At 49.5% G+C, this 288358-nt stretch overlaps 6 protein-coding genes and 1 pseudogene across 9 annotated transcripts in view; 3 read left to right on the top strand and 4 right to left on the bottom strand.

Moving 5' to 3' along the window:
- Window positions 1-6133: 6133 nt before the first annotated feature.
- LOC134339896 (beta-1,3-galactosyltransferase 5-like) lies at window positions 6134-22835 on the bottom strand. 2 transcript variants are annotated; one of them, XM_063036668.1, is made up of 3 exons: window positions 22480-22835; window positions 11307-11401; window positions 6134-8242 (listed from the first exon to the last, which is right to left on the bottom strand). In XM_063036668.1, exon 3 carries the CDS (start codon window positions 8225-8227, stop codon window positions 7262-7264), a length of 966 nt encoding a protein of 321 aa, XP_062892738.1. In that variant the 5' UTR covers window positions 8228-8242; window positions 11307-11401; window positions 22480-22835; the 3' UTR covers window positions 6134-7261. The 2 variants fall into 2 exon arrangements, with proteins under 2 accessions (XP_062892738.1, XP_062892739.1); XM_063036669.1 differs by having other exon boundaries at window positions 22484-22835.
- Window positions 22836-113949: 91114 nt separating this feature from the next.
- On the top strand, window positions 113950-121405 carry LOC134339956 (NACHT, LRR and PYD domains-containing protein 3-like; annotated as a pseudogene).
- A 7925-nt stretch (window positions 121406-129330) lies between these two features.
- On the bottom strand, window positions 129331-141902 carry LOC134339964 (beta-1,3-galactosyltransferase 5-like). 2 transcript variants are annotated; one of them, XM_063036781.1, is made up of 4 exons: window positions 141882-141902; window positions 137209-137795; window positions 131387-132402; window positions 129332-129478 (listed from the first exon to the last, which is right to left on the bottom strand). In XM_063036781.1, the coding sequence occupies exon 3, from the start codon at window positions 132377-132379 to the stop codon at window positions 131426-131428; it is 954 nt and encodes a 317-aa protein (XP_062892851.1). In that variant the 5' UTR covers window positions 132380-132402; window positions 137209-137795; window positions 141882-141902; the 3' UTR covers window positions 129332-129478; window positions 131387-131425. The 2 variants fall into 2 exon arrangements, with proteins under 2 accessions (XP_062892850.1, XP_062892851.1); XM_063036780.1 differs by lacking the exons at window positions 137209-137795; window positions 141882-141902 and having other exon boundaries at window positions 129331-129478; window positions 131387-132662.
- Window positions 141903-151429: 9527 nt separating this feature from the next.
- LOC134339916 (beta-1,3-galactosyltransferase 5-like) lies at window positions 151430-172088 on the bottom strand. Its single transcript, XM_063036703.1, has 3 exons — window positions 171935-172088; window positions 166862-167071; window positions 151430-155459 (listed from the first exon to the last, which is right to left on the bottom strand). The coding sequence occupies exons 1-3, from the start codon at window positions 172086-172088 to the stop codon at window positions 154495-154497; spliced, it is 1329 nt and encodes a 442-aa protein (XP_062892773.1). The 3' UTR covers window positions 151430-154494.
- Window positions 172089-182009: 9921 nt separating this feature from the next.
- LOC134339915 (proline-rich protein 36-like) lies at window positions 182010-188702 on the bottom strand. Its single transcript, XM_063036702.1, has 3 exons — window positions 188668-188702; window positions 182972-186448; window positions 182010-182064 (listed from the first exon to the last, which is right to left on the bottom strand). Exons 1-2 carry the CDS (start codon window positions 188700-188702, stop codon window positions 184636-184638), a joined length of 1848 nt encoding a protein of 615 aa, XP_062892772.1. The 3' UTR covers window positions 182010-182064; window positions 182972-184635.
- Window positions 188703-190489: 1787 nt separating this feature from the next.
- On the top strand, window positions 190490-228645 carry vps37c (VPS37C subunit of ESCRT-I). Its single transcript, XM_063036776.1, has 6 exons — window positions 190490-190539; window positions 191450-191828; window positions 192050-192175; window positions 200745-200916; window positions 224316-224398; window positions 227287-228645. The coding sequence occupies exons 2-6, from the start codon at window positions 191814-191816 to the stop codon at window positions 228109-228111; spliced, it is 1221 nt and encodes a 406-aa protein (XP_062892846.1). The 5' UTR covers window positions 190490-190539; window positions 191450-191813; the 3' UTR covers window positions 228112-228645.
- Window positions 228646-252112: 23467 nt separating this feature from the next.
- Window positions 252113-288358, top strand: part of LOC134339957 (deleted in malignant brain tumors 1 protein-like) — a 113197-nt gene continuing 76951 nt past the window's right edge. Inside the window, exon 1 of one of the 2 annotated variants that reach the window (XM_063036762.1) lies at window positions 252113-252698. In XM_063036762.1, the coding sequence (XP_062892832.1) occupies window positions 252635-252698 (64 nt within the window). In that variant the 5' untranslated portion in view covers window positions 252113-252634. Of the gene's footprint in view, window positions 252699-254556; window positions 254763-288358 lie in introns of those variants that run through there. The other variant, XM_063036761.1, reaches the window with a different exon arrangement.

Genomic DNA, 288358 nt, shown 5'->3' with positions numbered 1-288358 from the left:
TTGTTGGAATGGAAGAAACCAGGATGACTTCGTGGCATGAGCACAAAATATCAAATAGTCTCTCTCTCTCCTTCTCTCTCTCCCTCTTTCTGTCTCTCTCTCTCTCTCTCTGTCGCTCTCGCTCTCTTTTTCTCTCTCTCACTCTCTCTCTCTCTCGCTCTTCATTTGACTTCCACTCTCTGGAGCTCTCTCTCCCTGTCCTTTTCTCACTCTTTGAATTTCTCTTTGTCTTTCTCTCTGAGTTTTTCTTTGTCTTTCTCACTTTCTCTCCCTCTCTCTCTCTTTCTCTCTCTGTCTCTCTCCCAATCTTTTTCTCTCTCTCTCTCTGTCTCTTTTTTCTCTATCTGTCTCTCTCTCTGGCTTCCTCTCTCTGTCTCTTTTTTCTCTATCTCCCTCTTTCTCTCTCTCGCTCATTCTCTCCCTCTCTCTTTCCCTTCCCCTCGCGCTGTCTCCGTCATTCTCTTTCTTTGCACTTCGCCGAATCAGTGGAATCACGACCGGTGAGGAATACCCTGGGTGATGTCAGGATTGAGTAGGAATTCGGAATTTCACCCACGGCAGCAACAATCAGGGGGTGACGGGGAATCGTGAGCTTTGAAATCTTTATGGAAATCGCTGTGGTATTGTGTGTGATATATGTGCGTTTTCTATTTTTATGATAATAAAATTAGGTTTAATATACTTCGCTGTGCCTGTACGCTCATAACCACACCTCCTGCACACTAGATTGCTTTGTCCTGATTAATTCAGCCCGTGACAGGTAAACATAGACAAGGACCATTTTCTCTGTTCGGCGTTTCTGTGACTCTGTGATAGAGGAATGCATTTAAAAGATAATATGTCAGTGTTCGGCAGCAATTCCGGACCTCATACGCCCTCTGCGCTTGCTGAGAGACATGCTAGCTGCCGATAATTTGGATCAGAAGGACGTAAGACCCAGGTCCGAATGGAGCTTGGTTTCCTCCGGATGTTCCGGTTTCCACCCACAGTCCAAAGGCGTACCAACCAGTAGGCTAAACCTTTATTGTGAACTTCCCCTGATTAGGCTAGGATTAAATAGGGGTTGCTGACCGACGTGCCCCAAGATCCGGAAGGGCTTATTCCACGCTGTATTAACAAAAAAGGAGATAGAGCAAAGAGAAAGGTCAAATGTTCTTGGCCAGTATTCAAGCCTGCTAAGATTTCCAGCAGTTTTATTCTACGTATTAATGGTAGCAGACTTGCCCGAGGTATTATTTTTTTGGTGGGGGTGGGGGGAATCGGAGAAGATTCACACGTTTAATTGCGCGATTTGAGTCTTTCACGGGAAGATTTTAAGTCGACTGCATTGAACCGAATTCGAGGGTGGCAGTGCAGGAAGATATGGATTAAAAGTGAACTGCCATACCCTGTGGGGATTGTGGACGGCGGGCGCTGAGAGGATATTTAATGTGAAAGGAGTATCGGTACCCAGCAGACAGAGTTTTACAGTTGGGCGTTCCGTGCTGCATTTGGAGATAGTGAGAAACTTCTCTCACAGATGGCTGTGCGCCATTTGATGTCTTTGTCGCAGTGAGAGTTAACACTCAAGGCCAACAGGGAATGGTTATTTCGCTGGAGGCGAGATAATAATGACGGAGAAGATCCTACCAAGGTTCTCACCGTCTATTCTTGCGGCAATCTCGTTCACCTCACTTGTCACTGGAACTGAGACCCAAAATCATGAAAGTGGGATAGGTATGGGGGACCGTGACGCTGAATGACCGACTCCTATTGCCATTTGTTATCCTTTCAACTTCTTACCGGTGGTGATGCAAGGGGCGGTTCACGATCAGCAAAGATAGACTCAGGAGATCTCTCGTAATTTGACACTTCGCTGGTTTCACTATCAGTGTTGGACAACTGTTCAGTTAGCGGCACTGCCATCAATGTTCAACTGCCCATGCGTGGGGACTGGGCTGCATCAGTTAGGTTGGGGGCAATGCCGCGAATGTGATGGCGCGGTGAATCGATTGGGCATCCTAAGCAAGGAGGCATTCCGCTGTTGGGGGCCGAGCGTTCGAGTGCGCATGCCTTTGGTCCCGGCACGCTGAAGGGACGGCTACTGCCACTGCGGGCATCTTCCCTTCTGGAATTCGAATAAAGGAGCTCCGAGGCACAAACTACTTTAATTAGACTATCGGAACGTCGACCCTCGCTGTATCAGTGTTTGTTGCGGAATCTGATTTTACCCAGCCGATGTTTCACGTTCTCTATAAATTATGAGGGGGTTCGAGATCTCAGTCAAAGGTTTCAGGGTTTCAAAAGTACATTCACGGTATACATCCTGCAATGCTTTTTCTTCGCAACCTTCCACGAACATAGAGGAGTGGCCCCGATAAATGAAATGACAGTTAAATTTTAGAACCCCAAAACCTGCCCCCACCCCACCGCCCAGCTCCCTTCGCCCCCGCGCGTATGCGGCAGCTAGCAACAATCCCCCCTCCCCCACCGGCAAAAAAAAGCATCGGCACCCGCGTCAGCAAGGCAACAACAAAGCCATAGGCTTGCAGTAAACCAAACAGAACATTCTTTGCCCGGTATTTCACATACCACAGGCTCTCTCTCTCTCACTAATAAGGAAGGAAGATGCGTCTTCGTTTCACAGAGAGAAAGGAAGACAGAACAAACATTACACTGGTTTATAATGTTATGGTGCATAGTTCCCTGAAGGTGTAATCTCATGTGGATAAGCTGGTGAAGAAAGCTTTTGGTTTGCTGGTCTTTATTAATCAGAGCATTGAGTACAGGAGTTGGGATGTAATGTTGAAATTGTATAAGGCATTGCTGAGGCCAAATTTGCAGTATTGTGCACAGTTTTGGTCACCAAATTATAGGAAAGATGTCACTAAAATTGAGAGAGTACAGAGGAGATTTACTAACATGTTGACTGGGTTTCATCTCCTAAGTTATAGAGAAAGGTTAGGTCTTTATTCTTCGGAGCGTAGAAGATTGAGGGGGAGCTTGATAGAGGTATTCAAAATTATGAGGGGGATAGACAGAGTTGACGTGGATAGGCTTTTTCCATTGAGAGTGGGGGAGATTCAAACAAGAGGACATGAGTTGAGAGTTAAAGGGCAAAAGTTTAGGGGTAACATGAGGGGGAACTTCTTTACTCAGAGAGTGGTAGCTGTGTGGAACAAGCTTCCAGCAGAAGTGGCTGAGGCAGGTTCGATGTTGTCGCTTAAAGTTAAATTGGACAGATATATGGACAGGAAAGAAATGGAGGGTTATGGGATGAGTGCAGGTCGGTGGGCTAGGTGACAGTAAGAGCTCGGCACGGACTAGAAGGGCCGAGATGGCCTGTTTCCGTGCTGTAATTGTTCTTCTGTTCTTCTGCTCGGACACCGTCCTCCGAAGACCCCCGTCTCCAGAGCCACGAAAACTCGGTCCTCCGAACGCGAGCAGAGCTCTTAGGCCGAGCCCTTGGCGTGCAAAGCTACAACCAGTTATGAACCCCCCGAGAACGGATCCTATTCCCGCAAAGAACCGTAGTCAGCGTGTATCTCTAGGTCAGGGTCTTCAAAAGGGGAAAATAGAGATAGTAGAGACAGAAGTAGAGCTGTTTCCGAAGGAGCAAGCAAAGGATCGACGTTAGACGCCATGAACCCTCATAAGCTCCGCCGTCTGTCACACCATTTTGTGATCTGCAAGAGGAGAGAGAATGGTGTAAAGAATCGACCCTCCATCTGACCAGCGAGACATTTGTGTTACCCAGTTCTGGCAGACTTCTATGCTCCCGGTAAATAAGCGTTGTCGAGCAACTATCCTCTCTGGCTATCCATCCCAGAGGATGATGATGGTTCCTTTCGGTCAGTTCGGGGGATGGTACCCCACTCCTCAGAAAAGAAGCAGCGTGTGCGTGAGTGGATTTTAGGTGAGCAGGGGGCGAGGGCTGCCCAGGTCCAGACCCACCCTCTCGACATCCGCTCCCAGATCCAGCGGCATGGTCCAAGACTGCTGGTGGCAGTTCTGTTGCAGTGTATGGCCAGGCCGTGCTTCGATGCAAGGGATGCCCTTTCCCTTTTGCTAGATGGCCGTTGACCCTACGAGAGGGTTCATCCGCCCTTTGACAGGTCTTGTTTTTCGTTCCGCAGGGTGTCTAGCCACCTTCCTCACCAGGCAAGCCTGGTAGGGGAGCCGGCTTAGTCGCCGACCACCCGACCATGCGACAGGTAGTACTGGGTTACATGGTACCAGTAGCACTCAGGCGAGTGATCACGTCACCGTGTTATTGATTGAACAGGTCCAGATGGCCCACGGTAACACACCCTCTGCCTTAAACCGCTGAAGAACAGGCGCTTTCCTACCGGTCCAATGGACCAGCGAGGCGCCGGCCTTGTCAGAACATGACGAGCGTAACATTAGCTTTATGCGGATAAGCCTATGAAGGCAGATGGTCCTGTGTTCGAATCCAGTCTGGACAGTGGCAGAATCTGGGTGGAAGAAAGTCCTGGCAATTTGCTTTCGTATCTTTCCACGCAAACCCGATTCACCACCACACTACCCATTGGGTCGCCGTGAGTAGATGACGACTGGATGGCACTCTCCAACAACAACAACAACAGATGCATTAGGGAAATGTAAGAAAGGTTGGGATAGAGCATTGACAACGCTAAGGGCCCTGCGTACGCGGCTCTCCTGATAAGTAATTCGCATGATATGAATCACGCCTGATGCGGAAATCGAGGGTTGGTAGAAAAACCATAATATTACTGATAATACTGCTCAGTGTGTCCGGCAGCTTGGTGCCATTGTGCCTGACGGTTTCGGTAACCCATATCATCACCAAAATATACAATATTTATGCAAAATACTGTGTACTTTGATTCCAGTTATCTATCGCGGCTTAAACTGGAGCTCTGCGCACGCGCCTGAGTTCCTGTTTTAAAAACAAAGCACCTGATATATTACTCCAGCGACCCAAACTAAATTCAGGAAGGTTAATGAATACGGTAGTAATATTCCCTGGTACATTTATGCTACCATTCACCAAGTAACACATAAGGTAACTCGAGTTTCATTTCCTCGAAGTAGCCTTTAGTTCCAGACTGTACCCCGGGCTGACATCGCAACCATTCTGTTTGGAATGCCAACCGTTCTTGCTAAAGAAAACCAAGATTTAGGTCTGTGTCGCGTGTAATTGAAGTCATCTCATGGTAATACCGTGCTCATTAGGAAAGTGGGGGTAATTGCTTTCTAGACAGAATTGGTGGGAAGTGAGTTGTAACTTGGTGGACTCTAACACCTCGAGCTCTAACGATGTTCGCCAGGGACAGGTTCGGCACAACTTTGTGGGCCGAAGGGCCTGTATTGTGCTGTAGGTTTTCTAAGTTTCTAGTATTAATATCAGTCTCTGAATCGTATTTCAGCGTTTTACGTTTATTGTAGGGGATATTTCCCAGAATCCTGCACAGTGGCCTCCTGGATCGGAAGCAGGAATGAGAACGATGATTAACCCTACTCTCCGTCTGTTTTTATATCTATCTATCTATCTATCTATCTATCTATCTGTCTGTCCATCTCTCTATCTATATATATATGTATATATGTAAGGGGGTGGCCAGGGAGGCTCTATATATATATATATATATATATATATATATATATATGTGTGTGTGTGTGTGTGTGTGTGTGTGTGTGTATATATATATATATATATATAGATAGATAGATAGATAGATAGATAGATAGATGGATAGATAGATAGGTAGGTAGATAGATAGATATTATACATATCCTTAAATTATTGCATTTTCTGTATGTCTCTATCTCTCTTTCACCAAACCCCCGCTTCTTTTCTCTCCATATATATATATATCTTTCTCTTTCACACACACGCACACACACACTCTTTCTATCTCTATCTCTATCTACCCCTCTCGATCTGTCTATTGATCCATTTGCTATCTCTCTATCTATCTATCACTCTATCTATTGCTATCCATCTATCTATGAACTATTCCACCACCCCCCGCCATCTCTCTGCCCACACATTGCACACTTTAACCTTTCCCTGAGAAGCAGGCACACGGTGATATTGAAACAAAATGAAAGTATCTTAAACATACTGAGTAACAGGACGGTGCAGACTCGCGGAGAAAAGGTTTCAGCAGAGCATTCTGTTTTATTTCATCTCCTGCACAAAACACGAACAAATCCCATGAATTTAAACTCATGGACAGGAACGCACAGAGATTATCGAAAGGCACAGGATAATTTTGCCATTTCCCTGCAATTAACCTGCAGCACGGAAGTTTTTGAATGTGAGAGGGAACCAGAGCACGCAGAGAAAGGCACGTATTCACGGGTTCTTACAAACAGCTACTGGATTGGCACTCAGTTGGCTGGCTCTGCCGTGCCGCGTATTTTTCTAATATCCTCGCCGACTTCGGGTTGTGCCCTAGAAATTAAAGTTGACGTGCTTCCAGTCGCTAGAAAGCACACACAGTTATCGGGTTTGGCTTTAGTGGGGCAGAGTGCAAATTGCGACAAGAGATAAGACATTTATAAATGGAGCAATAAAGAAGGCATGGAATACCCACCACACCCTGCTACCCACGGTGCAGTACAGCACTCACTCAGTGCTGCCTTTCAGGCCGGCTTCCACGCCCAGATCAGCAAACCAAAGGCCAAAGTTTTACATATGCACATCTTTTAACTGACAGGAAGATTTCGGCAGATACATTGAACAACCTCTTTCCAAACACATTCAGAGCGTAGCAGTTTTTGAAAGCAAGATCTGGCTGGAGGACTGTAAAGAACGGCACTAAAAGGACGCAGTCGGCGTCCTAGTTCGTCTCCACATATTCTTCTGTCTATGTTTCTACCCTGCACTCTGGCCATATCCTTCCATACTCCTCCCATTCGGCTCATCATCCGCACTATTTGCCGTGTGGTATGACGTGGGCATTCACGATTTTGATGCTGACTGCTCCTCGCAACTTTGTCTACAGAAGTGTTTTGCCATTGCCTCCTTCTGTGCGGTGTCTTGAGGTTAAAACTTGTGACCCCAGCCATTACCGATGCTGTTCTGAAAATTGTCTGGCGACAGCGGTCGCATTGCCAGAACTTGCGACAGTTTCTTACCCAATCCCTATCCAAACCGCTCATTCCACGTCTCCCACTCTATCAGCGTCTATCTCCCGCCAACTGATCATCTTGTTTTTCCCCCAAATCTCTCCAGTGCCCTGCGTAGTTCGGCTGCCCTCAGACGGGACAAGATAAGCAATCCCCCTTCCTTTCACGGATCTCCAGGACATTTCTCGTCGGCCGAGTCCTTCAGAGCCTTCCAGTAGAGCAGCTGCTCCGAGATTGTAGCCTGATGCGAGGTGACAAGCCTCCGGTAAGAGCAGATGGAGAAAGGCACCTGGTAGCTACGGAAGACGGGCTGGGAGATGATTGGCACTGGTTCTACCTTCATCTCCGCTATGCGCAGCGCCACATGAATATCCTCGAGTTTTAACAGATGCGCGCTGCTGGACGTGTGCCACACACGGCAGGCCAAGTCAATCGAAAGGACATACCCGGTGCCAGAACAGAAAGGAGGGTACGTGTCCCCGGGGTACTCCTCCTCACTGACGTACCACTTGCTGGTGTTGTCCCGCACGGGTTTGCGGTGCTTCATGATGAAGCCGGTAAAGAGATTGCTCATAGTAGGGTGCCGGGACAGGAGCTCTATCAGGTAATCGGTGTTGACGAACACATCGGAGTCGGTCTTCATAACGAAGGAGGCGGAGGGACAGTAGGAGCAGACCCACTCCAAACCCATCAACACCTTGCGAGTCAGGTTGTGGTATGCGTCCTCGAAATCTCCCTGGATGATGTCTCGGTGCAGCTCGCCCTCCCGACGGATGCGGTCCTGCCACTCACGCCCGTTTCCTAGCAGGAAGTAGGTCACCGATCTGGCTCCGCCCACCAGCTGCTCGCTGCCCCAGGTCTGGCGGATCGCGGAGCGAGCCTCGAGCTGCTCGGGAGAGCTGGTGACCAACAGGACCAGAAAAGGCGTTTTGGTGTCACAGCGAACGCTAGTCCCCATCAGAAACGACGTGCTGTAGAACCTGCTGGAAGAGCGGGGCTCCGCTTTCCTGCGGCCCAAGTCTCGGCTCAACAGAGCTATCACGATGAGAGAAATAATCAGAAACATGATGGGGGTCCCAAACTTGAGAAACCAGTTGCGACGTTGCAGCCTGACGATCTTCAACTTCATCGCGGATCGGAAATCCTGAAATATAAGGGGAAAAAATATTATAGCGCTCGCATTCGGCATAGAGACATAGTCATAGAAGCAAGTCCTTTGGCCAGCGTAGTCCGTGCCGGACGATTGTTCTGCCTAGAGTCCAGTGGTCCTCAGCCTCCGGGCCGCGAAGCACACAGGGGTGCAGCGGTAGCCGGAGCGCACCCAGCACATCTTTAAGAAAAAGCCGAAATAAACAAGCTAATTAATTAGGTGCCGCCCAGAAGCCAGTCTTCATTAGAGGAACTGAGGTGGAGAGGGTTAATAACTTTAAATTCTTCGGCATTAAGGATCGGCGTTTCTCTCTCTGAAAAGTGTCAGAGGATCTGTCCTGAGACCAGCACGTAACTGTCATTACGAAGAAAGCACGGCAGCGCCTATACTTTATTAGAAGTTTGAGTAGATTCAACATGTCACCTCGAGCCTGACAGGCCTATCGTTTCAACCTGTCTGGGCTGGCATTTAAATTGACCAAACAATGGAACAGCTAAAGGCTCCAGCGCCCTGGAAAGAGGAGTGAACATCACGTAAAGCAAGTGAAATCTGCAATCGCCTCTGATCTGGGCCGACATTTACGTGCCGGGCGGCACCTAATTAATTAGCTTGTTTATTTCGGCTTTTTTTTTCTTAAAGATGTGCTGGGAGCGCTCCGGCTACCGCTACACCCCTGCATGCTTCGCGGCCTGGTGGCTGGAGACCACTGGCCTCGACCCAACGACCAGCATCTCCACCGTACTCTTTCCATCCAAATATCCGTGAAACCTTGAACCGGTATGCAAAACTTTCATCGGAAGCTCACTGCATACTCGAACCTCCCCCTGAGAGAGGAAGTTCCACCCACCTCACCCCCCTCACCCCGCGATCCCCTTGAACATTTCACCTTTCTCCATAATCCACGAACTCTAGTTGTAGCCTCACCCTACCTCGGTGGACAGGAAGAAAAAAACAACTGCTTGCATTTGTCGACCACCTTAGTGGGGAGGAGGGGAAACTGAGCATTTTTCTTTGTTTATGATGAGAATAAAGTGAAAAGAACAAGTGGTGGGGTTAGTAGGCAAAGTGAGCCCAAAATGCCAACCTCTGATCTCAGACAGATTTAAAATAAAACATTTCTTTATGTAAAAGAAGGAAACATTGGTACATGTATGCATGCTACCGTGAATGAAGGGGGCAAAATAAAACTGTGAAATTGCTAACAGTGAAAGGGGATCTTTTTTTATGTATTCTCAGCTGAAGTCACAAAGATTTTAGAAACCATTCCAACCGCTGGTGTCACTTATTTATGTTTGCATTTTTCATGACTGGTTGTCCGTTGATCCTGTTTACAGTTACTTTTCTATAGATTTACTAAGTATGCCCACAGGAAAAAAAAAATCCCAGGGTTGTTTGTGGTGGCGCGTATGTGCTCTGATAATATTTTTTTTTGATTTGTTTAATGTTAACGTTTATTAACCAGGAGTTTCATCGTGCTAACCGATTATACGGGGAAGAATTTGTGAAGCACAGGCAGAGACGTAGAATAGTACAGAACAGTACAGGCCCTTCGGCCCACAATGTTGTGCCGAATCTCAAAACCTGCATCCCATAATACTCCCACCTTAAATTCCTCCATATACCTGTCTAGTAGTCTCTTAAACTTCACTAGTGTATCTGCCTCCACCACTGACTCAGGCAGTGCATTCCACGCACCAACCACTCTCTGAGTGAAAAACCTTCCTTTAATATCCCTCTTGAACTTCCCACACCTTACCTTAAAGGCATGTCCTCTTGTATTGAGCATTGGTGCCCTGGGGAAGAGGAGCTGGCTATCCACTCTATCTATTCCTCTTATTATCTTGTACACCTCAATCGTGTCTCCTGTCATCCTCTTTCTCTCCAAAGAGTAAAATCCTAGCTCCCTTAATGTCTGATCATAATGCATACTCTCTAAACCAGGCAGCATCCTGCTAAATCTCCTCTGTACCCTTTCCAATGCTTCCACATCCTTCCGAAAGTGAGGCGACCAGAACTGGACACAGTACTCCAAGTGTGGCCTAACCAGAGTTTTACAGAGCTGCATCATTACATCGCGACTCTTAAACTCTGTACCTCGACTTATGAAAACTAACACCCCATAAGCTTTCTTAACTACCCTATCCACCTGTAAGGCAACTTTCAGGGATCTGGGGACATGTACCCCAGATCCATCTGCTCCTTCAAACTATCAAGTATCCTGCCATTTACTTTGTGCTCTGCCATGGAGTTTGTCCTTCGAAAGTGTACCACTTCACACTTCTCCGGGAAGTGTATCCAGTAAAGTTTTCTGAACGGAATTCCACCTCCCACAAGAAAAAGAGCCACAGTTGATCCCGTCATTTCGTGTTTGGTATTGACGCTGGACAATCGCATTTTCTCACCAGCGGTGAAACCCACGATCAGCTCTACCTCTCCGGCAGTGCGCCGGCCTTTGCTCCAACTACAACAGGGCAAGTTGCCCCGATATCTTGCTTTTTTTTACCCCTCACGTACAAGCACCAGGAAATTCCTCCCTCTTGCACATAAAAATACTGACTCAACGTACGGATGCGCGTGCGCACCAGTGGTTTTCCTGTCGTGCCGCAGGAAATTGCTTAAACTTGTCCGGGCAGCCGGTGCATTTGTGGGGCCGCTGGCCAATCTTCGTGTGCACCAGGACCTCCGGGAGCTATTACAGTGGAAGGACAAGCGGATTGGGGTGGGGCTAACACACATGGGGTGGTGTGTGTTCAATGATCTGTGGAGGTCACGGGTTAAGTGAATTACCGGGTGTGCGGAAGTGCTTAAGGGCTCATCAGAGGTGTCTGCTGTCTGGTCTGTTTGAGGAAGGGATGAGCAGGAGCCCAAAATGTGTTACGGTGGAGGGTAGATGTTGCCCTGAGGTGAACTCTCTGGGACCCGGAATTCGTGAAGGGGAGTGCAGAGCCCTGTGTTGCCTGGTCCTTTTAAAGGGAGCATGCCCCGGAGCCGCACGGAGTTCGGATGGTGAGGCAGCATCGATGGCACGGATGTCAGAGCAAATTTTGGAAGCACGAACCTGTTAAGACTTATTTAACCACCGATAGTCCTCCCTGTTGAGAATCTCTTCGCACAGTAGGTCATCCGCTGCCGGTCGCCCGGTTGCAAGTATTCCTGCAAGTGAAAGGGACACTTCAGTTAGCCTTATCACATTCTCACATGTCCTTGGAAACTACATTCAGTGGCCATTTTATTAACTCATCTGCTCCTTAAAGCAACTATCTAATCAGCCAATCTTGCGGGAGCAATCCAATCCGTAAAAGAACGCAGACACGGTAGAGAGGTCCACTTGCTGTTCAGACCAAACATCGTAACAGGGGAGAATTGTGATCTGAATGACTTTGGCCGTTGAATGGGAGTTCGTGCCGGACGGCGTATCTCAGACATTTCATCCCAGGGCTGAAATGGCTAACACGAGAGGGCCCAGTTTTAAGGTGCTCGGAAGTAGGTACAGAGGGGATGTCAGGGTTATTATTTTTACGCGGAGAGTGGTGATGCGTGGAAAGGGCTGTCAGCGATGATGGTGGAGGCGGATACAGTAGGGTATTTTAAGAGACTCCTGGATGGGTGAATAGAGCTTAGAAAAATAGAGGGCTATGGGTAACACGAGGTTATTTCTAAAGTAAGTACACGTCCGGCACAGCATTATGGGCCGAAGGGCCTGTATTGCGCTGTAGGTTTTCTAAGTTTCTATGCTTCTGTGTTCCACTACTCTCCTGGAATTTTCATGCACGCCAGTCCATAGAGCACGGGGAATACTTCGAAAAACTATTTTAAAATTCCAATGAGCTGGTCTCTATGGGCGTAAATGCCTTGCTAATGAAATCACAACCACGAGAAAACCTGCAGTATGCAGAAGAGCATCTCTGAATGGTTTAGATATAGCGGGTACCCAATAAAGTGGCTACTGAGTGTTTATCCCATATAAGACAACTTCCACACGTCTCCTTACGCTACTCTTTGAAACAAGACCACCGCACCTGTCCCCGAAGCAACACTCGCTACGCGGAGGCGTTTTGCTTGCCAATTCGCAAAGTAGGAAGTTGCACAAACGCCGCCAGTTCACCTGGCCATTACCACGGCAACACAGGAAACTGCATTCAGTGAGTGCTGCAAACGGAAGTTCTGAACTTTCCGAAAAAACTTAACCCAAGTGATGCAAATCTTCTTTCTAAGCATGGGGTCTAATGCGGCCTCATACCTCGCCGAAACCGTGAGTGACGGGAATGGGAAAGGGAGGAGAGTAAAGTCTGAAATAAGCTTATTTTCTTCTTTTGCTCCTAATAGATCTCTATAAGCCCTTCGGATTCTCATTCAACTTCTCCTGAACTCCAGGGAAATTACTCCAAGAGCTACCAGGCGTTCATTCCTGGAATCATCCTCGTATATAGGGGTACATGGGTTTTCATTCAACCTCTGTGCACCAGCAACCCATGCCTTATGTTAACCCTGATTTCCCTCCTACGTGCACCATTCCCCCTCATCTTCAATGACCAATTTCTTCCTTGCTGTCGAAGTTCGCCGTGCATACCCTTCTTCGTCTCAATATTTCTCGAAAACAAGCAGTCGTTAAAAGCGTTTCGCCTGACTTGTATTCTGACAGAAACATACAAAGGAAAAAACAGGAGAAATTCCGAAGATGCATAAAAACCAAAGCAACACGCAGAGAAGGCTGGAGGAACTCGGCGTCCATGGAAATCAATTAACGGTCGACGTTTCGGGCTGCCTTAAATTCCTCCATATACCTGTCTAGTAGTCTCTCAAATTTCACTCGTGTATCTGCCTCCACCACTAACTCAAGGAGTGGATTCCACGCACCAACCACTCTCTGAGTAAAACACCTTCCTCTAATATCTCCCTTGAACTTCCCAACTGATGACCATCGGATCTGATGTCTCCCGTCGACGCATTCTTCTGTCACACGCTCTATCTCGTACCTGAATAGGGGGTCCAGTGTCACGCTGTCTGTGGTCGGAACTTCTGCAGCTCGGTTAAGGAAACTTTCCAGAACATATTTCACAAACTCCGTCTCATCCAGCACTCTTACACCTTGGGTGTCCCAATCAACATGTGGAAAGTTAAAATCATCTACTATCTGCCATCCCTCTGCCAATTTCTCCTTTGAATCCCGTTGACTATGAGGTCTATAATATAATCCCATTGACGAGGTCACCTCGTCAGTTCCTAGCCACCTTAAAGCCTCAACAGACGAACCCTTCAATCTGTCCTGTCTGAGCAATACGGTGAATTTTTCTCTGATAGCAATCCCACCCTCCCCCCGCCACTTTAATTCCTCCCGCTCTCGATTTAATTATTGAGATACAGAGTGGAAGAGGCCCAACAACCCATATATTTTACCTTAGCCTGATCGCAGGGCAACTTACAATGACCAATTATCCTGTTAGCCAGCACTTCTTTGGAATAAGACCATACGGCCATTAGATAGAGGAGCAGAAGTCGGCCATTCGACACATCGAGTCCGCTCCGATATTCAGTCATGGGCTGATCCAATTCTTCCACTCATTCACATTTCCTTGCCTTCTTCCCATACCCTTTGATGCCCTGGCTAATCAGAAGCCTATCCATCTCTGCCTTAAATGCACCCTGTGACTTGGCCTTCACAGCTGATTGTGACAACAAATTCAACAGATTTACTACCCTCTAACTGAAATATGTGGGAGGAAACCGGACTACCCGGAAGAATCCTAGGCGTTTACGGGAAGGAATTAGAAACCTCTCACAGACCACGTCAGAATTGAACTCCGAGCTGCCAGTCTTGTCCCTCCTGGAACCAAGTCTCACTAATCGATACAATGTCATAGGTTCACGATCTGATCCATGAACTCTCAACCACCTTACTCATAATACTCCTTGCATTGAACTAGGCACAACTCATAACATTGCTCACACGTTATTCAGCTTTTCGATTTTTGTCTTTGTTCATAGACAGATCAACACATTGCCCCATAACCGCTTTACTATCTGCCCTGACGTTCTGGTTCCCATTCCCCAGCAACTCGAGTTTAAACCACGGGTGGCAGCACTAGAAAAACGCCCCGCATGCTTATTATTTCGGGTGCAAACTTTCCTGTCCGTGCAGGTCTCACCTTTCTTGCAAGAGAGCCTAATGTTCGTAGCCAGACGATGAACATATATCTTCCTCCGTATGGCCTGACTAGCATGTATAGCAAACTTGAGATGATCACACTGGAGGTAGCCTCATTGAGCATAGCGTCTAAGCACCTGAACCTGTCGCCTCTTATGCTTATGTCATAGGTACCGACATGCAGCACGACCTCTGGCTGCTATCCCTCCCTCTCAACGATGAACTCCATTCGAGATGGCGCTGCCCCTAATGTCTGGGAGGCAATGTGCCCTGCAGGAACGTCGCTCCAGAGAACCTTCTGGTCTGTTCTGCTAAACAATGAGCCCCCGATTACGACTGTTCGATTCTTCCCCCGAACCCCCGAACCCCACCTCACCGCTTCCCTTCTGAGCCACAGGACCGGACAGAAACAAACACCTGACTGCTGTGTATTTTCTCTGTTCGGTCGTCCATTCTCCACGGCATCGAAAACGGTATACTTGTTATTCCCTCCCGCAACCCCCATCATTCCCCATCCCAGTTTCACTCTACCCCCTCCTCCAGCTGACTATCACCTCCCTCTTGGTCCCGCCTCCTTCCACTACCCATTGTGTTTTCCCCTATTCCTTCTTCACCTTTCCTGCCTATCACATCCCTGCTTCCCCTCCCCCACCCCTTTATCTTTCCCCTTACTGGTTTTTCACCTGGAACCTACCAACCTTCTCCTTCCCACCCACCCCCCACCTTCTTTATAGGGCCTCTGCCCTTTCCCTCTTCAGTCCTGACGAAGGGTCCCGGCCCGAAACGTTGACTGTTCGTTTCCATGGATGCTGCCTGACCTGTTGAGTTCCTCCAGCGTGATGTGCGTGTTAATTTGGCCCCAACATCTGCAGAGTAGTTTGTGTTTACGTTATACTTGTTATTGTGGCGAACAGGTTGAGGGGTCCCCTGTACCGGCTTCCTATCGAAAGCCTCCTTTGAACCCTTTCCAGTGTTACCACATTCTTTCTAAGATAAGGAGCCCAAAACTGCTCACAATAGTCCAAGTGACGCCTCGCCAACGCTTTTAAAAGTTTCAACATTACATCCTTGCTGTTATGTTCTAGCCCTTTTGATATAAATGCTAACATCGGATGTGTCTCCCCACCGCAGACTCAGCCTACACAGTAACATTTAGGAAATACTGCACAAGGGATCCCATGTCCGCTTTGTGGCTCAGTTTTCTTTTTTGAATTTTCTCTCCATTTAGAAAGTAGATACCCTGTTCATTTCTTCCGCCAAAGTGCTTGACTTTACAATCCCAACACGGGATTCGATCTGCCACTTCTTTGCCCATTCTCCTAATCTGTCCAAGTCATTCTGAAGCCTCTCCATGTACTCAAAAATACCTGCCGCTCCACCTATCTTCGTATCGTCTGTAAACGTTACAAGAAAGCCATCAATTCAATCATCCAAGTCATTGACATATAATATAAAAAGAATCAGTCCTAACACAGACCGTTGTGGAGCACCACTTGTCACCAGCAGCCATTCAGAAAAGGCTCCCGGGAATTAAATGCAGCATCTCTAAGTTTGCGGATGACACAAAGCTGGGCGGAAGTTTTAGCTGTGAGGAGGATGCTAACAGGATGCACGGTGACTTGGATAGATTAGATGAGTGGGCAAATTCATGACAGATGCAATTTATAAACAATAGGCAATAGTTGCAGGCTTAGGCCATTCGGCCCTTCGAGCCAGCACCGCCATTCACTGTGATCATGGCTGATCATCCACTATCAGTATCCAGTTCCTGCCTTATCCCCATAACCTTTGATTCCGTTATCTTTAAGTGCTCTAACCATCTCTATTTTGAAAGCATCCAGAGATTTGGCCTCCACAGCCTTCGGGGGCAGAGCATTCCATATATCCACCACTCTCTGGGTGAAAAAGTTTTTCCTCAACTCCGTTCTAAATGGTCTACCCATAATTCTTAAACTGTGGCCTCTGGTTCTGGACTCACCCATCAGCGGGAACATGCTTCCTGCCTCCAGCGTGTCCAATCCCTTAATAATCTTATATGTTTCAATATGATCCCCTCTCAGCCTTCTAAATTCCAGAGTATACAAGCCTAGTTGCTCCAATTTTTCGACATATGATAGTCCCGCCATTCCGGCAATTAACCTCGTGAACCGACGCTGCACTCGCTCAATAGCAAGAATGTCACTTCCTCAAATCTGGAGACCAAAACTGCACACAGTACTCCAGGTGTGGTCTCACCAGGGCCCTGTACAGCTGCAGAAGGACCTCTTTGTTCTTATACTCAATTCCCCTTGTTATGAAGGCCAGCATGCCATTAGCTTTCTTCACTGCCTGCTGTACTTGCATGCTTGCTTTCAGTGACTGATGTACAAGAACACCTCGATCTCGTTATGCTTCCCCTTTTCCTAACTTGACTCCATTTAGATAATAATCTGCCTTCCCGTTCTTACCACCAAAGTGGATAAGCTCACATTTATCCACATTAAACTGCGTCTGCCCACTCACCCAGCCTGTCCAAGTCACCCTGCATTCTCATAGCATCCTCTTAATATTTAACACTGCCACCCAGCTTTGCGTCATCGGCAAATTTGCTAATGTTACTTTTAATTCCGTCATCTAAATCATTAATATATATTGTAAACAGCTGCGGTCCCAGCACGGTCCACTATTACATCTGGGAGATTGTTTGTGTCGTCCCTAGTGAAGACAGATCCAAAGCACCTGTTCAACTCGTCTGCCATTTCCTTGTTCCCCGTAATAAATTCACCCGCTTCTGTCTTCAAGGGCCCAATTTTGGTCGTAACTATTTTTTTTTTCCTTTTCACATACCTAAGGAAGTTTTTACTATCCTCCTTTATCTTCTTGGCTAGTTTACCTTCGTACCTCATTTTTTTTTCCGCGTATTGCCTCTTTAGTTACCTTCTGTTGCTCTTTAAAAGTTTCCCAATCCTCCGGCTTCCCACTCGTCTTTGCTATGTTATACTTCCTCTCTCTTATTTTTATACTGTTCATTACTTCCCTTGTCAGCCACGGCCTCCCCTTAATCCCCTTAGGATCTTTCTTCCTCTTTGGAACGAACTGATCCTGCACCTTCCGCATTATTCCCAGAAACACTTGCCATTGCTGTTCCACTGTCATCCCTGCTAGGGTATTGTTCCATTGAACTTTGGCCAGCTCCTCCCTCATAGCATTATAGTTCCCATTGAACAGCAGTAATACTGGCACTTCCGATTTTCCCTTCTCCCTCTCAAATTGTAGATTAAAACTTATCAAATTATGGTCACTACCTCCTAATGGCTCCTTTATCTCGAGGTCCCTGATCAAATCTGGTTCATTGCACAACACTAAATCTAGAATTGCATTCTCTCTGGTAGGCTCCCGTACCAGCTGTTCTAATAATCCATCTCGGAGGGACTCCACAAACTCCCTTTCTTGGGGTCCAGTACCAACCTGATTCCTCCAGTCTACCTGCATGTTGAAGTCCCCCATAACAACTGTAGCATTACCTTTGCGACATGCCAATTTTAACTCTTGATTCAACTTACACCCTACATCCAGACTACTGTTTGGGGGCCTGTAGATAACTCCCATTTGGGTCTTTCTACCCTTAGAATTTCTCAGTTCTATCCATACTGACTCTACGTCTCCTGATTCTATGTCCCTCCTCGCAAAGGACTGAATATCATTGTCACCAACAGAGCCACCCCACCCCCTCTGCCCATCAGTCTGTCCTTTCGATAGGACGTATACCCTTGAATATTCATTTCCCAGGCCCTGTCCACTTGAAGCCATGTCTCTGTTATTCCCACAATATCCTACTTACCAATTTCCAACTGAGCCTCAAGCTCATCCACTTTATTTCTTGTACTCCGTGCATTCATATACAATACGTTTAATTCATTACTCCCCTCACCTCCCATATCAATTGCTATTTCACTTGGCCATACTGTACGATCCCGTCTTGAGCTTTCTGCTCTGTTGATTCTGCTGTCATTATTAACTTTTCTTATTCTCACTTTCCCTTTATCTCCATACTTATGTTTCCAATTCGTTCCGTCCCCTCCTCCACCCCCCACCCTCCCCCAACTACTTAGTTTAAACACACATTTATTGTGGATAAATGTGAGGTTATCCACTTTGGTGGCAAGAACAGGAAAACCGATTATTATCTGAATGGTGGCCGATTAGGAAAAGGGGAGGTACAACGAGACCTGGTCATACACCAGTCATTGAAAGTGGGCATGCAGGTACAGCAGGCAGTGAAAAAGGCGAATGGTATGCTGGCATTCATAGCAAAAGGATTCGAGTACAAGAGCAGGGAGGTAATACTGCAGTTGTATAAGGCCTTGGTGAGACCACACCTGGAGAATTGTGTGCAGTTTTGGTCCCCTAATCTGAGGAAAGACATTCTTGCCGTAGAGGGAGTACACAGAAGGTTCACCAGATTGATTCCTGGGATGGCAGGACTTTCATATGATGAAAGACTGCATAGACTAGGCTTGTACTCTGTGGAATTTAGAAGATTGAAGTGGTGGTGGGGATCTGATCGAAAAGTATAAAATTCTAAAGGTATTGGACAGGCTAGATGCAGGAAGATTGTTCCCGATGTTGGGGAAGTCCAGAACGAGGGGTCACAGTTTGAGGATAAAGGGGAAGGCTTTTAAAACCGAGATGTGGAAAACTTCTTCACACAGGGAGTGGTGAATCTGTGGAATTCTCTGCCACAGGAAACAGTTTGAGGGCATTACATTGGCTATATTTAAGAAGGAGTTAGATGTTATCCTCGTGGGTAAAGTGATCAGGTGATATGGAGAGAAGGCAGGTAAAGGGTTCTGAGTTGGATGATCAGCCATGATCATGCTGAATGGCGGTTCAGGCTCGAAGGGCCGAATGGCCTACTCCTGAACCTATTTTCCATGTTTCTAGGTTTCTATCCCCCTCTTTCCCTCCGGCTGGTCAGCCACTGCTTTATCAATGCTAGAATCTTGCCTGTAATACAATGGTCTCCGAACCAGTTACGCAGCGTCAATGATTTACACACGGTCAAGGGCCTTTTGAAAATCGAAATTCTCGTGTGGAAACTATGCGGACTGCGGCTTATTTTTACTGTGAGCCTGTATGTACCACATCCCTGACAATCGACTCCAGCATAGAACATAGAACACAGAATAGTACAGCACAGTAAAGGCTCTTCGGCCCACAATGTTCTGCCAACCCTAAAACCCTGCCTCCCATATAAGCCCCCACCTTAATTTCCCCCATATATCTGTCTAGTAGTCTCATTAACTTCACTAGTGTTTCTGCCTCCACCACTGACTCAGGCGGTGCATTCCACACACCAACTACTCTCTGAGTAAAACACCTTCCTCTAATATCCCCCTTGAACTTCCCACCCCTTACCTTAAAGCCATGCCCTCTTGTATTGAGCAGTTGTACCCTGGGGAAGAGGCGCTGGCTATCCACTCTGTCTATTCCTCTTATTATCTTATATACCTCTTTCATGTCTCCTTTTATCCTCCTTCTCTCTAAAGAGTAATGCCCTAACTCCCTTAATCTCTGATCACAATGCATACTCTCTAAACCACGCAGCATCCTAGTAAATCCCCTCTGTACCCTTTCCAATGCTTCCACATCCTTCCGAAAGTGAGGTGACCAGAACTGGACACAGTACTCCAAGTGTGGCCTAACCAGAGTTTTATAGAGCTGCATCATTACATCGCGACTCTTAAACACTATACCTCGACTTATGAAAGCAAGCACCCCATAAGCTTTCTTTACTACCCTATCCACCTGTGAGGCAACTTTCAGGAATCTGTGGACATCTACCCCAGATCCCTCTGCTCCTCCACACTACCAAGTATCCTACCATTTGCTTTGTACTCTGGCTTGGAGTTTGTCCTTCCAAAGTGTATCACCTCACACTTCTCCGGGTTGAACTCCATCTGCCACTTCTCAGCCCACTTCTGCATCCTATCAATGTCTCTCTGCAATCTTTGACAATCCTCTACACTATCTACAGCATCACCAACCTTTGTGTTGTCTGCAAACTTGCCAACCCACCCTTCTACCCCGACATCCAGGTCGTTAATAAAAATCACGAAAAGTAGAGGTCCCAGCACAGAACCTTGTGGGACACCACTAGTCACAATCCTCCAGTCTGAATGTACTCCCTGTACCACGACCTCTGCCTTCTGCAGGTAAGCCAATTCTGAATCCATCTGGACAAACTTCCCGGGATCCCATGCCTTCTGAGTTTCTGAATAAGCCTACCATGTGGAACCTTGTCAAATGCCTTACTAAAATGTGCTCTCTCCACCACGACCCTCTGCCTTCTGCAGGCAAGCCAATTCTGAATCCACCTGGCCAAACTTCCCTGGATCCCATGCCTTCTAACTTTCTGAATAAGCCTACCATGTGGAACCTTGTCAAATGCCTTACTAAAATCCATATAGATCATATCCACTGCACTTACCCTCATCTATATGCCTGGTCACCTCCTCAAAGAACTCTATCAGGCTTGTTAGACACGATCTGCCCTTCACAAAGCCATGCTGACTGTCCCCGATCAGGCCACGATTCTCTAAATGCCCAGAGATCCTATCTCTAAGAATCTTTTCCAAAGGCATTACCACCACAGACGTAAGGCTCACTGGTCTATAATTACCCGGACTATCCCTACTACCTTTTTTGAACAAGGCGACAACATTCGCCTCGCGCCAGTCCTCCGGTACCATTCCCGTGGACAACGAGGACATAAAGATCCTAGCCAGAGGCTCAGCAATCTCTTCCCTCGCCTCCTGGAGCAGATGGGGAATACTCCCTCAGGTCCCGGGAACTTACCCGTCCTAATGTATTATAACAACTCCAACACCTCCTCCCCCTTAATATCAACATGCTCCAGAACATCAACCTCACTCATATTGTCCTCACCATCATCAAGTTCCCTCTCATTGGTGAATACCGAAGAGAAGTATTCATTGAGGACCTTGCTCACTTCCACAGCCTCTAGGCACATCTTCCTACCTTTATCTCTAATCTTTCCTACCTTCACTCCTGTCATCCTTTTGGTCTTCACATAATTGAAGAATGCCTCGGGGTTTTCCTTTACCCTACTCGCCAAGGCCTTCTCATGCCCCCTTCCTGCTCTTCTCAGCTCCTACTTAAGCTCCTTTCTTGCTTCCCTGTATTCTTCCATAGACCTATCTGATCCCTACTTTCTAAACCTCATGTATGCTGCCTTCTTCCACCCGACTAGATTTTCCACCTCACTTGTCACCCATGGTTCCTTCACGCTACCATTCTTTATCTTCCTCACCGGGACATATTTATCCCTAACATCTTGCAAGAGATCTCTAACCATCGACCACATGTCCACAGTACATTTCTCTGCAAAAACATCATCCCCATTCACACCCGCAAGTTCTAGCCTTATAGCCTCATAATTTACCTACTCTTGCAGGTAGACTGGAGGAATCAGTTTGGAAATGGACCCGAAGAAAGGGAGTTTGTGGAGTCCCGCCGAGATGGATTCTTAGAACAGCTTGTACTGGAGCATACCAGAAATAACGCAATTCTAGATTTAGTGTTGTGCAATGAACCGGATTTGATCAGGACTATCTGGTTCCTCTGTCTTCCGACCTATCAGATTCTCAGAATCTTCTCTGTGGTTATGGTACCTTCACACACTTCATGACCCCTGACACCTGGAACGTCCACCATACTGCTAGTGTCTTCAACAGTGAAGACTGATGCAAAATACTTCTTCAGTTCGTCAGCCATTTCCTTGCGGGTGCAAGGAAATGGCTGACAAACTGAATAAGTATTTTGCATCAATCTTCCGACCTCTCAGTTTCTCAGAATCGGGGGCCCCATTATTAGTTCTCCAGCATCGTGTTCCAGGGGTCCGATATCCATTCTCGCCTCTGTTTTTAACACTTTATATCAGAAGGCTTTCATCATCTGACCTTTCTCCTCGAAATTACAATCGACGGGATAGCCGTCCTGCTTTTAAGTGTAATAAGCTGAGTCAACCTTCATGCACACACGATCACAGACACACACGTTCGTTCTTTCAGCTATGGGAGCATACTTGCAATTTTCCGAAGGAATCCCCCTCTTCTGCGGCCTTGGATCTCCACCTCACTGAGGTATAGCCGACGGGTTAAGATTTGTGCTCAAGGAAGTTCGGGAGTATGAGCAGAATGAAATTTTTCTTTTACGTTTCTTCCGGTCCAACTGAGCCGACAGACTCACTCAGAATAACAGGGACCCACACGACTGTCCTCATGTTTTCTCGTAATCTGTATTCCACGCTGAGTAACATCAGCGTACTTTTTTTTCACGACAATTTTAATCGGAGAAAAGAAAACAATCATCTCATCTGCTCCCCAGGCCGTCCATCGCTTTGCTCAGCGAGCATGCTGAACAAATGACGCAACACAGGAAGCCTTTTCGAAATTGACTGAAAACGGAAATAGGAAGTGTGTTTAAAATATATATCCTGCGGTTCTATTCAGAGGAAGATTAACCATTGGTGTTCCGAGGTTCGTGCAACCTCCGATCAAGCCATGCAACGATACCCTTTCCTACACGAGGCCTACAAATGTATTCAATGATTTAGTCAGTTTTCGCGCACCAATGTGGGAATTGGGTACAGATCCCCTCGCCCCAGTTACAAAAACTTGAGATCGTCGATCATCATCTCAGCTTGGCATTCCAGAACGCCATAAAACCATAAGGCACAGGAACATATATAGGCCACTCTGTCCATCTAGTCTGTTCTCACAATCTATCATGGCTGATTTATCATCCCACTCAGTCCTATTCTCCTGCTATCTTCCCGTTACCCTCGATGCCCTGATTAACCAAGAACCTAACAACATCAGCGTTAAATATAGTCAAAGTTTTGGCTTCCACGTCTGCCCTTTCCAATGAACTCCACAGATTCATCCCACTCCGGCTGTTCTAAATTGATGTTCCCCTTTACTGATGCTGCGCACTCTGGTCCTAGACATCCAGTAAAGGAAACATTCTCTCCATATCCACGCAAACACGAGGAAATCTGCAGATGCTGGAATTTCAAGCAACACACATAAAAGTTGCTGGTGCACGCAGCAGGCCAGGCAGCATCTCTAGGGAGAGGTACACTCTTCATGTGCACTCTGTCTATTCCGATAATATTCGATAGGTTTCAATGAGATCCTCCCCTCATCCTCCTAAAGTTCGAGCGAGTACAGCCCCAGAGCCTTCAAACTCTCTTCGTCCTTTAAACCTTTTCAATCCCCGAAGCATTCTCGGTGAACCTCCAATACCAGCAGATATTTTCTCCAGTTAACTGACCCAAAACAGCTCACAATACTCCCAGTGCGCACTGGCTAATGCTTTATAAAACCTCAACATCAAACCGATGCTCTTACATTCAACGCATCTCGAAATGAATGCTAACATTGTATTTGTCTTCCCTATCAACAACTCAGCCTGCTAGTTAATCATCGGGAAGTTCTCCACAAGGGCCTTCAAGTCCCTTTGTATCTCTGATATTTGAATTTTCTCCCAGTTCAGAAAATAGGCCACGCCTTTATTCGATCTACCAAAATCGATTACCATAGACTTCCTTCCATCATATTACATCTGCGAATTCCTTACCCGTTACACCAATCTGCCCATGTCTTCTGCAGAGGATTCGTGCTTCCTCAACACTAATTGCCCCTCCACCTATCTTGGTATCGCTTGCACACGGGGCCACAGGGCCTTCAACACCGCCATCCCCGTCGTTGAACTGTAACGTTTCAGCTAAGCTGTCCCTATCTTATTCCACCTCTTTACCTCCCGCCGGTAAGCCGATCTTCTGTATGCAGTTAGTTTGGGAAGATCATCTTGGTGCTCGGTCCTAAGAGAAACAATTTTCCTTTGGGTCTCTCGCCTCCCCTTCGCTCTTAATATATCTGAAAGAAAGCAGATCCTCTTTAATATTATTGTCCAGCTTAACTTCATCTTTAACCCTTTCCCTCCTTTTGCTTTTTCATAGTTGTCTTCTACTTGGTTTTTAATAATTTTCCAATCCTCTAACTCCTCATTTATTTTTGCAATTTTATTTGCACTCACCTTAGTTTCTTATGCTGTCTTTGCTTTTCTGCCGTCAAACCTGATAGAACCTTCCTATGAACTTCGGTGAGCTCTGCTCCCACGGCTCTGCAATTCTCCTTACTGCGCTCTAATGCTGATATATCTGACTTTATTTTCTCCTTCTCAGTCTGCAGGAGAAACTTTATCATATGATGATCAAGAACTCCTGAGCGTTTATTTACCTCCTGCTTCGAATCTAGCTCATTAACACAACACACCGTCCAGAATTGCCTTTCCAAAAGTAGGCTCTTCCACCGGCTGGTCCAAAATTCTAATTGTAGGCATTCTACAAACTCCATCTCTTGGGATCCATCACCTACCCGCTTTTCCCAATCCCAATCAAATTCCCACGACTACCGTGACTTTCCCCGTGGAACATGCCTTTTCTATTTCCCGCTAACATTTACATCCCGAATCCGGGCAAGTGTTTGTGGGCCTGTATATAACTCCCGCCATTGGCTTTTTTAACCTTGCAGTGTCATAACTCTACCCACAAGGAATCTACATCCTCCGATCGTATGTCACCTCTAACTACGGATTTGATTTCATTTTTGCCAAAAGACGCACCCCACCACATGTCAATCTGCTCGTCCTTGGATATTCAGCTCCCAGCTATGATCTTCTTTCAGCCTCGAATCAGTAACGCACACAACGTCATACCTGCTGGTCTTTAACTGCACTAAAGGGATCATCTGCCTTTTTTTTCCTGCATAGTTTCTGCATTAAAATATAACACCTCCGGTATTGTTTTCAAAAACACTTTAGATGTTGCCCCATGTCACACGTCACCTCATCCCATTTTGCCCTATTCTCTGCCTGTCCACCATCACAGTCTCAATACACACTACTGTTACTGTGCCCCTATGAGGTCATCATCCACCCTGTGCTGACCCCGAAAGTACTTAAAGTGCTATTCGTGTTGCTGAAGGGAATGGCCACAGGAGAACCCTGCACTGCATACGAACTGTCCCATCCTCACCCCCATCGCTCCGGTTCCTACCCACATTCCCACTTAGTTTTAACCTCCCCAACAGCTGCAGCAAACATGTCCTCAAGGTTATTAGTTCCTCTCGGCTTCAGGTGTAAACAGCCGCTTGTTCATCTGCACTGTTCCTCATTTCCTGTCTTGACCAGCACAACATTGACAATGACAACATTGCCTAACTCCCTACACGCTTTGCGCAGGACCTCTTCCCCCTGACTATCTATGTCATTTGAGTCAATGTACACCACGACATCAGGGTGCTCACCCTCCGTCTTCGGGATCTTCTTCAGCCGCTCAGGGATATCCTGGACCAGAGCACCTAGGAGGCAACACACCACTGTGGCTTCCATTCCGCGGCCAGGGAAATCTGCTGCCCGTCCCTCTGACTAGCCAGTACCCCATCTGGCACACTTGTTCTGCCCCTCTCTTTTGCCCTTTCCCATACTACTTCACTGTCACACACTTTCTCTCTCTCCTACATCTCCCTACTGGCTCTGTCCCACTCTTTCACCCCGTTCTCTCTCTATCCGAACCCCTCCCACACCCTCCCCCTCTCCCCACTCTCCTTCCCCTTCTCGGTTCACCCCTCTCCCCTCCCTCTCTCTCATCCCTCCCCCTCCCTTTCCCCCTCTCCTTCCTTCTCCCTCTCTCCCTCTCTCACACCCTTAGACTTGCCGGCACTGGGCTCACTGACTCCGGCTCGGAGGACCTCATGTCCATCCTCAGCACCAACCCCAAAATGAAGGACGTGAACCTGGGGTCGAGCTTCTCATCAGACCAACTCAGTTGCTCATTCTCCTCGACTGATCATCAGGAGTCTGATGTGGACGCAGTGAGTGTTTCCCATGTTGATTGGAAAGCATAGAATTCCACGCAATGTCTCACTGATAGAAACCAAATGGCAACTTGGAGCAGCTGTAATTTTCACTCTCTGTGGATGCTTTATGGCTTGCCGAACATGACCAGATTTTTTTCTATTTCAATGCCAGATTTCAGCCATCTGTAACTATTGGCTTTGGGGGCACAACAAGTCGTACAGGATGCCAAAGGGATGAAGGTCTTCTTTGCGATGCAGCACAGAACCAAAAGCTGTCAGTCTGTCTGCTATTAGTTTGGACAGCTCGGGGTTTTTTTTTTGTGCAAAGGCCATTTGTTAGTCTTTGTATGTGTAGTTTTATAGGTTTCATTTTCATTTTTAAAAATCTCTTTATTGATACATAATCTTCTACAGTTTTAAAATGGTGCAATATATACAGTTAATAAAGCTGAAGAAAAAAACTTATCAAAAAATAATATGTGATAATGAAAAAAGAATTATAAAGAAAAGAAGGAAAAACAGAACCTTACTACTAAAAGAATAAAAAACAGTAACTGCAAGAGAAAGAAAAAGAAAAAAAAAGAGAAAAGAGAGAGAAAAGAAAAACATTAAGAATCAACTCTCGGAGCAATATGTCTTACAATCATCTACATATATATAAATAAAGAAAAATCATCAACCGCCAATTCACATTTACATAAAATAAGATTGGAAGGAAACCATATAAATTAATTTAAATTAAATGATAATATTTGGCAAAAGAGCCCCATCTTCTCTCAAAATCGAATCGAGGATCAAAAGTTCTACTTCTAATTTATTCCAAGCTAAGACATAACATTACTTGAGAAAACCATTGATTTAATGTAGGGAGAGAGGTATCTTTCCATTTCAATAAAATAGCGCTTCTTACCAACAATGTGACGAATGGAATTACAGTAAATGTTTGTCTGAAGATGAAATACCCTGAATAGGATGCGGAACTATTCCAAATAAGACAGCCAATGTATTAGGTAGTAATTAATTTTCAGAGCTTTAGAAATTGTAGAAAATATAGATTTCCAAAAAGATTTTATTGAAGAACATGACCAGAACACATATGACGAAGTGGCTACTTCAGTTTTACACCTATCACAATAGTTGTCTATGTTAGGAGATATTTTGGATAGTCTCTCCTTCGTTAAATAATAACAATGAACAATTTTTAATTGAATTAAATAGTGATTGGCACATGTCGAAGAAGAATTGATCATTTTCAAAACTCGCACCAATCAATTTATAGGTTTCAATGGTCCTTCTAAGTTCTTTAAATGTTTGTAAGGAAATGAATCTCAAAGCATGAGGTGACAAATACGAACTTTAATAATAAATTTACTTTGAGGTTTGAACTTAAGACCATAAGACTGTAAAATAGAGGAGCAGAACTGAGCCATTCGACCAATCCAGTCTGCTCTGCCATTCACTCATGGGCTGATCCAATTCTTCCAGTCATCTCCACTCCCCTGCTTTCACCCCATACCCTTTGATAACCTGGCTAATCACGAACCTATCTATCTCTGCCGTTATTACACCCAATGACATGGCCTCCACAGCCTCTCGTGGCAACAAATTCCACAGATTGGCCACCCTCCGACTAAAGTAATTTCTCTGCATCTTAGTTCTAAAACGATGTCCTTCAATCCTGAAGTCGTGCTCTCTTGTCCTAGAATCACCTACCATGGGAAATAACTTTGCCATATCTAGTCCATTCAGGCCTTTTAACATTCAGAATGTTTCTATGAGATTCCCCCCTCATTCTCCTAAACACCAGGGAATACAGCCCAAGAGCTGCCAGATGTTCCTCATATGGTAACCCTTTCATTCCTGGAATCAATCTTGTGAATCTTCTCTGAACTCTCTCCAATGTCAGGACATCCTTTCTAAAATAAGGAGCCCTAAACTGCACACAATACTCCAAGTGTGGTCTCACGAATGGCTTAGAGAGCCCCAACATCACAACCCTGTCCTTATATTCTATACCTTTGAACTTTGTACAGCATGAGATTATATCCATCTATTTCTTTATTTATTGACCTGTTTATTCATTTTTTGATCTATTTATCTGTGTATTCATTTATTGACTTACCTTATTTATTCATTTATTGATCTGTCTGCCTATTTATCTACCTGCTTCTCTATTACTTTGTTTATCTGTCTATTTATCTATTGTTGAGGGACAACACAGCAGCAGGTCCTTCTGGCCCCTCGAGCCCATGTTGTCCCATTGCACCCATGTGACCAATTCGCCTACTTGCCCCGGACGTCTTTGGGACGTGGGATGAAAGCAGAGCACGCGGAGGAAACCCAGGTGGCCACGGGGGGAAGGCAAAGCTCCTCACAGGCAGCCGCCGGGATTGAAACCGGGTCGCAGCTGCTGTACTAGCTTTGAGCTGACCACTGTGCAACCGCCTCGACCTGTGCAGCACGTAACACCTGGAGTAGTGCGGGCAGTTTTCATTACGTACTCGGCGGGGGTTATAGGTGGACTTGTCGAAAACCTTTCAGTGTGTCAGTGGAATGCTGAGCAGGTTGGGTCTGTGCTGATTCAAGCTTAGAAGAGTAAAACACACACACACACACACACACACACACACACACACATATATATACATATAGATGTGTGTGTCTGACTGTCTGTGTCTGTGTCTGAGTGTGTAAATATGTTGCTTAAAGTAGCTGTTTTCTCTAACAGGGGATAGCCACAAAAAGGGGAAGAATTGAAAATAAGGTCCCATCGATTTGATGAGCATTGGGACCCGGAAACAGTGTTATCCACCCCAGATGCTTTGTTCAAAGTAAAATTTGTTATCAAAGTACCTCTACTGTATGGGACCTTATACTACCCTGAGATTTATTTATGTGGGCGTTTGCAGTAAAACAAGGTAACTACAAGAGAATCATTGAAAAATAAACTACACATAAAGACTGATAAACAACCAGTGTTCAAAAGAAGACAAACTGTGCAAATGCAACAAAAACTAAATAATGATAATTAGATAGTTTAGTAAATGAACAAATAAACAAAGACATAATAAAGTAATAATGCTGAAACAAGCAAGAACAACTCACTTCATTATAATAGCAGTTCCAAACACACAACACTTACAGAAATGATAGAAAAGTAGATAACACAAGATATATGGTGAATTAAAAGAGGAAATTGAAAGATGAACAGGGTATACATTGTCCCGATAATGGGTATCATCACAAAGGCACTAACATAATAGCATTAAACAGTTTGGGCTACACAGTATTATCTATGTAAATCTTCAGAAAGCTACAATTATACTAGAATAGCCCGAAAGCTTCTAGGAATTGAGAAATGAGTGTGCTTGGCTGTATCCATACCTCTGGTTTTACCAGCTTGAGCGGAGAAAAAAAAAATATTCATAGCAATAATAAATTGAGAATATGAGTTGTATATTTCTTTAAATCGTGAGTCCACGTTTTGAGGAATCAGTTCAGTTTTCAGTTGAGTAGTTTTCCTTCAATGATTCTCTTGTATTTACCTTGTTTAACTGCAAATAAATGAATCTTGGGGTAGTTTTTTTGACCTTGCTTCAGGAGCCTGATGGTTAAAGGCTGACAACTGCTCCTGAAGCTGGTTGTGTGGGACCTGGGGCTCCTGTACCTCCCTCCCGATGATGGCAGTGAGACGAGAATATGGCCTGGATGGTGGGCTCCTGGATGCCGGAGGCTGCTTTCTTGTAGCAGTTCTCCTTGTAGCTTTGCTCAATGGTGGAGAGGGATTTTCCCTGCGATAGACTGGGTCGTAGAATTTTACGCTTTAGGGAAGAGAATTGGGGGTATGTGAAACAGCCAGTGACGTAGATTTGCTAGCAGCTCCGACTGACATGACGTCACTTAACACCGAGCCTATTCTTATTAATCGGGCACCCATGATTCACGAGAAAACGTAACGTGTTTGTGCCAGTCTGCGTTTTGTGATAAAGCAGACATTATTGTCTAATCTCACGTTATTTTACAGCCTGTGGCAGAATCTGTTTAAACATTTCGGACTGGAACGGCCAGGGCTCCTGCAGAAATCTGGATCGTGCATGATGGTGCAAAAGTGTTGGACCCGCTGTTTTGGCATTGACGGTTGCCTTGTATAAAGAAAAATACTTCTGGTGATACGATGATATTTTCCTGTGTCTTTTTGTATTTATATTTTTTTACAATGCAGTATTCATCTTGTTAACCCAATAAAATGCAATAAAGTTCACATAAAATTGTATCGCTTGTTTATTGTGCAACCATCCTTTTTCCCGATTAGGGCCTACAAACTGACCTGTAACTTAACAATTGCAGATGTCCCTGTTGATCTTGCTTGCGGAATTCTCTCCAGCACTTATAAAGTCAAAGAGACAGACAACGTTTCAGATCAAGTCCTGTATCTGGACCTGGATAGCAGACGCGTGAGGTAACCAGTAAAAAAATAGTTGAGAAGGAGGGGCGAGAGGAGACAGGACCTGAGAGGTGATGTCTGACCACCTGAGGTCGGAGATGATGAAAATAGTCACAGAGGAGAAGGTTGAGAGATGGAGGCCGGTGGAATTCAGATCGGTCCTCTGGATAGGGAAAGACTTGTCAGGGTGAAGTGGATAACTCTTGCGTGTCTATTAATTTAACGTGGTTTCATAATTTCAAACCAACTAACACGTGGTCTTGGCAGAGTGAGATCTTGGTTCACTGACGGGGAGCTTCAATGGCGATGAGAACTGAGGCTCGTATCATGAAATGTGTTGTTTTGCGGGAGCAAACCAGTCATTCATCATGTGCCGTGTTGTATGACGTGGGCGATTATGGTCTTTCCATAACACAAAATACTCTGCAGATGCTGGGGTCAAAGCAAAGGCATGAGCATTGAATTCTCCAGCTTCCGGTAATTCCCTCCCCCTTCCCTTCCCCTATCCCTATTTCACTCTGCCCCTCCCTCAGCTGCCTATCACCTCCCTCATGGTTCCACCTCCTCCTACTACCCAATGTGCTTCCCCCTATTCCTTCACTTTTCCTGCCTATCCCCTCCCGCACCCGTTGATCTTTCCCCTTACTGGCTCTTCACCTGGCATCTACCAGCCTTCTCCTTCCCACCCTCCCCCCACCTTCTTCATAGGGAAATCAAACATCATGTCATCAAGCTCGATACAAGCCAGACAGAATATAAGGTGTTGCTCCTCCATAGTGAGGGTGGCCTCATCTTATCTCAAAAGGAAGTCACGGACTGGAATGTTGGAACTGGAATGAAAATCGGAAGTAAAATAGCACACACAAAATGCTGGAGGAACTCAGCAGGCCAGGCAGGGACTCAAAAACGTCCGAGCCCGAAACATCGATTGTTGACTCTTTTCCATAGATGCTGCCTGGTCTGCTGAGTTCCTCCAGCATTTTCTGTGTGTTGCTTTGATTTCCAGCATCTGTAGATTTTCTCTTGCTTGTGATCGAATTAATATGTTTGTTCACTGGGGAATTATGCGTATGGCGGATGGTGCTGAGGTGCTTGACGAAGCGGCCCCGAATCTATAGTGGTCTCACCAATGTAGAGGAGGCCACAGCCGCAGCTCTGTATGGAATACTCGACCCCAGCAGATTCGCAGGTGAAGTGTAGCATCACCTGGAGGGTCAGATTCGGGCCTGAATGAGCTGCCAGTCCGCCTTTCCCTCTTTGCACCTCTTTACTGTACGGTATTATCCCTTTTTTTCCGGTCCTGAGGAAAGGTCTCGGACCGAAACATCGACTGTTTGTCCCGTCCTCTTCGTGATTTCTGTAAATGACCTGGATGAAGAAATAGAAAGGTGGGTTAGAAATTTTGCTGATGACACAAATGTTGGATGTGTTGTGGATAGTCTGGGGGGTTGTCAGAGGTTACAACGGGACATCAATAAGATGCAGAACTGGGCTGAAAGGTGGCAGATCGAGTTGAACCCAGATAAGTGTGGAGTAGTTCATTTTGGTAGGTCCAAGTTGAAGACAGAATGTAATATAAATGTTAAGACACTTGGCAGTGTGGAGGATCAGAGGGATCTCGGGGTCCATGTCGATCGGACACTCAAAGCTGCTACGCAGGTTGACAGTGTTGTTAAGTAGGCATATGGTGTGTTGGCATTCATGAACCGTGGGACTGAGTTCAAGAGCCATGAGGTAATGGTACGGCTGTGTAAGACCTTGGTCAGACGTCACCTGGTGAATTGTGTTCATTTCTGGTCACCTCACTACATGAAAGATGTGGATACTATAGAGAGAGTGCAGAGGACATTTACAAGGATGTTCCCTGGATGGGAGCTCATGCCTTATGAGAATAGGTTGAGTGAACTCGGCCTTTTCTCCTTGGAGCGACGGAGGATGACAGGTGACCTGATAGAGGTGTATAAAATGATGAGGGGCATTGATCGTGTGGAAGGTGATGAATGTGGAAGCCAAAGGCTGTTTTTCCCCAGGACTGAAATGGCTAACACGAGGGGGCACAGGTTTTTCCACGCAGAGAGTAGCGCGTGCATGGAATGCACTGCCGGCGGCGGTGGTGGAAGCGGATGCAATGGGGTCTTCTAAGAGCCTCTTAGACAGGTGCATAGAGTTTAGAAAGATAGAGGGCTCTGCAGTAGTGAAATTCTGGACAGTCTCAAGAGTAGGTTACATGCTCGGCACCACATTGTGGGCCTGTAATGTGCTGTAAATTTATATGTTCTATGTTTATTCTTTTCCCGGGATGCTGCCTCATCTGCTCAGTTCTTCCATCATAGTGTGTGTGTGTGTGTGTGTGTGTGATTTATTTGGGATACTATGCCGCTTTATTGGGACAGGACACTGTCGTCGAAGAATTTCTCACAGGTCCGATCCGGTTGAGAAACTTAAAGCAAGCAGATATCGAATATGGTCAGTTGCATGTGGTTGCACTTAAAAAAGCAGGAAATTTTGCCACCGGTAGTTGGCGAGAAATCAGCAGTAAGACAATTCAGAACGGCTTTGCTGTCTGCGGTTTCAAGCAAGCAGGCTTGGGAATGAAATGCGATCGAAGTGAATTTGATCGTGGAACAGCGGTGTGGTTTGAGTCTCTCAGAAACTGCTGACCTCCTGGGACTTTCACGCACAGCGGTCTCTGGAGAACTCAGAGGATGGTGCAAACAGTAACATCCAGTGAGCAGCCGGTCTGCGGCCGAGGGGCGTGAGCAAGACTGGTTTACACCGGAAGGAAGGCGACGGGAGCTCAAATAACCGCGCTTTACGACACTGATGTGCAGGACAGCATCAATGAACCCACATCACGTCAAACCTTAAAGCGGATGGGCGGAAGCCCAGGAAACCACGTGACCATCTTCTTGTCGTAAATTATACTTTTTAAAATGTGTTACAATATTCTGCCGCCGCAAAGCAAAAAATAAAAAAAAACAATCAGGAAACATGGCGATGATATTGACCCTGATTCTGACTCTGACCTTTCTCGCTGCCCGCCGACATTCCCGCCATTTCGTGACTGGATGGGCCAGCCAACTCTGCCCTCCCTTTCCTTTTCCACCTCTCTCCATACCCCCTTGTAACCTCCTCTCCTCGGTGATCAAACGTAGACCGGGACGAGGGGGCTGCTGTTCTCCGTACGATATAAACCTCTGGACCTCCCCGGTTGTCAGTCAGTTTAATTCTGCTCCCTATTTGGAGAGCTCCCTGTCCAAAAGTAGCCGAGTAACAACTCACATTCGGCCTGAGTAATCTCCAGCATGACGGCGTGAAGATGAATTTCTCCCGTATCAGATAACCTCTTCACTGTCTGACTCATTTCTCCCGCTTCGTGATATGTCTAGATCAGCAGTTCCCGGCCTCTTTTTTATGCCATGCAGCCTTACCATTAACAATGCGATTCGCGGACGCCAGGCTGGGAACCCCGCATCTAGATTCTCCCCTACACAGCCGACCGAACACAAGACCACCAAACTATCAAAGCACCGGCTCCAGTACTCTGGCCGGTATGGAGCGCTTTTGACGACTGCCGCCACAATGGTGGTCTATCTTGGTTGTTGTAGATGACCATGACCTCCTCTGCGCTTTATCATGCCATTCAGTCGTAACCAAGCGCTGCAGAGCCGCCTTCCTGGCCGCTGGATCTCTCTGTCGATCTCAGCCGCCTAGTCTTGCCGAGCAATCTGCACATGCTAAGTAGACGTGTCCCTGTCTTACCAGGGTATGAGGCCCGCCGGCTACTCTCGCCTGGTTTAGCCCGCCAGTTGGGGTGCGGCCGCAGTGTCTTGGAACCACAGGTGAGAGCTGAGAGTCACCCCTTCTACCCTCCTCCCTCCTTCCTTCTAGCATCTCTCCAAACCCCCCTCTCCTTCTACCCTACCTCCGACCCACTGCCCCTCTTCTTTTCCCCAATCCCCACCCTCACTCCTCTTCCCTCTCATTGTGACCACAACCCCAGGTCTGTTCTTTCCACCGGACTGTGTCCCGAGACCGTTTCATTGCGCCTGATGTCTGCTCTAGCGACCCCGCCCTCCCGTCCATCCCCACAACAACCTCCCCCCCCCCCCCACCACCAAATGGTTCGCCTACTTATTAGCCATGATTTCGTCTCATCAGCAATCGTGAGGAAATATCTCGGCCAGAAACGTCGACTGTTGATTCCTCATACCCGCTGAGTTCCTCTAGCATTTTCTGTCTGTAGCTCAGGATTTCAGATATCCGGAGCCTTCCCTTCCTCTTTCCTTTCAGTGGATCGCTCCGCACCCCAGCGTTTCCATCGGCCCACGTCACCTCCCGTTACTGGAGACCACGCTCCGGCTCCACTTCCTTTCGCATGCCATTTGGGAGGCACTTTAATGCCATTATCGATCACCACCCCCAGCGCCCTACCCAACTCCACCTGCCTTTTTCCCTTTCTCACCTTATCAGCACTTGTGCAACCCCCCTCTTTCCTTTTTCATACCAGCTTTTACAATTTCTGTCCAGATCAATGGTATTGATTGGAAATTTCAAGAACCCTTTTCCTTCCGCGTGTGCTATTCCAGGATATTCTTTTCGACTCCGGTGCGGCTGGCTCTGGAGTAATTTGTTGCCCGGCCAGTGTGGGGCGCTGTTGCCCTCTGTTGCGCTACTCCGCCAACGCGCGGCGTTTTGGAAACGGGTGCAGTGCACTGGGACCGTTCCGTCATTGAATTGAATTGACTTTATTTGTTACATATCTCACATGCACGAAGAGTAAGCATCTTTACCTTACGTTTCCGTCTAAATGGGCAATGTACAATCATAGTAATCATAATCATTTCTAATAAATCGAACAGTCAATGTAACATAGAAATACACTAAAATCAGCGTCAGTTAATCGGTCTGATGGGCAAGTGGAAGAAGCTGTCCCGGAGCCTGTTGGTCCTGGCTTTTGTGCTGCGGTACCGTTTCCCGGATGGTAGCAGCTGGAATAGATTGTGGTTGCGGTGACTCGGGTCCCCAATGATCCTTTGGGCCGTTTTTCGCACACCTGTCTCTGTAAATGCCCTGAATCATGGGACGTTCACAACTGCAGATGCGCTGGATTGTCCGCACCACTCTCGGCAGAATCCTGCGATCAACGGAGGTATAGTTCCCATACTGGGCAGTGATGCCGCCAGTCAAGATGTTCTCAATTGTGCCCCTGTACAAAGTTCTTAGGATTTGGTGTCCCATACCAAACTTCCTCGACCGTCTGAGGTGAAAGAGGCGCTGCTGTGCCTTTTCAATCACACAGCCGGTGTGTACAGACCATGTGAGTTCCTCGGTGATGTGGATGCCGAGGAACTTAAAGCTGTTTATCCTCTCAACCCCAGATCATTGATGTCAATAGGGGTTAGCCTGTCTCCATCCCTCCTGTAATCCACAACCTGTCACAACCGGGGGCGCTGGTAGCGGACCCAAATGCAAGAAGCAGACACTGAAGTACAAGGAACAGGACTTGTCTAGAGTAGGGATGCGACGGGGTACAGACAAGGAGCAGGGACAAGAACGAAGACTTGGGCTTGGACCCCGAGCCAGAGAGTCGACTAGGACCCAGAATCTAAGTCTTGCCTCGGGCTCGGGCCCCAGAACCAGGCAAGGACAAGAGATAACTGCAGGTCTGGAGGCTGGGGTCCAGAGGCTTGAGGGTCGGAGGCAGGCTTGGGGTCTTGAGGCTTGGAATGCGGAGGCAGATAACTCGGAGGCTGGAGCTCGGAGACAGACTGGGAACTGTACATCAACATAGAGCCGGGAGTTATCCTTCGAAAACACAGGACTCATCTTTAACACGACACCAACATGAGACTGGACAGAACATAGACATAGAGCTGGAATTTATCCTTAGACAAGCCGAGATTCAACTTCATCACCAAGTAGGACAGCTCCCTTCGTCGGGTAACGGCAGAACGGCCGGACTTTCCCAACAGAGGCAAAGACAAGACAAGACGGGTCCCCCCGCAGAGCAACGGTAGAACGACCTGACTTACCCCACGGAGGAGAGGACAAGACAATACAGGTCCCCCTGCAGGGCAACGGCAGAACGGCCTGACTTACCCCACCGAGGCAAGGACAAGACAAGGTAGATCCCCCCGCAGGTGAACGGCAGAACGGCCTGACTTACCCCACGGAGGCGAGGGCAAGACAAGGTAGATCCCCCCGCAGGTCAACGGTAGAACGACCTGACTTACCCCACGGAGGAGAGGACAAGACAATACAGGTCCCCCTGCAGGGCAACGGCAGAACGGCCTGACTTACCCCACAGAGGCAAGGACAAGACAAGGTAGATCCCCCCGCAGGTCAACGGCAGAACGGCCTGACTTACCCCACGGAGGCGAGGGCAAGAAGAGACAAACACGGAAGAACGACAGACAGTTTCATCTCTGCATTGGCGATTGAACTCGACAGTGGTGCTGGCGAGGTATCCAGGCAGAGAGTCGGGCGAGGTATCGAGGCAGAGAGTCCGGCGATGTGGGGGGAAAGACAAGGAGGGGAACAGAACAGCCCAGCAGGGAATCCCTGGTTTGCAGAGGCATTTATGTCTCACCCCAAAACGAGAATCATGTGCCAACAACAGAAACTGGGGAAAACCAGAAAACCCGGAACCAGGAACTATGGACCGGACCGTGAACCGGAACACGGATCCCACGGATGGGACCATGACACAACCAGCTCCTTAGTAAATGCGAGATTGAGGGAGAGGTTGTTTTCTTGACACTGCTGTATCAGAGAGACGACGTCTTCCCTGTAGGCCACTTCCTTATTATTTGAGATTAGGACAATTAATGTGGCGTCGTCGGCAAATTTAATTAGCAGATTAGAGCTGTAGGTGGCAACACAGTCATGGATGTGCAGGGAGTAAAGAATGGGAATTAGTACACAGCCCTGAGGGGCTCTTCTGTTGAGAGTCAGAGGGGCGGACGTGAGCGAGCCCACTCTGACCACCTGCCGGCGATCTGACCGGAAGTCCAGGATACAGATGCACAAGGCAGGGCCATAGGCCGAGGTCTATGAGCTTCTTTTGGAGCCTGGAGGGAATGATGGTGTTGAATGCTGAACTGTAATCCAAGAACAGCATTCTCACATAAGCATCATTCTTCTCCAGATGTGCAGCGACGGTATGTAGAGCAGTGGCTATTACGTCGTCTCTTCCTCACCGGGTCTGCCCTTGTGTCAACTCTCCCCTTCTGTTTTAGCTTCTACAATCCACAATTTCTGTCTGGATCAATAGTACTGTCCCGAAACTTCCACAACACATTTCCTTCCGCGTGCGCTCTTCCAGCATTTGTTTGTTTTCGCTCCGGTGTAGGTGGCTCTGAAATAATTTGGTGCCCGGCCAGTGTGGGGAGCTGTTGACCACCGTTGCGCTATTCCGCCGGTCGGCGGTGCTTTGGAAACGGGTGCAGTGCGGGTCTCTCGCCCTCTGTCATGGCTGCTGTCGCTTTCTTCTCAAAGGTCGCAAGCCAGATTCCGGACGGAAAACGAAAATGTTTTATTGATTGGCAATTGTAAAGAAAACATTGAGTAACTAAATAAGCTACTCATTGTCATACGGTGATAGAGTCATAGAATATGACTCAGAATTTGGCAGGTCACCTTTCGGTTAGATTTACCTGCTTAGACCCTACCACGCCCACCCCTACCCCCCCCCCCCGCTGTCAAGATTATATGAAGTCACGGGAGCAGGTGCTGGATGGTCGTATGTGCATATCACGAGTCCTAATTATGTGATCCCTGACGCCAGGCAGACAGTCGCAAAAGAGTATTAATACCGACTGGGGTCACCCGTCTTTTAAGGGCACAGTCCAGAAGAAGGCAATGGTAAGCCTCTTTTGTAGAAATCAATCACTAAGATCAATCACAGCCATGACAGCATGATCGCCCACGTCATGATGACCCGTAACGCTAATCTATCCGTACAGTTATCCAGATGGATTTTCAGTCTTCTAATGTGAGTGCATCAACTATTTTTACTGGCAAATAAGCCGCTCGCGTTGCTTCTGATGCCCTTTTCAAATCGCTCAACTTCAGTTTAAACCTGTGTCCACTTGGGACAGGCGTGAAGAAAAACTTCCAACATCAAACATTTAAAAGTCAGCCATACGCAGAGTCTCATATCCCTGATAACCATCCCATACAAGATCTCTCCGAACGGTTTGTCCTGTGTGGGATCTTAACCTGCGAATCGATAATATAATTCTCTGCAACTAATATCTGTCTATCTGTCTCTCTGTCCGTCTATCTATCTATCTATCCATCCATCCATCCATCCACCAATTCATCTATCCAACCATGCGTCTATCCATCTACCCATCTATCCGTCCAACTGTTTATCTATCAATCTATCTCTCCATCTATAAATTCGTTATTATCTATTTATTTATTTATAATAAGCCTTTCCCGCCTTTTGAGTCGTGGCGTGTAACAACCCCGGAATTAACCCTAGTTTAATCATGGGACAGTTTACGATAACAAAATTAACCTACCAACCGGCAAGTCTTTGCACTGGAGCAGGAAACCGGAGCACTCACAGGAAATCCACGAGGTCACGGGGAAAACAGACAAATTCCTTTTAGATTCCGGCGGGAATCGCACCCGGAACGCCGACACTGTAAAAAATCTGTGCTAACCACTACGCTCAAATATTCAGAGAATTATTGTCACATGACCCAAAGGCAGACGCTCCTTCCACTTACCCTACATCCTTCAGCAGGTGTAAGTCTAGTGCCTCCCTATAGGTGGCAGAGGTCGGCAAGGCTAAGGCCCAGGTGCGCGTCGACGTGACTGGCCAGAATCAGTTCGGCACGGACCAGAAGGGTCGATAGATCTGTTTCCGTGCGGTAGTACTCAATGACTCTGAGACACCCTAACATGCACCCCCACTTCCGGTTCCTCAGCAACCTCTCAGCAACGCACATCAACTGCTGGAGGATCTCGGCAGGCTAGGCTGGCTTGTGATTGGACCACCGTCTCCAAGGAGGGGTTGACGACTTGCGTGCCTCAGTGATCCGGAGCGCTATGTTGGCTGGAGTCAGATTTTTTTTCTTTTTTATTTGCTTCCCCCATGCCAAATAGGTCAAAGGGTAGACAGTAGACGAAGAGTGGTCCACGGGTCCTCCAGGGTCGGGATTTTAGTTCAGTGTTAACAACTCCGACTGGTAATGCAGAATTGTTGCGGAAACAGCAGTGAAGAAACCTTTTGCATCAGAGGGCGGCGGCGTTCCCGAGTCTCCACCCTGCACTTGCATGGGCGGCAGTAGTGGTAACAGCGGGGAAGCTACTGAGACGATGAAAGAAGCCAGGAACACGTAAACGATGGGGGACCTCCATTGCTGCTCTGAACGCCAGCGGCTTAAGGGCCGCTAGAAAATGAGGCGGAGAAATAATAACGGAGGCCAAGGAGATGGCAGATGAACTAAATGTGCAGATGCATCAGTCTTCACGGTAGAAAACGCCGTGGAGGGTGTGAGCGAAGTGAAGTGGATGCAGCTACAGTTACGAAAGCGAAGGTGTCAAATAGCTGAAAGACCTGAGGGTAAAAAAGTTACCCGGACCAGTCGAACTGCACCCTCGGTTTCTGCAAGAGCTGGCGGTAGGGATTGTCGAGGCATTAGTAATGATCTTTCAAAAATCATTGGACTTTCGCCTGGTGCCAGAGGATTTGAAAAATTGCAAATATCACTCCAATCTTTAAGACAGGAGGAAGGCAGCAGCAAGTAAATTATAGATCAGTTAGCCTGATCTCAGTGGTTGGGAAGATGTTGCAGGCGGTTGTTAAGGATGAAGTTATGGAGTACTTGGTGACACCGGACAAGATGGGACAAGGTCAGCATGGTTTCCTTCAGGGAAAACCCTGCCTGACGAACCTGTTGGAATTCTTTGAAGAGATTACAAGTAAGATTGATAAAGTGGATGCAGTGGAAGTTGTATATTTGGACTTTGAGAAGGCCTTTGACACGTTGCCACACATGAGGCTGCTTACCGAGGTAAGAGCCCATGGTATTACAAGAGAGTTATTTGCATAGTTGGAGCGTTAGCTGATTGGTCGGAGGCTGCGAGTAGGAATAAAATGTTCCTTTTCTGGTTGGCTGCCGGTGAGACGATTGGTTTTCCGCAAGAGTCGATGTTGGGACCACTTGGTATTCTGCTGCATATCAATGATTTAGATGATAAACTAGCAGGCCTTGTTGAGCCGAAGATTGGTGGAGGGGGAGGTCGTGCTGACGAAACAGATAGGCTGCAGAAGGGCTGAGTCAGATTCGGAGAAAGGCGAGAATGTGGCAAATTTAATACAGTGTTGGAAATTGCTCGGTCTTGCACTTCGGTAGAAGCAATAAATGTGCAGACTATTGTCAAGGTGGGGAGAAAATTCTTAAATCTGAGATAGAAAGGGACTTGGGATTCCTTGTGCAGAACACCTCTAAAGTTAACTTGCAGGTAGAGTCGGTCGTGAGGAAGGCAAATGCAGTATTAGCATTCACTTCAAAAGGTCCAGAAAACAACTGCGGGGATGTGATGAAAGGATTTCATAGGGCACTGGTGGGGCCTCACCTTGAGAATTGTGAACAATTCTTGGCTTCTCATCTAAGAAAAGATATGCTGGCATTATGTGGTTTTAGGGGAGGCTAACAAGGATGATTCCGGGAACGAAAGGGTTATCATACGAGGAAGGTTTGACAGCTCTGGGTCTGTATTCGCTGGAATTTAGAAGGACGAGAGGGATCTCATGGAAACCATTCGAATGTTGGAAGGCCTAGACAGAGTACATTTGGAAAGGATGTTCCCCATGGTTGGGGGAGTTTAGAATGAGAGGGCACAGCCTCGGGAGAGACGGACGTCCATTTGAAACAGAGATGCGGAGAAGTTTCTTTCGGCAGAGGGTGTTGAAGTTACGAGACTGGCCAGGTCGTTGGGTGCATTTGAGGCAGAGCTTCATAAGTTCTTGATCAGACAGGGCATGAAAGGTTACGGAGAGAAGGCCGGGGGCTGGGGCAAAGTAGCCTAATTCTGCCCCGATGCCTAATGGTTTATTTATTTTGACGCCGCGACCAACAAAGTACCGAGTCTGCGATCACTGCCGCCTTACCTGACCTTCTTCCTTACCCGCTGGAACTCAGGACCGGTCACTGTGCACGGCTTTGGAGAAGCGGTCCACCACCGTGAGTACGGCGGTGCTCCCATGTGAAGGGGGTAGTTCCGTAACGAAATCCAGCGCAACGTGCGACCAAAGGCGACTAGGGACAGGTAGGGGACGAAGCAATCCAGCAGGTGGTCGGTGGGAGGCTTTTCCGCCGGCACAAACCAGAACAGGCAGAGACGAAGGAACGGGTGTCAGCGTCCATGGAGGACCACCAGAAATGTCTCATCAGAAGGGACAGAGTCCGGTGGATTCCGGGATGGCAGGCGAAACGAGAAGAGCGCCCCCACTGGAGAACCTGCGACAGAACAGAATCGGGCACAAAGAGGGGATTGGAGGTTCCGTTGCCTGGGTCGGGTTGAGTCTGTTGGCCCTCTTTGACTATGGACTCGATCTCCCAGGTGAGGGCAGCCACTACACAGGATGGTGGAAGGATGTTCTCGGGGTTGGGAAGGTCCTCTTCGGAAACCTATTGACGGGAGAGAGCATCGGGCTTCCCGCTCTTGGACCCCGGACGATAGATGAGGGTGATCCTGAACCGGCCAAAGAATAATGTCCAGCGGGCTTGTCGGGAATTCAGGCGTTTGGCGGGTTGGATGTAGGAGAGGTTCTTGTGATCCGTCCAGACGATGAACGGATGTTCCGCTCCCACCAGCCAGTACCTCCATTCCTCCAAGGCAAGCTTGACGGCCAGTAACTCTCGGTTCCCGAAGTCGGAATTTCGTGCGGCGGGAGACAGCCGGCGAGAAAAGAAGGCACAGGGATGAAGTTTTTGGTCAGGGCCGGAACCCTGGGGGAGGACCGCTCCCACCCCAGAGTCGGAGGCGTCGACCTCCACAATGACTTGACAAGAGGGTTGTGGTTGGACCGGGATGGGAGCGGAGGTGAATCGCCTCTTCAGCTCCGAGAATGATGAGCCAGCTTCGGGGTTCCAGTGAAAAGGGGCCGTAGGTGAGGTGAGTCGAGTCAGGGGCGCTGCCACCCGGCAGTAATCCCTGATGAAACGACGAGAGAAGTTTGCAAACCCCAGAAATCGCTGGAGTTGCTTGCGTGTCGTGGGTTTTGGCCACTCCGCCACCGTCCGGATCTTTTCGGGATCCACTCTCGATGATGTACCCCAAGAAGCTGAGTGAGGGGGCAGGAAACTCGCACTTCTCAGCTTTAACGAATAGTTTGTTCTCCCAAAGCCGCTGCAGAACCTGACGGACATGGTAGCTGTGTTGCTGAAACAGATATAACCATATAACCATATAACAATTACAGCACGGAAACAGGCCATCTTGGCCCTTCTAGAACGTTCCGAACTCTTACTCTCCCCTTGTCCCACCGACCTGCGCTGAGCCCATAACCCTCCATTCCTTTCCTGCCCATATAGCTGTCCAATTTAACTTTAAATGGCAACATCGAAACTGCTGGAAGCTTGTTCCACACAGCTACCACTCTCTGAGTAAAGAAGTTCCCCCTCATGTTACCCCTAAACTTTTGCCCTTTAACTCTCAACTCATGTCCTCTTGTTTGAATCTCCCCCACTCTCAATGGAAAAAGTCTATCCACGTCAACTCTATCTATCCCCCTCATAATTTTAAATACCTCTATCAGGTCCCCCCTCAACCTTATACGTTCCAAAGAATAAAGTCCCAACTTGTTCAACCTTTCTCTGCAACTTAGGTGATAAAACCCAGGTAACACTCTGGTAAATCTTCTCTGTACTCTCCTTATTTTGTTGACATCTTTCCTATAACTCGGTGACCAGAATTTGGTGGAGTTGCTATGGATTTCCAACATTTACAGATTTTCTCTTGCAACACACAGAAATGAAAATGCTGGTGGAACTCAGCATGCCAGGAAGCATTTGCGAAAAAAAAATATTACAGTGAAGGTTTCGGGCCGAGACCCTTCGGCAGAACTGGAGAAAAACAAAAACCTGGGAAGTAGACTTGAAAGGTGGGGCTGCGGAGGGGAGATAGAAACGCCAGGCGATAAGTGAAACTTGGACGGGGGGAATTAAACAAAGAGCTAGGAAGTAGATTGGTGAAAGTGATGGAAGGCCATGGGAGAACGAAAGGGGATGAGGAGCACGAAATGGAGGCGACGGGCGGGCGAGGAGATAACATGAGAGCGGGACAAGTGGATGGGAAATGCCGAAGGCGGGGCGGGGAGACATTACTGGAAGTTTAAGAATTCCTTGGTCATGCCATCAGGTTGGAGGCTACCCAGATGGAATATAAGATGTTGTTCCTCCATCCTAAATGTGTCCTCATCCCGATGGTGGAGGAGGCCATGGATGGACATATCGGAATGGGAATGGGAAGTAGAATTAAAATTGGTGGTCACTGGGAGAACCCGCTTGTTCTGGCGGATGGAGCGCAGATGTTCGGAGAAGTGGACTCCCAATCTACATTGGGTCTCACCAGTACACAAGAGGCCACAGCGGGAGCACCGAACGCAGTATATAACCCCAACAGACTCTCAGGTGAAGTGTCAACTCACCTGGAAGGACAGTTTGGGGGCCTGAATGGTAGTGAGAGAGGAGGTGTATGGGCAGGTGTAGCACTTGTTCTGCTTGCAAGGGTAAGTGCCAGGAGAGAGATCAGTGAGGAGGGACGAATAGACAAGGGTGTCGCGTAGAAAGCGATTCCCGCGGAAAGCAGAAAGTGCGTGGGGGAGGGAAAGATATGTTGGGTTGTGTGATCCAGTTGAAGGTGGCGGAAGTTTCGGAGAATTATGTACAGGATGCGGAGTCTGGTGGGGTGGTAGGTGAGGACAAGAGGAACCCTATCCCTGGTAGGGTGGAGGGAGGATGGGGTAAGTGCAAATGTGTGTGAAATGGAAGCGATGCGGTTGAGGGCAGCATTGATGGTGGAGGAAGGGAAGCCCCTTTCTTTGAAAATGATGGACGTCTCCTTCGTTCTGGAATGAAAAGTCTCATCCTGAGAGCAGATGCGCCGGGAAAGAGGGATTGAGAGAAACGGATGTCGTTTTTACCAGTAGCAGGGTGGGACAAGGTAGATCTGAGAGTCCGTTGGTTTCTAATAGACATCGGTGGATAAGCTGACTCCGGAGATAGAGACAGGGAGATCTAGTAATTACTAGCTAGCATCGAGTATTTAGTACCTATCTAATAACTAGTGTAATATGTTACTAGTTTAACGCAGCGAGCGCGGCCGCTCCGAAATGATATCGGTATTTGTTAAGTAGGTACCGTTCACAATCCTGATTTGATGGAGACAGACGTGTGAAGCACGGAGGAACATCTGGAGAAACTTCTCAAATGCCTGTTTCGCTGCCGCTGCTACTGTGCGATGGAGAATCTCCGGAGGGGAAGGCCCCAAATCCTCGGCTTTGCCTATTGCCTGTTGTGGGGCCGGGGTCGAAGCGCTCGGCAGAGATGGTGCTCGGTGTCGGAGGGCTGGTCGAAGGCTCGAAGTTTTCGGACGGACTCGAGTCGGCTGTGGTGGGGTGCTTCCAGGGTGCTGCATCGGCAAGTTTGCGGCGCTGCAGGTTCATGGCAGGGAGAGTTTTTCTTCCTTGTACCGTCTGTGTGAGATGATGGCACTTTCCAGAGACTTTGAGACTTCTTTTTCCCGTGCCCATGGTTTGTTCTTTATCAAATTACGGTATTGCTTTGCACTGTTGTGACTATATGTTATAATTATGTGGTTTTTATCTGTTTTTCAGTCTTGGTTTGTCTTGTGTTTCTCTGATATCATTCTGGAGGAACATTGTATCATTTATTAATGCATGCATTACTAAATGACAATAAAAGAGGACTGCGTGTCCTCGTAATCTAATCAAATCTAATATCCTGGTTCATATCTTTTACTGTTATGTATTTCATTCTGTGCTGTTCTGTGCTTGTTTTCCGCTTTTGCTTGAGTTACTGTTGATGTCGCGGAAAAAGAATACTCGTACCCGGAGGGAGAGTGCCGTAGAAAACTCTTTATTTGTCACATGATATCATGGGGAGCCCAGCACCTAAAAGCCGGATCCTGGAGCTCCGTCAAACAAGAAAACTCAGTCATATTTATACATGAATGGTACTTGACAAGAGACACTGAGGTGGATTCTTACAGAAGTAAGGGTCGCTTGCCTCAGGACATTGTATGACCAGATAATTCATTATCTTTGCTTTATCCAGCATTTACAGAGAACAATATCTGGTACAACACCGGTTGCTGGGTAGGGTTACTTTCTGATTTGCCCAGCAACAGTAACATAAGGTAATTGATCATTAGTTAATCATTGTTCTAAGATCCTGCTGCAAGGCATTGTCTCGCCAGGCGATCCTTTATTTAGACTTTTATCTAGCAAATTAGAGAACCACGTATAATTAGTCCACTGCATCCTGCATGACGACTTCAAGGCAAAGTTTAGCAAACGGTTTCTCAGAGTTTTAGTGGAACTCCGGCAACGCTACCGAATAGCGAGGTGGCAAAAATATGTCCTTGATAACTACACATTTTACTTAAGTGTTAGTTCTGAAAAAATATATCAGGGTAGCCGGCTTAACCGCGGACATGTAAAATTCTCAGAACAGGGAAGTGCAAATACAGTTATCTTTATATCTCGGTTGCGAGGCACATTTCAGTCACACAGAGTGCATTAGTTACAGACAAATGACAGTAGAGTTCGAATTGACATTTTAAAACCAATCATTAGCCCCTCAGTGCCCATTGCAATGTAAGCCCATTACAATATTTTCTCAAATAGTTCCCTCCTTGTTAATCTTTAGATTAACACTCCTTACTGGGGCATTTCTTCCTCCTGCTCACGAGGGGTTCATATCCGTAGGGGAAGGGTCTCTCCTTCTCTGGGTACAGCTCTTCACCCCACCAGTGCTCCTTGCTGGCTGTGTCGTTCATCATCTGAGGTACCATAGGGACACCTTCAGGGCCAGACAAGGCTCTTTTCATTAACTAACAACAGCACAATCGCAATGCTCCACATACACAACACCCTAAACCACATATCATCGCAACTATAATTATTCCGTGCGTTATCCAGATTCCCCAGTCAGAAAAAGAGCCCTATATTATTTCCCACCACCCTTTCCCCGGACCGAAATCCCTTGAGCTGTTTCCCTATCTTTCTAATCTCCTCTATCTTCACTTTTATGTGCTGGCTAAGATCAGTTATATTTTCAGAGGCATCGGGGATATAGGTGCAACATTCTTTCCCTGCTCAAGCACAGACCCTCCTTCTCAGGCTCATGCTTCCTGTTTCTTTGTATTTGCCTTCCGACGCCATTAGTTACTCAATCAATCCCACCCCCAATATGATTACTGACATTGCTTCCTTCCTGTTAGTCCTCTATTGAGTATATACATTGTTAATAATCAGTCACTTTGTCTATAACATGAGGTGCAGGTTAAAATAAATTTACGTTCCAGTCTCTGAATAACACTTTGTTCTTGTTTCTCAGCGCCGTTCCACCCGCCCCCCCCCCCTCTCTCTCTCTCTCTCTCTCTCTCTCTCTCTCTCTCTCGGAAGATGTCACTGGTTCAGTGTTTTACTTTGTCCTTGTCGTGATGCAACTTGCACCTGCTGGCATGTATTCAGTGAGGTTTCTCCTCAGCAGCCTGCGAGTGAAAGAATCTTTATTCATTGATCTCACATATATTCTATGTCCCGGCTTAAACGGATGCAGGTTACCTTCAGTTAAAGGTGCCTGGGCTTGTCGGACCCTCTCATACAATTTCCCTGCCTCCTGACAGAATGTTTGTGCGTATTTCAGTGTCTTTTCATCATTCCATATTGCCGTTACCTTTTCTGGGGTCATGGGAGGCTCAGTTCCTGTTGTCATAGGCCGCCCATCAAAACTGCCTGAGGGGTAAGTCCTGTATTTCAATTCTTCTGATTTCGCACAGTGTTCGTTTCTAAGGGCATTGCCTCTGGCCGTCCGAGTCCGTTTTGCTGACAAACGTTTGTCAAAGCCGCTTTTATTTCCCCGTTTGCTCTTTCCACCATACCTGAGGATTGAGGCTGGTAGGGGATATGCAATTTCTACTGGAACCCCAAGCCTTCCTTCAGTCCCTGTACTAATTTATTTGTAAAATGGGTTCCCCTGTCGCTACTTATCTCTAGGGGAATTCCAATCCTAGGTATACTTTCTTTCATCAATATGTTCACCACAATTCTTACATCATTCCTCCTAGTTGTATAGGCCTCATCCCACCTGAGAAAAATGTCTCCGCCCGAAGCGAGTGCCGGTAATTCGCCCTTCCTCACCTTAGCAACCCAGTCCAGTTACCTCGCCGAAGCGACCCTGCAAAGTTCCCTCATCAAGGTGGGTCCGTCAGTTAACCCGCCGGAGGGAATCAAGAGCGGCTGTCTACTGTTCCCGGGCCGAGTCGAGAGCTAGACACTACCCGGAGGTTCCAAGCACCACGTCCTGGCTCCGGCGGCATCCAAGTGCCACGTCCACGTCCTGGTCCTAGCGGCTTTCAAGTACCATGTCAAGTCCTGGCCCTGGGGGCTTCCCAGTTCTGAGTCTCGTCCTGGCACTGGCGGTCTGTGATTCCTGTCCTACCCCCTTGTCTGAATCCCTTCTCTGCCCCTCTCGCCTCTAGCCCTCGTCTGGAGCCCCCGCCTGCACTTCGGTCTAGTTCCATCACCGGAGCTAGATAGGTACTGTCTGGTGTTCATTCTTGTTGGTCTTGTCTTGTCCTCGCCTCCGTGGGGTAAGTCTGGCCATCTTGCCGTTGCCCCGCGGAGGGTCATAAATCCCGGCCCTATGTCCTGTACCCAAGGAGGGGTCCCGGCTCTCTGTTCTGTGTGCGAGTCCCGGCCTTCTGTCCTGTACACAAGGAGGGGACTCTGTGTTCTGTGTATGTGTCCATGGTTCCATGTACCTGCTCTCCCGAGACCGAGGCTCTGTTTTCCATGTTCCTACTCTCCAGAGCCCATGTCATGTCCATGCCTGGTTCTGGGGTTCGAGCCCGAGGCAAGACCCAGGTACTGTGTCCTTGCCCAGTCTCGGGCTCGGAGTCCATACCCTAGCCTCTTCATGTCTCCTCTAGTTCTGGGAGCCGATTCCGAGTCCTAGCCCAGACCCTTTGTCCCAGCCTAGTCCTAGTCCTCAGTCCTTATCCAGTTCGCTACTCCTGCTCCTGCCTAGCTCTCCTGATATTGAACAATAAACTAAATTTAATTAACCTCACAAGATGTGTCTTGCATTTGGGTCCACCCTTGCTCCCAATGCCCCACCACTGTGACAGAAACACGGGCAGCGCCTGACAGGAGCGTAAATCTTGGACCCTCGGATTAAAAGGCCGCTGCCAGAGCGACTGAGCTCTCTGGTCTGCAAAGGCCAAGCCATTCGGTGTTTATCAAGCAGAAATTGAGCCGGTTGGTAAGGAAGGCAAATGCAATGTTAGCATTCACTTTTTTTTTCGAGGCGACTAGAACAGACAAGGGTGGATATGATGCTAAGGCTTTATAAAGCATTGGTTAGACAGCGGTTGGAGTATTCTGAGCAGTTTTGGTCCCCTTGTCTGAGAAAAGTCGGGCTGACGTTAGAGCGTGTCCGGAGCAGGATCACGAGAACGGTTCCAGGAAGGAAAGGGGAGCATTTGATGGCTCTTGGTGGAATTTAAAAGAACGAGGGCTATCTCACTGAAAACTATGTGCATACTGTAAAGCCCAGACAGCGTGATATGCTGAGGACGTGTCTCATATAGAGGGTGAATCTCGTACGAGACGGGCACAGAGTAGAGGGACATCGCTTTACAACAGAGATGAGGAATTTCTTCAGCCGGAGGGGGAATGAATCTGCGCACTTTGTTGTTACAGACGGCTGTAGAGGACATGTCATTCAGAATGTTTATACGCTGAGATCGACAGGTTCTTGATTTGTAAAGGCATCAAATGTTTCGGGGAAGAGGGCGGAAGAATGGGGCGGAGAGGAATAATAAATGCTTCCTGGTGAAACGGCCGAGCAGCTTGACGGGCCGAATAGCCTGATGTTGCTCCAATGGCTGATGGTTTATTAATTACAAAAGACCATGACACCATAAGACACAGGAGCAGAATTAGGCCACTCAGCCCATCGAGGCTGCTCCGCTATTCCATTATGGCCGATCCCGGATCCCAGTCAACCCCCGTATACCTGACTTCTCGACCGATCAGTAAACGATCAACTTCCGCTTTAAATATACCTACCAAGTTGGCCTCCACCGCAGTCCGTAGCAGAGCGTGCCGCAGATTTATTGCTCTCTGGCTAAAAAAAAAATCATCCTTACCTCTGTTCTGAAGTGTCTCCCCTCAAATCTGAGGTTGCGCCCTTTAGTTCTGGATACCCCCACCAGGGGAATCATCCTCGCCACATCCACCCCTATCTCGTGCTTTCAACATTCAGTAGGGTTCAATGAGATCCGCACGCATTCTTCTAAATTCCTGTGAGTACAGGCCCAGAGCTGCCAAACGCTTCTCGTATGTTAACTCCTTCATTCCCGCATTCATCCTCGTGAACCTCCCCGAGACCCTCCCCAATGACTACGCATCCCCTCTGAGATACGGGGACCAAAACTGTAAACGATACTCTAACTGCGGACTGATTAGTGTATTATAAAGGCTCAGCAGTATCCCTTTGCCTTTATACTCTATTTCTCTTGAAATAAACGCCAACATTGTATTTGCTTTCTTTACCACACATTCATCCTATTAATTAACCTTCTGGGCGCCTTGCACGAGGACTCCTAAGTCCCTCAGCACCTCCCCCCCCCCCGCCCAATTTACAGAAGTCAAATCAAGTCAAGTCAAATTTATATATAAAACAACCCACGTTGACCAAAGTGCTGTACAAACCACAACAAGTAGCTAAAATCACAAATACAAGAAAAACAGATATAAACAACAAGGCACACAACTTATAGGCACAAAATAAACAATACATGAGCCTTAGGCACAAGCCAAAAAAAAAATCAGCCGCATCAGGTAGATTCAAACGCTTGTGAAGTTTTGAGCCCGGACTTAAAAGAGTCAATGGAGGGGGCAGATCTGATAGGGAGGGGGATGCTGCTCCACAGTCTAGGGTCTACAACAGCAAAGGCGCGGATACCCCTGAACTTAAATTTAGATCGCGGGACAGCCAGAAGCCCCAAGTCAGCCGACCTGAGGGATCTGGAAATAGAATAAGCGGTTAGAAGGTCTGCGATATAGGAGGGGGTCAGCCCATTTAGGGCTTTATAAACAAACAAGAGAACCTTAAGAGATTCCGCGCTATTGTTCTTCCAAGCAAAATGCATCTTCATACATTTCCCAACGCTGTATTCCAATGTCTAAGGGGTTTCTAATCCAATAAGACGCGTGGTAATACAAGTTTCAGGATGGTAAGTGGATTTGCTATGGGGGGGTTTCAGTGAGCAGTCTAGAGTTGAAGTAACAACTTCGGAAGGAGGTGGGTGATATATTTCCTCCGCATTTCTCTCAAAGACTCAAAAACGGCAATCGCGGGACTTCTGTCGAAATGGGACGGCCGTCACTTGTTGCAGTTGTCGCAGTTCTACCGGGAGAGACTGGAACAGGCGATTGAGGACGAGGGGGAAGGAGTCAGCTTCCTGCTGACCTACAAGAGGCACATCAGCAGGCAAGAACACCGGGTGAGGGGGCAAGTTACAGGACTGACGTAAGCCCAGCAGGGCAACGTTGCAAAGCTCCGAGCAGATCAGCCATAAGGGGAGGGATCGGGAGTATCGCCTTTGGCGCGACGCCTTACGCGAACAGCTGTAAAACAGCGGTTCAGTTCCCGCCTCTGCCTGTCTGTATGTTCTGACCGTGACTGCGTGACAGGTTAGGGTCCGTGGCGTGTGTGTGTGTGTGTGTGTGTGTGTGTGTTTCTATGTTGGCGCCGGAAGCGTGTAGATAACTTGCGGGCTGCCCCAGCATAATCCCCGCTGACTTAATTTGACATCAGCGATGCATTTGCCCGTTTGCTTCGATGCTCAGGTGACAAATAAAGCCAATCTTTTTTTTAAAGCTAAGGACGGCATTGCAAACAGAGCATGCGGCATTCTGAAATTTAAAAACAAAACGGAGAGGCGAAAATTCCTAGACACGTATTTCTGGTCAACGAGCTCAAGGTAACGTTGACTATCAGCAAACAACTGGGAGAGCACATAACGGCGCAAGTTCACTCAATCAGCTGAATAAATGTTTAGTTGTTGTCCAGCTAATCCAGAAATACCCAGCTGGAGGGAAACTGGAGAGGAAGTTTCCCATAGTGGTGGAATCTAGGCCGAGAGGCCACAAACTCAGAGCACATAGAAACATAGAAAACCCACAGCACAATACAGGCCCTTCGGCCCACAAAGCTGTACGGAACGTGTCCTTACCTTTGAACTACCTAGACTTACCCATAGCCCTCTATTTTTCTAAGATTAAAAGACCCGATCGTATCCGCCTCCACCACCGTCGCCGACAGCCCATTCCACGCACTCACCACTCTCTGTGTGAAAAAAATCTTACCCCTGACGTCTCCTCTGTACCTGCTCCCAAGCACCTTAAAACTATGCCCTGTCCTGCTAACCATTTCAGCGCTGGGAAAAAGCCTCTGACTATCCACACGATCAATGCCTCTCATTATCTTGTACACCTCCATCAGGTCACCTCTCATCCTCCGTCGCTCCAAGGAGAAAAGGCCGAGTTCACTCAACGTATTCTCATAAGGCATGCCCCCCAATCCAGACGACATCCTTGTAAATCTCCTCTACACCCATTCTGTGGTTTCTACGTCCTTCCTGTAGTGAGGCGACCAGAACTGAGCACAGTACTCCCAAGTGGGGTCTGACCAGGGTCTTATATAGCTGCAACATTACCTCTCGGCTCTTAAATTCAATCCCACGACTGATGAAGACCAATACACTGTATGCCTTCTTAACCACAGAGTCAAGCTGCGTAACAGCTTTGAGTGTCCCCTGGACTCGGACCCCAAGATCCCTCTGATCCCTCACTCCGCCAAGAGTCTTACCATTAATGCTATATTCTGCAATCATATTTGGCCTACCAAAATGTACCACCTCACACTTATCTGGATTGAATTCCACCTGCCTCTTCTCAGCCCAGTTTTGCATCGTATCAATGTCCCGCTGTAACCTCTGACAGCCCTCGATACTATCCACAACACCCCCAACCTTTGTGTCATCGGCAAATTTAGAAACCCTTTTGAAGCAGAGACGAGGAGGGGTGTCCTGCCTGACTATGACGCCGCTTTCAACAAATGATGCCCCTGAACTTCCCGGCCCCTCAGTTCTATTACACTTCCCGGTGATCTACCTTTCAACAGATCAGTCCAACGCTGTGTGGACTTTCCGGAATACGTCACCTCACCCTCATTTGTATTGAAATGTATTCGCCACATTTCCTCCCAACTTCCCAGAATATATCGCTCACTTTTTTGCTATTTTTGCACTATTATTTTTACAAATTATATATATTAACATATACTGAATGTATTTTATTGTACGTAGATTCTACATATTCTATAGGGGATTCTAGGTCAAGAGGGCACGACCTCAGGATTGAAGGACGTCCTTTTGGAACAGAGATGCGGAGAAATTACTGTAGTCGGAGGGTAGTAAACCTGTGGAATTTGTTGCACGACCGGCTGTGGAGGCCAAGTCATTGGGTTGTATTTAACGCAGAGACAGATAGGTTGTATGAATGAACGCTAGAACCCCAAAGCCCCCCAGATACCCCACCGACGCGTAAGCAGCAGCACAGAAACTAACCTCCCCGCTCCCCCACCCACCGGCAAAAAAAAAAGAATCGGCGCCCCCAACCGAGCACTCCCTATTGTACTTTAAAAAGTGCATTGATCCGGACCTCTGCCACAAAAGAGCAAACGTCACCGCAAGTGCCGGTGATAATTATCAACATCAGGATTATAGTCACCGACATGTGTCGTGAAATTTATTGCTTTACGGCAGCTGCAGAACGCAATACATAAACAAGTTCCTATACGTTACAGTAGGAAGTACATAACAAACATGTAAGCAATGCATACAGAGGGGAAAACAGTGAGGCGGGGTTCATGCCAGAAAAGAGATAAATTTCCAAGTACTGGAAATTCAAAAGAACACACAGAAAATGCTGGAGGAACTCAGGCAGCATCTATGGAAAAGAGTAAACAGTCGACGTTGCGGGCCGTGAACTTTCATCGGGACGGGTGGTGTTCATAAGCTCATGGTGTCTTCAAAATCTGATGGTGGGAGGGGTGGGGGGGGAGAAGCTGTTCCCAAAATGCTGAGGGTGTGTCTATTCTTTGCAGGAAGTTATTAAATGCAGGGAGGAAGAGGGCCGACGGGCCGGTTCGAAACTCCTCCTCGGCCTAGTGATGGCGAAGGACCCCCACGTCCACAAGCGGATATGCAAATCCCTCTAGAAGATGCACCACATGTCACCAAAGCTGGACGTACTGCTGAAGGAGATGCAAGAACTCGGTATGTAAAAATCAAGCAGAGAGTTCAATCTGTGTGTGTGTGTGTGTGTGTGTGTGTGTGTGTGTGTGTGTCTGTGTGTGTGTGTGTGTGTGTGTGCGCCATACTCTGCCAGAGCCTCTGCGATCACTTTTTCAAGTGGTTGTCTTGGAGGAGAGATTCTGTGAGTGGTTCCCCATGTCCTTCTCACGGCGCAGTTTTATTTTTTTTTGTACGAGGCCGAGTTGCGAGCTCGTCACTCAACCCGACACGGATGGAAAGCGTGCCCGGGAGCTGCCCGACGCGGTTCGAACTCGGGAACCTTCCCTCCGGAGTCCGGCGCTGATGTCACTAGAGTTCGATACTAGACCCAAATTCGGCAACTGTCATCTGATTGTCTCACCGGCCTGTTTTCTAGTCCTGATTTTAACCTACCCGACCGCCTCATCGTTCCTCTTTGAAGGGCAGTCGGATGAGAACCAGAACAGTAACTTTTTCCCGTGCTCCCTCTAACGTACAAGGCGTTTCCTTTCGCTGGATTTTTTTCGCACCATGCACTATGACCTGCAGAGACGCTTTGCGTGAAAATCAGGGGTGCAGTGGTAGCCGGAGCGCTTTGAAACGCGTTCGGCACCTCTTTAAGAAAAAAGCCGAAATAAACAAACTAATTAATTAGGTGCCACCCAGGGTGATTTGAGTCTCTCAGAAACTGCTGATCTCCTGGGATTTTTGCGCACAGCATACTCTGGAGTTTGCAAAGAATGCTGCCAAAAAAAAAAAAGATCTAACCAGTGGATTCAACACGATGCTTTCGCTCACGGAACAACCACTTTTTTTTGTTTGTTTTGGCACCATTCTTTACCAACTCCAGAGTATGCTGTGCGTAAAAATCCCAGATGATCGGCAGTTTCTGAGAATAATAATAAACATAATCCAACATTGCTAAAGAATAATAAATTATACAAAAGTAAGTTAGAGATTACTGTATAAATATGGAAAAATATATACATAAATACATCCATGCATTCATAATGTGAAGAGCCCTGTAAAAAGTGACTGAGGCAATTGACAGAGAGGGGAGGGCTAACTGGAATGGTTGTTCAGATTTACTTCCTGCGGGAAAAAACTTTTAACATGCCTTGAAGATCTTGTTTTAAAAGTCCTGTAGCCTGTCCATAAAGGAGCTTTCTGGGGGCCGGGGGGTGGGGTTAAAAAAAGTAGTTTGCTGGGTGGGTAGTACCCGCAATGATTTTTTGTTGGAAACTTGTTTATTGAGATACAATGCAGAATAGACCCTTTCGAGCCGCGTTCCCCAGCAACCCTCAGGATTTAATCCGAGCGTAATCGTGGGACAATTTCACAATGACCAATTTAACCTTCCATCTGGCGGGTCTTTAGACTAGGGGGGGGTGGGGGGAGGAAGGGTGCCCCCGGAGGAAACCCACGCAGTCACTGGGAGAAACGTGGAAAACTTCTTGCAGGCAGGGACGGGAACGGGACCCGGGTTGCCTGCACTGTAAAGCGTGGTGTTAGCCGTACGGCGCCGCCCCGCTTCCTTGAGCTAGGCGTATTCGAGAATTGCAGTGATGGTCAACAGCAGTCAGGGGCTATTTCTGCTGACCTGACTGGTCACTGTAGTTTTAGTGCGGCGTCGGGGGTTGCTGCGTCAGACCAAACCACAGTCACTTTAAAGATACGCCCTCCAAGTTTAAATTCCTGACCAGGGCCCAAGATAGCTCAGGGGGCTGGATGCTGCACCATACACGACTGGGATGTCCCATTACCGGGCAGGTATCACCCCCCCCCCCCACCCCACCACCCCGCCGGCTGGACTGTGCCTCGATATATTCTCTATCGTTCTTTGCAGAGAGTCACTGAACTTAGCAGAGAGGGGGCGCCGGGCAGAGGGCTCCGTGCTCTTCCTCAGTCTAGTCATGGAGAAAGGGGCCCCGGCCCGCCGGGTGATGTGGGAATCCTTTGTGGAAATACGGTACGGGCTGCCCGAGCTGGAGAAAATACTGAAAGAAATCCGAGAACTCGGTACGTCCGAATTTTACAATGAGCTCTGCATCGTAGGGTCATCGAGAGCAACACGACCGAAACGGGAGGCTCTTCGGCCCATCTAATCCGTGCTGAACTGTTTTGCCGATTCCCATCGACCCCGTAGCCCGTCGTACTTCCCCCGCCCCATGTGCTTATCCAAAGTTCTCTTCAATGTTGCAACAGGTCTCACACTTCCGCTGGTAAGCTCGTTCCGCCCTCAACATCCTCCGAGTGAAGTTCCCCGAAGTATTTCACCTTTCATCCTTAACCTATGAACTGTAGTTACAGTCTCCCCCAATCTCAGTTGGGGGAGCGGGTGGGGACCTTTTTGCGTTCATACTATATATGCCCCCTTACTATTTTGCATACCCCGATCAAATTTCCCTCACTCCCCTCTGCAGGGTTATAAAAAAGAGTCCTTTCTCAATAACTCAAGTCCTCAATTTTCTTGTAAATTTTATCTGTACTTTTTCAAAAGTTTTCACTAGGTACATTTGAAGTCAGAGAAATCTACATCCTGAAATTCGTTTTCTTCACAAACGCCCACCAAAACGGAGTTCCCGAAGAGTGAATGACAGTTAAATGTTAGAAACCCAAAGACCCCCACCCCCAGCTCCCCCCACCCACACATAAGCAGCAGCAAAGCAACGACCCCTCCCCCACCAGCGAAAAGCATCGGTGCTGGCTCGAAGGGCCAAATGGCCTACTCCTGCACCTATTGTCTATTGTCTATTGTCTAATACTTTGATGTCTGAAAGCCGATGTGCCAAAATCTCACTTTATGCCCCTAGCTATCTGAGACGCCACTTTCAAGGAATTATGGATCTGTATTCCCAGATCCCTCTGTCCTATTGCACCCCTCAGTGCCCTGTCACTCACTGTGTAAGTCCAGTCTGATTTGTCTCCCTGAAAAATGGAAACACCTCACACTTGCCTGCATTAAATTCCATCTGCCATTTTCAGATCATTTTTCCCCGCTGGCCCAAATCCCACTGCAGCTTTGAAGATCTTCCTCGCTTTTTCAGACGAGCCCGATCATAGTGTCACCCGCAAATTTGCTGAAGCAGTTAACCACATGATCATTGAGATGGTTGACAAACAGGAAAAGGGCCCAGCAACGCGGCCCTAGGCACAGGCCTCCAGTCCGAGAGGTCAGAGAGTCAAATGTCAGTCTCTGGCTTCTCCCGCGAAGCCGATGTTGAATCCAACTCACAAGCTCGTCCTGAGCACCAAACGACTGAATCTTCTTGACCACCTACCCGTGCGGATCAAAGAGCTTGCTAAACTCCCTTCATCAACTTTCCTGGTGACCTCGAAAGCCTCAAAAAGATTAGTTTAGAAACATAGAAACATAGGAAACCTACAACACAGTACGGGCCCTTCGCCCCACAAAGCTGATCCGAACATGTCCTTACCTTAGAAATTATCTATTTAACAAATACGATATCATTTCGGCGCGGCAGCGCGCGCTGCGTCGCGCCGCCATCTTCTCCTCCCCTCACTAGCTATATATTTTAGATAAATTTACACACACACACACACACACATACATATATATATATATATATATATTGCATAGTACTGTATAACACTACAAGGAGCACAGGTTTAAGGTGAGAGGGGCGAGATTTAATAGGGTTATTGGTGAGGTTACACTTGGAGTTCTGTGTCCTGCTTTGGCTGCAGGAAAGACACCACTGTGCTGGGAAAGAGTGCAGAGGCAGACTTATGAAGATATTGCTGGGCCTCACGGTACTGACTTAGAAACATACAAAACCTACAGCACAATACAGGCGCTTCCGCCCACAAAGTTGTGCCGAAGATGTACCTACCTTAGAAATTACTAGGGTTACCCGTAGCCCTCTATTTTCCCAAGCTCCATGTACCTATCCAGGAGCCTCTTAAAAGACCCTCCTGTATCCACCTCCACCACCATCACCGGCAGCCCATTCCACGCACTCGCTACCCTCTGCGTAAAAAAAATACCCCTGACATCTCCTGTGTCCCTACTTCCAAGCACCTTAGTGCTGTGCCCCCTCGTGTTAGCCGCTGCAGCCCAAAGGCTATTTCAGTTTGACAAGTCTGTGATGGAGAATGCCCTCCTCCCCCACGCCCCCCCCCGCCCGCCCTCAGCCCGCCGTGTGATACGGGAATCCTCTGTGAAAATGCGGTGTGGGCTGTCCCTGTTCATCGAAATACTGATCAATTCTGTCCCTTCGAATAACTTCCAATAATGTACTTCCGCTATTGACAGGCACGGTGACTTAATTGAAATTTCCCTCCTTATTCTCAGACCCCGTCTTGAACAAAGAGACAACATTATCTCTCCTCCAATCCTCCGGCTCCGCGCCCGTGGTTAAGAATGAGTCAGATATCTCTGCTGGGGCTCCTGCAATTTCTGCGCCTGCATCCAACCGGGGACACCTTGTCAGGTACTGGGGGTTGATAAACCCTAATTTGCCTCAAGGCGGCAGGTATTTCCTCCTCCATCATCCACAGATGGTCCATGGCCTCAGTCCCGCACCACCTTTGTCCGTCTCTCAAGAAAATATAGACCAAAAAATCAATTCAGCATCTCCTCCACCTCTACGGGCTCTGTGCACAGATAGCCGCGTTGATCTTTAAGTGCGCCAGTGTTGTCCCTGGCTATCCATTTGCTATCCTCTTGGTGTTCTCCTTCACCTTGTCAGCATCGGCAAACTCATTGCTTCCTTTGGGTCTTCTCGATTCTCTCAAGTGTTCTCCTGCATTTATGATACTCTTCAAGTACGTCATGTGTTCCTCAGTACCTCAATGCACTGCTCCCCTCCTTCTTTCTCTTACCAGGGCCTCCATAGCCTCTAAAAACCGAAGATTCCTTAGACATAGAACATATAGAACATAGAACAGTACGGCACAGTACAGGCCCTTTGGCCCACAATGTTATGCCGACCCTTAAAACCTGCCTCCTATATACCACCCCCCACCTTAAAAAACTGAAGTAATAGGATGAGGTTGCAAATCAATATGCAAAACTGTTGATATGATATCAAAAATATCTTTCCAATATTTTTTAAAAGAGGTCAAGACCAGAACATATGAGCTAAAGAAGCTACTTCAGAATGACATCTGTCACAGACAGGATTTACAACTCTTATTCTCGGTATCATATATTGTCTTTTATTTAGTTATTATTTGCACGATTTGTCAGCTTTTTGCATGTTGGATATTTGTCTGTCTTCGTTATGTATAATGTTTTTCGTAAATTCTATTCTATTTCTTTATTTTTGTAAATACCTTCAAGAAAATGAATGTCAAGATCGTATATGGGGTCGGAGAATAAATTTACTTGAGTGATGTTGGTAAACCGGAGGGAGGCTGGCCGAAACGTCACTAACTCCCTCACGTCTGTATAATGGCAATCGGACTTGAAACGACTTGCATTGGCCGGGCATTAGCAAGTTACACGATGCTTAACTTGAAATTTCGAGGGTGATATCAGTCTGTCATTGTCATTGTTTTACCTGGTGTTGGTCTTCTGATGACATCAGAAGAAAACGTGACCTCCTTCAATCAGCCTTTGTTTCCGGCCCTGTGTGGAATGGGGGAGCGACGGTGGAGGGGAGCGGGGATGAAGGGAAGGAGAATGTGCGGGAAATGTGGTAGTAGAGGGGGGTGGAGGGAATGAGGGGGATGAGGAGGTGGATTGAATGGCTACAATCACAACACGCTGGAGGAACTCAGCAGGTCGGGCAGCATCCGTGGAAACGATCAGTCAACGTTTCGGGCCGGAACCCTTCGTCAGGACTGAAGAGGGAAGGGACAGAGGCCCTATAAAGAAGATGGGGGGAGGGTGGGAAGGAGAAGGTTGGTAGGTTCCAGGTGAAAAATCAGTAAGGGGAAAGATAAAGGGGTGGGGGAGGGGAAGCAGGGAGGTGATAGGCAGGAAAGGTGAAGAAGGTATAGGGGAAAGCACAATGGGTAGTAGATGGAGGTGGAACCATGAGGGAGGTGATAGGCAGCTGGGGGAGGGGGCAGAGTGACATAGGGATAGAGGAAGGGAGGGGGAGGGAATTACCGGAAGTTGGAGAATTCTATGTTCATACCAAGGGGCTGGAGACTACCCAGACGGTAGATGAGGTGTTGCTCCTCCATCCTGAGTTTAGCCTCATCATGGCAGTAGAGAAGGCCATGTATGGACATATCCGAATGGGAATGAATGGCTTATCACGTGATGAGCGTTTGAGGGCTCTGGCCCTCCATTCACAAGAATTCAGATAATTGAGGGATGCCCCTCGTCGGATGCTGAAAGGCCTGGATAGAGTGGGTATAGGAGATGTTTCCTATGGTGGGAAAGTCTAAGACCAGAGGGCACGGCCTCAGAATAGCGGGGCGTCCTTATAGAACGAAAACGAAGAGGTGTATCTTTAGCCAGAGACTGGTGAATCTGTGGAATGCTTTGCCACAGCGGCTGTGGAGGCCAAGTCTTTATGTGTATTTAAAGCAGAGGTCGATAGATTCTTGATTGGTCAGGGCTCCAAGGGATGTGGGGAGAAGGCAGGAGATTGGGTCTGAGAAGAAAATTGGATCAGCCATAGTGAAACGGGGGGAGTGGACTCGATGGGGCAAATATCCGAATTCTGCTCCTATAACTCACATGCTCTAATGGGTGAAGGCTTGATCATGGGGGATCGGTGGGGGTGGGGGAATGACAGTGAGCGGAGGGAGGAGGCAGATGAAGTGAGGCGAGTGTGGGATGGGGGGAAGGATGAGGCGGATGAGGGGATGATGAGGGGGTTGTGGGGGATGGGAGAAAGATGAAGGGGATGAGAGGGGAACGGGAAATGAAGATGGGGTGAATATGAAGGGATGGGTGCGAAGTGGGGGGGAGGGGAACTGGGAGGGGGAGAGGGAACAGGAGAGAGGGTGAAGGAGAGGGGACAAGTACGAGAGAGGGATGGAAAGGAGACGAGGAGGGAGAGGGGGCAGATAACGGCAGGGGAGAAGGGGAGGGGGAGGGGGAGTGAGAGAGGCAGATGGAAACTGAGACAGAGTTGCGAGGTATACCGTGCTTAGTAAGCTCCTGGGACACTCCGGTCCTCCGCCGTCCGCTCAGTGTGTTTGTTGACCAACGGCGAGCAGTGACGATCGACAAGATAGTCTCTTCGTCCCTTCACTTCCACCCTCAGGCGGGAGGATGCCGCTGATCAGAACCAAGTTTACGAAGATGCTTCATACACTGGCGCATATGACGATGAGACACAAGAGCCGTGTGTGTGTGCGTGTGTGTGTGTGTGTGTGTGTGTGCATATGTAAATATCTATATACATACATAAATATATATATATATATATATACACACACAAACAGTATTACAAACCCACAGACACTCACAGCTACCTGGACCATACCTATTCCCACCCTGTCATTTGTAATAAGGCCAGCCCTTTCTCTCAATCCCTCCGTCTCCGCCAAATCAAGTCTAGTCAAGTCAAGTCACTTTTTACTGTCATTTCAACCATAACTGCTGGCACATAACTTAGTAAAAATGAAACAATGTTTTTCAGGACCATGGTGCTACATGAAACAACACAAAAACTACACCGAACTACGTAAGAAACAACACAAAAATTACACTGGACTACAGACCTATCCAGAACTGCATAAAGTGCACAAAACAGTGCAGGCACTACAATAAATCATAAACAAGACAATAGGCACAGTTGTGGGCAGTAGGTTGGTGTCATGCCAGGCTCTGGGTATTGAGGAGTCTGATGGCTTGGGGGTTGGAAGTGATACATAGTCTGGTTGTGAGAGCCCGAAAGCTTCGGTGCCTTTTTCCAGATGGCACCGCATCTGCTCTCAGGATGAGGCTTTTCATGCCAGAACGGAAAAGATGTCCTCCAGGACTTTCGTATGAAGAAAGACTGGATGAACTGGGCTTGCACTCGTTGGAATTTAGAAGATTGAGGGGGGATCTGATTGAAACGTATAAGATCCTAAAGGGATTGGACAGGCTAGATGCAGGAAGATTGTTCCCGATGTTGGGGAGGTCCAGAACGAGGGGTCACAGTTTGAGGATAAAGGGGAAGCCTTTTAGGACCGAGATTAGGAAAAACTTCTTCACACAGAGAGTGGTGAATCTGTGGAATTCTCTGCCACAGGAAACAGTTGAGGCCAGTTCATTGGCTATATTTAAGAGGGAGTTATATAAGGCCCTTGTGGCTAAAGGGATCAGGGGGTATGGAGGGAAGGCTGGGGCGGGGTTCTGAGTTGGATGATCAGCCATGATCATAATAAATGGCGGTGCAGATTCGAAGGGCCGAATGGCCTACTCCTGCACCTATTTTCTATGGTTCTATGTTTCAACATCGACGCGGCCCTCAGCCGCATCTCTTCCATTTCGCGCACGTCTGCCCCCACTGCACCAGGGACAGGGTTCCTCTTGTCCTCACCTACCGCCCCACTGGCCTCCGACTCCAGCACATAACTCTCCGAAGCTTCTGCCATCTCCACCGGGATCCCACCAACCAGGCACAGTTGTCCCTCCCCGCTGGTCTCCCTCCAAACGGAACGACACCTCCCCCTGTACCTCCTCCCTCACTACCATTCAGGGTCCTAAACAAACCCTCCAGGTGAGGTGACACTTCACCTGTGAGTCTGTTGGGATCATGTACTGTGTCCAGTGCTCCAGGTGTGGCCTCTTGTATATTGTTGAGACCAGACATAGATCGGGAGACCGCTTCGCCGAGCACCAATACTCCATCCGCAACAACAAGCGGGATCTCCCAGTGGCCACCTATTTTAATTCCACTTCCCATCCAAATTCCAACCCGTCCATCCACGGCCTCCTCTACTGTCGTGATGAAGCCACACTCAGGTTGGAGGAACAACACCTGATATTCCCTTTGGGTAGTCTCCAACCTGAATGCATGAACGTCGATTTCTCGAACCTCTGGTAATGTCAACCCCGCCGCCCCCCACCCCCCCCCCGCCACCCCCTGCCCCCCACCACCACCACCACCTTCACCATTTCTCATTCCCATTTCTCTCCCTCACCTTTTCTGTTTACCGGCCCATCGCCTTCCTCTGGTGAACCTCCCCTGTTTTCTTTCGTCCATAGCCTTCTGTCCTCTCCTATCAGACTCCCCCTTCTCCATCCTGTATCACTTTCACCAAACAACTTCCCAGCTCTTTCCTTCATCCCTCCTCCCTCCCAGTTTCACCTGACACTTTCTTCGTCTTCCTCCCCTCCCCCACCTTCCAATTCGGTTTCCTCGTCTCTTCTTCCCCCCCCCCGCCCCCAGTCCTGCCGAAGGTTCTCGCCCGAATGGTTGACTGTACTCTTTTCCGTAGATGCTGCCTGGCCTGCTGAGTTGCTCCAGCGTTGTGTGTGCGCGTCGCTTGGAATCCCAGCGCCTGCAGACTTTCTCTTGTTCGTAAATCTGAGTTAGGCCACTCCGCTCGTTGAGTCTGCTCCGCCATTCAATCATGGCTGATTTTTTTTATCCCTCTCAACCCCTTTCTGCTGCCTTCTCCCCCTAATTTTTGATGCCCCAGCTGATCACGAATCTTTCAATCTCCGCTTTAAATATACCGTACCCAATGGCTCGGCCGCTACAGCCGCCTACTGCAATGAATTCCACAGATTTGCCGCCCTCCGGCTAAGAAAGTGCACCTCATCGCTTCCTCTGTTCCTTTAAAACGGTAAGTTGGGACCCATTGGGAGGGTCCGATTCGCCCACCTTTCGCCATCTCGAGTACCCGACTACACAGGCTTTATGAGGCCTCGGGCAGGTCAGTCTTGGAGCCACACGCACAAAATGCCGTCCAGTCCTGCCGAGGGATCTCGGCCCGAAACGTCGACTGTTCACTCTTTTCCGTAGATGCTGCCTGGCCTGCTGAGTTCCTCCGGCGTTTTGTGTGCGTGTCTTGCTCCAGCGTCTGCAGATTCTCTCCCGTTTGTGAGGCCACGTTTGGAGCACGGCGAGCGGTTGTCAGCCCACGGATGACCCCATCCTCCCAGTCACCCCGTAAGTGCCCTGAAGAGGGATGCGGTTGTGTTAAGGAGCTACGGGGGGGGAAAAAACATTTGAACAGGAATAAAACAAATTTTCAGAGGCGGCCCTCAACGTACAGTCAATGCTGGCACACGTCCAGATGACAGAGTTGTACCAGTACCTAGCTATATTCAAACGTAATACCGTGACAATCAAGGTATTCTACGTGCCAGGCAACATATCATCTCTCCTGTGGCCCGGTCTTCGTGACATTACAGCGGGAGTGACAGTGAGCATCTGCAATATTTACTCCAGACCCCATGCGGTCTCAGCACATGAAGTCGAACAAGGGCAGTTTCAGACCATGAGAGACAGGAGCAGAATTGGGCCCTTTGGCACGTCGCGTCTGCTCCGCCCTTCAATCGTGGCGGGCCTGTGCCCGCTGGTTTAGAAGAAAGCAGGGGAAATCGCATTGAAACCTACGGATGCTGAAAGCCCTCGACAAGGGTGGATGTTGGGAGGACGTTTCCTATGGTGGGAAACCAGGTGAAGGGGAAGGTAAGTTGGTGGGGCGGGAGGGGTAGTGGGAAGCTGAGAGGTGATTGGTCGAAAAGGCAACTGAACCGGTCTAGCCATATAAACACCGTGGCTACCAGGACAGGTCAAATGCTAGGATTCCTGTGGCGTGTAACTCACTTCCTGACTCCCCAAACCCTGTCCACCATCTACAAGGCTCAGGCCAGGAGTGTGATGGAGTATTCGCCACTCGCCTGGAGGAGTGCAGCTCCATCAACACTCAAGAAACTTGACACCATCCAGTACAAGGCAGCCCACTTGATTGGTACCCCTTCCCCATCGACGGACAGTCACAGCAGTGTGTACTATCGACAAGATGCACTGCAACGACAGTCCAAAGTTCCGAAGGCAGCACCTTCCAGACCCACGAGCACTACCACAGCAGATACCTGGGAACGCCACCACTTGGAAATCCCCATCCAAGTCACTCACCATCCTGACATGGAAATGTATCTCTGTCCCTTCATTGTCGCTGGGTCAAATACATGAAATTCCCTTCCTAACAGCACTGTGGGTGTCCCTACACCTCGGGGACTGCAGCTGTTCAAGAAGGCAGCTCGTCACCACCTTCTCAAGAGCAACTAAGGATGGGAAGTAAATGCCGGCTTAGCGTGATGCCCACGTCCCGTAAATGAATAAACACAAATAAATAAATAATAAATAAAGAGAGAGAGAGAGAGAGAGAGAGAGAGAGAGAGAGAGAGAGAGAGAGCTAAATAAATAAATATATCCAAGGATAAGTTAGCTCGTTTTTACTGCCATATAAATCCTGTTAGTGGGCACGTGGACAAGTGGTTAAGGCATTGGACTAGCGACCTGAAGGTCGTGAGTTCGAGCCCCAGCCGAGGCAGCGTGTTGCGTCCTTGAGCAAGGCATTTAATCACACATTGCTCTGCGACGACACCGGTGCCAAGCTGTATGGGTCCTAATGCCCTTCCCTTGGACAACATTGGTGTCGTGGAGAGGGGAGACTTGCAGCATGGGCAACTGCTGGTCTTCCATACAACCCTGTCCAGGCCTGCGCCCTGGAGACTGAAGACTTTCCAGGCGCAGATCCATGGTCTCGCAAGACTAACGGATGCCTTTATAAATCCTGTTTGTGATAGATGTAATTCTGAAGTAGCTTCCTTCACACATACGTTCTGGTCCTGCCCACATCTAGAAAAATATTGGAAAGATATTTTTGATATTATCTCAGTAGTTCTGTATGTTGATTTACAACCTCATCCTATGTCTGCAATTTTTGGACTACCAATGATTGACTCCAGTAATTCGTCCTCATCAGCTTGTCGTCTAATTGCATTTGTTCCATTTCTAGCCAGAAGATCCATTTTATTTAAATGGAAAGATTCCAATCCCTCTACCACATTTCAATGGTTTTCCCAAACGATAACATGTTTAAACTTGGAAAACATTAGGAGCGGTACTATGGACCCTTCGGTTAAATTTGAAGAAGCTCGGAGGCCATTTATTCGATATTTTCATAGGATGTAAGCTAACCCTTTCTGAATTCTTGTTTGCAGTAATTTTTTGTCCATGTAAAGAGGAGCGGAGTTAACGACAAGTTATAATTTTAACCGATGAAATATGGCAGCCCAATCTTTGTTTATTTTTTTTTAGTTTAGGGTTTTTTTCTTTTTTCTCTTTCTATAAAATATCCTTTTCATGGTTAGTTACTAAGAGATTTGGAGGCTAAACTATATTTGTTACTTGGATTCTGTGGTTGCACATGTTAATCGTTTTTAATGTAATCCCGATCTCTATGTATCATCGCAAACACGAGGAATTCTGCAGATGCTGGAAATTCAAGCAACACACATCAAAGTTGCTGGTGAACGCAGCAGGCCAGGCAGCATCTCTAGGAAGAGGTACAGTCGACGTTTCGGGCCGAGACCCTTCGTCAGGACCAACTGAAGGAAGAGCTAGTAACTTTCAGTTAGCGCTGACGAAGGGTCTCGGCCTGAAACGTCGACTGTACCTCTTCCTAGAGATGTTACCTGGCCTGCTGTGTTCACCAGCAACTTTGATGTGTGTTGCTCTATGTATCATTATTATTATTGCTATGTTTATTAATTTGAAACTTAATAAAAAGATTGAAAAATAATAAATAAATAATAACAGGCAGGATAGTCAAGGGAGAGTCACTGGACTTCATTTACACCTACGCTCTGTCCGCCAGAGAAAGCAGGATCTCCCAGTGGCCACACATTTTAATTCCACATCCCATTCCCATTCTGACATGTCTATCCATGGCCTCCTCTACTGTAAAGATGAAGCCACACTCAGGTTGGAGGAACAACACCTTATGTTCCGTCTGGGTAGCCTCCAACCTGATGGCATGAACATCGACTTCTCTAACTTCCGCTAATGCCCCACCTCCCCCGGTACCCCATCTGTTATTTATTTATATACACACATTCTTTCTCTCACTCTCCTTTTTCTCCCTCTGTCCCTCTGACTATACTCCTTGCTCATCCTCTGGGTTCCCCCCCACCTACCTTGTCTTTCTCCCTAGGCGTCCTGTCTCATGATCCTCTCATATCCCTTTTGCCAATCACCTGTCCAGCTCTTGGCTCTATCCCTCCCCCTCCTGTCTTCTCCTATCATTTTGGATCTCCACCTCCCGCTTTCAAATCTCTTACGAACTCTTCCTTCAGTTAGTCCTGACGAAGGGTCTCGGCCTGAAACGTCGACTGTACCTCTTCCTAGAGATGCTGCCTGGCCTGCTGTGTTCACCAGCAACTTTGATGTGTGTTGCTTGAATTTCCAGCATCTGCAGAATTCCTGTTGTTTGGACTTTATTTACTTCAGTTTTCAGAAGGCCCTTCCAGAAAGTGCTGCACGTGAGCCTGCTTAACGAGTTAAGCGTCCGTGATATTACATAGAAGATACTGGCATGGATAGATGAGTAGCTGAATGGCAGGAGGCTAAGAGTAGGAATAAAGGGAAGCTTTTCTGGTCGGCTACCGATAACTAGCGGTGTTCCACAGAGGTCTGAGTTGGGACAGCTTCATTTCACGTCATGCATCTGTAATGACCTGGTTCATATTTTTTTTTACCGAGATTAGATTAAATTATGAGAACACTCAGTCCTCTTTCATTGTCATTTAGAAATGCATACATGCATTAAGAAATGATACAATGTTCCTCCGGGGTGATATCACAGAAAACAGGACAAACCAAAGACTAACATTGACAGAACCACAAAATTATAACATATAGTTACAGCAGTGATGAAGAACAAACCATGGGCACGGTAAAAAAAAAAAGTCTCAAAGTCCCCGAGTCGATTGAATCCCGAGTCCCAGATAGCAGGCGGCAGAAGGGAGAAACTCCCTGCCATAAACCTCGAGGCACCGTCAACTTGCCGATGCCTTGGAAGCAGCCGACCACAGCTGACACTGAGTCCGTCCGTCTGAAAACTTCGAGCATCTGACCAGCCCCTACGATGCAGTCTCCCGAGCGCCATCCTCTGCCGAGCGCCTTCGACCTAGCCCCGGCCGCTGAAACACGCAAAGCCAAGAATTTCGGGGCCTTCTGCTCCGGAGGTTCCGGTTACCACACAGGAGCAGCGGCAGCCAAGCGGGCATTTCAGAAGTTTTCAAGATGTTCCTCCGTACTCTCACGTCCGTCTCCATCAAATCAGAATTGTGCACGGTCTCCTACTTGACAGATTACAGATATCATCACCGGAGAGGCCACGCGTGCTGCCGGCACGTCAGCATCTTCTCCACTGATGTCCATGCTGGTCTGTACTTGATCTTTGTGCTGTTCTCTGCAAGCTGCTTGCTTGGGTTACTCTTGAAGATAAGAGATAGTGGAATTGTGTGCCGTCCATTTGGGATGGCCATATTAAGGGGTGGTTCCTCTGGTGAGGGGCACTAAGGTCGGGCTTGGGGTCTTTTGTTCAGGAGACGAGGAGAGAAGACGCCGGGTGAATTTGTCAGAGTACTTGACCCGGAGCGGGGCCGTGATTCGCCGAAGGCCGGGGTGAGATTGAAGGAGGATCGGTGAAGGGGAAACCGTGAGCTCTAACTTGTGCACATCAGACTATTTCATTAAAATGGGCCCCTTTCGGTTTATTTTCGTTCTTTCTTTACGAGCAAATTAAGAATTATAAAGCTAAATTGTTTAATTGTATGTGGCGTCCTGCCTATTATTCTGTGACACTCGTTTGTAACAGGGTAACGAATCACGCAGCATCCACACAAACACGGGGTTTCGGGTGGGCCCGCACCTCAGCCTCACCCGTTTGGCGGGGCCGGAGATTGTCTTCCTCGGACTTACGCAGCCGACGGAAACCAGAGTGTTTCCCATCAATGATTTGAATGACAGAATTGATGGCTTTGTGGTCAGGTCTATGAATAATATGGAGGGGTAGCTAGTGTTGGAAGAAGCTGCGAGGCTTCAGGCGCACGAGACAAACAGTTGGCAGATGGAAAATAGTGTCGGGAAGTGTACGGTCATGGACGCTGGCAGAAGTCAAGGACTATATCCCAAAAGGGGAGAAAATTTAGAAAGCAAAGGTGCAAGGGGACTTGAGAGTCCATGTGCAGGATTCCCTCACGGTCAACTTGCAGGTTGCTGAGAGAGGCAACTGTGATGTTAGAATTCATTCTGAGATGTACCGCTGAGGCTTTATCAGAGACTGCCCGGCAGGTGGCGCAATGGCATCAGCGCCGGACTCCGGAGCGAAGGCTCCCGAGTTCGAATCCAGGTCGGGCCAACCCCCGCCCCGAGCACGCTTTCTATCTGTGCCGGGTTGAGCGTCGATCCCTCGTAAAAAAAAAAATAAAAGGGTCGAGTCAGGAACGTTCATATCGTGACCCGGTTAATCCGAAAGGAGACCTATCCTGACACCACGAGCCAGACAAAAATGGCCGACTGTCTGGTGCGACACGCCAAAAAAAAAAAATCAGGCACTGGTCAGTCAACTCGCGGGATTATAGTCAGCAGCTTTGAGCCCCTTATCTATGAAAGCACGCACTAGCTTTGGAGAGGGGCCAGAGGAGGTTCACGAGAATGGAAGTGTTTTCGTATGAGGAGCGATCTGACAGTCCTGGGCCTGTACTCGCTTGAGGTTGTAAGATTCTCACTGAAACCTACAGAGAACAAATCCTCACCCGCAATGTTGCAAAAATAAAGGATCTGGTTGTGGACAACAGGAGGAATGGAGACGGGCTAACCCCAATTGACATCAATGGTTCTGGGGTTGAGAGGGTGAACAGCTTTAAGTTCCTTGGCATACACATCACCGAGGATCTCACATGGTCTGTACACACCAGCTGTGTGGTGGAAAAAAAGCACAACAGCGTCTCTTTCACTTTATACTGTTGAAGAAGTTTGCTTTGGGCCTCCAAATGCTAAGAACATTCTACAGGGGCACAATTGAGACCATCCTGACTGGCTGCATCACTGCCTGGTATGGGAACTGTACTTCCCTCAATCACAGGACTCTGCAGAGAGTGGTGCGGACAACCCAGAGCATCTATAGATGTGAACTTTCCACTATTCAGGACATTTACAGAGACAGGTGTGTGAAAAAGACCCGAAGGATCATCGGGAACCCGAGTCACCCCAACCACAAACTGTTCCAGATGCTACCATCTGGGAACCGGTACCGCAGAATAAAAGCCAGGACCAACAGGCTCCGGGACTGCTTCTTCCACCAGGCCATCAGACAGATTAACTCATGCTGATACAACTGTATTTCTATGTTATATTGACTGCCCTCATGTACATACTAGTTATTATAAATCAATATAAATGGCACAGTGCATTTAGACGGAGATGTAACGTGAAGAGTGTTACTCCTCGTGTATATGAAGGATGTAGGTAATAAAGTCAATTGAATTCAATTCAATTTGAACATTAAAAGGCATGGATAGAGTGGATGTAATGAGACGCCAGGAAGTGGTGGTGGATAACTGTGTGTCAGATTGGAGGACGGTGTGTAGTGGTGTGCCTCAGGGATCTGTACTAGGTCCAATATTGTTTGTCATATATATTAATGATCTGGATGATGGGGTGGTAAATTTGATTAGTAAGTATGCAGATGATACTAAGATAGGTGGTGTTGTGGATGATGAGGTAGGTTTTCAAAGCTTGCAGAGAGATTTAGGGCAGTTAGAAGAGTGGGCTGAAAGATGGCAGACGGAGTTTAATGCTGAAAAATGTGAGGTGCTACATTTTGGTAGGACTAATCAAAATAGGACATACATGGTAAATGGTAGGGTATTAAAGAATGCTGTAGAACAGAGGGATCTGGGAATAATGGTGCATAGTTCCCTGAAGGTGGAACCTCATGTGGATAGGGTAGTGATGAAAGCTTTTGGTATGCTGGCCTTTATTAATCAGAGCATTGAGTATAGGAGTTAGGATGTAATGTTGAAATTGTATAAGGCATTGGTAAGGCTAAATTTGAAAATCCCAGTAAATGACACCCACTGCCTCTCCTGGGCTTTTGTGTGTTTTTTTTTCATTCTTGGGCATTGATGTTTGCATACCAGGCTGTGATACAACCACGCACCTCGAGAGGCTCGTCGAAGTTTTAGGTAACATACAGGACCTTTACGTGTTGGGCACGTGGCCAAGTGGTTAAGGCGTTCGTCCAGTGATCTGAAGGTCGCTAGTTCAAGCCTCAGCTGTGGCAGCGTGTTTGTGTCCTCGAGCAAGGCACTTAACTACACGTTGCTCTACTGTCTAGTGCCCCACACAGACTTTCAATCTGCGCCCGACGCAGGCCTCTTATGGTCCGATTCAATGTTCCCTCCCCTCCCATCTTTACAAACTTGTAAGTCTTCTCCGTGCCTTCTCCGTGATGGTACTTACATGCTGGTGTGAAACCCCTGATGAGCACAATGCAGGGGATGTGGTCGACATGGACCTTAGCAAGGCACTTGGCAAGGTCCCGCATGGGAAGTTGATCAAGAAGATTCAATTGCTCAGTATACAAGATGACCTAGCATTAGACATTGGCTTTGCAGTAGAACCATAGAGTGGTAGTAGATGGTTGCCTCACTCACTGGAGGTCTGTGACTAGTGGAGTGCCGCAGGGATCGGTGCTGTGTCCATTATTGTTTGTCATCTATATCAACGACCTGGGTGATAATGTGGTCGACCGGATCAGCAAATTTGTGGACGACACCAAGACTGGAGGAGTAGTGGACCATGATGGAGGCTATCATGGCTTGCAGCGAGAATCTGGACCAGCTGACAAATAGCAGATGGAATTTAATGCAGGCAAGTGCGAGGTGTTGCACTTTGGTAGGACCAACCAAAGTAAATTTTATACAGTGAATGGTGGGACACTGAGGAGTATGGTAGAACAAAGTGATCTGGGAACACAGGTCCATAATTCAATGAAATTGGCGACACCGGCAGACAGGGTCGTAAAGAAAGCTTTTGGTGCATTAGCCTTCATAAATCAAAGCACTGAGTACAGGAGATGGGGTGTTACGTTGAAGTTGTAGAAGACGTTGGTGAGGCCTAATTTGGAGTATTGTGCACAGTTTCGGTCTCTAACAGTGGCGTGCAAAAGTTTGGCCACCCCTGGACAAAATTTCTGTTACTGTGAGTAGCTAAGTAAGTAAAGGAATGAACTGATTTCCAAAAGGCATACAGTTAAAGATGACACATTTCTTTAATATTTTAAGCAAGGAAACTTTTTTTTATTTCCACCTTTCACAGTTTCAAAATAACAAAAAAGGAAAAGGGTTTGAAGCAAAAGTTTGGGCACTTTGCATGGTCAGTACTTAGTAACACCCCCTTTGGCAAGTATCACAGCTTGTAAACTCTTTCTGTAGCCAGCTGAGAGTCCTTCAATTCTTGTTTGGGGGATTTTCGCCCATTGTCCTTGAAAAAGGCTTCTTGTGCTGTGAGATTCTTGGGCTGTCTTGCATGCGCTGCTCTTTTGAAGTCTATCCACAGATTCTCAATGATGTCTCGGTCAGGGGACTGTGAGGGCCTTGGCAAAACCTTCAGCTTGCACCTCTTGAGGTAGTCAATTGTGGATTTTGAGGTGTACTTAGGTTCATTATCCTGTTGCAGAAGCCATCCTATTTTCATCTTCGGCTTTTTTACAGACGGTGTGATGTTTGCTTATAGAATTTGCTGGTATTTAATTGAATTCATTCTTCCCTCTACCAGTGAAATGTTCCCCGTGCCATTGGCTGCAACACAAGCCCAAAGCATGATCGATCCACCCCCGTGCTTAACAGTTGGAGATGGGTTCTTTTCATGAGATTCTGCACCCTTTCTTTCTCCAAACATACCTTTGCTCATTGCGGCCAAAAAGTTCTATTCAAAAGGTTCAGTGGAACATCTAAACAAGCCTGATGCATTTTGGAAACAAATCCTGTGACCTGGCGATTACGCCGGTCAGGTGATCCTGTTTTGCCGCGGGGCCGCAGCATCTGCGGCTTTGTTAGAAGTCCCGCCCTCTGCAAAGACAATGACGCGCGGAAGGTGGCGCATGCTCACTGTTGCTCCGAGTCGGGCTGCAGTTCGCGGATCAGCAGCGGAGCGCGGGGTTTTACAGAGGGAAACCCGCCACCGATCGGTGAGTACTCCCGGCCGACACCGGAGTGTTGCTGAGCCCGGGCGGGTGCGGTCGGTTTTGTGGGGAGGGCATGGATGAAGGGAAACGGTACCGCAGCACAAAAGCCAGGACCAACAGGCTCCGAGACTGCTTCTTCCACCGGGCCATCAGACTGATCAATTCACGCTGACACAACTGTATTTCTGTGTTATATTGACTGTCCTGTCGTACATACTATTTATTATAATTACTATAGATTGCACATTTAGACGGAGACTTAACGTAAAGATTTTTACTCCTCATGTGAATGAAGGATGTAAGTAATAATAAAGCCAGTTTAATTCAAGTCCAAAGCAACACGCGCACAAAGTACTGGGGGACTAACCTGCAGTGTTCCTCCGGCAAATCCGTGTGTGTCGGACCGGTTTAGCATCACCGGCACACGTCCTGGAGTTTGCTAACTTTGCGGCAGCAGTACAATGCAATTCGCGATCATGGAGAGACAAAGAAAACTGTGACGTACAGTAAATAATATAATATATGATAGTTAAATTGAATAAGTAGCGCGAAAATAGGAAATTGCGAAAAAAAGTAGTGAGGTAGTGTTTACGGGTTCAATGTCCATTCAGATGTCTGATGACAGAGGGGAGGAAGCTGTTCCTGAATCGCTGAGTGTGTGCCTTCAGGCTTCTGTACCTCCTTCCTGACGGTAACAGTGAGAAGAGGGCACGTCCTGGGTGGTGGGGGTCCTTAATGACGAACACCGCCTTCCTGAGACACCGCTCCCTGACGATGTCCTGGACCCCGCGGAGGCCGGGACCCATGATGGAGCTGACTAACTTTACAACTTTCTGTAACTTTTTAAGATCCTGTGCCGTGGACACCCGTCTCCCTCACGCCCACGCCCCACGCCAGACGGTGATGCCGCCTGCCAGAATGCTTGCCGCTGTGCTCCAGTCGAAATTTTACAATGATTTTGATGACAAAATCTCCTCAAAATCAGAATGAAATATAGCCACTGCCTTGCCTTCTTTATAGCTGCATCGAAATGTTGGGACCGGGTTAGATCCTCAGAGATCTTGGCACCTGGGAACTTGAAGCTGCTCACTCTCTCCACTTCTGATCCCTCTGTGAGGATTGGTATGTGCACCTTCTTCCTACCCTTCCTGAAGTTCACGATCAGCTCTTTTGTCTCACTGACGTTGAGTGCCAGGTTGTTGCTGTGGCACCATTCCACTAGTTGGCATATCTCACTCCTGTACGCCCTCTCGTCACCACCAGAGATTCTACCAACAATGGTTGTTTTGTCAGCAAGTTTGCAGATGGCATTTGAGCTCTGCCTAGCCGCACAGTGATGTGTATATAGAGAGTAGAGCAGTGGACTAAGCACACACCCCTGAGGTGCGCCAGTGTTGATCGTCAGCGAGGAGGAGATGTTATCACCAATCCACACAGGTTGTGGTCTTCCGGTTGGGAAGCTAAGGATCCAGTTGCGGAGGGAGGTACAGAGGCTCACTCTCTCCACTTCTAATCCCTTTATGAGGATTGGTGTTTGTCCACTGCTCTTGTCTTTCCTGAAGTCCGCAATCAGCTCTTTGGTCTTTGCTAACATTGAGTGCCAGGCTGTTGCTGCGGTACCATTCCACTAGTTGGCATATCTCACTCCTGTCCACCCTCTCGTCACCACCTGAGACCCTGCCGATTATGGTTGTATCATCAGCGAATTTATAGATGGTATTTGAGCTGTGCCTAGCCACACAGTGATGGGTATAGAGAGAGTAAAGCAGTGGGCTAAACACACACAGCATTTTTCACAGTGCCTAGCCACGCAGTCATGGGTACCTGGAGAGTAGGGCAGTGAAATTATAATCAAAGGACATGTACATCTTCACATACAGCCGCCCTGGGGTTAATTTTCTTGCCAGCAGACACAGTTAATCAGAGACAAGTGGGCAAAAAGGTGCCAAGGAACTGCACAAATACAAAAGGGGCAGGGGGGAACATAGATGAACAAGCGATAAATGTTGAGAACAAGAGATGAAGAGTCCAGTTCAGTGAAGCTGAAGACAGAATTTCCCCCGTCCCCACTGGGACTTGTCAGACTCACATCTGCTACCGAGGACACAGAACACAGAAATCTACAGAACATCATAGGCCCTTCGGCCCACAATGTTCTACCAACCATACAACCTACTCTAGAGACTGTCAAGAATTTCCATACCACATCGCCCTCTATTTTCCTAAGCTCCATGTACCTATCTAAGAGTCTCTTAAAAGACCCTATCGTGTCCTCCCTCCACCACCGTCACCGGCAGCCCATTCCACGCACTCACCACTCTCTGTGTGAAAAAACTTGCCTCCGTACCTGATTCCAAGCACCTTAAAACAATGGCCCCCTCATGTTAGCCACTCCAGCCCTGGGGAGAAAAAAGCCTCTGGCCATCCACACGATCAATGCCCCTCATCATCTTATACACCTCTGTCGGGTCACCTCTCATCCGCCGTCACTCCAAGAGGGCTGTTCGGGGTAGTGGTGGCCTGTGGGAGGTCCTGCTCCCTGGAGGAATGATGTTGGGGGCTGCCTGGGTGCAGGAAGGTATATATAACCCCCCCCGGCGGGGGGAGGGTGTTAGAAAATGTTGAGGCCCTTGTGAGATTTCAACTCACGACCCCTGGTCTACAAGACCAGTGCTCTCTCATGGTGGTGTCTGAAAAGAGGATGCTGTCCAAGTTGCATGCCATCTTGATCAATGTCTCCCATCCACTACATAATGTATTGGGTGGGCACAGGAGTACATTCAGCCAGAGACTCATTCCTCCAAGATGCAGCACAGAGCATTATAGGAAGTCATTCCAGCCTGTGGCCATCAAACTTTACAACTCCTCCCTTGGAGGGTCAGACACCCTGAGCCAATAGGCTGGTCCTGCACCTATTTCCAGGTGTAATTTACATATTACTATTTAACTATTTATTACTATTTTCTATTACTATTCTATTACTATTTATTATTTCTATGACTATTACTATTTACTAATAGTAATATTACTATTACTATTCTATTGCTATTTATTACTTATGGTGCAACTGTATTGAAAATCAATTTCCCCCGGGATCTATAAAGTATGACCATGACTATGACTACTCTTTGAGCTGTGGGGCCTCCTTCTGAGCGAAGTTGTCCCCTTCTGCTCAAGAAGGGTCGGACCTATTACTGAACCTGGTGGTGCAAGTCCTGAGGCTCCTGTACATTCTTCCCGATGGCAGCAGCGAGAAGAAAGCAGGTCCTGGGTGGTGAGGGTCCCTGGCGTTGGATGCTGCCCTCCTGCGATAACACGTTGTGTCGCTGTGCTCCATGGTGGGGAGGTCGTTACCTGTGACGGACTGGGCCGAATCTGCCACTTTCGGCATGACTTTCCACTAGGGGCAACAGTGCTTCCCTACCGGGCTGTGATGCAGCTGGTCGGTGTGCTCTCCACCACACTTCCACTGAAATTCATCAGAGTTTTACATGTCCTCCCGAATCTTCACAAACTTCTCAGGAAGTCGAGGCGCGGCCGTGCTTCCTTCATCATCGCACTTGCGGGTTGGCCCAGGACAGATCCTCCGAGATCGAATTGACTTTGTTTCTAACTGCCTTCACATACACGAGGAGTAAGAGATCTTTACATTACGACTCCATCTAAATGTGCAATTTATAGTAATTTATAGTGAATAGTATGTACAACAGGACCGTCGATATAACACAGAAATACAGTTGTGGCAGCATGAATTGATCAGTCTGATGGCCTGGTGGAAGAAGCTGTCCCAGAGCCTGTTGGTCCTGGCTTTTATGCTGCGGTACCGTTTTCCGGATGGTAGCAGCTGGAACAGTTTGTGGTTGGGGTGACTCGGGTCCCCAATGATTCGACGGGCCCTTTTTACGTACCTGTCTTTGTAAATGTCCTGAATAGTGGGAAGATCAGATTAGATTAGATTATGAGGACACGCAGTCCTCTTTTATTGTCATTTAGTAATGCATGCATTAAGAAGTGATATGATTTGTTCCTCCAGAATGATATCACAGAAACACAAGACAAATCAAGACTAAAAACAACTGAGAAAAACCACATAATTATAACAGATAGTTACAACAGTGCAAAGCAATACCGTAATTTGATGAAGAACAGACCATGGGCATGGTAAAGTTCACATCTACAGAAGCACTGGGCTGTCCACAGCACTCTCTGCAGGGTCCTGCGATTGAGGGGAGTATATTTCCCATACCAGGCAGTGATGCAGCCAGTCAGGATGGTCTCAATTGTGCCCCTGTAGAATGTTCTTAGCATTTGGAGGCCCAAAGCAAACTTCTTCAACAGTATAAAGTGAAAGAGACGCTGTTGTGCTTTTTTTCCACCACACAGCTGGTGTGTACAGACCATGTGAGATCCTCGGTGATGTGTATGCCAAGGAACTTAAAGCTGTTCACCCTCTCAACCCCAGAACCATTGATGTCAATTGGGGTTAGCCCGTCTCCATTCCTCCTGTTGTCCACAACCAGATCCTTTATTTTTGCAACATTGCGGGTGAGGATTTGTTCTCTGTAGGTTTCAGTGAGAATCTTACAACCTCAAGCGAGTACAGGCCCAGGACTGTCAGATCGCTCCTCATACGAAAACACTTCCATTCTCGTGAACCTCCTCTGGCCCCTCTCCAAAGCTAGTGCGTGCTTTCATAGATAAGGGGCTCAAAGCTGCTGACTATAATCCCGCGAGTTGACTGACCAGTGTCTGATTTTTTTTTTGGCGTGTCGCACCAGACAGTCGGCCATTTTTGTCTGGCTCGTGGTGTCAGGATAGGTCTCCTTTCGGATTAACCGGGTCACGATATGAACGTTCCTGACTCGACCCTTTTATTTTTTTTTTACGAGGGATCGACGCTCAACCCGGCACGGATAGAAAGCGTGCTCGGGGCGGGGGTTGGCCCGACCTGGATTCGAACTCGGGAGCCTTCGCTCCGGAGTCCGGCGCTGATGCCATTGCGCCACTTGCCGGGCAGTCTCTGATAAAGCCTCAGCGGTACATCTCAGAATGAATTCTAACATCACAGTTGCCTCTCTCAGCAACCTGCAAGTTGACCGTGAGGGAATCCTGCACATGGACTCTCAAGTCCCCTTGCACCTTTGCTTTCTAAATTTTCTCCCCTTTTGGGATATAGTCCTTGACTTCTGCCAGCGTCCATGACCGTACACTTCCCGACACTATTTTCCATCTGCCAACTGTTTGTCTCGTGCGCCTGAAGCCTCGCAGCTTCTTCCAACGCTAGCTACCCCTCCATATTATTCATAGACCTGACCACAAAGCCATCAATTCTGTCATTCAAATCATTGATGGGAAACACTCTGGTTTCCGTCGGCTGCGTAAGTCCGAGGAAGACAATCTCCGGCCCCGCCAAACGGGTGAGGCTGAGGTGCGGGCCCACCCGAAACCCCGTGTTTGTGTGGATGCTGCGTGATTCGTTACCCTGTTACAAACGAGTGTCACAGAATAATAGGCAGGACGCCACATACAATTAAACAATTTAGCTTTATAATTCTTAATTTGCTCGTAAAGAAAGAACGAAAATAAACCGAAAGGGGCCCATTTTAATGAAATAGTCTGATGTGCACAAGTTAGAGCTCACGGTTTCCCCTTCACCGATCCTCCTTCAATCTCACCCCGTCCTTCGGCGAATCACGGCCCCGCTCCGGGTCGAGTACTCTGACAAATTCACCCGGCGTCTTCTCTCCTCGTCTCCTGAACAAAAGACCCCAAGCCCGACCTTAGTGCCCCTCACCAGAGGAACCACCCCTTAATATGGCCATCCCAAATGGACGGCACACAATTCCACTATCTCTTGGACATCAGTGGAGAAGATGCTGACGTGCCGGCAGCGCGCGTGGCCTCTCCGGTGATGATATCTGTAATCTGTCAAGTAGGAGACCGTGCACAATTCTGATTTGATGGAGACGGACGTGAGAGTACGGAGGAACATCTTGAAAACTTCTGAAATGCCCGCTTGGCTGCCGCTGCTCCTGTGTGGTAACCGGAACCTCCGGAGCAGAAGGCCCCGAAATTCTTGGCTTTGCGTGTTTCAGCGGCCGGGGCTAGGTCGAAGGCGCTCGGCAGAGGATGGCGCTCGGGAGGCTGCATCGTAGGGGCTGGTCGGATGCTCGAAGTTTTCAGACGGACGGACTCAGTGTCAGCTGTGGTCGGCTGCTTCCAAGGCATCGGCAAGTTGACGGTGCCTCGAGGTTTATGGCAGGGAGTTTCTCCCTTCTGCCGCCTGCTATCTGGGACTCGGGATTCAATCGACTCGGGGACTTTGAGACTTTTTTTTTTACCGTGCCCATGGTTTGTTCTTCATCACTGCTGTAACTATATGTTATAATTTTGTGGTTCTGTCAATGTTAGTCTTTGGTTTGTCCTGTTTTCTGTGATATCACCCCGGAGGAACATTGTATCATTTCTTAATGCATGTATGCATTTCTAAATGACAATGAAAGAGGACTGAGTGTTCTCATAATTTAATCTAATCTCAGTAAAAAAAAATATGAACCAGGTCATTACAGATGCATGACGTGAAAAGAAGCTGTCCCAAGTCAGACCTCTGTGGAACACCGCTAGTTATCGGTAGCCGACCAGAAAAGCTTCCCTTTATTCCTACTCTTAGCCTCCTGCCATTCAGCTACTCGTCTATCCATGCCAGTATCTTCTATGTAATATCACGGACGCTTAACTCGTTAAGCAGGCTCACGTGCAGCACTTTCTGGAAGGGCCTTCTGAAAACTGAAGTAAATAAAGTCCAAACAACAGGAATTCTGCAGATGCTGGAAATTCAAGCAACACACATCAAAGTTGCTGGTGAACACAGCAGGCCAGGCAGCATCTCTAGGAAGAGGTACAGTCGACGTTTCAGGCCGAGACCCTTCGTCAGGACTAACTGAAGGAAGACTTCGTAAGAGATTTGAAAGCGGGAGGTGGAGATCCAAAATGATAGGAGAAGACAGGAGGGGGAGGGATAGAGCCAAGAGCTGGACAGGTGATTGGCAAAAGGGATATGAGAGGATCATGAGACAGGACGCCTAGGGAGAAAGACAAGGTAGGTGGGGGGGAACCCAGAGGATGAGCAAGGAGTATAGTCAGAGGGACAGAGGGAGAAAAAGGAGAGTGAGAGAAAGAATGTGTGTATATAAATAAATAACAGATGGGGTACCGGGGGAGGTGGGGCATTAGCGGAAGTTAGAGAAGTCGATGTTCATGCCATCAGGTTGGAGGCTACCCAGACGGAACATAAGGTGTTGTTCCTCCAACCTGAGTGTGGCTTCATCTTGACAGTAGAGGAGGCCGTGGATAGACATGTCAGAATGGGAATGGGATGTGGAATTAAAATGTGTGGCCACTGGGAGATCCTGCTTTCTCTGGCGGACAGAGCGTAGGTGTAAATGAAGTCCAGTGACTCTCCCTTGACTATCCTGCCTGTTATTATTTATTTATTATTTTTCAATCTTTTTATTAAGTTTCAAATTAATAAACATAGCAATAATAATAATGATACATAGAGCAACACACATCAAAGTTGCTGGTGAACACAGCAGGCCAGGTAACATCTCTAGGAAGAGGTACAGTCGACGTTTCAGGCCGAGACCCTTCGTCAGCGCTAACTGAAAGTTACTAGCTCTTCCTTCAGTTGGTCCTGACGAAGGGTCTCGGCCCGAAACGTCGACTGTACCTCTTCCTAGAGATGCTGCCTGGCCTGCTGCGTTCACCAGCAACTTTGATGTGTGTTGCTTGAATTTCCAGCATCTGCAGAATTCCTCGTGTTTGCGATGATACATAGAGATCGGGATTACATTAAAAACGATTAACATGTGCAACCACAGAATCCAAGTAACAAATATAGTTTAGCCTCCAAATCTCTTAGTAACTAACCATGAAAAGGATATTTTATAGAAAGAGAAAAAAGAAAAAAACCCTAAACTAAAAAAAAATAAACAAAGATTGGGCTGCCATATTTCATCGGTTAAAATTATAACTTGTCGTTAACTCCGCTCCTCTTTACATGGACAAAAAATTACTGCAAACAAGAATTCAGAAAGGGTTAGCTTACATCCTATGAAAATATCGAATAAATGGCCTCCGAGCTTCTTCAAATTTAACCGAAGGGTCCATAGTACCGCTCCTAATGTTTTCCAAGTTTAAACATGTTATCGTTTGGGAAAACCATTGAAATGTGGTAGAGGGATTGGAATCTTTCCATTTAAATAAAATGGATCTTCTGGCTAGAAATGGAACAAATGCAATTAGACGACAAGCTGATGAGGACGAATTACTGGAGTCAATCATTGGTAGTCCAAAAATTGCAGACATAGGATGAGGTTGTAAATCAACATACAGAACTACTGAGATAATATCAAAAATATCTTTCCAATATTTTTCTAGATGTGGGCAGGACCAGAACGTATGTGTGAAGGAAGCTACTTCAGAATTACATCTATCACAAACAGGATTTATAAAGGCATCCGTTAGTCTTGCGAGACCATGGATCTGCGCCTGGAAAGTCTTCAGTCTCCAGGGCGCAGGCCTGGACAGGGTTGTATGGAAGACCAGCAGTTGCCCATGCTGCAAGTCTCCCCTCTCCATGACACCAATGTTGTCCAAGGGAAGGGCATTAGGACCCATACAGCTTGGCACCGGTGTCGTCGCAGAGCAATGTGTGATTAAATGCCTTGCTCAAGGACGCAACACGCTGCCTCGGCTGGGGCTCGAACTCACGACCTTCAGGTCGCTAGTCCAATGCCTTAACCACTTGTCCACGTGCCCACTAACAGGATTTATATGGCAGTAAAAACGAGCTAACTTATCCTTGGATATATTTATTTATTTAGCTCTCTCTCTCTCTCTCTCTCTCTCTCTCTCTCTCTCTCTCTCTCTCTCTCTCTCTCTCTCTCTATTTATTATTTATTTATTTGTGTTTATTCATTTACGGGACGTGGGCATCACGCTAAGCCGGCATTTACTTCCCATCCTTAGTTGCTCTTGAGAAGGTGGTGACGAGCTGCCTTCTTGAACAGCTGCAGTCCCCGAGGTGTAGGGACACCCACAGTGCTGTTAGGAAGGGAATTTCATGAATTTGACCCAGCGACAATGAAGGGACAGAGATACATTTCCATGTCAGGATGGTGAGTGACTTGGATGGGGATTTCCAAGTGGTGGCGTTCCCAGGTATCTGCTGTGGTAGTGCTCGTGGGTCTGGAAGGTGCTGCCTTCGGAACTTTGGACTGTCGTTGCAGTGCATCTTGTCGATAGTACACACTGCTGTGACTGTCCGTCGATGGGGAAGGGGTACCAATCAAGTGGGCTGCCTTGTACTGGATGGTGTCAAGTTTCTTGAGTGTTGATGGAGCTGCACTCCTCCAGGCGAGTGGCGAATACTCCATCACACTCCTGGCCTGAGCCTTGTAGATGGTGGACAGGGTTTGGGGAGTCAGGAAGTGAGTTACACGCCACAGGAATCCTAGCATTTGACCTGTCCTGGTAGCCACGGTGTTTATATGGCTAGACCGGTTCAGTTGCCTTTTCGACCAATCACCTCTCAGCTTCCCACTACCCCTCCCACCCCACCAACTTACCTTCCCCTTCACCTGGTTTCCCACCATAGGAAACGTCCTCCCAACATCCACCCTTGTCGAGGGCTTTCAGCATCCGTAGGTTTCAATGCGATTTCCCCTGCTTTCTTCTAAACCAGCGGGCACAGGCCCGCCACGATTGAAGGGCGGAGCAGACGCGACGTGCCAAAGGGCCCAATTCTGCTCCTGTCTCTCATGGTCTGAAACTGCCCTTGTTCGACTTCATGTGCTGAGACCGCATGGGGTCTGGAGTAAATATTGCAGATGCTCACTGTCACTCCCGCTGTAATGTCACGAAGACCGGGCCACAGGAGAGATGATATGTTGCCTGGCACGTAGAATACCTTGATTGTCACGGTATTACGTTTGAATATAGCTAGGTACTGGTACAACTCTGTCATCTGGACGTGTGCCAGCATTGACTGTACGTTGAGGGCCGCCTCTGAAAATTTGTTTTATTCCTGTTCAAATGTTTTTTCCCCCCCGTAGCTCCTTAACACAACCGCATCCCTCTTCAGGGCACTTACGGGGTGACTGGGAGGATGGGGTCATCCGTGGGCTGACAACCGCTCGCCGTGCTCCAAACGTGGCCTCACAAACGGGAGAGAATCTGCAGACGCTGGAGCAAGACACGCACACAAAACGCCGGAGGAACTCAGCAGGCCAGGCAGCATCTACGGAAAAGAGTGAACAGTCGACGTTTCGGGCCGAGATCCCTCGGCAGGACTGGACGGCATTTTGTGCGTGTGGCTCCAAGACTGACCTGCCCGAGGCCTCATAAAGCCTGTGTAGTCGGGTACTCGAGATGGCGAAAGGTGGGCGAATCGGACCCTCCCAATGGGTCCCAACTTACCGTTTTAAAGGAACAGAGGAAGCGATGAGGTGCACTTTCTTAGCCGGAGGGCGGCAAATCTGTGGAATTCATTGCAGTAGGCGGCTGTAGCGGCCGAGCCATTGGGTACGGTATATTTAAAGCGGAGATTGAAAGATTCGTGATCAGCTGGGGCATCAAAAATTAGGGGGAGAAGGCAGCAGAAAGGGGTTGAGAGGGATAAAAAAAATCAGCCATGATTGAATGGCGGAGCAGACTCAACGAGCGGAGTGGCCTAACTCAGATTTACGAACAAGAGAAAGTCTGCAGGCGCTGGGATTCCAAGCGACGCGCACACACAACGCTGGAGCAACTCAGCAGGCCAGGCAGCATCTACGGAAAAGAGTACAGTCAACCATTCGGGCGAGAACCTTCGGCAGGACTGGAGGCGGGGGGGGGGGGAAGAAGAGACAAGGAAACCGAATTGGAAGGTGGGGGAGGGGAGGAAGACGAAGAAAGTGTCAGGTGAAACTGGGAGGGAGGAGGGATGAAGGAAAGAGCTGGGAAGTTGTTTGGTGAAAGTGATACAGGATGGAGAAGGGGGAGTCTGATAGGAGAGGACAGAAGGCTATGGACGAAAGAAAACAGGGGAGGTTCACCAGAGGAAGGCGATGGGCCGGTAAACAGAAAAGGTGAGGGAGAGAAATGGGAATGAGAAATGGTGAAGGTGGTGGTGGTGGTGGGGGGCAGGGGGTGGCGGGGGGGGGGGGGGGGGCGGCGGGGTTGACATTACCAGAGGTTCGAGAAATCGACGTTCATGCATTCAGGTTGGAGACTACCCAAAGGGAATATCAGGTGTTGTTCCTCCAACCTGAGTGTGGCTTCATCACGACAGTAGAGGAGGCCGTGGATGGACGGGTTGGAATTTGGATGGGAAGTGGAATTAAAATAGGTGGCCACTGGGAGATCCCGCTTGTTGTTGCGGATGGAGTATTGGTGCTCGGCGAAGCGGTCTCCCGATCTATGTCTGGTCTCAACAATATACAAGAGGCCACACCTGGAGCACTGGACACAGTACATGATCCCAACAGACTCACAGGTGAAGTGTCACCTCACCTGGAGGGTTTGTTTAGGACCCTGAATGGTAGTGAGGGAGGAGGTACAGGGGGAGGTGTCGTTCCGTTTGGAGGGAGACCAGCGGGGAGGGACAACTGTGCCTGGTTGGTGGGATCCCGGTGGAGATGGCAGAAGCTTCGGAGAGTTACGTGCTGGAGTCGGAGGCCAGTGGGGCGGTAGGTGAGGACAAGAGGAACCCTGTCCCTGGTGCAGTGGGGGCAGACGTGCGCGAAATGGAAGAGATGCGGCTGAGGGCCGCGTCGATGTTGAAACATAGAAACATAGAAAATAGGTGCAGGAGTAGGCCATTCGGCCCTTCGAGCCTGCACCGCCATTTATTATGATCATGGCTGATCATCCAACTCAGAACCCCGCCCCAGCCTTCCCTCCATACCCCCTGATCCCTTTAGCCACAAGGGCCTTATATAACCCCCTCTTAAATATAGCCAATGAACTGGCCTCAACTGTTTCCTGTGGCAGAGAATTCCACAGATTCACCACTCTCTGTGTGAAGAAGTTTTTCCTAAATTGGGCAAATTAGGATTTGGGGGCCCATATCAGACTTCTTCAACCATCTGAGGTGAAAGAGGTGCTGTTGTGCCTTTTTCACCACACAGCCGGTGTGCACAGACCACGAGGTCCTCGGTGATGTGAATGCCTAGGAACTTGAAGCTGTTCACCCTCTCGACCCCAGATCCATTGCTGTCAATAGGGGTTCGCCTGTCTCCATTCCTCCTGTCGTCCACAACCAGCTCCTTTGTTTTTTGGCGACGTTGAGGGAGAGGTTGTTTTCTTGACACCACTGTGTCAGGGTGATGACTTCCTCTCTGTTGGCTGCCCCGTTACTATTTGAGGTGAGGCCAATCAGTGTAGTGTTGTCAGCAAATTTAATTAGCAGATGATAATCCAGAGGAATTTGAAGTGGCTGACGCTCCCCGTCTCTGCTTCCACAATGAGCATTGGCTCACTGTCCTCTGCTTTCCTCCTGCTGAAGTTGATAATCAGCTCCTTGATCTTGCTGACACTGAGCGAGAGGGTGTTGCTGTGGCACCACTCGGCCAGATTTTCAACCTCCCCGGCATTTGGCAAAGGGCAATATGGCACTGGAGCAGAGCTGAGTACAGAGTGAGTAGGGCAGAGGGCTAAGCACTGGGTACAAATGCAGCATTTCCAACATCGCCATCTCCCTTGTTTGGCCAGCTTAAAGTGACGGACTGAAAAGGCAGGGTGTCGGGGTCCGGGGTGAGGGCTGATTTTCGCTCACTCCCCTCCCCACGGCACTGGGGCCATGAAGACTGCCCCGGCTGCCGTGCTCTGAGCCCGTTAACGTGATAAACCGATAAGCGAGGATCTCGATTGTGGTGCGGAATGCTGTTGTCCACTTCGGTTGTTTGCATGATTTGTGGTTTTTTTTTACTTCTCTTGCGCACCGGGTGTTCATCATTTTTTTTAATTATTTTTTCTTTCATCCGGTTCTTTCCGATTTCTTGCTTTGTGGCTACCCGCGAGCAAGCAAATCTTAAGGTTGGAGAATAAGTACATTCTTTGATCGTAAATGTACTTGAATTGTGGGAGGAGGTATGTGCCCGGGCAGACTGCCTGGCAATGTTTAGGGCAGCGGTCCCCAACCACCAGGCCGTGGACCGGTACCGGGCCGTGAGGAAACGATATGACTCAGCTGCACCTTTCCTCATTCCCTGTCACGCACTGTTGAACTTGAACATAGGGTTGCCAACTGTCCCGTATTTGCTGGAACATCCCATATATTGGGCTAGATTGGTTTGTCCCATATTTCCCCTGCTAAGGTAGAGCGTTCCTTAGGGTCGCTTGGCTCGCTGTCGTCTAGGGAAACAGCCTCGGCCCCGGCAGACTGGGTAATTAGTTTGTGCGGATGCTGTGTGAGGTAACCCACCCCGCCCAAATAACAGACAATACACCAGATGCAATTAAATGATTTACAGTTTATAGATATTACTGGAACTATATAATTAAAAGAGAATAAAATATAAAAGGAAAATAAAAGGCGCCACACTTATCAAAGTTCGTGCACAAAAACTGTTGGAGCTTAAGGACCTTCTTCTTCACCCTGCCACCCCCTCGGACCACCTCGACCGGCCGCCTGGGACCAACAACGGTGGTCGACCAGATGCTCCACACGAGTCCGTCTCCGTCTCCTCGCCGAATGTCCCGCCTCAGAGTCCGACCCCGTTAGCGGACTCACAGCACCTGGTCCATCCACTGTCTTGCTGTCCCGCCTTCTGCCCCAAAACCCCGTGCATACAGTATCTTCAAATACACGGAAACCATAACAACTATCCCAATTGGTTAATAGCACTCTCTTATCAGACTCTAAAGCAAAAACAAGCTGCTAGCGCAAACTTTCTCAGTGTTTAACACAACAAAGCCGCATTCCCCAGATTAACATAACAAAGACGCCATTTTAATTAGCCTCCGCAGTAACATAAAAATCGAAACCCCCTTACGCTATGAAACCTTTCGTGCCGAAATGGTGTGAAGCGAAGAAGCAATTACCATTAATTTATATGGGAAAAGTTTTTGAGCTTTCCCAAACCCAAAAAAAATTAAACAAATCATATTAAATAACACATAAAACCGAAAATAAATAACACTAACTTAGAACATATAGAACATAGAATACTACAGCATATTACAGGCCCTTCCGCCCACAATGTTGTGCTGACCCTCAAACCCTGCCTCCCATATAACCCCCCACGTTAACTTTCTCCATATACCTGTCTAGTAGTCTCTTAAACTTCACAGGTGTCTCTGCCTCCACCACTGACTCAGGCAGTGCATTCCACGCACCAACCACTCTCTGAGTAAAAAACCTTCCTCTAATATCCCCCTTGAACTTCCCACCCCTTACGTTAAAGCCATGTCCTCTTGTATTGAGCAGTGGTGCCCTGGGGAAGAGGCACTGGCTATCCACTCTATCTATTCCTCTTATTATCTTGTACACCTCTATCATGTCTCCTCTCATCCTCCTTCTCTCCAAAGAGTAAGTAACATATAGTAAAAGCAGGAATTATTTGATAAATACACAACCTATATAAAGTAGAAATAATGTATGTACAGTATAGTCGGGAAGATGAAGGCAAAACCGATTTGTGGGGGAAAAGATTGGCACGGACGCGCATGCTCACATCACACGCACACACAGCTGCCCGCGCAAAGCTTCATTGTCATGGTCGTCTTTCTCGGGGTAAACACAAGTGTCCCGTATTTGACTGCTACTTTTGTCCCTTATTTGGGAGTGAGAAAGTTGGCGACCCTAACTGTAAAAGACATGTTGAGGTGAGTTTAACCCTACTTCAACACCACCCCCCCCCCCAGGTCGGCCAGTCCGCAAGAGTATTGTCAATATTAAACCCGTCGGCGGTGCAAAAATGGTTGGGGACCCCTGGTTTAGGGGGTATGTCCGTGCCTGGGTAAATATTGAGAAGGAACGCGCGCGTGTCCACGGTGACCATAGAGGCGTCCCAGGACCGTTGGATTAGCACCATCATTGACGGAGATGGAAACATCTTAGTTTAATGTGTGTTGTTGATTTGGAGTGTGGTAATTGTGTTAGTCACTGGTTTGTATATGTTGTAGCACTGAATATGTAGTGAAGGTATTCTGTATAGTGTTACGTACCCCGTAACTGGGTTGCCAAACCAGCAGAAATGGATCACTCAGTTGGAGTCTGGAGTACTAGAACTAAGAAAGTTTTATTAAAGAAACAAGCAACACAGTAATCGAAAGGATAATAAATGCAACAATTCAACAATGATAACCACACATGTGCACAGAATTAAGATAACAGCATCAATCAAGCTCTATCGTTGTCTAGGGGTAAATGACCAATTTCAAAATGACTCAAAGTTCAGTCCAGTTTGTAGTTCAGTTCGCAGTAATCGTTGCCATGGCGGTGGACAACGTGGGGGAAGAGAGAGATAGAATAGGAACAACTCATCATTCAGAACGGCTTCACTCACAGACCAGCAAGATGGCTCACAGACCAGCGAGATGGTTCACAAACAGCTTTTGGGCGGGTCCTTGGTGATGTCACCTGAGGTCACCGACTGTGACCCCTCCTCCAGATGCGGTCGATCCTCTGCAGTGAACCCGGCACCCAGGCAAGGGCGGACACACACCGGGTTCCCGCTGATCGTACCTTTCCACCCACTCGTGAGAAGCGTACCGCTTCCAGGGTCTCGTTACCTCGGGTGGCGTGTGTGTCTGTCTTAGCGAACCTGTCCCTTTTTATCCCCCTGCTGGGGTATCGCCTGTCCATCACTTCAAACAGTTCAGGCTTCAAAGGGGGGAGCCGCTCCAGACAGCTCTTCCTCCCACATCCCTTCATTACACATCTCCAGACGCTGCTCCATTGTTCCTTATCTCTCCTTCCCCTGAGGGCAGGTGGCAGACCAACTGCTGATGCCACTGATGCTAGCCCAGGCCAGCAAACATCTTAATTTTATGTGTATTCTCGTAACAATAGACACAACAAAAAATTGATGCGTGACGCTGACGGATCCGGGATCAGCCGTGGCAGGGCGGACTCGATGGGCTGAATGGCCTAATTGCTCCAGACTAGGGGAAGGGAGAGGAGCAGCGGAGGGAGCCGGAGGAGATAGGGAAACGGGGATGGTGAAGGAGAGGGGTTGGGGGACGGGGCGGGGGGGGGAAGGGAAACAATTACCAGAAGTTCCAGAAATTGAAGAGCGAAGTGGCAGATGGATTTCAATACCGATAAATGTGTGGTAGTGCTTTTCCTCCCCCTAAAATAAAAAATCAACCCAGCTTCGGACAGCAGGAAGCGTAATGGGGCAGGAGGAGCGAGGAATTACAAGGTGGGAGGACGTCGGCCTTTCAGCCGGGGCATTGAGGCACAGTGAGTAGTTGCTGCAGTCGACGAAGGTTTGCCTGGAGCACCCCCTTCCCTGTTTTCGAAGAGACGCGGTTGGGCAGGGAAGAGTGCGGGGAAGGTTTGTGAAAAGGTTGCCGGGACTGGCGGGCCGGAGTTGCGGGGAACAGGGCTGACCAGGCTCGGACTTTTATTCCGTGGGACGCCGGGAGGGTGCAGGGCGACCTTCAGGAAGTGTTTGAAATTGAGAGGTGGCAAGGAGGTCAGTGTTGGCGATCTTTTCCCGGGGGGTGGGGGAAGACCCAAACGAGGGGGGGCTGCATGTCAGTGGAGAGGGAAGCATTTAGCAGCTACAGGGTCGGCGATGTTTTCATGACAAAGGTAGCGAGCCTGAGGCAGGGACAGCCGTGCCATTTGAGAAGCAGCTGGGATAGCAATGTTGGGGAGGAGGACAGAGTGGGGAGGCTTGGAAGGAGGCGAGGCCCGTCACAGCAAACCGGGACTAGCTGGGAGGGCGCTGCGGTCGGCAAACTGCTCATTCCACGCCCTCACGCCCCTCTTGAGTGAGGAAGCTTACCCCTCGCATCTCCCTGAAAGATTTCACCTTTCACCGCAAACCCGTGACCTCTGCTTGGAGCCCTGCACAGCCTCGGCCAATGAGCCAAGAGCTTTCATCACAGTCCTGCCTGGCCTCAGTCAATGAGCCGAGATCTTTCATCACAGCCCTGCCCGGCCTCGGCCAATGAGCCGAGAGCTTTCATCACAGCCCTGCCCGGCCTCAGTCAATGAGCCGAGATCTTTCATCACAGCCCTGCCCGGCCTCGGCCAATGAGCCGAGAGCTTTCATCACAGTCCCGGCCTCAGTCAATGAGCCGAGATCTTTCATCACAGTCCTGCCCGGCCTCAGTCAATGAGCCGAGATCTTTCATCACAGCCCTGCCCGGCCTCAGTCAATGAGCCGAGATCTTTCATCACAGCCCTGCCCGGCCTCGGCCAATGAGCCGAGAGCGTTCATCACAGTCTTGCCCGGCCTCAGTCAATGAGCCGAGATCTTTCATCACAGTCCTGCCCGGCCTCAGTCAATGAGCCGAGATCTTTCATCACAGCCCTGCCCGCCCGTGGCGCCACTGTCAATGAATTACGGACCTGCGTTCCTCGATTTTCCCCCGACGGCCTACCGTTCACTGTGTGAAGTGGACCACCAGACCAGTTGAGCTGGGGGCAGAATTAGGGGTCTGCCAGTGGCCGATTCATTGCCCCTCTCAACCCCAGTCTCCTGTCTTCTCCCTGTAACCTTTCACGCCCTGGCTAATCAAGAAACTATCTGCCTCCGCTTTAAATACACCCAGCAGCTCGGCCTCTGCGGCCGCCTGTAGTAACAAATTCTACAGATCCATTAGCCCCTGCCTGAAGTAATTCCTCCTCATCTCCATTCTCAATGCACCAGCCTTACTCCTGATGCTGTGCCCTCCCGTCCAGACTCCCTCCCCATGAGAGGAAAAATAGAAACATAGAAAATAGGTGCAGGAGTAGGCCATTCGGCCCTTCGAGCCTGCACCGCCATTTATTATGATCATGGCTGATCATCCAACTCAGAACCCCGCCCCAGCCTTCCCTCCATACCCCCTGATCCCTTTAGCCACAAGGGCCTTATATAACTCCCTCTTAAACATAGCCAATGAACTGGCCTCAACTGTTTCCTGTGGCAGAGAATTCCACAGATTCACCACTCTCTGTGTGAAGAAGTTTTTCCTAATCTCGGTCCTAAAAGGCTTCCCCTCTATCCTCAAACTGTGACCCCTCGTTCTGGACTTCCCCAACATCGGGAACAATCTTCCTGCATCTAGCCTGTCCAATCCCTTTAGGATCTTATACGTTTCAATCAGATCCCCCCTCAATCTTCTAAATTCCAACGAGTACAAGCCCAGTTCATCCAGTCTTTCTTCATATGAAAGTCCTGCCATCCCAGGAATCAATCTGGTGAACCTGTGCATCTTCTCCACAGCCGCGCTATCTCAGCCTTTCAACATTTGATAGGTATGAAATGTAACAACAGCATCAACAATTGGGAAACCAAAGCCAAGGACAGGAAACTCTGGCAAGCCATCATCCGAGAAGGAACAGCAACTTTCGAAGCCAACAGATGTGCAGAATTAGAAGAAAAGAGAAGAAAATGGAAAGAGAGGCAGCCACAACCAAAGCCCGATCTGCCACCTGGAACTACCTGGCCTGAATGCGGAGGAACTTTCAAACCCAAGATTGGACTCATAAGCCACTTGAGAGCCCATAAGTAGATCAACAGAACGAAGGCTATCATCCTCGACCTTGAGGGATAGCCACGACGAGGTTTCAATGACTTCTCCGTCCCCTCCGCCGTCCTTCTAAGTTCCAGCGAGTACAGTCCCAGAGCCATCGTACGTGCCCCGCACGATAAGCCTCTTCTTCCCGGAATCATTCTCATGAACTTCATCTGAGCCCTCTCCAACGTCGACACATGCTTCCTCAGAAAAGGAGCCCAAAACCGCCCACAGCAGTGGAAGTGAGGCCTCGGCCAGGGCCTTGGAAGCATCAGTATCACCTCCTTGCTTTCATATTCTGGCCCTCTGGAAACGCACTCTAATGTGGCGTTTGCCTTCCCTGCTGCCGACTCAGCCTGCGAGTTAACCTCTCGGGGAATCCTGCACGAGCATGCCCCAAGTCCCTGATCTTCTGCCGTTATTTAGAAAGATGACCCCCCCCCCCAGGGCTATTGTTCCTTCGGCCAACGTGCATGGCCGTGCACTTGCCGACACCTGCCACCTCTCTGCCCACTCTCCTAATCTGTCTCAGCCCTTCTACAGGCTTCCTGCTTCCTCAACTCTGCACGCCCCTCCACCTGTGGGCGATGATAGTCATGGAACCTGTTTGGTTCTGAAGTCCACTCTGGTACCATGGATGGAGATGTTCAAAAGGTCAAAGTAAAACTTTATCACCAGAGAACCCGCAACCCTGGTACTCTTTTTCCTGCAGGCACGCTCTGCAAATCTATAGAGTCATCACTGTAAACAGGATCAATGAAAGAGCAGGGGCATGGAAGACAACAAGCCATGCAAATGCAAATACAAATAACGAGAGCGTGAAATAACAAGATAAAGAGATCCTCAGTGGTGGGACACCAGAAATAGAATGAGTGTAGTTATCCCCTTTTGTTCAAGAGCCTGATGTTTGAAGGGTAATAACTGTTCCTGAACCTGGTGGTGTGAGTCCTGAGGCTCCTGTGTCTCCTTCCTGATGTCTGAGGGGTAGTAACTGTTACTGAACCTGGTGGTGTGAGTCCTGAGGCTCCTGTACCTCCTTCTTGATGGTTGAGGGGTAATAACGGTTCCTGAACCTGGTGGTGTGGGTCCTGAGGCTCCTGTACCTCCTTCCTGATGATTGAGGGGTGATAACTATTCCTGAACCTGGTGGTGTGGGTCCTGAGGCTCCTGTACCTCCTTCCTGATGATTGAGGGGTAATAACTGTTCCTGAACCTGGTGGTGTGGGTCCTGAGGCTCCTGTACCTCCTTCCTGATGTTTGAGGGGTAATAACTGTTCCTGAACCTGGTGGTGTGAGTCCTGAGGCTCCTGTACCTTCCACCAGATGGCAGCAGCGAGACAGGAGCACGGCCTGGGTGGTGAGGATCTTTGATGATGGATGCTGCTTTTCTCTGACGGCATTTTATGTGGATGTGCTCAGTGGTTGAGAGGGCTTTACCCGTGATGTACTGGGCCGCATCCACTACTACCTTTTGTTGGATTTTACCGCTGTACCATTGAGAGCTTACTCACCAACTGCATCTCAGTGTGGTATGGCAATTGTCCCGTGTCGGACCGCAAAGCACTCCAGCGTGTGGTGAAAACTGCCCAGCGGATTATCGGCACCCAATTGCCCACCATTGAGAACATCTACCATAACCGCTGCCTGGGCAGGGTGAAAAGCATTATCAGGGATGCATCTCACCCTAACCATGGACTTTTTACTCTCCTCCCATCCGCTAGGCGCTACAGGAGCCTCCGCTCTCCCACCAACAGGCACAGGAAGAGCTTCTTCCCTGAGGCTGTGACCCTGCTGAACCTCTCATCACAGCGCTAAGCAGTATTGAACCCATATTGTACTGTCTCAGTACTTTTATATTTGTGTGCTGTAGCACTTACTTTTTATTCGCAGTTATTTTGTAAATGACACTATTCTTTGCATTTCTGGTCAGATGCTAACTGCATTTCATTGGCTTTGTATCTGTACTCGGCACAATGACAGTAAAGTTGAATCTGATCTAATCTAATCTAATTTTCTGCTCAAAACCATTTGTGTTCCCATACCAGGCCGTTACACAGCCAGTCGGCACTGTTTCCACTATACTTCAAGAGAAGTTCGTCAAGGTTTTCGATGAGATGCTGAATGTTCACAGACTCCTGAGGAAGTAGAGGCGCTGTCCGTGCATTCTTCTCAATTATATTTACATGACGGGTCCCCTGAGATAGTGACACCCAGGAATTTAGTTAATGACCTTCTACACCTCCGATCCTCCAATGATTACTGGCTGATGACTCTCTCGTTTCCCTCTTCTGAAGTCTACAATTGGTCTTGCTGACATTGAATGGGAGGTTGTCGTTGCTACATCACTCAGCCAAAATTTTTTCCTTTTTTCTTTTTTCCCCAATATTTTTATTAAATTTCATATACACAAAATACAGAATGCATAAGGATACTTATTATAAATCAAAATAAGGTAGCACAAAATGCACTATCTATAAATCACACTGATACAATCACGGTATCCCATATTCATGATCAATCAAATAAAATAAATTGAATTATCAAATACAATAATATGCTTAATTATATTATTTAGAAAACTCTACACCCACTACCAAGACAAAGCTGGTTGGTTTTAAAAAAAAGGACAAAAGGGAAAAAAGAGTACTTTACCATATAGTGTTTTATAATAATAGCCCAGATCTATATTTTAATAACAATAACAATTGAAAGATTTTCAAAATAGTTCAGAAAGGGTCCCCATAACGTTTGAAAATCTTGATTGGAATCAAAAATCGAACGAATCTTCTCTAAATTGAAATATGGCATAACATCGCATTACCATGAGCATGTGTATGGGGTGCACCCTCCTTCCATTTAAGCAAGATCGCCCTCCTAGCCATAAGAGAAATAAAAGCCAGCACCCGCACAGGCTCCCTCCCACATACTGATTGATCACCACCTTTCATTCGGCCCACGGCAGTGGTGACATCAGCAAACTTGCAGATGGTGTTGGAGCTGTGCTTAAGGCTGATTTATACTTGAGCGTACTAGCTTACGCAGAAGCCTACGCAAGGGGGCGACGCTGCTGTGAGCATTTATACTTGTGTGTTGGTGTGCCTGCGTCACTCTGCGATTCACCACCAAAACACCAGTTGGCGGTGGGGTTTCTATGCCACTGTGTTGAGTTTCTTATTGTTCAACCTCAACGCGGAGAAACTCAAACTCCAAACAATGACGACTGAAACTGAAGGAGGGTAAATTTTCTGTGCTTGTCCGGCCACTGAGAGACACGGACAAGGAAATGCATTTCAAATATTTTTGGATGTCGGCAAATAGATTTGATGATTTGGTTCATCGTCTCCCGCCATTTATTTCACATCAGCGCACACACAGTATACTCAGAGACTGCCAATCACCATTCGAGTTTTAGCTTCGGGTGGAAGTCAACAGGCTGTGGCAGCGAGCTACAAACTGGCATCAAGCACGGGGTCCTCCATAATTTCGGAGGTCTGTAAAACTTTATGGAAAGCATTGCAGCCAGAGTTCCTTCCCTGCCCTTCAGTCACCTAATGGGAAGCTACTGCAGCGTAGGAGGGAATGTGATGCTACCAAGTGGACCAATCACAGTTGTTGCGGTCTGCGTTGCCGCGATGTGTGGTTACGCTTTGGGAGAGGTGCGCATCAGGCTACGGTGTAGGCGAGCTCACATTTACCACCTCGTCTGGCAGCTCATTCCATACTCCCACCACTCTCTGTGTGAAGAAGCCCCCCGCCAATGTTCCCTTTAAACTTTTCCCCCTTCACCCTTAACCCATGTCCTCTGTTTTTTTTTTCTCCCCTTGCCTCAGTGGAAAAATCCTGCTTGTATTCACTCTATCTATACCCATCATAATTTTATGTACCTCTATCAAACCTCCCCTCATTCTTCTACGCTCCAGGGAATAAAGTCCTAATCTATTCAACCTTTCTCTGTAACTGAGTTTCTCAAGTCCTTCCCTCAACATCCTTCTAAACCTTCTCTGCACTCTTTCAACCTTATTTATATCCTTCCTGTAATTTGGTGACCAAAACTGAACACAATACTCCAGATTTGGCCTCACCAATGTCTTATACAACCTCATCATAACATTCCAGCTCTTGTACTCAATACTTTGATTAATAAAGGTCAATGTACCAAAAGCTCTCTTTACGACCGTATCTACCTGTGATGCCACCTTTAGGGAATTTTGTATCCGTATTCCCAGATCCCTCTGTTCTACTGCACTCCTCAGTACCTTACCATTTACCCTGTATGTTCTACCTTGGTTTGTCCTTCCAAAGTGCAATACCTCACACTTGTCTGTATTAAACTCCATCTGCCATTTTTCAGCCCATTTTTCCAGCTGGTCCAAGTCCCTCTGCAAGCTTTGAAAACCATCCTCACTGTCCACTAAACCTCCAGTCTTTGTATCATCAGCAAACTTGCTGATCCAATTTACCACATTATCATCCAGATCATTGATATAGATGACAAATAACAATGGACCCAGCACTGATCCTGTGGCACACCACTAGTCACAGGCCTCCACTCTGAGAAGCAATCCTTTACTACCACTCTTTGGCTTCTTCCATTGAGCCAATGTCTAATCCAATTTACCACCTCTCCATGTATACCTAGCGACTGAATTTTCCTAACTAACCTCCCATGCGGGACCTTGTCAAAGGCCTTACTGAAGTCCATGTAGACAATATCCACTGCCTTCCCTTCATCCACTTTCCTGGTAACCTCCTCGAAAAACTCCAATAGATTGGTCAAACATGACCTACCACGCACAAAGCCATGTTGACTCTCCCTATTAAGTCTGTGTCTATCCAAATGCTTGTAGATTCTGTCTCTTAGTATTCCCTCCAATAACTTACCCACTACCGATGTAAAACTTATTGCCCTATAATTTCCCGGATTACTTTTCGATCCTTTTTTAAACAGAACAACATGAGCCATTCTCCAATCCTTCGGCACCTCACCTGTAGACAGCGACATTTTAAGTATAACTGCCAGGGCCCCTGCAATTTCAACACTAGTCTCCTTCAAGGTCCGAGGGAATACCCTGTCAGGTCCTGGGGATTTATCCACTTTAATTTGCCTCAAGATAGCAAGCACCTCCTCCTTTTCAATCTGTACAATTTCCATGATCTCACTACATGTTTCCCTTAATTCCATAGACTTCATGCCAGTTTCCTTAGTAAATACAGATGCAAAAAACCCATTTAAGATCTCCCCCATTTCTTTTGGTTCCGCACATAGCCGACCACTCTGATCTTCAAGAGGACCAATTTTATCCCTTACAATCCTTTTACTCTTAATATTCCTGTAAAAGCTCTTTGGATTATCCTTCACTTTGACTGCCAAGGCAACCTCATGTCTTCTTTTAGCCCTCCTGATTACTTTCTTAAGTATTTTCTTGCACTTCTTATACTCCTCAAGCACCTTATTTACTCCCTGTTTCCTATACATGTCATACAACTCTCTCTTCTTCTTTATCAGAGTTGCAATATCCCTTGAGAACTAAGGTTCCTTATTCCTATTCATTTTGCCTTTAATCCTGACAGGAACATACAAGCTCTGCACTCTCAAAATTTTTCCTTTGAAGGCTTCCCACTTACCGATCACATCTTTGCCAGTGAACAGCATGTCCCAATCCACCCTTTTGAGATCCTTTCTCATTTCTTCAAATTTGGCCTTCTTCCAATTTAGAACCTCAACCCTAGGACCAGATCTATCTTTATCCATGATCAAGTTGAAACTAATGGTGTTATGATCACTGGAACCAAAATGCTCACCTACACACACTTCCGTCACTTGTCCTAACTCGTTTCCTAATAGGAGATCTAATATTGCATCCCCGCTAGGAGATCTAATATTGCATCCCCTCCAGTTGGTACCTCTATATGTTGATTTAGAAAACTTTCCTGAACACATTTTACAAACTCTAACCCATCTAGACCCCTAACAGTATGGGAGTCCCAATCAATATGTGGAAAATTAAAATCCCCTGCCACCAGAACTTTATGTTTCCTGCAGTTGCCTGCTATCTCTCTGCAGATTTGCTCCTCCAATTCTCGCTGACTATTGGTTGGTCTATAATACAGCCCCACTAATGTGGCCATACCTTTCCTGTTTCTCAGCTCCACCCATAAGGACTCAGTAGACAAGCCCTCTAATCTGTCCTGCCTGAGTACTGCTGTAACATTTTCCCTGACAAGCAATGCTACCCGCCCCCGCCCCCGCCGACCTTTCATTCCTCTGCCTCTATCACATCTGAATCATCGGAACCCTGGAATATTAAGCTGCCAGTCCTGCCCCTCCTGTAACCAAGTTCCACTAATTGCTATAACGTCATAATTCCACGTGTCAATCCACGCCCTCAACTCGTCTGCCTTCCCTGCAATACTCCTAGCACTGAAATATATACACCTCAGAAGATTTTTACCACCACTCACAACCATTCTATTTGTGGCTTTGCTTGAACTTTTAACATCATTTAATTTCACCCCAGCCACACTCTGGTTCCCATCCCCCTGCAAATCTAGTTTAAAACCTCCCCAACAGCACTAGCAAACCTCCCTGAAAGGATATTGGTCCCCCTGTAGTTCAAGTGTAACCCGTCTCTCTTGTACAGGTCCCACCTGCCCCAGAAGAGGTCCCAATGATCCTGAAATCTGAAACCCTGCCCCCTACACCAGTTCCTCAGCCACTTGTTCATCCTCCAGAGCATCCTATTCCTACCCTCACTGGCACCTAGCACAAGTAGCAATCCTGAGATTACCACCCTCGAGGTCCTGCTTTTCAGCTTCCTACCAAGCTCTCTATACTCACTCTCCAGGACCTCCTCACTCTTCCTTGCTATGTCATTGGTACCGATGTGCACCAGGACATCTGGCTGGTCACCCTCCCACTTCAGAATGTCATGCAAGCGATCAGAGACATCCTTGACACTGGCACCTGGGAGGCAACAAACCATCCTGGATTCTCTGTCACGACCACAGAACCTCCTGATTTTTCTCCCCACTCCGCTGCACTCCCGGAGCCTTTCCCCGTGGGTGGATATAGCGGCGAGGCAGTGGGGGTTTGAGATCGGGGCTTCCCTTCCCCTGGGTGAGAAATGGTTCCAGCTGAGCTGCACATGAAGGCCGGGAGCTGGACCTGGTCGTCAGAGGCTATTTGAGGCCCATGTTGTACCCCACTACCACCCCCTGGGTATAGCAGTCTTAAAGAACCTGCATTAGACAGTAAAAGAAATATCAATAAGAATACGATTTACATATGAAAATAATTTGAACAAGGGAAAATAGTGAGGCAGCCTTCATGGGTTCGTTGTCCTTTCAGAAGTCTGACGGCGGAGGGGAACAGTGAGATCTCTCTCATGAGTAACGCATTTTGCCCCCAGAGCTGTGGAGGAAGAATCTTTAGGCGGGCACAGCGGGGACGCAGAGAAACGCCGAAAGAAGCAGTTTGGGTAGAGTGGCCTGGAGTGCTGGGACAGTCCCCGACCAATTCAGTACAGGGGCCTGGTTCAGGACAATCTCGAATCACAGGGACCCGTTACTGGGCATCTTGTACAAAGCTGTTACTGAGTGAAAGGAGCAGGAGGTCCTGCATCCTCTCTCCCCCGCTCTCTCCCCCCTACCCCCCTCTACTCCCCCTCTCTACCACCCCCTTTCCTCCCCCCTCTCCTCCCCCTCTCTACCACCCCCCTCTCCTCCCCCTCCCCCTCACTCTCCCCCTCTCCCCCTCTCTCTCTCCCCCCTACCCCCCTCTCCTCCCCCCTCTCCCCACTCTCCCCCCTCTCTCCACCCTACCCCCCTCTGCTCCCCCTCTCTAACCACCCCCCTCTCCTCCCCCTCTCTCCCCTCTCCCCCTCTCCCCCTCCCCTCTCTCCCCCCCCGTCTCTCTCCCCCCTACCCCCCTGTACTCCCCCTCTCTACCATCCACCTCTCCTCCCCCCTCTCCTCCCCTCTCCTCCCCTCTCTGCCCTCTACCCCCTCCCCTCTCCCCCCTCTCTCCCCCTACCCCCCTCTACTCCCCCTCTCTACCACCCCCCTCTCCTCCCCCCTCTCTCCCCTCTCCACCCTCTCTCCCCTCTCTCCCCCCTCTCTCTCCCCCCTACCCCCCTCTACTCCCCCTCTCTACCCACCCCCCTCTCCTCCCCCTCTCTTCCCCCTACCCCCCTCTACTCCCCCTCTCTACCACCACCCCCCTCTCCTCCCCCTCCCCCTCCCCCCACTCCCCCTCTCCCCCCTCTCTCTCTCACCCCTACCCCCCTCTACTCCCCCTCTCTACCACCCCCCTCTCCCCACTCTCCCCCCTCTCTCCACCCTACCCCCCTCTGCTCCCCCTCTCTACCACCCCCCTCTCCTCCCCTCTCTCCCCTCTCCCCCTCCCCTCTCTCCCCTGTCTCTCTCCCCCTACCCCCCTGTACTCCCCCTCTCTACAACCCACCTCTCCTCCACTCTCCTCCCCCTCGCTGACCTCTACCCCCTCCCCTCTCCCCCGTCTCTCTCCCCCTACCCCCCTCTACTCCCCCTCTCTACCACCCCCCTCTCCTCCCCATCTCCTCCCCCCTCTCTCCCCTCTCCACCCTCTCCCCCTCTCTCCCCTATCTCCCCTCCCCTCTCTCCCCCTACCCCCTCTACTCCCTCTCTCTACCACCCCCCTCTCCTCCCCCTCTCTCCCCCCTACCCTCCTGTACTCCCCCTCTCTACCACCCACCTCCCCCCCTCCTCCCCTCTCCTCCCCCTCTCTGCCCTCTACCCCCTCCCCTCTCCCCCCTCTCCCCTACCCCCCTCTACTCCCCCTCTCTACCACCCCCTCTCCTCCCCTGTCCTCCCCTATCCTCCCCCTCTCTCCCCTCTCCCCCTCTCCCCCTCCTCTCTCTCCCCCTACCCCCCTCTACTCCCCCTCTCTACCACCCCCTCTCCTCCCCCCTCTCCCCTCTCCTCCCCCCTCTCTCCCCTCTCCCCCTCTCCCCCTCTCCTCCCTCTCTTCACTCCCCCCTCTCTCTCTCCCCCCTACCCCCCTCTAATCCCCCTCTCTACAACCCCCCTCTCCTCCCCCCTCTCTCCCCTCCCCCCTCCCCCCTCCCCTCCCCCTCTCTCCCCTCACCCCTCCCCTCTCTCACCCTCCCCCTCCCTCTCCCCTCCCCCTCTTTCTCTCTCTCCCCCCCTCCCCCCTCTCCCCCTTTTTCTCTCTCTCCCTCCCTCTTCCCTCTCTCACACGTGCAACAGGAACATGACTGGTTTCCATGGTGACACGGCTGGGTGTGTGCCCTGCCAGTCCAGCTACTGGTCCTGACTTTAATGCTGCGGTACTGTTTCCCGGACGGCAGCCACTGGAACAGTTCGTGGTTGGGGTGACTCGGGTCCCCAGCGATCTTTCGGGCCCCATTTTAACGCACCTGCCTTTATTAGGAGACTCCTGGGTAGGACATGGGTCAGACACGGTGTGGAGCTCCATCTACATCACCCCCACAGTGTTTCCCCCCACTTTATCCCCAGTGTGGGCACCGAGCGCTCCCGGGACACGGGTCAGACACGGTGTGGGGCTCCCTCTACATCACCCCCACAGTGTGTCCCCCCACTTTATCCCCAGTGTGGACACCCAGCAAACCCGGGACACGGGTCAGACACGGTGTGGAGCTCCCTCTACGTCACCCCCACAGTGTGTCCCCCCCCCCCACTTTATCCCCAGTGTGGGTACCAAGCGCTCCTGGGACACGGGTCAGATACGGTGTGGAGCTCCCTCTACATCACCCCCACAGTGTGTCTCCCCCCGCCCACACTTTATCCCCAGTGTGGGCACCGAGCACTCCCCAGACACGGGTCAGACACGGTGTGGAGCTCCCTGTAAATCACCCCCACAGTGTGTTCCCCCCCCCACTTTATCCCCAGTGTGGGCACCGAGCGCTCCCGGGACACGGGTCAGACACGTTGTGGAGCTCCCTCTGCATCAACCCCACAGTGTGTCCCCCCCACTTTATCCCCAGTGTGGGCACCGAGCGCTCCCGGGACATGGGTCAGACATGGTGTGGAGCTCCTTCTACGTCACCCCCACAGTGTGTCCACCCCCCACTTTATCCTCAGTGTGGGCACCGAGCGCTCCCGGGACACGGGTCAGACACGGTGTGGAGCTCCCTCTACATCACCCCCACAGTGTGTCCCCCCCACTTTATCCCCAGTGTGGGCACAGAGCGCTCCCGGGACACGGGTCAGACATGGTGTGGAGCTCCCTCTATATCACCCCCACAGTGTGTCCCCCCCCCCCCCCTTTATCCCCCGGGTGGGCACCGAGCGCTCCCGGGACACGGGTCAGACACGGTGTGGAGCTCCCTCTACATCACCCCCACAGTGTGTCCCCCCACTTTATCCCCAGTGTGGGCACCGAGCGCTCCCGGGACACGGGACAGACACGGTGTGGAGCTCCCTCTACGTCATGTATGTGAGACAGAAATGTGTGTGTGTGAGAGGGAGAGAGATGCATGCATTTGTGAAAGAGGCGTGTGAAAGAGAGACAGGTGTGTGTGTGTGTGTGTGTGTGGGAGATGAATGTGAGAATGAGCGAGGGAAAATGAGTAAGAGTGTGTGTTTCGGAATACGAGGGAATTGTACTTACTCCAGCTGCTGTGTCGTCAGTCACGACGATATGATGAAAGTCGATATCAGACATGTTGGCTGTTCTGTAAATGATCAGAGTGTTACCTCGGCATTGAAAGGATTTAAATGGTTCATCCTGACCCCCAACCAATAACTCACTCTCGGGGATCTGCTAATCTACATATAAACACCCACCTTGTAACCCACTCCCGGGAATCTGTTATTCTATATATAACCCCCCTGAACCCCTGGATCAGATCCCAGTCTGTAACCCCCTCCCGGGGATCTGTTATTCTATATATAAACCCCCTGAACCCCTGGATCAGATCCCAGTCTGTAACCCACTCCCGGGGATCTGTTATTCTATATATAAACCCCTGAACCCCTGAATCATATCCCAGTCTGTAACCCCCTCCCGGGGATCTGTTATTCTATATATAAACCCCCTGAACCCCTGGATCAGATCCCAGTCTGTAACCCCCTCCCGGGGATCTGTTATTCTATATATAAACCCCCTGAACCCTTGGATCAGATCCCAGTCTGTAACCCCCTCCCGGGGATCTGTTATTCTATATATAAACCCCTGAACCCCTGAATCATATCCCAGTCTGTAACCCCCTCCCGGGGATCTGTTATTCTATATATAAACCCCCTGAACCCCTGGATCAGATCCCAGTCTGTAACCCCCTCCCGGGGATCTGTTATTCTATATATAAACCCCCTGAACCCCTGGATCAGATCCCAGTCTGTAACCCCCTCCCGGGGATCTGTTATTCTATATATAAACCCCCTGAACCCCTGGATCAGATCCCAGTCTGTAACCGCCTCCCGGGGATCTGTTATTCTATATATAAACCCCTGAACCCCTGAATCAGATCCCAGTCTGTAACCCCCTCCCGGGGATCTGTTATTCTATATATAAACCCCCTGAACCACTGGATCAGTTCCCAGCTTGTAACCCACTCCCGGGGATCTGTTATTCTATATATAAACCCCCTGAACCCCTGGATCAGATCCCAGTCTGTAACCCCCTCCCGGGGATCTGTTATTCTATATATAAACCCCCTGAACCCCTGGATCAGATCCCAGTCTGTAACCCCCTCCCGGGGATCTGTTATTCTATATATAAACCCCCTGAACCCCTGGATCAGATCCCAGTCTGTAACCCCCTCCCGGGGATCTGTTATTCTATATATAAACCCCTGAACCCTTGAATCAGATCCCAGTCTGTAACCCCCTCTCGGGGATCTGTTATTCTATATATAAACCCCCCGAACCACTGGATCAGATCCCAGCTTGTAACCCACTCCCGGGGATCTGTTATTCTATATATATAAACCCCTGAACCCCTGAATCAGATCCCAGTCTGTAACCCACTCCCGGGGATCTGTTATTCTATATATAAACCCCTAAACCCCTGGATCAGATCCCAGCTTGTAACCCACTCGCTGGACTGTGGATAGGGACAGGGCCGCGGGTTTTGGGGGTTCTAACGTTTTTCTTTCATTCATTCTTTGGTGGGGGGGGCGTTTCTTCTGGTTGGAGGATGACTGTGGAGATTAGGAATTTAAGGTAAGTGTTCTCTGCTATTCAATTGAAATTTTAAACCATTGAAGTTTGGAACCATTGATCCACGTTCCAGGGTGAGACTCTCCCTCTTAGCTGCCCCTCCCAAAGGGTGGCCTTCCTTATCTACTGTAACACCCGTTGAGAAGGATGTGGTCTCAGCGTACTTGGAGACACGTGATGCGATAGCGAAAGTCCACACATTTTCCTGAATGGAAAATCTTGCCTGACAAATCTGCTGGAATTCTTTGAAGAAGTAACAAGCAGGGTAGGCACATGCGAATGGGTGGATGGTGTGTACTTGGATTTTCGGAAGGCCTTTGACAAGTTGCCACACATGAGGTTGCTTAACAAGTATCTCAGGAAAGATACTGGCATGAATAAAGCAGCCGCTATTTGGCAGGAGGCGAAGAGTGGGAATAACGGGAGCTCAAACACGAGGAGTTCTGCAGATGCTGGAAATTCAAGCAAGACACATCGAAGTTGCTGGTGAACGCAGCAGGCCGGGCAGCATCTCTAGGAAGAGGTACAGTCGACATTTCGGGCCGAGACCCTTCGTCAGGACTAACTGAAGGAAGAGCTAGTGAGAGATTTGAAAGTGTGAGGGGGAGGGGGAGATCCAAAATGATAGGAGAAGTCAGGAGGGGGAGGGATGGAGCCAAGAGCTGGACAAGTGATTGGCAAAAGGGATATGAGAGGATCATGGGACAGGAGGGCTAGGGAGAAAGAAAAGGGGCAGGGGGGAAGCCCAGAGGATGGGCAAGGGGTAGAAACATAGAAAATAGGTGCAAGAGTAGGCCATTCGGCCCTTCAAGTCTGCACTGCCATTCAGTATGATCATGGCTGATCATCCAACTCAGAACCCTGTACCAGCCTTCCCTCCATACCCCCTGATCCCTTTAGCCACAAGGGCCATATCTAACCCTCTGTGTTCTGAGCAGGAATCTGACGACCTCTGCTTGCAATATCCCCAAAAGTCACCTGTGGCAAAGGATCCAGCAGATTCAACACTCCTCGTCACCATTTGCAAAGGACACCCCCTCTATTCTGAGTCTCTGTCCTCTGGTCGTGGACTCCCCCACCACAGGAAAATCTTGTCCACATCCACCCTATCAAGCTCCTTCACCACTGGATAGGTTTCAATGTAGTCCCCCCGCCCCGCCTTTTAGCTGAATTCCAGTGAATCCCAGCTCAGAGGCATGAAAGTGCAGCAATCTTTTCTAGTGTGATATTTCTTGGTGGGGGGGGGGGCACGGAATTTGAAAAAAATCCTGTTCATCCTGTATTTTTGACCGGGCATCTCCAGTTGCCTGCTTTTCGAGACGGGCACATCGCAGTCCCGTCCAAAATCTGTTTTGTTCAGTTCTAAATCGTGCTGGTGTAACCTGTAATCTGTGATTTATTTATTTATTTGTTTGTTTGTTTTCCTCCCCCCAGGTGAGAAGCTAACCTGAGTAAGGAACGCACTCAAGAGATTTTTGGAAGTCCCCCCTCCCCCAGTCGAGGGAAGGCGACCTGGTCAATCCCTCCTCCCTTCCAAGGCCCGTTGGACCAAAGTGCAGGTGAGCGAAACGTGGGGGAGAGGAGTAAAGCGAGGGAGCTTGTCGGGGGGTGGGGGGGGAGCCGGAGGTAAGACGGGCAGGAGAGGAGGGAGAGGATTGGGTGGGGTGCAATATAGGACATGTGGGGTTGTGAGGCACCCCTTACCCCTCTGTGGGGAACGAACAGTTCTGTGTGTAACCCTCTCACCGTAGGCTTATGATGCATTAATTATTACTCTAATTGCAAAGCTGACAGCAACAGAACTCTGCCATGCGTCAGGAATGACAAGGAAAGGGAATGGATACATCAATGGATCTGGGGTTGGGAGGGCGAAAAGCTTCAAGTTCCTCGGTATAAACCTCACTGAGGACCTCATGTGGCCAGTGCACACCAGCTGTGTGGTGAAAAATGGACACAACAGCGCCTCTTTCACCTCAGACGGTTGAGGGAGTTCAGTGTGGGCCCCCCAAATCTTGAGAGGGTGTTCTGCAGGGACACAATTGAGAGCATCCTGACTGGCTGCATCACTGCCTGGTACGGGAACTGTACTTCCCTCAACCACAGGACTCTGTAGAGAGTGGTGCGGACAGCCCAGTGCATCTGTAGATGTGACCTTCCCACTGTTCAGGACATTTACAGAGACAGCGGTGTAAAAAGGATCATTGGGGACCTGGGTCACCCCAACCACAAACTGTTCCGGCTCCTACCATCCGGGAAACGGTACCACAGCATAAAAGCCAGGACCAACAGGCTCCAGGACAGCTTCTTCCACCCGGCCATCAGGCTGATCAATTCACACTGATGGGAGAATAGAAATGATTCAGACAAAACTAAAATGTTTGAATATCCCTTTAAGGGAAAGTAAGACTGTGGCTTGCATGAACACTGGCACACCCATGCAAATTTACCATTCACCAGGAAGCAATGACTTAACTGGAATGTATTTGAACTGAAATTGTTTTGACAAATTATTTTCAACTATAATGGATAAAATCAAAAAAGGCCCCTTATATAAGGCAGATATTGGAAAGATACTTTATTGATCTCAAATCAAGTTACGGCGGCAATTACAAGTGCACAGATATACAAATGTTAGAAGAGGGGGAAGAAAGAATAAAAAATTAAGTTACCTTTAACAGGAGTGGGGGACGCGATCGTCACTCCCCCAGCTATAGGTTGACTCATTATGGAGCCTAATGGCCGGGGGGGTAAGAATGACGTCGCATAGCGCTCTTTGGAGCAGCACAGTTGTCTCAGTCTGTTACTACAAGTGTTCCTCTGTTCAGCCAGAGGGTGAGAAATATTGTCCAGAATTTCCAGGGTTTTCCAGGGGGATCCCTTGTTCTCGCACAGCCTCCAGTAACAGAGCCAGACTCTCTAATCAGTGTATTGAGCCTGTTGGCATCACCCGTGTTGACCCATTGCCCCAGCACACCACCGTATAGAGGATTGTACTGGCGACAACAGACTGGTAGAACATGTGAAGGAGAGGCCTGCATACTCCAAAGGACCTCAGTCTCCTCAGGAAGTAGAGGCGACTCTGGCCCTTCTTGTACACAGCCTCTGTGTTGGTGCTTCACTCAAGTCTGTCATCCAGGTGAATCCCTGGGTACTTGTAGGTTCTCCCCACATTCATGTCCTCACCATCACTAGTAACAGGGAGCGGTGCAGGATTAGTCTTCCTGAAGTCCATCACCATCTCCTTTGTCCAACTGATGCCGAGCTGCAGATGATTCAGCCTGCACCATCTGACAAAGTCCTCCACCAGGACCCTGTATTCACCCACCACCCTCCCATCCTCCCTTTATACATCCAACTATTGCTGAGTCATCAGAGAATTATGATTATGAGGACAGGCAGTCTCCTTTTATTGTCATTTAGTAATGCATGCATTAAGAAATGATAAAAATGTTTTTTCCAGAATGATATCACGAAAACACATGACAAACCGACTTAAAAACTAACAAAAACACATAATTATAACATATAGTTACAACAGTGCAAAGCAATACCGTAATTTGATAAGAACAGACCATGGCACGGTGAACGTCTCAAAGTCTCTCGAAAGTCCCATCATCTCACGCAGACAGTAAACCTCCAGCGCCAACAACTTGCCGATGCAGCATCCTGGAAGCACCCGACCACAGTCCGACTCCGAGTCCGTCCGAAAACTCCAAGCCTCCAACCAGTTCTCCGACAGTGATGCACAGAGCACCATCTCTGCCGAGCGTTTCGACCCCGGCCCCGGCAACAGGCGATACGCAAAGCCGAGGATCTGGGGTCTTTGTCTCCAGTGATTCTCGATCGCACAGTAGCAGCGGCAGCGAAGCGGACATTTCAGAAGTTTCTCCAGATGTTCCTCTGTGATTCTCATGGCTGTCTCCATCAAATCCGGATTGTACACAGCACCCCTAGTTACACATCTCAATATTCATTCTGAACGACCGCACGCGCTGCGTTGCGCTGCCATCTTAGCCCCCCTCCTGCAGATGCCACGACTCAGTGTTGTGTGTATATATATTCCCAACGTGCTGTGGATTTCCAGGATGTGCATTATGGAGGAACTGTCCAGACCAGGATAGTATTTCCGGGATGCCCGGATGGAGAGAGATATCCCTGGGAAGCGAGTATGACTGGCAGCTCTGGAATTCCTCATCCATCCTGGATGGAGTGAGATGAGAGAGTGGGCTGGGGGCACTGGTTTCCGGTCAACGCGACCCCTCCCGGGAGGTGTCTCACCGGGAATTATCGGGCAGGTTCCAGGTCCAGCATTGGAGACTGGGGAGAGAGTCCATTTCTGCGGCTGGAAGCTCGAGGCCGGCAACGCGGGAGCAGTGGAGGCGAGGGATTTTCGAGAATGGCGTGCAGACACTGCTGTCTATATTCGCAGACGGTCTCCGACCTCCTGGCACAGTGGGACGTCTGTCGACTGTGCCAGCTGACAAAGTTCGACAGGGGCAGGCTGAGGCAGGCCGCTGAAGAGAGGGTTGACATGCTCAGATGGATGTTGAGACGGGAGGGACACTTCGACGGACAAGGACGTGGGGTGAGTGGGCGGATCACTGGCGAGACCTCGGTTGGAGTGCTGCGAGATCGTTGCGCAAACCGCGGTACCGTGAGACTCTGCTCGTCGTGAATCATGGGAGATGTCCGCCCTGGGGCGTCAGCCTCTGGCCCCCACCCCCCAAACAAATGACAGCAGTCGCCCGCAAATGCGTATCTGAAAAGGGACTTGGGAGTCCTTGCAGCAGGTCCCCTTCAGGCCCGCTAGGATGAGCCTGCGATGGGGAAGGCAAATGCAGTCCTAGCGTTCATTAAAAACATAAGAAGTAGGAGTAGCAGTCGACCACCTGGACATGTCAAGCCTGCTCTGCCATTCAGTAAGATCATGGCTGATCTGCCCGCGGACTCATCTCCGCCTTCCCCCATAACCTTCAATTCCCCTGCTCTGCAAAATATCTGCCCGACCTTGTCTTAAATATATTTACTGCTGCATTGGGCAAAGAATTTCACAGATTCACCACCCTCTGGGAAAAGCAGTTCCTCCTCATCTTCTTCCTAAAATTATACCCTGGAATTTTAACCATACAACCATACAGAACCATATAACAATTACAGCACGGAAACAGGCCATCTCGGCCCTTCTAGTCTGTGCCAAACTCTTACTCTCACCGAGTCCCACCAACCTGCACTCAGCCCATAACCCTCCATTCCTTTCCTGTCCATATGTCTATCCTGTCTACAAGAAGGGTCAGAGCCGTCTCTATTTCCTGAGGAGACTGAGGTCCTTTAACATCTGCCGGACGATGCTGAGGATGTTCTACGAGGCTGTGGTGGCCAGTGCTATCATGTTTGCTGTTGTGTGCTGGGGCAGCAGGCTGAGGGTAGCAGACACCAACAGAATCAACAAACTCATTCGTAAGGCCAGTGATGTTGTGGGGATGGAACTGGACTCTCTGACGGTGGTGTCTGAAAAGAGGATGCTGTCTAAGTTGCATGCCATCTTGGACAATGTCTCCCATCCACTACATAATGTACTGGGTGGGCACAGGAGTACATTCAGCCAGAGACTCATTCCACCGAGATGCAACACAATGCGTCATAGGAAGTCATTCCTGCCTGTGGCCATCAAACTTTACAACTCCTCCCTTGGAGGGTCAGACACCCTGAGCCAATAGGCTGGTCCTGGACTTATTTCATATTTTACTGGCATAATTTACATATTACTATTTAACTATTTATGGTTCTATTACTATTTATTATTTATGGTGCAACTGTAACAAAAACCAATTTCCCCTGGGATCTATAAAGTATGATTATGACTATGACTATCCAATTTAGCTTTAAACGACAACATCGAACCTGCCTCAACCACTTCTGCTGGAAGCTCGTTCCACACAGCTACCACTCTCTGAGTAAAGAAGTTCCCCCTCATGTCACCCCTAAACTTTTGCCCGTTAACTCTCAAATCATGTCCTCTTGTTTGAATCTCCCCTACTCTCAATGGAAGAAGCCTATCGATGTCAACTCTATCTATCCCCCTCATAATTTTAAACACCTCTATCAAGCCCCCCTCACCCTTCTACGTTCCAAAGAATAAAGACCCAACTTGTTCAACCTTTCTCTGTAATTTGGGTGATGAAACCCAGGTAACATTCTAGTAAATCTTCTATGTACTCTCTCTGTTTTGTTGACATCTTTCTTATAATTCGGTGACCAAATTGTCCCCTATTTTTACAGCCTGGGCTCTGTCTGTGAGGAAGTTGAAGATCCAGCTGCAGATCTGGGTGCTAAGGCCCAGGTTCCGGAGCTTAGGAATCAGTTTATTTGGAATGATGGTATTAAAGGCAGAGCTGTAGTCAATGAAAAGGAGCCTTACGTATGCGTCTTTATTCTCCAGGTGTTCTAAGGAGGAATGTAGGGCCAGAGAGATGGCATCTTGTCTACCAGTGCAAACAACTTTCCTGCCTCTTTCTTATCTTTAAAGGCAAGGATGTAATGTTGAGGCTTTACAAAGCACTGGAAAGGCCTCACTTGGAGTATTTTGCTCAGCTCTGGGCCCATTAGAGAGGATGGGCTGACACTGGAGAGGGTCCGAAGGAAGTTCATGAAAGTGATTACAGCGCTGAACAGCTGGTCATGTGAAGAGCATTTGATGGCTCTGGGCCTGTACGCACTGAAGTTCAGAAAGAATGCGGGGTGGGGGGGGGTGATCTCATTGTAACCGATCGAGTGGTGAAAGGCCTTGATCGAGTGGATGCGGAGAGGATGTTCCCTACGGTGGGGGAGTCTAAGACCAGGGGACACAGCCTCAGAATTGAGAGGCGTCCTTTTAGAACAGGGATGAGGAGGAATTATTTTTTTTTAGCCAGAAGGTGGTGAATCTGTGGAATTCACTAGGCAGCTGTGGGGGCTAAGTCTTTATGTATATTTAAGGCAGAAGTACGGCACCACTAATCAGGCACTTCGGCCAGCGGTCCCCAACCACCGGGCCGCAGAGCACGTGCTACCGGGCCGCGAGGAAACGATATGAGTCAGCTGTACCTTTCCTCATTCCCTGTCACGCACTGTTGAACTTGAACATACGGTTGCCAACTGTCCCGTATTTGCCGAGACATCCCGTATATTGGGCCAAATTGGTTTGTCCCATACGGGACCGCCCTTGTCCCGTATTTTCCCCGCTAAGGTCGGGCATTCCTATGAAGCCTTTTGTGCTGAAATGGCGTGAAGCAAAGAAGCAATTACCATTAATTTATATGGGAAAAATTTTTGATCGTTCCCAGACCCAAAAAATAACCTAACATAACACTACATTTTACATGTAGTAAAATGACACTCACTAACGTATAGTAAAAGCAGGAATGATATGATAAATACACAGCCTATATAAAGTAGAAATAATGTATGTACAGTATAGTCGGGAAGATTAAGCCAAAACTGATTTGTGGAAAAAAAAAATCCGCACATACGCGCATGTGCACGTCATGTATGTGCATGTCATGTATGCGCACGTCATGTATGTGCACAGAGGTGCGTACACAAGGCTTCATGGTCATGGTAGTCTTTCTCGGGGTAAACCCAAGTGTCCCGTATTTGCCGAGACATCCCGTATATTGGGCCAAATTGGTTTGTCCCATACGGGACCGCCCTTGTCCCGTATTTTCCCCGCTAAGGTCGGGCATTCCTATGAAGCCTTTTGTGCTGAAATGGCGTGAAGCAAAGAAGCAATTACCATTAATTTATATGGGAAAAATTTTTGATCGTTCCCAGACCCAAAAAATAACCTAACATAACACTACATTTTACATGTAGTAAAATGACACTCACTAACGTATAGTAAAAGCAGGAATGATATGATAAATACACAGCCTATATAAAGTAGAAATAATGTATGTACAGTATAGTCGGGAAGATTAAGCCAAAACTGATTTGTGGAAAAAAAAAATCCGCACATACGCGCATGTGCACGTCATGTATGTGCATGTCATGTATGCGCACGTCATGTATGTGCACAGAGGTGCGTACACAAGGCTTCATGGTCATGGTAGTCTTTCTCGGGGTAAACCCAAGTGTCCCGTATTTGACTGCTACTTTTGTCCCTTTTTTGGGAGTGTGAAAGTTGGCAATCGTAACTGTAAAAGACATGTTGAGGTGAGTTTAACCCTACTTGAACACCGCCCTCCCCCACCCCACCCCCGGTCAGCTGGTCCGCAAGAGTATTGTCAATATTAGACCGGTCCGCAGTGCAAAAAAAAGGCTGGGGACCCCTGAGCTACCTTGTCTATTCTGTGACGGGAAATCTTGCCGGACAAGTTCTTTGAGGAAGTAACAAAGAGAGGCGGTGGATGTCGTGCATTTAGGTTTTCAGAAGGCATTTGATAAGGTGACTCACATGAGGCCGCTTAACAAGATAAAATCCTAAGGTATTACTGGAAAGATAGGAATGGCTGACAGGCAGGAGGCAGTGAGTGGGAATAAAGGGAGCCTTTTCAGGTTAGCTGCCCCGGACTACTTTTCACATTGTTCGAAATGATTGATTTAGATAGTGGAATTGATGGCTTTGTGGCAAAGTCTGGGTGGGTGGAGGTGCAGGTGGTGCTGAGGATTCAATGCGATTGCGGCAGGACTGAGACAAATTGGAAGACTGAGCAAAAAAACAGTGGCAGATGGACTACAGTGTGGGGAAATGATAATGCGCTTTGGTAAAAGGAACTATAGTGCGAACTGTTATCCAAATGGGGAGAAGGTTCAAACACCACTAGTGCAGAGGGACTAAGGAGTCCTTGTTGAAGACTCCCAGAGGATTAATTTACATGTTGAGTCTGTGGTGAAAAAGGCAAGTGCAATGTTGGCATTTATTTCAAGGAGTGTATAATATAAAAACAAGGAGATAATGCTGAGCCTTTATAAGACATGAGTCAGGCCACAGTTGGAGTATCGCCAACAGTTTTTGGCTCTGTTTCTCAGAAAGGAGGTGTTGTCTTTGGAGAGAGTCCAGAGGAGGTTCACGAGCATGACTCCCGGAATGAAGGGGTTAACAATGACGAGTGTTTGGCAGCTTCGGGCCTGAATCACTGGAATTTAGAAGAATGCAGGGGAGGATCTCATTGAAACCTACCGAATGTCGAAAGGACTAGATAGGGTGGGTGTGGAGAGGATGTTTCCTATAGTGGGGGTATCCAGGACTAGAGGGCACACCCTCAAAATTAAGAGGCGACCTTTTAAAACAAAGGTAAGGAGGATTTAATTTTTTTTATATAGCCAGGGAGTGGTGAATCTGTGGAATGCTCTGCTACAGACTGTGTTGGCTGTGTTTAAGGTGGAAGTTGATGGAATCCTGAATTAGTCAGGGTGTCAAGGGATATGGCGAAAAGGCAGCGTTACAGGGTTGAACAGGATCCGGGATCAGTCTTGATGGAATGGCGGAGCAGAGTCGATGGGCTGAATGGCCTAATTCTGCTCCGATATCTTACGGTCTTACAGTTATGAAGTTCTTTTTCGGTCGAGGCATTTAATATTTTGACCATTGTCTCTTTTCTGATGGAAGCTGTTCAACAGAAACACAAGGAGACTCTGCGGGCACAAACTGAATCACTGAGAGTGAACACGATCCTGATGAGGGAGAAGGTGAAGGTTTTCCAGCTGGTTGATCGATACGCTGAGCTCACGGTCATTTCTACTGTTCGAGATCGGAGACTGGTGGAACATGAGCTGCTGGCCAGAGGCAGAGACCACGAGGAGTGGAGAGAGAAACATCACCGCGGAGAGCTGGAAAAAATCCGGTCTGATCAGTTATTCCACAGCAGCTTTTCCCGGAGCAAATCCAAATCTGGGAGTTCAGCAGCAGTGGCCAGAGTCGCAGGGATCAGGAAAACAACAATGGTACAGAAGGTTGTTTACGAGTGGGTCACGGGGAAGATACACCAACAATTCCAGTTTGTCTTCAGTTTGAAATTCCGAGATTTAAACTCCATTAACTGTCAAATAAACTTGAGGAAACTGATTCTGGATCAGTATCCTTACTTTGGGAATGTCCTGAGAGAGGTCTGGAAGAAACCAGAGGGGTTGTTGTTCATATTCAATGGTTTGGATGAATACAAGTAGAAAATAGATTTTACTGACAGTCGGAGAGATACAGAACTCAAGCACCAGTGCCCAGATCCCGAGTGGTGGTGTGAAGTGCCTGAGATTGTGTACAGTTTAATCCAGGGCAAGCTGCTCCCAGGGTGTTCAGTGCTGGTGACTATCCGTCCCACTGCATTAGGTTTATTGGAAAAGGCAGAGATCAGTGTCTCGGCTGAAATCCTGGGATTTATTAGTCAGGAATGGAAGGAATATTTCATCAGGTATTCTGAAGATCAGGCGGTGGAGGAAGCTGTTTTCAAACACATGCAGGAGAACGAGATCCTGTACACCATGAGCTACAACCCCTCCTACTGCTGGATCCTCACTCTGGCACTGGGCCCCTTCTTCACACAAACAGTCAGGGACCTGCAGCGAGTTCCCAAGACCATCACCCAACTGTACTCCTACTATATTTACAACATCCTGAAAGACCATGGCCGTGAGATTGAGAACCCCCGTGATGTGCTACTCAGGGTTGGTCAGATGGCCTTCAGAGGAGTGTCCAAGAGGAAGACTGTGTTTACAGATGAAGATTTGATCAAGTCCAATCTGCAGCCTTCCCAGTTCCTGTCCGGATTCCTGATGGAGCTTTTAGAGAGAGAAGATTCTGCCCGGAGCGTGGTGTACACATTCCCACACCTCACTGTCCAAGAGTTTGTAGCTGCACTTGGACAATTCCTGACCCTGGATTGCAGAGATATTGTGAAACACCTCACCGAAACCCACTGCACGACCGATGGGCGATTTGAGGTATTTCTCCATTTTGTTGCTCGTCTCTCCTCCCCAATGACAACTCGGGGCCTGGAGGAGTTTCTGGGCCCATTTCCTCATCAGACAACCTGCTGGGTGATTGACTGGGTGAAGGAGAGGGTTGCATGTCGGATTGGTGACGCAGAGAGTGCAGCTGATGAAAGGAGACTCCTGAAAACATTGCACTACCCGTTTGGGTCACAGAATCCCGGGCTGGCTCAGGACACACTGGGGTCTGTGGGAGCACTGTCATTCGGCGGACCGCGACCGACCCCGATTGACTGCGCGGTCCTGTCTCGCGTCATCGGGTGCTGTGATACCACAAGACACCTCGACCTGGAGAGCTGCCACATTCGGTGTGAAGGAATCCAGTGGCTGGGACCCAGGCTGCACAAGTGCCAAGGGTTGAGGTAATTTATAGGCATTCTTTGTTCTTCTTCAGTTCCCCTCTCCCCTTGCCACATGGCTCTGAACACTCAGCACCCCACTGTTTTCCACCCCCCCCCGCCCCACACACACACACATATCGAGTACCCCACCACCACTCCGGGAGGTGGGTACAACACTTTTTTTTCTCAAGCGCTGTGTCCCCATCCCCTCGTAAGCATGCATTGAGATTGTGGAGTCCGTCCCTGGTCCCTTTTGGGTTACCGGATGGGTTGGATGGTAGAGAGGAAGAACCAGAAGTAGCCAAGACCAGAGGACACAGCCTGAAAATAGAGGGACGTCCTTTTAACATAGAGATAAGGAGGCTTTCTTTTTAATTGTTTGTTTTTTAGCCAAGGAGAAGTGAATCTGTGGTACTCTCCGCCACAGGCTGAGGTGGAGGCTGAGTCCGTGCGTATATCTAAGGCGGAAATTGATCGGCGCAGGGCCTCGAAGGATAGGGCAAGAAAGCAGGCGTACGAGGTTGAGCCGTGATGGGGTGGCAGAGCAGACGTGATGGGCCGAACGGCCTGATTCTGCCCCTCTGTCTCATGGTCCCCCCTGTCCTACCACCATATATTAGATTTGATTAGATTACGAGGACACTCAGTCCTCGTTTATTGTCATTTATAAATGCATGCATAAAAAAATGATACAATATTCCTCCAGAATGATATCAAAAGAAAACACAGGACAAACCAAGACTAAAACTGACAAAACCACATAATTATAACATATAGTTACAACAGTGCAAAACAATACCATAATTTGATAAAGAGCAGACCATGGGCACGGTAAAAAAAAAGTCTCAAAGTCCCGATAGCTCATGCAGACGGTAGAAGGGAGAAACTCTCCCTGCCATGAACCTCCAAGTGCTGACATCTTGCCGATGCATTGGAAGCACCCGACCGCAGCGGACTCTGAGTCCGTCCGAAAACTTTGTGCCTCCAACCAGCCACTCCGACATCGAGCACCATCTCTGCCGAGCGCTCAACCCTGGCTCTGGCCGCCAAGCAAAGCCGAGGACTCGGGGCCTTCCCCTCCGGAGATTCTGGATCACATAGTATCAGCGGTAGCGAAGCAGGCATTTCAGAAGTTTCACCAGATGTTCCTCCGTGCTGTCACGTCTGTCTCCATCAAATCAGGATTGTGCACGGCACCCTACTTATCAGATAACAGACATCACCACCGGAGTGGCTGCTGCATAGAAACATAGAAAATAGGTGCAGGAGTAGGCCATTCGGCCCTTCGAGCCTGCACCGCCATTCAGTATGATCATGGCTGATCATCCAACTCAAAACCCTGTACCAGCCTTCCCTCCATACTCCCTGATCCCTTTAGCCACAAGGGCCATATCTAACTCCCTCTTAAATATAGTCAATGAACTGGCCTCAACTGTTTCCTGTGGCAGAGAATTCCACAGATTCACCACTCTCTGTGTGAAGAAGTTTTTCCTCATCTCGGTCCTAAAAGGCTTCCCCTTTATCCTCAAACTGTGACCCCTTGTTCTGGACTTCCCCAACATTGGGAACAATCTTCCTGCATCTAGCCTGTCCAATCCTTTTCGGATATTATACGTTTCAATAAGATCCCCCCTCAATCTTCTAAATTCCAACGAGTATAAGCCTAGTCGATCCAGTCTTTCATCATATGAAAGTCCTGCCATCCCAGGAATCAATCTGGTGAACCTTCTTTGTACTCCCTCTATGGCAAGAACGTCTTTCCTCAGATTAGGGGACCAAAACTGCACACAATACTCCAGGTGTGGTCTCACCTTGGCCTTGTACAACTGCAGTAGGACCTCCCTGCTCCTGTACTCGAATCCTCTTGCTATGAATGCCAACATACCATTTGCCTTTTTCACCACCAGATGTACCTGCATGCCCAGTTTCAATGACTGGTGTACAATGACACCCAGTTCTCGTTGCACCTCCCCTATTCCAAATCGGCCACCATTCAGATAATAATCTGTTTTCCTGTTCTTGCCACCAAAGTGAATAACCTCTGTGAGCTGTGTCACGCCACCATCTTCTCCTCCCACCGATATATAGCCCGCCCATCAGTGGGAGTGTGGGTGATAGTCCCCTGGTCTACCCATGGCTGGGTATCTCCACACAAACACCACCTCCCCTTACTCCATCCAGACTTGCACTCGCTTCCGCGCATGCCAATAGCTTTCCAGCCAACAGCTCCTTATTGAATGAACTGCACACCCTCTGCGACTCCCGTTGGGTCTGGGGTTCAAATCGGGTCGTTTCTCTGTCTCTCTCTCTCTCTCGTGTTCAGACTGGGCGATAACGCCCTGGGAGATTCAGGAGCGAAACTGGTGTCCATGGTCCTCAGGAACCCCGGCTGCAGACTGCAGGGACTCGAGTAAGTCCCAGACAGCCAGAGATTTTTTGCACCCTCAGTCGCCGGGCGTGCGTGATCGGCTGCTGGCGTTGCTGACCGGCGCTGGGAATTCCGCACGCCGAGATGTGCTCAGCGGGAGCGAGACTTTTTGCGGAAGCGAGCGGCGGGGGTGCGGCCAGGTGCATTCCGTGCGGCGCGGACCGCGGTGAGCCGTTCGATTGCGCGTGGCAGAAGCGAGCGGCGGAGTGGGGTGCGGAAGTGAGGACCAGAAGTTGCTGGGACCCATTGGTTTCTGTCTAGCAGGAGCGAGGTTTGTAAGGAAGCTACCGGGGGCAGTCGGAACACTTTACAAAACCACAAAGCAAAAGGAGCCGTGGGATGGTGCATCGTGGGGGTGAGATATGAAAATAATGCAAGTTGGGAAATGTACAACAATGGGAAAAGGGAACAAAAGTGCAACTATTATCTAAATGGGGAGAAGGTTCAAACATCAGAGGTGCAGAGGAACTGGGGACTCCTCGTTCAAGATTCCAGAACGTTCATTTACAGGTTGTGCCTGTGGTAAAGACTGCACCCTCAAGATATACACGTGTTAGTGAAAGCCAAGTGCCCAAGGAATATGTGGGACAGGATGGCCCAGGGGGATGCGGGATGGTACATGGACGACTACCGGGAGCACCAGTTATGAAGAAAGATATTGTTCTTCAAAAGGAAAAGTGAGGCAGTGGCTGGGGGGAGGCAAGAGTAGCTCTCTATCTCTCTATCTATCTCTCTCTCCATCTCTCCCTCCCTCCATTCCTCCCTCCATCCCTCCCTCTATCCCTCCCTCCATCCCTCTTCCACCCTCTACCCCTCCCTGTCTCTCCCTCTCCCTCTAGGCTGGACAATGTCGGTCTCACAGATTCCGGTGCCAAGGATCTCGCCTCTGCTCTCAGTACAAACCGCTCACTGACTGAGCTGGACTGGACCTGAGCAGCAATAAACTGGGAGATTCGGGAGTGAAACCGGTGTGTGCGCCTCTGAGGGACCCGGAGTGTCAAATCCAGAAACTGTGGTAAGCACCGGATGGCGAGATACTGAGTTTGCCCCGAGCACTAATGTGATCATTGATTGTGTTACCGATCGAACGCTGGGGATCCGCATCATCTCCCATCTCTCCATGGCCTTCACCCTCGCTCTCTCTCTCTCCCCTCGAGGTTGTAGGGTGTCGGCCTCGCAGATTCTGGTGCCAAGGGTCTCCCCTCCACTCTCGGTGCAAAGGTCTCGCTGACGGAGCTCGGCCTGGGCTCAAACCCCTTCGCAGGCCGCTCGGTCCCTGCTCTCTGTCGCCTCATGCTGGCCCTCCCGAGTCCGGAGTGCGTCAGGCGAGCATTTGTCGATACGTAACGTGCTGAAATATCGGCAGGTCTGCAGGCTTTCCGGTGTTATTTACCTGCGAGTGCTGTTGGAACATTTCCTCTTCAGCCCATTGCCCCTGCTACGGTGCAGACCGCTGTCAGCAGCTCGCCGGAATCTTCCGTCCTGGGCGAGTCTTTCAATTTGTCCCCCAGGTGCAACCCATCTTCAAAGCTCCTTTCTCTCCCAGGGATGAGGACTTTGGAGCTTCGGTTGGCGTTCAAAAGGTTTATTTTATTACCAAACCATGTGCGCCGAATACAACTCTGAGATTTGTCTTCTCCAGATAGCCGTGAGATACAGAAAAAACATGGAGGTCATAAAACCGTAAGACATAGGAGCAGAATTAGGCCATCTGGCCCATTGAGTCTGCTCCGCCATTCAATCAAGACTGATCCTTTTTTCTTCTCCTCCTCAACCCCAGTTCCCGGCCTTCTGCCTGTAACCTCTGATGCCGTGTCCATTCAAGAACCTATCAATCTCTGCCTTAAAAACACCCAACGACCTGGCCTCCACAGCTGCCTGTGGCAACAAATTCCACAAATTCACCGCCCTTTGACGAAAGAAATTTCTCCGCATCTCTGTTTTGAAAGGGCGTCCCTCTATCCTGAGGCTGTGCCCTCTTGTCATAGATTCTCCCACCATGGGAAGCATCCTTTCAACATCTACTCTGTCTAGGCCCTTCAACATTCGAAAGTTTCAATGAGATCCCCCCTTCATCCGTCTGAATTCTAGTTTGTACACACCCAGACACATCAAACATTCCTTGTATGATAACCCTTTCATTCCTGGAACCATCCGTGTGAACATCCTGTGGCACCTCTCCAATGCCAGCACATCTTTTTTAAGATGAGGGGCCCAAAACTGTTCACAATACTCAAGGCGAGGCCTCACCAGTGACTTATAAAGCCTCAGCATCACATCCCTGCTCTCGGATTTGAGATCTCTTGAACTGAATGCCAACGTGGCATTTGCCTTCCTCACCACAGACTCAACCTGCGAGTTAACCCTCAGGGCGTTCTGCATGAGGACTCCCGAGTCCTTTCGCATCTCAGATTCCGGGATTCGCTCCCCCTTTAGAAAATAGTCCGCACATTTATTTTGACCACCATCGGTGCATGACCATGCAAGTCATTGAGAAAAAAAGGATCAAAACTCATTAACTCTGAACGACCCACCCCACCCTTCCAAAACCTCACCCTCACACAAATCCGAGCAGATCACCTCCCCATACTCGGCGGCTAAATCTTCAAAAACGCGCCCCCCCAAGCCCCTCCCACGAAAAAAAGCGACAATAACATCAGAGTATTCCTCCCTCACCCAAAAAAAGTAAGGTATCTCACCACCGCCCCCCTCCACCCCCCAGGTCCATCCGCCAGTCGGCAACGAAACAAGAAAGAGAGTGAGGGAAATACTTGAGGAGACCGATATAAGTGACAGCCCACGCCGGTGATGAGCTATGCCTGGAAATTTGGAAAACATCTTCCGCCAGCGCTGAGGAGGGCGGCAGCTCGAACTCGGACCCTTCCGTGGTGCCTTCATCTGCCGAGAAGCGCCACGCCCCCCCCCCCCCCCCGCCCTTGGGGAGCAGCGTGGCGTCTCTGTAATTCTGATTTTTTAAACGGGATGGGGCGGCGCCCAAGCTCTCCTCCTGTCGCCAACTGGGATCGCGGCTGTCTGCGGCGGCGTAGGACGTTGACCCCCGGCCCCCTCCGTTATTACGGGCGCTGCGGCGCCAGTCCCCTCACTTCCTCTGTACTCTTCCGTCTGTTTCAGCCCGAGTGGGAACCAGTTCAGTGAGATCGGGGAGAAGGAACTGAGGGCGTCCCTGTGAACATCAGAGAATATGGACGAGCAAGGGAAACCTGCAGATGCCGGAAGTCCTTGCGACGCGCAGAAGAACGCTGGAGGAACTCAGCAGGCCAGGCAGCACCTATGGAAAGGAGCGAACTGTCGACGTTTCGGGCCGAGACCCTTCGGCAGGATGCATGAACACTCACAGAATGGGGACTCTTTTTTTCAGTTGACTTTCCGCCTTCCCCTTTAACGGTCGCGCTCCAGGTTTCCAGCTCGACAGATCTAATTCACCCTGCTGCAGCTTGACCAAGAGGCTGTCCCGCGAGCTCTGGACCCTGCTGCCTCCAGAGGTCTGGGAGCAGATGCCCCGAGTGGGGCCCTGCGGTATTACAAGGCGGGACTCGGGCCGGGACGCCAAGCGTCCAGGGGTGGGATTATGCATTAACTTTTGCTCAGCATGAGATAACGCGAACTCGATCAATACTTCGGTCATTGACAAAGTAACATTAGGCGGTAGTCTATAACGATCTAGCCTGGGCCCGTCAGGTCGGTGCAGTTACCAAAAAGGCACGGCAGTGGCGGTACTTCATGAGGAGTTTGAGGAGATTTGGTCTGCCATGAAAGGCCCTCACAAGTGTAATGTGCTGAGATGGGAAGGGGGCATTGCACAGGATGGAAATAAGTTGCACAAAGTCGGAACTGGCGTCCTCAGCTGGAGTGCGGACAGTGTGGAGGAGAGGGGCGTTGTCAGGACCAGAACTGTAGCTCCTTCCGCTTGGTCGGAAATGGTGAGGTGACAGGGAGGGATGAGTACATTTACGGGGGAGTATGGAAGGAGCTGTTTTCCCCCCACCCCCTGGAGAGCAGGATAAGATTGGGGTGGGCTACCTGACTGACTGGGAAATAAGTCAACAAATAAATATACTTTTCGCAGTTACGGCCCCTACCCTTTGACCTGTTTGGCATGGGCGACCCTGCCAAGAGCCAAAGCATAAAGCCCTGACCCCACCCAACGTTGCTCCCTGGGCCATCAAGGTTCTGTCCCCCTTGGAAGTCTGAGAGCCGAGGGGTCGTTATATGTAGAGAGGCAGGGGGTTAGTTAGGGACAGGCAGCATCCCGCATGTTTGTGTGTGGGAGATCTGGGTTTACAAACTTGACTCTGCTGTCTAATGCACGGATGAGGAAAGTTTTTTTAATATAATTTTTATTGAGTTTTCAAAGTGATTACATAGAAAGGTAATATCTACCCTCCCCCCTCCCCTTAACCCATTCCCCCCATATATAGCCCTACCTGAAAAAAAAAGAAGAACTGCCTGGATATTGGAAAGTTTCCACATGCTCCATGGGATTCAAAATAAATTTAGGGTCTCGGCCTGAAACGTCGACTGCGCCTCTTCCTATAGATGCTGCTTGGCCTGCTGCGTTCACCAGTAACTTTGATGTGTGTTGTTAGTATATTTATTTATTACTTTCCCCAAGGGACCAACATCTTTATCATCGGAGCAACTAAATATGCCATCCTATCTTTTGTAAATAAGGGCGCCAAATATTCAAAAATGTATCATATTTATCTCTTAAATTATAAGTAATTTTTTCGAGTGGAATACAACTACAATTGTTCCAACGATTCATACTTAAATAGGAATCCGATTTCCAAGTAACTGCTATAGCCTTCTTGGCTACTGCCAATGCAATTTTTATGAATTCTTTCTGATGTTTATTCAGGGTGAGGAAGGTCGACAGGGGAGCGTGATAGATGAAGTATATATGGATTCCTGGAAGACTAGAAGAGGTGGCAATAGAAATGTTTCATACCCTTGATCACATCCTCTTCCTTGAATACTTTTGTATGCTTGTGGTGAACATTTGTGTTCCAGGGCCGGAGAGGCCCACTGCTAACCTCGGCCTTCCACTCCAGCGGCACGCCCTTTCCAGACAGTATTTGTTATTTGTGACAAAGTTAAACTTCTGACAAAAACTCCTTGCTCAGCAAGAATCGGTCTTCAGGTTTTTTTTTTTCTCCCCCATGTAAATTGCAAACAGAAAGCAGTTAAAAAGACACCTGAGCTGGCTATGAAGAGATGTGGCTTTGCAAAGTGAAGCGGTCGACTTCAGTTCTTGTCTGCATGAGCTAAACGCAAGACAATGGGCTGTGGACAAATCTCAGGGCTGCATACTGCGCATATACTTTGATAATAAGTGTACTTTGAATGTTGATGGATCTGATCAAACCAGGCAACTGCAACTAAATTGCTGTCAGAAGCCTTGATACTATTCATAGTCTAGTCATACTTTATTGATCCCGGGGGAAATTGGTTTTCGTTACAGTTGCACCTTAAATAATAAACAGTAATAGAACCATAAATAGTTAAATAGTAATATGTAACTAATGCCAATAAATTATGAAGTAACTCCAGGACCAGCCTATTGGCTCAGGGTGTCTGACCCTCCAAGGGAGGAGTTGTAAAGTTTGATGGCCACAGGCAGGAATGACTTCCTATGATGCTCTGTGTTGCATCTCGGTGGAATGAGTCTCTGGCTGAATGTACTCCTGTGCCCACCCAGTACATTATGTAGTAGATGGGAGACATTGACCAAGATGGCATGCAACTTAGACAGCATCCTCTTTTCAGACACCACCGTCAGAGAGTCCAGTTCCATCCCCACAACATCACTGGCCTTACGAATAAGTTTGTTGATTCTGTTGGTGTCTGCTACCCTCAGCCTGCTGCCCCAGCACACAACAGCAAACATGATCGCACTGGCCACCACAGACTCGTAGAACATCCTCAGCATCGTCTGGCAGATGTTAAAGGACCTCAGTCTCCTCAAGAAATAGATACGGCTCTGACCCTTCTTGTAGACAGCCTCAGTGATCTTTGACCAGTCCAGTTTATTGTCAATTCCTATCCCCAGGCATTTGTAATCCTCCACTATGTCCACACTGACCCCCTGGATGGAAACAGGGGTCACCGGTACCTTAGCTCTCCTCAGGTCTACCACCAGCTCCTTGGTCTTCTTCACATGAAGCTGCAGATAATTCCGCTCACACCATGTAACAAAGTTTCCTACCGTAGCCCTGTACTCAGTAGCAAAAGAGACAGACATTGGGAAGCAACACACACAAAATGCTGGAGGAACCCAGCAGGACAGGCAGCATCTGTGGAGAAGAGTCAACAATCAACGTTTCGGCCCGAGACCCTTCATCAGGACTGGAAGGAGAGATGAGTTCAGATGTGAGAAGATCGGGGGGGGGGGCGGGGAGGAAGAAGTACAAGGTGGAGGGCGATAGGTGAAACCGGAGAGGGGGAGGTGCGAAGTAAAGAGCTGGGAAGTCGAATGGGGAAAGAGGTAAAGGACAAGGGAAGGGGGAATCTGACGAGAGAGGGTAGAAGGCCATGGAAGAAAGGGAAAGCAGGAGGTGATGCGCAGCTAAGGAGGTAAGGTGAGAGAGGGGATGGTGAAGGAGAATGGGGGCAAGTTCGAGAAATTTGGTGTTCGTGCGATTAGGAAGCTGGGGATTGTTGGGAATGACGAGGGTAACGACAGAAAGAAGGGACAGAATTCTTTCCTCAGGTTTTGGTTTCTGCGAGACGACTCGGTCGTCTGCAACTTTACGGTGGGTTCTTTCTTTTAGCCCATACGAATTGCACCTGTGTGCGGAAATCCTTTGTACTTGGAAAATCAGAAATGCTCGTGTGTATTTCAATTCTGTATTATTAAATATATATATATATTTTTTAAAAACGCCTGTGTTTATACAGCTGGAAGTATCTCCCCCTTGGGCGGGAGGGGTGACCCGCCACCACTCGAGCTGTGGGTCTTGGCAGCAAGATCTTGCTGCAGAGGCTGGACAGGGATATCAGCCAATCCTTGAAGACTGGATTGGTACAGTCTAAGCTCCCTACACTGAGGGTACTTGGACATACTGAGTTTAAGAGTCGAGAGGTAATGTTGCAGCTATATTGGACCCTGGTCAGACCCCACTTGGAGTACTGTGCTCAGTTCTGGTCATCTCTCTGCAGGAAGGATGTGGAAACCATAGAAAGGGTGCAGGGGAGATCTGCAAGGATGTTTCCTGGATTGGGGAGCATGCCTTATGAGAATAGGTTAAGTTATCTCGGCCTTTTCTCCTTGGAGCGATGGACGATGAGAGGTGACCTGATCGAAGTGTATAAGATAATGAGAGGCATTGATCATGTGGATAGTCAGAGGCTTTTCCTCAGGGCTCAAATAGCTATCATGAGAGAGCACATTTGGAAGCAGGTACAGAGGAGATGTCAGGGGTAAGTTTTTTTTTACGCAGAGAGTGGTGAGTGCGTGGAATGGGCTGCCGTCAACGGTGGTGGATATGATCGGGTCTTTTAAGAGACTCCTGGATAGGTACATGGAGCTTCGAAAAATAGAGGGCTATGTGTAACCCTGGGTAGTTTCTAAGGTAAGGACATGTTCAGCAGAGCTTTGTGGACCAAAGGGCTGGTATTGTGCGGTAGGCTTTCTACGTTTCTATACTGCATCTACGTGGGATCGGGCTTAAAATCTTACTTTGTGTTCAGTTCAGGGCTTTGCCCAATACCATCGCACCTCTGATCTCAACCAATTTTTAAAATGAACGACTCTTTGCTTGTTGACCCCTCCCTTGCTGGCCCACTCTGATATTCATAACATCTTAATCTCTCCATTCAATGGCTGATTCGGCCTTTCGGCCCATCGTGGCCCTTCTGTCATTTCATCACGCATGAATTTATTCGCTCTCGACCCATTCTCCTGCCTTCTCCCCGTAACCTCTGACGCCCTTAATTAAGAACCAATCAACCTCCGCTCTCAATGCGAATTGTCCTCCGCTGCCGTCTGTGCCAATGAATTCCACAGATTCATCAGACATAAGGCTCCCCGTGCGCAGCTCATTCAGAAAGTAATGGGGCATAGGAGCCGAGGAGACCTTGCTTTGTGGATTCAGAATTGTCTTGACCACAGAAGGTAAAGTGTGTTTGCAGGCGGTTCGTGTTCTGCGGGGATCTGATCTGGGCACCCCGCCCCCCCCGCACACTCTTCGTGATTTTTATAAATGACCCGGATGAGGAAGTAGAAGGGTGGGTTGGTAAGTTTTCTGATGACACAAAAGTTGGAGGTGCTGGGGATAGTCTGGAGGGTTGTCAGAGGTAACAGCGGGATATTGATAGGACGCAGAACTAACTGGGCTAAGAAGTAGTAGATGGGCTTCAACCCAGATAAATGTGTAGTGATTCATTTTGGTAGGTCAAATTTGAAGACAGAATATAATGTTAATGGTAAGACTCTTGGCCATGTGGAGGATCAGCAAGATCTTGGGATCCGTGTCCATCGGACACAGAAAGCTGCTGCGCAGGTTGGCAGTGCTGCTAAGAAGGCGTATGGTTTGCTGGCCTTCATCAACCGCGGGAGTGAGTTCAGGAGCCGCGACGTAATGGTACAGCTATATAAGACCTTGGTCACACCCCACTTGGAGTACTGTGTTCAGTTCTGCTCGCTACAGGAAGGATGTGGATACGATAGAGAGTGCGGAGACGAGATTTACAAAGATGTTGCCTGGATTGGGGAGCATGCCTTATGAAAATAGGTTGCGTGAACTTGGCCTTTTCTCCGTAGACAAACGGAGGATGAGAGCTGACCTGATAGAGGTGTATAAGATGATGAGAGGCATTGATCATGTGGATAGTCAGAGGCTTTTTTACCCACGGCTGAAATGGCCCGCCCTCGCCACCCCTCCCACTTCGCTTCCCCTCCACTCCTTCTCTCTTCGCCCCTACCTTCCCCTCGCTCCCCGTCTCTCTTAGCCACCTCCCTTCCCTTCGCCCCACTCTCCTCCTCTCGCTCTCCCCTCTCTTCGTCCCCTCGCCTCCCCTCCCTTCCCCTCCCCTCTCTTCCCCTCCCCTATCTTCCATCACTTCCTTACCCATTTTCCCTTTTTCTCGGCGACACACCAAATGCTGGAGGAACTCTGCAGGCCAGGCAGCGTCCATGGAGAAGAGTACAGTCCATGTTTCGGGCCGGTACCTTACGGCAGGACTGGAGAAAAGATGCTGTGAGGAATAGATTGAAAAGGTTTCGGGGGGTGGGGGGTGGGGAAGTCAAGATTGGTGAAAAAGACCGGGGGCTGGAGAAGGTGGGTGTCTGATAGGGAGGGCAGAAGGCCACGGAAGAAAGAAAAGGGGCAGGGGGAGCACCAGGGGGAGGCATTGGGTTGGCAAGGAGATGAGGTGAGAGAGGAAAAGGGGATGGGGAATGGTGAATGAGGGGGGTGTTACTGGAAGTTAGAGAAATCGATATTCATTCCATCAGGCTGGAGGCCACCCAGATGAGAAATAAAGCCTTGTTCCTCCAACCTGAGCGTGACCTCATCGCGACAGTTTTCTTTTATGCGCCTCTGCTAAGGTCTGTACTCTATCTTCCTCCCAGCCTCTCCGCCCCTCACTTTATGACGTAAGCCTGCACGTTCATGCAAATAGCTGATCAGCCGATCATGTGGCAGCAAATCAATGCGTAAAAGCGCGCAGACACGGCCGAGAGGTTCCATGGTTGTTCAGACAAAACATCAGAATGAGGAAGACATGGGATCGAAGTGACTTTGACCGTGGAATGCTCGTTGGTGCCAGACGGGGTGGTTTGAGTATCTCGGAAAGTGCTGATCCCTGGGTTTTTCATGCACAACGGTCTCTGGAGATTGCACAGAATGGTGCGAATGAACGAAGAAAAACAGCCTTCGTCCCGGCCGAGGCTCACTTCTCACTTTATTCCTTGCTGGGGGAAATAGAAAATGTTCCCCGCTCTCCCCACCTCCCCATTCGGCCTGGTAGCGCGGCGCTCAGCCTGGCGCCCGGAGACCCGGGTTCCGTCGCCCGCCGCCGTCTGCGAGGAGTTTGCACGCCTTCGCGTGACCGCGGTGCCCCACCTCCTCGGCCGCTCCGGTTGTCTCTCGGGGTCCCAAAGGCTCACGGGTCGGTAGGTTAATTAGTCATAAATGCAAAATACTCTGCAGATGCTGGAGTCAAAGCAACACTCACAACACGCTGGAGGAACTCAGCGGGTCGGGCAGCATCCGTGGAAACGATCAGTCAACATTTCGGGCCGGAACCCTTCGTCAGGACTGAAGAGGGAAGGGGCAGAGGCCCTATAAAGAAGGTAGGGGGAGGAGGGTGGGAAGAAGGCTGGTAGTTTCCAGGTGAAAAACCAGTAAGGGGAAAGATAAAGGGGTGGGAGAGGGGATAGGCAGGAAAGGTGAAGAAGAAATAGGGGAAAACACAATGGGTAGTAGATGGAGGTGGAAGCATGAGGGCGGTGATTGGCAGCTGGGGGAGGGGGCAGAGTGAAATAGGGATAGAGGAAGGGAGGGGGAGGGAATTACCGGAAGTTGGAGAATTCTATGTTCATACCAAGGGGCTGGAGACTACCTAGACGGTATATGAGGTGTTGCTTCTCCAACTTGAGTTTAGCCTCATCATGGCAGTAGAGGAGGCCATGTATGGACATATCTGAATGGAAGTGGAGAGCAGAGTTGAAGTGGGTGGCTACTGGGAGATCCTGTCTGTTTTGGCGGACGGAGCGGACGCGCTCGACGAAGCGGTCCCCCAATCTGCGTCGGGTTTCACCGATGTAGAGGAGACCGCACCGAGAGCACCGGATGCAATAGATGACCCCAACAGACTCACAAGTGAAGTGTTGCCTCACCTGGAAGGACTGTTTGGGGCCCTGAATGGTGGCAAGAGAGGAGGTGTAGGGACAGGTGTAGTACTTACGCTTACAGGGATAAGTGCCGGGTGGGAGATCCGTGGGGAGGGATGTGTGGATCAGGGAGACGCGGAGGTTAATTAGTCACATGGGTGTAATTGGGCGGTGTGGTCCCATTGACCGCGCAACACATACGCACACAGGAACTCAGCAGGCCGGGTAGCATCTATGGAGGAGAGTACAGTTTCGGGCCGACCGTCGACTGTTTTCACTCTTCTCCGTAAACGCTGCCTGGCCCGCTGAGCTCCTCCAGCGTTTTGTGCGCGTTGCTCGGGTTTCCGGCGCCGGCGGAACTTCCTCCTGTTTGCGAGGCCCGATTATCTCGAAAAATAACCAATGAAGACTTTCCGTCCAAAAATTTATTGAAACCATTAAGTCTTCGAATGATCAGTAAGGTCATCTGAGATTCGGCAATCTGAGAAGAGACTGAATTTCAGTTTTGCTTTCGGCAATCTCCCGACCCTAATCCTACCCTAGAATATATATATATTAAAAATACTTCTTTTATAAAAAATAAACTATCATTGTGAAGGCAACTTGACGAGACCGGCCTGGTAAAACGTTTACACTACAACTCTCCTTACCTGCCCTTCCTCTCTATCACAAAGACACTTCCAGCTTCTAATCCAGGAACCGCCTCCTTTCTCGACGATACTGACTGCCTACTTCTTACAGTTTTCCTCGCTATAAATTCCCACCCATCACCTTCTTCTCCCTGACCCATTCTCTCTCAGTGTCACATTCTCTCTAGACCCCTCCCCCCATTCCGCTCTCTCCAATCCGTCTTCCGGTCTGCACGCCATCTCTTACTCGTTCTCTTGCCGCGATTCTGTCCCCCGAGTCGACACCCTTTCTGTGCGCTCGCCCCTCACCGCCCCACCTCCCAGCTCTGCCAAGCCCTCGCCCCTCGCCCGTCTCTTTAACTCTCCTTGCCCCCGCTGCCCGTCTCCGCCACCGGCCCCGCGCCTCGCTCCTCGCCCCCGTCTCCGAGGTAGTTCACCCACAGCGTGCCTTTCCCGAATTTCTCTCCTCCCAACTTCCGTTTGCCATTCCCAACACCAGTAAGTCTCTTGTCCATTATTCCACCTGCCCCTCTCTGCCCTTCTCGCTCTCCTCCGCATCTAAGACGTAGCCATATCAGCATGGGACACAGGGGCAAAATTAGGCCATTCGGTCCATCTAGTATGCTCCACCATTCTATCATGGCTGACTTATTATTACTCTCAACCCCATTCTCCTGCTTTCACCCCATAATATCAGATGCCCTGACAAATTAAAAAAAGTTCAACCTTCATTTTCAACACCTTCAGTGACATGGGCTCCGCACCAATCGATCGATCTCTCTCTCTAGTTCCCCCCCCCCTCTAGTTCCCCCCCTTCTCTCTCGCTCTCTTTGTCTCTGTCTGTCTCCGTCTCTGTCTGTTTGTTTCTATCTCTATTTCTGTCTCTGTCTCTGTCTCTCTCTCCCTCTCTCTCTCTCTCTCTCTTTCTGTTTGTCTGTTTCTGACTGTCTGTCTCTCTCTGACTGTTTGTCTGTCTCTGTCTATAAGACATAGGAGCAGAATTGGGCCATTCAGCCCATCGAATCTGCTCCGCCAATCCATCACGGCTGATCCCGGATGACCCCACTCAACCCCATACACCCGCCTTGTCGCCATATCCCTTGATGCCCCGACCGATCAGGAAACTATCAACTTCCGCCTTAAATATACCCACGGACTTGGTCTCCACCGCAGTCTGTGGCGGAGCATTCCACGGAATCACTACTCTCTGGCTTAAAAGAAACCGTCCTTACCTCTGGTCTAAAAGGTCGCTCCTCAATTTTGAGGCTGTGCCCTCTAGTTCTGGATACCCCCGCCACAGGAAACATCCTTTCCACGCCCACTCTATCTATGCTGCTCAACATTAGGTCGGTTCAAATGAGATTCCGCCCCCCCCCACCCCCACACCCAGCTCTCTTTTGAATTCCAGCGTGTTCAGGCCCAAAGCTGCCAAACGCTCCTCATATGTTAACCCCTTCAATCCCGGAATCCTCATGAACATCGACAATATACTCAGTGACATCTCTCTCTCTCTCTCTCTCTCTCTCTCTGTCTCTCTGCCTCTCCGTCTCTGTCACCCTTTCTTCTTTTCTTCCTCACCTTCCCCGCAAGCGCTAGCCCGCCTACCCACTCACCGACCTGCTCTCCTCGAGCCCACGCTCCTCTTCACTCTACTGGGTATTCACTTCACTCGTCTCCCGGCTCTTCTCCAGTCGCCCCCTCCCCGCAACCCCCATCACCGTCACCACCACCACCACCACCAAAACCTCTCTCCCTCTCACTCTCTTGCGGTTGGGGCGCGATAGGTATGCCAGCTTCCGTCACGAGTCACCGGGGCATCGCTCTCCGACCGAGTCCTGCAGGGCTTTCCAGTAGAGCAGCTTCTCGAAGTTTCTGACATGGTGCGAGGTGACGAGCCGCCGGTAGGAGCAGATGGAGAACGGCGCCCCCTCGGAGAAGAAGACGGGCTTGAAGTGGATTGGCACCGGCTCCACCTTCAGCTCGGCGACGCGCATCCCCACGTAGACGTCCTCCAGTCTGAACACTGGCGCCGTCCCGGAGATGTTCCACACTCGGCAAGCCAAGTCAGTGGACAGGACGTAGCCGGTACCGGTACAGTAAGGTGGGTACGTTTCCCCAGGGTATTCCTCCTTGCTGATGTACCACCGGCTCGTTTTCTCGCGGATAGGCGCGGCGCTTCTAACAATGTACCCGGTGAAAAGGTTGCTGCGGGGGGCGCGGGACAGGAGCTGCAGCAGGTAGTCGGTGTTGATGAACATGTCGGTGTCAGTCTTCATCACGAAGGTGGCGGAGGGGCAGTAACAGCAGAGCCACTCCAGACCAACGAGCACCTTGAGGGTCAGGTTGTAGTAAGTGTCGTCGAAATCACCCTGGATGATCTCCCGGTGCAGGGCGCCCTCCCACTCAATCCAGTCTTGCCGCTCCCGCCCGTGTCCCAGCAGGAAATAGGTGACGGCCCTGGCCTCGCCAAACCACCGCTCACTCGCCCAGGTTTGGCGGATGGCTGAGCGTGACTCGAACTGATCCGGGGAGCTGGTGACCAGGACGACCAGGAAGGGGGCCCCGTCGTCGCACCGGCTGGCGGGCCGCATCAGGAAGGAGGCGTCGTTCAGCCGCGAGGGGCAGCGGGGCTGGATGCTCCCGCGGCTCCTCCCTCTGCCCCACAGGGCGGCCGGGATCAGGCAGAGGGCCAGCAGAAGGAGAATCCCGGCCTTGAGACATCTGTTACCCCCGGATATTGCCCTGCGAAGCATCCGCAGCCAAAAGCTCGTAATTGCTAGAAAGCGAAGGAAATACTTCATCAGTTGCGTTCCAGAAGGCTGCGCCCAAGTCTAGTCTGGGAGATACCCTAGTTGGCGTGGGCATAAGACAGGTTCGGTTCAACCAGGAGATGACGAGGAGAAGATCAATGGTATTACAGAAAAGGTACTAGCACAGATAGAAGATCGATTGGCAGGCAGAAGGCAAAGAGTGGGAATAAAAGAGGCATTTTCTGGTCGGCTGCCCTTGACTGCTCGCGTTGTACGTCACTAAATTGGATGACGGAATTGTAGCCATGCTTACGGACCATACGAAGACAGGTGGAAGGGCAGGCAGTGCTGAGGACGTAGAGACGTTGGAGAAGGACGTAGACACACCAGGACAATTGGAGGGGTTGGGGTGGGGTGGGTGGAGAGGTGGCAGATGCAATACAGTGTCGGGCACTTTAGCAGAAGTGAAAGGGTTGGTTATTTTCTAAATGGGGGAAGGGGGCAAATTCAAAAAAAAAAAGACAATCGGAGCCTCAAAGGGTCTTGGGTGTCCTTGTGCAGGATTCCCTAAAGGTTAATTTGCAGGTTGAGTCGGCAGTAAGTTGTGGTGGTAGATGCGAAGTTAGTATTCAGTTAGTGAGGAAGAGAAGACAAAGGCACGGATGCAATGCTAAGGTTTTTTTAACACACTGTCAGACTGCACTTGGAATATTGTGAGTAGTTTTAGGACTCATCTTCAAAGAAAAGGATCTATTGGAGCTAGACTATCTAATCAGAAGGTGTAGGAGCAGAATTAGGCCATTTGGCCCATCTAGCCATCTCCGCCATTTCATCGTGGCTGATCCAATTCTCCCCTCAGCCCCGAGTCCCCTGCCTTCTCTCCGTATCCCTTCATGTTCTGGCGAATCATGAATCTCTGCCTTAAATACACAGAAAGGCTCGGCCCCCAGAGCTGCCTGTGGCAAAATATTCCGGATTTACCAGTCTCTGGCTAAAAAAAAAATCCTCCTCATCTCCCTTCTAGAGTCAGTCTTGAGTCTGTGTCCCCTGATCTTAGACTCTCCCATCATTGGAAAAATCCTCCCGACATCCACTCGATCTGGGCGTTTCACCATTCGATAGGTTTCAATGAGGTCGCCCCTCATTCTTCTGAGTTCTAGCGAATACAGGAGCCGAGACAGACCTCAGACGCATGGTTTTCGTCAACCTCCTTTGAACCCTCTGTGGGTTCCGCACATCCTTTCTGAGATAAGGGGCCCCAAACTGCTCACAGAACTCCAAGCAAGTCCTCACCAGCGCTTCAAAAAGCCCCCACTTTACATCCTTTCTGTTATATTCTCGTCCTCTTGAAATGAATTTCTATATGGATTTTAGTAAGGCATTTGAGGAGGTGATCAGGCATATAGATGAGGGTAGTGCAGTGGATGTGATCTATATGGATTTTAGTAAGGCATTTGACAAGGTTCCACACGGTAGGCTTATTCAGAAAGTCAGAAGGCATGGGATCCAGTGAAGTTTGGCCAGGTGGATTCAGAATTGACTTGCCTGCAGAAGGCAGAGGGTGGTGGTGGAGGGAGTACATTCAGATTGGAGGATTGTGACTAGTGGTGTCCCACAAGGATCTGTTCTGGGACCTCTACTTTTCGTGATTTTTATTAACGACCTGGATGTGGGGGTAGAAGGGTGGGTTGGCAAGTTTGCAGACGACACAAAGGTTGGTGGTGTTGTAGATAGTGTAGAGGATTGTCGAAGATTGCAGAGAGACATTGATAGGATGCAGAAGTGGGCTGAGAAGTGGCAGATGGAGTTCAACCCGGAGAAGTGTGAGGTGGTACACTTTGGAAGGACAAACTCCAAGGCAGAGTACAAAGTAAATAGCAGGATACTTGGTAGTGTAGAGGAGCAGAGGGATCTCGGGGTACATGTCCACAGATCCCTGAAAGTTGCCTCACAGGTGGATAGGGTAGTTAAGAAATCTTATGGGGTGTCAGCTTTCATAAGTCGAGAGATAGAGTTTAAGAGTCACGATGTAAAGATGCAGCTCTATAAAACTCTGGTTAGGCCACACTTGGAGTACTGTGTCCAGTTCTGGTCACCTCACTATAGGAAGGATGTGGAAGCATTGGAAAGGGTACAGAGGAGATTTACCAGGATGCTGCCTGGTTTAGAAAGTATGGATTATGATCAGAGATTAAGGGAGCTAGGGCTTTACTCTTTGGAGAGGAGGATGAGAGGGGACATGATAGAGGTGTACAAGATAATAAGAGGAATAGATAGAGTGGATAGCCAGCACCTCTTCCCCAGGGCACCACTGCTCAATACAAGAGGACATGGCTTTAACGTAAGGGGTGGGAAGTTCAAGGGGGATATTAGAGGAAGGTTTTTTACTCAGAGAGTGGTTGGTGCGTGGAATGCACTGCCTGAGTCAGTGGTGGAGGCAGATGCACTAGTGAAGTTTAAGAGACTACCAGACAGGTATATGGAGGAATTTAAGGTGGGGGCTTATATGGGAGGCAGGGTTTTAGGGTCGGCACAACATTGTGGGCCGAAGGGCCTGTACTGTGCTGTACTATTCTATGTTCTATGTTCTATGAATGCTAACGTCGCATTTGCCTTTCTCACCACAGACTCAACCTGGAAATTAATCTTCAGGGAGTCCTGCACAAGGACTTCGGGGTCACTTTGCCCCTCAGCGTTTTTGTATATTCTCTCCATTCAGACGATAACCAGCCCTCTCATTTATTCCACCAAAGTGCATCACCATACACTTCCCGACACTGTATGCCATCGGCCATTTCTTTGCCGAATCTCCCAATCTGTTTAAGCCCTTCTGTGGCCTCCCTACTTCCTCAAAAACTACCTGCCCCTCCACCTATGTTCATATTGTCGGCCAACTTCGCAACAGAGCCATCAATTACACCATCCAAATCACTGACATACAACGCAAAAAGATCCAGCCCCAACTCAGGCTCCTGTGGAACAGCCCTGGTTACGGGCAGCCAGCCAGAAAAAGAAAGGCTCCCTTTATTCCCACTCCTTGCTTCCTGCCAATCAGCCACTGCTTTATCCATGCTAGAAACTTTCCTGTCATACCATGGTCTCGTAGCTTGTCAACAGGCCTCGCGTGTGGCACCTTGTCAAGGGCGTTCTGACAATCCAAGCACACAGGGTCAACCAATTCTCCTTTCTCGATCCTGCTTGTTATTTTCATTTTTCAAAGAATCCCAACAAATGAGCCAGGCAAGATCTTCCCTTGAGGGAAGCACGCTGGCTGCGGCCGGTTTTACTATGTGGTGGGACTGAGCGGTATAATCGTTCAGCCTCGTTGGAATGGCGGACCAGACTCGATCTGCTCTTCATTCCGTGCTGTTCTGTGCGAGCGGTCTGTTTGCCGCTTGTGTTTGGGTTACTGTCGAAGTTCAGAGAGAGGGGGATTGTGTGCCGTCCAACTGTGATGGTCGGATTGAGGGGGAGGTTTCTCCGGTGAGGGACGCTAAGGCTGGGCTTGGGGATCTTGCCGGAGAGGTGAAGAGAGAAGACGCCGGGACGAAGAGGCCGTCGGACTGGACCCGGAGCGGGGCCGCGATTCGACGAAGCCCGGAGTGACCGGTGGAGGATCAGCGACCGGGAAAACCGGACTTGCGCACGTTAGTCTGTTTCATCAAAATGGGCCCTTTTGTTTGCTCATTCTTCACGAACCCTTCAGTCAAGTGAAGAATTATATAGGCTAAATCTTTTAATTGTATGGGGTGCACCGTCTGTTATTTCGTGGCACTCATTTGTTAACAGGGTGACGAATCACGCAGCGTCCACGCAAACACGCGGGTTTCGGGGTGGGGCTCGCGTCCCAATCTCACGCGTTGGGCGGGGCCGGAGATTGTCTTCCCTGGATTTAGGCAGCCGAGGAAACCAGCGTGTTTGATAAAAAAAAATCAGTAAATACGTGATTATTTCAGTGGCCACTTTATTTGGAATGCCTGTGCGCTTTCCTTCAATGCAAATGTCTTACCAGCCAAAGGGGTGGGAGCAACTCGGGTGCACGAAACCGTGCAGACAAGATCAACCGGTCCAGGCCGATGATCGGAGCAGGAGAAGGGAATGTGATCTGCGCGACTTTCACCGCGGAGTGATGTCGGTGCCAGACGGGGGTTGGTTGAGAGACAGCCTCCTCCTGTGGGATTTTCACGCACAGTCTCTAGGGTTTACAGGGAATGGCGCAAAACACACACACACACAAGGGCGAGCCGCCAGTTCTGAGGGGCTAAAACGCCTTGTTGATGAGGCAGGTCGGAGCAGAATTGCCGGACCGGTTCAAGCTGGCAGGAAGCCGAGTGGCCACGCGTTACAGGTGTGCGGGAGGGCATCTCCGAACGCACAAGGCGTGGGAGGTTGAGGTGCGATGGGCGATAGCAGCAGAAACAGGCCACACCGGGTTCTACTGCTCTTGCCCGTTTAATTGGCCACACTCCTGTACCTAACAACTGGCCGGCACCGAGAGCACAAAGAATAGTCTAGTTTTAACATAAAGGTTAGGATGGGCAGGAAGGAGTCGGAACGCCAGTCAGCGCGTCCCCGCGCCCCCCCCCCCCCACAATTCCAGAGTGATGGAAAATTTAGGCTGGGTTATATTTCCGGGAACCTGCGTTACTGCCCGGTCTCTAGCCTTCGCGGTGAGTACCCGGAGTGAGCTGGGCGCAGATGTCCCGGGACCGCTGTGCCTGATTGGCGCACCCTCGCGTTACGGCTGGATCCCCGGCCCCGGGGGAAAATGGGGGGCGGGGCAGCGCGAATGGGGTAAACGGAGGCAACATCAAGAGCAGAGTTAACCTTACCTCACAGTAACAAGTCGCTGCACTCTGAACTTCCGTGTCGATTTCACTCCCGCTTCTGATTTGTTTTCCCATCCCAGCCCTCCGGGTCGCAGGCTGTGAACCTGACACGCTTCCCTTGTTCTGCAAAGTCGGAGCTCCAAGCTGTGCGTGAAAAGAGCTGCCTGGCTCCACCTCAAGTATCGCCCACCTGCCCAGGACAGGGCGCCCGCCTTTCCGCTGCCACTGGCGCAGAGAATATCTCCGCAACTTAACCCGCTGCTGCCCCCGTAGCCCCGCACGAAGGGGGTTAGTGACTCTGTATCGTCAGTCGCGGGAGCAACGGGACACTGACAGGGTGCCGAGCCGGGGCTTAGAAGTGGCAGGCGGAGCTCGACCCAGGAAGGTGCGCTTTGGGAGGTCGAACTTCAGGGCAGGGTGCCGGGTCAACGGCAGGGTTCTTGGCAGCGTGCGGGAGCAGAGAGAGACTTGCGGGATCGCCGGAACAGGTCGCTGAAAGTTGATCAGGCGGTTAAGCGGGCGCGCTGGGCGATGCGTCCTTCCTTAGCCGGGGCGGTGCGGATTTTCAGCTCTCGAGATAGAGTATGTGTCTATGAGAGAGAAAAAGTGTGTCTGTGAGAGAGAGAGGGAGAGACTATGTGTCCATGAGAGAGAGAGTGTGTGTCCATGGGGCGGGGGGGTGGGGAAGAGAAAGAGTGTGTGTGTTAACTACAGAGAGAAAAATGTTACAGCTCTACAAAACCCTGGTTCGACCACACTCAGGAGTATTGTGTTCAGTTCTGGTCACCTCACTGGAGAGAGGGTGTGGGAGCTTTAGAGAGGGTGCAGAGGAGATTTACCAGGATGCTGCCTCGATTAGAGAGCGTGTCTTGTGAGGACAGGGTCACCGAATATGATCAAGTTCGTAGAGAGAATGGGGAGCCAGAAGCTTTTTTTCTCTCTCCCCTGCCCCCACCCCGCAAGGTGTAATGTGAGAGGACATATTTTTGAGGCGTTTAGAGGGCAGCATATGTCAGAGGGTTCCCCCCCCCCCACCCTTAGAGCGCGGTAAATGCATGGAAAGCGTTGCCACGGGTAACGGCAGGGGCAGATACGTCAGGGACGTTTCAGAGCCTCTCAGACGGATGCTCAGCTGAAAGTAAAACAGGCAACAGGGGCGAGAGGGCCTCAGGGGTTTCTGACTTGGGGGTTTCAGGGACCCCTTGCTGACCGGTGTTGGAACTCCTGCCTCGGAAACATAGAAAACCTACAGCACAATACAGGCCCTTCAGCCCACAATGCTGCGCCGAACATGCACTGACTTTAAACACAAAATACTCTGCAGATGCTGAGGTCCAAGCAACACTCACAACACGCTGGAGGAACTCAGCAGGTCGGGCAGCGTCCGTGGAAACGATCAGTCAACGTTTCGGGCCGGAACCCTTCGTCAGGACTTACTTTAGAAATTACGTAGGGTTACCCTTAGTCGTCTATTTTTCTAAGCTCCATGTACCTATCCAGGAGACTCTTAAAAGACCCTATCGTATCCGCCTCCGCCATCATCGCTGGCAGCCCATTCCACGCACTCACCACTCTCTGTGTAAAAAAACTTACCCCTGACATCTCCTGTGTATCTACTTCCAAACACCTTAAAACTGTATTCTTCTCATGTAGCCATTTCAGCCCTGGGGAAAAGCATTTGACTATCCACATGATCAATGCCTCTCATCATCTTATACACCTCTATCAGGTCACCTCTCATCCTCCGTCGCTCCAAGGAGAAAAGGCCGAGTTCACTCAACCTATTCTCATAAGGCACGCTTCCCCAAATAAAAGAGGATTGCGTGTCCTCATAATCTAATAATCTACTTGTTTATTTATTATGTTTTATTTTATTTATTATTATTTTTCTCTGTCTCTGCTAGATTATGTATTGCATTGAACTGCTGCTGCAAATTTAACAAATTTTACGTCACATGCCGGTGATAATAAACCTGATTCCTATTCTGGCGTACATTTCTCTGACAGGTTGGAGTTGTTGTGGTTGGTCTGGAGGGTCGTCAGAGGTTACAGCGGGACATTGATAGGATGCAGAACTGTGGTGAGAAATTGCAGATGGCGTTCAACCCAGATTAGATTAGATTAGGTTATGAGGACACGCAGTCCTCTTTTATTGTCATTTAGTAATGCATGCATTAAGAAATGATACAATATTTCCTCCGGTGTGATATCACAGAAACACAAGACAGACCAAGACTGAAAAACTGACAAAAGCCACATAATTATAACATCAACATACATCAAAGTTGCTGGTGAACGCAGCAGGCCAGGCAGCATCTCTAGGAAGAGGTAGAGTCGACGTTTCAGGCCGAGACCCTTCGTCAGAACTAACTGAAAGAAGAGATAGTAAGAGATTTGAAAGTGGGAGGGGGAGGGGGAGTTCCGAAATGATAGGAGAAGACAGGAGGGGGAGGGATGGAGCCAAGAGCTGGACAGGTGATTGGCAAAAGGGATATGAGAGGATCAAGGGACAGGAGGCCCAGGGAGAAGGAAAAGTGGAGCAAGTGCTACACATGCCCTTACACTTCCTCCCTCACCACCATTCAGGGCCCCAAACAGTCCTTCCAGGTGAGGCAACACTTCACCTGTGAGTCGGCTGGGGTGATATACTGCGTCCGGTGCTCCCGATGTGGCCTTCTATATATTGGCGAGACCCAACGCAGACTGCGAGAGCGTTTCGCTGAACACCTATGTTCTGTCCGCCAGAGAAAACAGCATCTCCCAGTGGCCACACATTTTAATTCTACGTCCCATTCCCATTCTGACATGTCTATCCACGGCCTCCTCTACTGTAAAGATGAAGCCACACTCAGGATGGAGGAACAACACATTATATTCCATCTGGGTAGCCTCCAACCTGATGGCATGAACATTGACTTCTCTAACTTCCGCTAAAGCCCCACCTCCCCCTCGTACCCCATCTGTTATTTATTTTTATACACACATTCTTTCTCTCTCTCTCCTTTTTCTCCCTCTGTCACTCTCACTACACCCCTTGCCTGTCCTCTGGGTCCCCCCCCCCCGCCGTCTTTCTCCCCGGACCTCCTGTCCCATGATCCTCTCATATCCCTTTTGCCAATCACCTGTCCAGCTCTTGGCTCCATCCCTCCCCTTCCTGTCTTCTCCTATCATTTCCGATCTCCCCCTCCCCCTCTCACTTTCAAATCTCTTACTAGCTCTTCCTTCAGTTAGTCCTGACGAAGGGTCTCGGCCTGAAACGTCGACTGCACCTCTTCCTAGAGATGCTGCCTAGCCTGCTGCGTTCACCAGCAACTTCTGTGTGTGTTGCTACAAAATCCAGCATCTGCAGAATTCCTCGTGTTTACTGCAGTCAATTAAATGTTATTTAAATACACTGCGTGATTGAAATGTGTGTTGTAAATGGGATGGGTGAATAATTATGACTATCCTTCTTCGTTCTGTGGATTATCACCCGTCTGCGATTGATAAGCCTGATATACTTGTGTGGGACTGACGCTTAAGCAAACATATAACTATAACTGTTCAAGGACATACTGTGCAATTTCATTATTCTGTGGAATTATAGTCTAAGGTCCTCCTTATAGCTATGTGCTTCTTGTCACGTACACTTGAGATATAAATAAGGGCGTACTTCATTGTTAAGCGGAGTTCCAAGACTCCGCTTTTAGGCGCTCGGCGTCCCCGTGGTGTCATGTGACAAATGAAGGATTTTTCCACGGCGCTCTCCCTCCGGGTCTGAGTATTTTTTTCCCGAGCGATGGGTGAGAAAGGGGGAGAGGGGAAGAGGGAGATGGAAGAGGGAAATGGGCAGCGAGTGGGGAGGAAGAGAGAGAGAGAACAGGAATAGCAGGAGGTGGTGGGAGAAGGGTAGGAAAAGTGAGAGAGGGGGAAGAGAAAGAGAGAGGGTAGGAATAGACATTAGACAATAGGTTCAGGAGTAGGCCATTTGGCCCTTCGAGCCAGCACCGCCATTCACTGTGATCATGGCTGATCATCCACAATCAGTATCCAGTTCCTGCCTTCTCCCCATAACTTTTGATTCCGCTATCTTTAAGCGCTCTATCCAGCTCTTTCTCGAAAGCATCCAGAGACTGGGCATCCACAGCCTTCTGGGGCAGAGCATTCCATACATCCACCACTCTCTGGGTGAAAAAGTTTTTTCCGCAACTCCATTCTAAATGGCCTGCCCCTTATTCTTAAACTGTGGCCTCTGGTTCTGGACTCACCCATCAGCGGGAACATGCTTCCTGCCTCCAGTGTGTCCAATCCCTTAATAATCTTGTAAGTTTCAATAAGATCCCCTCTCAGCCTTCTAAATTCCGGAGTATACAAGCCCAGTCGCTCCAATCTTTCGACATATGAGAGTGACATAGTTAATTCAGAAACAAAGGTTCTGAACTTAAAGAGGGGTAACTTTGAAGGTATGAGACGTGAATTAGCTAAGATAGACTGGCAAATGACACTTAAAGGATTGACGGTGGACATGCAATGGCAAGCATTTAAAGGTTGCATGGATGAACTACAACAATTGTTCATCCCAGTTTGGCAAAAGAATAAATCAAGGAAGGTAGTGCACCCGTGGCTGACAAGAGAAATTAGGGATAGTATCAATTCCAAAGAAGAAGCATACAAACTAGCCAGAGAAAGTGGCTCACCTGAGAACTGGGAGAAATTCAGAGTTCAGCAGAGGAGGACAAAGGGCTTAATTAGAAGGGAAAAAAGATTATGAGAGAAAACTGGCAGGGAACATAAAAACGGACTGTAAAAGCCTTTATAGATATGTAAAAAGGAAAAGACTGGTAAAGACAAATGTAGGTCCCCTGCAGACAGAAACAGGTGAATTGATTATGGGGAGCAAGGACATGGCAGACCAATTGAATAATTACTTTGGTTCTGTCTTCACTAAGGAGGACATAAATAATCTTCCAGAAATAGTAAGGGACAGAGGGTCCAGTGGGATGGAGGAACTGAGCGAAATACATGTTAGTAGGGAAGTGGTGTTAGGTAAATTGAAGGGATTGAAGGCAGATAAATCCCCAGGGCCAGATGGTCTGCACCCTAGAGTGCTTAAAGAAGTAGCCCAAGAAATAGTGGATGCATTAGTGATAATTTTTCAAAACTCGTTAGATTCTGGACTAGTTCCTGAGGATTGGAGGGTGGCTAATGTAACCCCACTTTGTAAAAAAGGAGGGAGAGAGAAACCGGGGAATTATAGACCGGTTAGCCTAACGTCGGTGGTGGGGAAACTGCTGGAGTCAGTTATCAAGGATGTGATAACAGCACATTTGGAAAGCGGTGAAATGATCGGACAAAGTCAGCATGGATTTGTGAAAGGAAAATCATGTCTGACGAATCTCATAGAACTTTTTGAGGATGTAATTAGTAGAGTGGATAGGGGAGAACCAGTGGATGTGGTATATTTCGATTTTCAAAAGGCTTTTGACAAGGTCCCTCACAGGAGATTAGTGTGCAAACTTAATGCACACGGTGTTGGGGGTAAGGTATTGGTGTGGATGGAGAATTGGTTAGCAGACAGGAAGCAAAGAGTGGGAATAAACGGGACCTTTTCAGAATGGCAGGCGGTGACTAGTGGGGTACCGCAAGGTTCAGTGCTGGGACCCCAGTTGTTTACAATATATATTAATGACTTGGATGCGGGAATTAAATGCAGCATCTCCAAGTTTGCGGATGACACGAAGCTGGGTGGCAGTGTTAGCAGTGAGGAGGATGCTGAGAGGATGCAGGGTGACTTGGATAGGTTGGGTGAGTGGGCAAATTCATGGCAGATGCAATTTAATGTGGATAAATGTGAAGTTATCCACTTTGGTGGCAAAAATAGGAAAACAGATTATTATCTGAATGGTGGCCGATTAGGAAAAGGGGAGGTGCAACGAGACCTGGGTGTCATTATACACCAGTCATTGAAAGTGGGCATGCAGGTACAGCAGGCGGTGAAAAAGGCGAATGGTATGCTGGCATTTATAGCGAGAGGATTCGAGTACAGGAGCAGGGACATACTACTGCAGTTGTACAAGGCCTTGGTGAGACCACACCTGGAGTATTGTGTGCAGTTTTGGTCCCCTAATCTGCGGAAAGACATCTTTGCCATAGAGGGAGTACAAAGAAGGTTCACCAGATTGATTCCTGGGATGGCGGGACTTTCATATGAAGAAAGACTGGATGAATTGGGCTTGTACTCGTTGGAATTTAGAAGATTGAGGGGGGATCTGATTGAAATGTATAAGATCCTAAAGGGATTGGACAGGCTAGATGCAGGAAGATTGTTCCCGATGTTGGGGAAATCCAGAATGAGGGGTCACAGTTTGAGGATAGAGGGGAAGCCTTTTAGGACCGAGATTAGGAAAAACTTCTTCACACAGAGAGTGGTGAATCTGTGGAATTCTCTACCACAGGAAACTGTTGAGGCCAGTTCATTGGCTATATTTAAGAGGGAGTTAGATATGGCCCTTGTGGCTACGGGGGTCAGGGGGTATGGAGGGAAGGCTGGGGCGGGGTTCTGAGTTGGATGATCAGCCATGATCATATTAAATGGCGGTGCAGGCTCGAAGGGCCGAATGGCCTACTCCTGCACCTATTTTCTATGTTTCTATGTTTCTATATGACAGTCCCGGGAATTAACCTCGTGAACCTACGCTGCACTCCCTCAATAGCAAGGAAGTCCTTCCTCAAATTTGGAGACCAAAACTGTACACAATACTCCAGGTATGGTCTCACCAGGGCCCTGTACAGCTGCAGAAGGACCTCTTTGCTCCAAAACTCAACTCCCCTTGTTATGAAGGCCAGCATGCCATTAGCTTTCTTCACTGCCTGCTGTACCTGCATGCTTACTTTCAGTGACTGATGAACAAGGACACCCAGATCTCGTTGTACTTCCACTTTTCGTAACTTGACACCTTTCAATGATGAGAGACAGAGAGAGGGGAGAGGGAGGTGAGAGGGGGGAGGGAAAGAGAGACAGGGGGCTGTGGGAGAGGGAGAGAAAAAGAGAGGGAGAAAGAGGGGCAGAGAGGGGGAGGGGAGATGGAGAGAAGAGGGGAGAGTGGGTGAGAAGGGATGAGAGTGGGAAAGAGTGGACAGAGAGAGAGAAAGATTGACAGGGTGTGGCAGGAGACAGAGAAAGAGAATGGGGAGGGGGTGGGGGAAAGGGGGAAGAGGGAGAGAGAGAGGGTGGGAGGTGGTGAGAGAGAGAAAGGGGGAGAGAGAGGTGGGGAGTGAGAGGGGAGACAAGGTGAGGGATAGAGGTGAGGGAGAGAGAAGAGTGGAGACAGAGTAAGGAAGATGGGAAAGGAGAGGGAGAGAGGGGGAGATAGAATGAGAGGGGGAGAGATAGGTGTGGGAGAGAGTGAGGGATAGAGGAGAGAGAGAGATAGCGAGAGGGGCAGTGGGAGAGAATGAGGGGGTGGATAGAGAGAGAGCACGAGAACGTGGGACGGGGATAGAGGGGGAGAGCAAGGGAGGAGAGAAGGTGGAGGGGGAGAGAGGGGGAGTGAGGGTGAAAGATAGAGGAATGGAGAGAAAAGGGGAGGGAGATAGGCCAGAGAGGGGGAGAGAGAGGGGAGTGAAAGAGTTGGGGCAGAGAAATGGAGGGGAGGGAGGAGGCAAAGAGAAAGAGGGGAGGGGGAGTGAGAGAGAGGGACAGAGTGAGAGAGAAAGGGGAAGAGGGCAAGGAAGAAAGAGGGGAAGAGAGAGAGGGGAGAGAGAGAGGGTGGAAGAGAAAAACGGGGCAGGGAGAGAGAGAGGAGAGAGAGAGAGCAAGAATAACGGGGTGTGAGAGAGAGAGGGGAGAGAGGGACAAGAGAGAGAGAGGCAGGTGTGTTAGAGAGCGGAGAGAGAAGGGAACAGATAAAGGAGGAAGGAGAGAGGGGTGGGAGAGAGGGGAGGGAGGGGGAGATAGGGATGCAAGATGGGAGAGGGGAGAGGGGGAGAGAGAGGGGAGAAGGGGAAGGAGAGAAGGGGAGAGAGAGAAAGGAGGGAGATAGAGGGAGGATGAAAAAGAGGGCAGAGAGAGAGGGGGATGGAGTGCGAAGGGGTGAGAATGCGACAGGGGAGAGAGAGACAGACAGAAGGGAGAGAGCGAGAGGGGAGGGAGATCAATGTTCAAATGAAGACAAACTGTGAAAATACTGGATAGATAAATATAATACCAGACCTCAGGTACTGCAGCCTGGATATTAGCTATAGATACTAGATAGATAGATGCTGTATACTGGACACTGGATACTATACCAGATAGATAATTATTAGATACTGGATATTGGGCACTGGATGCTAGATTATGGACACTAGATAGTTAGAAAAATAGATACTAGATACTAGTGAAACACTCTGGTTTCTGTTGGCTGCGTAAGTCTATGGAAGACAATCTCCGGCCCCATCAAACGTGTGAGATTGAGGGGTGAGATCACCCCGAAACCCCGTGTTTGTGTGGATGCTGCGTGATTCGTCACCCTGTTGCAAATGAGTGCCACGAAATAACAGGCGTTACACCACATACAATTAAAAGATTTAGCTTTATAATTCTTCATTTGACTGAAGGGTTCGTAAAGAAAGAACAACAAAAAAAAATGAGAAGGGCCGATTTTTAATGAAACAGGCTAACGTGCACAAGTTGGAGCTCATGGTTTCCCCATCGCCAATCCTCCACTGGTCACCCCGGGCTTCGTCGAATCCTCGCTCCAGGTCGAGTCCTACGACCTCTTCTCTCCAGCGTCATCTCTCTTCATCTCTCTCTCACAAAATCCCCAAGCCCAACCTTAGTGTCCCTCACCTGAGAAACCTCCCCTTCAATCCAACCATCCCAATTGGATGGCACACAATTCCCCTATCTCTTATCATCGATAGTAATCCAAACATAAGCGGAAAACAAACAGCTCGCAGAGAATGAAATACATAACAGTAAAAGATATGAACCAGGACATTACACTGGACACTTGATAGATACTAGATACTGGATGCTAGATAGTAGTTACCAGATCTCACTGTCTCTGTCTCTGGAGACAGCTTATCCACTGATGTCTATTATAAACCAATGGACTCTCACATCTACCTTGTCCCAACTTGCTACTTGTAAAAACGCTATCCTTTTCTCTCAATTCCTCTGTCTCCTCCATATCTGCTCTCAGGGTGAGGCTTTTCATTCCAGAATGAAGGAGATGTCTTCCTTTTTCATAGAATGGGGCTTCCCTTCCTCCACCATCAACGCTGCCCTCAACCGCATCTCCCCCATTTCGTGCACGTCCGCTCTCGCCCCACCCTCCCGCCACCCTGCCAGGGATAGGGTTCCTCTTGTCCTCACCTACCATCCCACCAGACTCCGCGTCCAGTACATAATTCTCTGAAACTTCCGCTACCTTCAACTGGATCCCACCACCAAACACATCTTTCCCTCCCCCACTCACCCCACTTTCTGTTTTCCACTCCCTACGTGACTCCCTGGTCCATTCATCCCTCCCCACTGATCTCCCTCTTGGCACTTATCCTTGCAAGTGGAACACCTGCCCATGCACCTCCTCCCTCACCTAACATTCCGGGCCCCAAACAGTCCTTCCAGGTGGGCTGACACTCCAGTGTGGCTCCCTGTGTATTGGTGAGACCTGACGCAGGTTGGGAGACCGCCTTGCCGAGCTCCGTCTGCCAGAACAAGCAGATTCTCCCAGTGGCCGCCGATTATAATTCCCCTTCCCATTCCCACTCTGATATGCCCATTCCTGGCCTCCTCGACTGTCGGGATAAGGCCGCACTCATGTCGGAGGGAAAACACTTTATATTCCATCTGGGTAGCCTCTAATCTGACGGCATGAACACTGACTTCTCAAAGTTCCAGTAATGCCTCTCCCCACCACCCCCCCGACTTCACCATTTCCTATTCCCTTGTCCCTCTCTCATCTTATCTCCTTGCCCGCCCATCGACTCCATCTGGTGCTCCTCCCCCTTTTACTTTCTTCCATGGCCTTCTGTCTCTTTCGCCAATCATCTTCAGAGCTCTTTGCTTCATTCCTCACATCCCCCTCCAAGTTTGACCTATCACCTGGCATTTCTCTCTCCCCCCACTCCCAAACCCACCTTTCAAATTTACTCCTCAGCTTTTTTTTAAATCCAGTCCTGCCAAAGGATCTCGGCCCGAATTGCCGACTACTTTTTTTTTCCATAGATGCTGCCTGGCCTGCTGAGTTCTTCCTGCATTTTCTTTCCAATATTTCTTATTATTAATTTTACATATAAGAATACAGAGTGCAAGAAAAAAGTACTTAATCAATACATTATACTAAATCGCATATAAAGACTCCTTGCCCTATATTCATACAAATTAATTAATTTGGAACATTGAAATATAGTAATTTTATTATATAAGATAAATCTAACCCACTACCAAGACTGAAGCTGATTAGTAAAGAAAAAAGGGTGAAAAATATTGGTCATCATCTGTACTTTAACAGCAAAGCAAAGGTTTTGAAAATAATTCAGGAAAGGTCCCCGCAATGTTTGAAAGTCTTGTCTAGATTCAGAGATTGAACATCGTATCCTCTCTAAATTTAAACATGACATCACATCACGTAACCATTGGGCGTGAATAGGAGGGGCCGCATCTTTCCATTTAAGCAAGAGCGTCCTTCTGGCCATAAGAGACATAACAGCCAAAATGTGCAAGTCAGATGGCTCCAAAATAATATCCTTTCCTCCAACAATACCAAATAAAGCAGTCAAAGGATTAGGCTTAAAGTTTACTTTGAAAAGTTTCTAGAAAGTTTGAAATACTTCTTTCCAATATTTCCCAAGACTCGGACGTGTCCAAGACATATGAATGAGTGAAGCTCCTCCATGATACCATTTATCACAATACGGAGATATATCTAAATAAAAACGAGACAGCTTATCCTGACAAAGTGTCACCAGCAACTTTTATGTGTGTTGCTTGAAATTCCAGCATCTGCAGATTTCCTCGTGACAACTTATCCTTGGTCATTTGTGCCCGATGGGCCACTTTAAATTGTAGGAGCTTCCTGCATTTTGTGTGTGTGCATGTGTGTGTGTGTGTGTGTGTGTGTGTGTGTGTGAGTGTGTGTGTGTGTGTGTGTGTGAGTGTGTGTGTGTGTGTGTGTGTGAGTGTGTGTGTTGCAAGAGAAAATCTGCAGATGCTGGAAATCCAGAGCAACACGCACACACACAAAATGCTGGAGGAACTCAGCAGGCCAGGCAGCATCTATGGAGAAGAGTCAACAGTCAACGTTTAAAGAGTTTCTTGTAATTTTAGATTTTGTCTTTAAAATTCATTTGTAACTTGGCTGCCTTTCTGAATAACTGAGATGTAATTTTAAATATAGTCACTGTGCTTTAGATATTAAATTGCCAGACTGCAACTTAAAATTAACCCTAGGCAATTGGGCTTCCCTTCCTCCACTATCAACTCTGCTCTTAAACGCATCTCCCCCATTTCACGTACATCTGCTCTCACTCCATCCTCCCACCACCCCACTAGGAATAGGGTTCCCCTGGTCCTCACCTACCACCCCACCAGCCTCCGGGTCCAACATATTATTCTCCGTAACTTCCACCACCTCCAACGGGATCCCACCACTAAGCACATCTTTCTCTCCCCCCCCCCCTGCATTCCGCAGGGATCGCTCCCTACACAACTCCCTTGTCCATTCGTCCCCCCCATCCCTCCCCACTGATCTCCCTCCTGGCACTTATCCGTGTAAGCGGAACAAGTGCTACACATGCCCTTACACTTCCTCCCTTACCACCATTCAGGGCCCCAAACAGTCCTTCCAGGTGAGGCATCACTTCACCTGTGAGTCGACTGGGGTGATATACTGCGTCTGGTGCTCCCGATGTGGCCTTTTATATATTGGTGACACCTGACGCAGACTGGGAGACCGCTTTGCTGAACATCTACGCTCTGTCCGCCAGAGAAAGCAGGATCTCCCAGTGGCCACACATTTTAATTCCACATCCCATTCCCATTCTGACATGTCTATCCATGGCCTCCTCTACTGTAAAGATGAAGCCACACTCAGGTTGGAGGAACAACACCTTATATTCCGTCTGGGTAGCCTCCAACCTGATGGCATGAACATTGACTTGTCTAACTTCTGCTAAGGCCCCACCTCCCCCCGTACCCCATCTGTTACTCATTTTTATGCACACATTCTTTCTCTCACTCTCCTTTTTCTCCCTCTGTCCCTCTGAATATACCTCTTGCCCATCCTCTGGGTCACCCCCCCCCCCTTGTCTTTCTTCCCGGACCTCCTGTCCCATGATCCTCTCGTATCCCCTTTTGCCTATCACCTGTCCAGCTCTCGTCTCTATCCCTCCCTCTCCTGTCTTCTCCTATCATTTTGCATCTCCCCCTCCCCCTCCAGCTTTCAAATCCCTTACTCACTCTTCCTTCAGTTAGTCCTGACGAAGGGTCTCGGCCTGAAACGTCGACTGCGCTTCTTCCTATAGATGCTGCCTGGCCTGCTGCGTTCACCAGCAACTTTGATGTATGTTGCTTGAATTTCCAGCATCTGCAGAATTCCTGTTGTTTGCTAAAGTTAAGTACATGTTCGGCACAGCATTGTGGGCCGAAGGGCCTGGATTGTGCTGTATTTTTTCTTCTCTCTGTTTCTATGTTTCTACTAACAAGCAGCCGATGTGCAACAGAAGACTTTTCCTCAAATGATAATATACTTTTTTTAAAAAAAAGCGAATAAGTTACACCCCTGCGAGTTTAGAATCGCTGATTCAAATTGAATGCAAATCCGCACTCGGAGGCTAACCACAAACTGAATTTCCCCTTTGAAGCGTCTGACCTTCTACCGTCAAAAAGCTAGCATTCTCCCAAGCCTCTCCCATCCTTGCTATAAGTTTCACCTCTTGCTGCCAAGCAGCAGAGGGAAAAAACAAGAAGTGTCACGCTAGATAACAGCTTCCTCCCCCGGGCGATTAGATTCTTTTTCACTGCTTGTCACTAGCTCGGTTCTGCCGACACGCCCTACGGCTATCGTTCTCGGAAACTGCCAGGTTAATAATGAAAGGTGTGTTCTATGCTCTGAATTAATAATTTATGGAAATCGAGTTTCAAACTGCGAGAAGATCACAACAAAGGCTGATTTAAAAGAACAATCGACAGGCACGTCATGTGGATGGGGGAAGCTGGGCTGACTTGATGGGAGGCCGCGCCTCGGGGAGGACTGGCGCATGGATGATGGAAGTTTGGGCGGCCCATGTTGGAAAGGTGGTTTAGATTGATCTTAGAGTCGGTTAAAAGGTCGGCACAATATCGCGGACCCTACCCCAGCCTTCGACGTCCTCTGCACGTTCTACATTTTCTGCCGTTCGTTTCTTTACAATATTGCCAGGAACATTCGGCTAAACGCCGCGGACGGCCCCAGGCCCGGCTGCGAGAGGAGGAGGTTCCGGACCTGGGTCGAGCAGCCCCGTCCCGTTAAATCCCGGAGCTACGGAGACGCCAGCAGAAACTCCACGGACCACCCGACCCCCTCCCCACCCCGGGAGAGGAAGGATCTTCGGCACCTGGGGACAAATGGGAAGACTGGCCCAGGACAGAGGACTCTGGCGAGCAGCCGTCGGTGGTTTATGCCCCCGTAGGGGTGCCGGGCTGAGAGAGAAAAAAACACGAGTATATTGTCTTATATAAACGTGCACCGCGCACTTTGTGTCAAACTTTCCACCACCGGGCCGCGTCTCTCCTTCGCTGCCACTTCCATCTCCTGCTCCTTGTCTCTCTCCCTCTCCCTCTCCCATTCCCACCTCCCTCACTGATATCTCAGCAAAAAGAATGAGCGGGGGACTCCGCAAGCACTACTGGGCGGGAGATCTGGAGATTGGAGATCGGCAGACTGAGTTCGTGATTGCCAAGGAGAAATAACGGGGGCAATTGTCATGTGGCGAAAGCAGCAGAGAGACAACGAGGTCGCCGTGTAAATTAGGAATTAAAGTCTTTATTTTCCGTCTCCTTTCCCACCCCCACAAACGTATGAGGTAGCAACAATGTAGGCTCTAAAAATTATGGCTTAAGAACACCCTCACAAAAAGAAACAATTATTTCGGGATGCAGAATCTGAGGCGAAACCTTTCAATCGACATTTCACCGAGACGCCACAATATGACAACGTTCAGTTAATCTACAGAGCGACATCCCCACGAGTGGAAGTGGCGAAACCCTCCCCCCGCCACCCCCTCCCCGCCCCCCGCAGCCCCTTGGAAGTTTTCATGCTTTGTTGTTTTACAACAATGAATCACGGTGGATTTAAAGTGTTTATTTTTGACACTGACGAACTGGGGGAAAAAATCTTTCGTGTCAAAGAGAAAACAGATCTGTACAAAGTGGATTACCTCCCCTTTGATAAGTTACACCAAATCATCACCGGCGCAGCCAATTGGTTTTGGAAGTCACAGCAATAGTCAAACGGAGGTCTGTTCCTGGAGAGCTGTGTGCAGTCAAGGTGTTTTGATTGATTGCAGTTTTAAATACACCAGCAGCTGGAAGGTCCAACTGCTGGTGAGTCAGCGTCTTGGCCAAAAACTGCGCCATGAAGACAAAAGAACGCTCAGAGCCGCTCCAACAAAAAAAAAGTTTACTGAAAAGCAAAAGTCAGGAGATGGATTGATGAAAATTTCCAAGTCACTGACTCTCCCTGTGGAGTACAGTTAAGTCATAGTCATAGTCAGACCTTATTGATCCTGGGGGAAATTGGTTTTCATTACAGTTGCACCATAAATAACAAATAGTAATAGAACCATAAATAGTTAAATAGTAATATGTAAATTATGCCAGGAAATAAGTCCAGGACCAGCCTATTGGCTCAGGGTGTCTGACCCTCCAAGAGAGGAGTTGTAAAGTTTGATGGCCACAGGCAGGAATGACTTCCTATGATGCTCTGTGCTGCATCTCGGTGGAATGAGTCTCTGGCTGAATGTACTCCTGTGCCCACCCAGTACATTATGTAGTGGATGGGAGACATTGTCCAAGATGGAATGCAACTTGGACAGCATCCTCTTTTCAGACACCACCGTGAGAGAGTCCAGTTCCATCCCCACAACATCACTGGCCTTACGAATGAGTTTGTTGATTCTGCAATCATCAAGAAATGGAAAGAGTATGCCACAGGTGTAAATCTGCCTAGAGCAGGCCGTCCTCAAAACTGAGTGACCATACAAGAAGGGGACTAGTGAGGGAGGCCACCGAGAGACACACGGCAATGCTGCAGGAGTTAGAAGCTTCAGTGGTTGAGGTGGGAGAGGCTGCACACACAACAACCATTGTCTGGGAGCTTCACCAGTCACAGCTTTACAGGGCAATGGCAAAGAGAAAGCCACTGTTGGCAAAAAAAACACTCACATGAAAACCCAGTTAGAGCAGATGACTGTTTAAATGGTTAAAAAAAATTGCAGCTTGCTGCTGTGCAGAGGGACTTGGGAGTGCCTGAGGTTGGTTTGCAGGTACAACAGGCTATCGAGAAGACAAATGGGAAGTTGTTCTTCATTGCTGGAGGGATTGAATTCATGAGCAGGGAGGTGATGCTGCAACTATACAGGGTACTGGTGAGGCCACACCTGGAGTACTGTGTGCAGTTCTGGTCTCCATACTTGAGGAAGGATAGACTGGTTTTGGAGGCGGTGCAGAGGAGGTTCACCAGCTTGATTCCAGAGAGGAGGGGGTTAGACTGCGAGGAAAGATTGAGTCACCTGGGACTGTACTCACTGGAATTCAGAAGAATGAGAGGAGATCTTATACAAACATACAACATTATGAAAGGGATAGGTAAGATAGGGGCAGGAAAGTTATTCTCCACTGGTTGCTGAGAGAAGAACTAGAGGACATAACCTCAAGATTTGGGGCGGTGGGGGGGGGGGAGTAGACTTAGGAAGGAGATGAGGAGGAACTGCTTTTCCCAGAGGGTGGTGAATCTATGGAATTCTCAGCCCAGTGAAGCAGTGGAGGCCTCCTACAATGGAGGAGCCAAGCTGTATAGGTCCTAGTGCCCTTCCCTTGGACAACATCGGTGGCACGGAGAGGGGAGACTTGCAGCATGGGCAACTGCCGGTCTTCCATACAACCTTGCCCAGGCCTCAGTCAACATCGAAAAACGATGGACAGCCGAAGGAGAAGAAGAAGAAGGAGGCTACCTCAGTAAATTTATTTCATAGTCATAGTCATAGTCATACTTTATTGATCCCGGGGGAAATTGGTTTTCGTTACAGTTGCACCATAAGTAATAAATAGTAATAGAACCATAAATAGTTAAATAGTATTATGTAAATTATGCCAGTAAATTATGGAATAAATCCAGGACCAACCTATTGGCTCAGGGTGTCTGACCCTCCAAGGGAGGAGTTGTAAAGTTTGATGGCCACAGGCAGGAATGACTTCCTATGACACTCTGTGCTGCATCTCGGTGGAATGAGTCTCTGGCTGAATGTACTCCTGTGCCCACCCAGTACATTATGTGGTGGATGGGAGACATTGTCCAAGATGGCATGCAACTTAGACAGCATCCTCTTTTCAGACACCACCGTGAGAGAGTCCAGTTCCATCCCCACAACATCACTGGCCTTACGAATGAGTTTGTTGATTCTGTTGGTGTCTGCTACCCTCAGCCTGCTGCCCCAGCACACAACAGTAAACATGATCGCACTGGCCACCACAGACTCATAGAACATCCTCAGCATCGTCCGGCAGATGTTAAAGGACCTCAGTCTCCTCAGGAAATAGAGACGGCTCTGACCCTTCTTGTACACAGCCTCAGTGTTCTTTGACCAGTCCAGTTTATTGTCAATTCGTATCCCCAGGTAATTATTGGAACAATTTGTAGAAAGTATCTTCATTTTGACACTAAAGGGTCTTTTTCACTTGTTGGCCGGACTCAAAAGCACCAAACTGCATCCACTGTGATTCAATGTTGCAAAACCAAAAATGCATGAGGACTTCTGGGGGGGTGGGGTGTGAATGCTTTTTACAGGGACTGGGTTTATATTTATTTCCTGTTCCTTATCAAATTCTCTCCACTTCGCCGAAACCCTGTCCCGTTCCCAATATGTTTTTTCCCTCTCCTTCAATTTCCTCTCCGGCCTCTCTCTCTCTCTGAACCCTCGCTCTCCATCCACTCATCTCTTCCCCTCTCTCTCGCTGCTGGTTCGACTTTCCCTTCCTTCTCCCCCACCCACCACCACCCCCGCACTCCCATGCTGAATAGACCCTGCCCTGTCCCCCACACGGAATAATAGGGAACGGGTCTTCCGTTACCCGTCTCCCGGACATTTGTGCTTGGCCAAGTCCCGAACCTCCCTCCAGTAGAGCAGCTTCTCCGGGTTCCCAACAGCATGTGCGGTGACGAGCCGCCGGTAGGTGCAGACGTTGTACTGTACCCTGCGGTTGAAGAACACGGGCGGGGGGTGGAAGGACACCGGCTCTACCTTCAGATCTGCGAGACGCAGCCCCATGTAGACGTCCTCCAGTCTGAACATCGGCGCGGTGCCGGAGATGTTCCACACACCGCAGGCCACGTCGCCGGACAGGACGTACCCTGATCCGGAACAGAACGGTGGGTACGTTTTCCCGGGGTACTCCTCCTTGCTGATGTACCAGCGGCTCCAGGTGACGCGGGTGGGCGGGAAGTTTTTGAAAATGAACCCGGTGACAAATTTCCTGGGGACGATGTCGATCAGGAGCTCCAGCAGGTAGTCCGTGTTGACAAACATGTCGGAGTCGGTCTTCATCACGAAGGAGGCGGAGGGGCAGTAGCAGCAGAGCCACTCCAGGCCCACCAGCACCTTCCGGGTCAGGTTGTAGTACGTGTCATCGAAATCACCCTGGATGATGTCCCGGTACAGGGCGCCCTCCCGTCGAATCCAGTCCTGCCGCTCCCGCCCGTGTCCCAGCACGAAATAGGTGACGGCCCTCGCCTCGCCGAACCACCGCTCGCTCCCCCAGGTTTGGCGGACGGCCGAGCGAGACTCGAACTCTCCAGGGGAGCTCATGACGAGCAGGACGAGGAAGGGGGCGCTGCTGTTGCACCCGCGGGTCGGCCGCATCATGAAGGAGGTGCCGTTTAACCGGGATTGACAACAGGTCTGGGCGGCACTGGGGCTCCAGTATCTGCACCACAATCCGAGACTAAAAGCAAGGAGGAAGAGGAAGCCAGTCTTCAAGAACCGTTGGCCACATAATGGCCTGCTGAAGAGCTGCTGCCATCGGCTGGAAGCTCCTGGGAAATATAAAGAAAGAAAATACTGATTTCCATTCTCCGACCTCCCAACCAGAATGACCTCTCTGAACCCGCTGGAATGTTTTTCAAACGGACATGGCGCATTTTTCAAAATAAAATTAACCATTTTGTCACAATGGTTCTCTCAAGTGATGCCATGTCTAAGTTTGGAGAAAATTAGAAGTCGAACCTTTGCGCCTATGTTTGATTTTGAGAAAAGGTGGGGTTCATTTGCTTGTCAGTATCGTTTGAGTTAATTGATAGATTTCCTCCACGATCCACTTGTAAATTTTTGGTACATTTTTCTTTTCTTGCTGGTGGTTTGATGTTTACCTTTAGAAGCTTTTTGTATGATGCATGGCTCCGAGGTTAAACACCTAATGGCAGCGGTCCCCAACCACTGGGCCGCAAAGCATGTGCTACCGGGCCGTGAGAAAACGATACGAGCCAGCTGCACCTTTCCTCATTCCCTGTCACGCACTGTTGAACTTGAACATAGGGTTGCCAACTGCCCTGTATTTGCCGGGACATCCCGTATACTGGGCTAAATTGGTTTGTCCCATACGGGAACGCCCTTGTCCCATATTTCCCCCACTAAGGTAGAGCGTTCCTATGAAACCTTTCCAGCTGAAATGGCGTGAAACGAAGAAGCAATTACCATTAATTTATATGGGGAAAATTTTTGAGCGTTCCCAGACCCAAAAAATAACCGAACAAATCAGACCAAATAACACAAAAAACTGAAAATAAATAACACTAGCAATAGTAAAAGCAGGAATGATATGATAAATACACAGCCTATATAAAGTAGAAATAAGAGATGTACAGTGTAGTCGGGAAGATGAAGGCAAAACTGATTTGTAGGGGAAAAAAATCGGCACGTACGCACATGTGCACATCACGTGTACACACAGGTGCCCGCGTAAGGCTTCATGGTCATGGTAGTCTTTCCCCGGGGTAAAGTGTCCCGGGATTTGACTGCTAAATTTGTCCCTTATCTGGGAGTGAGAAAGCCGGCAACCCTAACTGTAAAAGAGATGTTGAGGTGAGTTTAACCCTACTTGAACACCCCCCCCCCCCAAGTCGGCTGGTGCACGGTGCAAAAAAGTTGGGGACCCCTGCCTAATGGGGTTTTTTTCCCCTCACTTTTCTTTGCTCAGGAGGGGCTTTTTTTCTCTTTTTTTTGTCACAAAAATTTTTTTCTATCTTTAAAACAATTTTTTTTTTCTTGAGACATTGTAAGTGTCGCTTACTTCGATGTACTCTTGTTAATTTTGGATAATAATAATAATAATAATAAAAAGAATGGAAAAGAAAGAAAGAAAGAAAATGACCAGAAAGACATAAGGGCACAGGAGCAGAACTGGGCCGTTCGGTTCATCGTATCTGCCCCATCCTGGCTGATTTATTATCCCTCTCCAACCCATTCTCCTGCCTTCTCTTAATATTAAGAGAATAATTATATTTAATATTAAACTATCATTTAATTATTACAGCATTTTGGGCATCGAGGGAGAGGGGAAGAGGAGAGCCATCCGCAGTAGCACCGATGTGGCAGAGAGGGCCTCAAGATGGCTATGGCTCAAAAGAGGGGAGCCATGGAGTCATAAGTAGCTCTCCCCCAAAAGAGCAGACTCCGCCTCCCCACGTGAATGTTGAAGCTGCTCGCTCTCACTCCTGCTGCGGGCCAGCTGATTCTCTGGGTCCGGAGTAACTTCTGCCTGCTGCGGCCAGCCGCTCCTGGGTCAATCTGTGGAAAGCCCCATTGTCGTGCTGCACTTCGTAATCCCCCGAAAGAGCAGAGTAATTCTGCCGCTTCACTAAGTATTTGTAATTTAGGGGGCACTGTTTAATATTATTTGAGTTATTGACACAGTTTCAATATTAATAAATTATACCTAATCAAATAAAAACTCTAATGAACCCGTCTGCCTACCTGTCATTGCCTTCACTGATTGGCCTTCCCTGTGGGCTCCTTCAGCCATCTTGTGGGCAGGTCTGGTCAGTCCCTGGTGCTCTGTAATGAAAGGGAAGTTGACGGTAGCGTCAGGGAGTGAATGAGGCGAAATGGGATCCATTGCGACCCGACTGGGATCGCGCCCTTGGAAGGAGGTGTGACGCAGCCGGGTCCCCATCTCGCCCGTCCACGCTCGGTCACACGGTGCCAAGTTGGCGCTCTGTCCCTCAGCTGCGCCCTGTGCCGTGATTCTCCCTGCAAAGCCCGCTCTTGCTGTTCCGGCTGGTATCGCTTGAAGCAGGAGTCCCCGACCTTTTTTGCAGTGTGGACCGGTCTAATATTGACAATATCCTTGCGGACCAGCTGACCAGGTGGGGGGGGGTGGGGTGGGTGGGGTGGTGGGTGTTCATGTAGGGTTAAACTCACCTCAGCATGTCTTTTACAGTTAGGGTTGCCAACTTTCTCACTCCCAAATAAGGGACAAAAGTAGTAGCCAAATCCTGGGACACTTTACCCCGGGAAAGTCGACCATGACCATGAAGCCTTGTGCGGGCACCTGTGTGTACATGTGATGTGCGCATGTGCGTACGTGCTGATTTTTTCCCACAAATCAGTTTTGCCTTCATCTTCCGGACCACACTGTACATCCATTATTTCTACTTTATATAGGCTGTTTATTTATCATATTATTCCTGCTAGTACTATATGTTAGTGTTATTTATTTTTGGTTTTATGTGTTCTTTGGTATGATTTGGTAGGTTATTTTTTGGTCTGGGAACGCTCAAAAGTGTTTCCCATATAAATTAATGGTAATCACTTCTTCGCTTCACGCCATTTCGGCACGGAAGGTTTCATAGGAACACTCTACCTTAGTGGGGGAAATACAGGACAAGGGCGGTCCCGTGTGGGACAAACCAATTTAGCCCAATATACGGGATGTCCCGGCAAATACGGGACAGTTGGCAACCCTGTGTTCAAGTTCAACAGTGCGTGACAGGGAATGAGGAAAGGTACAGCTGACTCATATCGTTTCCTCACGGCCCGGTAGCGCATGCTTTGCGGCCCGGTGGTTGGGGACCACTGGCTTGAAGGATCCCACCCGGCGGCACAGGGCAGAGACAGGGAAATGCTCAGATGGAATAATAGTACAATCCGGCCGACAAGGGAAGTCACAGCCAATGTTAAAGCAAAAGAGAGACCGTACAACAAAGCAAGAATTAGTGGGAAGATAGGGGATTGGGAAGCTTTTAAAACCCTAGAGAGTGCAACTAAAAGAACCATCGGAAGGGAAAAGATTCAATATGAAAGCAAGCGAACAAACAATATCTGGGATGCCATCTGGTCCTGCCGACTTGCCTCTGTCCACTCGTTGGAAACACCTGCAGACTTCAGGAAATTCCAGAAATGATGTTTCTAATGAAACGCAGAAAGGAGGCCTGAAGGAACGTAACCCCCGAGGCAGCGAGGTAGCTGAGGAGTCTCCCTCAGTACATATATATAAGACAGGTGTGGATAGATTTTTGCGTAGTAGGGGAATTAAGGGGTTATGGGGAAAAGGCAGGTAGGTGGAGATGAGTCCATGGCCAGATCAGCCATGATCTTATTGAACAGCAGAACAGGCTCGATGGGCTGGATGGCCGACTCCTGCTCCTATTTCTTATGTTCTTATGAGCTTATCCTTTTCTCCCCGCTCCAGTCCCACTCCCCAGCCTTCTCCACACAACCATTGATGCCATGTCCAACCAAGAACCAATCAAGCTCTGCCTTAAATACACCCAACAATAGATACCCCAGTAATAATTCCCACAAGTTCAACCGTCTCTGGCTGAAGAAATTTTCTCGGCATCTCTGTTTTAAATGGATGTCCCCCTATCCCGAGGCTGTGCCCTCTTGCCTTGAACTCCCCAACCATATAACCACATAACAATTACAGCAAAGAAACAGGCCAGCTCGGCCCTTCTAGTCCATGTCGAACTCTTACTCTCACCTAGTCCCACCGACCTGCACTCAGCCCATAACCCTCCATTCTTTTCCTGTCCACATAGCTGTCCAATTTAACTTTAAATTACAACATCGAACCTGCTTCAACCACTTCTGCTGGAAGCTCATTCCACACGGCTATCACTCTCAGTAAAGAAGTTTCCCCTCATGTTACCCCTAAACTTTTGCCCTTTAACTCTCAACTCATGTCCTCTTGTTTGAATTTCTCCCACTCTCAATGGAAAAAGCCTATCCACGTCAACTCTATCTATCCCCCTCATAGCTTTAAATATGTCTATCAAGTCCCCCCTCAACCTTCTACGTTCCAAAGAATAAAGACCCAACTTGTTCAACCTTTCTCCGTAACTTAGGTGATGAAACCCAGGTAACATTCTAGTAAATCTTCTCTGTAATCTCTCTATTTTGTTGACATCTTTCCTGTAATTCAGTAACCAGAACTGTACATAATACACCAAATTTGGCCTCACCAATGCCTTGTACAATTTCAACGTTACATCCCAACTCCTATACTCAATGCTCTGATTTATAAAGGCCAGCATACCAAAAGCTTTCTTCACCACCCTATCCACATGAGATTCCACCTTCAGGGAACTACGCACCACTATTCCTAGATCCCTCTGTTCTACTGCATTCTTCAATGCCCTACCATTTACTATGTATGTCCTATTTTGATTAGTCCTACCAAAATGTAGCATCTCACATTTATCAGCATTAAACTCCATCTGCCATCTTTCAGCCCACTCTTCTAACTGGCCTAAATCTCTCTGCAAGCTTTGAAAACCTACTTCATTATCCACAAGTCCACCTATCTTAGTATCATCTGCATACTTACTCATCCAATTTACCACCCCATCATCCAGATCATTAATGTATATGACAAACAACATTGGACCCAGTACAGATCCCTGAGGCACACCACTAGTCACCACGGGAAGCATCCTTTCCACATCTACCCTGTCCGGGCCTTTCAACATTCAAAAGGTTTCCATGAGAACCCACCCCCCCAAAAAGAACATCCTTCTAAATCCCAGCGGGTACAGACCCAGAGCTACCAATCGTCCCAACATATGATAAGCCTTTCATTTCCGCAGTCTTCCTTGTGAACTTCCCCGGCCTTCTCCACATAACTTTTGATGCCATGTCCAATGAAGAACCTGTTAAGGTCTGCCTTAAATGCACCCAGTGACATGGACTCCACGGATACCCCTGGTAATAAATTCCCCAACTTCAACACGCTCTGGCTGAAGACATTCTTCGGCGTCACTGCTTTAAGTGGATGTCCCATTCTCCTGAGGATGTGCTCTCTTCACTTGGTGTTGGCGCATGGCCAAGCGGTTAAGGTGTTGGACTAGCGATCTGAAAGTCGCGAGTTCGAGCCTCAGCTGAGGCAGCGCGTTTGTGTCCTTGAGCAAGGCACTCAACCACACATCGCTCCTGCACCGTTTATAGCCCAGAGGCAGCGATTGATGCAGTATGGACAGGACAAGACAAGATAGATATGGATAGGTAGATGTATTTGGAGAAATTTGACAGACGGACAGGTATAGAGATATAGTTAGATATATGTAGAGAGAGAGATACAGACCAGTGGATAGATTTTGTGTTACTGCTAAGTAGACAGATATCGGGATACAGATTGGTAAATGGAATCCTTATGAGCCTCCTCCGAACCCTCTCCAATGCCAGCACATCTTTTCTTAGATGAGGAGCCCAAAACTGTTCACAACACTGAAGGTGAGGCCTTATCAAGCGTCAGCATCATATCCCTGCTCTTGTATTCTAGACCTCTTGCATTTGCCTTCCTGACCACTGCCTCTGCCTGCAAGTTAGCCTTGAGGGTGTTCTGCACAGGTCTCCCAAATCCCTTTTGCATCTCAGATTTTTTGGATTTTCTTCCCATTTAGAAAATAATCTGCACATTTATTTCTCCTCCCAAATTGCATGGCCATGCATTTTCCAGTATTATATTTTACCCGCCACTCTCTCGCCCATTTTCCCAATCTTCCGCAGCCAACCCGTTTCCTCAACACTATCCGCCCCTCCTCCAGCCTTCGTACCGTTCGCAAACTTGGCAACAAAGCCATCTATTTCATTACTGATATGCAGCATAAAAAGAAGCGGTCCCAGCATTGACCCCTGCGGAACATCACTGGACACTGGCAGCCAACCAGAAAAGGGTCCTTTTCTTCCCTTTGTCTGCCTCCTACCAATCAGCCAATGCTCAGACCATGCCAGTAACCTCCCTGGAATGCCATGGGCTCTAAACTAGATAAGCAGCCTCATGTGTGGCATCTGGTTAAAAGCCTTCTGAAAGTCCAGGTAAGCAACATCCACTGCATCCCCTTGTTAGAGTGAGTTTTTTGGGAAGATGATTTGTTTACACTTAAATGACTTTGGCCACCAGACTTCTACTTGACAAAGTACTGTGGATTGAGTCCACAGCAATGCGCTTCCTAAAAAGGTGTGAACACCAGATACTTCTGACGCCGTAGTTTGGCCTGATGCTGTAGTTTTGAAGACAGTATTATCTATACATTATAAATATTAATTGTCTTCTATGATAGCACATAAAATGCCCAATAAATGTATTGTGGATTTAACGTGCATTCCAGACATGTTGGCGTCGGGAGGAGAGGATGAATTCAGAAGGTGTGATGTTTGTACGCAGCTTCAAAAGGAAGCATTGTCTATAACTTTTTAAGTAACAATTGCCTTTGCGTTTAGCATATAAATATCGAGTCCACATTGAGCTAGCAGACACTTCGACCGAAAGCGTCTCCGTCCGTATGATGCCTGCTTGCTCTGTCGGATAAAGAAGATGCTCTGTATCTACCAGTGACTCTGTCCCTCCGGTGATTTCATCCATGACACAACGCCCTTTATCTATCCAACTTCAAAGAATTCCAGCAAGTTTGTCAGACAAGGGTTTCCCTTCAGGAAACTTTGTGACTTTGTCCTATCTTATCCTGTACCATCAAGTACTCATAACCCCATCCTTAACAATTGACTCTAACATTTTCCCAAACACTGAGGTCAGGCTAACCGGTCTATAATTTACTTGCCCCTGATTTCCTCCTTCCTTAAAGAGTGGAATGACATTTGCATTTTCCCAGTTCTCTGGCGCCATGCCAGAGTCCAATGATTTTTGAAAAATCATTACTAATGCCCCCACAAGCTCTACCACTATCTCTTTCAAACCCTAGGGTGTAGTTCATCTGGTCCAGGTGCCCTTGGATACCTTTAGATCTTTCAGCTTTTTGTATTAGTAACTGCACTCACTTCTCTACCCGCATACTCTTCAACATCCGTTAGTGTCTTCCAAAGTGAAAACTGATGCAAATACTCATTTAGCTCATCCGCCATCTCCTTGGCCCCCAATTATTATTTCTCCACCTCATTTTCTAGCGGTCCTATATCGCCACTCACTTCTCTTTTGTTTTTTTTATATACTTGAAAAATGCTTTTACGTTCCACTTTGATATTGGCAGGTGTGTTTACGGACATTTTTAATCTCTCCCTGTCCAAGCGAAGAGTGCCCTCCTGCTTCAAAACATCCACCGTTGTTCCTGTACCTAAAAAGACGAAGGTAACATGTCTGAACAACTGTCGTCCTGTCTCACTCACCTCAATAATAAGCAAATGTTTTGATAGGCTGGTCAAGGACTACACCTGCAGCTTGTTACCATCCAAACCAGACCCTTACAATTCGCCTACCGACGCAACCGATTACCAGGTGACGCAATAGCCACAGCTCCACATGTCGTCCTTACCCATCTGGAGAAGAAGGATGCTAATGTGAGAATGCTGTTCTTGGACTACAGTTCAGCATTCAACACCATAATTCCCTCCAGGCTCGACAGGAAGCTCAGAGACCTCGGCCTCGACCCTGCCTTGTGCAGATAGATTCTGGACTTCCTGTCAGATCGCCGGGAGGTGGTAAGAATGGGCTCCCTCAATTCCGCCCCTCTGACTCTCAATACAGGAGCCCCTCAGGGCTGTGTACTCAGTCCCCTCCTTTACTCCCTGTATACACATGACTGTGTCACACCCACAGCTCCAATCTGCTAATTAAGTTTGCTGATGACACGACACTGATTGGCCTCATCCCTCAAACAATAACGAGGCGGCCTGCAGAGTAGAAGTCCTCTCCCTGACACAGTGGTGTCAAGAAAACAACCTCTCCCTCAATGTCACAAAAACAAAGGAGATGGTTGTGGACTACAGGAGGAATGGAGACGGGCTAGCCCCTATTGACATCAATGGATCTGGGGTTGAGAGGGTGAACAGCTTAAAATTCCTCGGCATCCACATCACCGACCATCTCACGTGTTCTGTACACACCAGCTGTGTGGTGAAAAAGGCACAACAGTGCCTCTTTCACCTCAGACGGTTGAGGAAGTTTGGTATGGGCCCCTAAATCCTAAGAACATTCTACAGGGGCACGATTGAGAGCATCCTGACTGGCTGCGTCACTGCCTGGTATGGGAACTGTACTTCCCTCAATCGCAGGACTCTGCAGAGAGTGGTGCGGACAGCCCAGCGCATCTGTAGATGTGAACTTCCCACTATTCAGGGCATTTACAGAGACAGGTGTGTAAAAAGGGCCCGAAGGATCATTGGGGACCCGAGTCACCCCAACCACAAACTGTTCCAGCTGCTACCATCCGGGAAACGGTACCGAAGCATAAAAGCCAGGACCAACAGGCTCTGGGATAGTTTCCTCCACCAGGCCATCATTCTGATTAACTCACACTGACACAACTGTATTTCTGTGTTATCATTGACTGACCTGTTGTACATATTATTTATTATAAACTGCACATTTTCACATTTCGACAGAGACGTTACGGAAAGATTTTTGCTCCTCATGTATATGTAGGACGTAAGTAATAAAGTCAATTCAATTCAATCATAAGTAACATCATGGGCTCTGACCCGTACAGATTAAAATGTAATCATACAGTTTCTGCTGCAAGCTGGAGGGCTCTCTCTCTCTCTCTACCCTTCACCCCCCCCCCGCCCCACAGAGGGATGGTGATCTCTCAGCAACATAAAGAAAAAAATGACAAACACTTCCTGTTGTTCACGGGCAATCAAGAGGGCGGTGACAAACAGAATCGGACAGGAAGGAATATGGAATCTCATGTGGATAGGGTGGTGAAAAAAGCTTTTAGTTTGCTGGCCTTTATTAATCAGAGCATTGGGTAGAGAAGTTGGGATGTAATGTTGAAATTGTATAAGGCATTGGTGGGGCCAAATTTGGAGTATTGTGTACAGTTCTGGTCACCAAATGATAGGAAAGACGTCAATAAAATTGAGAGAGTACAGAGGAGATTTACTAAAATGTTGCCTGGGTTTCATCTCCTAAATTACAGAGAAAGATTGAACAGGTAACTCACATTAAAGTTGCTGGTGAACGCAGCAGGCCAGGCAGCATCTCCAGGAAGAGGTACAGTCGACGTTTCAGGCCGAGACCCTTCGTCAGGACTAACTGAAGGAAGAGCTAGTAAGAGATCTGAAAGGGGGAGGGGGAGGGGGAGATCCAAAATGATAGGAGAAGACAGGAGGGGAAGGGATGGAGCCAAGAGCTGGACAGGTGATTGGAAAAAGGGATACGAGAGGATCATGGGACAGGAGGTCCGGGAAGAAAGACAAGGGGGGGGGAACCCAGAGGATGGGCAAGGGGTATATTCAGAGGGACAGAGGGAGAAAAAGGAGAATGAGAGAAAGAATGTGTGTATAAAAATAAATAACAGATGGGGTACGAGGGGGAGGTGGGGCATTAGTGGAAGTTAGAGAAGTTGTTTGCATTTTTAAAGGTTGAACAGTTTATGTCTTTATTTTTTGGAGCATAGAAGGTTGAGGGGGGACTTGATAGAGGTATTTAAAATTATGAGGGGGATAGATAGAGTTGACGTGGATAGGCTTTTTCCATTGAGAGTGGGGGAGATTCAAACAAGAGGACATGAGTTGAGAGTTAAAGAGCAAAAGTTTAGGGGTAACATGAGGGGGAACTTCTTTACTCAGAGAGTGGTAGCTGTGTGGAACGAGCTTCGAGCAGAAGTGGTTGAGGCAAGTTCGATGTTGTCGTTTAAAGTTAAATTGGATAGATATATGGACAGGAAAGGAATGGAGGGTTATGGGCTGAGTGCAGGTCGGTGGGACTAGGTGAGAGTAAGAGTTCAGCACGGACTAGAAGGGCCGAGATGGCCTGTTACCATGCTGTAATTGTTATATGGTTATTAGGAAGCACGCCCAAAATGCCGGAGGGTTTGGGCAGGGTGGGGGGGGGGCGCCTCAGACGGTCAGGCAGTATCGATGGAAATGAATAGATGGCCACGTTACAGGGCGGCACCCTTCTTCAGACATGGAAAAGAAGGAGGGAAGGTGTCCGAGTAAAACGAGGAGGGGAAGGCGGCTCCCCGAATGTGACAGGCGGAGCCGGGTGGACGGTACATGTCGAGGGATGGAGGGAGAAGGGATACGCGCAAGGCGCTGGAGAAACTCAGCAGGTCAGACGGCATCTTCGGAAAAGAGTAAACACGCGAGGTTTTGGGCGGAGACCCTTCTTCGGGACTGGGAGGGAGCCAAGGAGAGGTTCCCGGCGCCCATCACAGTCAGTGCTTCCACTACCTCGCTGCGGCACCTTCAGGAACCTCGCTGGCCGAATAGAGTTTCCCCAGTCTCGCCCGAACTCCCAAACGTAGCACAGTAAAGGGCAGGAGCACACAAACTTCACGCCCCCCCCCCCCAAAGGCTTAAAAAGGGAGCTACTGGGCCCTGGAGCCCTGTCCTAAATCACGCCGGCGAGCTCTGATTTGGCGCACCGTCTGGCCAACTACCCACTGGCAAGATATCAAATCGGTTGAAAGAACGTGGGGGAAATTTTTGCTGACACATTGCCGGCATTTGAGGGCATGCATTGTCCTGATCAGATTGTAAGGACTGGGACGTTACTCGCTGGGGCGTGGGGGGAGGAGTGGAATTTAGATTGACAGACACAAAATACTCTGGGGATACGCAGGCTGAAAGCAAGCCGGCTTCCCCCCCCCCCCACCGAAGTCGGGTGGAAGTATACCGATCGTGGGTAGAGTGTGAAAACTTTCAGGGGGGTGCGAGGGGGATTTTATCACCCCAGAGGGGCAGAGAGGGTGGGCAGCGAACTGGCAGCTTAGTGACGGATGCGGGGGTCCATTTCGGCATTTAAGAGAGTTGTGGACAGCTGCGTGGATGGGACGGGTACGGAGGTCGACGGTGCGGGCGAAGGTCACTGGGACGCGGCGGAAGAACAGGTTTGGCAGGGACTAGATGGGCCTAGGCTGGGTCTTTGCTGCCGCCTTTTCCGACGCTACAAGCAGTCAGATTGTTGACTCGACGAACAGTTAGCGTATTTTATCCACGAACGGTCAATAGCTAGTAAATAAATCAAGATACAATCACATACCAGCTGCCGAATTGTTCCCAAGTGAACTCCGCACGAATCGGCTGGCTTCGGTTCGTTTCTCTTTCCAGCTGGGCAGGTGCGACACGGCGGCGCCGGAGTTTAGGAGGCGCGGTCTGTGGTTCTGCCTGACCCACAGGGTCGGCGTTCGGGTTAAAACCGCCCCAGCCGATGCGACGGCCGTGCTCACCTTCAGATCGGGAGCAGGAGATGATATTTAATATCGAATTTAATCCCTTTCCCTTCGGAGAAGAGGAGTGAAATTTAAACCGAGATTACAAATGCTAACACGTCGACCGAGAGTCCCAGGCTGGAAAAGGTACCCGATCCGGTTTTTATTGACAGTTGCAACTTATTGTGTCCACGCCCGAGGCGCAGCCTCCGCAGTGACTTGTGTTTTTTTGCACGGCTCCTTTGAAGTAAAATGTATCGATCTGTGCGACATGAATCTCCTGGATAAAACACCAACAGTAGAAAATCTGCCGATACTGGAAACCGAAGGAGTTCACACAGAACGCCGGAGGAACTCAGAAAGGAGTTGGCGGAGCTTCTCGGTCCGAAACGTCGACTGTACTTTTTTTCTCCCCCCGTAGCGTGCATTTTGTCTGTGTTGTTCCGATAAAATGCTGCCCGGCATACGTTTCTGTAATTCTGTGCCGTGATTTTTTCTTTAACAGATAGAGCAAGGGAGTGAGAGAGAGAGAGAGAGAGAGGGGCGGGAGGGGGGAGGGAAGGAGTGAGAGTGTGACAGGGAGGGAGGGAGAGACGGAGGGAGGGAAGGAGCGGAGAGAGGGGTGGAAGGGAGTGAGAGCTCAAAATAAATGTATTATTTAATGTGCAGCCCTGAGTTTCGCAGCGCTCTCCGATGTCAGGACGTTCTCGGCAGCACAAAGCAACTACGACAGAATGAGTGAAAACCCACACGCAAACAGAGACGGACTAACTACTGACGTTTCAAAACAAGGAAATCTGTTGAAAACTACAGGGAAATAATAACAAATACAAATACATAAATAAATAAACAGACAAACAAACAAACAAACAGATAGATAGATAAATAGATAGATAGATACAGACAGATAGACAGATAGATAGACAGACAGACAGACAGGCAGGCAGACAGATAGATAGACAGACAGACAGACAGATAGACAACATAGATAGATAGACAGACAGACAGACAGACAGATAGATAGACAGATAGATAGACAGACAGATAGATAAACAGATAGATAGATAGATAGAGAGAGAGAGACAACATAGATAGATAGACAGATAGACAGACAGACAGATAGATAAACAGATGGATAGATAGATAGCCAGATAAACAGATAGATAGACAGACAGACAGACAGATAGATAGACAGATAGATAGATAAACAGATAGATAGATAGATAGACAGACAGAAAGACAAACAAATAGATAGATAAACAGACAGACAGACAGGCAGGCAACATCAAGCCATAGTTATATAATACTACGGAAAAGAAACAGGCCCTTTGGCCCATCTAATCTGTACCGAACGACTCTGCCTGCTCCCATTAATCCGTTCCTGGACCATAGACTCCCATGCCCTTCCCAATTCAGCTACCTATCCAAAACCCTATTACAGTTGTAAGCAACCTGCCTGAGCCACGTTCCACACCCTCGCTCGAATGAAGAGCCCCTCCCCTCCCCTCCCTCATATTCCCTTAAACATCTCACCTTTCACCCGTAACCGTTCACCTCCGGTTCTATCAACACACACAAAATGCTGATGGAACGCAGCAGGCCAGGCAGCATCTCTAGGAAGAGGTACAGTCGACGTTTCGGGCCGAGACCCTTCGTCAGGACTAACTGAAGGAAGAGTTAGTAAGAGATTTGAAAGTGGGAGGGTGAGGGGGAGATCCAAAATGATAGGAGAAGACAGGAGGGGGAGGGATGGAGCCAAGAGCTGGACAGGTGATTGACAAAAGGGATACAAGGCTGGAGAAGGGAGACGATCATGGGACGGGAGGTCAAGGGAGAAAGAAAGGGGGAGGAGAGACCAGAGGATGGGCAAGGAGTTATAATGAGAGGGACAGAAGGGGGAAAAAAAAAGAGAAAAAAACCGGGGGGGGTGGAGGGAATGATAATAAAAAAATAAATAAATAAGGGATGGGGTGCGAAGGGGAGGTGGGGCATTCACGGAAGTTAGAGAAGTCAATGTTCATACCATCAGGTTGGAGGCTCCAGTTCTCTATTCTAGTTCTGGTCCCATCCAGCCTCAGTGCGAAAAAAAAAATTGACTCTGTCTCTACCCCCCTCTTCGTTTTGAATACTTTATTTGCTAAGAGGCTCAGCGCGGTGGAATACCCTCCCGACCCCACTCGACCCTCCCCCCCCACTTCCCCACCCACCTTCGTATGCACGAGGAGCTACAATCTTCGCGTGACGTCTCCGTCTGAACGCGCAATGTGCAATTTATAATAAACTGTATGTACGACATACTGTTGTGCCTTTTTTAACCACACACTCCGTATATACAGAGTGGCTGTGGAGAGTGAATTGAATTGAATTGAATTGGCTTTATTACCAACGTCCTTTCTATATACGAGGAGTTAAAATCTTTATGTTACATCTCCATCTAAATGTGCAATGTGCAATTTATCGTAGTTTATAGTAAAAAGTATGTTCTGCAGGACAGTCAATATAACACAGAAATACAGTTGTATCAGTGTGAATTGATCAGCCTGATAGCCTGGTGGAAGAAGCTGTCCTGGAGCCTGTTGGTCCTGGCTTTTATGCTGCAGTACCGTTTCCCGGATGGTAGTAGCTGGAACAGTTTGTGGTTGGGGTGACTCAGGTCCCCAATGATCCTTCAGGCCCTTTTTACACACCCGTCTCTGTAAATGTCCTGAATGGTGGGAAGTTCACATCTACAGATGCGCTGGGCTGTCCACAGCACTCTCTGCAGAGTCCTGCGATTGAGGGAAGTACAGTTCCCATACCAGGCAGTGATACAGACAGTCAGGATGCTCTCAATCGTGCCCCTGTAGAAAGTTCTTAGGATTTAGGGGCCCATACCAAACTTCAGGATATTTACAGAGACAGGGATGTAAAAAAGGATCATTGGGGACCCGATTCACCCCAACCACAAACTGTTCCAGTTGCCACCATCCGGGAAAAGGTACCGCAGCATAAAAGCCAGGACCAGCAGGACCAAGTGTCCTGAATAGCGGGAAGCTCCCATCTATAGATGCACTGGGCTGTCCACACCACTCTCTGCAGAGTCCTGTGATTGAGGGAAGTACAGTTCCCATACCAGGCAGTGATGCAGCCCCTCGATTGTGTCCCTGTAGAAAGGATCTGCGGGGCCGAAAACCAAACTTCTTCAAGCGTCTGAGGTGAAAGAGGCGCTGTTGTGCCCTTTTCACCACCCAGCCGGCAAGTACAGGCCGTGGGAGCTCGCTTCATGGTGCTTGATAGAGCGGGGGAGTCTAGCACCAGAGGGCGCAGCCTCAGTACAGAAGCTCGTCCCTTAAAAAGCGAGCTGAGGAGAAATTTGAGATGAAAAAATGAAAAAAGGCAGATTATTATTTGAAAGGTTAAAAAAGTAAAGCATGCCGCTGTGCAGAGGGAACTGGGAGTGCTTGTGCCTGAGGTTGGTTTGCAGGTACAACAGGTTATTAAGAAAGCAAACGGAATGTTGTTCTTCATTGCTAGAGGGATTGAATTCAAGAGCAGGGAGGTGATGCTGCAACTGTACAGGTATTGGTGAGGCCGTACCTGGAGTACTGTGTGCAGTTCTGGTCTCCATACTTGAGGAAGGATAGACTGGCTTTGGAGGCGGTGCGGAGGAGGTTCACCAGGTTGATTCCAGAGATGGCGGGGCGGGCGGGGGAGGGGTTAGACTATGAGGAGAGATTGATTCACCTGGGACTACACTCTCTGCGATTCAGAAGCATGAGAGGAGATCTTACAGAAACATATTATGTTGCGTTTCCATCCCGCCCCCTCCTGTCTTCGCCTATCATTTCGGATCTCCCCCTCCCCCTCCCACTTTCATATCTCTTACTAGCTCTTCTTTCAGTTAGTCCTGACGAAGGGTCTCGGCCCGAAAACGTCGACTGTACCTCTTCCCGGAGATGCTGCCTGGCCTGCTGCGTTCCGCCAGCAACTTTTATGCGTGTTGCTTGAAATTCCAGCATCTGCAGATTTCCTCGTGTTTGCGATGTTATGAAAGAGATGCATAAGGTAGAGGCGGGAGAGTCGTTTCCACTGATGGGTGAGACTAGAACGAGGGGACATTTCCTCAAGATTCAGTGGGGGGTGGGTAGTAGACTTAGGACGGACATGAAGCGGAACTGTTTTTCCCAGAGAGTGTGAATCTGTGGAATTCTCTGCCCAATGAAGTAGTGAACGCTGCCTCAGTAAATATATTTCAGACACGGTTGGATAGATTTTGGCATAGTAGGGGAATTTAGGGTTCTGCGGAAAAGGCAGGCAGGAGGCCGTATCTTATTTAATGGCAGTCAGGCTCGGCGGACCAGGCTGCCTTCTGCTCCTACTTCCCATGTTCTTATGAATTTCTTTTGCCAGAAGGTAGTGAATCGGCGACGGCTGCGGAGGCCAGGTCATCGGGGTGTATTTTAAAGGGCGGGCTGATAGGGCCTTGATGAGCAAGGCCACCAAAGGTTATGGGGAGAAGGCGAGAAAATGGGGTTGACAGGGACAGTAAATCAGGCCCCGTTGGAACATGAAATGGACACCGGAGTCCACGGGTTGTGGAGTCAGTTCGGTGTGGAGGTGAGTGAAGTTATCCACGCTGGGTCGGGAGGGTATCTGAGGGGTAATAACTCTGCCTGATCCTGTCGCTCTGGGAGCTGAAGTCCCGATGGCAGCAACGAGAAGAGCGCACGGCCTGAGAGGTTGTGTGGGGGCTTTCTTGTGGCACCGAGCGCTCCTTGTAGATTTGCTCAGTGTGGGATGGACACCTCCTCCCGTGGTCTGGGTTGTACCCAATTCCCTCCGTTACGTTTCATTGTCAGCCGCTTCTGTCCCCCCGCGGGTTGGAAGGTCGCACGGTGTTCAGTTAAAACCAATAAACTGCTGACAGTCCCGGTCCCTGTCTTGGTGCCGGCGTCGAGTCTCGTTTGAGAAGAACGCGTGTTGCCGGTGGTCGGGGCGGCTCAGTGCGGACTCGCACCTGTGGTCCACAGCGCCCCGCGCTGGCGAGGCGGCGCCACTGCACGGCAACTGCATCCTCATCTGCCCGACGCTGGCTCCGTATGTAACCGAGCCAAGGGTGCCCCAGACCACTGCAAGCCACAATCTGCCGCAACTCGGCAGTGGGGTGGCAGGCAACTCCCAAGGGAGGCAAATGGACTGCATTTCCAGGAAGGAAGTGGGTGCTTCAGAAGGATGAGAGGAGATCTTACAGAAACATATTATGCTGTGACAGGGATGGATAAGATAGAGGCGGGAAAGTTGTTTCCACTGGTCGGTGAGACTACAACTGGGGGACATTGCCTCAAGATTCTGGGGAGTGGACTTAGGGCGGAGATGAGGAGGAACTGCTTTTCCCAGAGATGGTGAATCTGTGGTCTTTTACCAGGATACTGTCCGAGTTTTTTTTAAAAAAAACTCTCGCTAAACGAGGACGCGCCGAGCGAACTGGGGCGTTTCTTTTTCAGAAGCAGGAGGAGAGTTGACTTGATAGAGGTGTACAAGATGATAAGAGGCAAAGATCGAGTGGACAGCCGGAGCCGCTTTCCCAGGCTGGGAATAGCTAAAACGGGTGGGGGGGGGGCATCATTTTAAAGGAGATGGGAGGAAAGTGTAGGGGTGATTCCGAAGAAAGTTCTTTACACTGAGAGTAGAGACACAATCGGGGCGCGTCGGGCAGATGGATGGAAAGAAAACGGAGGGAAGGGTTCGACTGATCCTGGAAGAGGTTAAAGGGTCAGCACAACATCGTGGGCCGAAGGGCTCCACAGCGCGGCGCTGTTCTCCGTTCTGCGTCCTGCTGAGGACAGCGTATAAAATCATGACGGGCATTGATCGTGTGGATACTCAGAGGCTTTTTTTTTCCCAGGGCTTTGCTGCGGCTTGTGCGTGAGAGGTGGGAGCTGAGGTCGGGTGGGGGAGCTTTAGGGTTCTGACATTTTAAGTGTCGTTCATTCGTTGGGAGCACTCCTCTGTTTCCGTGAACGTTATGCGAAGGAAAACACTTTCAGGATGTATACGGTATACGTTTCTCGAACATTAAATGTACCTATTGAAACCCATTGCATCACAATAATAACAGTCCTTAAAATTTTACACAACACTCAGATAAAGCTTCGAAGGATATCTTTTTGTTAACAAAAACAAGATTTAGCAGTCCTTGGCAGCATATGCTACCCCAATAAGAAGTGCGCACCATAAGAAGTACAAACTTAAATGAGAGCACAGCGCAGGAAAATGAAAACATTATCACAGCAGGAGGAAAAGTTAACCAACGGAAGAACATGACCCTCCATGGGAGACATCCTCACGATCCGGTGATTAACACGGAAAATGATCAGAAGTACAGAATTTTTAAAAAAGCCAAGGAATTCAAGATGATAAAGGCAGAAAATGCCAAGAGAAACGAGAAACAATCGAACACATTGCTGGACCCTGTAGTGGTTTAACTCAATCTGATCACCTTGCACGGGCACAAACAAGTGGCAATCATTTTTCACCAAAATCCTACCTTAAAATACAAACTCCTAAAAGAAACTATACCTTCCTGTAAATACAAGCCTGATCCAGATTTAGAGTCAGCGTCCTACAAATTATATTGTGACCAATCTGTTATTACAGACGGGACAATCCATTATAACCATCTGAGTATAATAATAGAGAATCAACAAACAAGAACAGCTTAGTTAGTAGATATAGCCATTCCAAACACACGTAACTCACAAAAATCAGTAAGTGAAACACACCAGAAATATGCTGAACTAAAAGAGGAAATTGAAAGACTATGGAACATGAACAGGGTATACATTGTCTGAATAGTAATATCTAGAACTGGTGTCATCCCAGAACTGTGGTCGGATGCTTCCAGGATGCTGCATCGGTAAGTTTGCGGCGCTGGAGGTTCACCGTCTGCGTGAGATGATGGGACTTTCGACAGACTTTGAGACTTTTACCGTGCCCATGGTCTGTTCTTATCAAATTGCGGTGTTGCTTTGCACTGTTGTAACTATGTTATAATTACGTGTTTTTGTCCGTTTTTCAGTCGGTTTGTCATGTGTTTCTGTGATATCATTCTGGAAAAACTGTGTCATTTCTTAATGCATGCATTACTAAATGACAATAAAAGAGGACTGCGTGTCCTCATAATCTAATCCAATCCCAAAGGCATTAACATAACAGCATTAAACAACACGCACAAAACGCCGGTGGAACGCAGCAGACCAGGCAGCATCGATAGGAAGAGGTACAGTCGACGTTTCGGGCCGAGATCCTTCGTCAGGAGTCCTATCGATGCTGCCTGGCCTGCTGCGTTCCACCAGCGTTTTGTGCGTGTTGCTTGAATTTCCAGCATCTGCAGATTTCCTCGTGTTAGCATTAAACAATTTGGCCTACACAGCAATATCTATGTAAATATCCAGGAAGCCACAATACTAAACACCACTAAAATAGCCCGAAAGTTCCTTGCCCTTGAGAAAATGAGCGTGCTTGGTTAGGCCCGCACCTTGGGTTTTACCGGCTTGAGCTGAGGGAAAAATCAGCAACACTACTACTACTAATAATAATAATAATGGAGCATGACCTGAGGGGAGAAGATGGCGGCGCGACCCGAATGATACCGTATTTGTTAAGTAGGTACCGTTCACAATCCTGATTTGATGGAGACAGACGTGAGAAGCACGGAGGAACATCTGGAGAAACTTCTGAAATGCCCGCTTCGCAGCCACTGCTACTGTGCGATCGAGAATCTCTGGAGGGGAAGGCCCCAGATCCTTGGCTTTGCCTGTTGCCTGTTGCCGGGGCCGGCTCGAATTTTTCGGACGGACTCAGAGTCGGACTGTGGTCGGGGTGCTTCCAGGGTGTCGTATCGGCAAGTTTGCGGCGCTGGAAGCTCATGGCAGGATGAGTTTCTCCCTTCAACCGTCTGCGCGAGATGATGGGGCTTCCGAGAGACTTTGAGACTTTTTTTTTTACCGTGCCCATGGTCTGTTCGTCATCAAATTACGGTATTGCTTTGCACTGTTGTAACTATCTGTTATAATTATGTGGTTTTTGTCTGTGTTTTTAGTCTTGGTTTGTCTTGTGTTTCTGTGATATAATTCTGGAGGAACATTGTATCATTTCTTAATGCATGCATTACTAAATGACAATAAAAGAGGACTGTGTGTCCTCGCAATCTAATCCAGTCTAATAATAAATAAGCAAAAGCTATCCAGAAGAGGAGATGAAAAGTCATAGAAAATGAGGCCAGAGGCTGTAGGAGCAGTACAGCGTCACGGTGAGTGATGTTGAGTGGTTATCCACTCTGATTCGAGATCGTGATGGTTGAGGGGTAATAAAACTTCCTGAACCTGGTGCTGTGGGTTCAGAGCACCGCCCCCCCCCACGCCGTACCTCCTTCCTGAGAAGGGTGGTGGGAGCCCCTGATGACGGGTACTGCATTCCTGCGCTCCGTCTAGGTGTGTTCGATGGCTTCAAAGGTCCAATTGAATGTCAGAGAAATGGATACAATATGCATCCTAAAATTCTTTTGCTTCACAAGCATGTACGAAAACAGAGGAGCGCGCCAAAGAATGAATGACAGCCGAATGTTAGAACCCCAAAGCCACCCCCAGAACCCCCCCTCCCACGCGTAAGCAGCAGCAAAGTAACGAACCCTCCCCCCACCAGCAAAAAAAACATCGGCGCACCCCACCGTACACTCAAGCGTGCATCAAAGCATCAGTAAAGACACAGACTTTCAGTACCCCCAGGGGCGACTCCTTCACCCGGTATTCAACATACCACAGGCTCTCTCTCTCTCTCTCTCTCTCCCTAATAAGGGAAAAAGAGGTGTCCCCTTGTCACAGCGGGGGTGGGGGGGGGAGTCTTAACAAAGAACTCACTGATTTATGATGTTAAAAGTCAACTTGGGGAGGGCTTTACGCATGATGGGCTGGGCAGAGCGCACTAATTTTCGTGGGCTTTTCCATTAAAAGAAATGAATTGGTGTTCCCAGACCAGGCCGGGACGCAACCAGTCAGTATACTCGGGGGCGTTGGTTTCATCAAAATGGGAAAGAGAGTCAAGTCTATTATCACTGACGGAGTAAGGTAAAAATTTCTTCTTCTGCAACGGCAGTACAGTGCAATAAATAAAATATACTCTGATTATAATGTCGCAGATAGGTTTAGACATAGGTAGACTGATAGATATAGGTTTAGATATCGGTAGACTGATAGGTTCAAATTTAGGTCGATAGTCAGGCAGATAGATTTAGATAGACAGACAGATAGATATAGATAGATGGACAAACAGAGGGGGAGACAGTCCGACAGATGGATTTAGAAATATAACCATATAACAATTACAGCACGGAAACAGGCCATCTCGGCCCTTCTAGTCCGTGCTGAACTCTTACTCTCACCTAGTCCCACCGGCCTGCACTCAGCCCATAACCCTCCATTCCTTTCCTGTCCATATAGCTGTCCAATTTAACTTTAAACGACAACATCGAACCTGCCTCAGCCACTTCTGCTGGAAGCTCGTTCCACACAGCTACCACTCTCTGAGTAAAGAAGTTCCCCCTCATGTCACCCCTAAACTTTTGTCCTTTAACTCTCAACTCATGTCCTCTTGTTTGAATCGCCCCCACTCTCAATGGAAAAAGCCTATCGACGTCAACTCTATCTGTCCCCCTCATAATTTTAAATACCTCTATCAAGTCCACCTCAACGTTCCAAAGAATAAAGACGCAACTTGTTCAACATTTCTCTGTAACTTAGGTGATGAAACTCAGGTAATATTCTAGTAAATATTCTCTGTACTCTCTCTATTTTGTTGACATCTTTCCTATAATTTGGTGACCAAAACTGTACACAATACTCCAATATAGGTAGATATATCGTCAGAAAATTAGATTTAGATAGACAGACAGATCGATATAGATAGACAGGTAGATAGTCATTTAGATAGATACAGATAGACAGAGGTAGATAGTCAGACAGATAGATTTTGGATAGACAGACAGGTAAATGGTCAGATAGATGGATATAGATACACAGATAGATATCAATAGACAGACAGGCAGATAGCAGGCAGACAGATTTAGATAGGCAGACAGGTAGATGGTCAGATAGGAATATATAAATATATACATACACACACAGACAGACAGACAGATTGTCAGACAGATAGATATAGACGGACAGAAAGATAGATAGTCAGGCTGATGAATTTAGATATAGGTAGATAGACAGAGAGATAGTAAGTCAGATGGATACAGATAGACGGAGAGATAGATGGTCAGATAGATAGATATAGATAGATAGGCAGACAGATAGATGGACAGAAAAATAGATTTAGATAGACAGACAGGTAGATTGAAGGACAGGTAGATATAAATAGACAGACAGGTAGTCAGACAGACAGATTTAGATAGACAAACAAGTAGATAGTCATAGAGACAAATAGATTTACATGACAGACAGGTTGTTAGTCAGAACGATAGATATACAACGTTTGTAGATACTCAGACAGGTAGATAGTCAGACAGATAGATTTAGGTAGATGGATAGGTAGATAGTTGGATAGATAGATATAGCTAGACAGACAGATAGATAGGCAGACAGACAGATTTTGATAGATAGATAGATATAGATGGACAGACAGATAGATTTAGGTAGACAGACAGGTAGATTTAGGTAGACAGACAGGTGGATAGTCAGACAGATTGATATGGAGAGCCAGGCACATAGATGTTCAGACAGATAGATATAGATTGACAGACAGATAGTTAGTCAGACAGATAGTTATAGACAGACAGGTAGATAGTCAGACAGAAAGATTTGGATATTCAGACAGGTAGATAGTAAAACAGATAGATTTGATTAGACAGACAGGTAGATAGTCAGACAGATAGATAAAGATAGACAGACAGATATATAGTCAGAGAAACATATTTAGATAAGACAGATAGATCGTTAGACACACAGATATAGATAGTCAGACAGGTAGGTAGTCCGATTAATTGATATAGATAGACAGAAAGACAGAGAAATAAGTCAGACAGCTGGATTTAGATATAGATAGACGATTAGGTAGTTAGTCAGATAGATATAGATAGCCAGACAGATAGATAGTCAGACAGATAGATTTGGATAGACAAACAGCGAGATGGTCAGATAGACAGATAGGTGGATAGTCAAACCGATAGAATTCGATAGACAGACAGGTAAATAGTACGATAGATACATTTGGTTATATAGACAGATAGATGTACACTAGACAACAGGGTGAACCGTTGGGGCACCCTTTGAGAGAAGGGTAGTGCAGTCTGATGTGACCAGAATGAACATGAAATTTTTCTGAATGCTATTGGTATCGCTTTGCTTTGGAAATTGAAGAAGAAAACCTCGGTTTATTAAAGAAGAACGACGCGTAGCAAGGCAAATATAGCTCCTCCTCGTTTAACGAAGGACACTTTTGAAGGCATCATTTCTGGTTGATCTGCCACCCTTGTGTCTCTCGTTGTCATTTTGCAGACGTGCAGTCCTTTCATCCCCCGTCTCTTCTTCTCTTCTGCTGTTTGTTGTTTGTCTCTGAACCTGGAGACGTGCATTTCTCAGCTCCTTTGTCTCTTCCTCTCTCCTCCTTCTATGCCAGTTGTTGTCATTTTGGAGACGTGTATGCATCTCTTCCTCTGTTTCTTCCTCTCTCATCTTTATTTTTTCATCCTGACTCATTGATCCTGGAGTCGTGCGGCTCTGGCCTCATCCGATTCTTGTTCTCTCCCTCTCCTTGCCGCTTCCCGACGATGTCTGGCGTCATCTCTTGACCATAATGTCCCTCTTCTCTTTCCACGCGGTATAATTAGGCTGACCATATTTTTTTTTACCCGAATGCTGGACAGAAGATACGAAGCAGTAACACCAAAGTCTCCAGGATGCTGATTATTCTTGATATGGTTGGCGCTCTCCTAAATGGACGTGACATAGTCACCGCTGTCCTTTGACTGCAGCAAAGGGTTTGATGGGTCTCTGGAAGTACGTCATTACAATAAGATTTAATGATCTCTTATTGATGGGTCGCAGTTTGATCTGTCCCAATCCTGCACATGCTGACAACAGGAATTCTGCAGATGCTGGAAATTCTCGGCCTGAAACGTCGACTGTACCTCTTCCTAGAGATGCTGCCTGGCCTGCTGCGTTCACCAGCAACTTTGATGTGTGTTGCCTGCACATCCTGATGGTGTTTAGGAGAAGGTGACGCTCGAAATAGAGCTGCCCTGCCCTTTTGCTCCGGTAGATGTCACTGCTGTGAGCGTCGTGAGTTGCCGCGGAGGCTGGCCGTGCGCATGCGTTGTGGTGTCGCGTCGCGGATGAAAGCAGGGCTGATGATTTTGGCGAGTGAGCTATTTTATACGAATATATAACCCCTGAACCTTGCCTGCATTCTGTAAGTTAGTGCATTTTAAGTCGATTTAGCCAAAAATAGTGCCGCTGTAATGCACCGTTTGCACTAATTGGAGGTCACAAACAGACAAACAGAGCATGAGAGTTTTAGTAGTATATAGATAAACAGACAGACAGATAGTCAAACTGATAGATATAGATAGCCAGAGAGACAGACAGATAGGCAGTCAGACAGATGGATTTAGATATAGGTAGAGAGACAGATAGATAGTCAGATAGATAGATATAGATACCCAGATAGATAGATAGTCAGACAGATCTAGATAGACGGACAGAATCTGATATAGATAGACAGATAGATAGTCGGATAGATAGATATACAGGTAGATAGTCAGACTGATAGATATAGATAGCCAGGCAGAAAGAGAGATTTAGACAGACAGATGGACAGAGAGGCAGACAGGTAGATAATCATATAGATAGATTTACATAGACAGACAGGTTGCTAGACAGTCCGATAGATATAGATACTCAGGCAGGTAGGTAGTCAGACAGATAGATTTAGATCGAGAGACAGGTAGATAGTCGGATAGGTAGATATAGATAGGCAGACAGTCAGATTTTGATAGACAGACAGGTAGCGAGTCAGACAGATCAATAGAGATAGACAGACAGATTGATTGTCAGACAGATAGATATAGATAGACAGGCAGACAGAGAGACAGATAGCCAGTCTGATGGATTTAGATATTGGTAGATAGACAGATAGATAGTCAGACAGTTGGAAACAGATAAACAGAGATATAGATATAGATAGGCGGATAGATAGATAGACAATCAAATAGATTTAGATAGACAGACAGGTAGATAGTCATAGAGACAGATAGATTTACATGACAAACAGGTTGATAGTCAGACCGATAGATATAGATACTCAGACAGGTAGATAGTCAGATAGGTAGATTTAAATAGACAGACAGACAGATAGGCAGACAGATTTAGATAGACAGATAGTGAGACAGATAGACGTAGATAGACAGACAGATAGATGTAGACAGTCAGACAGATGGATTTAGATATAGGTAGGATAGACAGAGAGATTGTCAGACAGATGGATAGATAGATAGTCCGATTGATATATATAGGTAGGCAGAGAAATGAGTCAGACAGATGAACTTGGATATAGATAGACAGACAGGTGGATTATCAGTTAGATATAGATAGGTATTCAGACAGATAGATTTGGATGGACAAACAGCGAGATGGTCAGGCAGACAGATATAGATAGACAGACAGGTAGATAGTCAGACAGACAGATTCTGATACAGACCGGTAGACAGTCAGAGACAGATATAGATAAACTGACAGACAGAGAGGTAGATAGAAAGACAGATGGATTTAGATGGACACATAGATAGACGGGCAGATAGACTTCTACAGACAAACAGATAGATCATCAGAGAAATAGATACACAGACCGGTAGCTAGTCAGACTGATAGACATAGATAGGCAGACAGGTAGGTAGTGAAAGAGACAGATTTAGATAGACAGATAGACCGTCAGACTGATAGATATACATAGCCAGAGAGACAGATAGATTGTCTATTTTGATAGACAGTGAGATCGTCAGATAGACAGATATAGACAGGTAGATTGTAAGACAGAGAGATTCTGATATAGATAGATAGGTAGTCAGACAGATAGATTTAGATAGACAGACAGGTACATAGTCAGACAGATCGATGTAGATAAGCAGACAGGTAGATTGTCAGACAGACAGATATGGAGAGACAGACAGGTAGATTGTCAGACTGATAGATTTGGATAGACAGAGGCTGTGTATAAGAAGGGCCAGAGTCGCCTCTACTTCCTGAGGAGACTGAGGTCCTTTGGAGTATGCAGGCCTCTCCTTCACATGTTCTACCAGTCTGTTGTTGCCAGTACAATCTTCTATGCGGTGGTGTGCTGGGGCAATGGGTCAACACGGGTGATGCCCACAGGCTCAATACACTGATCAGAGAGTCTGGCTCCGTTACTGGACACAACGGAGGCCATGTGAGAATGAAGGACCTCCGGAAAACTCTGGCAGTTCTGGACAATGTTTCTCAACCTCTGGCTGAACAGAGGAGTACTTTTAGTAATAGACTGAGACAACTGTCCTGCTCCAAAGAGCGCTATGCGAGGTTATTCTTAACCCCAGCCATTAGGCTCTATAATGAGTCAACCTATAGCCAGAGAGGAAGTGATGACTCCCTCCCACCCCGTTAGACTATTTGAGGTAACTTATCTTTTATTCTTTCTTACTTCTTTTCTAATATTTGTATATCTGTGCACTTGTAATGCTATCGTGACACTGTAATTTCCTTTGGGATCAATAAAGTACCCATCTAGCTATCCATGTATCCATCCATCTAATATCTAATCAGCCAATCGCATGGCAGTAACTCAATGCATAAGAGCATGCTGACATGGTTAGGAGGTTCAGTTGCTGTTCAGACCGAACAGCAGAATGCGGCAGGAACTGTGATCTAAGTGACTTCGACAGAGGAGTGATCGTTGGTGCCAGATGGGGTGGTTCGAGTAATCTCAGAAACCGCTGATCTCCTGGGATTTTCACGCACAACGGTCTCTAGAGTTTGCAGAGAACGGTGAGAAAAACAGACAAAAAAGAAACATCCAGTGAGCGGCAATTCTGTGGCTAGAAATGCCCTTTTCATGGGAGGCGCTACAGACTGGTTGTCATACGGGCGTGGCTGGGAACGGACCCAAGTGCAAGACACAGACACTGAAGTACTAGGGACAGGACTAGGATACAGGGCGATGGCAAGGACATGGACAAGAAAACCAGGAACCTGGAACAGGACTGGACAAAAGAGCGAGGTGCCCGGGCTTGGACTCCAAGCCAGAGACTGGACAAGGACCCAGTATCTGGGTCTTGCCTCTGACTCGGGTCCCAGAAGCCGGCAAGGATGAGGCTTGGCAGGCAGGCAGGACGAGGCTGGAGTCTTCATGATTGAGGCTAGAGGCTAGAGACTTGGCTTGGTTTGGCAATAGGCTAGAGGCTAGAGACTTGGCTTGGCTAGGCAAGAGGGTAGAGGGTAGTGTTATGTACCCCATAACTGGGTTGCCAAACCAACAGAAATGGACCACTTAGTTGGAGTCTGGATTATTGGAACTAAGGAAGTTTTATTAAAGAAATAAGTAACACCGTACTCTAAACGTAAGGATATAAATGCAACAGGTTAGCAATGAATGAACACACATGTACACGGAACGATGAAAATAGGATCAATCAAGTCTAGGGGTAAAATGATCAGTCACACATGTACACGGAACGATGATAATAGGATCTATCGAAGTCTAGGGGTAAAATGATCAGTCACAAGTGACACAAGAGTTCAGTTTAGTTTCAGTTCGCAGTAATCGCCATCGTGCCGGGGGGGGGGGGGGGAAGGAGAGAGAGAGAGAGAGAGAGAGAGAGACAGAGACAGAGACAGAGACAGAGAATGAATATGCAAATTCGGATTCAGACAGACCTTCGATATTCCTTGCAGTTAGCTTTCAGGCGAGCCCTTTGTAATGTCTTCTGAGGTCACTGACTGTGACCCCTCCATTCCAGATACGATCGTTCCTCTGCAGTGAACCCGGCACCCAGGCTAGGGCGGACACACACACAGCAGGTTCCCGCCCGACCATATCTTTCCACCCTGTGCGTCTATGGCTGGTCCCGCGACCAGACCTCCAAAACTCCCACCAACTTGTTGGGGGCACACCGCTTCCAGGTTCTCGTTACCTCGTGGTGTGTGTCGTGCCTTAGCGAACCTGTTCCTTTTATCCCCCTGCTGGGGTATCGCCTGTCCATCAAACTTCACACAGTTCGGGTTCAAAGCAACCGGTCTCTGACAATACTCGGAATTGTGTCTCCTTTCGGTAATCTCTGTCATCTCTCTCATATTAGCATTTTGAATGTTCCCCCATTGTCCTCTTATCGGCATCAATCTTCTAATAATTTGGTCTGTTGTCACAGTAGAGACTTGGCCTGGCTTGGCAAGAGGCTAGAGGCCAGACACTTGGCTTGGCTTGGCAAGAGGCTAGACGCCAGAGGCTGGAGTCTTCAGGCTTCAGGCTAGGCAGGAGGCAGGATAGACTCCAAGCCAGAGACTGGACAAGGACCCAGTACCTGGGTCTTGCCTCTGGCTCGGACCCCAGAACTAGGCAAGGACGAGGCTTGGCAGGAGGCAGGAGGCTTGAGGCTTGAGGCTTGAGGCTAGAGACTTGGCTTGGATTGGCAATAGGCTAGAGGATAGAGACATGGCTTGGCTTGGCAAGAGGGTAGAGGGTAGAGACATGTCTTGGCAAGAAGCTAGAGGCTAGACACTTGTCCTGGCTTGGCAAGAGGCTAGAGGCTGGAGTCTTCAGGCTTCAGGCTAGGCAGGAGGCTGGAGTCTTGAGGCGAGGCGAGGCTGGAGGCTGGAGGCAGGAGACTTGAGGCGAGGCGAGGCTGGAGGCTGGAGACGAAGTGAGGCGAGGCTGGAGGCTGGAGGCAGGAGATTTGATGCGAGGCGAGGCTGGAGGCTGGAGGCAGGAGACTTGATGTGAGGCAAGGCTGGAGGCTGGAGGCAGGAGACTTGAGGCGAGGCGAGGCGAGGCTGGAGGCAGGATTCTTGAGGCAAGGCGAGGCTGGAGGCTGGAGGCAGGAGACTTGAGGCGAGGCGAGGCTGGAGGCAGGAGACTTGAGGCGAGGCGAGGCTGGAGGCAGGAGACGAAGTGAGGCGGGGCTGGAGGCAGGAGATTTGATGCGAGGCGAGGCTGGAGGCTGGAGGCAGGAGACGAGGTGAGGCGAGGGTGGAGGCTGGAGGCAGGAGACTTGAGGCGAGGTGAGGCGAGGCTGGAGGCAGGAGACTTGAGGCAAGGCGAGGATGGAGGCTGGAGGCAGGAGATTTGAGGCGAGGCGAGGGCGGAGGCTGGAGGCTGGAGTCAGGAGACATGAGGCAAGACGAGGCTGGAGGCTGGAGGCAGCAGCCTTCAGGCGAGGCGAGGATGGAGGCTGGAGGCATGAGGTTTGAGGCAAAGCTGGAGGCTGGAGGCAGGAGACTTGATGTGAGGCGAGGCTGGAGGCTGGAGGCAGGAGACTTGATGTGAGGTGAGGCTGGAGGCTGGAGGCAGGAGACTTGATGTGAGGTGAGGCTGGAGGTTGGAGTCAGGAGGCATGAGGCTTGAGGCAAAGCTGGAGGCTGGAGGCAGGAGACTTGATGTGAGGTGAGGCTGGAGGCTGGAGGCTGGAGGCATGAGGCTTGAGGCAAAGCTGGAGGCTGGAGGCAGGAGACTTGATGTGAGGCGAGGCTGGAGGCTGGAGGCAGGAGACTTGATGTGAGGCGAGGCAGGAGGCTGGAAGCAGGAGACGATGCGAGGCGAGGCTGGAGGCAGGAGGCTTGATGCGAGGCGACGCTGGAGGCTGGAGTCTTAGAGACTTGAAGCGAGGCGAGGCTGGAGGCGGGAGGCAGGAGGCTGCAGGAGACGAGGCGAGAAGAGGTGAGGCTGGAGGCTGGAGGCAGGAGACTTGAGGCGAGGCGAGGCTGGAGGCTGGAGGCAGGAGACTTGAGGCGAGGCGAGGCGATGCTGGAGGCTGGAGGCAGGAGACGAGGCGAGGCTGGAGGCTGGAGGCAGGAGACTTGATGTGAGGCGAGGCTGGAGGCTGGAGGATTGATGTGAGGCGAGGCTGGAGGCTGGAGGCAGGAGACTTGAGGCGAGGCGAGGCGATGCTGGAGGCTGGAGGCAGGAGACGAGGCGAGGCGATGCTGGAGGCTGGAGGCAGGAGACGAGGCGAGGCGATGCTGGAGGCTGGAGGCAGGAGACGAGGCGAGGCGATGCTGGAGGCTGGAGGCAGGAGACGAGGCGAGGCGATGCTGGAGGCAGGAGACTTGATGCGAGGCGAGGCGAGGCTGGAGGCTTGAGGCGAGGCGAGGCGATGCTGGAGGCTGGATGCTGGAGGTGAGGCGAGGCTGGAGAATGGAGTCTTAGAGACTTGAGGCGAGGCGAGGCTGGAGGATGGAGGCTGCAGGAGATGAGGCGAGGCGAGGCGAGGCTGGAGGCTGGAGGCTGCAGGAGATGAGGCGAGGCGAGGTGAGGCTGGAGGCTGGAGGCAGGAGATTTGAGGCGAGGCGAGGCTGGAGGCTGGAGGCTGCAGGAGATGAGGCGAGGCGAGGTGAGGCTGGAGGCTGGAGGCAGGAGATTTGAGGCGAGGCGAGGCTGGAGGCTGAAGGCTGCAGGAGACTTGAGGCGAGGCTGGAGGCTGGAGGCAGGAGACATGAAGTGAGGCAAGGCTGGAGGCAGGAGACTTGATGCGAGGCGAGGCGAGGTTGGAGGCAGGAGACTTGAGGTGAGGCGAGGCGAGTCTGGAGGCTGGAGACAGGAGACGAGGTGAGGCGAGGCTGGAGGCTGGAGGCAGGAGACGAGGTGAGGCGAGGCTGGAGGCAGGAGACGAGGCGAGGTGAGGCTGGAGGCTGGAGGCTGGAGGCGAGGCGAGGCTGGAAGCTGGAGTCAGGAGACTTGAGGTGAGGCGAGGCTGGAGGCTTGAGGTGAGGTGAGGCTGGAGGCTGGAGGCAGGAGACTGGAGGCGAGGCAAGGCTGGAGGCTGGAGGCTGGAGGCAGGAGACTGCAGGCGAGACGAGGGTGGAGGCTGGAGGCAGGAGATGAGTCGAGGCTGGAGGCTTGAGGTGAGGTGAGGCGAGACTGGAGGCTGGAGGCAGGAGACTTGTGGCAAGGCGAGGCTGGAGGCTGGAGGCAGGAGACTGGAGGTGAGGTGAGGCTGGAGGCTGGAGGCTCGAGGCGAGGCGAGGCAAGGCTGGAGGCTGCAGGAGACTGGAGGCAGGAGACTTGAGGCGAGGCGAGGTTGGAGGCTGGAGGCAAGAGACTTGATGCGAGGCGAGGCTGGAGGCTGGAGGCAGGAGACTTGAGATGAGGCGAGGCTGGAGGATGGAGGCAGGAGACTTGAGACGAGGTGAGGCTGGAGGCTGGAGTCTTAGAGACTTGAAGCGAGGCGAGGCTGGAGGCAGGAGGCTTGATGCGGGGCGAGGCGGGAGGCTGGTGGCAGGAGACTTGAGGCGAGGCTGGAAGCAGGAGGCAGGAGACTTGAGGTGAGGCGAGGTTGGAGGCTGGAGGCTGGAGTCGGAGACTTGAGGCGACGCGAGGTTGGAGGCTGGAGGCTGGAGTCGGAGACTTGAGGCGACGCGAGGCTGGGGTCTTCGGGTTTGAGGCTAGGCCGGCTCCTCCGGGGCAGGGCGCGGTTCACCACCCGACGGAGGCATGGGACAGGAAGGGAGCTAGGTACAGGGTGGCTCCAGGACAAGACTGCAGGCGAGACGAGGCGAGAGTTACCGGCAAGACAAGGCAAGGCTTCAGGCGAGGAAACAGAAGGCAGGGGAAGGGATACGAGCAGTAAGGACAAGAACAATCCAGCACCCACGCCCCGGTCTCTGGAGGTATTTATGCAGCCAGCCCCAACGGGCATCAGCTGTCTCAGTTAGTGCTCAAGAGGAACAGAAACACGGTAGACAGGAAAACCTGGAGCAAGGATCGATGGACCGGAATACGCCCTTTCCGGAGCGGAGCATGACACTGGTTCAAAGCGGCAGATGCTGAGATAAACATGCGCTGCAATGGCGGTGCGCAGAGGAGCATCTCTTCACGTCGATCCTTGAAGTGACCGGGCCACCGCGGCAGAAGGCGACGAGCGGCACTCTCGGGGCGGGGGCCTGGGGGTGCACTTTATTAGGTGCAGGAGAATTTCAACAGCTGGGTTGGTGCTACCGATTCTGTCTCTGATTAGAGAGCCGGACCAGGCCCATCTTCACTGACCCCGGCTCGCAGACGCGCAGGAGAGGGCGTTATGGAGGGCACAATTCGCTTTTACGGTTAAAAAAGACGCTCGCTTTAAACTTGTTTACCCCGAGAAAGACTACCATGACCATGAAGCCTTGCGCGGGCAGGTGTTTGTGTGTGTGCGCGCATGCGTGACATGCGCACATTGCAGAGCGACGCAGAGCACCAACGCGCAAGTATAAATGCTCAACGCACGAAGGCCGCTTGCGTAGGTTACGGCGTCTATTTGACGCAAAAGTATAAATCGGCCTTTAACAGGCTGCACCACTGGTCAGTTGGGAAAGCGCACTGCGGCGGACTTGGGGGAGCTCCACAGCTGGCCGCCGGAACTGCCCAGCGCACCCGCAAACGAGGACACGCGTACAGAAGGGGGGCCGGGAACATCATGAGGTTTCCCACCCAGCCTGCTCATGGACTGTTTGTGCCACTCCCATCAGGATGAAGGCCCGCCAGCCTCAGAGGAGGCTACTTTCCCCAAGCAGTCAGGCACCCCCGTTGCGATCGTTAAGAGCACCAGATTTCTTGGTGTTCGCCCTGGCGAAGAATCTCACCTGGTCCCTCAACACCAGCTCCACAGCCAAGAAAGACCAGCAGCATCTCTACTTTCTGCGAAGGCTGAGAAAAGTCCATCTCCCACCCCCCATCCTCACCACATTCTACAGAGGTTGTATTGAGAGCATCCTGAGCAGCTGCATCACTGCCTGGTTCGGGAATTGCACCGTCTCGGATCGCAAGACCCTGCAGCAGGTAGTGAGGTCAGCTGAGAAGATCGTCGGGGTGTCTCTTCCCGCCATTACAGACATTTACACTACACGCTGCATCCATAAAGCAAACAGCATTGTGAAGGACCCCACGCACCCCTCATACAAACTCTTCTCCCTCCTGCCATCTGGCAAAAGGGTATCAGAGGAAGGTTTTTCACTCAGAGAGTGGTTGGTGCGTGGAATGCACTGCCTGAGTCAGTGGTGGAGGCAGATACAGTAGTGAAGTTTCAGAGACTACTAGACAGGTATATGCTGGAATTTAAGGTGGGGCCTTATATGGGAGGCAGGGTTTGAGGGTTGGCACAACATTTTGGGCCAAAGGGCCTGTACTGTACTGTACTATTCTATGTTCTCCAGCTGCAGAGCAATGAAAAGGTAGTCTCCCCTCTCTGGCAGCACAGTGATCCCACCAGAGATCAATAGGGAGTCTCCACTCCCCAGCAGCAGTGAGATCACACCAGTGATCAAAAGGCAGCCTCCCCTCTCCATGGTAGCAGAGTGATCCCACCAGAGAACAAAAGGCAGTCTCCCCTCCACTGTAGCAGAGCGACCCCACCAGCGATCAAAACCCGGCAGATTGCACTCACCTTCCACATTCGCCTCGATGTTTCAGTCTCCCCATCGCTTTAATCGACGAACAATGGAAACTTTAATCAGCAAAATGGAGTCGAACATCGGCTGGCAGCCCGTCCCACAGCCGTCTCGCCGCACGCTGCCTCTGCTTCCTGGAATCCTCTTGGAGACTGCGGAGCGCCAAAACACCCAAACGGTCTTCCAGACTGCAAATCGCAGGCTCCAACAGTTCCAGAATCTGTCATGGTCCAGTCCGAAGTCCGGATTCCAGTTCACGATCCGCTCTGGGACTCCGGACTTCTGGTCTTTCGGCTGTCCCTTGTTTCGGTTGGACTTAACCATAAGCACCGGATGCTCATCTTGGGGCTGGGAATATAAGTGGTCCTGTGGTCGTCTCGTCAGTCTCCCCTTGGAGCAATTCACTGGTGGAAGGCCGGTGTAGTCATCGAGGTGCCGTAGCTCGCCGAGGTTAGCGGCCGCCTCGAGTCTTGGAGCCACCCCATGAAAAGTATGGCTTCATGGGTCTATCCAGAGATATCGACCGTGGGAGCATTGTACCGGAAGGTACAATCAGTGTGCAGGCATGCAAGTTAGCTTCTGCATTTATGTTTATTTGTGTTTTTGTGTGCTGCAGCGGATCCGGAGTATCGATCATTTCGCTCTTCTTTACACTTGTGTACTGAATTGATATTAAACAATCTTTAATCTTAAATCAGAAGAATTTGGAGTTCGTGGCACTAATAAGGCACTAATCCTCGCTCTTCTAATGGTTTCCCCTGCTTCGTTAATAAAAACAGAGCCATTTATTTGACGAAGGGTCTCGGCCTGAAACGTCGACTGCGCCTCTTCCTATAGATGCTGCTTGGCCTGCTGCGTTCACCAGCAACTTTGATGTGTGTTGCTTGAATTTCCAGCATCTGCAGAATTCCTGTTGTTTGCCATTTATTTATTTATTTACTTTTACAACGTGGTGACCGGCACCTGACCTCTGCTTTCGTTTGGTACCCACATTGGCTCCGGGCTGCTGACCTCGTCGCACCGATCCAAGATGGAGGCTTCACTTCTTCCGGCTGCAACGTCACTTGAAACTCCTCCATCAACCCAGTGGGGTGGGCCCTCCACAGCTCAGTCCTGCGAGGGGGGGGGGGAGCTGTCAATCTGAACATTAATCTTATAGCTGCCACTTCCGCCTGATGTAACTGGATGCGTCAGTTCATACACTATTCCTGATATAAAACAGGCAGCAGACCTATATTGGTAATTTAATTTGCAGACGAGTTGCAAACAATATTTCAGCATCGGGAGCTCTTCCCCAGCTGCAGTCTGGTTCCCTCAGGCAGTTGCTGAGGAACGGGACACCACCATCACAGCGGAGGGGTGTCACTATTTGTAATCTCTCAACCTTGGGTGATGTTCTCGGGCAGAATTTTAGTATTGCACAAGTATTGTAATTATATGGCGACAGATCACACTTGACATGTTGTGATCAGATCCTCTGCAGATTATGTCTACACTGAGGGAGGCGCACTAGCCACCCCCCCCCGCAACCAGGTTGTTGGTGTCCGAGCGAAAGACGTTTTGGGACTGGGGACAGGAGAGGGGGTGTGATTCAGAAGGAATATTTGTGAGATGAGAGGAAAATACCCCGCAAAGGCGGAGCAAATAAAGGAAGTAGAATTAAATGGAAGGACAGGCGTTAAGCTGGTGGTGGGGCGGGGATGATCTGAGAGGACCGATTGCGTGGCGGGCAGGAAGGCGCTGCACCCCTACCCCCAGTGGGAATGCCGGCGTGTCATGTGAGAGGGCGGATACCGGACCTCTGGCGTCATTCGGTGGGCGGCGGTTGGCGAGGGCGGAGGTGATGTTCTGCGCCGGCCGATTGCGCGGTGAGGGGGTTTCGGGCTCGGACTGCGGCCCCTTCGGCATTCTGCGGGGAAGGGAGGGACTGGAGGGGAGGGGAGGGGAGGTGGGGGCTGCGTCCCCCGGGGCGACCGGCCCGTCGGTCATGTGATTCCGCCGCGGTGGCGGCGACATTTCACTTCCCTGCCGTGGCGTCTCTTCTTTCCACCCCCCGACTCCCGGAAGTTCGGGATTTTGGGGATCTCCTCTGTCATGCCCCTCTTCCGGGAAAGTTTGTGCGATTTCACTTCGGGATCTGGAGTTTGGGGATCCCCTGGACTTTAGAAACTGACTGGATCTGAGGAATCCCCGACCGCCCTCTTGGTTTTAGGGAATCCCTGGGGATGCCCAGGATTTGTTGGGGATGGGGATTTGGGAGATTGCCCTTGGATTTACGGGACGTGCATTCGCAATTTCAGGCTTGAGAGCTTTGTAATTCCCTGGATCTTAGGAAACTCGTTTTGCTTCAGGGAACCCTCCTTATTTTCAAGTGCAGGATTCCCCTGGATGCTGGAATAGTGGATTGAGGGAATCTCCTGCAATTTAGGGATCAGGATTTTGGGAATTCGCTGCATTTTAGATCTGGCCTTTCAATTTTGAGTTATGTGCAGTTTTTGAATTCCACACACCCCCCCCCCCCCGCGTTTTGTTTTGTTTTGGAAATTCACTGGATTTAAAGAATCCCCCTGGAGTTCAGGACTTCCAGCTCTTCGCCTGCTAGAACTAGGGGATCAGGTTATGAGGGAGGTGGAGTACAGGAATCTCCCGGATTTTTGGCATGCAACTGGGAAGTTGTGGATTTGGCCACCTTTGCAGGACACGGGGTTTCGGGATCTGCCCTGGGCCTTGAGGGGTGCTGGATTCGGGAAATTAATGCTGCCTTTCTTCCCCACCCAGCATTTAGGAAGTGGGTGCATCGGTATACCCAGGAAATCCGCGACCACAGAAGAGGCTGCGAGAGGCCTTTCGACCTGAGGGATCCCGGCTCGAGTTTGACAGCGACCCGTCCCGACTCGTTCGCTCCCCTCTCCCCAACGGACACCATGTGCTGGGACGGCTTCGGCTGAGGGGGAGCGCACTGCTTCACGGCACTCTAGGAGGGACTGTCCACCACCGACTGGGAGCCAGCACCCTCGCCCCGCTTCCGGATCCCCGGGCCCAAGAGCCGGGACCCCACCATCACCCCCCCCTGCACTGGGGAGAGACCTGGGGGAGGACTTCGCCACCTCCCGGCGGTCTGGGTCGAACCTCGTGAGCCACCATGTCCGGCCAGCAGGTAGCTGCGGGGGCTCATCGAGCCACAGGAGAGGGGCAGCGAGTGGTGGTGGGGGGGCGGGTTTGGTTGGGAAGGGGCGGGGGGAGTTATGAAGCGGGGCGCTGAGGAGGCGGGGGGTCGGCGAGGGTTTGGTGCGCACAGGCGAGGTTGGGGGGGGGACACGGCAGGCAGCGAGGAGGGAGTTGCTCCCCACCCGCATAACCCCTCTCCTGCCCCCTCAGATCCCCTTGGACAGCCAGCTGCCGGTTCCCCTGCTGAACAAACTCCGAGCGTTGAGCCCCGAGGAGCTGCAGCAGGTGCTGGACGATGACGAGAAGATGAAGGCGCTGGTGCTGGACAGCGAGGAGGTGAGCATGTCCGACCCTCGTACGCCGAGTTCCCTCTGTCCCTCGACACTCCCCACCGTTCACGGTGCATGTCCGACCCTCGTATGCCGAGGGCTCTCTGACCCTCGACAATCCCCACCGTTCACGGTGCGTGTCCCACCCTCGTACACCGAGGGCTCTCTGACCCTCGACAATCCCCACCGTTCACGGTGCGTGTCCTGCCCTCGTACCCCCAGGTCCCTCAGTCCCTCGACACTCCCCACCGTTCACGGTGCATGTCCTGCCCTCGTACGCCGAGTTCCCTCTGTCCCTCGACGCTCCCCACCGTTCACGGTGCGTGTCCCACCCTCGTACACCGAGGGCTCTCTGACCCTCGACAATCCCCACCGTTCACGGTGCGTGTCCCACCCTCGTACACCGAGGGCTCTCTGACCCTCGACAATCCCCACCGTTCACGGTGCGTGTCCTACCCTCGTACACCGAGGGCTCTCTGACCCTCGACACTCCCCACCGTTCACGGTGCATGTCCGACCCTCGTACGCCGAGTTCCCTCTGTCCCTCGACAATCCCCACCGTTCACGTTGCTTGTCCTACCCTCATACACGAAGGTCCCTCAGTCCCTCGACACTCCCCACCGTTCACGGTGCGTGTCCCACCCTCGTACACCGAGGGCTCTCTGACCCTCGACAATCCCCACCGTTCACGGTGCGTGTCCTGCCCTCGTACCCCCAGGTCCCTCAGTCCCTCGACACTCCCCACCGTTCACGGTGCATGTCCGACCCTCGTACGCCGAGTTCCCTCTGTCCCTCGACGCTCCCCACCGTTCACGGTGCGTGTCCTACCCTCATACACGAAGGTCCCTCAGTCCCTCGACACTCCCCACCGTTCACGGTGCGTGTCCCACCCTCGTACACCGAGGGCTCTCTGACCCTCGACAATCCCCACCGTTCACGGTGCGTGTCCCACCCTCGTACACCGAGGGCTCTCTGACCCTCGACAATCCCCACCGTTCACGGTGCGTGTCCTGCCCTCGTACCCCCAGGTCCCTCAGTCCCTCGACACTCCCCACCGTTCACGGTGCATGTCCGACCCTCGTACGCCGAGTTCCCTCTGTCCCTCGACAATCCCCACCGTTCACGGTGCGTGTCCTACCCTCATACACGAAGGTCCCTCAGTCCCTCGACACTCCCCACCGTTCACGGTGCGTGTCCCACCCTCGTACACCGAGGGCTCTCTGACCCTCGACAATCCCCACCGTTCACGGTGCGTGTCCTGCCCTCGTACCCCCAGGTCCCTCAGTCCCTCGACACTCCCCACCGTTCACGGTGCATGTCCGACCCTCGTATGCCGAGTTCCCTCTGTCCCTCGACGCTCCCCACTGTTCACGGTGCGTGTCCTACCCTCATACACGAAGGTCCCTCAGTCCCTCGACACTCCCCACCGTTCACGGTGCGTGTCCCACCCTCGTACACCGAGGGCTCTCTGACCCTCGACAATCCCCACCGTTCACGGTGCGTGTCCTGCCCTCGTACCCCCAGGTCCCTCAGTCCCTCGACACTCCCCACCGTTCACGGTGCGTGTCCTACCCTCATACACGAAGGTCCCTCAGTCCCTCGACACTCCCCACCGTTCACGGTGCGTGTCCCACCCTCATACACCGAGGGCTCTCTGACCCTCGACAATCCCCACCGTTCACGGTGCGTGTCCTGCCCTCGTACCCCCAGGTCCCTCAGTCCCTCGACACTCCCCACCGTTCACGGTGCATGTCCGACCCTCGTATGCCGAGTTCCCTCTGTCCCTCGACGCTCCCCACCGTTCACGGTGCGTGTCCTACCCTCATACACGAAGGTCCCTCAGTCCCTCGACACTCCCCACCGTTCACGGTGCGTGTCCCACCCTCATACACCGAGGGCTCTCTGACCCTCGACAATCCCCACCGTTCACGGTGCGTGTCCTGCCCTCGTACCCCCAGGTCCCTCAGTCCCTCGACACTCCCCACCGTTCACGGTGCATGTCCGACCCTCGTATGCCGAGTTCCCTCTGTCCCTCGACGCTCCCCACCGTTCACGGTGCGTGTCCTACCCTCATACACGAAGGTCCCTCAGTCCCTCGACACTCCCCACTGTTCACGGTGCGTGTCCCACCCTCATACACCGAGGGCTCTCTGACCCTCGACAATCCCCACCGTTCACGGTGCGTGTCCTGCCCTCGTACACCGAGTTCCCTCTGTCCCTCGACGCTCCCCACTGTTCACGGTGCGTGTCCTACCCTCATACACGAAGGTCCCTCAGTCCCTCGACACTCCCCACCGTTCATGGTGCGTGTCCCACCCTCGTACACCGAGGGCTCTCTGACCCTCGACAATCCCCACCGTTCACGGTGCGTGTCCTGCCCTCGTACACCGAGTTCCCTCTGTCCCTCGACAATCCCCACCGTTCATGGTGTGTGTCCTACCCTCATGCACCATGGTTCCTCTGAACCTCGACACTCCCCACCGTTCACGGTGCGTGTCCTACCCTCATGCACCATGGTCCCTCTGTCCCTCAGCGTTCCCTGATCCAGCCACCCTCTCGAGCATCAGCTTCTCCCCCACCCCCAGCTCGGTACAAAAGTTCGCGCGAGGTTATTTCCGCTTTGAAAGTAACCGGTCACACCTTCTCCTCCTCCGTGTCTGTGACGAAATTAAGGAAGTATCAAGTTGAAAAATGAAAGCAAGACAGGGAAGTGTGAAAATAAATTCACGTTCCAGTAAGTCACAAGCTCTCTTGGGATTTTTTTTTTGGGCATTTGTATTTTTTTTCTGTGTAGTAAATGACATTGGCTGAGCCTCTGTCGTTATCCTACAACTCTGTTTTACACCACCGTCAAGGTTTCCCTCGCCCTCTACTAGATCTTCTCAAAGCCTCCAGCACTTGCCCAACCCATGTGTCGCAGGGAAACGGCCCGGCCAAGGCCTGTTTTGTCCAGTGAGCTGGACCTGTTTGGCCCGGAGAACTGAAACTCTCCCATGCACTGACCGACCCAGCGGACGTCAGTGGCGCTGATGTGAATTCTCAACAACCCCCCCCCCCGTCGCAGTGGGTGTACGAGCCTCATACACCGAGGTCCCTCCGTCCCTCAACACTGCCCTCCATCATGGGGTGTGTCCTACCCTTGCACACCGAGTTCCCTCCGTCTCTCGACACTCCCCACTGTCCACGGTGTGTGTCCTACCCTCCTACGCCAAGGTCCCTCTGTCCCTCGACTCTCCCTACTGTTCACTGTGTATGTCTTATCTTCATACACTGAGTACACTCTGTCTCTCGAGACTCCCCACCGTTCACAGTGTATGTCTTACCCTCGTACCCTGAGGTCCCTCTGTCCCTCGACTCTCCCTACCGTTCACGGTGTGTGTCCTACCCTCGTACACCGAGTTCCCTCTGTCACTCAGTACTCCCAATCATTCAAGGTTCGTGTGTCCTACTCTCGTACATCATAAGACATGGGAGCAGAATTCGGCCATTCCGCTCTGCGAATCCATATCCTTTGAATCAGAATCAGGTTTATTATCACCGGCATGTGACATGAAAATTGTTCATTTAACAGCAGCAGTTCAATGCATTACATAATCTAGAAGAGGGGAAAAAATAATAAATGAAATAAAAATAGTAATAATAAGTAAACAAGTAAATCAAACTTGCAAAAAACAGAAATACTCTATGTTAAAAAAGTGAGATGAGGTAGTGTCCAAGAATTCGAAGTCCATTTAGGAATCTGATGACAGAGGGGAAGAAGCTGTTCCTGAATCGCTGAGTGTGTGCCTTCAGGCTTCTGTACCTCCTACCTGATGGTAACAGTGAGACGAGGGCATACCCTGGGTGCTGGACGGTGCCCTGACTGATCAGGAAGCGATCAATTTCTGGATTAAATACACCCACGGGCTTGGGCTCCACCGTGGTCTGTGGCAGAGCCTTCCACAGATTCACTGCTCTCTGACTGAAAGATTCCTCCTTCCCTCTGTTCTAAGGAGTGGCCCCTCAACTTTGAGGCTGTGCCCTATCCAGTTCTGGATACCCCCACCACGGGAAACATCCTCTCCGCATCCACCCTCTCTAGTCCTTTCAACATTCGGTAGGTTTCACTGAGATTTCCCCACATTCTTCTAAATTCCAGCGAGTCCACCCCCAAAGCTGCCAAACGCTCCTCATATGTTAACCCCTTCATTCGCAGAATCATCCTCGTGAACCTCCTGTGGACTCTCTCCAGTGGCACAGATCATTTCAGAGACATGGGGCCCCAAACTGTTGACAACACTCCACGTGCGGCCTGATTAGTGTCTTATAAAGCCTCAGCGTTATCTTCTTGTTTTCATATTCCAGTCCCCTTGAAATAAATCCCAGCATTGCATTCGCCCTCCTTACCACAGACTCAACCTGTAAATTAACCTCCTGGGAGTCTTGCACAGAGACCCCCACCACGTCCCTCTGCACCTCTGGTGCTTTTGAACCCTCTCCCAATTTCGATACACATCTGCACTATTTTTCCTTCTCCCGAAATGAATTGTAATACATTTCCCAACACTTTAGTCCAGGGGTCCCCAACCTTTTTTGCAACGCGGACCGGTTTAATATTGACAATATTCTTGCGGACCGGCCGACTGGGGGTGGGGGTGTGTTCAAGTAGGGTTAAACTCAGCTCAACATGTCTTTTACAGTTCGGGTTGCCAACTTTCTCACTCCCAAATAGGGGACAAAAGTAACAGTCAAATCCCGGGACACTTTACCCCGGGAAAGACTACCATGACCATGAAGCCTTGCGCGGGCACCTGTGTGGGACACGCATGACTGCGCATGTGATGTGCGCATGTGTGTACGTGCCGATTTCCCCCGCCCCCCCCCAAATCAGTTTTGCCTTCATCTTCCGGACCACACTATACATACATTATTTCTACTTTATATAGGCTGTGTATTTATCGTATCATTCCTGCTTTTACTATATGTTAGTGTTAATTATTTTTGGTTTTATGTGTTATTTGGTAGGTTATTTTTTGGGTCTGGGAACGCTCAAAAATTTCTTCCACATAAATTAATGGTAATTGCTTCTTCGCTTTACACTATTTCGGCCCGAAAGGTTTCATAGGAACGCTCTACCTCAGCGGGGGAAATACGGGACAAGGGCGGTCCTGTATGGGACAAACCAATTTAGCCCAATATACGGGATGTCCCAGCTACTACGGGACAGTTGGCAACCCTGTGTTCAAGTTGAACAGTGCGTGACAGGGAATGAGGAAAGGTGCAGCTGACTGGTATCGTTCCCTCGCGGCCCGGTAGCACGTGCTTTGCGGCCCCGTACTGGTGGTTGGGGGCCGCTGCTGTCGTCCAGCTGCAACATTTTTGCCCATTCTTCCAATTTGTCCGAGTCCTGTTGCGATCGCATTGCTTCCTCAGCACTATCTACCCCCTCCACCTATCGCCGTATCATCTGCAGACTTTGCCACGCAGCTGTCGATTCCATTATCTACTGTAAATCATTGACAAGCAATGAGAAAAGTAGCGGTCCCAATACTGACCCCCGAGGTACACCACCAGTCAACCATTGGTTTATTCCCACTCGCTGCCTCCTGCCTGTCAGCCACTCCTCTGCCCATTTCCCTGACTAGGCTCGAGCACAAGCCGCTCTACAAGGCCACCTCGTAGGCATTCAGCAAAATTTCCCCCTCTTGTGATCCGACACCAACTTGATTTTCCCAATTGAAGTCCCCCACTACAATTGTGTCATCGCCCTTACTACAAGCCTTTTCCAGCTCCCTTTGCAATCTCAACAACAATCTTGGCTACTATTTGGAGGCCTACATATGATTCCCATAATGGTTTTTCACCCTTGCAGTTTCTTAACTCCACCCACAAAGATTCAATATTCTCTGACCCTGTGTCACCTCTTTCTAAAAATGTAATTCCATCTCTTACCAACAGAACCGCATCGCCCCTAGGCCTTCCTGCCTGTCCTTTCGATACAAAGTGTATCCTCTACTATTAAGTTCCCAACTATGGCCGTCTTTCAGCCCCGACTCAGTGATGCCCGCAATGTCACACCGACCAATCTCTAATTGTGACACGAGTTCATCCACCTTATTCCAAATGCTACTCGCATTTTAATTTTCCAGGGCTGTTCCACAGGGGTCGGTTTACGCACAGATTCTTTTTATCCTGTATATCAATGACTTAAATGACGGAATAGATGGCTTTTTTGCCAAGTTGGCAGATGACATAAAGATTGGCTGAGGGGCAGGTAGTGTTCAGGAAACAGGTAGGCTACAGAAGGACAAGGGCAGATTAGGAGAATGGGCAAGAAAGGGAAAATTAAATGCAATGTTGGAAAATACATTGTCATGCGCTTAGGTAGTAGAAATAAATGTGCAGACCATTTTCTTAATGGAGAGAAAATCAAAAGATCTGAGGTGCAAAGAGACTTGAGAATCCTCGTGCAGAACACCCTAAAGGTTAACTTGCAGGTTGAGTTCGTGGTGAGGAAGGCAAATGCCATGTTAGTCTTCATTTTACGAGGTCTTCAACATAAGAGCAGGGATGTGATGCTGTGGCTTTAAAAGGCACCGGTGAGGCCTCACCTTGAGTATTAAGAACAGTTTTGGGTGTGTACTCTCTGGAATTCAGAAGGATGAGAGGGGGATCTCATTGAAACCTCTCGAATGTTGAAAAGCCTGGACAGAGTGGATGTGGAAAGGACGTATCCCGTGGTGGGGGAGTCTAGGACAAGAGGGCGCAGCCTCAGGATGGAGGGGTGCCCATTTAAAACAGAGATGCGGAGAAATTTCTTTAGCCAGTGGGGTGGTGAATTTGTGGAATGTGTTGCCACATGCAGCTGTGGAGGCTGTTGGGTGTATTTAAGACAGAGATCGATAGATTATTGATTGGACGCAGCATCAGAGGTTATGGGGAAATGATCGGGGAATGGGCCTGAGGAGGGGACAAAAGGATCAGCCATGATTGAATGGTGGAGCAGGCTCGATGGGCCAGATGCATAATTCTGCTGCTATATCTCATGGTCTTCATATAGCATCTTCAGTCCTGTGTTCTTCACCCTTTTTGAATTTCATCTCCACGGTGCTATTTAGCTCTTTGCTCTGTCTGCGTTTGTACCCAGTCATAAGCTTACATTCATGTTACACACATTATCTACTTGTAAACCTGCCAGCTCATCCCCAGCTCTATCATACTGGTTCCCATCCCCCTGCCATATCTGTTTAAACCACTCCCAACAGCTCTCGTAACCATGGCCCGCAAGAATATCGGTCGCCCTCAGATTCAAGTGCAGCCCATCCCTTTCGTACAGGTCACACCGGCCCCAGAAGAGGTCCCAATAAACCAGAAATCTGAATTCCTGCACCCTGCACCAATTCTTCAGCCATGCCATCTCATTCTATTCCTATCCTCAGTGTTGTGTGGCACAGACTGAAATCCTGAGATTAGTACCCTTGCGGTCCTGCTTCTCGGCTTCTTTCCTAACTCACTGCATTCTGTTTTCCGGACCTCCTCCCTATTTCTACCTCTTGTCGTTGGTACCAATTTATACCACACCTCTTGGCTGGTTACCCTCCCTTTTCAGGATATTGTGGAGGCGTTCGGAAACATCGTGGACCCTGGCACCTGGGAGACAAACTTCCATCCGTGTTTCTTTTTCGCGTCCACAGAGTTGTCTCTCTGTCCCCCTAACTGTGGAGTCCCCGGTTATTGCTGCCGTCCCCTTCTGTTCCCTCCCGTTCTGAGCCACAGGGTCAGACTCAGTACCAGAGGCACGGTTTATAGATAGTTCTCCCCGCCCCACCCCAACAGTACCCAAAGCTGAGTACTTATTGTTGAAAGGGACGGCTATAGGGGTGATCTCTCTACTCCTCGACACTCCCCACCCTTCATGCTATGTGTCCTGCCTTTGAACACCGAGGTCCCTCTGTCCCTTGACACTCCCCCACCATTCACGGTCCGTGTCCGACCCTCGTACGCCGAGGTGCCTCTGCCCCTCGACACTCCCCCACTGTTCACGGTGTGTGTCCTGCCCTAGTACACAGAGGTCCCTCCCCCCTCAACACTCCCCACCGTTCACGATGTGTGTCCTACTCTTGCCCTTCTAATGTCAGTGGCTTCTGCCATCCACCCCTGTCACTTTCTCTGCCCCCACAATCGCCTTACCACGTCATTGTATCATTGTATCATTTTTTAATGCATGCATTACTAAATGACAATAAACGGGGACTGAGTGTCCTCATAACCTAATCTAATCTAGTATAAACCAAGATTAAGATGGACATTGTCAAAATCATAGATATTGTTAAACTAGTATAAAACATATGTAATAAAAAAAATGAAAATAACAATTCTCTTCTTAGCAGTTCATGAAGAGAAAGGAAAAAACATTGGGTTTTAAATGAAAAGAAAAAAAAAACCACTGCACTATACAAAACAAAAGGACGGGGGCAGTCCATTTTGAGGATATGACCAAAAAAGAAAGATTTTCTGATCAAATCTAAAACTTCGAGGGGAAAAAAAAGATTGAAAGAGAGTAATAACACCCCCAAACTTCTCTTCCCCGCCCCCAGGTCCAGAACCTGCAACTGGAGCGGGAGATGTCCCTGGCCACCAACCGCAGCCTGGCCGAGTCCAACCTGGAGCTGCAGCCCCGCCTGGAGAGGGGGAAGGCGCGGCTGATGGAGGGGTACGGCGAACTGCGGGTCGCCCACCAGGCCGTGACCGAGCGACACCAGAAGCTGGGTGAGTGACCGGGGTTGTGTGAGTGGGGTCGGGGCGGTGGGGTGTGAAGCCATGGGGAATGGTGGCGGCAAGGCACGGGGTTGCGGGGGGGTGGGGGGTGGGTCGTCGCCTCCTCAGAAGCTGATTGGATCCTGTGAGGAGGTGACGAGAGCAGGGTGGGGAACGTTGTCTTCCCGGTTCTTCAGTCAGGCCTTTCGTAAAGTCCCAAATGCTGGGCTCGTCCGGGCAGTTACAGCTCGCAAGTTCCACAGTTTAGATCCAGAGCTGGCCAGCCCGTCGAGTCGGAATCAGGATTACTCTCACCGGCGTTGGTGGCGAGATTTGAATTCGAAGTGACTCCATAACTTGCGTCCTTTGCGTACAGGAGGAGTAACCTTTTGCGTTAAACCAGGTGCAGTTTATAGTCATTTATAATAAATAGTACGTGCAGCGGGATGGTCAATATAACATTGAAATACAGTTGTGTCAGCGTGAGTTAATCAGACTGATAGCCTGGTGGAAGAAGCTGTCCCGGAGCCTGTTGGTCCTGGCTTTTATGCTGCGGTACCATTTCCCGGATGGTAGCAGCTGGAACAGTTTGTGGTTGGGGTGACTCGGGTCCCCAATGATCCTTCGGGCCCTTTTTACACCCCTGTCTCTGTAAATGTCCTGAATGGTGGGAAGTTCACATCTACAGATGCACCGGGCTGTCCACACCACTCTCTGCAGGGTCCTGCGATTGAGGGAAGTACAGTTCCCATACCAGGCAGTGATGCAGCCAGTCAGGATGCTCTCAATTATGCCCCTGTAGAAAGTCCTCAGGATTTGTGGGCCCGCACCGAACTTCTTCAACCGTCTGAGGTGAAGGGGACGCTGTTGTGCATTTTTCACCACAGCCGGTGTGTACAGGCCACGTGAGATCCTCGGTGATGTAGATGCTGAGGAACTTGAAGCTGTTCACCCTCTCAACCCCAAATCCATTGATGTCAATAGGGGTTAGCCCGTCTCCATTCCTCCTGTCGTGCACAACCAGCTCCTTTGTTTTTGCGACATTGAGGGAGAGGTTTCTTTTCTTGACAGCACTGTGTCAGGGTGATGCCTTCCTCTCTGTTGGCTGCCTCATTATTATTGGAGAGTCGATGGGGTTATACAGTTGAAGTCAGAAGTTTACATACACCTGAGCCAAATAGATTTAAACTCAGTTTTTCACAATTCCTGACATTTAATCCTAGAAAACATTCCCTGTCTTAGGTCAGTTAGGATCACTACTTTATTTTAAGAATGTGAAATGTCAGAATAATAGTAGAGAGAATGATTTATTTCAGCTTTTATTTCTTTCATCACTTTCCCAGTGGGTCAGAAGTTTACATACACTTTGTTTGTACTTGGTAGGATTGCCTTTAAATTGTTTAACTTGGGTCTCATGTTTTGGGTAGCCTTCCACAAGCTTCTCACAGTAAGTTGCTGGAATTTTGTTCCGTTCCTCCAGACAGAACTGGTAGAACTGAGTCAGGTTTGTAGGCCTCCTTGCTCGCACACGCTTTTTCAGTTCTGCCCACAAATTTTCTATCGGATTGAGGTCAGAAAATGATGTAAAGTTTGGTTCATCCTTGGGAGCAATTTCCAAACGCCCATTACAAATTCCCATCTGTACAAACAATAGTACGCAAGTATAAACACCATGGGACCACGCAGCCGTCATACCGCTCAGGAAGGAGACGCATTCTGTCTCCTAGGGATGAACGTACTTTGGTGTGAAAAGTGCAAATCAATCCCAGAACAACAGCAAAGGACCTTGTGAAGATGCTGGAGGAAACAGGTAGACAAGTATCTACATCCACAGTAAAACGAGTCCTATATCGACATAACCCGAAAGGCTGCTCAGCAAGGAAGAAGCCACTGCTCCAAAACTGCCTTAAAAAAGCCAGACTACAGTTTGCAAGCGCACATAGGGACAAAGATCTTACTTTTTGGAGAAGTGTCCTCTGGTCTGATGAAACAAAAATTGAACTGTTTGGCCATAATGACCATCATTATGTTTGGAGGAAAAGGGGTGAGGCTTCCAAGCCGAAGAACACCATCCCAACCGTGAAGCTTGGGGGTGGCAGCATCATGTTGTGGGGGAGCTTTGCTGCAGGAGGGACTGGTGCACTTCACAAAATAGATGGCATCATGAGGAAGGAGTCTCAGGACCCACATCACCAGGTTCAGGAACAGTTATTACCCCTCAACCATCAGAAGGAAGTACAGGAGCCTCAGGACTCACACCACCAGATTCAGGAACAGTTATTACCCCTCAACCATCAGGAAGGAGGTACAGGAGCCTCAGGACTCACAACACCAGGTTCAGGAACAGTTATTACCCCTCAAACATCAGGAAGGAGGTACAGGAGCCTCAGGACCCACACCACCAGATTCAGGAACAGTTATTACCCCTCAACCATCAGGAAGGAGGTACAGGAGCCTCAGGACTCACAACACCAGGTTCAGGAACAGTTATTACCCCTCAACCATCAGGAAGGAGGTACAGGAGAGTCAGGACTCACAGGTTCAGAAACAGTTTTTACCCCTCAACCATCAGGCCTTGAACAAAAGGGGATAACTAATGTTATTCTCTTTCCGGTGTTCCCACAACCGATGGTCTCACTTTAATTGAATTGACCTTTATTACTCACATCCTTCACATACCCAAGCAGTAAAAATCTTTCCGTTACATCTCCATCTAAATGAGCGATGTACAACTTATAGTAGTTTGTAATAAATAGTATGTACAGTAGGACTATCAATATAACATAGAAACACAGTTGTGTCAGTGTGAATTAATCAGTCTGATGGCCTCTGGAAGAAGCTGTCCCGGAGCCTGTTGGTCCTGGCTTTTATGCTGCGGTACCGTTTCCCGGATGGTAGCAGCTGGAATAGATTGTGGTTGGGGTGACTCGGGTCCCCAATGATCCTTCGGGCCCTTTTTACACACCTGTCTCTGTAAATGTCCTGAATGGTGGGAAGTTCACATCTACAGATGCACTGGGCTGTCCGCACCACTCTCTGCAGAGTCCTGCGATTGAGGGAGGTACAGTTCCCATACCAGGCAGTGATGCAGCCAGTCGGGATGCTCTCAACTGTGTCCCTGTAGAAAGTTCTTAGGATCTGGGGGCCCATACCAAACTTCTTCAACCGTCTGAGGTGACAGAGCTGCTGTTGTGCCTTTTTCACCACACAGCTGGTATGTATAGACTACGCGAGGTCCTCGGTGAAGTTTATGCCGAGTAACTTAAAGATGATAAATACATGATAAATAGTGGGGAAAAAAAATCAGTTCAGAATCCAGAAATAGAAATAATTTACCAAAAACAAAGTGAGGAAGCGTTCATCGGTTCAATGTCCATTTCGCAAATCGTAAGGCAGAGGAGAAGAAGCTGTTCCTGAATCGCTGAATGTGTGCCTTCAGGCTTCTGTACCTCCTTCCCGACGGTAACAGTGAGAAGGGGGCACGTCCCGGGTGGTGGGGGTCCTTAATGACGAACACCGCCTTCCTGAGACACCGCTCCCTGACGATGTCCTGGACCCCGCGGAGGCCGGGACCCGTGATGGAGCTGAATAACTTTACAACTTTCTGTCAATTAATTTGATCTTGTGCATTAGCCCCTCACCCCCCCCCCACACCAGACGGTGATTCAGCCTGTCAGAATGCCCTCCATGGTACATCTACAGAAGTTTTCGAGTGTCTCAGGTAACAAAGCAAATCTCCTCAGACTCCTAATGTAATTAGATTAGATTCAACTTTATTGTCACTGTGCTGAGTACAGACACAAAGCCAATGAAATACATTTAGCATCTGACCAGAAATGCAAAGAATAGTGTCATTTACAAAATAACTGCGAATAAAAAGTAAGTGCTACAGCACACAAATATAAAAGTACTGAGACAGTACAATACGGGTGCAATACTGCTTAGCGCTGTGATGTGAGGTTCAGCAGGGTCTCAGCCTCAGGGAAGAAACTCTTCCTGTGCCTGCTGGTGCGGGAGCGGAGGCTCCTGTAGCGCCTACCGGATGGGAGGAGAGTAAAAGGTCCACGGTTAGGGTGAGATGCATCCTTGATAATGCTTTTCGCCCTGCCCAGGCAGGTTTATGGTAGATGTTCTCAATGGTGGGCAAGTGGGTGCCAATCATCTGCTTCTTCATAATCTAGCCTTCTTCGTAGAAGAGAAGAAGAAGGAAGCCCTTAACTCCGAGTGGAGTCATCGGGATGCCGTCACGACAGCGTTTTTTTTTTAAGCAGACTTTCTTATTTTTACGAGGCCGAGTTGCTAGCTCGACGCTCAGCCCAGCACGGACGGAAAGCGTGCAAGGGGGCCGGCTGGATTCGAACTCGGGAGCCTTCACTCCGAAGGCTGGCGCCGATGCCACTACACCACCTGCTGGCCAGCCTCCTCCAGCGCTGCATGGCTACGTCGGGGACCAGGTCAGGTCCTCGGAGATCTTGACGCCCGGGAACTTGAAGCTGCTCGCTCTCTCTCCCTGCTTCTGACTCCTCTGTGAGGATCGGTTCGCGTCCCCTCGTCCTGCCCTCCGTATCGTCGACAGTTGTGGGGGCCCCCTTGTCTCAGAAAGTGTTGTCATTGGAGAGAGTCTGGAGGAGGTACTTGAGGGATGGTTCTGGGAGTGAAGGGGTTAACAGGCGAGCAGCGTTTGGCAGCTTTGGGCCTGATCGCGCTGGAATTGAGAAGAATGCCGGGGGGGGGTGTTGGGGGTAATCTCATTGAAATGTAACAAGTGTTGAAAGGACTGGTTAAGGTGGATGTGGAGAGGTTGTTTCCTCTGGTGGGGGAACTGGAGGGCACAGCCTGGAAAACTGAGGAGCGACTCTCTTAGAACAGAGGTAAGGAGGAATTGTTTTGGCCGGAGGGTAGTGAATCTGTAGAATGCTCTGCCACAGACTGCGGTGGGGACCAAGCCCGTGGGTATATTTAAGGCGGAAGTTTCCTGATTGGTCGGGGCATCGAAGGACATGTCGAGGAGGCAAGTGTACGGGGTCGAGTGGGAACCGGGATCAGCCGTGAGGGAACAGCTGAGCAGACTCGATGGGCTGAATGGCCTCATTATGCTCCTCTGCCTTGTGATACAGCGGGACACCGATCAGTTGCAGGTGGAGGTTAACCAGGGCAAGTGTGAGGCGTTGCGCTTTGGGAGCTCGAGTGTAAAGGGGCAGGTCACAGTTAATAGGCGGACCCCCTCCCCCCCACCGGAAAGTCTCCTGCGCGAGCGGACAGACGGCGTACGGCTCGCTTGCCTCTGCTGGCGGAGGTAACGAGTTCAGGGGCCAGCAAGTCATTCCACGTCTTGGTACGTCTCGCGTCCAGACTGGAGTACTGCGCTGTCTCGCCATCCTGTTAGGGCAGTGGTCCCCGACCTCTGGGCCGCGGACCGATACGTTGCCACGAAGCACGCAGCGGTGCAGCGGTAGCCGGGATGCACCCAGCACATCTTTAAGGGAAAAAAAAAGCCAAAATAAACAAGCCAATTAATGAGGTGCCGCCCGGCACGTAAATGTCGGCCTAGATCTGGGGCGATTTTGCTTCAGAGAGGGTGCAGAGGGGATTTCCCCAGGGAGCCGCCTGGCTGAGAGGCCATGAGCTCCGAGGAGGGATCAGACAAGCTCGGGTTGTTTTCTCTGCAGCGGCAGAGGCTCAGGGGCGATCTTGCAGAGCAGGGGTCCCCAACCTTTTTTGCACCGCGGACCGGTTTAATATTGACAATATTCTTGCGGACTGGCCGACCAGGGGTCGGAGGGGGGTGTTCAAGCAGGGTTAAACTCACCTCACCATGTCTTTTACAGTTAGGGTTGCCAACTTTCTCACTCCCAAATAAGGGACAAAAGTAGCAGTCAGACACTGAACAGTGTTTATACTTTATACTTGTACTTTATACTTTACTTTATTGTCGCCAAACAATTGATACTAGAGCGTACAATCATCACAGCGATGTTTGATTCTGCGCTTCCCGCTCCCTGGATTACAAATCGATAGTAAATATAAAAAAAAATTAAATTATAAATCATAAATAGAAAATAGCAAAATGGGAAGTAAGGTAGTCCAAAAAAACCGAGATGCAGGTCTGTATATTTGGAGGATATGGCCCAGATCCGGGTCAGTCTTATCACAGTTGGAAAGAAGCTGTTCCCAAATCTGGCCGTACGAGTCTTCAAGCTCCTGAATCTTCTCCTGGAGGGAAGAGGGACGAAAAGTGTGTTGGCTGGGTGGGTCGTGTCCTTGATTATCCTGGCAGCACTGCTCCGACAGCGCACCACAGATGCAAATTTGGTCGTGCGGTCCGCTACTCCTTCTGAAGATCTGGACCCGCTGGGAAAATTGGCGGACACATGGCAGGTGGAATTCAACGCTTGTCTTCCAGGCCGTGTCCCTGGCATATCGAAAAGCGGCCGGTGGTGAGGCCCCGAGAGCGTCCCATTCCTGCAAAGAACCAAAGTCAGCGTGCAACTCCAGGTCAGGGTCTTCAAACGAACCTTGAGAGGGGAGAGAAAGAGATATCAAAGATAGAAGTGGAACTGTTTCCGGAGATGCAGGCAAAGGAGTCGCTGTTAGGCGCCATCCTCCTCCTCGGCTCTGCCGCAGTGTGTTGCCGTTTGTCTTTTGTATCGATGATCTGAATGATGATTTGTGGTGAACCGGATCAGCAAGTTTGCAGGTGACCCCCAAGTTTGGGCGCGGGGAGGACCATCAGAGCTCACAGCGGGATCTCTACTCTTTACTTTATACTGTCGCCAAACAATTGATACGAGAGCGTACAATCATCAAAGCGATATTAGATTCTGCACTTCGCGCTCCCTGGAGTACAAATCGATAGTAAATATAGTAAAAAATTTAAATGATAAATCATAAATAGAAAATAGAAAAAGGGAAAGTAAGGTAGTGCAACGAAACTGAGAGACAGGTCCGGATATTTGGAGGATACGGCCCAGATCCGGGTCAGGATCCGTTCAGCAGTCTTATCACAGTTGGAAAGAAGCTGTCCCAAATCTGGCCGTATGAGTCTTCAAGCTCCTGAGTCTTCTCCCAGAGGGAAGAGGGACGAAAAGTGTGTTGGCTGGGTGGGTCATGTCCTTGATTATCCTGGCAGCACTGCTCTGACAGCGTGCGGTGTAAAGTGAGTCCAAGGACGGAAGATTAGTTCGTGTGATGTGCTGAGCTGTATTGACGATCTTCTGCAGCTTCTTCTGGTCTTGGACAGGACAACTTCCATACCAGGTTTTGATGCACCCCAGAAGAATGCTTTATACGGTGCAGCTATAAAAATTAGTGAGGGTTTTAGTGGACAGGTGAAATTTCTTTAGCTTTCTCAGGAAGTAAAGATGCTGGTGGGCCTTCTTGGCAGTGGACTCTGCTTGGTTGGACCAAGTCAGGTCATTTGTGACATTGACCCCGAGGAACTTAAAGCTTTTGACCTGTTCCACTTGCGCACCACCGATGTAAATCGGGTCGCTACTCCTTCTGAAGTCAACAACCAATTCCTTCGTCTTGCTTACCCCGAGGAAGACTACCATGACCATGAAGCCTTGCGCGGGCACCTGTGTGCGCCTGCGTGACATGCACATGTACGTAAGTGCCGATTTTTTTTTTCTCCACAAATCGATTTTGGCTTAATCTTCCCGACTACACGGTACATACATTATTTCTACTTTATATAGGCTCATTCCTGTTTTTACTATATGTTAGTGTTATTTCTGGTTTTGTGTGTTATTTGGTATGATTTGGTTGGTTATTTTTTGGGTCTGGGAACGCTCAAAAACTTTTCCCATATAAATTAATGGTAATTGCTTCTTCACTTCACGCCATTTCGGTTTACATAGTCATAGTCATTCTTTATTGGTCCCAGGGGAAATTGGTTTTCGTTACAGTCGCAGCATAAATAATAAATAATAATAGAACCATAAATAGTTAAATAGTAATATGTAAATTATGCCGGTAAATTATGAAATAAGTCCAGGACCAGCCTTTTGGCTCAGGGTGTCTGACCCTCCAAGGGAGGAGTTGTAAAGTTTGATGGCCACAGGCAGGAATGACTTCCTATAACGCTCTGTGTTGCATCTCGGTGGAATGAGTCTCTGGCTGAATGTACTCCTGTGTCCAACCAGTACATTATGTAGTGGATGGGAGACATTGTCCAAGATGGCATGCAACTTGGACAGCATCCTCTTTTCAGACACCACCGTCAGAGAGTCCAGTTCCATCCCCACAACATCACTGGCCTTACGAATGAGTTTGTTGATTCTGTTGGTGTCTGCTACCCTCAGCCTGCTGCCCCAGCACACAACAGCAAACATGATAGCACTGGCCACCATAGACTCATAGAACATCCTCAGCATCGTCCGGCAGATGTTAAAGGACCTCAGTCTCCTCAGGAAATAGAGACGGCTCTAACCCTTCTTGTAGACAGCCTCACTGTTCTTTGACCAGTCCAGTTTATTGTCAATTCGTATCCCCAGGTATTTGTAATCCTCCACCATGTCCACACTGACCTCCTGGATGGAAACAGGGGTCACCGGTACCTTAGCTCTCCTCAGGTCTACCACCAGCTCCTTAGTCTTTTTCACATTAAGCTGCAGATAATTCTGCTCACACCATGTGACAAAGTTTCCTACCATAGCCCTGTACTCAACCTCATCTCCCTTGCTGATGCATCCAACTATGGCCGAGTCATCCGAAAACTTCTGAAGATGACAAGATGGTTTCATAGGAATGCCCTACCTTAGCAGGGGAAATACGGGACAAGGGCGTTCCTGTATGGGACAAACCAATTTAGCCCAATATACGGGATGTCCCGGCAAATACGGGACAGTTGGCAACCCTATGTTCAAGTTCAACAGTGCGTGACAGGGAATGAGGAAAGGTGCAGCTGACTCATATCGTTTCCTTGCGGCCCGGTAGCACATGCTCTGCGGCCCAGTACCGGTCCGCGGCCCAGTGGTTGGGGACCGCTGGCTTAGGTGACAGCGAGTCGAGGCGAAGTAGGTTACCTGTGAAGAATAGAAACGGGAAGTACATCTGCGAGGCCGGTGTCAGATGTGGGACGTCCGGGAGACTCCCAGCCTCCCGGACGGCCACGTCTGCGCCAGGTGCGTCGAGCTGCAGCTCCTCGGGGTCCGTGTTAGGGAACTGGAGATGCAGCTCAATGACCTTCCTCTGGTCAGGGAGAGTGACGAGGTGATTGAGAGGAGCTACAGGCAGGTAGTCACACCAGGGCCTCGGGAGACAGATAAGTGGGTACCAGTCAGGAGAGGGAAGGGCAGGAGACAAATACTAGAGACTACCCCTGTGGCTGTCCCCCTTAACAATAAGTACTCCTGCAACACACACAAAATGCTGGTGGAACACAGCAGGCCGGGAAGCACCTATAGGAAGAGGTACGGGCGACGTTTGGGGCCGAGACCCTTCGTCAGAGACTCCTCCTATAGGTGCTGCCTGGCCTGCTGCGTTCCACCAGCATTTTGTGTGTGTTGCTTGAATTTTCAGCATCCGCAGATTTTCCTGTGTTTGCGTTTTTAGATGAGTACTCCTGTTTCAGTACTGTTGGGGGAGACGGCCTACCTGGGGGAAGCAACAGTGGCCGTGCCTCTGGCACGGAGTCTGGCCCTGTGGCTCAGAAGGGTAGGGAAAGGAAGAGGATGGCAGCAGTGATAGGGGACTCTATAGTTAGGGTGTCAGAGAGGCGATTATTCGGACAAGGGAAAGAAACGCGGATGGCAGTTTGTCTCCCAGGTACCAGGATCCGGGATGTTTTGGATCGAGTCCACGGTATCTTGAAGTGGGAAAGAGAACAGCCAGAGGACGTGGGAAACATTGGTACCAATAGCATAGGTAGGAAAAGGGGAGGAGGTCCTGAAAAAGACTCCAGGGAGCTAGGATGGAAGTTGAGAAGCTGAACCAAAGGTAGTAATCTCGGGATTACTGCCTGTGCCACATGACAGTGAGTATAGGAATAGAATGAGATGGAGGATAAATGCGTGGCTGAGGGATTGGAGCAGGAGGCAGTGATTCAGATTTCTGGATCATTGGGAAATCTTCTGGGGCAGGCGTGACCTGTACAAAAAGGACGCGTTGCATTTGAATCCCAGGAGGACCAATATCCTGGTAGGGAGGTTTGCTACAGCTACTGGGGAGAGTTTAAACTAGAATTGTTGGGGGGTGGGATGCGAACTGAAGAGACGGAGGAAGGGACAGTTAGCTCACAAATAGAGAAAGCCTGTAGACAGTGTGAGAGGGAGGATGGGCAGGTGATAGAGAAGGGACGCGCTCAGACCGATGGTTTGGGATGTGTCTGTTTTAATGCAAGGAGTATTATGAACAAAGTGGATGAGTTTAGGACATGGATCAGTACTTGGAGAAATGATGTTGTGGCCATTACAGAGACTTGGATGGCTCAGGGGCAGGGATGGTTACTTCGAGTGCCAGGCTTTAGATGTTTCAGAAGGGACAGCGAGGGAGGCCAAATTGGTGGGGCATGGCACTGCTGATCAGAGATAGCGTCACCGATGCAGAAAAGGAGGAAGACATGAAGGGATTGTCTACTGAGTCGCTGTGGGTGGAAGTTAGGAACAGGAAGGGGTCAATAACTCTACTGGGTGTTTTTTATAGACCACCCAACAGTAACAGGGTCATCGAGGAGCAGATAGGGAGACAGATTCTGGAAAGGTGTAATAATAACAGGGTTGTCACAAATATTGATTGGCATCTCCCTAGAGAAAGAGGTTCAGATGGGGTGGAGTTTGTTAGGTGTGTTCAGGAAGGTTTCCTGACACAATATGTAGATAAGCCTACAAGAGGAGAGGCTGTACTTGATCTGTTGGGAAATGAACCTGGTCAGATGTCAGTGGGAGAGCATTTTGGAGATAGTGATCACAACTCTATCTCCTTTACTATAGCATTGGAGAGGGATAGGAACAGACAAGTTAGGAAAGTATTTAGTTGGAGTAGGGGAAATATGAGGCTATCAGGCAGGAACTTGGAAGCATAAATCGGGAAGAGATGTTCTCAGAGAAATGTACGGCAGAAATGTGGCAAATGTTCAGGGGATATTTGCATGGCGTTCTGCACAGGTACGTTCCAATGAGACAGGGAAAGGATGGTAGGATGTAGGAACCATGGTGTACAAAGGCTGCTGAAAATCTAGTCAAGAAGAAAAGAAGAGCTTATGAAAGGTTCAGAAGAACTAAGTAATGATAGAGATCTGGAAGATTATAAGGCGAGCAGGAAGGAGCTTAAGAGTGAATTTAGGAGAGCCAGAAGGGGCCATGAGAAGGCCTTGGCGAGCAGGATTAAGGAAAACCCCAAGGCATTCCACAAGTATGGGAACAGCAAGAGGGTAAGACCTGAGAGAATAGAACCAATCAAGTGTGACAGTGGAAAAGTGTGTATGGAACCGGAGGAGATAGCAGAGGTACTTAGTGAGTACTTTGCTTCAGTATTGACTACAGAAAAGGATCTTGGTGACTGTCGGGATGCCTTATGAGAATAGGTTGAGTGAACTCGGCCTTTTCTCCTTGGAGCGACGGAGGATGAGAGGTGACCTGATGGAGGTGTATAAGGTGATGAGAGGTATTGATAGTGCGGATAGCCAGAGGCTTTTTCCCAGGGCTGAAATGGCTAGCATGAGAGGGCACAGTTTTAAGGTGCTTGGAAATAGGTACAGAGGAGATGTCAGGGGTAGGTTTTTTTTCCCGCAGAGAGTGGTGAGTGTGTGGAATGGGCTGCCGGAGGCAGTGGTGGAAGTGGATACGATGGGGCGGCGGGGGCCGCCCCTGTCTGCCAAGGGAGTAGCAATATTTTTCTGCTGCTCTTAGTTTTCTTTCTTTCCCCCTAGTTTAAGCTTTGAATTTAAAATTTTTACTTGTTGATTCTTGAGGGTGATCAATATGTCCCTGTCTACAAGAAGTGGGAAGAATTTACCTGAACCTAGTGATAAAGGTAATGGGAAAGGAAAGGTGCAAAAGGAAAGATCTGATGAAATGCCACCGTGGGCTGAAGATATCGTTCGGACACTGAATGCAATTAAGGATCAGAATGGCTCAATTAAAGACCAACTGGAAAAGAATAGTAATGAAATGAAGTCATTTCTGGGAAAACTTAAACACCTCGAAACTCAAGTTTTTTCACACGAAGAGGAATTGAAGATAACTAAGCAAAAGCTGTCTGAAGCTACAACTCGTTTGGAAAGATATCAAAATAAGATTATAGACCTGGAAACCAGGTCTCGACGAAGGAATATAAGAATTGTTGGGCTGCAGGAAGGAGCTGAAGATGGAGATTTAACTGCTTACTTTGGTAAGCTTTTCCACACTTTATTTCCTACCATTCTATCAAAGCCGCCTGCTACAGAAAGGGCACATAGGGTGTTTATCTCGAAATCGAAGGACTCTGGTAAACCAAGATCTGTTCTGGTTTGCTTTCATAACTTTAAAAATAAAGATCAAATAATACGACAGGCAAGAAAACAGAGAGTTTTTAGATTTATGGAATCTGAGCTCCGCTTCTACGAAGATTATCCAAAAGATATAATGGAACAAAGATCAAACTTTGCCCTGGTAATGAAACAAGCATATGATAAGAATCTTTTCCCGTCTCTGAGGTATCTGACAAAACTTAAAATTTTCCCTCCTAATTCTCCTCCTCGTACTTTTTTTTGATCCAAAAGCTGCGCTGGATTTTGTTCAGGCTTTCCCTGCCGCTGACACCGACACCAACACCGCTGTTGAATGATCCATCTGAAAGGCTGTTTGGCTATTTGTATATTATTCGCATGTTGGAAAGATTTATGAAGGTCACTTGTATATTTCATCGAGAGACTAATTAAAGAACACGGGGAGTTGTTCTTTATTGCATATTATTGGTTTTCCTTTGGAAAGATTTACCGTTTAAGTGTCTCTGCTCAAATGATGTTTGGACATTTTATGACTGAGGGAAGAAGATAAGGAGATTTGTTCCTTTAATACTTCGTAGCTAATTGGTAGTTTTTCCTACTAATAGGGCTTTTTATATATTTTTCTGTTCTATTATAACATTTTATAATTGAATTTAAAGCTTTTTTAGGGAATTAATATTAAACTTAAACATGGCGCTGTTTTATCTCTCTATGAGATAACATTATTTTGGTTCTTGTTTATCGGTCGATGGAATGTAAATACCTTTTTTTCCTGAGACTTTATTGTCTTTTTCACAAGGTCACTTTACTTTTTTACTAACTGGGGGGAGGGAAAGAAAACACAGACAGAGCAGTCAGCAGCTTTGAATTCTATCATAGATCGCTTGCCTTTCTCGAGTTTCCGGGTGTGGGTGGCTGGGGTTAGAGTTAGTTTTTTCCCATTGGGTGGTTCCGGAGCATGTGTGTTTTTTATTTGGTCGTATTCTTCATCACCGCCATCTTTGATCATCCTGCATTGGTATGTGCTTTGTGCATGTATGAAGTAGAATTAAATTATGGTATGCTGTTCAAACAGATTAATATAATAAGTTGGAATGTACGTGGTTGGAATCATCCTATTAAACGAAAGAAGACTTTTAAAATTATTAACCGATTCCAACCTGATATAATTTTTGCTCAAGAGACACATATCAGGGCGGGAGATCAAAATAGATTTTTTAGATGGTGGAATGGTTTGCAATTCCACTCCACTTCTCAGAGTAAAACAAAAGGCGTGTCTATTTTCATTAAACCTAATATATTTATTCAAGAGGATATTGAATCAGATTCTAATGGTAGATTTTTAATTGTTAAAGGAACAATCTGTAATAAAAAAGTTGTTTTGGTTAATTTGTAGGGTCCTAACTCAGATGATCCTTTTTTTAAAAAGGTATTCGCTTTACTGCCTGACTTAAATGAATATATGCTCATAATGGGTGGGGATTTTAATTGTTTAAATCCTATGATTGATCAGAGCTCAACCAATCAGCAACTTCCGAATCGATCCGCGTCATTTATTATTTCCTTTTTGATTGATTTTGGGTTGATTGATTTGTGGAGGCATCTTCATCCCGACAATAGAGAATATTCTTTCTTCTCACACGTTTATAGAAAATATTCAAGGATCGATTATATTATATTATAATCGATCCCCGCTTCTTGCCTAGTGTTAAAACCTGCGAATATGACGCTATTGCTATATCTGATCATGCGCTTCTGAGTTTGTCTTTTGAATTTGACGATGTCACTCTTGCCCGCCCACCTTGGCGCATGTCTCAGACATTATTGCAAAACTCTGACGTTGTCACTTTCATTGAAACCCAGATAAAATAATTTTTTCTTTTTAATGATACAGAGGGTATGTCTAAATTAGTTATATGGGATACATTTAAAGCATTTTTACGCGGTCAGATTATTTCTTATTCAGCTAAACTTAAAAAACAAACTAAAGCAGAATTAGATAGAATTTCAAAACAAATTAAAGATTTCGATAATATTTATGCAATTTCCCCCAATTCTGATTTATTTAAACAAAGGGTGGAACTTCAATCACAATATAACCTGTTATTAACTCATCCCATTGAAGGTTATTTGCTTAAGTTAAAGAGCCAATTTTATATGTCTGGAGATAAAAATAATAAACTGCTCGCATCTCAATTAAAAATGGCTGCAGTCAAAAGGCAAATCATGAAAATTCGTAGGAAAGATGGTACCTAAGCTCAGGAATATGAGAAAATTAATAAGATTTTTCAAGACTTTTATGCTGAGCTATATAAAACTCAATGTCCGTTAGATTCCTCTAAAATGAATACTTTTTTACGAAAGATTGTTTTTCCTAAAATCTCTGCTGAGGATCAAAAGATTTTCGATGCTCAAGTTACTGAAGCCGAAATTCGTAAAGCTATTTTTTCAATGCAATCTGGTAAGTCGCCAGGACTTAATGGCTATCCCGTAGAATTTTATAAAAAATTTGGAAAGTTGCTTTCTCCGTATATGTTGGAAATGTTTGACTCTTTTTGTGAAAGGTGACTTACCCTCTACTTTTTATAAAGCTTCTATTTCTTTAATTCTTAAAAAAGATAAAGATCCTACTGACTGTGCTTCATATAGACCTATTTCATTACTGAACGTTGACGCTAAGATTTTGTCAAAGATAATGGCCAATCAGTTGGAGAATATTTTGGGTAAAATTATTTGTAAAGATCAAACAGGCTTTATAAAGGGTCGCTATTCCTTTACAAATGTTCGGAGACTACTTAACATTATATATTCATCCTCTTCTAAAATTCCACAGTGTGTTGTACCTTAGGATGCTGAAAAAGTGTTCGACCAAGTCGAATGGAAATATTTATTCAATGTTTTAGAGAAATTTGGCTTTGGTGTTAATTTTAATAATTGGATTAAAATGATATATAAAGCCCCTATTGCTACTGTTGTTACTAACAATTATAGGTCTCCTTTTTTTCAGCTTTCACGGGGAACAAGGCAAGGCCGTCCATTAAGTCCTTTGTTGTTTAATTTAATATTAGAACCCCTTGCTATTGCTCTTCGTGAGGCTAAAAGTATCCATGGGATAGTTGTGAATGAGACCATGCATAAGGTCTCTCCTTATGCTGATGATTTATTGGTTTATATATCTAACCATGACGAGTCCATTCCTGCCCTGTTAAAATTATTTAATGAATTCGGAGGTTTTTCAGGATATAAAATTAATTTTAGTAAAAGTGAATTATTTCCTTTAAATGATTCTGTTTCTATATATGATAATACTCCCTTTAAAGTTTCAGACTCTTTTAGATATTTAGGTATTGTAATTACTAAAAAATGTAAGGATCTTTATAAAGCTAATCTTGTTCCCTTAGCAGACTCTATTGAAAAATTTATTTAGTAGATCGAGTCCACTTACAGTTTCACTTGTTGGTCGTATTCATATAGTTAAAATGATGATTCTACCGAAATTTTTGTATTTATTTCAGAATATTCCTGTTTTTTTGACTAGGAAGTTTTTTGATTGGATTGACTCTATTATTTTATCTTTTATTTGGAATAATAAAAGACCAAGAATTAGTAAATGTCATTTACAAAAATTGAAAAAAGATGGAGGTCTTGCTTTGCCTAATTTTAGAATGTATTATTGGCCTGTTAATCGGCGATATATGTCTTTTTGGTTATACTGGGTTGATAAGAGTGATCGGCCAATTTAGGTAGACCTGGAACTAAAAGTTGTAAAACAGTTCTATTTAACTTCGTTATTGGGGGCTCCTTTACCTTTGCAATTAGGTAAAGTTGCTAATTTAAACCTATATCCTGTGATTAAGTATTCTTTACGAAGTTGGCTCCAGTTCCGCAATTTTTTTAATCCTAAAAAATTTAAACTTTGTAGTTTAATTTACCGAAATTACTTTTTTAAGCCTCCTTTGAGTGATCCAATTTTTCTACTTTGAAAAAATAAAGGTATTAATTCTTTTTGGGGTTTATTTAAAGAAGATAGATTGATGTCCTTTGAACAATTAATTGATAAATATTCTGTTTCATACTCACACTTTCTGCAATACCTTCAAGTTAGACATTTTTTACAAAAATATTTAAGTAATTTCCCTTACATATTGGACGCTGACCTGTTAGGTACTATTGTGAGTATGAATCCTTTGATTAAGGGTTCTATTGGAAGAATTTATAATTTACTATTACAATGGGATAAGCGTCCTTTGTCTAAGATTAAACAGGATTGGGAAAAGGAACTTTATTTGACTTTTATGACGGAGAATTGAAGCGGATATTGAAGTTGGTTAACTCTTCTTCAATTTGTGCTAGCCATTCATTGATTCAATTTAAAATTGTACATCATCATCATTTGACAAAGGAGAGACTTTCTAAAATCTTTCCTAATGTTGATAGTCATTGTGATAGATGTAAAACTGAGATAGCTACACTGACACATATGCTTTGGTCTTGTTCTATATTGGAACAGTTCTGGAAGTCGGTTTTCTCAATAATTTCTAAAGCACTTAAAATTAATTTACAACCTAATAAATTAACTGTGCTTTTTGGAATAGTTCCTCAAAATATTCATGGTATTTCTGTGTCTGACCAACATGTTATTGCATTTGTTACATTGATAGCTAGGAGGGCCGTTTTGTTGAAGTGGAAGGATACATCAGCTCCCACTTTGTCACAATGGTTCTCTCAAGTGATGTTATGTCTTAGTTTGGAGAAAATTAGAAGTCGAATCTTTGAACCTTTATTTGATTTTGAGAAAAGATGGGGCTCATTTGCTCGTTATTATCATTCGAGTTAATTGATATAATTTTTCCACGATCTAATTGTAAATTCTTTTAGTATATTTTCTTTTCTTGCTGGCGGTTTGATGTTTATTTTTAGAAGCTTTTTGTATGATGCACCGCTCCGGGGTTGTACACCTAATGGGTTCTTTTTTTCTCTCACTTTTCTGCTCAGTAGGTTTTTCTTTTGTTATCACAAAATTTTGTTTTCAATCTTTAAGATGATTTTTTTTGAGGCATTGTAAGTGTTGTTACTTCGATGTACTCGTTATTTTTCCTATATATGCAATAAAAAGATTTGAAAAGGAAGTGGACACGATAGGGTCTTTTTTGAGAGACTCCTGTACAGGTATATGGAGCTCAGAAAAATAGAGGGCGATGGGTAACCCTGGGTAATTCCTCAGGTAAGGACATGTTTGCCACAGCTTTGTGGGCCGAGGGGCCTGTATTGTGCTGTAGGCTTTCTATGTTTCTAAAGCCCCCTCGCCACACAACTGCCCACCCCCACGCACAAGCATCAGCAAAGCTATGACAGCCCCCCTGCCCCACCAGCAAAAAAGCATCGGTGCCCCCCACCGAGCACTCAGGCGTGCAGCGAAGCTTCAGTAAGGACACAGACTTGCAGTACCCCAAAAACTACTCGTTCACCCGGTATTCGACATACCACAGGCTCTCTCTCCCCCAATAAGGGGGAGAAGGTGGTGTCCTCGACTCACAGTGAGAGGGGAGACATCCCATAAATCAGCGTGTTGTTCTGTAGTTAAAAGTCTGCTGCGTCACGTCTTCCGAGCTCTGTGCCTAAGGAACTCTGGTCTCTGGGCACTCACCCAGCTCGCTGCTTACGATCTTCCGTCTCCGACGATGCTTAAAGGCTGATTTATACTTCTGCGTCAAATCGACGCCGTAACCTACGCAAGTGGCCTGCGCGCATCGTCAGCATTTATACTTGTGCGTTGGTGGGTCTGCGTCGCTCTGCAATTCGGGCGTGTCGCGCATGCGCACACACACCTGCCCGCGCAAGGCTTCATGGTCATGGTAGTCTTTCTCGGGGTAAACACATTTAAAGCGAGCATCTTTTTTCATAAAAGCGAAATGTGTCCTCCGTAATTTCGGAGGTCCGTGAAGCTTTATGGAAAGCATTGCAGCCAGAGTTCCTTCCCTGCCCTTCAGTCGCCCAATGGGAAGCTATTGCAGCGTAGGAGGAAATGCGATGCTACCAAGTGGACCAATCACAGCTGTTGCAGTCTGCGTTGCCGCGATGCGTAGTTACATTTTGGGAGAGGTGCGCGTCAGGCTACGATAGGGATCCGCGTAGGGTTCGCGGCTATCGGTTTGACGTAGAAGTATAAATCAGGCTTTAGGCAGCAGCACCGGCCTTTGATCAGCCCGTCTCCAGAGCCACGAAGATCCGGCACCCTGAAGGACGCTTGTCTTCCAGGCCGTGTCCCTGGCATATCGAAAAGCGGCCGGTGGTGAGGCCCCGAGAGCGTCCCATTCCTGCAAAGAACCAAAGTCAGCGTGCAACTCCAGGTCAGGGTCTTCAAACGAACCTTGAGAGGGGAGAGAAAGAGATATCAAAGATAGAAGTGGAACTGTTTCCGGAGATGCAGGCAAAGGAGTCGCAGATAGGCGCCATCCTCCTCCTCGGCTCTGCCGCAGTGTGTTGCCGTTTGTCTTTTGTATCGATGATCTGAATCATGATTTGTGGTGAACCGGATCAGCAAGTTTGCAGGTGACCCCCAAGTTTGGGCGTGGGGAGGACCATCAGAGCTCACAGCGGGATCTCTAATCTTTACTTTATACTGTCGCCAAACAATTGATACGAGAGCGTACAATCATCAAAGCGATATTAGATTCTGCACTTCGCGCTCCCTGGAGTACAAATCGATAGTAAATATAGTAAAAAATTTAAATGATAAATCATAAATAGAAAATAGAAAAAGGGAAAGTAAGGTAGTGCAACGAAACTGAGAGACAGGTCCGGATATTTGGAGGGTATGGCCCAGATCCGGGTCAGGATCCGTTCAGCAGTCTTATCACAGTTGGAAAGAAGCTGTTCCCAAATCTGGCCGTATGAGTCTTCAAGCTCCTGAGCCTTCTCCCGGAGGGAAGAGGGACGAAAAGTGTGTTGGCTGGGTGGGTCGTGTCCTTGATTATCCTGGCAGCACTGCTCCGACAGCGTGCGGTGTAAAGTGAGTCCAAGGATGGGAGATTGGTTTGTGTGATGTGCTGCGCCGTGTTGACGATCTTCTGCAGCTTCTTCCGATCTTGGACAGGACAACTTCCATACCAGGTTGAGATGCACCCAAGAAGAATGCTTTCTACAGTGCATCTATAAAAATTAGTGAGGGTTTCAGGGGACAGGCCAAATTTCTTTAGCTTCCTCAGGAATTAAAGGCGCTGGTGGGCCTTCTTGGCAGTGGACTCTGCTTGGTTGGACCAAGTCACGTCATTTGTGATATTGACCCCGAGGAACTTAAAGCTTTTGACCTGTTCCACTTGCGCACCACAGATGCAAATTTGGTCGTGCGGTCCGCTACTCCTTCTGAAGATCTGGACCCGCTGGGAAAATTGGCGGACACATGGCAGGTGGAATTCAACGCGGACAAGTGCGAGGTGTTGCACTTCGGTTGGACCAGCCAGGGTCGGTCTTGCACAGCGGAGTGCGGTAGTTCAAAGGGATCTGAGAATACAGGCCCATAATTTGTTGGAAAGTGGCGACCCAGGCAGACAGGGTCGCAAAGAAGACTTCCTGCACATTGGCCTTCATAAGTCGAAGTATTAGGTACGGGAGGTGGGACGTTATGTTGAAATTGTAATCAACGTTGGGGAGGCCCAGTTTGGAGTATCACGTGCAGCTTTTGTCACCAACCTGCAGGACCCGGCTAGTGGCGTAGTGGCATCAGCGTCGGACTTCGGGGCGAGAGGTCCCGAGTTCGAATCCAGCGGGCTCCCCCGCACGCTCTCCATCCGGTTCTGGGGTTACGAGCTGGTGATCTCTTTGGAAACTCACCCGGCAGAAGGCAATGGCAAACCACTGCTGTAACTTGCCTCGTACGCGGATCTCCCCCCGCCCCCCACTATGTCAGAGAGGCACGGAGGGAAATCGTCCGCTAACCCGAGAAACTCTGGATGCGCCGTACCTCCCTGCAGGAAAGTGTTAAATAAGGTTGAGAGAGTGCAGAGAAGATTCGCAAGGCTGTTGCGGGACCTGAGTAATAAGGAAAGACCTGAATAGGTTAGGACTTTATTCCTTGGAAGGTAGAAGGTTGAGGGGAGATCTGGTAGAGGTATCTAAAATTATGAGGGGTATAGAGAGACTCTACCCCTCAGAGGGTATATGTGGGCCTGTGGCCAAGTGGTTAAGGCATTCGACTAGTGACCTGAAAGCCGTGAGTTCGAGCCCCAGCCGAGGCAGCGTGTTGTGTCCCTGAGCAAGGCACTTAACCACACAGTGCTCTGCGACGACACTGGTGCCAAGCTGTATCGGCACTTGCCCAACATCGGTGTTGTGGAGAGGGGAGACTTGCAGCATGGGCAACTACCGGTCTTCCATACAATCTTGCCCAGGCCTGCGCCCTGGAGAGTGAAGTCATTCCAGGCGCAGATCCATGGTCTCGCAAGACTAACGGAGGCCTTTATTATTTTATTATAGAGAGGGTAAACACTAGCAGGCTTTTTCCACTGAGCAACACACATAAAAGTTGCTGGTGAACGCAGCAGGCCAGGCAGCATCTCTAGGAAGAGGTGCAGTCGACGTTTCAGGCCGAGACCTTTCGTCAGGACTAACTGAAGGAAGAGTTAGTAAGAGATTTGAAAGTGGGAGGGGGAGGGGGAGATCCGAAATGATCGGAGAAGACAGGAGGGGGAGGGATGGAGCCAAGAACTGGACAGGTGATTGGCAAAGGGGATACGAGAGGATCATGGGACAGGAGGTCCGGGAGGAAAGACAAGGAGGTGGGGGGGGGACCCAGAGGATGGGCAAGGGATATAGTCAGAGGGACAGAGGGAGAAAAAGGAGAGTGAGAGAAAGAATGTGTGTATAAAAATAAGTAACAGATGGGGTACGAGGGGGAGGTGGGGCATTAGCGGAAGTTAGAGAAGTTAATGTTCATGCCATCAGGTTGGAGGCTACCCAGACAGAATATAAGGTGTTGTTCCTCCAACCTGATGGCATGAACATCGACTTCTCTAACTTCCGCTAATGCCCCACCTCCCCCTCGTACCCCATCTGTTACTTATTTTTCCACTGAGGTTGGGTGGGACTGCAACTGAAGGTCATGGGTTGAGGGTGAAAGGTGAAAAGATTAAGGGGAACTCTCTTCGGCCAGAGGGCAGCGAGAGCCGCATGCAAGTTCGATTTCAACGTTTAGATTACGAGGACACGCAGTCCTCTTTTATTGTCATTTAGTAATGCATGCATTAAGAAATGATACAATATTTCCTCCGGTGTGATATCACAAAACACAGGACAGACCAAGACTGAAGAAGCGGACAAACCTGCATAATTATAACATGTAGTTACAACAGTGCAACAGTACCATAACTTGATGAAGAGCAGTCCATGAGCACAGTTAAAAGTTCAAAGTCTCTCAAATTAAGAGAAATTTCGATGGCTACATGGTATGGAGGGGCTGTGGTCCCAGTGCAGCTCATCCGGAGTAGGCATTTTAGATGATTCAGTGTGAACTCTACGGTCAAAGGGCCTGTTTCTGCGCTGTACTTTTCAAGGACTGTAAGGAGTCATGGTCACCCACTGCGACCAAGCAAGGCCCCAGTTTGCGACGATCACCTGTAGCACTGGTCTCGGACCTCTGAGCTCGAGAGAGTGGAATAGTCCAAGTGCCACTTCTTTTATTAAAAAAAAACTCGCCTCGCGCGAGTTTCACTTTCACCGCTGGACGCGAGGGGAGAATCCGGCGCCCTGCTGCGCTCCTTTGTCCGACCGTCGATGAACAAAATTAGGCCGGATGCCGGCCTGCCCTCGTGCGGCGATCGGCGCTCCCCAAGTCTTCCCTTCCATCGCAACGTTCGAGGCGATCGTCGGCACCTTCGAGCTCGTCGAGCTTCCCAACTGGTCAGAGTCGTGAGACCGGTCCGCTTCCCCGGCTTCTCCAAGGCCGGGAACGGCGGCGAGCGGGACGGGCTCCGGATTGTCTCGCTGCTTCACTTCTCGCCGGCTATCGGTGGCAAAAAAAAAAAGGGTGGCTGGTCTTTTCGACGCGAACGCAGTTTCTTAAAAACGGTTCGCTGTATGAAACGGCCTCCTGTCCCAGTTAAGCGGCGTGGCGTCCGAAACGAATGAAAGGAATTTCCTCGATTGGTTTTGCTTCTTCGTTAAGTTGTCCCACCCACCGACTTGGCCTTCACAGTCGTCTTTGGCAGGGGGAATTCCACAGATTCACCTCCTCCCCCCGGCCTGCTCAGACCAGCTCTATCCACTGGGGTACCTCCGTGTCCTCCTCCGAGCTGGTGCTGTCGTTCAGCCGTCCTCAGCAGAGCGGTCGGGACAGTAGAACCGAGGCAGCATGGTCCGGGATCTCCCGAGCATGGCGCCCCAGGCGGACAGGGGTCTCAGCACCTCCATCCGTCGAGGAACAGGGCGCGGTGCGAGGCCTGGCTTGGAGCGGCGCACGTGGGTTCGGGCCGGCTGTCCGCGGGAAGGCTGCGAATAAAATCGGGGGGAAGTTCGGGGGAGAAAATTTGCAAGGGGTGCTGCTGGGACCTGGACCCGGGTTGCAGGGATTAGATTTGAGTCGGTCACGACTTCGCTTCTCGGTGGGGGGAGGAGCCGGGGATTTGATCCGACGGACGGTAGCAGTGAGGCAAGGGCCAGCAGGATCTTTCCGCCGAGGGTCGAGGGTGAAAGGTTGGAGGGAGCGGCACTCGGGAGGGCGGTGAGAGCCGCCGATGGGCACGGGCTCGGCTTTACCTTCAGGGGAAGCTCAGGGAGGGACGTGGTGGGGGTCTGGGGCCACGGGTCCGGGTGAGGGTCGACGGGCTGATAGTTCGGCCGGGGAGTGATCGGCCACAGGCTCCGTTTCTGTGCTGTTGGGCTCCGTGTGGGAAGCGGGGTGGGGGGCAGGGGGTAGGATTGGGAGTGGGGCTGCGTCGGGCTGGCCCGGCCCTGAGGTGACGGCAGTGTGTGGGCGATCTCTCCGCAGACAGCCAACGGCAGCAGGCGGACCCCGACGGGCTGCTGGCAGTGCTGCAGGCCGAGGGGGCGAAGGTGGAGGCAGAGTCTGAGGTGAGTGGCCCTCCCCCCCCCCACCCCGCACGCACACACCAGCCCACTGCCATGCGGTCCTGCCCTGGCTGGGAGGGTGTTACAGGAGAGGGGACAGGAGTGTGTGTGTGGGGGGAAGGAGGGAGGGAGAGAGAGAGAGAGAGAGATAGAGATATATATATAGGGGGGCTCTTTATGTCTGGCAGAGGGACAGGGGACTGAGTGGGTGAGAGAGGAGCGGCCGTGTGTGAAGTGTGTTCTTTCTTCGTTAATCTTATCATTGATTTTAGAAAAAAGCATAAATACGAGAGGATAATTAGTTCAAATATAGAATATTAGAATAAGAATATCTTTATTGTCATTGTGGAACAATGAAACACAGTTCAGCAGCTCAATGTTTTGCAGCATGACAAAGAATATATACATAAAATAAACGCTAAAACCTCAGGAGTCCAGTCCAAAATTAATAATATATGGATGGGGGGGTAGGACTATTGCACACCTGCCCTTCCTGGAAGTGTGATGCATTTCGCTGCCGCCGTCTTAGGAGGGGGGCAGGGGAAGGGAAGGGGGTGTTATGCATTTCACTGCTTGTGGGCAGAAGCTGTTACGGAGTGTCTTTGTTTTCGTCCTTAATGCTCTGTATCTCTTCCCGGAAGGTAGAGGGGAAAACAGGTGATGCCCAGGATGAGTGGGATCCTTTGAAATACAAGTAGCCTTCTTTTGAAGTCTGCCAGTATAAATGTCTCTGAGGGAGGGTAATGTTGTGCCAATATCCCGCTCTGCTAACCTCACCATCCACTGCAAGTCCTTCCTGTTCTGTGCAGCTGGCAAACCACACTGCACAGCAATACGTCAGGAGGCTCTCTATAGTTGTCCGATAGAAGTTGATCAGCAGGTGGTGAGGGAGGAGAGCGTGCTTTAGCTTTTTTAGGAAGTAGAGCCTCTGTTGGGCCTTCCCCACCTGATAAGAGATATGGGCAGTCCAGGTGAGGTCAGCCGACATGTGGACGCCGAGGAACTTGAAACTCTCTACTCTCTCCACCTCTTTCCCGTATATGTGCAGAGCAGAGTGCTCGACGCGCTTTGATTTCCTGAAGTCTACTATCAGCTCCTTGGTTTTTGTGATGTTCAAGTCCGGGTTATTATGACAACACCATTCTGTCAAATGCTGTACCTCCTCCCGATAGTCTGTCTCATCACAGTCTGATATGAGACCTATTAGGGTGGTGTCGTCAGCAAATTTGACAATGGTGTTGGTGGAGAGCAGTCATGGGTGAAATGAGAATAGAGGATGGGGCTGAGAACACACTCCTGTGGTGTACCGGTGTTCAGGATGAGAGTAGATGATGTGTGTTCTCCCATCCTGACACTTTGGGGTCTGTTACTCAAAATCCAGTATCCATGCGCACAGCGAACTGCCAAGGCCCAGGTTGCTCAGTTTCTGCACCAGTATGTGTATGTGTGTGTATATATATATATATATATATATATGTGTGTGTGTGTGTGTATATATATGTATATCAGTAACAATATAAACTGAGATTAAGATGGATGTTGTCAAAATCATAGACATTGTTAAACTAGTATAAACTATATAATTTAAAAAAGTGAAAATAACAATTCTCCTCTGACCAGTTTGTGAAGAGAAAGGATAAAAACATTGGGTTTTAAATGACAAGAAAACAAAACCGCTCCACGATTTAAAAAAAAAGACAAAACAAAAAAGGGACTGGGTAGTCCATTTTGAGGATACGACCAAAAAAGAAAGAAAGACTTTCTGATCAAATCTAAAACTTGGGAAAAAAAAGATTGAACGAGTAGTAAAAGGTCGCCATATTTGCTCAGATTTAAAGGATGTGTGAAGTGTTATGTGCGAGAGGGAGGGGGACTGTGTGTGTCTGTCAGAGAGAGAGAGGGGGCGCTCCGGCAGAGGGGAAAAGGGGCTGTGTGTATGTGCGGCAGAGGGAGGGTCTCGCACTCTCTCGGAAATAAGGAAGGGCTGTGTGTGTGTCAGAGAGCGAGTGGGGTTCTGTGTGTGTGTGTGTGTGTGTGTGTGTGTGTGTGTGTGTGTGTGTGAGAGAGAGGGCGGCTCTGTCGGTGGGGAGAGGGGATGGGGTCTACGTGTGCCAGAGGGAGCGGGGCTGAGTGTGGATGAGAGAGAGAAAGTGTGTGTGCGAGAGAAGGAGGGGGCTTGGTGTATATTTGTTGGGGGGGGGTGTGCTTTTTATGTGTGCCAGAGGAGTGGGGGTCTGAGTGTGGATGAGAGAGAGGGGGCTGTGTGCGTGTGTGTGTGGGTGTGTGTCAGAGAGAGGAGCTTGGTGTGTCAGAGTGAGAGAGGGACTGTGTGTGTGTGTGTGTGTCTGTCTGTCTGTTAGACTGGGGGGAGGGGCGGTCGTGTGTTTCCCTGCTCTCGCATACTGGCCAGCGTTGGGTAACGTCCGGTGGGGTCTGGCACTGCCTGGGGCACTTTCTGCCGAACCGCTGTGCGGATTTCGTTCGTGGCTGGGGATGGGAGGGAGGGAGGGGTGTGTGGTTTCGCGCAGGCTGTCTTGGCAGCCGCCTACTCACTTGATTTGTTTTTCCTCCTCCTCCTCCCATCACATTCCCACCTCCCCCCCCATCCTCACCCCCCCCGAAACTTCCACTCCTCCTGATCTCTACGTGTGTGCGTGTGTGTGTGCGTGTGCGTGCGTGTGTGCGCGCGTGTGCGCGCGTGTATGCGCGTGCGTGCGTGCGTGTGTGCGCGTGCGTGTGTGCGCGCGCGTGCGTGCGTGTGTGCGCGTGTGCGTGTGCGTGCGTGTGTGCGCGTGCGTGCGTGCGTGTGTGCGCGTGCGTGTGTGTGCGTGCGTGCGTGTGTGCGTGCGTGTGTGCGTGTGTGTGCGCGTGCGCGCGTGTGTGTGTTGCAGGAACTGGCCGAGGCGTTCCTGGACGGGCAGTGCACGCTGGACACCTTTCTGGAGCGTTACACCGAGCAGCGCCGGCTGGCGCACGCACGCCGGGTCCGCGTGGAGAAGTTGCAGGAGATCCTCCAGCGCCGGGCGGCCATCTCCTCCTCCTCCTCCTCCTCCTTCACGACGCCTCCCCCTCCGCAGGATAGCCCTCCCCAGCCCTGCCGGCCGCCTCCCCCCCGGCCCGCGCACCCGGCCCCCCGCCCCCCCTCGGACCTGCCCTACGACCCCAACCCCAGCGAGCCGGGCCAGGCCCGGGACCCCATTGCCGTGCCCTGCCCCCGGGGCGCTCCCCCCTACTACCCTGCACCTAGTCCCCGCGGCTCCCCCGCCTTCTCCCGGGGCGCCCCCTCCTACCCGCAGGCCTCCCCCTCCTACCCTGCCCCCGGCCCTCGGGCGGCTCCCTCCTACCCCCAGAGTGCCCCCTCCTACCCGCAGGGCGCCCCCTCCTACCCAGCCCCAAGTCCCCAGAGAGCTCCCTCCTACCCCCAGGGTGCCCCTTCTTACCCAGCTCCCAATCCCCGCGGCCCCCCCTCCTTCCCTCCGGGCGCCCCTGCTTACCCCGGTCCCGGCCCCCGGGGTGACCCCTCGCGCCCTCAGCCCGCCCCACCCTACCCTGCCCCGCTGCCGCCCCCCTCCCCACACTTCCGCCCCCCGGGCCAGGGCCCAGCCCCGCCCTACCCCCTCCTGGGGCACCAGCTCCCCTACCCCTCGGTCCCCTATGGTTACCACCCCCCCGGGACCCCTCCCGGTTTGCCCTACCCACAGCCCCGCCCTTACTAAGGCTGTTCCTCCTCCCCCTCACCTCCCTCCCGCCCGCTCGCCGGCGTGACTTGGCCCCCCTCCCCCTCACTGTTGGCGTCTCAGTTGGTGAGGGTGGGGTCAGGGAACTCACTTTTTTTCCTTTCTGGTTTTTGGTAGTGGGGGGGTGTGGTTTATGGTGAAGATAGCAACTGTCCTTCGGGGGGTAGTGGCATCTTTACATTCCCCACCCTCCTTTTTATTTTTCTACCTGCCCTCTTACCGAATCCCTTCCCTTGCCCCCACTCGAATTGCACGCTGCCCTTAACTGGAATTACAGGGCGGGGTGTGAAGATCGAAGCCGCTCTCTGGCTCCTGCTCGGCGCGAAGCGATGCCTTGGTCCCACCCCTTCCTTATCCTTGCGTAACCGGGGACCCGGATCCGCCCGTTCCGGCTCCCCTCGTCCTCCGCTTGCCCGAAATCGCACCCGAATCCCTTCAGAGATCTATATTTAATGGAAAAGACGTACAAATTGACCATCTATTGCTATGTAACAGATTAAAATATTCTCTTATCTCGAGCACTTAGTGTGTGCGTTTTTGTTTGGGGGGGTGGGTGGTGAATTTTGGCGCAGAGCGGGAGACTCGCAGTCCCCGTCGTTCTCGTTTGCCCCCAGGAGGGTCTGCGGCGGGCAGCTGAGGAAATAACCCGCCAGTCCGAACAGGAGTCAGGATTCCGCCAGCTCCCATCGACCGGCCCCCGGCTCCTTGCCCTCCAGTCCACGCGTACTCGTCTGCTGTCCCCGCTTGAGTCGCTCCTCCGTCTAAAGGCTGATTTATACTTGTGCGTACTAACTTACGCTGAGGATCTTACCATTAATACTGTATTCTGCCATCATATTTGACCTGCCACAATGAACCACCTCACTGTTATCTGGGTTGAACTCCATCTGCCACTTCTCAGCCCAGTTTTGCATCCTATCAATGCCCTGCTGTAACCTCTGACAACCCTCCAGACTGTCCACAACACCCCCAACCTTTGTGTCATCAACAAATTTACTAACCCGTCCCTCCACTTCCTCATCCAGGTCACTTATAAAAATCACGAAGAGTAAGGGTCCCAGAACAGATCCCTGAGGCACACCACTGGTCACCAGCCTCCATGCAGAATATGACCCGTCTACAACCACTCTTTGCCTTCTGTGGGCAAGTCAGTTCTGGATCCACAAAGCAATGTCCCCTTGGATCCCATGCCTCCTAACTTTCTCAATAGGCCTTGCTTGGGGTACCTTATCAAATGCCTTGCTGAAATCCATATACACTACATCTACAGCTCTACCTTCATCAATGTGTTCAGTTACATCTTTAAAAAATTCAATCAGTTTCGTAAGGCACGACCTGCCTTTGACAAAGCCATGCTGACTATTCCTAATCATATTATGCCTCTCCAAATGTTCATAAATCTTGCCTCTCAGGATCTTCTCCATCAACTTACCAACCACTGAGGTAAGACTCACTGATCTATAATTTCCTGGACTATCTCTACTCTTTTTCTTGAATAAGGGAACAACATCTACTCTTTTTGTTGAATATTGGAACAACATCTCCAACCCTCCAATCCTCTGGAACTTCTCCTATCCCCATTGATGATGCAAAGATCATCGCCAGAGGCTCAGCAATCTCTTCCCTCACCTCCCACAGTAGCCTGGGGTATATCTTGTCTGGTCCCAGTGACTTATCCAACTCAATGCTTTCCAAAAGCTCCAGCACATCCTCTTTCTTAATGTCTAAATGCTCAAGCTTTTCAATCTGCTGGAAGTCATCCCTACAATCCCCAAGATCCCTTTCCGTAGTGACTACTGAGGCAAAGTATGCATTAAGTATCTCTGCTATTTCCTCCAGTTCTGTACACACTTTTCTGCTGTCACACTTCATTGGTCCTATCCTCTCACGTCTTATCCTCTTGCTCTTCACATACTTGTGGAATGCCTTGGGGATTTCCTTAATCCTGCTCGCCAAGGCCTTCTCATGGCCCCTTCTAGCTCTGTCAGGGAGGGAGGGAGGCTCTGTGAGAGAGAGGAAGGGGCATCTCTCTGTGCTAGATGGAGGGGGGGGGCTGTGTGTGTCAGACAGTGAGTGGGTCTCTGCGACAAGAAGGGGGCTTTCTGTGGCAGAGAGAGAGGGGTTAAGTGTCTGTGGGGCTCTGTGTGCATGGCAGAGCGAGTGGGGGTCACTGTGTGTGCGGCAGAGGGAGTGGCACTGTCTGTTGGAATGAGGGAAGGGTCTTGTGTATGTGTGTGTGAAAGAGAGTGGGAGTGGGTCTGTGTGTGTGAGAGAGAGAGAGGTTCTGTGTCAAACGGGGGGGGGGGGGCTCTTTATGTGTTGCAGAGGGAGGGGGGCTGAGTGTGAGGTGTGTTATGTGTGAGACCGAGGGAGGGAGTCTGTCAGAGGGAAAGGGAGAGAGAATCTGTCAGAGAGAGAGAGAGGCTCTGTCATGTGTGGCAGAGGGAGGTAGGTTTCTGTGTGTGTCAGAGAGAGACGGGGGGATCGGTATGTGTCAGAGAGTGAGAGGGGTGGCTCTCTGTGGCAATGACAGACGGGCTGTGTGTCTGTGCAGCGGGGGGGGGGCTCTGTGGGGCAGAATGAGAAGCTCTGTGTTACGTCTGTGTGTGTGTGGCTGTGTTTGTGAGAGAGAGGGAGGGGGACTGTCTGTGCATGTCAGAGAGAGATGGAGGCTCTGTGCGCGTGTGTAGGAAAGGGAAAGGCAGTGTTTGTGTGTATGTGTGTGTGAGAGAGAGTTAGGCTCTTTGTATGTTGCGTGTGTCTCAGAGAGAGAGGTGGGCTTGGTGTGTGGTGAAAGAGAGCGTTTGTGTGAGTGTCAGAGAGAGAGAGAGAGTGGGGCTATTGGTGTGTGTCAGAGTGAGAGGAGGACTCTGTGTGTGTGTGTACGAAAGAGGGAAAGACCGTGTGTGTGTGTCAGAGAGAGAGAGAGAGGTCTCTGTATGTGTGGCGGGGGGGGGGGGGAACTGAGTGTGGATGAGAGGGAAAGAGCTGTGTGTGGGTGTGTTATGTGTGTGTGTGTGTGTGTGAAAGAGAGAGAGAGAGACTGTCAGAGAGAGAGGGAAAGGGACAGAGAGAGGGAGGGAGACTGTCAGAGGGTGGGAGACTCAGAGAGGGGGATGGAGAGACTGTCAGAGAGAGAGAGGGAGAGAGACTCTGTGTGTGTGTGTGTGTGAGTGAGTGAGTGAGTGAGAGAGAGACGGGAGTCTATGTTTCTCGGAGAGAGAGGGGTGCTGTGTGTGTCTGCTTCTGGGCGGAGCCGGGATCAATGTCCTCGGGAGATTGTTTGCCAATGCTGTTGGGGAGGCTTTAAACTAATATGGCAGGGGGATGGGAACCCACGCAGAAAAGAAGAGGGAATTGATACAGAGACCAAATCTAGGTTAGTGAACCTGTGGCACAGATCCGTACCAAGCCATATAATTTAGTGGACATAACAGAAAGCTGGCTGCAAGGTGGAGATGACTGGGAATTAAATATCCAAGGGTGTCAGGTAATACGGAAAGATGTGAAGGAAGGCAGAGGAGGTGGTGTGGTGCTCTTGATTAGGGATGAGATCAGGGCGATTGTGAGAGACAATATAACATCTACGGAGCAGAACATTGAGTCCATCTGGGTAGAGATTAAGAATAGTAAAGGGAAAAAAAAAATCACTGGTGGGTGTTGTCTATAGACCACCTAATAAAAATATTACAGTGACAGAGACGATTAACCAAGAAGTAACTGAGGCTTGTAAGAACTGAACGGCAGTTGTCATGGGGGATTTTAACTTCCACATAGACTGGGTGAACCAGGTTGGTTAAGGAAGCCTTGAGGAGGACTTCCTGGAATGCATCTGTGATGGCTTTCTGAGCAGCATGTAGGTGAACCTACAAGCGAAAATACTATCTTAGATCTCGTCCTGCGCAATGAGACAGGTAAGATTAATGATCTTGTCGTCAGGGATCCTCTTGGAAAGAGCGATCATAGTATGACTGAATTTCACATTCAGATGAAATAGTTACATCTAAAACCCGTGTGTTATGCTTGAACAAGGAAGACTACAACCGGAGGAGGGAGGAGTTGGCTAATGTGGATTGGGAGCACAGGCTATTTGGTTGGACAGTTGAGCAACAGTGGAATACTTTCAAAGAGATTTTTCACAGTGCTCAACAGAAGTATATTCTAGTCAAAAGTAAGAACAGTAAGTGTGGGGAGAGCCAGCTTTGGATAACTAAGGAAGTAAAAGATAGTATCACATTAAAAGCTAATGTGTACAAAGTCGCAAAGAGCAGTGGGAGACTGGAGGATTGGGAAAACTTTAAAAAGCAACAGAGAACAACTGAACAGGAAATAAGGAAAGAGAAGAGTATGAAAGTAAATTAGCACAAAATATAAATACAGATAACAAAAGTTTTTATAAATATATAAAGCAGAAGAGGGTGGCTAAAGTCAATGTAGGTCCCTTGGCAGACGAGAAGGGGAAATTGATATAGGGTGATAAGGAAATGGCTGAGGCATTGAACAACTATTTAGTGTCGGTCTTCACGGTGGAAGACGCGTCTAATATGCCAGAGAAGGATGTTATGAATGAAATTGGAGGTGAGGACCTTGATAAAATCACTGCCACTAAAGAGACAGTATGAGCAACTAGAGGGCCTGAAGGTAGATTAGTCCCCTGGTCCTAATGGGATGCATCCCAGGGTGCTGAGGGAATTGGTGGAGGTTATAGTAGACGTGTTGGTAATCACTTATCAAAACTCTAGACTCTGGGCAGGTCCCGGTGGATTGGAAGACAGCAAATGTCACGCCACTTTTTAAAAAAGGATGTAGGCAAAAGACGGGCAACTATAGGCCAGTTAGCTTAACATCTTTAGTCAGTAAGATGCTTGAAGCTGTCATTAAGGAAGAAATAGCGAAACATTTAGAAAGGAGGGGTTCCATTAGACAGACGCAGCATGGATTCAGAAAGGGCAGGTCCTGTTTGACAAACTTACTCGAGTTCTTTGAGGACATAATGAGTGCAGTGGATAGAGGGGAACAGGTGGATGTCATATACTTGGATTTCCAGCATGCGTTCGATAAGATGCCGCACAAGAGACTTATAAATAAGATATGGATGCATGGAGTCGGAAGAAGTGTATTGGCGTGGATAGTGGATTGGTTAACCAACAGAAGGCAGAGAGTTGGTATAAATGGGTGTTTCGCTGGTTGGCAGTCTGTGGTGAGTGGGGTGTCGCAGGGGTCGGTGCTGGGCCCGCAGTTGTTTACCATTAACATTGATGATTTGGAAAAGGAGACTGAGTGTAGTGTAGCAAAATTTGCTGATGACACTAAACTGAGTGGAAAATTAAATTGTACAGAGGATGTGAAGAGTCTGCAGAGGGATATAGATAGGTTAAGTGAGTGGGCCAAGACCTGGCATATGGAATTCGACGTTGGTAAATGCGAGATCATCCACTTTGGAAGGAATAATAGAAGAGCAGATTATTATTTAAATGGTGAAAGTTTGCAGCATGCTATTGTGCAGAGGGACTTGGGAGTGTTTGTTCATGAATTGCAAAAAGTTGGCTTGCAGGTACAACAGGTTATTAAGAAGGCAAATGGAATGTTGTCCTTCGTTGCTAGAGGGATTGAATTCATGAGCAGGGAGGTCATGCTGCAACTGTACAGGGTACCGGTGAGGCCGCACCTGGAGTATTGTGTGCAGTTCTGGTCTCCATACTTGAGGAAGGATATACTGACTTTGGAGACAGTCCAGAGGTTGTTCACCAGGTTGATTCCAGGGATGAAGGGGTTAACCTATGAGGAGAGATTGACTTGTCTGGGACTGTACTCTCTGGAATTCAGAAGAATGAGAGGGGATCTTATAGAAACAAACAAAATTTTGAAAGGGATAGATAAGATAGAAGTAGGAAAGTTGCTTCCATTGGTAGGTGAGACTAGAACTAGGGGATATTGCCTCAAGATTCGGGGAGAAGGTTCAGGAAGGAGATGAGGAAAAGCTGTTTTCCCCAGAGAATCTGGTGAATCTGTGGAATTCTTTGCCCAGGGAAGCAGTTGAGGCTTCTTCACGAAATATATTTAAGATACAGTTAGATAGATTTTTACATAGTAAGGGAATTAACGGTTACGGGGAAAGGACAGGTAGATGGAGCTGAGTTTACGAACAGATCAGCCATGATCTTATTGAATGGCGGGGCAGGCTCGATGGGCCAGATGGCCGACTCCTGCTCCTATTTCTGATGCTCTTACGTGTCGGAGAGAGAGGAGCTTTGTGTGGGTGTCTGGCAGAGCGAGTGGGGGTCTCTGTAGGGTAGAGGGAGTGGGACTGTGTGTGTGTGTGTGTGTGTGTGTGTGTGTGTGTGTGTGTATGTGTTTGTGTCAGAGAGAGTGGGGCTCTGTGTGTGTGTGTCAGAGAGAGAGAGAGTGGGGTTCTGTGTGTGTGTGTGTGTGTGTCAGAGAGAGAGAGTGGGGTTCTGTGTGTGTGTTGTGTGTGTGTGTGTCAGAGAGAGAGAGAGTGGGGCTCTGTGTGTGTGTGTGTGTGTGTGTTATATGTGTTTGGGAGAGAGTGCGGCTCTGTGTCAGAGAGACAGGGAGGCTCTGCCACACATATTCTCCGAGTGTGGATGACAGGGAGGGGCCTGGTGTGAAGTGTGTTATGCGAAATAGAAGGAAGCTCTGTCAGAGAGAGAGAGAGGGTGGGAGGGAGGCTCTGCGTGTGATGCAGAGGGAGGGTGACTGTGTGTGTGCTTGTGTGTGAGAGATGGGGTCCTCTGTCTCAAAGGAGGGTTGTGTGTGTGTGTGTGAGAGAGAGAGGGCCTCCGTGTTAGAGAGAGGGAGTGGCTCTGTATGTGTGGCAGAGAGAGGGATCTTTGTGTGGATGAGAGGGAGGGGGCTGTGTGTGAAGTGTGCTATGTGTGACAGAGAGGGGGGGCCCTGGGTCAGAGAGAGGGAGGGAGGCTCTGTATGTGTGGCGGAGGGAGGGGGACTGTGTGTGTGTCAGAGACAGAGGGTCTATGTTTTTCAAAGAAAGAGGGGGGCTGTGTGTGTCAGAGAGTGAGGGGATGTGTGTGTGTCAGAGAGACTGGGAGGCTCTTCGTGTGTGTCAACGAGAGGGGATCTGTGTGACTGTGTGTGTGTGTGTGTGTGTGTGGCTCTGTATCTGTGGCAGAGGGAGGGGGACTGAGTGTGGATGAGAGAGTGGGGGCTGTGTGTGAAGGGAGAGGCTCTGTCAGAGAAAAGGAAGGGCTCGGTATGTTTGGCAGAGGGACGGGGACTGTGTGCGTGTGAGAGAGAGACCTTGTGTGTGTGTGTCTGGCAGAGAGATTCTCTGTGTGCACGGCAGGGGGAGGTGGGCTCAGTGGACTAGAGGGAAGGGGATTGTGTCTGTGTTTGTGTGTGTCTGTAGGAAAGAGGGAAAGGCCATTTGTGTGTGTGTGCGTGAGAGAGAGAGAGGGAGAGAGAGAGAGGGGGGCTCTCTGTGTTGTGTGTGTGCGCGTGTGTCAGGGGGGGGGCTCTGTATGTGTGGCAGAGGGAGGGGAACTGAGTGTGGATGAGAAAGAGAGAGAGGGACAGTGTGTGAATGTTAGTGTGAGAGAGAGGGAGGGGCTGTGTCAGAGAGAGAGAGAGGGGGACTCTGTGTCTGTGTGAGAGAGGGGTTCTGTGTGTGTGTGTGAGAGAGAGAGAGAGAGAGAGAGAGAGGGAGCTAGAGGGGTGGTCTGTGTATGTATGTGCATGTGTATCAGAGAGAGAGAGTGCGGCTCTGTGTGTGCTGTGTGTTATATGTGTGTGAGGTCCCCTATGTCAGAGAGAGAGGGAGGGAGGCTCTGTTTTTGTGGCAGAGGGAGGGAGACAGTGTGTGGATGAGAGAGAAAGAGAGGGCTGTGCGTATGTGTGCGTGTGTGTGAGAGAGAGAGTGGCTCCATGTCGGAGAGAGGGGGATCTCTGTGTCAGAGAGAGAGAGGAGTTTGTGTGTGTGTGTATGTGTGTGAGAGAGAGAGAGAGAGGTAGAAGAAGATGACTTATTAACTTCAAGCTCTCTGCATAATCACTCAAAGGGTTGATCTGCACCTGCATGTAACGAGAGCTGTATAACCCATTTCCTTCTACCCTAGGTCACGAACTTATGAATCACCCCCGCTGTGGACCACCGTCTGGAGGTCCAAGACGCCGACTTCTACAAAGGAGGGATCCATATCCTCCACGACCGCTGGACTAAGTGCGTAAATGTAGGAAAAATAAATGTGCTAGGTTTTCTAAAATTGACTCCTTCTACCTTAGGCCACGAACTTATCAATCACCCACAGTACCTTCGTGCCCTCTAGGGACAGTCGACAGCCAGGAGGACTGGCGGGTGGCCGATGTTGCGCCTCTATTTAAGAAGGGAACAGGGGGAAATCCTGGGAGCGGTAGACTCACGTCAGTTGTGGGGAAATAACTGATTAAAATTCTTTGGGCGAGGATACCTGGAGCATTTGGAAACCGGTGACCGAGTTAGGGAAAGTCAGGTGCGACCAGCCACTTCTGCACAGCGACCGGGGCAGGTTGTGTCTACCCGTCAAATGTCTCTATATGTATATCTCCAGATCTGTCCAACTGCCTGTCCATCTGCCTATCCATCTCTCAAGATCAACCTCCCTATCTCTAAATCTATCTGCCTGCCCAGACCTCTATATACAGCTGCCGTTCTGTATCTATTGATATCAATCCGAACTCTGAACATTCCCGCTCTCGCTCTCTCCTCCCCACGCTCCCCATCCCACTCTCTTCCCTCCCTCCCCACACTCTCTTCTCTCTCTCCCCCTCTCCCTCTCCCTCCCCACCCTCTCCTCTCTCCCTCCCCACCCTCTCTTCTCTCTCTCCCCTCCCTCCCTCTCCCTTCCCACCCTCTCTTCTCTCTCTCCCCTCCCTCCCTCTCCCTCTCTTCTCTCTCTCCCCTCCCTCGCTCTCCCTCCCCACCCTCTCTTCTCTCTCTCCCCTCCCTCCCTCTCCCTCCCCACCCTCTCTTCTCTCTCTCCCCTCCCTCCCTCTCCCCTCCCACCCTCTCTTCTCTCTCTCCCCTCCCTCCCTCTCCCTCCCCACCCTCTCTTCTCTCTCTCCCCTCTCTCCCTCTCCCTCCCCACCCTCTCTTCTCTCTCTCTCCCCTCTATCCCTCTCCCTCCCCACCCTCTCTTCTCTCTCTCCCCTCCCTCCCTCTCCCTTCCCACCCTCTCTTCTCTCTCTCCCCTCTCTCCCTCTCCCTCCCCACCCTCTCTTCTCTCTCCCCTCTCTCCCTCTCCCTCCCCACCCTCTCTTCTCTCTCTCCCTCTCCCTCCCCACCCTCTCTTCTCTCTCTCCCCTCCCTCCCCACCTTCTCTCTCTCCCCTCTCTCCCTCTCCCTCCCCACCTTCTCTTCTCTCTCTCCCCTCTCCCTCCCCACCCTCTCTTCTCTCTCTCCCCTCTCTCCCTCTCCCTCCCCACCTTCTCTCTCTCTCCCCTCTCTCCCTCTCCCTCCCCACCCTCTCTTCTCTCTCTCCCCTCCCTCCATCTCCCTCCCCACCCTCTCTTCTCTCTCTCCCCTCTCTCCCTCTCCCTCCCCACCCTCTCTTCTCTCTCTCCCCTCCCTCTCCCTCCCCACCCTCTCTTCTCTCTCTCCCCTCCCTCCCTCTCCCTTCCCACCCTCTCTTCTCTCTCTCCCCTCCCTCTCCCTCCCCACCCTCTCTCCCTCTCCCTCCCCACCTTCTCTTCTCTCTCCCCCTCTCTCCCTCTCCCTCCCCACCTTCTCTTCTCTCTCTCCCCTCCCTCCCTCTCCCTCCCCACCCTCTTTTCTCTCTCTCCCCTCCCTCCCTCTCCCTCCCCACCCTCTCTTCTCTCTCTCCCCTCTCTCCCTCTCCCTCCCCACCCTCTCTTCTCTCTCCCCCCTCTCTCCCTCTCCCTCCCCACCTTCTCTTCTCTCTCTCCACTCTCTCCCTCTCCCTCCCCACCCTCTCTTCTCTCTCTCCCCTCCCTCCCTCTCCCTCCCTACCCTCTTTTGTCTCTCTCCCCTCTCGCTCTACTCTGTCCCCACTTCCTCTGTAAAAAGTCACTGCACAGAATAACAGAATGCATGCCGCACAGCACTACCTCATCTCTTTCTCTCTCAGTCCCTCTCGCCTTCTCCCCTCTCAACCTCCCCCCCCCTCCTCTTCCCTCTCGCTCTTCTCTATCTCCACTCTTCCTCTCTGTAAGAAGTCACTGCACGGAGAAACAGAACATGTGCCGTAGAGCACTATCTCTTCTCTCTCTCCCTCTTTCCCTCTTTCTCTGTCCCCTCCTCTCTCTCTCTCCCTTTCCCGCTCTCCCCCCTCCCATCTCTCTCTCTTCTTCTCTCTCTCTCCTTCACTGTCTCTCTCTCCACCCCTCCCTCTCTCCCCTCTGTCTCTCTCCTCTCTCTCTCTCCGCGCACTCTTTTCTTCTCTGCGCCTCCCCGACCCCTTCTCTGCGTCTCTCTCCCGGCACCACCACGCCCCTCCCCCCTCCCCCGCTTCTCTCCCCCGGCAGGGGCAACCTTTCCAGTCTTTGATTTAGTGGGTGTAATCTCGGTGTAAATTTTGCTCCTCTAATCGAAGAGTAAGGGGTTAAATACGATATCCACTAAACTCTACCCCCGAACCGAAGGTGACCACGGCCGTCGAACCGGTTGGAGCGGATTTTACCCGCGCGTTCCGCTGTGGGTCACAGAGAACAACAGATCGCGCCTCCTAAAACCTGCTCACTGATGCCGCATCTGATTAGCTGGAAGGAAGAAATAATCGGAAAATAACTTAAAAACAAAATAAGCCGGTTCGTGCGGAGTTGACGCGAGAACAATTCGGCCGCTGGTATGTCATTGCATCTTGATTTATATCGCAGCTATAGACGGTTCGTAGATAAAATATACTAGCTGCTTGTCGAGTCAACAATCTGACTGCTTGTAGCGTCGGAGAAGGCGGCAGCAAAGACCCAGCCTAGGCCCATCTAGTCCCTGCCAAACCTGTTCTTCCGCCGCGTCCCAGTGACCTGCGCCCGGACCGTCGACCTCCGTACCCGTCCCATCCACGCAGCTGTCCACAACTCTCTTAAATGCCGAAATGGACCCCCGCATCCGTCACTAAGCTTCCAGTTCGCTGCCCACCCTCTCTGCCCCTCTGGGGTGATAAAATCCCCCTCGCACCCCCCTGAAAGTTTACACACTCTACCCACGATCGGTATACTTCCACCCGACTTCGGTGGGGGGGGGGGGGGGGGGGAAGCCGGCTTGATTTCAGCCTGCGTATCCCCAGAGTATTTTGTGTCTGTCAATCTAAATTCCACTCCTCCCCCCACGCCCCAGCGAGTAACGTCCCAGTCCTTACAATCTGATCAGGACAATGCATGCCCTCAAATGCCGGCAATGTGTCAGCAAAAATTTCCCCCACGTTCTTTCAACCGATTTGATATCTTGCCAGTGGGTAGTTGGCCAGACGGTGCGCCAAATCAGAGCTCGCCGGCGTGATTTAGGACAGGGCTCCAGGGCCCAGTAGCTCCCTTTTTAAGCCTTTGGGGGGGGGGGGCCGTGAAGTTTGTGTGCTCCTGCCCTTCACTGTGCTACGTTTGGGAGGTTGGGCGAGACTGGGGAAACTCTATTCGGCCAGCGAGGTTCCTGAAGTTGCCGCAGCGAGGTAGTGGAAGCACTGACTGTGATGGGCGCCGGGAACCTCTCCTCGGCTCCCTCCCAGTCCCGAAGAAGGGTCTCCGCCCAAAACCTCGCGTGTTTACTCTTTTCCGAAGATGCTGTCTGACCTGCTGAGTTTCTCCAGCGCCTTGCGCGTATCCATTCTTCCTCCATCCCTCGACATGTACCGTCCACCCGGCTCCGCCTGTCACCATCAGGGGGCGCTGCCCCCCCAAAAAAAACTTTTTGTTTAATTCTGGCATCTTGCCTCCTTCCCTTCCCATAAGACCTTAAGACAAAGGGGCAGAAGTCGGCCATTCGGCCCATCGGCTCTGCTCCGCCATTTTATCATGAGCTGATCCATTCTCCCATTTGGCCCCGCTCCCCTGCCTTCTCCCTATAACCTTTGATGCCCTGGCTACTCAGATACCTATCAATCTCTGCCTTAAATACACCCATTGACTTGGCCTCCACTGCTGCCCGTGGCAACAAATTCCATAGATTCACCCTCTGGCTAAAAAAAACTCTTCGCATTTCTGTTCTGAATGGGTTCCCTTCAATCCTTAAGTCACGCCCTTTCATACTAGACTCCCCCATCATGAGAAACAACTTTGCCACATCCACTCTGTCCATGCCTTTTAACATTCGAAGTGTTTCTATGAGGTCTCCCCTCATTGTTCTAAACTCCAAGGAATACAGTCCAAGAGCGGAAAAATGTTCCTCATATGTTAACCCTCTCATTCCCTGAATCATTCTAGTGAATCTTCTCTGAACCCTCTCCAACGTCAGCATATCCTTTCTTAAATAAGGAGCCCAAAACTGCCCACAGTACTCCATGTGAGGTCTCACCAGCGCCTTATAGAGCCTCAACATCACATCTCTGCTCCTATATTCTGTTCCTCTAGACATGAATGCCAACATTGTATTCTCCTTCTTCACCACCGACTCAACCTGGAGGTTAACTTTAAGGGAATCCTGTACGAGGACTCCCAAGTCCCGTTGCATCTCAGAACTTTGAATTTTCTCCCCATTTAAATAATAGTCTGCCCTCAAGAAGGGTGTCATCCCATAACGTGGCCCTCTATCCATTTCCAGAGATGCTGCCTGACCGTTTGAGGCCACCTGCCGGCATTTTGCGTGTGTTTCCTGTTCGATTCTCTTCGGTCACCGCCCTCCTGATTGTCTGTCAGCTGCAGCCAGGCCAATTTATACTTGTGCGTCAAATCCACGCCGTAGGTACGGCGTAGCCGCGTACCCTACGCCGTACCCTACCCCATAGCCTTTCGCGCCCCTCCCTAAAAATGTAACTGCGCGTCGCGGCGACGCAGACCGCAACAACTGTCATTGGTCCGCTTGGTAGCATCGCATTTCCTCCTACGCTGCAGTAGCTTCCCATTGGGCGACTGAAGGGCAGAGAAGGAACTCTGACTGTAATGCTTTCCATAAAGCTTCACAGACCTCCGAAATTATGGAGGACCCCGTGCTTGACGCCAGTTTGTAGCTAGCTGCTACAGCCTGTTGACTGCCACCCGAAGCTAAAACTCGAATGGTGATTGCCAGTCTCTGAGTATACTGTGTGTACGCTGATGAGAAATAAATGGCGGGAGGCGATGAACCAAATCGTCAAATCTACCTGCCGACATCCGAAAGTATTTGAAACGCATTTCCTCGTCCGTGTCTCTCAGTGGCCGGACAAGCACAGAAAACTCACCCTCCTTCAATTTCAGTCGCCATTGTTTGAAGTTGGAGTTCCTTCGTGTTGAGTTTCGTAGAAACCCCACCGCCAACTAGCGGTTTGGCGGTGAATTGCAGAGCGACGCAGTCACACCAACGCACAAGTATAAATGCTCACAGCGGCGTAGCCCACTTGCGTAGGCTGGTACGCACAGGTATAAATCGGCCTTAATAAGTCATTGCTTTTCTTTAGCGCTGAGAGATCGCCGCCGCTCTGCAGGGAGAGAGTAGCCTCCAGCTTAGACCAAACACTCGCATCAGTACGGGCCAGAACTCGTGATGTGACTTTTGAAGCGCAGAAAGGAGGCCCGGGGGAACATAACCCCCCGTAAGCAGGCACCGAGATGAGAACGGCAACGCTTGGGTGTAACTTGTTCCAACAAACCAAAGAACACGGATTAAAGTTCAGTATTTATAAGCACAAGGTGATTCTGCAACTGATGTACCTGCCTGTTCACCGTCTTCGTATCACCTGCATACTTGGTAACAAAGTCATTTATTGCTTCATCTAAATCACTAATATGCTGCAGAAGGAGAAGCGGGTCCCAAAACCGACCCCTGCAGTACACCGCTAATCACTGGCAGCCAACCAGAAAAGAATCCTTTTATTCTCTCTCGCTGCCTCCTGCCAATCAGCCAATTGTCTAAACATATTAGCATCTTCCCCATAATACCATGGGCTCTTAACTTGGTAAGCAGCCTCACGTGTGGCACCTTGTCAAAGGCCTTCTGAAAGTCCAAATATACAGCATCCACTGCATCCCCTTTACCTATCCTACCTCCTCAAAGAATTCCAAAATGTTTGTCAGGCGGGATTTTCCCTAAAGGAAGCCATGCGACTTTGTGCTGTCTTGTCCTGATGTCACCAAGTACCCCAGAACCCCATCGTTAACAAGTGTCTCAATCTCTTCCCAACCACTGGTCTATAATTTCCTTTCTGCTGCCTTCCTCCTTTCTTAAAGAGTGGGGCGACATTGGCAATCGTCCAGTCCTCAGGCACCACGCCACAGTCCAATGATTTTTGATGCATTATTACTGATCCCACCACAATCAATACCCCTACCTCTTTTAGTACCCTGAGATGCAGTTCATCTGGGGTGGGAGACCTATGCACGCTAAAGTCTTACAGCTTTTTGTCCCCCTTCCCCACAGCAATCATAACTGCACTCACTTCTCTTCCCTCACACCCTCCAACATCTGGCACACTGCCAGTGTCTTCCACAGCGAAGACTAAAGCAAAATACTCATTGAGTTCATCCTCCATCTCCTTGTACCGTTATTATTTCTGGTCCTCATTTTCTAACGGTCTACTCTTAACCCTTTTACTTTTATATACTTGAAAAACCTTTATTATCCACTTTGATATTGTTTGTTCCCTTGCTTTCAAATGTCATCTTTTCCCTTCTAATGACTTTTTTAGTTGCTCTCTATAGGGTTTTAAGAGATTCCCAATCCTCTGCCTTACCACTTATTTTTGCTTTGCTGTTTGCCTTTTCGTTTTCGTTTACACTAGCCTTGGCTTCCCTTGTTGGCCACGGTTGTACTATTTTGACATTTGAGCATTTCTTTGGTTGTGGAATATATATATCCTGCATCTTCATCTTTTCTAGAAGCTCACTCCAGTACTGTTCTGTTGTCCTTCCTGTCAGCACCTCCCTCCAACTTACTTTGGCCAGCTCCTCTCTCTTACTACTGTAATTGCCTTTACTCCACTGAAAGACTGCTACGTCAGACTTTACTTCGTCCCTAGCAAATTTCAAGTAGACCTCAATCATAGAGTGATCACTGCCTCCTAAGGGTTCTTTAACCTTCAGCTCACAAATCACCTACGGTTCATTACATATCATCCAATCCAGTATAGCTGATTCTCCAGTCGGCTCAAAGACAAACTGCTCTAAAAAGCCAACTCTCGGCATTCAACAAGCTCACTCTCTTGAGATCCATTTCATAGAAACATAGAAACATAGAAAATAGGTGCAGGAGTAGGCCATTCGGCCCTTCGAGCCTGCACCACCATTTATTATGATCATGGCTGATCATCCAACTCAGAACCCTGCACGAGCCTTCCCTCCAAACCCCCTGATCCCCGTAGCCACAAGGGCCATATCTAACTCCATCTTAAATATAGCCAATGAACTGGCCTCAACTGTTTCCTGTGGCAGAGAATTCCACAGATTCACCACTATCTGTGTGAAGAAATTTTTCCTAATCTCAGTCCTAAAAGGCTTCCCCTTTATCCTCAAACTGTGACCCCTCGTTCTGGACTTCCCCAACATCGGGAACTATCTTCCTGCATCTAGCCTGTCCAATCCCTTTAGGATTTTATACGTTTCAATCAGATCCCCCCTCACTCAATCTTCTAAATTCTAACGAGTACAAGCCTAGTTCATCCAGTCTTTCTTCATATGAAAGTCCTGCCATCCCAGGAATCAATCTGGTGAACCTTCTTTGTACTCCCTCTATGGCAAGGATGTCTTTCCTCAAATTAGGGGACCAAAACTGCACATAATACTCCAGGTGTGGTCTCACCAAGGCCTTGTACAACTGCAGTACTACCTCCCTGCTCCTGTACTCGAATCCTCTCGCTTTCCCGATTTTCCCAATCGGCCTGCATATTGAAATCTCCCATAACATTGACCCTTTAACATGCTTTTTCTATTTCCTGTGGTCATATGAGATCCACATCCCAGCTACTGTTGGCTGGCCTGTATATAACTGCCATCAAGGTCCTTTTACCCTTGAAGTTGTCTAACTCAACCCACAAGAATTCAACATCTTCCGATCTTATGTTACATCTATAAGGGGTTTTATTCTTTCATGTTACTGCTAAGGTGAATAAAATGGCCTCTTTGTTATGTTAAAATAAAATGGCTTCTTTGTACTGCTAACTGCCGAGACAGTGGTTCTCTCTCTAGCAGCTTGTTTAGGTTATAATTACTGATAACGAGAATTGTATTCATTTGCTAACCAGTTGGGAGAGATGCTATTCATTCTTGTGTGTCTGTAAGCTATTGTTTTCGCGGGCTCTGGGGCAGAAGGCGCGATGGGGACAGAGAGAGGAGACGCGTTGCTGTAAGCTGGGCGACGGAACGGACCCCGGGCGTGAGTCCGAGGCCCAGGGTTTTTTCGGGAGGAGAACCGCAGAGGACTGGACGTGATGGACGCGCTCTGGTCGACCACCGTGGTTGGTCCCAGGCGGAGGGTCCAGGGGATCGGAGGAGATCGCATGGTGGAAAGAAGATTATGTTCATTGAGCTTCAACGGTTGTGCACGAAATAGTTGAACTTTGATAAGCCTACCGCCTTTTACTTTCCTTTTATATTGTATCTCTATTACATAGTTCCAGGAAGATCTATAAAGTGTAATCATTTAATCACATATGGGGCACTGTCTGTTATTTGGCAGGGTGGGGTACATCACACAGCATCTACACAAAATTGATTACCCAGTTTGGCGGGGCCGGAAGGCTGCTCCCCCTAGACGGAAGCGAGCCGAGCGAGCCTGAGGCTTACTAGGGGGCTAGACATCTTTCTACTGATCTGATGACATTATTTACCAACAGAGCCACGCTATCCCCTCTGCTGACGACTTACCTATCGCTCCGATACAACGTGTAGGCTTAGACCCATCCTCCAGCCACGATTCAGTGCTGGCCACAACATCATACCTGATCATCTATAATACTGCAACAAGATCATCCGCCTTATTTCTTATACTCCCGTGTCTTAAATAAATAATCTTCCAGAAATAGTAAGGGACAGAGGGTCCAGTGAGATGGAGGAACTGAGGGAAATACATGTTAGTAGGGAAGTGGTGTTAGGTAAATTGAGGGGATTGAAGGCAGATAAATCCCCAGGGCCAGATGGTCTGCATCCCAGAGTGCTTAAGGAAGTAGCCCAAGAAATAGTGGATGCATTAGTGATAATTTTTCAAAACTCGTTAGATTCTGGACTAGTTCCTGAGGATTGGAGGGTGGCTAATGTAACCCCGCTTTTTAAAAAAGGAGGGAGAGAGAAACCGGGGAATTATAGACCGGTTAGCCTAACGTCGGTGGTGGGGAAACTGCTGGAGTCAGTTATCAAGGATGTGATAACAGCACATTTGGAAAGCGGTGAAATGATCGGACAAAGTCAGCATGGATTTGTGAAAGGAAAATCATGTCTGACGAATCTCATAGAATTTTTTGAGGATGTAACTAGTAGAGTGGATAGGGGAGAACCAGTGGATGTGGTATATTTGGAATTTCAAAAGGCTTTTGACAAGGTCCCACACGGGAGATTAGTGTGCAAACTTAAAGCACACGGTATTGGGGGTAAGGTATTGGTGTGGGTGGAGAATTGGTTAGCAGACAGGAAGCAAACAGTGGGAATAAACGGGACCTTTTCAGAATGGCAGGCGGTGACTAGTGGGGTACCGCAAGGCTCAGTGCTGGGACCCCAGTTGTTTACAATATATATTAATGACTTAGATGAGGGAATTAAATGCAGCATCTCCAAGTTTGCGGATGACACGAAGCTGGGTGGCAGTGTTAGCTGTGAGGAGGATGCTAAGAGGATGCAGGGTGACTTGGATAGGTTGGGTGAGTGGGCAAATTCATGGCAGATGTAATTTAATGTGGATAAATGTGAAGTTATCCACTTTGGAGGCAAAAATAGGAAAACAGATTATTAGCTGAATGGTGGCCGATTAGGAAAAGGGGAGGTGCAACGAGACCTGGGTGTCATTATACACCAGTCATTGAAAGTGGGCATGCAGGTACAGCAGGCGGTGAAAAAGGCGAATGGTATGCTGGCATTTATAGCGAGAGGATTCGAGTACAGGAGCAAGGACGTACTACTGCAGTTGTACAAGGCCTTGGTGAGACCACACCTGGAGTATTGTGTGCAGTTTTGGTCCCCTAATCTGAGGAAAGGCATCTTTGCCATAGAGGGAGTACAAAGAAGGTTCACCAGATTGATTCCTGGGATGGCAGGACTTTCATATGAAGAAAGACTGGATGAATTGGGCTTGTACTCGTTGGAATTTAGAAGATTGAGGGGGGATCTGATTGAAACGTATAAAATCCTAAAGGGATTGGACAGGCTAGATGCAGGAAGATTGTTCCCGATGTTGGGGAAGTTCAGAACGAGGGGCCACAGTTTGAGGATAAAGGGGAAGCCTTTTAGGACCGAGATTAGGAAAAACTTCTTCACACAGAGAGTGGTGAATCTGTGGAATTCTCTGCCACAGGAAACAGTTGAGGTCAGTTCATTGGCTATATTTAAGACGGAGTTAGATATGGCCCTTGTGGCTACGGGGGTCAGGGGGTATGGAGGGAAGGCTGGGGCGGGGTTCTGAGTTGGATGATCAGCCATGATCATAATAAATGGCGGTGCAGGATCGATGGGCCGAATGGCCTACTCCTCCACCTATTTTCTATGTTTCTAAAGTATTAATGGTAAACTTATTTTGACAATAGGCCGTGTTAGTTCGAAAAAAAAACATTCTTGCAGGTTCAGGCCAGGCAGCATCTCTAGGAAGAGGTATAGTCGACGTTTCGGGCCGAGACCCTTCGTTAGGACTAACTGAAGGAAGAGCTAGTAAGAGATTTGAAAGTGGGAGGGTGAGGGGGAGATGCAAAATGATAGGAGAAGACAGGAGGGGAAGGGACTGTGAATACCACATCCCTCACCCTCCTGTCCCCCTATCATTTCGGATCTTCAAAGCCGAACCGAATACTTGGGCCGAGCATTTTGGCGTGCCGGACAACAACGGCCGGTCCTGAAATGCCGAGAGCGGGTTCCCATCGCAATTGACACTCCCACTGTGCGGACTCTCCCTCGGAACTGCGACTCCCGGGGTTCTGCATTTAGAAACATGGAAACATTGAAATATAGAAAACCTACAGTACAATACAGGCCGTTCGGCCCACGAAACTGTGCCGAACATGTCCCTACCTTAAAAAATCCCTCAGCTTACCCATAGGCCTCTATTTTTCTGACCTCCTTGTACCTATCCAGGAGTCTCTTAAAAGACCCTATCGTATCCACCTCCACCACCGTCGCCGGCAGCCCATTCCATGCACTTACCACTCTCTGAGTAAAAAACTTACCCCTGACATCTCCTCTGTACCTACTCTCCAGCACCTTAAAACTGTGACCTCTCCTGCCAGCCATTTCAGCCCTGAGAAAAAGCCTCTGACTATCCACACGACCAACGCTTCTTATTATCTTTAAATGAAAATGAAATATCTTTATTGTCATTGCACAGTATAATTTGTTATGCACCAATACAGCGAAAATGAGTTTGCAACTCTCATACTCAATGCTATAAAACAATAAATAAAATCAAGTAACCAGCCAATACAAGCCATGTCCAGCAGTACAAAAGCGAAACTCAGATGCATGACAGGTATAAAACCGGTATTAAAGTAGCAATATAACATACTTATGGATGATGCTTGATCGATTGGTTCAGAGCAATTATAGCTCTGGGGAAAATGCTATTTTTCAGTCTGGAAGTGTGGGCATAGAAAATCTTATAACGTCTGCCAGATGGAAGAAGATCAAACAAGATGGAAGAAGTTGTACGCCTCTATCAGGTCACCTCTCATCCTCCGTCGCTCCAAGGAGAAAAGGCCGAGCTCACTCAACCTATTCTCATAAGGCACGCTCCCCAATCCAGGCAACATCCTTGTAAATCTCCTCTGCACCCTTCCTATTGTTTCCGTATCCTTCCTGTAGTGAGGCGACCAGAACTGAGCACAGTACTCCAAGTGGGGTGGGCCCAGGGTCCTATATAGCTGCAACATTACCTCTCTCGGCTCTTAAACTCAATCCCACGGTTGATGAAGGTCAATGCACCGTATGCCTTCTTAACCACAGAGTCAACCCGTGCAGCAGCTTTGAGCGTCCTATGGACTCGGACCCCAAGATCCCTCTAATCCTCCACACTGCTAAGAATCTTACCATTAATACTGCATTCTGCCATTATATTTGACCTACTCTGCATCATATCCCTTCGCCCTCGGCCCTCCCACGCCCCACTGTCCGTGGCACCACCGCTCCGGCACCGCCGCACCCCCTCAGAGCGACACCTGCCTCCATGGGGTTGCCTTGACATTGCCATTCCAGAAGTGCAGCGACCGCTCAGCGTGGCGTCTCCTGCTCTGCGGCCTTCAGCCGGCCATGAGGGTGCACAGACCGCCTTTGAGCGAAACGCAGCCCTCCCGCGCCTCGGTCATCGATGTCGCCATCAGCGCCGATGGACAGCCTGCGCCAGTCAATAAAAAGGCAGGGGGCACACCTCCTCTGCGCACGCGCTGTCCGATCTGCCTTAAGCCACACCCCCCCCACCCCCGGGACAAAACACAGTCCGATCTCCCCTGCAAACGCGAGGAAATCTGCAGATGCTGGAATTTCAAGCAACACACATCAAAGTCGCTGGTGAACGCAGCAGACCGGGCAGCATCTCCAGGAAGAGGGACAGTCGACGTTTCGGGCCCTGCCCTGCGCCGTCGCTCACCTGGTGCTGCCCAACTTCTGCTCTGCGGGTAACTTCTGCCTGCTTGGGCAACCGGCTCCACGGTCAGCCCGTGGAATATCTCGTGGTCGTGTGCTTCATCATCCAGAAGAGCAGGAGTGTGAAGCAGACAGCAGTTCTTCCGCTTCACGAATGATTTGTAATTGCGGACGCTAATGACATCCAGTCTCAGACATAATTAAATCAAAGCTCGAATGAACCCGTCTCCCTACCTGTCAGTGACGTCGCTGACTGGCCTTCCCTGGGCGGTCCTTCACCCATCTTGTGGGCAGGTGTGGTCAGTCTCTGGTGCTCTGGTGGGCTCCAGGGCACCGTCAACCTTCAGGCCGCGCCAGTCGGGGGCTCATGCTAATATTATTTTGTCAGCGCGTGTGGAATCGTGACTATGTGTGCTGCCTGCTGTGTATAACTCTGTAAAGAAGAGGCGATGGCAGCACGCCGCAGCGCGCAGCGGCCACTCCGGAACGAATATCTGTTACTTCTTAAGTAGGATACCGTGCACAATCCGGATTTGATGGAGACGGACGTGAGGGAACGGAGGAACACCTGGTGAAACTTCTGAAATGCCTGTTTCGCTGCCGCGGTTACTGTGCGATCCAGAATCTCCGGAGGGGAAGGCCCCGAATCCCCGGCCTTGCCTGTTGCTTGGCGGCCGGGGCCGGGGACGAAGCGCTCGGTGGAGATGGTGGTAGGTGCTCGGTGGCGGAGGGCTGGTCGGAGTCTCGAGGTTTTCGGACGGACTCAAAGTCGGCTGCGGTCGGGTGCTTCCAGGGTGCTGCATCGGCAAGTTTGCGGCGCTGGAGGTCCATGGCAGGGAGAGTTTTTCTTCCTTCTACCGTCTGTGTGAGATGATGGAGATATCGGGACTTTGAGACTTTTATTTTTACCGTGCCCATGGTCTGCTCTTTATCAAATTACGGTATTGCTTTGCACCGTTGGAACGATATGTTATAATTATGTGGTTTTTGTCAGTTTCAGTCTTGGTCTGTCTCGTGTTTCTGTGATATCATACTGCAGGAACATTGTATCACTTTTAATGCATGCATTTCTAAATGACAATAAAAGAGGACTGAGTGTCCTTATAATCTATCTAACTATATGCTCTGCGTTTTGCACCTTGGTCCCGAGGGACACTGTTTCGTTTAGCGGAATACCTGGTTGAATGGCAATCAAGCTCGAACTTGAACTCAGCGGCGCCCTGGACAAGGGGGCGCTGCAGGGACTCTACCTCACTCGTGGTTTGCCACCCGAGACTCTCGAAGGTTTCTACAGGTGTACCCCGGAGAACATTCCGACCGGCTGCATCACCGGAGGCTCCAGTGCGCAGGGACACAGGTGCCTGCAGAAGGCCGTAAGCTCGGCCAAATCCATCACTGGATGAGAACGCTGGTGGGGGGCAGGGGAACAAACGACAGGAGGATTGCAGGCTCAATGAGAAGGGAGGTCAAATGCAAAGGGACGGGTCACAGTTAATGGCAGGATCTCAGTGTCCAGGTCCATTCGTTCGTTCGGCCATTGCGTGCCATGTCGTGTGACATCATCATCATGCGTCATAACGTGTGACGTGGACGATCACGGTCCCTTCATGGCCACTCACAACACGCTGCAGGAACTCAGCAGGTCGGGCAGCATCCGTGGAAAAGATCGGTCGACGTTTCGGGCCGGAACCCTTCGCCAGGACTGTAGGGGGACCTTCATGACCAGGGTTGTTCTTTGCAATTTTTTTTTCCTGATGAAGTGGTTTGCCACGGGCGGTGTCCTTGCAAGGCGGGCGACCCCAGCCATTGAAAATACTCTTCAGAGATCCTCGGCCTGGCGCCCGGGGTCGCATAACCAGGGCTTGTGAGATGCCACTGGCCGCTCAAACCACCTGCCCCCCGCGGCTTCACGTGACCTCGACCGGGCGGGGCGGGGGTTAGGGGTTTGCCGCACCTTGCCCATAGGTCACCCACTTGTGGAGGGAAGGAGAGCCTTGCATCTCTCCGCCAGCCTCCATAATCCACCCGCTCCCCGAAATCAGCCACGCAGGACCACAGGGCAGCAAGGAAGGCGCCATTAGCCCAGGCGCCGCGTCCAAGAGTCGGGAAGCTATGTGGCGGCTGGCTAGGCCATATCTGGAGTATTTGCACCCAGGTCTGGTCGCCCCGCTGCAGGAGGGTGATGCGCGCTTTGGCGAGGGTGAACAGAGGCGCGCCAGGAAGCTGCCCGGGCGAGCGTCCATGATGAGCCATACCAGAGGTCGGACGAAGTTGGGTCATTTCCCCTGGAGCGCTGGAGGTTCAGTGGAGACATGATGGATACACGGTTATGAAATCATGAAAGGCACGGCCAGTATTCCTTATCCCTTGCGTGGAAATGTCCATTGCTAGAGGGGTTACCGTGACACCATTGATGAAAGGAGGGGAAAGTGTCAAAATAGAGGTGCCGGGCAATATTTATTTACACACGGAGAGTGACGGGTGCAGGGAATATTCCACCAGGGGCGGAGGGGAAGGAAGATGCGACACGGGCTGTTGGGCAGGGAACGTCGGGATGTCGACGTTATGTAGACAGGAGGGATGAGTTTAGTGAGCCGTTTCATCGCCGGGCACGACACCGTTTCCGGGCCGGACTGTAACGCAATCGACGTCCACCAGATGGCAGCAGAGGCCATCTTTCCCGTGTTCGCGAACCCTTGACGTGCGTCGCCGTGGCGGGTGCTGGCTGGCGTCTATCCGACCGCGCCACGGAGCGCAGTGCCCCCTCCTTCCCCACCCACACCCCCTCCGCGCCCCCTCTCCCCACGTCCACGCCAGCCTCACTGAGATCGCAATCCCCCCTCATCCCGAATCTTGCCCCCCCACTCCTTGAGGTAGTGCCTGGGAGGGATCTCGCTGAGAGGGCTGATCAGTCCTCGGAGGAAGTTGCCGACAAGGGTGACTCCCCCCGGCGTTTTCTCTCTCTCTCTCTCTCTCTCTCTCGCTGCCTCACGCACATAACAGGCACACACACGACAGACGAGCGGAGACACCAGGAACTACGCAAACAGGACCGTAACTGAGCCGTCTCCGTGCCTCAGCGCACTACAGTGGGAAACCCCTCTCCCCCCCTCTCTCTCTCTCTTTCTCCCACCACAGGATCCCCACCCATAGCCGGTGACACTTCTCCTTTCCCGTCAGCTTCTCATTCACCCTCGCCCTTCCCTTTCCCTCTCTATCTTTCCTTCTCAGACCGTCCATCCCTCCGTCACGTCTTCTTTCTCTCCCCCCCCACTATCACTCTCCCCATTCTCTCTCTCCCACTTTTTCCTCCTTCCTCTGCCTCACTGCTCTCCTCTCACTCTCACGTCCCCGCCCCACCCCTCCTGCCTCGCCCCTTTCTCCTCTCGAACACCTCCCCCGCACCTCGCGCTCTCTCTCCCCCCTCCCTTCTCCCACCCTTCCCTCCCACTCTCTCCGCTCCACTTCGCATCTAACTTCCCACCCCCTCCCAGCCCTCTCTCGAACGCCGGCCCCACCACTTCCGCCCTCTCTCTCTCTCTTCGTTCCCCTCTGCTCTCTCCCTCTTTCCCCACACACCCTCTCTCCCCTCTTGTTCTCTCCCCCCACCCTTCCACCTCTCTCCGCCCCCGCCCCACCGATGCAGCTGAGCGGACGCCTCGTGGACTTCGTCCTCACCCTGCTGACCACCGCAGTCCTCTCAGGTAACATCACGCAGCACGAGTTTTTTCCCCTCTGGGCGTAAAAGCACTGGGAGCTTAGGGGCTGTGCATTTGCTTGTGTGTGTGGGGGGGGGGGGGATGCGGTGGAGATATGTCTATACCGTTGGGCCTTGCCGTTCTCGGGAGAACTTCGGAGCAGCCTGGATTTTTAGGAGCGGGGGCAGGGGGCAAGGTGGAAGGTGCCGTGGGTAATTCCGGACGGTAGAATGTGTGGGGAATTGAGACGCTCTGTGGCGTGACGAAGGACTGGGGTAGAGGGAAAGTTGGGGGGGGGCGTGGGGGGAGTGCGGCGACGGTGGCGTGATTCGCAGTTGAAAAACACAGAGCAGCCCGTTTCGGATGGTGGAGAAAGTGGGTGGTGGGGATTTCTGATGCTTCAGACGAGTGTCTGGAAGTCGCAGAGTCCCACTGCGTGGAAGGGGGTACATCGGACCGGCTGGTCGGTGCCGGGCAAGGCTCCCATCTGAGGTGGCCCCAGGTGCCCGCACTGGGCCCAGCTCGCTCTAAACCGTGTACCTCTCCAGTGGCCTTTTAAACGTTGTTAATACACTGGATCTCTGGCAGCTCTGTCTATTTACGGACCACCCTCGGTCCCTACTAAAGCCCCTCGGGTGCCGGCTGATTCTCTTTCCCGCTGCGCATTGAGCTTGATTGGCCAACCCTGGTGGGATGGGGGGGGGGGGTGAAGACTCTGCACATTCGTCCTATCTTTGCCCCCACCCATCACCCCGCTGTTATTCACCTTCTGTTAGGTCACTCCAAGCTACGCCTCTGGGAACAAAGTCCCAACCGGCCCAGCATCTCTCCCTCCCTCCCTCTCTCTCTCTCTCTCTCTCTTTCTCTCCCCCTCTCTCCATAACATCGCCGGCCCCTCGAGCGCGGCAGCAGCCCCCTCGCAAATCTCCTTCTGCGCTCTCTCCCAGCTCGAAGGCGCGAAGCTCCAAGTGCGCGGCCTCGCCGGCATCCTGTGCCACTCCCGACTCCTGTGCTCAGAGGCCGGGCTGATGAAGGCCCTGCGCGATCAGAATCAGAATCAGGGCCATTATCGCTGATACATGCCGCGAAACGTGAGGTCATTTGGCGGCAGGACGGCGGAATACATTAACAATTATTTTTCTACCTATCGCCCCGGCTGACGCAGGCTAGTGTGTCTAATGTCCCCTCCACGACCCTGTCGAATCGTGAGTTCACGTTCGGAAAAGCAGGCACTTATTTACTCTCGTCCTGCAACACTCCCCGGGGCCCCCACCCTTCACCCTACCTCAGGTCGACTCAAAAAAAAAAGCAACACCTCACAATTATCGGAATTAAACTTCATTTGCCGTTCGTCGGCCCTTTTACCATTGAGAGCCAGCAAAGGCCTAGTCAGGGATTACCAGCCTGGATCCCTTGTTTAACGGTATAGGTTCACGGCATTTAAAAAAAAAATGATCTGAGGGACGCCTGGCCTTGACAGAGTGGATGTGGAGAGAATGTCTCGGATATTGGGGCACCCTAGGATCAGAGGGCACAGCCTCAGGAGACAAGGACCCTCCCATTAGAGCAGAGGTTAGGAGGGGTTTCGTCTGCCAGAGAGTGGTGAATCTGTGGAATTCATTGCCGCGGACTGCTCTGGGGTATATTTAAAGCGGAGGGTGATAGAATCGTGATTACTAAGGGCGTCAAGGGTTGTGGGGGGGGTGGGGGGAGGAGGTGAAGACAGAAGAGTGAGATTGAGAAAGAAAATAAATCTGTCATGGTGGAATGACAGAATATCCTCGAGGGGCCGAATAGCCTAATTCTGCTCCTATGTCTTATAGTCTTATGCTGAGGAGGCAGGGGTGAAAAGTGGCGACCGCCAGCGACGGGGGACCCGGTCATTGGGTATATCTAAAGCGGCGGTCCACAAGTTCTTGTCTCGTTGGAGCATCAAAGGTTATGGGGAGAAGGCAGGGTAACTGGGGACGAGAGGGGCAACGAATTCAGCCATGACCGCATGGAGGAGAAGACTTGAGGGGCCAACTGGCCGAATTCTGCCCCTGTGTCTTCGGCTTCGGCGAGCCCACGGTAACTTTTGAAAACCTTCTTCACCGCCTGCTTCTGTAAAGTGACAGAACGCATTTAACGGCAGGAACTTAGAACAGCGTTCACTTAACAGAGGGGGATTTTGGGGTCGGTAGGGGTTCACGGAGCAGCGAAGATGGCCTTATTAATCGGTGGGGGGGGGGCTGGTGGGAGGGCATTAAGTTGAAGCGCTGGGAAGTTATGCTTCTAAGTTTACAAAACCAGGCGGCACTGTGTATAGTGTAGTTCTGCTCTCCCCGTTACAGGGAGACTGTCACAAACCAAGAGAAAACCGGCGGATGCTGGAAATCCGAGCAACACACACAAAATGCTGGAGGAACTCAGCGGGCCAGGCAGCATCTATCGGGGTGGGGTGGAGGGGGAGGTACAGTCGACGTTTCGGGGTCGAGACGCTTCGAGAGAGAGAGAGGAGGGGGAGGGGTGGGAGAGAGAGAAGGAGAAAGAGAGGAGTGTCCTGCCGAAGGGTCTCGGCCCAAAACGTCGACTGTAATTTATTTTTCCCCGATAGATGCTGCCCGGCTTGCTGTGTGTCTCCAGCATTTTGTGCGCTTTGACAGAGAGGGCGTGAGGTGGGGGGGGGGGCTTCGGAGAGGGCGCAAAAAGGGGGTCACCGGGATGCTGCCTGGAGTGGCGGGGGGGGGGTGTTGTGTGAGAGATAAGGAGAGGTCGGACCATCCCAGGTTGATTTCTCCGGAGTGGCGGAGACTGAGCGGGGTGCGGGGTGTGGGTGGGACCTGATTGAGGTTTATAAGATGGTGGGAGACGTGGACAGAGCAGATAGACGGTAGAAATCTCTAAAACCAGAGGGCGGTGAGAGGTCGGGGGAGGGGGGAGCCGAAAGCACGATGTGCGGGGACAGACCCTGAGATCGGTGGCCGCACCGGTGCTGGAGGGCAGGTGTGACAGAGGTATTTACAAGTGTCCTGGGCAGGCTCGTGGATACGTGGGGAATGGAGGGTTATTAGATTAGATGAGATTCAACGTTATTGTCACTGTGCCGAGTACAGATACAGAGCCAATGAAATGCAGTTAGCATCTGACCAGAAATGCAAAGAACAGTGTTATTAACAAAATAACTGCGAGTTAGAAGTAAGTGCTACAGCACACAAATATAAAAGTATTGAGACAGTACAATTCGGGTGCAATACTGCTTAGCGCTGTGATGTGAGGTTCAGCAGGGTCACAGCCTCAGGGAAGAAGCTCTTCCTGTGCCTGCTGGTGCGGGAGCGGAGGCTCCTGTAGCGCCTACCGGCTGGGAGGAGAGTAAAAAGCCCCACGGTTGGGGTGAGATGCACATTTTGTCGTATAGGCGGGTTGTAGAGGAGATTCGTTCGTCATTTGACGACTGATTGTAACCGGTCCGGCACAATCCTGTGGGCCGAACGGCCTGTGCTGTACTTTTCTACGTTCTGGGTTCTATGTTCAATGCTTTGTACGCTGCCATCCACGCCGACGGGTTCCTGAAAGGGGGGCAGATGAGGAGCGGGGGGAGGGGTGGAGAGGGCAAATATTTAAGGCTTGGTGGGGGGGGGGGAGAGAAAGTTAGGGGCGGCACGGTTAGCCTCAGGCTACCGCGGCGCCAGCTGTAAACTCGGGATTCAATTCCTGCCGCTGCCCGCAAAGGTGTTCGTACGTCCTCCCTGTGTCCGCGAGGGTTTCCACCCTCCCCCCACCCCCAGATTTGAAAGGCGTACGGGTTATGGTTAGCGACCTGCGGGGCTGCTATACTGGGTGCCGGAAGCGCGGCAGGCGGGACTCGTTGATGCGATTGGACACCAACGGCCCACCTCAGCGCACCTTCCGATGATAGATGCAGGCAAATGGAGCAAGACTTTCAACTGCCTCTTGGGTCTTGATTACGCGCTCCGAGACGGTGAAGTGGTCCTGATGAAGGGTCTCGGCCTGAAACGTCGACTGCACCTCTTCCTGGAGATGCTGCCTGGCCTGCTGCGTTCACCAGCAACTTTGATGTGCGTTGCTTGAATTTCCAGCATCTGCAGAATTCCTGTTGTTTGGTTTTGTACCTCGTTTAAAATCGGGGGTTCGACGCCTAACTGAGTTAATCCCGACCTCCCGCACATGGTCCATACAGAGACCCAAAGCACGGGGGGGGGGGGGGGGAGCCTTTCGGCCCATCTAGTCCTTGCCAATCTGTTATTCTGCCTAGTCCCAGCGACCCGCACGCGGATCATAGGCTCCCCGCCACCCCATACCCCTCCCGCCCGTGCCCCTATCCAATCTTCTCATTAATTTTGCAATCTGACCCAAATCCACCACATCCTCGTTCCGGACTCTCACCGCCCTCTGTGAAAAAGATTCACACCCCCACCCCCACACTCTTGTTCCCCTTAAGCTTTTCACCTTTCAGCCTTAACTCTTGGCCTCTAGTTCTAGTCTCACCCACCCGCACTGCTGGCACTCACTCGGCCTACGTCTGCCCCTCGTAATCTTGTGCGCCTCTATCGCATCACCCCCACCCCCCCCTCACTCCCCTGCGTCCCAGGGAGCAAAGTTCTCACCTGTTCGACCTTTCCACATGACCCAGGTCCTCAAGTCCCGGCAACTTCCTTGTCAGTTTCCTCCCCACTCTTTGAATTTTTATTGACCTCTTTCGCGTGGGTTGGTGACCAGAGCTGAGCAGTATACTCCAAAAATAGGCCTCGCCATCGCCTTAGACAACCTCAACATAACATCCCTACTCCTGTACTCATTACTGCGATTTAGGAAGGTCGATGTGTCAAAAGCTCTCTTTGCGACCCCATTGAATGGACTTTATTAGTTACACCCTTCATATACAGGAGGACTGAACACCTTTACGTGACGTCTTCGTCTAAATGCGCAATGTGCAATTTATAATAATTTATTATGAATAGTATGCACAACAGGACAGTCAATATAGCATAGAAGTACAGTTGTGTCAGATTGAGTTAATCGGTCTGATGGCCTGGTGGAAGAAGCTGTCCCGGAGCCTGTTGGTTTTATGCTGCGGTACCGTTACCCGGATGGTAGCAGCTGGAACAGTTTGTGGTTGGGGTGACTCGGGTCCACAGTGATCCTTCGGGCCCTTTTTACACACCTGTCATTGTAAATGTCCTGAATAGAGGGAAGTTCGCATCTACAGATGCGCTGGGCTGCCCGCATCTACCTGTGACGTCACTTTCAAGGAATCATGGATTTGAATTCCCAGATCCCGCTGTTCCGGGGGCATGTAGAGTCCTAACAGTAGAAGGGTGTTGCTGGGACTGAGGGTGGGTGGGTGTGTGGGGGAGGGGGGAGCTTGAGATATACCAGGTCTTGGGAAAGGGGAGGGCTGCTTGAAATCATAATTTTCTACACTTCCATCAAATTTCCTTTCGTTCTCCTACGCACTGGGAAATGAAGTCTTGCCCTATTCAACCGCTTCCAAAGCGCCGTCCTCGAACCCGGGTAACAGCATTGCAAATGTTCCACGTTATTGAAATCTTCCCGTCCATTCTCTTCACTTCTCGCCCTCTCACCCGTGCCCCCCTCCCCCAGTTCTTGTTTTCCTAACCTGCGGAAGAAGACTGCGCTCATTCACCCTATCTATGTCCCTCGCGGTTTTATACATCCCTACAAAGCCAACCTTAAGCTTCAAGGAATAAAGTCCATAACTTGCCCAATCTCTCTCTCTCTCTCTCTCTCTCTCTCTTTCTCTCTCTCACCCTCCCTCCCTCCCACGCCCATACCTCAGTCCCTCGTCTCATCGTAAATCTCTCTCTGCGCTCTTTCCAGCTCAGTGGTACCTTGCCTACGGCAGGTTGACCAGAACCGAGCGCCGAAGTCCTGCGACGGCCTCGCCAACGTCTCGTACAGCCTCAGCGGAAAATCCCGCCCCCTGTACTCAGTGCCCTGTCTGATGAAGGCCGGCGTACCCAATGCCTTCTGTACACCGTCCGACGCTGCCTCTGTTCAATCTCTCCCCATCTCCCCTTATTCCTGTGCCCTCTAATTCTTCATTCCCTAACCCTAGGATAGGGTGGGGAGGGGGAAGGACAGTGTGCATTCACCCCATCTGTGTCCTTCGTGGTTGGTGGCGTAGTGGCATCAGTGCCGGACTTCGGGACGGAAGGTCCAGAGTTCGAATCCAGCCGACCCCCCGGCGCGCTTTCCATCCGTGCTGGTGATCTCTGTGGAAACTCACCCGGCAGAAGGCAATGGCAAACCCCCGCTGTAACTCGCCTCGTACGCGGTTCCCCACTACGTCAGAGAGGCGTGGAGGGAAATCGTCCGGTAACCGGAGAAATCCGGATGCAACATACCTTTCCTGTAAGGTCACACCTTCCCCATTCCGCCCCCCCCCCCGATTCCAAGGACCAAAGTCCCAACCTGCCCAACCTCTCTTCGTAAAGGTCATGTGCCGAGGTTAAAAACAACTCCAGAATTCACTTACAGATCTGCGGGAAATCCCCAGCAAATGTCCCACAAAAAATGGCTTTTTTTTGTGGGGGGGGGAGAGAAATTTGGGAAAATTGGTTTATTAATATCACGCCTGTGTTGGGGTACAGTGAAAAATTTTGCTTTGCCTGGTGTCGGTACAAGGTCAATATTACAGGAACATTATTGTCCCCTCTGCCATCAGATTTCCGAACGGGCATTGAACCCATGGAATTCTTCCTCACTAATTTTTATTCGTACTACTTACTTAAATTACGCTTTAACATATATTTCTTATTGCGATTTGCGGTAGTTGTGAAAGCTATTATGTGTACTGCTGCCGCAAAGCAACACCTTTCACGACACCTGCCAGTGACATCCAACCTGATTCCGATGGTCTGAGTGACGTCAACACGTCAGCGCCGTGCGTCGGGGCAGTGAAAGCCAAAGCAACAGCAGAGTGCAGAATAAAGTATGATGGGTACAGGGCAAGCGAAGTGCAGGCAGATGCAGTAAGGCGCAAGGGCCAGGACGGGGTAGATTGCGAGGCCAAGAGCCCATCTTATCGCCCTAGGGCGGCCGTTCGGCAGTTTATAGCAGCCGAGTAGGAGCCACCCTGAGCCCGGTGGCTTTTGTATCTTCTGCCGACGGCAGAGGCAAGAGGAGAGAATGTCCCGGGCGGGAGGGGTCCTTGGTTATGGCCGAAGAGGGGAGAAATGAAAACATAGAGAAGAGTTCGGTTTCCCTGACCTCCGCAACTCTCTGTGATTGTTTCTGTGTTTTTCTTTTGCGGTTGCAAGATGTGATGCACCCGGATTAGATGCTTGTCGTTCCGCGCGGGTGAAAGCTGGTGTGGGTCGAATGAAACACGCCAGATTTCGACGGAGAAGAGTAAAATGCCGAGGCCCTTCATCGCGAGGAAGGCTCTTGATGAAAGGCCTCGGCCCGGCGAGTTGACTCTTCATTCCTTCCCAGTGGACGCTTCCTGAACTGCTGAGTTCTTCCCGCATTTTGTCTGTGCTGCTCTGGATTTCCATCTACCACAGAATATCCTGTATTCTTTCGAAGGAAGTAGAAGAACCTATGAAGTTTCTTGGGCGCGACGTCTACATGGTTGGGCCAGGACTAGATAAGACCACACAGCATAGGAGTAGAATTAGGCCTTCCGGTCCTCCCCGCCATTTCATCATGGCCGATCATTATCTCCCTCAACCCCAGTCTCCTGTCTTCTCCCCGTCACCTCACACGCAGTCAAGAACCTATCAACCTCCCAGTCAGCTGGCCTCCACGGCCGCGTGTGCCAAACGAAATCCACGGACTCGCCACGCTCGGGCCAGAGAAGTTCCTCCGGTCTGGAGGGGATACGGGCTCACAACGACGTCAGGATCGGAGTGAGCGAGTTCGGCTGAAGTCGTACGTGATACGACTCTTACGTGGGGGCATTGACACTGCAGCAACCGGAAGCCAGAGGAGACGGGGCTGCAGTTGCCCAGGACGTCGGCGAGGCCGCACTTGAAGCATCTCGTGTTCCGTTTCGGCCGCCCTGCTGTGGAGAAAGGTGCCGGCGAGCTGGAAATAGGGCAGCAGGCAGACCCACGAGGACGCTGCCCGGGCTCGAAGGACTGAGTTGCGGGAGAGAGATCGGGCAGGTTGGGACTTTATTCCTTGGAGCGCAGAGGTGACTTTATAGAGGTGTACCGAACTCAGTCAGACCTACAGGGTGCTCGAGGCCTCTGCGCACAGCACTGAATTTGTCAACGTGGAGCGGAGAGCGAGTTCGCCAATTAGGCCGGAGCAAAGGATGCTGGGAACGGCGAGGTTCACTCCGGGGAACCTGATGCTCCCAACCTCAGATACAGATCGGAGACCGTGCACCATCTCGCCTCCTGAAGTCGGTGACCAGTTCTGAAAATGGCCGCACACTGCAGATATGACGACTGGAAGAAGAAGAAGAAGAAGAAGAAGAAGAAGAAGAAGAAGAAGAAGAAGAAGAAGAAGAGGAAGAAGGGAAGAAGAAGAGGAAGAAGAAGAGGAAGAAGAAGAAGAAAAAGAAGAAGAAGAAGAAGACGAAGAAGAAGGAGAAGAAGAAGATGATGATAATGAAGTAGAAGAAGAAGAAGAAGAAGAAGAAGAAGAAGACGAGGAAGAAGAAGAGGAAGACGAAGAAGGAGAAGACGAGGAAGAAGAAGAAGACAAAGAAGAAGAAGAAGAAGATGATGATAATGAACAAGAAGAAGAAGAAGACGAAGAAGAAGAAGACGAAGAAGAAGAAGAAGAAGAAGACGAGGAAGAAGAAGACGAAGAAGAAGAAGAAGAGGAAGATAATGAAGAAGAAGAAGAAGGAGAAGAAGAAGAAGAAGAAGAAGAAGACGAGGAAGAAGAAGAAGACGAAGAAGAAGAAGATGATAATGAAGAAGAAGAAGAAGGAGAAGAAGAAGAAGAAGACGAGGAAGAAGAAGATGAAGAAGATGATAACGAGGAAGAAGAAGAAGAAGAAGAAGAAGAAGAACAAGAAGAAGAAGAAGAAGAAGAAGAAGAAGAAGACGAGGAAGAAGAGGAAGACGAAGAAGAAGAAGAAGATGATAATGAAGAAGAAGAAGAAGGAGAAGAAGAAGAAGGAGAAGACGAGGAAGAAGAAGACGACGACGAAGAAGAAGATGATAACGAAGAAGAAGAAGGAGAAGAAGAAGAAGATGATAATGAGGAGGAGGAAGAAGAAGAAGAAGAAGAAGAAGAAGAAGAAGAAGAAGAAGAAGAAGAAGAAGAAGAAGAAGAAGGTGAAGAAGAAGAAGAAGACAAGACGCACTTGCATTCCTCGTTCGGGGCGCTGATGACAATGTTTCAGAGAAAACGCAACAGCAGTAGAAAAGCGACAGTATACTGGTCATTAGGAGTTTTGTCTGCGGTTCTGAAGCCCCCGCCCCCGCCTAATTCGGCAGATGTCTCATCCGCGGCTGGCAGCCCTCCTCGGAGAAGGAAAACGAATCTCAAATCTCCGACGTAGTGCGGCCGTACCACTTATGGGGACGGCCTCGAGGCAAAATCCAGGGCTGGACTCCTGAAGGCTGTCCCACGCTGAATTCAACGCTGGTTGGCAATCTCCTCCTGCTAAACTCTATCGGTCCCTGCCGTTGCTTTTGGGTCCAACGGCCGTGCGGAGAGTGGGAGGCTGTTGCTATGGGCAACGGCCCGCTCGCCATACCGTCCTGCCCTGGCCCGTGCGTCACGTAGACAGCTAGGATGTAGTATCCGTGATGGACCCCGGGACGAGGGAGGGCCACATCCGATCGCTCCTTTCCAGGCAGGGCGTGGAGAGGGTACAGAAGTGGTTCAGCAGGCGGCTGCCCGGGTGAGAGGGCGTGAGCTGCGAGCAGAGGTCGGACATACCTCGATTGCTCTCTCCGGAGCGGCTGGAGGCTGAGGATAGAAGATCACACAGGAAGCGTAGACCATACGTTAGGGGCAGAATTAGGCCATTCAGCCCATCGGGTCTCCCCCCACCCCCCCCCCCGTCCATTTGACCCGATTCGTTATCCCTCGCAGCCCCATTGGACGGAGTAGGCAGCTGGCGCGTTTCATTCTCAGGGCAGAAATTTCAAATACCAGAGGGCAGTGGTTTAAGGCGAGGGGGCAAAGTTGAAAGGGGCTGGGTGCGGGTCAAGCTGTTTTTTTTCACACAGAGAGTGATGGATGCCTAGAATGTGGTACCGGGGGTGGCGATGGGGGCAGACGCGAAAGGGGTGTTTCAGAGGCTGTCAGAAAGATACATGGATATGCAGGGAATTTAAGGATATAAACATTGCGCAGGCAGAAGGAATCAATTTACAGTTACCTGGTCTCGGTTTCCTGCATGAATTACTCATTAAATGCGGTCTAATCTTCCATCTACGTCACAGTCTGCCTAAGCTGACAACACACAAACAATTGCACTTCTCATGACTTTATTGAACACAATGTTCAATCATTCACCGTCCAGGCTGGAAGAAGTAGGTAAACAGAAAATACTTTGCGGATGCTGGGGTCAGAGCAACACTCACAACACGCTGGAGGAACTCGGCAGGTCGAAGGTGGGGGGAAGGTGGGAAGGAGAAGGCTGGTAGGTTTCAGGTGAAAAACCACCCTGTACAGCTCGGTTTTACCTCCTCTCCAAGATCCACAAGCCTGACTGTCCCGGTAGACCCATAGTCAGGCTTGTAGTTCTTGGGGAGGAGGTAAAACCGAGCGGTACGGGTTGGTTTTTTACCTGGAACCTACCAGCCTTCTCCTCCCCCTCTCCCACTCCCAACTTTTTTTTTATATATATAGGGCCTCTGCTCCTTCCTTCTTCAGTCCTGACGAAGGGTTCCGGCCCGAAACGTTGACTTATCGCTTCCACGGATGCTGCCCGACCTGCTGGGTTCCCCCAGCGTGTTGTGAGTGTCGGAAGAAGTAGGTGAGCCCTTGTATTTGCTAATACGCAGCACCTCCTTGAGCGCCAGTAAGCTCCACCGAGGACTGCGTCAGTTCATCAATATTTCTTGCATCGGGTCACGCCACAGCAGCTCAGTGGAGTTACAGTCTCGACTCTGCCTTGGCCGTTCCAAAACATGAACTTCCTTCTTCTTGAACCGTGCTGTTGTTGATTTAATCTTGTCTTCCGGATCATTGCCTTGCTGCATCATCCGAATTCTATTCAGCTCCAGCAGACGGACCGCTGCCCTGACTTCCTCCTGAAAAATGTCTCGATGCGTTGCTCCCGCAACGGTTGCAATTTGCCCGGGCCTCCGAGGCAGCAAAGCCCCAAACCACGACGCTCCTTCCACCATGCTTTGAGGTTTTGGTGTTGGTTCGCCGTGCTCTTCCCCCCACCCCCACCCCCAAACAGAGCAATGTGTACTTCTACCGAAATGTTCAACTTTCTTCTCATCTGTCAACAGGACATTGTCCCAGAAGCGCTCCAGAACATCCAGGCTGTCCTTTGCCAATTTCAGACATACAGCGATATTTTTTTTTTCACCGGAGAGCAGTCGTTTCCTCTGCGCCGTCCCTCTCATGAACACCATCCTTGTTCGGTGCTTTTCATATGGTGGACACAGGAACAGAGACTTTTAGCAAGTTCTGGAGGTTTCTGCAGGTCCTTTGCTGTTACCCTCGGGTTCTCTTTTCACCTCCTTCAGCAGTGCACGCCGTGATCGTGGCGTGATCTTTGCAGGACGCCCACTCCTAGGGAGAGTAGCAACCGTGCTGTGCATCCTCCATTCGGAGACAATTTCTCTTACTGTGGGCTGATGAACGCTCGGGTCTTTAAAATTGCTTTTGTAGTCTTTTCCAGCTCCATACATCGCTACAATTCTTCTTCTCAGGTCCTCTGCAGGTTGTTTCGATGGAGGCACGGGTCTTTCCTGAGAAGACCAGGCCCTGTCAGCAACCTAATTTCGTGCGTCCCTTTTACTGGGCAGGCTACCTCCACAGCCCACACCTCCCAGTCTCATCTCATTGACTCCAAATAGCTTTTGTAGAAACCATTACCCCCGGAGTTTCACGTACTTTATTTTGAACCTGGACTGTGATTGTTTAAGTGGCGTGGTCGGTGTGGGGGGAGACAAAGCACAATTGTTCGTGCGTAATGAGTTTAGGCAGGCTATGCTTGTCTGTTATTGTGACTTAGATGAAAGATAAGGCCACGCTTGGTGAGTAATTAATGCAGAAAGGCAGGCACTTTCAAAGGGCTGACAAATGTTTTCTTGCAGCATGGAATTGTGGGAAATGGACTGTGTAGGCAGAAGAGATTCATCTGGTTTGGCCTTTAATGACTGGTTTGATTGGTTCCGCAGAAACACGTGGGCCAAGGAGACCGTTCTTGCTCTGTTCTGTGTTGCGCGTAGGCGGACTGTTGAAACTGTTTGCAATGTTTTCCAGTTTGGCAGTTTGAAAGCGCAGGGACACAAGGTGCAGCGGAGAGCAGTGGATTCTGTCCAATACACAACTTTCTATACAATAACAGCAATACGCCCCACTGTTCCAGGCAGTTAGTGGCAAGGACCCCGAGCACCAGTGATGTACAGGGGGTTTCTCGCAACTCACTACCTTCGGCCATCAGGTTCCACCCCAACGCGCTGGACAACACCACCTGCATCCCCTCTCCGAGCCGAACTAGGAAAGACCCTGGTGAATGCCCCCCCCCCCACGACACACACACCCCTTCTGCACTATCTGCCAACTCTCCGTCCGCACCAGCAAAGGGCCAACGCTCCGCGACCACGCTGTCGGGTGCGGCAGCAACTCAGCGGGAGGGGAGCGGGCAGACGGTGGCCGAGAGGCTCGGCCGGTCGCTCAGGCCCAACATCAGAACGTGACCTAGGTGACTTTGACCGCGGAGTAACCGCGGATGCCAGGCGGGTGGTTTCCGTGGCTCACACGCAGCAGGGTTTGCGGACACCGGCGTGAGCAAAAGGTAGCTGAGGGAAACGTACAGTGAGCGGCAGTTCTGTGGGCGAAAATGCCTTGTTCATGAGAGAGCTCAGAGGAGAACGGCCAGGCCGCTTCAAGCTGAGAGGAAAGGGACAGCAATTCAAATAACCACACGTTCCAACAGCGCTGTGCAAAAGAGCATCTCTGAACACTCTCTGGGCTTTGAAGCCCCCTCCCCCAGCCCCCGCCGAATGTACCTTTCTCACAGACAGCAGAGTCTTTCTCCCCAGGGTGGGGATGTCACGTACTACAGGGCAGAGGCTTGAGAAGATGGCCTGCGGGGCAAGGTTAAAAGGATATTTGCAAGACAAATTATTTTCTCCCTGGTGTTGGCATTTGAATAGTGGGAGAGCGAAGGTCAAAAGTGAAAGGGAAACGTTTTCTTTTGGGGGGGGGGAGGTTGTGTGTTGGGGGGGGTGAGACGTCCCACCAGGAAAGGCAGCATAAGCCAGCTGTTGGCCCGACTCAAGGGCAGGTAGGTAGGCGGCTAAATCGGCGAGCAAAGCCGAATCCCCGGCGAGGGTTTGTAAGCCAATAGTCGGACAGCACCTGCAGTGTAAGCTTTTGGGGCTCCACACCTAAGAACGTATGTGCTTTCTTATTTAGAGGACTGTACTGTCAACAGTTTGGGGCCCCATATCTTTGTTGTCAATGTATAGAGTCAAGACGAGGTTCACGAGGATGATTCCGGGGAAAGGGAGGAGGTTAACACGTGAGGAGCGTTTGGCAGCTTTGGGCCTGTGCTTAAGGGAATTTAGAAGAATGCGCGGGGGCTGGGGTATCTCATTGAAACTTACCTAATGTTGAAAGGACTAGATGTGTTCGTCCATCGTTAACGTCGATGGGGACCTCGACACCATGATGATGGTGTCGAGACTAGCGCGTGGTTTGGATTTAAGTGAGGGAGAGTTGCGCAGTGTCAGCCTCTCTCTCTCTTCCCAATTCCCATCTGATTCAAGATTCAAGATTCAAAAAAACTCTATTGTCATTCTAACCGTACATCAGCTCTGCAGGGCAGAATGAGACAGCGTTTCTCAGGGGCAGTGCAATCATAACATAACAAACGCAAGACTAAATAATAAACATAACAATAAATAGCAAAACACAGCAGCCACGTGTCAGTTCAAATCAAGTTGTAAGTGTCCAGCGCAAGTTAAAAGTGTCCAAAGCAGAGTCAGGTAGAGCAGCTTTTCAGCGGTCTGACTGCCTGTGGGAGGAAGCTGTTTAGTAGCCTTGTGATTCTAGTTTTGATGCTCCTGATGGCAGAAGAACAAACAGTTCATGGAGAGGGTGTGAGGGGTCTTTAATGATGTACCGTGTCTTCTGGAGGCATCGACTCTGAAAGAGGTCTTGGACAGAAGGTAGAGAGAACCCAATAACCTTCTCTGCTCCCCTAACCACCCTCTGCAAGGCTTTTTTGTCGACAGCACTGCAGCTGGAGTACCAGGTTGTGATGCAAAAGGATCCTGGATCCAGTGGCAAGACAGAGTCTAGACGACTGGAGATGGGACTGGGCGCATTGGGTGACCAGGACGTCTTCTGTGTCTTGTCCTGCTCTACGCGTTCCACGACGCTTGCAGAGACCGCCTTCTGGACCGTTGGACCTTCCATTGGTCTCGCCCGCTCAATCGGCCGGGGTCTGTCTTCACATGCTGGGATAGACAACTCCCTATCACACCGAGGGTTTCAGACCCGTCGGCTACCCTCACCTGGTTCAGCCGGCTTGTCGAAGCCGTTGCCCGGGGTGTGGCCGCTGTCGCATGCAAACAGCTACGGGGAGCCACAGGTGAGAGCTGAGTACCAGGTGGGGACCAAAGGTGGACTAACCGCCCTTGAAAAGGACGCGTTCCCCCACCAGAGGTGCTCCCCTCCCTGACTCCCCATACACCCTAAAGACGGGATAGGGTGGATGAGGAGCGGACGTTTCCTGTGGTGGGGGAATCCAGAACGAGAGGGTACAGCCTAAAAACTGAGGGGCCACTCTTTAGAACAGAGGTAAGAAAGAATTTTTCTTTAGGCAGAGAGTAGTGAATCTATGGAATGCGATGGAGGCCAAGCCAGTGGGAATACTTAAGGCGGAAGTTGATCTTTTCCTGATCGGGCAAGGTATCAAAGGACATGGTTAGAAGGGAGGCGGATTAGTAAGTATGCAGGTGATACTAAGGTAGGTGGAGTTGAGCATAATGAATTAAGTTTTCAAAGCTTGCAGAGATATTTGGGCCAGTTGGAAGAGTGGGCTGAAAGATGGCAGATGGAGTTTAATGCTGATAAATATGAGGTGCTACATTTTGGTAGGACTAATCAAAATAGGACATACATGGTAAATGGTAAGGCATTGAAGAATGCAGTAGAACAGAGGGATCTAGGAATAATGGTGCATAGTTCCCTGAAGTTGGAATCTCATGTGGATAGGGTGGTGAAGAAAGCTTTTGGTTTGCCGGCCTTTATAAATCAGAACATTGAGTATAGTAGTTGGGATGTAATGTTGAAATTGTACAAGGCATTGGTGAGGCCAAATTTGGAGTATTGTGTACAGTTCTGGTCACCAAATTATAGGAAAGATGTCAACAAAATAGAGAGATTACAGAGAAGATTTACTAGAATGTTACCTGGGTTTCATCACCTAATTTACAGAGAAAGGTTGAACAAGTTGGGTCTTCATTCTTTGGAGCATAGAAGGTTGAGGGGGGACTTGATAGAGGTATTTAAAATTATGAGGGGGATAGATAGAGTTGACGTGGATAAGCTTTTTCCACTGAGAGTGGGGGAGATTCAAACAAGAGGACATGAGTTGAGCGTTAAAGGGCAAAAGTTTAGGGGTAACATGAGGGGGAACTTCTTTACTCAGAGAGTGGTAGCTGTGTGGAATGAGCTTCCAGCAGAAGTGGTTGAGGCAGGTTCGATGTTGTCGTTTAAAGTTAAATTGGACAGATATATGGACAGGAAAGGAATGGAGTGTTATGGGCTGAGTGCGGGTCGGTGGGACTAGGTGAGAGTAAGAGTTCAGCATGGACTAGAAGGGCCGAGATGGCCTATTTCCATGCTGTGTTTGTTATATGGTTATATATGGTTATATGGATTGGGGTTGAGTGGTCATGATATAATAGCGGAACAGACTCGATGGACTGAATGGCCTGATGCTGCTCCTATACGTTATGGTCATGGTCTTATGGCTTTGGAGAGGGTTCGCGAAAATGATTCCAGGGACGGAAGGGTAAACCTACGAGGAGCGTTTGACTGCTCTGGGCCTGTACTTGTTAGTTGAGAAGAATGTGGGAGGGGAAATCTATCAAATACTGAAAGGCCTCGACAAAGTGTAGTGGAGAGGATGCTTCCTATAGTGGGCGGGGGAGTGTGTGTGTGTGTGTGTGTGGGGGGGGGGGGGTTCTATGACCGAAGATCACAGACTCAGAATAGAATTATGTCCCTTCAGAAGAGAGACAAGGAAACATTTCTTTAGCCACAGAGCATAGAACATAGACCCAATAGAAATCTACAGCACATCACAGGCCCTTCGGCCCACAACGTTGTGCCGACCATGTACCTTATTCTAGAAACTGCCTAGAATTTCCCTACCGCATGGCCCTCTATTTTTTAAGCTCCATGTACCTATCTAAAATTCTCTTAAAGGACCCCATTGTATCCGACTCTACCACCGTCGCCGGCAGCCCATTCCACGCATTCACCACTCTCTGTGTGAAAAACTTACCCCTGACATCCCCCTTGTACCTGCTTCCAAGCGCCTTAAAACTATGCCCACTCGTGTTAGCCATTTCAAACCTGGGAAAAAAGACCTCTGACTATCCACACGCTCAATGCCTCTCACCATCTTACACACCCCTATCAGGTCACCTCTCATCCTCTGTCGCTCCAAGGAGAAAAGGCCGAGTTCACTCAACCTATTCTCATAAGGCATGCTCCCCAATCCAGGCAACATCCTCGTAGATCCCCTCTGCACTCTCTCTACAGCTTCCACATCCCTCCTGCAGTGAAGGTGACCAGAACTGAACACGGTAGCCCAAGAGGGGTCTGACCAAGGGTAATATAGAAACATAGAAACATAGAAAATAGGTGCAGGAGTAGGCCATTCGGCCCTTCGAGCCTGCACCGCCATTTATTATGATCATGGCTGATCATCCAACTCAGAACCCAGCCTTCCCTCCATACCCCCTGACCCCTGTAGCCACAAGGGCCATATCTAACTTCCTTTTAAACATAGCTAATGAACTGGCCTCAACAGTTTGCTGTGGCAGAGAATTCCACAGATTCACCACTCTCTGTGTGAAGAAGTTTTTCCTAACCTCGGTCCTAAAAGGCTTCCCCTCTATCCTCAAACTGTGACCCCTCGTTCTAGACCTCCCCAACATCGGGAACAATCTTCCCGCATCTAGCCTGTCCAATCCCTTTAGGATCTTATACGTTTCAATCAGATCCCCCCTCAATCTTCTAAATTCCAACGAGTACAAGCCCAGTTCATCCAGTCTTTCTTCATATGAAAGACCTGCCATCCCAGGAATCAATCTGGTGAACCTTCTTTGTACTCCCTCTATGGCAAAGATGTCTTTCCTCAGATTAGGGGACCAAAACTGCACACAATACTCCAGGTGTGGTCTCACCAAGGCCTTGTACAACTGCAGTAGTACCTCCCTGCTCCTGTACTCGAATCCTCTCGCTATAAATGCCAGCATACCGTTCGCCTTTTTCACCGCCTGCTGTACCTGCATGCCCACTTTCAATGACTGGTGTATAATGACACCCAGGTCTCGTTGCACCTCCCCTTTTCCTAATCGGCCACCATTCAGATAATAATCTGTTTTCCTATTTTTGCCACCAAAGTGGATAACTTCACATTTATCCACATTAAATTGCATCTGCCATGAGTTTGCCCACTCACCCAACCTATCCAAGTCACCCTGCATCCTCTTAGCATCCTCCGCACTGCTAACACTGCCACCCAGCTTCGTGTCATCCGCAAACTTGGAGATGCTGCATTTAATTCCCTCATCCAAGTCATTAATATATATTGTAAACAACTGGGGTCCCAGCACTGAGCCTTGCGGTACCCCACTAGTCACCGCCTGCCATTCTGAAATGAATCTGTGCAAGTCAGTGCCATAGCGGGCCGTGAAGGCCAAGTCATTGGGTGTACTTAAAGCAGAGGTTGATGGGTTCTTGATCAGTCAGGGCGTCAAATGTTGCGGTGGAGAAGGCAGGAAAATGGGATTGAGAGGGATAGTAAATCAGCCATGTTGGAATGGCGTGGCAGACTCGATGGACCGGGGAGGAAACGTCGACTCAGACCATGAGAGGCCTGCGTCGGGCATTTTCATGCCTGACAAGGCGCAGCTTGCAAGTCTGTCTGTGGGTCCCCACTCCTGGCACAGACACTAGAGCCATGTGTGATGAAGTGCCTTGCTGAAGGGCACAAACACGCTGCCGCAGCTGAGGCTCGAACTGGCGACCTTCAGATCACGAGACGAACACCTTAACCACTTGGCCGCAACACACCTGGACCGAATACGTTAATACATCTCCTACGTCTTATGATTTATTGTCTAAGGCTGACAAATGGACGTGGAGCGGTTGGGTAAGAGCGGAGGATCCCAACCATGTGCTTTTCTGTCACGGACCCCGACCATTATCCGAGGAGCCCGTGCTTTGCTGGAAACCCCCTGGGGAAGGGGGTCGGAAGGAGCGTCGTGGGCCGTAGGGCCTACTTCTGCGGCGGACGGTCGAGCGAGTCTGCCACGGTGCCAGAGTGGGTGGGAAGTGGCGGGGTGGGAGAGGAGGGGTGGCGTATCGAGATCTTGAACATCCACAGGAAGGAGGAGGTTCCTCGCGAGCCTGAGGCCGGGACTTCAGACGTTGTTGGGGGTGGTTCTGGGTGGTTCTACACTCTAAAAATTCAGAGATATTGCGAATTCGCGTTCAGCCTAGCAGACTGGTAAAGCGCGCTTGTCTTTCCGAGTGAAGGCACCGATTTCAAGGGCCAGGAAGTCGCGTAGCAGTTTTATAAACCTCTGGCCCGGCCTCACTTGGAGCCTCGGGTGCACAGTTCTGACCGTCCCGTTACGGGAAGGGCGTCGGGAGGGGGTGTTTGGAGGGGGAGCAGAAGGGGATCACTGGGCTGCTCTCCGGACTAGAGGGCAGCAGAGAGCGGAACGGGGAGGGATAGAGGGGGGGTGGAGGGAGAGTGAGGGGCGTGCGGGATGTAGGGGCTGGACGGAGCTACAGGGACACAGAGCGGAGTAGGGCCCAGGGGGAGTCAGGGAGATGGATAGGGCTGGTGGGTCCAGTGAGGGCGGGTGTGGGGTGGGGGGAGGTGGTGCGGGGTGCCTACAGAGACGGTGAGGGTGAGTGTGGGTGACGGAGATGGGGAGGGGGTGTGTGAAGGAGGGGGTCACGGAGACCGGTTGGGATGAAGGGGGAGGAAGGTGGTCACGGAGACGGGGAGGAGTGCAGGGGTGAGTGGCGGTGACGGAGACGGGGAGGGGCATAGGGGAGTAAGGTGGCCACGGAGTCGGGGAGGGGGGTCTAGATGCCAGAGGGCTCAGTGCGACGGGAAGGGTGTTACCCAAGTATATGAGCAGCCAGACTGTTTTCGCCGACTGTAAATCCGCAAGCGCTCTCGTAAGTTTAGTAACTTGGCTTCGCAAACACTTTTAAATGTCACTGTGTCTCCAAAGAGGCAACCTCTTTCCGAAAACGACCAGCTTGAACCCCACCACACTGAAACCCCGCAACCCACAGATACTCTCTTGGTAACTTATGCGTCATCGGAGATTAAAGACAGACAGTGAACTGAGAAGGCTGTTACACGGGGTTGGGAGAGAATTGATATTTTGATCTTGCAGTCCGCCTTGCACTGAGCGCTCAGGGAGTTTCAACCTGCCTGGTATCCTCACCCCGGGACTTTTACCAAATAGACCTGGTCTCGTTTTCCCCACTCTGGGAGTTTTTACTGTGCACAGTCCCGGTTTCCGTACCCCCACACCGAGAGCTTTACCACGCACAGTCCTGGTCTCCCTTTCCCCACACTGCGAGTTTTTACTGTGCACACTCCCGGTCTGCGTGTCCCCAGACCGACAGTTTTACCACGCACAGTCCTGGTCTCCCTTTCCCCACACTACGAGTTTTTACTGTGCGCACTCCCGGTCTCCGTATCCCACACCGAGAGTTTTACAGTGCATGTCCCCCGGTCCTCCTCTCCTAGGTTCCCGGCCTCAGGGCTCCCACACCGCGAGTTTTAATCATGCCAGCTGCCGCCCCACCAGCCTCGCTCACGTCCACGCTGTCGAGGCCTCACGTGGGGGCATCGTGTTCGGTTTTGGTCTCCCTGCCGCGGGAAAGACGCCACTGAGCTGGAAAGAGTGGGGAGGGAGATTAACCCGGCTCGAGGGACTGGGTTATGCGGAGAGGCTGAAGGAGGGTGAGGTTTTATTGCTGTGGGCGTATAGGGAGGGTGACTGAGCACAGTCTTCCCGCGCCTCCCCACGCCCCAGGTCGGGAGGAATCAAGAGCCGGGGGCACAGGTTTAAGGAGAGAAGGGAAAATACGCAATGGGGATCTGAGGGGCACTGATTAACCCTTACATACAGTTCTTATCCTATACCTTCACAGTATGGTCCCGGTCAATTTTCACCCGGCCCATGAATCCCCTCATAACAAGTGTACCCACCAAATTTTGAACCACAGATCCAGTTAGAATTTATAAATATCCTATCTGACATTAATAAATGGGTGATTAATCCTTAATTAATGCTTCAGAGACCTAAATTCCATTTCAATAGATACGGGTCAAATTTGACCCGGAACAGCTTCAATGTACATTAATCCTTAATTAATGTTTCAGATATTTAATGTCAATTTCTATAGATACGGGTCAAATTTGTACCTCCATGTACAAAAATTTGTAGCACCTGTACAAAAGTATAACATCTTAAAATATTTTCATTTTTGCGCATTTTGGGTCACTTTAGGAAAAGTCATCAAATTTCGGCTAAAAATATGGCATTTAGGGTGTTTTTACTGCTGTCAAATGGCAAAACGGGTCAAATTTGACCCGGACAGTATGTAAGGGTTAATCCAGTGTGTGGTCTGTATATAGGCCACCCTGCCAAAGGAACTGGCGAGGCAGGGACGGTAACTGCATCTCAAAGGCACCTGGGCAGGTACACGGATAGGAACGGTTCAGAGGGATTTGGACCAAAGGCGGGCAAATGAGTCTCGCTCGGATGGGGATGTTGGTCAGCAGGGACCAGTTGGGCCGAGGGGCCTGCTTTCCCGCGGTGTGACTTTATACAGTGAACAGCTCCAGTCTCCGACCCCCGCCCCCCCCCACCCCCAATTCGGAGGGCCCACGCGCGGGTCCAGTCACTGTATCACGCTGAATCCATTCGACTATCATAGAAACCATAGAAAAACTACAGCACAGTATCAGGCCTTTTGGCCCTTCTTGGCTGTGCCGAACCATTTCCTGCCTGGTCCCACCGGCCTGCACACGGACCATATCTCTCCGTGCAGCTCCCATCCATGAATCTGTCCAATTTATTCTTAAATGTTAAAAAAGAACCCACATTTACCACCTCGTCTGGCAGGTCATTCCACCCTCCCACCACTCTCTGTGTGAAGAAGACCCCCCCCCCAATGTTCCTTTTAAACTGTTCCCCTTTCACCCTCAACCCATGTCCTCTGGTTTTTCTCTCCCCTTGCCTATCCCGAGAAAGCCCGGCAGGGACTCTTCCCTTCGGAACTTCGGTCGGTACCCCCCGAGCCCTCCCCCACCCCGCTGGACTCAGGTCGCTCACAACCGCACTTCCTCCGGGGGCTGGAGAACTCCGGCACGTCCCCTTTGACCTTTATTATCAGTGCGCCGCAGAAAGCGCCCGAACCGGATGCATCGCGGGTTGCCATGGCAACTGATCTACCCCCCCCCCCACCCCGTGACCGCAAGAAACCGCGGCGAGCTGCTGCGCGGTCACAGCTCTCGGCACGTCACGAAAACCAGCCCCTTCCCTCACTATTCTCTCCCTCCTTCTCTTCCCCCCCACCCGTCTCCATAAAGACCAACAGACAAAGGAGCCGGATAAAACTACCCTGCCGTTCAACCGTGGCTGATTTATTGTCCCCCGTCTCAACCTCACCCTCCTGCCTTCTCCCCGTAACATTAGATACCGGTTACTTTTTTCAAGACCCTATCAAACCCCTGCCTAAATGACACGGCCTCCGCCGCCGCCCGTCGCAACGAGTTCCACAGGCTGACCCCCCCCCCCCCCCCCCCCCGCTCCCCGCTGAAGAACTTTCACCCCTTCCCTCTGCTTTACGGGGACGCCCGTATCCCGAGGCTGTCGCACAGCCACAGAAACAGGCCCTTCGGCCCACCTCGTCCGGGCTGAACTATCTGCCAGTCAGTGCCCTTTGGGCGCAGGCTTCCCCGCTCTGTGAAACATGTTTGTTCTTTCCCCACATCAACTCTGTCCGGGCCTTTCAATATTCTGTTTGTTTCCATGACATCCCCCCTACCTCCTCATTCTTCTGAACTCCAACGAGTGCAGGGGTAGAGGCATCAAAATCTCCTCATGCGCGTACCCTTTCATTCCCGGAACCATTCTCGTGAACGTCCGCTGGACTGTCTCCAATTTAGCACATTTTTTCTTAGGGAAGGGGCCTAAAATTGTACAATGCTTAAAGTGAGGCCTCACCAGTGCTTTGTAAAGCCTCCGCATTACATGCTTTCTGATATATTCTAATCCTCTCGAATTGAGTGCCGACTTTGCCGTCCTTACTGCCGACTCAACCTGCCAGTTAACTTTAAGGGATTCCTGCACGAGGGCTCCCAAGTCCCCACGCACCTCGGATTTTAGACTTCCTCCCCTTTTTAAAAGTAATCCCCCCTTTTGAAAGTGCGTGACCAGGAACACTTCCCTGCACCACATTCCGCCTGCAACTTCTTAGCCGGATCTTCCTCTCTGTCTGTCCGGAATTCTTCCGCATGCCCCCTCTCTCCGACATTTCCCGCTGTCTCTGAGGCTGTCCCCATCTCTCTCGCACTACCCAACTCCCTCTCTCCGTCTCTCACCCCTCTCATTCCCATTCTCTCCCCTACTTCTCTCCCTTACATCTCCCCCGCCCTATCCTCTATTCCCACTCCGCTTCTCCCCTCTCCCCTCTCCCGTTCTCTCCTCTCCCCACTGTATTCCCCACTCTCCTTTTCTTCCCCTTCTTTCTCCCCCTCTTCCTCTCGCTTTTCCTCTCACCTTCTCTCCCCTCTAGCTCCACTCTCTCCCCGGTCTCCTTCTCTTCCCCTTCTTTCTCCCCTCTATCCCTCTCTCTTTTCCTCTACCCTCTCCCTTCTACCCCCACTCTCTCCCCTCTCTCCCTCTCTCCTCCCAGTTCTCACCCTATTGATCCCAAACGAAGTTTCAGTCTCACAGGAGCATTACAAGTGCACAGATATACAAATATAATTGAAGAGAAGTGAGAAAGAATTTTTAAATATTCTCTCAAACAGTCTAACAGGAGGAGGAGGGAGGGGGCCATCACTTCCCCGGCTGTAGGTTGACTCATTATAGAGCTTAATGGCCGGGGGTGAGAATGACCGGTTACAGCGCTCTTCGGAGCAGCGCCGTTGTCTCAGTCTATGACTGTCAGCGCTCTCGTTTCACCCAAGGCGGCTTGCAGAGGGTGAGAAACATTGTCGAGAATTGAAACACGTTCCATAGATGGAGCACCCTCTTGGGGAAGATTTTGCCCCCTCACGGCCCTATTAAATCTCCCTCCACTCACCTGAAATCAGCGCCCTCCGGTGCATGATTCCCCGACACTGGGGGAAAAACATCTTCCTTTCTCGGCCCGCTCTGATCTTATACCCCGACGCTCCCACAATAAAGTCGCAACCCGCCTCACCTCTCTCCATAGCTCAGTCCCTCGAGTCCCGAGGATCTTCAAAAAAAAATGTACCTGCATCAGTCACTCCTCTGGCAGCTCGTTCCATATGCGGACCACCCAGGGGGTGAAAAGCTTGCTCCTTTAAATATCCCCCTTCACACCTGAAACCTGTGCTCTGTAGGTTAAGATCCCTAACCACCGCCTCACCCCACCCACGCCTGACCCTATGTGGGCGATAGGGTGACCGTCCACCGTATCTACGACCCTGGTGAGTTTATAAACCCCGTAGCGTCTCCCATCATCTTCCCGCGCCCCGGTCTCACTCCCTGTCCTCACCTGTGACCAGTCAGCTTGTAATCCTTCCAACACCCTCACCCCCAACCCAACCACAGTTTTACCTCTTATCCACGATTCTTTCCCCTTCCTTCTCAGTCAGGATGGCGGGGGGGGGGGGCACGTCGGGGGTAGGGTGGTGGTCACAAAGCTGATTCCGGGAATGAATCCGGAGAATATTTGATGGATCTGGGTCTGTACTCGCTGGAATTTAGGTGGATGAAAGGCGGGGGTGGGGAGGGACCTCATTGAAACCTTTCTAATGTTGAAAGGCCTAGACAGAGTAGATGTAGAAAGGACGTTTCCCGTGCGGGGCAGATGGGAACACGAGGGCACAGCCTCGGAATAGAGGGGTGTCCATTTAAAACAGAGTTTTTAAGGCATCCGTTAGTCTTGCGAGACCATGGATCTGCGCCTGGAAAGTCTTCACTCTCCAGGGCGCAGGCCTGGGCAAGGTTGTATGGAAGACCAGCAGTTGCCCATGCTACAAGTCTCCCCTCTCCACGGTGCCAATGTTCTCCAAGGGAAGGACATTAGGACCCATACAGCTTGGCACCAGTGTCGTCGCAGAGCAATGTGTGATTAAGGACACAACACGTTGACTTGGCTGGGCTCGAACTCACGACCCTCAGGTCGCAAGTCCAATGCCTTAACCGCTTGGCCACGTGCCCACACAAAAACGGAGTTAGAAACATAGAAACGCAGAAAACCTACAGCACAATACAGGCCCTTCGGCCCACAAAATTGTGCCGAACATGCCCCTACCTTAGAAATTACTAAACTTACCCATAGCCTCTATCTTTCTGAGCTCCATGTGCCTACCCAAAAGTCTCTTAAAAGGCCCTATCGTCGCGGAAAAAAAATCTTTAGTCAGAGGTGGTGAATCTGTGGAATTTGTTGCCACAGGCAGCTGCGGAAGCCTGGTCTTTGGGTGTCTTTAAGGCAGAGATTGATAGGTTCTTGATCGGACACGCCAGCAAAAGTCACCGGGAGAAGGCCAGGGAGTGGGGCTGAGGACGGGAAACAAATGGATCAGCCACTATTGAATGGCAGGCCAAGCTCGATGGGCCAAATGGCCTAATTCTGTTCCTATTTCTGATGGGCGAATGAAAGGTCGACCCCATACCTCTCCAATATATGCGGACTAAACTGCTGAGTTCCTCTAGCACTGTGTGTGTGTGTGTGTGTGTGTGTGTGTGTGTGTGTGTGTGAGTGTGTGTGTGTGTGTGTATGCGTGTGCGTGTGTGTGTGTGTGTGTGTGTGTGTGAGTGTGTGTATGTGTGTGTGTGAATATGTGTGTGTGTGTGTGAATGTGTGTGTGTGTGTGAATGTGTGTGTGTGTGCGTGTGTGTGTGTGTGTATGTGTGTGTGTGTGTGTGTGTGAATGTGTGTGTGTGTGTGAATGTGTGTGTGTGTGTGTGTGTGTGTGTGTGTGTGTGTGTGAATGTGTGCGTGTGTGTGTGTGTGAGTGTGTGTGTGTGTGTGTGTGTGTGAATATGCGTGTGTGTGTGTGAATGTGTGTGTGTGTGTGTGTGAGTGTCTGTGTGTGTGTGTGCGTGTGAGTGTGTGAATGTGTGTGTGTGTGTGTGTGAATGTGTGTGAGTGTGTGTGTGTGAATGTGTGCGTGTGTGAGTGTGTGTGTGTGTGTGTGTGTGTGTGTGTGTGTGTGTGTGTGTGTGTGTGTGTGTGTGTGTGTGTGTGTGTGTGTGTGTGTGTGTGTGTGTGTGTGTGTGTGTATGTATGTGTGTGTTGTAACTCAAGCGAATCTTCCGGGAATTGCCTTCAGTTTCGCCACGTCTTTCCTCTAACTAAAACGTACGCAGAGGACAGGGCTTTCCAACTCGGGGTCCAGGGCCCCTCGGCTAACCGCAGGGAAACGGGATGGAACCTCTCCGTTTCGGGGGGGAGGGTGGTGGGGCGTGAGGCTGAGACGCTTAGGTTGGCACGTGGATGAAAGGGAAGCAAGGGGGCTGCGAGGGAGGGAAGGGCGAGACTATTCCTGGGTGCAGTTCTGGTGCCGTCGGCTAACTCACAGCTACGTCCCCGTCCAAATGGTAATAGGTTAGCAGAAAAACAAAGGATTTCAGAGAGAAGTGGCGCCATTACGTTCCCGGACCCGTGGACCATGCAGAAATCTGATGGCGGAGGGGGAAGGACTTGTCAGTAAACGTCAAGTGTGGGGGGGGGGTGTGGTGGTGCTTCAGGCTCCTGCACCTCCCCCCCCCGCCACCAACCCCGGGGCTGGTAGTAATGAGAAGAGGGCTTGTCCCAGATGTTGCGGTGGGCCGACGATTTGGATTGGTCTGAGGAGTCCGGTCTAATTTGCCCGCCCGCGCTTTTGCTAATTGACCTCAGCGTGCCTCGAGCGATGATCTCCGCGGGCTGGGAGGTCCGGACAACATCCACGCGTCGCTGTACTTTGACTGCAAAGGCTGATTTATACTTCTGCGTACCAGCTTGCGCCGTAGCCTGTTCCAGTGGGCCTACGCCGTTAATAGCCTATATGCGCTTGCGTATGCGGGGGTTGGGCCTCGAGGCCGCGGCGTCAGATGATGTCAGTGGGCTGGGGTCGGGGTGCGGGGGTCCGGTCTATATACGTGCCGATCTGTGCCCTGGTATTTTGCTTATATTCCATATGGGTGTGTTGACTTGTACGTGCGGGGACTGGGCATCGGTGGTTGGACTGGGGGCGGGGGAGGATTGGATGAGGAGCTGTTTAGCACATTGACGCCGTCGTAACGCTGGCTCTTTTCATGAGTGTTCGTCTATGGTTGAATGACACTTTAAACTTCAATTGAGTTGAATTGGACGAGGGTTGCTTATAAAGGTAAAGGCTATGAATGGGAGCTTTCGCGCGTCACATGTACAACGGAACGCGCAGTGGACGGCGTCTTGTCAAATCAGCGAGGATTGTGCTGGGCAGGGGTCGCCCAGGGATGACAGAAAAATGGTGGGGTGGGGGGCGATGTAGGAGGCTTCGGGATCAGGGTCACGCGCAGCCGTGGGAGCTGGGTGCCCGTTTGAGCAGCCGGTCTATATGAACAAGTCCCGGTTACGCGATACCTCACTCTAACAGAGGCTGCGTCCTGCCGCACGTCTTCCGCTGCTCCACAAAGGCTCCACATCCTCCCTGCGGCGACCGGAACGGGATGCAGCACTCCAGATATGGCCGAGCCGTCCCCACCCTGACTGCCCGAGTCCTGAACACAGTGCCTCGACTAGGTTGCCGCCCTGTCGACCTGTGCGGCTAATTTCAGGGAGCGGTGGATTAGGGAGGGTAACGAGGCGGAGATACGTCTCTACCAAAGGAGGTGTACGACGCTCCTTCCCTCCGCTGGCCTGCAGGTCACCCTCGGGCAAGGTGTAGCACCTGCCTCGCCCTCCCGATCAGGGTCACGTGAGGCCGTAGGATCAGGTGGTGGACGGTCGTACGAGCAGCCGGTGCAGATCACAAGTCCTGGTTATGCGACCACTGACGCCAGGCAGACAATTTCTGAAGGGTATCGATAATAGTTGGAGGCGGGCGTGGTGAGTGGGGGGTGGGTTCACCCGTCTTGTATAGGCACTGCTCAGAAGAAGAAAACGGCAAACCACTTCTGCAGAAACTTTTGCCAAGGGCAATCATGGTTAAAGATGGAAGATCATGATCACCCTCGTCATACGACACGGCACATGATGATGATGATGATGATGATGATGATGACGAGCATGTTGATGATAATTATGATGATGATGATGATGATGATGACGAGCATGTTGATGATAATTATGATGATGATGATGATGATGATGATGATGATGATGATGATGATGATGATGATGATGATGTCGGAGGTTGTTCGATCCTGACACTTTTACGAAGCAAAGGTTCTTCGGAAGTCAAGAATGAGGCATAAAGCTTGTTGCTTACGGCCCCCGTCTGTCGTGAGTTGCAAGAGCGGAAAATGATCACGAAAGTGCAGGGCAACAGAACAAAGAAAAGAGAAAGGAACAAGAAGCCGTGGTTGTCTCGTAGTCAGACTAGAGATAACAGAAGTTCCAGTCGTACTGATTGACCTATCATATAGCCAGGTTCAAGTGACGTGACACCTGCCACTGGAAAACCAGGATCAGAATCAGGTTTGCTGTCGTGAACATATTCCGTGCAAGTTGTTGTTTTCAGCAGCACTACACGGCGATACATAACATGTACTGTATGTCACACATCTACCAATGATCAATGAGGGGTCCATTCAGACAGCAGAACAAAAGTAGTGAGGCAGCCGGTGCGTTTCTGCAACTCCAGAAACATTGAACTAATGGAAAGCAAAAGACGGGTGTCCGAAATGCACCCGTGACACGCCAGATATGCCAACGGAAGCATTTGGCCCAGTTAACTGTGAACTCTGCTTGGTATGAGAAAACTCCAGCCTCCCCTGTATCTTGTGCGCTGGTGAGCGCCGACAGAAAGTTTGGCCGATTTAACTGTAGGAGCTATGCTTTGTATTTGGAAACTCCAGTGCTCAATAGACAAGATAGACAATAGACAATAGGTGCAGGAGTAGGCCATTCAGCCCTTCGAGTCAGCACCACCATTCACTGTGATCATGGTTGATCATAGAAACATAGAAAATAGGTGCAGGAGTAGGCCATTCGGCCCTTCGAGCCTGCACCGCCATTCAGTAAGATCATGGCTGATCATCCAACTCAGAGCCCTGCACCAGCCTTCCCTCCATACCCCCTGATCCCTTTAGCCACAAGGGCCATATCTAACTCCCTCTGAAATATAGCCAATGAACTGGCCTCAACTGTTTCCTGTGGCAGAGAATTCCACAGATTCACCACTCTCTGTGTGAAGAAGTTTTTCCTCATCTCGGTCCTAAAAGGCTTCCCCTTTATCCTCAAACTGTGTCCCTTCGTTCTGGATAGCACTCCGCTATCTTTAAGAGCTCTATCTAACTCTTTCTTGAAAGAATCCAGAGAATTGGCCTCCACTGCCTTCTGAGGCAGAGCATTCCACAGATCCACAACCCTCTGTGTGAAAAAGTTTTCCCTCAACTCCGTTCTAAGTGGCCTACCCCTTATTCTTAAACTGTGACCTCTGGTTCTGGACTCCCCCAACATCGGGAACATGTTTCCTGCCTCTAGCGTGTCCAATCCCCTAATAATCTTATATGTTTCAATCAGATCCCCTCTTATCCTTCTAAATTCCAGTGTATACAACAGTCTATACTCCCTGGATCTTGATCGCTGGTGGGCTCCGACAGAGGAATCTGGTCTAGTTAACTGTGAACTAGGCTTTGAATTCGTGAACCTCCGGGACCGCTTTTATCTGGAGCTCTGGTGAATGCCAGCAGGAGTAGCTCTGGTCTAGATAACTGTGACCTATAGTTTGTGTCGGTGGAGCTCTGGGACATCCCCGCATCTTGGGCACCAGCAGAGGCATTTGGCCTAGTTAACTGTGAAATATGCTTTGCACGACGAAACTCCACTTCTCCTCGAATCTTGGGCGCCGGCGGGCACCGGCAGAAGCATTTGGCCTCGTTTAATGTGAACTATGCTTTGTGTCGGTAAAGCTGCAGGACTCCCCGTATCTGGAGCGCTCCTTGGGCGCCAACAGACGCATTTGGCCTACATAACTGTGAACTATGCTTTGTGTCAGTCAGACTCCAAGATCCCCTCTTGCCCGAGTGTGGGTGTGCATCAGCCGAGACAATTAGCCCAGAAAGCTGTGAACTTTGTTTTGCATGTGCGTAGTCATGTGACTCACTGATCGTAAAGCTGCGGAGCCTGGGCCTCTGTACCTCTTTCTGCTACTGGATCCTCGACCTCCTAACCGGAAGACCACAACCTGTGTGGATTAGAAATAACATCTCCACCTCCCTGGCAGTCAACGTTGGTGCACCTCAGGGGTGTGTACTTAGCCCACTGCTCAAGTCTCTCTACGCTCATGACTGTGTGGCTAGGCGTAGCTCAAATACCATCTATAAATTTGCTGATGATGTAACCATTGTTGGCAGAATTTGAGATGGTGACCAGAGGGCGTACAAGAGCGAGATATACCAGCTGGTCGAGCGGTGTCGCAGCAACGACCTTGGGCTCAACGTCAGACAGACCAGAGCTGATTGTGGCCTTCAGAAAGCATTAGACGAAGCAATCCTGATACAGGGATGAGAAGTGGAGAGAGTGAGCAGTTTCAAGTTCTTAAGTGTTAATATCTCTGAGTGTTGGCGCGGGGCCAAGTGGTTAAGGCGTCCCTCTGGTGATTTGAAGGTCGCTGGTTCGAGCCTAGGCTGAGGCAGCGTGTTGTGTCCTTGAGCAAGGCACTTAACCACACATTGCTCTGCGACAACACCGGTGCCAAGCTGTATGGGTCCTAGTGCCCTTCCCTTGGACAACATCGGTGGCATGGAGAGGGGAGACTTGCAGCATGGGCAACTGCCGCTCTTCCTTGCCCAGGAAACCTTCCAAGGAGCAAATCCATGGTCTCACGAGACTAATGGATGCCTATAGATAGAATATCTCTGAGGACCTTATCTGGTCCCAACATATCGATGCAGTTATAAAGAAGGCAAGTTTGAGGGGATTTGGTAGGTCAAAAAACACTCGCACAGTTCTGCAGATATACTTTGTGAAGGGCATTATGACTGGCGGTATCTCCGTCTCGTATGGGGGTAGGGCTGGGAAGGGGGTCTACTGCACAGGATCCTGGTAGGCTGCAGAAGGCTGTAAAACTAGTCAGCTCCACCGCGGACGCTGGACTCCGTAGTATCTTCAAGGAGGCGGCGTCCAACATTAAGGACCCCCACCACCCAGGACGTGCCCTCTTCTCACTGTTACCGTCAGGAAGGAGGTACAGAAGCCTGAAGGCACACACTCAGCGATTCAGGAACAGCTTCTTCCCCTCTGCCATCAGATTCCTGAATGGACATTAAATCCGTGAACACTACCTGTAATTCACAGTTTTTTTAAAAACTCTATTTTATCGTGTACTGCACAGAGCTAACACATCTCACGACATACGCCGATGATACTAAACCTGATTCTGATTCTGATTAAGATTCCTTTTGGTTGGAACGCTGGTGAACGCCATCATTTGAAAATATTGTTCACCCTGCCAACTTCTCTCAGCCTGTCAAACCCCATCTCAGTTTCCGCCTCAGCTGCCTTCGTCTGCAGAGCTCCCAGGTGATGCCGCCAGTTCCTGGCCAGCTTCAGCCCGGTACCATCTGCAGTGGGCGCCGCGCTAAGAGCCGCCACCTTCCCATTAGTCCGTCGCCTCTTGTTCACGTCACTCCAGGCCCCCGGGAGTAGTGGAAGGCTGATTTCCCGCGCGGATCTGGAGACACACCCCGGCTGCAGCTCCCATCTTTGCAAGGCATCACCCGAGGCTCCGGTGATTCTGAACCAGTCTGGCCTGAAGTTTCTGTGCTATGTCAGATTGGAGTGGTGTGCCTCAGCGATCTGTACTGGGTCCAGTGTTATGTGTCATATGCACTAATGATCCGGATGAAGAGGTGGTAAATTGGATTAGTAAGTATGCAGATGATACTGAGATAAGTGACGTTGTGGATAATGAAGTAGGTTTTCAAAGCTTGCAGAGAGATTTAGGCCAGTTAGAAGAGTGGGCTGAAAGATGGTAGATGGAGTTTAATGCTGATAACTGTGAGGTGCTATATTTTGGTAGGACTAATCGAAATAGGACATACATGGTAATTGGTGGGACATTGAAGAATGCAGTAAAACAGAGGGATCTAGGAATAATGGTGCATAGTTCCCTGAAGGTGGAATCTCATGTGGATAGGGTGGTGAAGAAAGCTTTTGGTTTGCTGGCCTTTATAAATCAGAACATTGAGTATAGTAGTTGGGGTGTAATGTTGAAATTGTACAAGGCATTGGTGAGGCCAAATTTGGAGTATTGTGTACAGTTTTGGTCGCCGAATTATAGGAAAGATGTCAACAAAATAGAGAGGGTACAGAGAAGATTTACTAGAATGTTACCTGGGTTTCAGCACCTAAGTTACAGAGAAAGGTTGACCAAGTTGGGTCTTTATTCTTTGGAGCGTAGAAGGTTGAGGGGGGACCTGATAGAGGTATTTAAAATTAGAAGGGGGATAGATAGAGTTGACGTGGATAGGCTTTTTCCATTGAGAGTGTGGGAGATTCAAAGAAGAGGACTTGAGTTGAGATTTAAAGGACAAAAGTTTAGGGGTAACATGAGGGGGAACTTCTTTACTCAGAGAGTGGTAGCTGTGTGGAACGAGCTTCCAGCAGAAGTGGCTGAGGCAGGTTCAATGTTGTTGTTTAAAGTTAAATTGGATAGATATATGGACAGGAAAGGAATGGAGGGTTATGGACCGAGTGCAGGTCGGTGGAACTCGGTGAGAGTAAGAGTTCAGCACGGACTAGAAGGGCCGAGATGGCCTGTTTCCATGCTGTAATTGTTATATGGTTATATGATAGCCCCATGGCGCTTTCCAGACGCGAGTACTTGGAACAGGGAGTTCGCGGGGCCGGCGGCGCCCGCGAAACTTTTCCTGCCCGCCTCCTTGCCCTGGGCACCTACTTTCTTCGATAACCTGACCGCTCCCCTGGAGTTTCCGTGTATCGCGAGAGGACGCTGCCCCAAACCAGACGGCAATGGCTGACGTGACGCTCCCTGCGACGTCAGTGTAGATTGGCACCGGTGTGTTCTGGGGTTTGGGGGGTGGTGGAGAGAATTTTACCAGCCACCGCAAGAAGTGCGTATCCTCTGCCGAGCCCCTTTTTTGTTGTAAATGAGGGAGAAATGGTTCTCCCACATGAGAGAGGCTGGTTTTTATGCTGGTTTCAGTGTTGTGCCGGAGGCTATGGGTGACATCTGACTGAAGCGTGTGCTTTCGACAGCCGCTTTATTGGGTACAAATGTACACCTGCTCTTTGGTGCAAATCCCTGATCAATCAACCACGTGGCAGCAGCCCAAGGCATAAAAGCTCGCAGGCACGGTCAGGAGGTTCAGTTCAAACACCATCACAGGGAGGGAGATGGGATCTAAGTGTTTCTGACCGCGGCGAAAGACTGCTGGTGCCAGACGGGGTGGTCTGAGTAACTCAGAAACCCGCTGATCGCCTGGGATTTGCTGGCTGAGACGGCGGGGAGGGGGTGGGGAGGAGAAATAAAGAAAATCCAGCCAGCGGCCGTTCTGTGGGCGGAAACCCCTTGTTGGCGAGAAAGGTCGGAGGAGGACGACCAGGCCAGGTTCAAGCTGACAGGAAGAGGCGAGGGTAACTCAGGTAACCAGGCGTTACAACGGCGGCGAGCGGAAGAGTTTCTCTGAACGCACAGCACGTCCATCCTTGAAGCGGATGGGCCGGAGCAGCAGGAGACCACACCGGGGTTCCACGACTGTGCCGAGCAAAGTAGCCACCGTGTGGAGATTTCTACTGAGAGCCATAACCCTACTGCTCTGTACAGCCACTAACGGGATTCGTGACAGGACTGACATGGGGGGGGGGTAGGGGGAGGGATTCTGCGGTCTTAGGATCCCTGAAAGTGGCCGAGAAGCAGGCAAACGTTTGCAAAATTTAGAGAAGCACAGATAGGGGAGGTACCTTCTTCCCTCAAGGTGGGAATATTAAATACCAGGGGGCAGAGGCTTGAGGGAGAGACGTTTAAAGGACACGTTTTGTTTTTACACAGGGAGTCGCTGCCGGCTGGAATGCTCCGCCAGGGATGGGGGTGGGGGTGGGGCAAGGGACAGATACTATTGAGGCGTTTAATTGGGGGGGGGGGTAGACAGATACTATAGAGGCGTTTAAGTGAATGGGGTGGGAGGGGTTACTGCAGGGAGGTGGGATTATCACTATAGGCATTGTTGACCGTAAGACCTGCCCCCACGGCGCTGTACCCGGTTCTACCTCCCACCCGCCTTTTAGGTACTAGTACATCAATTAGTCTAATGTTCTCTCACGCGATTGAGCGGGTCTCGGCTTGCAATCTTAGCAATGCCTTGCAGAAAGGAGCCCGGCTGTTGTCGGGATGTTTTTATTTTTTGTTTGCATTTGCCGAGAGCTCGTCGCAGTCTAGGCTCTTCTCCTTTATCTCTCTTCAGCATCGCACTCTGTGTTGCGCCGCTGTGGCCTGGCAGAGCGCTCGTTATCTGCCATCGTGTGTGTGTGTGTGTGGTTGGGTTTCTCCAAAGCAATTGTCTCCTGCGAACAAACACATTTGAAATGTCGCCCTATTATGTTCTACCAGGGAGCTCTGGGTTCCAGACGCAGACAATGTGTTTAAGTTTTCACCGGTGACACCAAAGCTGTGCAAGTATTTATAGACTGCACCTGAAGTGGATTTATTCACGCGCGACCTATCACGATCATTTCACACTATCCACGTGTTCAAACAGTGTGAACATAAAGGTTATTGGATGAAGGACAGGGAATCTGGATTCAGTCCCGAAGTCTCATAAACACGATTTATTGAAAATCGATACTAACTTAAATTTCTATTTTATTTTAACAAACACACCCGCAGGTTGACAGGGAAGCAGAACTCTGTAGTTCTCTGTCAACACATAACTATGAGTTTATACATCTGTGTTTGAACACATATAAATAAATATCTTCTGCTTATAGATCCCTGTCAAACTCAAAAAAAATTATAAATTAGCACCTATACAGATTTATTAAATGCTTATAAATTAGCATTCATTTAAATGCATTCAAACGATAATAAATTAAATGTTATGCAAATTTGTCAGATGTCTACAAATTACCATTCTATAAATAATAAATTAATTGATCAATGTCAGAATCACGTTTAATATCACCGGCATATGTCATGAAATTTGTAAACTTTGCGGCAGCAGCAGTACAATGCAATGGTAACAAAGGGGAAAAAAACCTGAAATACAGTAATTAAATTAAATAATCCGTACAGAAACAGAAATAAAACTTTAGCGAGGTAGTGTCCATTTAGAAACAGGATGACGGAGGGGAAGAAACTGTTTCTGAATCGCTGAGCGTGAGCCTTCAGGCTTCTGTACCTCCTTCCCGACGGTGACAATGAAAAGAGGGCACGTCCTGGGCGGCGAGGGTCCGTAATAATGGACGGTGCCTTTCTGAGGCATTGCTCCTCAGAAATAAGTGAATTTATTGAATATTTATAAGCTGGTGTTTGTAAGCTATTGCCTATTTATGGGATAGCATTTATTCAAATGTCTTCGATCACAATACATGAGCATTTATACAAATTTAGCAGATTTAAACAAATTGCTATTTATTTAGACGTATGTTTATAGATTAATATATACAAATTTATTGAATATTATAAATTTGTCTTTAACTACATTTATTGCATTTATAATTTTGCAATTAATCAAAGGTACAAATATTTATAAATCATCATTTGCACACAAAATAAAGCAAATTTTTAAAAATTACGACATATACGCACATTAACATTCTACACAATTAGCATACACAAATTCATCAAAACTATCAATTTAATGCTTAAAGAAATTCATTCAGTTAATATATTAGTGTTTATACAAAAT

Source organism: Mobula hypostoma, chromosome 31 (assembly GCF_963921235.1).
Source record: "Mobula hypostoma chromosome 31, sMobHyp1.1, whole genome shotgun sequence".
NCBI lineage: Eukaryota > Metazoa > Chordata > Chondrichthyes > Myliobatiformes > Myliobatidae > Mobula > Mobula hypostoma.
This window is presented reverse-complemented; position numbering and strand designations above follow the sequence as displayed.

Excerpts from the sequence above, each read along its gene's own strand:
- LOC134339896 (XM_063036668.1), bottom strand. The coding sequence starts at position 8,227 with ATGAAGTTGAAGATCGTCAGGCTGCAACGTCGCAACTGGTTTCTCAAG.
- LOC134339964 (XM_063036780.1), bottom strand. The coding sequence starts at position 132,427 with ATGAAGTATTTCCTTCGCTTTCTAGCAATTACGAGCTTTTGGCTGCGG.
- LOC134339916 (XM_063036703.1), bottom strand. The coding sequence starts at position 172,088 with ATGAGGATGCAGTTGCCGTGCAGTGGCGCCGCCTCGCCAGCGCGGGGC. Across the intron at positions 167,072-171,934 it reads CCAAGACAGGGACCGGGACT|CATCTCCTGCTCCCGATCTG; the intron begins GTCAGCAGTTTA and ends GATATTAAATAT. Across the intron at positions 155,460-166,861 it reads TGGGAACAATTCGGCAGCTG|GAGCTTCCAGCCGATGGCAG; the intron begins GTATGTGATTGT and ends TATATTTCCCAG.
- LOC134339915 (XM_063036702.1), bottom strand. The coding sequence starts at position 188,702 with ATGGGGAGACTGAAACATCGAGGCGAATGTGGAAG. Across the intron at positions 186,449-188,667 it reads CATCGAGGCGAATGTGGAAG|CCTCCAGCCTCACCTCGTCT; the intron begins GTGAGTGCAATC and ends CTAAGACTCCAG.
- vps37c (XM_063036776.1), top strand. Across the intron at positions 200,917-224,315 it reads CGAGCGACACCAGAAGCTGG|ACAGCCAACGGCAGCAGGCG; the intron begins GTGAGTGACCGG and ends ATCTCTCCGCAG. Across the intron at positions 224,399-227,286 it reads AGGTGGAGGCAGAGTCTGAG|GAACTGGCCGAGGCGTTCCT; the intron begins GTGAGTGGCCCT and ends TGTGTGTTGCAG.